Genomic DNA, 288,358 nt, shown 5'->3' with positions numbered 1-288,358 from the left:
ATCTGATCTTAGGCAGCCTGTTTGAGACTTCCAGGGATCTACTGTCTGTGGCTGTCCCCTTCAACTGTTAATCTAGTCTGCTCTCAGCAGTCAGGATTAAGCACCATAGGGCAGGGCAGGATGCCTCCTGGGGTTGGGGCTATTGTTTCCCCTCCTGCTGCTGCTGCTCAGAGGGAGTGGTCTGTCTGAGTAGGATGGCTGCTGCTGTATGGGGGTGGCTACTCTCTCAGTTCTTTCTCCAAAGCCTTCGTGTCCTAAAACTGAGGTTCTTTTAGTAGGGAAGAGAGGAAGTGAAAATTGTAAGGCAATTAGCAAACTCTTCTCTAGTTGCAAACTGACTGGGCTTTAGGGCATAGCAAATTGGAGAGGGGGAAGTATGTCCTGGGAGGGTGTTTTTTCTTTTTAAGAAAATAGTGGCTCCCCTTCCCACTTTCCCAGAAAGGTGATAAAGATTTGAACAGAGAAATCTGGAGAAAAAATGGGGAGGGGGGGCGGGAATTGCAGAACTGCATTTGGGTAAGCCAGATCAGGAGCAGGGAGGATGGCATCTGAAGGATTTGCTCCTTTTGAACACTTCATGTTTTTAGGTAGCTTTCTTTTGCAACTCAAAGAAAAGCCCTAGCAGTGATGACTTTAAACTTTTTCTTCCGAAACTGAAGTTTCCTTCTCCATTTGACCTAGGTCTTCAATAAAGAATGTCACAATAGAGTAAAATGCACACTTCATGGGGGTGGACTTGGGGAGAATGAAGGACACTGCAATATGGGGGATAGAAGTATTTATGAGCAGACAGACTCAAGAGTGACAATTGTGCAACCATGTACTTGTGGTCAAAGTGTGTAACATGGTACCTCCAATGGTGCATGAGATAATTTTAGATGATATACAGAAATAACATTAGTAAAACCTAAAATAAAATAACTCAATGAAATCAGCTGAAATGCACACCCTTCAGATTTTTCTTTTTTCTGCCTGGAACATGGATGTGATACCTGGACCTCTATCAGTCATTTTTTGACCATGAGGCAACACTGAAGCTGGAAGCCGTATGCTAAGGATAACAGTGTCGGAAGTAAATAGAAGCTTAATTTCATGATGTACATCTACTTTTAGCCTAGGTATGTATATCTCTGGGTTTCTTTTATGTATGAAAAAAAAAACACCCCAACCTTGAATTTGTTTAAACCACTGTTAGCCTTTAAGGATTTGTCACTAGCTGCTAAATGTGATTCCTAATGGATGCAGAAACATCACTGTCTATGTGATGTGCTTGTAGGCACATTAATCACCACTGTAATTAATGTGAAAATGGCAGTGTTTTTATTAAGGGGGAATTAGGCTCTAATGTTAAGGTAGTAATATCCATAAGCATTTGTAGTATGCACTGAAATTAGCTGCAAACTGTGTTTACCCTAATAGAAGATGATGCTTCCAGCTGCAGCCAGGATCTTGGTAGCAACTGTAGGATCTGATTCACTGGTTGTTTGAGAGGCCATGCAAACTTCCATAAACTGGTAATAACACTTCTGCTGAATTTGAAAGGCTTTTGTGCATAAAATAAGATGTTTTCTTTAAACAAAAATGGTGCATGTCAATGTGAAAACCAGGTATTGAGGCACTTGAGTAGATGTGTACAACAAATTACCTGGGAATAAAAATGTGTGGCAGGTTTCTTCTTTCCATAAAGCAGTGGAGGTGAGTTCAAATTGCAGTGCTGGGTGGAAATGAATGAGTGGACTTTGCTTTTACTTCTGGTAAAGTGCACTTCTTGCATTCTCAACAGGGCACCATTGTCTCCAAGGGGATGAATCCTGGTTTTGGGGATGTGTAAATAAATCTCATGCTTTTATGTATATATAAACACAGTACCAGAACTTTTATCCAGGATATCTGTGGTATTAACATTTCATAGAAAGAGGGTAGATTAAGGGAAAAGTCTAGAAAGGCCAATTGGGGGTATGACAATGAAAATAAGATTGAGAAACATTGATGTATCTAGTATGGTAGATTACATTAGTGGTCCCAATTTTTCAATCCTTAACCCCATTTCCTGACTTAGGGTCCAGCTGTGCCATTTGCTTTAGTCAGTGGGATTTCAGGGCTTGTCACATGAGTAGGGGCTTGCAATGTGCTTATACAGTAGCACTTGCCCTTTTTCATTCTAGTGATATGAGACCACTGCTCCTTCAGTGTGGGGCTGTGGAGCAAACCTAATCTGAAGGAATTTAGAGCTTGGAGTCAAGGCACCCCACTGATTGCAACCTAGATCAGCCAAACTATCCAATCAATAGACCCATGAACACAGGAATAAAAGCTTGCTTTTGTAAGTCACTGAGATTGGGGGTGGGGGAGGAGAGTACTGGTTATGCAGCATTAGTGTGACAATAATTGCTTGATATATCTGGGGTTGCCTCACACTGGAGTCCTGCTTTCTGAAATAATCAGTTCTGCTTTTTCAATGTGGGACACATTGCAACAGAATTAGCCAAGTTCTACTTTAAACTTGACAGTGTCATCATCTCTAATATAGAACGGACCTGGTGGTATTTTCACCTCTATTTCTAGCTCTGGTCTGGATTGCACTGGAGGATGCTGCTAATTAGATTCGAGTGGACTAAAATTTCATCAGGATGTTTGGGTGCTTTGTGGTTTTGTTGGCTTCTTATTCATCTTTGGATATTTTAACTCCTGCTTTGTTATGGGGTATGGTCCCCATCTTTACCTGTGGGCACTCTGTGAAGTAAAAATCAGTCTCTTGCTAGGGTGCTTTTTCCTCTGTGTCTTCAGATGTGTAACTATCCTAAGACCCAGTGTAGACAGAACAGTTTGCTACAGATGTTTTTGATGTTGTATAGACACAACCACATTATAGCATTTTTGAAGTCAATTTTAAGAAATTCTTCAATGGAATTGCTGATGCATTGGTTTCTAATGAGAATTATTATTTATCACAAAATTTTATGGCCTAAAATATTTTGTGTGTGGTAGAGAAAAATAGTATCACAAGAGATGATACTTAAGAAAGCAATCAGTGAGTAGTCAAATGAACAATTGTATTTAAACACTAACCAATAAAATACAAAAGCATGATATGTTGACTTTGCACATGTCTCTAAGCATGATTATAACATAAAAGAAAATTCTAAACTAAATTCAAAATCACCATACCTATAATTTATGACTGGATTATGTCATGGTGACAAAAGCATGGAGTCATAAAAGAAATGGATGGCATTTGCACACCACCAATAATTTTAAAAGATAGAAATATAAAAATGTAAATAAGTTTAACATTATCTTCCTAAGGTTTTTATAAAGTCAGAAGCCAAACTTTTCTCATTTTTAAATGCTTCCTTTGCCATGAGTTGTTAGAGAACCTCATTTTCTTTTGAAGTCAGTTGACTGGGGCTTTATACCTTGCAGGCCTGTATTTCCTCAGTTTCCCAGACTGCACTCTCATTACTATCCAATACTTGGCTATTAAAAGTATAGCCTATGGGCCTACAGCATTGGCCTCACCTGGGAGTTGACAGAAATGCAGAATGTCAGGCCCTGCCCCAGATTTTTGTTATTAAGAGTCTGTCTTTAACATGATCCCCAGGGGATTCTTGTACACATTCAGTGAGAAGCAACAGAATGTATCTTTACCACACTTGACTTCTTTGCTCCTAGGCATGCCCGTTTTTATGTAAGGACATTTTTAAGTGTCAGGCACACTGAAACAAATGCTCAATTGCATCCCTTGATTTGTAGGGCCCTTAAACAGGGAGGCAGAGAACTTAGACTTGGCCCTCCTTCCCAGAAGGAGGTCTGCTAGGTGGTACAGAGAATGGCCCCTTGACTGCAAATTACTTTGTGTAGAGGAAAACTTGGCCTGAATGGGCTGGGCTTGGGGGTGGAGGGACCTGTACTGCAGCTACCATGTGGGACTGGGCTGACCGCTATGGGGCCACGTTCCCCTACAGGGCCTGCTGAACCAGGGAGAGATTTGGCAGGGAAGACATGTAGAATCTCTAGGGCTGAGGGGCTCTTAAAGGGCTGAACTTGAGATACTAGGCTGAACTTGAGCCTTTTGGCTCAAGACACCATAAAACAAGGCTTATAAAGTGTTTATTTGTTGAGCACCCACTATCTACCAGACACCAATCTAGCTGCTTTATGTATATCATCTCATTCAACTCAAATCCTTCTGAAAGGTGGCTCTTACTATTACCTTTTTATGGATTAAACTGAGGCTAAGAGTGCTTGTTTGGTTGCTCAAGAGCCATTGGCCCGTAAATGGTCAGGTGGGATTTAAACTCAGGACTGACACCAAACCCAAGGCTCTTCTTATGCCATAAAGAATTAAGTACATGCTCTTTTCTTTTTTTTTAAATATATATATTTTTATCCTCACTTGAGGACATTTTTTATTGTTTTTAGAGAGAGTGGAAGGGGGAGAGAGAGAGAAAGAGAGAGAAAGAGAGAAACATCGATCAGTTGCCTTCTCATATGAGTTCCTTCCAGGGATTGAACCTACAACTTGGGTATGTGCCCTGACTGGGAATTGAACATGTGACCTTTCAGTCTACAGGATAATACTCCAACCTACTGAGCTACACTAGCTAGGGCCTTGCTCTTTTCAAAGCAATGAGTTAGGGGTTAGGGCTTTAGGGTTTGTGGCTAGGGTTGTCCCCCTCTCCCCTCCCCCCCAAAAAAACACAATGGTCAAGAGGGAGGTGAATTGCAAGCTGCCTTAAAGGTGGACATACCCTTAAGGGTGCCTGGTGCCTTCTTTCCTCTGTTCCTACAGAAGTGGACTTCTCTTGTATGTGTGTCCCATTACGGAAGTCCAAGAGGGCTTCCTGGACTGTACTCCCTAGAATTCATAATGGTTGGGTGTGTGAGCCACTCTGGCACCACAGACTACACCACCAGCCATTGGAAGAGAAGCCAGGTGTTGCTCTGTCTTCATGTGTCATGACAGGGAATGAGAAATAGAAGTGGGAAGTAGGCCCACCCTCTATGGGCATGGAGGCAAAAGAGGAAGGGCCTAGCTGGTTCATACCTTTATTACAGTATCCTGCTGACTAGTCAAATATATCCTGCTGTCTCAAGCTGTCCCCATCCAAATACAGCAAATTCTCTTCCCATGGGGCTGGCATGAACAGAGGGGACAGAATTGTTGGAGAGAGTCAAGTGTTTTATTCTCCTAAGTAATGAGGCTTAAATATCCTCTCTTTCACAGGTAGGGCCTTTGGGGGAAATGTTGAAGAAGCTGATGACATATTCTCTACCAAAATGAGAAAGGTTTGTTCCAGTTGGAAAGCAGACAGTGAGGTGCTGGAACTAGCTGGTGCTGGCTTGCAAGAACCAATTGCATGTGTCCTTTTCCAACTCTGTATGTGGTGATGTCATATTGGTAGTCTGACATAGGTCTTGGTGGAAGTGTTTACATCGTGGTAATTGGCAAATACTACACACCAGGACAACTTATTTCCAGAAAGCCAATTGTTAAATACCAGCACACCTCTGAATGCAGAAATGTATAGATGTAAAAGATCCACAGAGTGGAGCTAGAGAATAACTCACCAATAAGCTATATTTAATATTCAAGCTAAAGCCTCTCACAATCCACATGTAGCAAGAGAAATTTCTTGAATAGATTTCTCAGCTTTGACAACTGGCTTTCTGCTTTTTCAAAAACAATTCTAGTAAATCTAGAATTTGTTGTAAAGTGAATTGATCTGGATGATCCATCAGGCAATAACAGAGGTTAGAATAGTGGTCATCTATCACACTTGAGCTTGCTCAGAATCCTCTGGGTGGCTCGTTAACACTCAGATTGCAAATTCTCAGCTTCCAAGTTTCAGATTCAGCAGGTCTGGACTGGGGCCCAAGTTTGCATTTCTAACATGAACTCAGGTGGTGCTGATGCTGCTGGTCTGGGGAACCACACTTCACATTTTGAGGAGTGATGGATTAGAGTCAAGGACAAATTCTGAAGCATTTCAGTGAGAATGTGAGTGGGGTCAGGGTTAGAAGGTCGGGAGTGATGGGAAAGAGTGAAGGATGTATCCATTTATTAAGCACCTACAATGCACGGGACACTACATGTGATGTATTCTGCATACCTTATTTTCTTTGACATCCTCCTTCATTAGTAAATGCTTTCACAGAGAGGATATTATGGAAACAAGTAAACATGAAGGTCTGAGGAATGACCATTAACTCCAGTGTGGAGAACTGAGAAGGGAGGTGGCCGAGATAAGGAGGAGAAATTAGAGTTTCTTTTTTCTCTTGATTCCTGAGCTTGGATAATTATATCATAATCTGAGATAGGCAAAACATAGAAAAGAAGATGAAGTGTGCCCTGCTATGAGTATCAGCCAAAGGAAGGGTGGTAATTGCAATATACCAGTGCCTGCCTCTTCCCAAGGCACCCATTTCCTTGCAAAGCAGGTGCCAAGTGAGAGAAGGGAGAGGAACTAGTAAGAGCTGCCATTGCTGGCATGTTGATGGGCATGATTTTCAGTCATCACTGCACTCAGACCTATGCTATTCCTTTTAATTTTCTAGGTACTGTAATTGTAAATGAAAAACAATATTGCAACATATCCAATTATAACCATATTTCTGTCTGCTGGGACTCATCAAAGAGAAAAAAATGTATTTGTGGCTGTAAGGAGCCATTAATCTCTGCACTTGCAGCTTCAAATATGGTTGTACAGCAGCTTCGATATGGGGACTGTCTCTCCTTCTTTTTCTTTTCTCCAACGATGCACTTTATCAAGTCTAAGCTGGGTGTTTCATTATAAGTTAGAGCCTGAAATATTGGTTTCATAAGCGCCTTGGCTAGGAGCCACTGAATAAGATTTCTTCTTTGCTCTCCAACCCTGAGATCATCCATCTTTTCCAGGGGGATGTCTCATTTGCATAAAACTTCTCATTGACAGTCAAAAGCAGTGTTTGTTTGGGGAGAATCAGAAAGGAGGCAAACTGTCCTTGGAAACTGGGGAAATGAAACATTTAGTGATGCTTGTCTGTTGTGACTGATTGCTGTTCAGGAATTATTAAAAATCTACTACAAGTCATTTTTTTCTCTTCTTATCTAGAATTTTCCTTCTATATTCTTCCTGCTGGTTCATGTACATTAATACTTGATAATTAATACTTAATGTGCTAGTTATCCTTTGCTCCACAGCAATATAACAATAAACTTAGCAGCTTAAAACAACTCATATTCATTATCTCACAGTTTCTCTGGGTCAGAAGTTTGGACATGGCATAGCTGGGTCCTTTGAAGACTACAATCAAGGTGTCAGCTGGGGCTGTGGTTTCATCTGACACTCAGCTGGGGAAGGATGTGTTTCCAAGCACAGGAGATTTTTCGAAAAGTTCAGTTCCTTGCTATGAGACTAAGAGCTTCAGTTTCTTGTCCTCAGCTCACAGAGGCTGCCTCTAATTCCTCTTGACATGGAGTTTCTCAACATCATCATTTACTTTCTCAAGGTCAACAAAAGAAAGTCTCCAACAGGAGAGGTGCTACAAGCCTATGTCACATATTCATGAATATCCTGTCACCTCAGCCATATTCTGTTGGTTATAAGCAAGTTGTGGTTCCTTCTACACTTAAGGGGGGGGGACACAAAAGGATGTTAACACCAGGAGGCGGGGATGATGGGGGCCACCCTAAGAATTTGTCTGCCACATTGACAGTCATCAATAATGATAATAAAGAAATAGCAATAATAACTTTTATTATTTGGTACCTAAACCACACATTAACCTTTGAATTATTATCACTCTCACTTTAACCATTGAGGAAAAAGGAGGGTAAGAGAATTGGCTAAATTCATGCATCTTTTAAGTCAGGAATTGCAAACTCAAAATCCTGCAGAGGTTGGTCAGGAAACCCATTAATGAAATGGAAAAGTTAGAACTTTAATAAACCAGATGATACTTGGTAAGCCTAAGGAGACAGCTTCTGGTTGGCCCCAGCTCATTGTCATTCCTTGGCTTATAGTTAAAACTTCTAATTTTTTAATAAAAGAATTTATTTTGGAGGGGCAATTTTAGGTTTACAACAAAATTGAAAGGAAGATACAGAAATTTCTCACATACCCCTTACCCCCACACATGCTCAGCCTCCCTCATTATCAACATCACTTGACTGAGCGGAATTTTTTTTTTTAAACCAAGGGTAAACCTACCTAGGATTCACTCTTGGTGTTGTAATTTTACAGATTTGGATCTGGATAAAAATGGCATACATTTTACTATTATAGTGTCATGCAAAGTATTTTCACTGCCCTAAAAAACCTCCCTCATTTCAAAAAGGTTCTGGAAGAAATAAGTACAACTGCAGGAACAATTAATTTAATGGACCACTGTTTGGTGACTTCGGTGGTAGATTGAATACAGATTTGTTGTTCTAGACTTAGCTTCTTTGTCAGGAGTATTTGATTGTAAGTGACACAGACACATTGAACATGGCTGAAACACAAAAAGAGATGTTGACTTGTAGCTGACAAAGGCAAGACTTCATGGATGGCTGGATCCAGGGTTCAAATGATGTCATCAAGATCATGTCTCTCCAAACCACCCAATTAAAAGAAATGGGCAAAAGACTTAAATAGATATTTATCCAGAGAAGATATATGGCCAAAAATAAAATGAAAAAAAAAAGGCCAAAAAGCACATGAAAGGATGCTCAATGTCATCATTCAGTGGGAAAATACAAATCAAAACTACTATGAAATGTAACCTTACATCCACAAGAATGGTAATAATAATAAGGATCATCATCATCATCATCTAACAAGAACTGGTGAGGTTGTAGAGAAATTGGGACCCTTGTGAATTGTCAGTGAGAATGGAAAATGATGCAGCCTCCATGAAAACAGTTTAGTGGTTCCTTAGAAAGAAAACATTGAATTATCACATGAACCACAATTTCTACTCCTAGATATGTACCCCCCAAACTGAAAACAGGAACTCAAACAGACAAATGTAAACTAATATTTATACAAAAAATATGAAAATGACTCATGTCCATTAATAAATGAATGGATAAACAAAATGTGTTATTAACATGCAAGACAATATTATTCAGCCATAGAAGGAAAGTTCTGATACATATTACAACATAGATGATTCTTGAAAACATTAAAGTAAGTGAAATAAGTCAGACAAAGAAGGATAAGCATTGTATGATTCTACTGATATGAAATATTTTAAATAGGCAAATTTGTAGAGACAGAAAGTAGGTTAGTAGTTACCAGGGCTGGTGGGAGAACTAGTTAATGGGGAATGACAACTAATTGGGTGGCAGGTTTCCTTTTGGGATGATAAAAACATTCTGAAACTAGTGGTAGTGGCATGATATTGTGAGTGTACTAAATACCACTGAATTGCATACTTTAAAATGGTAAATTTTATGGGTATTTTATTACAATAAAATATGGCTTGCTCTGCCTCTTGGCTTTTTTTCCTGTGCTGGTCTCACTCAGTCAAATTTTTCCATTGGGGATAAGACCACTGTCAGCAAATCCAAGCCCATATTCTCATCTTTTAGAAACTTTGGTGGAAAGAGATTATTTTCTCCACATTTCAACAAGTGTGTTGGAACCGCCTCTCTTTGGCTTTGATTGGCTGGGCTTACTTCTCCAGCCATTCCCAGAGTCAACCATGTGGCCAGCATGAGGTGATACTCCAGAAGAGTCACCTACTGCTAGATTGAGGAGTGAGCACCATTTTACAGGAACCAGAGAAGTGATTAACTTTGTTGGGGTGAGGGTTTGAACAGGGTTCACCAGATGGAGAAATGGAAGAAACACTTTTCAGGCATAAGGAAAGTCACAGATATGAAACATGGATGTTTCTAGACAGAGTGGAAAGTTCACTGTGGTTGAGTCTTTGCTGCACCACTTAAGAATGGTCATACATACCATATTAATACAAAGGGCGTAATTTACCTATAAGTTAGTGAACAGATTTAGGAGACTATAGAGCAGAGGTTCTCTATTGCTTGTCCAAGTGTCCTTAACTCCATATTTCTAAGTGATATTGTAGCTACTCTAGTTTTTGATTTATCATTTTGAAACAGTAACCACTGATTTTCTATTATTATAGATGAAAATTTGGGTCTCTTTAACCTTTTTGTCATCCTCATAAAACATTATTTTATAATTTTAATTAAACCATCAGTCAGGCTTTTAAAAATGGCTATTATGTGAAATAATTCACAGATGAATTGCATTTGTGTGGGTACATTCCCCACTTCCCATCCCTAGCCTCCATACAAAATCCAGGGAATTGCACACCAATGGTAGGGTTGACTACAAGCTCTGTATAGCTCCTGGGGCAATAGTCTCCTGAAGTACAGGCTCCTGTCACTCTGTTCCCGAGAAAACTGTGCATATCAAATTGTATGGGGGTGGGAGACCATGGCAAATGGCTTCATTTCCCCATTTATATCTCAAAAGGAAAATCATCAAACTCCTCACCTTGCATCTCTAGAAGTACACTTGCTTGGAGCCACTTCAGGAAGCAAGCTGCAGCTGTCCTCCCTCATCTCCTTCAGAGACTTTAATCAGGGTTTATTCACTCAAGGACTCTTGAGGCCAACAGCTTTGTCAGTTCTCAACACATCTTTCTTCCTTCCCACCTCCCCTACATCTCTCCAACCACTAAGGCCTGCACTATTGAACAGGCTTTCCTGTCCATCAGGGACACATTCTGTCTCCGGAGGAATAACCCCTTTCAAATGGAGCAGCATAGGGGACTAATCATGGTCATCATTTCTCCCCTGCATGGTTTAACTGGCAGGTGGGGGAGGCAAGGGAGCTGAAAATAGGAAGGGAGAAGCTGGCCAGGCAGACAGGAGGGCAGGACATGAACAACTTCGATTTCATAATTCTGTCATGGCTCCCAGAACCCAGTCGTCCAGGGTAGCAAGTGTGCTTTAAATGAAGGCAAAGACCACTGGCTTCAAAGAATTAAAGTGATTGGTTTGCTCTGGCTGGTGTGGCTTAGTTGATTGGAGCATTGTCCCATGCACCAAGAGGCTGGGGTTTGATTACTGGTCAGAGTACATACCTAGGTCGCACGTTTGATCTCTGGTTATTGTGCATGTAGGAGGCAACCAATTGATGTTTCTCTCTCACATCGATGTTTCTATCTCTCTCTCCCCCTTTCTTTCTCTCTAAAATCAATAAGCACATTAAAAAAGCGATAGGTTCTGTTTACATGATTTGGACGTTTTTGCCCACCTGTTGAACCCAAAGCTGAGCTAGAAATCTTACTCAGATAGGCAGCATGCATCATTCATGAAGACTTTCTCTAAAAGTTCTAGAACCCTCACATGATCATTTTTACAGAACCCCAGGTGTCTATACATCTTATTTCTCCACCAATAAGAAATAAGAATAAGAGTAATAAAGGTAAATTTCCTGATTATGATTGGTGCCTGAGAGGCATCTCTGGCTTGGGGAGATGAAGCACACTCACATGTCCAGAGAGCTTGAGACCTTAACTCATCAACTCTTAGGTTATGGGTTTGAGAACAATGGGGTCAATTTCCTATCATAGGCAATCTTTTCAGTGTGTTACTGAAAAGTTGACCTCAGATGAAAACCTGTATTAGAAGTTTCCTTGATGCACTTCTTAGGTCACTAGCACCTGTGGTTGTGGGGGCAGAGTAGTGTCAGAGTGGGGAAAGCCTTACACTCCCTGATTCATTGAGGGAGAACTTCCTATGGCTTTTGAAAGAGATACATTGTGACTCTTTCAAAAAAGATTTTTTAATTTTTTAAATTTATTTTTCTAGAAAGGCAAAGGGGGGTGGAGAAAGAGAGAGAGAGAGAGAGAGAGAGAGAGAGAGAGAGAGGGAGAGAAACATCAAATGGGGATTGGTTGCCTCTACTCTACCTCATTCCATTCCCCCAACTGGGTACCTGGCCTGCAACCCAGGCATGTTCCCTGACTGGGAATTGAACTGGAAACCTTTCAGTTTGCCAGCTGGTGCTCAATTGACTGAGCCACATAAGCCAGGGTGTAACTTTTTTCTTATGACAAGAAGCCCAGAAGTAAGCAGTCCAATAGGGTAGAGTCAGTTGAGTATAATGGACATATCTGCTAAAAATCACTGTGCTTGACTGCTGGTCAAAATGGCAGCACAGATTGCCTCCTTGCACAACCACATAAAATTACAAATAAAATATAGAATAACCATCACTCAGAACCATAAGATACCAAGTTGAATGGAAGTTGACAACTATGGAAGTAAAGAAACCATATCCATCCAGACTGGTAGGAGGGTACAGGCATGGAACAAGCTGGTCCTACCTCTACGTGTGGTGGATAAAACTTCTGGAGAGATATCTCAGGAGTGAGGGGTCCCAGCTTCACACCAGGCCCCCCAGCCCAAGGTTCCAGGGTCAGGAAAATAAGTACCCATAACTTCTGGCTGCAAAAAAACAGTGGGGATTAAATTGGTGGAAGAAATTTCTGTAGTCCCAAGCAGTTCCTCTTAAAGAATCCACACACAGACTTGTTCAGATTCACTGCCTCTGAGCTCCAGCACCAGGGTAGCAGCTTGAAAAGAACAACTGGCATACAGGGAGGAACAGAATTGTCTTGCATCAAGGTGAGAGCTGGGGGACAGCTTTCTCCCAGGCAGAACAGTGGGCAGAGACCACTGTTCCTTTTCTGAACCTTTTCTCACAGATTCACATAGCCGGCAGGTGGGTGCCATATCTGAGACTCCATCAACCTGCCTAACACTGTTTGCCCCACCCTGGAGATACCCAGAGACTCCATTTCACCCAGATTATGGGCCCACCCTAACTGCTTTCCCATGTAAATGTCTAGTCTTGGCTCAAGCTTCACAATTTCCTAAATCCTCTCAAGCAAGCAACAGCTGACCTCAGTGAGACCCTGCCCCCCGCCCCCCATACCTCTTGCTTAGTGGCCCCAGGCCTGGCACTAGCAGCAACCAGCCTAGATTCATAGCTTAGCTTCACCTGGGAATCTCCAAGCCCAGCACAAGTACCAGCCATCTCAGATTGCTTTATAGCTCAGACAGGGTGGCTCTGGAGAAAACACAGGTGAGTGCTAACCTTGGCCTGTACCACCTGGGAAACCCCAGAGCCTATACACCCAGTGAAAAGCTACAGACTATGTTGGAGCACAACTACTCTGCTCCTGTACAGCTGACCCTCCATGGAGGGCAGAGGTTGGTGGTCAGTGGTCACAGCAAGTCCTTGCAATGGACTGGCCTGGGTAAATCCCTCCCATTGACCTGCCAACAGCAATCAAGGCTTAACTATAAGAGGAGGGTGTATTCAGCCCACATGAAGGGCACACATCAAGTACCCAGCTTGGGTGATAGGGGAGGCTGTGCCACTGGACCCTAGAGAACACCTACTACATTAGGCCATGCTACCAAGACAGGGAGTCATAGCAACTCTACCTAATACTTAGAAACAAACACAAGGAGATTGTCAAAATGAGGAGACAAAGAAACATGACCCACAAGAAAGAACAGATCAAAACTCCAGAAAAAGAACTAAACAAAATGGAGATAAACGATCTATCAAATGCAAAGTTCAAAACACCGATTATAAGGATGCTCAAAGAATTAACTGAGGACCTCAACAGCATAAAAAAAGATCCAGTCAGAAACAAAGAATACACTAATTGAAATGAAGAACAATTTACAAGGAAGTAACAGTAGAGCAGATGAAGCTGATAATCATATTAATGATTTGGAACATAAGGAAGCAAAAAACAACCAGTCAGTGTAACGAGAAGAAAATAAGAATAAAAAAACTAGGATAGTATAAGCAGTCTCTGGGACAACTTCAAGTGTTACAACATTCACATCATAGGGGTGCCAGTAGGAAAAGAGAAAGAGCAAGAAATTGGAAGTCTGTTTGGAAAAATAATGAAAGACAACTTCCTTAATTTGGCGAAGGAAATAGACATGAAGTCCAGGAAGCACAGAGAGTCCCAAACAAGAGGGATGCAAAGAAGCCCATTCCAAGACACATCATCATTAAAATGTCAAAGGTTAAAGATAAAGAGAGAATCTTAAAAGCATCAGGAGAAAAGCAATTAGTTACCTACAGGGGAGTTCCCATAAGACTGTCAGCTGATTTCTCAAAAGAAACTTTGTAGGCTAGAAGAGATTGGGAAGAAATATTCAAAGTAATGAAAAGCAGGGACCTACACCTGAGATTGCTCTATGCAGCAAAGCTGTCAGCTAGAACTGAAGGGCAGATAAAGAGCTTCCCAGAGAAGAAAAAACTGAAGGAGTTCCTTATCAACAAACCATTATTATATGAAATGTTAAAGGGACTTGCTTAAGAAAAAGATGAAGATCAAAACTGTGAACAATAAAATGGTAATAAATACATATCTATCAACAATTGAACCTAAAAATAAACTAAGCAAACAAGAAGAACAGAGACAGAGTCATGGATACAGAACATGTTTTGATGGTTACCAGACTGAGGGGGGATATGGGGAATGGGTGAAGAGGTGAGGGGATTAAGAAGTACAAAGGGTAGTTACAGAATAGCCATGGGGATGTAAAGTACAGTACAGGAAATGGAGTAGCCAAAGAACCTACACATGACCCATGGACATGAACAGTTGTGTGAGGATTGCCCTGAAGGGGTGGGGAGTGCTGACTGGATGAGGGGTCAAAGGGGAAAAAATTGGGACACCTGTAAGAGCATAATCAATAAAATATAATTAAAAAATAAAAATCACTGTGCCATGAAAATTATACCATAGAAACCACAAACTTACTGGGAAAATAGGGTTGTGCCCTAACATTCAAAAACTTCATCAAGAACACATTAACAAAAGATAGAAAAACAATAAAATTGTAGCATATTGTAGCATATTTTTATGCTAATGGTTAAGAATTTCATAAATGTGGCACTTTATCTTGACAAAGACCTGAAGTTTGCTTGTAGAAATAGATGTTGGAAGGGTATGTATGTGGCTCAGTTCAGCAGCATGCAGTACTCTGCATTTACCTAGTTTTTCTCATGAATGAAATTACATACAAGCAAACATGAAATTTGTACTATGCTCCAGTTATTCCCTATGATATCAACTACTCTGAAATAAATTCAAAACAAGCACTACAACAGAACTAACTGTATAGCTGTTCAAGGATGTCATTCAAGAATTAAACCCTTCTATGACTTGTTCTGCAACATTTTGTGTGTGGCTTTTGTTCTCATGGTCTCAAGATAGCTGCTGTACTTCCAGGTATTCAGTTGGCCAACAAGTCTGTTTAGTTTTTTTCTGTAAAATAAAAGACACATTTTTCATTTTCACCAATAACTTCATTAATTTGGATATTTTGAGTATATTGACTCTCTCCTGCATGGCATAATGTTGATTTTCTCAATTGATGTCTCAGTTTGACTGCTATCAACTTGAAGTGGTCTACCTGACCATGGAACATCATCCAGTGAGAAATCTCCAGCATAAAACTTTGCAAATCACTTTAGACACATTTGATCAATCACAGCACCTTCCCCATACATAGCACAAATCTTTTTTGTGCATGTGTTTCAATTGTATTTTTACCTTTCTTGAAATAATAGAGCATAGTATGCTAAAAATGTCACATATTTTCTTTCGCCTTCAATATCAAAATGGTTTCACAAAAATTCACCAATTTTGATAAGTTTTTAAAAAATGCACACTGAGGTGGGAGGTGATAATGGGGGGATAAGGGAGGAGGGTTTTCAGGAACATGTATAAAAGACACATGGACAAAACCAAAGGGGGGGTAGGATCAAGGGTGGGGAGTGAGGATGGCTCAGGTGAGGGGGATTGGTGGTGGGAAAATGGAGACAACTGTGCTTGAACAACATTAAAAATAAAAAAAGTGCATGCTGATATGACAGCTGTCACAATACAATATAATGAGATTGTTTCAAATGAAGTTAAAGACAACTAAATGTTATTAGAGCCATCTTATGGAAAAAAATGAAACGAACTTTTTGGCCAACCCAGTATTGTTTCTACATCCCAGATAGAAAGAAGGGAGAATAAAAGAAGGGCAAGAGCACTTTTTCTTTGAGAATCTTTGTTTCAATAAGGGGCACCCTGCCCAGGGATGTCCATCTCTACTCCTTGGCCAGAAAGGTATCACACAGCCACCTCTAGTTGCAAGGGAGTCTGGAAAGGTGAGCATTTTAGCCATGCACATTACTAGTTAGTTCTCTATCATTGTCACCTAAAGATTTATTAAGAGAGGATTGCCACAGGTCCAAGGTACAGAGTTAATTTTGTTTAACAAATGTGTTTCTCCTCAATTATTTGGAAAGACACCTAACCACTGAGCCAATTTGCCTGGGAGATCTTGAAGAGATTGAAAAATTTGTATCAGATTTAAAGTTTTCTAATGGCTTGAGTATTTCAAAATTTTAGTTTTAGCCCTTCATAGGAATATGAATCAGCTTATAAATATCTAATACACAACAGTTATGTGCCAGACATCATGCTAGGTACTGAGAATATAATGATGATGATGATGGTGATGATGATGATGATACTGGTGATGTTGACGGTGATGACAATAGTTATGACAAATGCTACTTACCCTGTGCAAATCAGTATTCTAAGCACTTTATTCATATATAAATAAAAGAACTTCTCACAAAAACCCTAGGAGGTTGGTATTATTATTCCACCGAATACATGAAGGGTAAGAATATTGAAGCACAGAAAGGTTAAGTAATATACTGAAGTCTCTCAGGCTGGTAAGAGGCAATGTCATGATTTAACATGAGTCCATGTTCTTAACTGCTATTGAAACACTAAGACCTTAATATTTAGATTTAGAGGCAAGCACATAAGCAAGTGGCCTGTAGGCAGAAGTTATTGGTGACCTAGACAGTATTTAAAACATTAAAAAATTAAATGCCAGTATTTTAAAATTGAGGGATTTCCCCACAAAAATCTGGATTACTGGTGTATTTGTCAGGGTTCTCCAGAGAGACAGAACCATTACAATATGTGCACATATAAATATATAAAAAGGCATTTATTATGAGGGGTTGGCTCATGTGATTATGGAGGATGAGACATCCTATGGTCTGCTGTGTGCAAGCTGGATGTCGAGGAAAGCTGGTGGTATCATTCCAGTGCAAACCTGAAGGCTTGAGGGCAAGGGGGGGCTAGTGGAATAATTCAGTCTGAATATGAAGGCCCCAGAATCAGGAGTGTCAATGTCTGAGGGTAGAAGAAAATGGACATCTCAGCTGAAGAAGAGAGAGAAAATTTACCCTTCCTCAACCTTTTTGCTCTATTTGAAGCCTTATTGGATTGGATGATGCCCAGCCACATTGGCAGGCAATATTCCTCATTCAGTTCACTGACTCAAATGCCAATCTCTTTCAGAAACTCTCTCACAGACACATCCAGAGATGTTATACTAGCTATCTAAGGCATTCCTTAGCCCTGTCAAGTTGACATAAAATTAACCACCACAACTGGTTTCTCTCAAAACAAACAAACAAAAAAACACAAAACAACAACAAAATAAGCAAACCAACAAACCTCAGAATCTTTTGCAATACAGGACTAGTACCCACATATGACAATGGCTGGTAGGAGCTAAGTAGTAGGCTATCCCTTTAGTAGGACAATTTTCTGTTCCCCACTCCCCACCCCTCCCTACTATCTTACACCTCATCTACTTTCTTTGCCCATGCTCATCCTGTGGTACTTGAGTTTGTAATCCCTGCACAATGAAGCATAATCAGTACAACAAAGAAGGTAAAATCAGAGTTTTTGAAAGCATGGAGAAGAGAGTTAGCCATGTGTAAGTTGGGTCTTCAGGGTGAGAGTAAGCTTATTAAGTGGGAAGGAAAGAAAGGTATTCCTGGAAGAGGGAACAGCGTGCACAAAGGTAGACAGGCTTGGGAAGGTGCAGAATATCGATCTCTTCTGTCATGACATTTGTGGAATTTGCCATAGTTGAAATCTATTCATTTGTTTGATACCAAAGGAAAAACTGTGTTCCCTTTAATTACTATACCCAGCCTGGGCTTTTGATACAGCTTTAATTTCTTGTTCTATTGATCAAAAAAAAAGTTTTTTTAAAAGATTCTTTTTTGCTTTCTTGTCTAATGTTTGCTTTGTATAGAAATTGATTTGTTTTCTTTCCTGCATGCTGGGGAATTTACCTTACCTGCTTTCATCTCAATTTATACCACAGCTTGGGATTCCCAAACTGAAACCTTAGGGCAGGCTTTCTGAGGAAGAATGCGTGCAGGCTGCCTGAATTTGAATACTGTCTCCACCATCTACAGCTGTATGTTCCTGAGAGATGACCATAAGCTCTCTGGGCTTCAGTTTCCTCATTTGTAACATGGGATAATTGTAGCCCCTATCTTTTAGGCTTATCAGAAAGATTTAATGAGTTGCTACATGAAGAGCACTTGGAGCAATGCTGTCAGTACACGTGGGCTGTTATTATGGATGCTCCTCAGTGCTTGGCTGTGTTCCAGGTGTCTGGGCAACAGGAGGGATGTTGTCCCAGCAGCAGGGAGCTGAGCTTCTGGGGGGAGGGCGGCAGTAAGGTCTGAAAGGAGAAGAGCATTCATTTTGCTTTGTAAATCCTTTGCTTTTTCATCACAGATGAAAATGCCAGTGTCACCCACCCCCAAGTCCAAATCCTTAGTCCAGAAACGTTGCCCTTAAGTGAACTTTGCTGGAAACCTCAGGCTGGTTGGACACACACAGCAGGGCACAGGCGCTGGGCCTTCCACACTGAAATCCCTGGCTGTGCTTTGTCATCTTTACATGCCCTTTAAAGGGAGCCCAGCAGGCAGAGGCAGGAGTGGGAGGGAAAGTTATCTGGAAAGATATACGGGAGATCGTATTTAATGCAGCCCAGTGATAAATCAGTGTCTTCTTTGGGTATAAATTTTTGCCTTGTAATGGCATAGTCAGAACAGATGTATTTAAAAGCAAAACAAAGCTGCAAAAGAAACAAAAATCAGGTGGCTGTTGTCCACTTTGTCTCTGCAGCAAGCCCCAACCAAGGATTCTGCAAGATGCCTCATTGTTCTCATTCTAATGGGGAAGGAAATGACCCCAGGTTCACTCTCTCACCTTCTCCTGTTGCTTTTTCACTGTGGTGGTGCTTTTGCTGTCACCTTTTGGTGACAAATGTGTACTTCGTAGGTGCTCAATTTATTCAGTTAGTTCACCTGGGGAAGATTACAAATGAAGAGCAAGAGTAGGTTTTAAAAAAACACTTGTGAAAGGGCAAAAGTGTCTGTAAAATGATGGTGGAGTAGCATGTCCTTCAACCAGGCTCCAAAAGGGAAGTGACATGAGACAAATTCAATTCTGATTACTACATAGTTGCCAACAGGCAGTAGGAAAGGGAAATGCAAAGGCTCTATAGCAATTGCAATTATGGCCAATCAGATGTGCATTAAATTAAGTAAGTAGGTAATATTTGGAATTAATGTGCCATTCTATTCATATTTGTCTCCGATGTGTAAAACTGGAGGTGGAGGATGGGTGGCTGGAGATAATGGCATGCAAAAAGAATTCTTAAAACAAGCAAAGCCAAATGAAGGATGCTGTTTTAGCAGAGAGACTTGACATTCAAAAGGCAATGGAGGGATAAGAGATGCAAACAGCTGTTACTTACTGGGCTGTTGACAATAAATCTTGGTCCAAGCTACACAAAAGTGGCTGTAGCCGAGTGGGAAGGCATCTGCTACTCTCTTCCTGGGAGTGGGGGCTTGGTAGGAGGGGGAGAAGGGAGAAGGGAACTCAGGGTGAGATGAGAAGCTACTGAGCTCACTCTCTTCCCTACGTTGATGCTTGTTAAAAGGCACCGATATGGGGAGAGAAAAGATACCTGCAGCCCCTAGTGAAGCCAGTATCATCACAGCTCTTCTTCATTGGGTATCCTCAAAGTGCTGAGTATTTGGCTTACGGTACTACCTTTAATTATCACAATATCCATAAAAGTTAGGTAACATCTCTATTGAAAATAATCATTTAGTTTTGAGATAGTTTTAGATTTAGAGAAAAGTCGCAAAGATAGTGCAGAGATTTCCAGTGTCCTCTTCACCCAGTTTTCCCCATCACCAATTTATTATATCGCCAGAAGCATTTGTCAAAACTGAGCAACTGACATTGTTAAGTTACTATTAACCAAGTTTCACACTCTGTTTGGATTTTGCCTTTTTTCCCATTAGTGTTTTTGTCTTGATCCATTTGGGCTACTCTAACAAAAATACCAAAGACTGGGTGGCTTAAACACAGAAGTTTATTTCTGATAGTCTTGGAGGCTGGAAGTCCAAGATGAAGGTGCTGGCAGATTCAGTGTCTGTTGAGAGCTCACTTTCTGGTTCATGGAAGGCTGTCCTCTCGTTGTGTCCTCACATGGTGGAGGGCGCAAAGGAGTCTGCCAGGTCTCTTTCATAAGAGCACTAATCCAGCCCTGGCTGGCGTAGCTCAGTGGATTGAGCGTGGGCTGCAAACCAAAGTGTCGCAGGTTCGATTCCCAGTCAGGCCACATACCTGGGTTGCAGGCCACGGCCCCCAGGAACTGCACATTGATGTTTCTCTCTCTCTTTCTTCCTCCCTTCCCTCTCTGAAAATAAATAAATAAAATCTTAAAAAAAAGAGCACTAATCCCATTCAGGAGGGCCCCACCTACATGACCTAATCACTGCCCAAAGACCCCCCTTCCTGATACCATCATTTGGGGTGCTAGATTGCAGCACAAACATTTATCCGTAGCAGTCCTCTTTCTGATCCAGGATCCCATCCAGGGAACCACACTACCTGTGGACATCACGTTCCCCGGTCTCCTCTGGTCTGTGACAGCTTCTCAGTCTTGTTCTTTATATCCTTGACAGTTTTTGAGAAGTATTCACTAACAGATCAAGGAATTGATTCTCAAAAAGGTTAAATGACTTGTCCAAGTTCAGACAAATTACAGAAGCAGTGCCTGTTTCTCAGACTTGAGCTTGCATGGAAATCCCTGGGTGGGTTTGTTAGAACTTAGACTGCTGGGACCCACCCACAGAGTTTCAGATTCAGTAGCTCTGAGTGAAACCAAAATTTGCATTTCTAGTAAGTTCTCAGGTGATGAAAATGATGCTGGCAGTTTAGAAACCACATTTTTAGAATCACTGTATTAAGCCAAGTCCAATCTGAGCTGTTTATCCAGGTCAAATTCATTAGATCGTTGTCAAATCTCTGTTTTACTTTCTCAGGTATGGAAATGAAATTAGTCTCTGAAATAACTTTCCTTTCCTCCTTCTTCCCTTCCTCCCTCCTTTCTGTGCCATTTTGAGCATCACTGAGCTAGGCACAAGAATTATAGTCAAAAGTAATTCTTACCCTGGGTAGTAGAAAGGATATTGTGTTTGCAATTTGGTAGAGACTATTTGTGCCTCAGTGTATCACATCTGAAATGACCTTGTAACTTCACATGAGTCTCTTCGTCTTAATGTCCTCATCTGGGAAACGTTGATAACTAATTCCTACTCTAGATATTAAACTGAAGAAGTTATTGAAAAAGAGGAGCCTGACAGATGAAACAATGGAAACCTCATATATTCCTTTGGAAATATTTTTTTCTTCTTGAGAAAGTTTTCCTATTATAGATTCAAACTTTATCCTTCCTTTCCTGCCTTAAAAAAATGCTTCTACAAAGCTGAAATGCTAACAGCAAAATCTGGAGTTTGTTAATTGTTGATTTGAGAATTAAGCTACTAACGGGGATGGGCACTAGGACCTCTCTAAGGGGACCTACTCATTTATTAAACTTAAATAGTTAATGGTAAAGTGAACCTTGATGCCAGTATAATAGCTTCCAGTGACCTGGCATTAATGAAGCAACAGGTAAGAAATTACCATGTCATTGTGAGTTACTTAAAAACAAATGACCTATATTATTTGTTTTTTTCTGAAGCAGTTTCTAAAGGAATAACTCAAACTACATTCCTTTCTTTAGATGATCTTGACCCCAAGGCTATCTTAAATATTTCTTTAAAAAGATCTTGAGGGGGGAGAAAAATAAAAATACACAACCTCCCAGTGTTACCTGAAAAAAGTGCTGCTAATTTTCTGAAACCCTTGAAGAACTCCTAACTTTAAGTGCTCCTGTATTAATCATTAATATTATTTTCAAGCTCTGTCCCTGTTTCATATTTTGATTAGAAGCTCTTTCTAACTTTTAAGTTTGGCCCAATTTGCAATAAAATATAAAACCTTAGTTATTTCATTTGTTGTCCTTCCCATCTCTGCTCCTTAATCATTTAAAACACTTCCAAACAGCCACAGATTTTCTAAAACAAAGTGCAAATCATCACACATACAGGCCTTGGAGGCAGAAAGCAGAATTCTGTGTGTGTTAGCATATTTAATCATACCATTTTGGGGAAGATAATCCATTTTAATTTTCTTAGACTGTGCTTGCTTACTTTCATTATTTTCTTTACTTCAAAGATCAACCTGACAACAATTTTTCTTCAAAACAAGTCTTATGGTATTACTCCAAATCCATCTGATTTTATGGCCTTCAGGACTGTTTTCATGTATTATGGATTTCTCAATTGGCAGTGTTTATTAGGTGGAAACTTACAATGATTTTAGAAGTATTATCCTGTGAAAGTTGCTGTTAGGGTTTCCTGGAAGAGAAAGAATATAATGATTTCAGAGGGAGGCTGAGGAATAGTTTGTTAAACTTATTCAATAATAGTGTATTGAATCATGTTTTGAGATGTGCACTATTTTCCTTTTGTCTCCTGGTATTTCTTTCCTACCAACCCCATTTAAGCATCGAGTGCTCTGTGCTCCTTGCCTCAGGCAGAATTTGTGGCCCACCTTGCTCCTTTTGTTCCTTCCCACTTCAAAATCCTAAACCCATTCATGAGAATAGGGTTTAGTCACAGAGGGCTTTTCCCTGGACTTAGGAAATGGGCCTTTGTAAAAACTCCTGGGTTTCTGAGCTGGCAGAGCAGAAGAGAGTGCTAGTAGATTTTGAAATTGGAATAGCATAAGGCTGAGAGTAACAGAGACAATTGTCTCTGATCAGATATATAGTGGCTTCAACAGTCCACAAAGGGGTCTATACAAACACAAAGAAATTCGGAGGCAGGCAGTCTAGAGCTGGTATGCCAGTAACACAAAGTTACCAGGAACTTCTATCTCTTTGTTCCTCCTCATCCTCACTTTATGTTTTCCATTCTCTAGGTTGCCTCATATTCCAAGATGGTTACCAGAGCACCAATCATCACATCTGCATCCTTGGCAGCAATACAATTGTGATGAATGCATTGCTGTCATTCATCAGATTTGAATGTAATCTGGTGAACACATTCAAATCCTGGAAAGGCTTACACAGTGTGCCCAGGCAAAGCAACTCCTTTTGAAAGATTTATTCCAAAAGTTACATGTAGTATATCTACTTATATCTCACCAGACAGAACTTAGTCACGTGGTTGTATCTAACCAAAAGGGAAACTGGGAAGTTTAGCATTTATAATGAGGTTCTGTTATTAAGGAAGAATGGGAGATGGATATCTGGAAAGCAAGTAACAGCACTTGCCACAGACCTAATGGAGCCAGGGGGCTGAAGCCAAATGAGCTTCATGCTTGATATGGATCAATAATCATGGACTAGATGCTGTGTGCCCTCTGTGCTCTCTGATAAACTGGCACAATATTAAACCAGTAGAACCTTACTACAACCTTGGGGAAGGGAGTAGGGAAAGCACCTACGATCTTTAGGCCAAAAGAATGAGGCTTGAATTAGCAATCAAACAGAGTTATATAAAATAAAGCAAGCTTTGATTTCTTAAATAACCAAGATGGTATTGAGATTTGTAATTATTATTGGGGTAGGCCATCTAAAAGTTCAAGCTGTGATTCAAATACATTTAAAAAAAAGTTAAGCACCAGGAATTGATTAATTACCTTTGTTGTAAAAATACATGTTGGAAGATTTCAGCATTTTTCTAAAATAAGCTACTCATTGCTGAGTTCAGAGGCTGTTTCTTTTACCTCTGCAGAGTACCTGACAAACTTCATGTATGCTTGTTAAATGAATGAATAAATGATGGTAATCTAAGAGGTTTTAGTCTTCTTTTGACTATTTTGACCTCTGTATAGAGACTCCTCTTTAGTCTGGTGCCTGGTCCTGTGGAATATGCCACTGGACCTGCTATGGTTGTTCTTCTTTATGAATTTCCACTCCCCCATGAAAAGCCCTCTGCATACTTTCTCACTGTGCTGTGACAGTTACAAGTTTTGAAAAGCACACGGAAAGCAGCCTGTCAAGGAGTTTGATGCCATCTATCTGGTCCAGGTTTTTGTCCTTGGTGTGGCCAGACTAGGGATCTCAGGGGGCAGAGGAGAATCCATGGACCCACTCAGATATTTAGAATAATTTTAGATGGAGTTTATTCATTCAACTATATATATAAAATATACCTGCAACTTGCAGACACTTTCTGAGACATTTAGCATAACTGAGTGAAGGAAGCAGACCCAATCTGTGAACTTCAGTTTTAGTCAGAGAGTCAGACAGTCACACTAATCTTATTTGATGTCTATTTCCCATATGTCACAGATGGTATCCTCATAGCCTTCTCTGCATCTGGCAGCATTTTCCAAATCCTGACCAAAACGATGGATCACAGGATCAGAGGAAAATGTGAGTAGTCTTTGAGTCCAGAAGAGGGCCTCATGTTTATACATGTTTTTTGGGGGGGTGGAGGGGAGTAGAGTATGTGGTTGCAGGTGAAGTGGCCTTGGCAAATCCCTGGATTTAGTCCAAGTCTGTTTTAAGGTGTGGCCTCTTCTTTTCTTTCCCACTGCTGCTGCTGGCCATGCCCTGGTGCACTTCACCCTCAATGTCGCCATCACTGACCTATGACGTAAAGTGGGCATGTGGCCAGACTCTGAAGTTCAGCGCAATGGAATCAGTTGTATAAAACCTGGTGAGAGCTCCCCTAATGGGAGCCTTCCATTTCTCTTTTCCAGCTTTCTGTCCACTCTCTTGGAGTTATCTCACTTTTAGAGGATATGAAGGGCTGGGAAGGCAGACAGTTTCAGGTTCAAATCTTTGAACTGCCACAGGTAAGTGATACGATTTTACAATATAAACGCCCCTTTTTTGGATTTCCTCATCTCTAATACTGGGACTGAAAAAGCACTTATCTCAAAGGGTCTTTTTGAGAATTAAATGTTGTATGAGATGATTAAGGGACAATGTTTTTATTGTAAAATACTGTGTTTTAGAAAAATAATATGAAAAAATAGCCTTAATTGCTGCAGTAGACATGTTTGACTTGATAGTCATTTACAGAGCATTTCATCCAAAAACTGTAGGCAACACATTTTCCCCTAGTACACATGGACCATCTCCCAAGATATATCACATACTAGGCCACAGAACAAACCTCCATAAATTTGAAAAATTTAAAATTATATTAGGCTTATTTTCTGACCACAGTGGTAAGAAACTCAAGTCAAGTACAGGAAAAGAAGAACAGGAAAATAGACAAGTATGTAGAGATTAAACAACATGTTTCTAAACAACCGATGGGTGAGGAAGAAAACAAATAAGAATGCAAAAACTACCTTGAGACAAATTAAAATGAAAACACAACTTCATAAAACCTGGGATGCAGCAAAAGCAGTTATGGGAGGAAACTTTTAGCACTATACAAGCCTACCTCAAGATATGGAACAATCCCAAAGAGCAATTTAAATTTACCCCTAAAGAAACCAGAGAAAAAGGAACAAACAAAACAAAAAGTAAGTAGAAGAAAAAGTGTAATGAAGATCAGAGTGGAAATAAATGAAATAGTAAAACAATAGAAAAGACTAATAACATTAAAGGTTTTTTTTTTTAAAAAGAGAAATAAAATTGTCAAGCCTCTAGTAAGACTCATCAAGCAGAAAAGAGAACACAAATCAATACAATTAGAAATGAAAGAGAAGAAACTACAACCAACACCACAGAAATAAAGTCATTCAAAAATACTATGAACAATTATATACCAACATTTTGACAATGAAGAAAAAAATGGATAAATTTTTAGAAACATACAACCTTTCAAGGTTAAACCAGGAAAAAACAGAGAATATGAATAGATTACTAGCAATGAAATTGAAGCACTAATCAAAACTCCCAACAACAAAAGCCCAGGACCAGATGGATTTACAGGTGAATTCTACCAAATATTTAAAAATATTTAGTACATATCTTTCTCAAACTATTCCAAAAATTGTAGAAGAACACTTCCAAACTTATTTTATAAGGCCAGTATCACTCTGATACCAAAACCAGACAAAGACACTACAATGAAAGAGTATTACAGGCCAATATTCATGATAAACAAGATGCTAAAATTCTCAACAAATACTAGTAAACTGGATTCAACAGTATATTAAAAAGGATTATACACTACAATTAAGTGTGAATTATACCAGGGATTCAAGGATGGTTTAAGATCTAGAAAACAGTTAGTGTGATTTATCACATTAACAAAATCAAGGATGACAATCATATGATTATCCAAAAGATGTAGATAAATCATTTGACAAAATTCAATACCCATTTATGATGAAAAAACCCTTTCAATAAAAAGCTTATAGAAGTAACTTACCTCAACTTGATAAAGGCTGTACATGACAAGCCCACAGTAACATCATACTCAATTGTGAAAAAGTGAAAGCTTTTCTGCTAAGATGAGGAACAAGACAAGAATGCATCCTCTCACCACTGTTACTCAACACAGTACTGGAATTTCTAGCCATAGTTATCAAAGAAGAAAAAGAAATTAGATGCATCCAAATACAAAAGAGAAAATAAAACTGTCAGTCTTTGCCAATGACATAATTCTATATATAGAAAACATTAAAGAATTCAGCAAAAATTAATAGAATTAATAAAAGAATTCAGTAAAGTAGCAACATATAAAATTATATACAGAAATCTGTCATCATCATATACACTAATAAACAATCAGAAGAAGAAATAAAGAAAATCTCATTTACAATTGTATGAAAACTTAATTGCCTGGGAATTAATATAACCAAAGAGGTGAGAGACCTGTACTCAGAAAATTTTAAGACATTGGAGAAAGAAACTGATGAAAAAAGAGAAATAAATCAAGCAAACCACCATGGATATGTTTATGAAAAGACTGACACCTTCTCAAGAAGAACCTAAGCAGGTCCTTCAGGAGGTGTTCCAGAAGAAGGCTTGCCATCACAGGAGCTGACAGCTCCATGCACATTACTGCCCCTGAGGACCTTCCAGTGGGACACGATGTGGAAGCAGGAGACAGTGATGTTGATGGACCTGACCCTGTGGAAGCCTGGGCTAATGTGCATGTTGGTGTCTTAGTTTTTAATAAGAAAGCTTAAAAAATAAAAAATAATTTAAGTAGGAAAAGGCTTATAGAATTAGGAGAGAAAGAAGAAAAATGTTTTTGGATAACTGTACCATGTGTGTTGTAAACTAAGTGTTATTACAAAAGAGTCAAAGTTAACAAATGAGAAGTTTATAAAGTAAGCCTAACATAATTTATTACTGAAGAAAGGTTTTTAAAAATAAATTTAGCCTAAGTGTGCAGTGTTTCTAAAGTTTACAGTAGAGTACAGAAATATCTTCACCCTCACACTCGCTTACCACTCATTCATTGCAACTTCCCAGAGCGACTTCCAGTCCTACAAGTGCTGTTCATGGTGGTGCCCTGCACAGTTGTACTACTTTTTATCTTTTATGTCATACTTTTACTGTACCTTTTCTATGTTTAGATATGTTTAGTTACATAAATACTTAGTATTATATTGCAATGGCCTACAGAATTCAGTACAGTAACAAGCTGTATAGGTTTGTAGGCTAGGAGCAATAGGTTATACCATCTATATTTGTATACATGCACTCTGTAATGTTTACACAGCAATGAAATTGCCTATTGGCACATGTGAAGCAACACATGGCTGTACTTAAATACAGGTGGGCCAAATCCAGTTCATTGCCTACTTTTGTAAATAAGGTCTTCTGGCATCCAGCTATGCTCACACATTTAAGTATGGTCTGTACTGCTCTCACACGGGAAGATGGCATAGTGGAGTAGTTGCGACAGACACTGTCTGACCCATAAACCTATAGTATTTACTATCTGGCTCTTTACAGAAAAAGTTTAGTAACTACTAATTTTACAGAAAGAAGCAATAACTAAAGGTTGAAAGCCCTGAAAAAGAAAAGAACAGTTAGATATCATGGAGGAAGAACCTGCTGGAATTACCTGCCTTGAGGGCTAAAAGAACAAAGGGGCAACACTAGAATGACTAAAACTGAGAAGGCAGGAGAGAGGCCCCACAAAGTTGAAACTTCAGACTCCTAAGGAAGGAGTGGCTTGCTGCTGGTCTTGGTGTTGCTGAGGGGACACGAGGAGGCTACAGTTTGAAAAAACTGCAAACTGTAACCAACTGCTGTTTCTGGAATAAACCACCACTGCTAAGACTAAAAAGCATTGCTGGGGAGATGCTGACAGGAATAGGAAGCAATGGCAAGAAGTAACATGTCCCCTCTTCCTCCTCCAGCCTGCCAGCTCCCTTGGGGGCAGATTTTGATGGGAACAGGTGCGAAGGGGACTAGTATGGTTTGTGTGGTCTCAGCCCCGGTATCACAGAGTATAGACACAAAGGCTTGAGGTTGAAATACAATAGCTTAAAAGCTGTCACAACACACTTTTTGGCTACTTAGTATTCATCCACATGCTTCTACGTGTATTTGAATTTCTGCCAGCAACAGCATAGTCCATGCTTCCACCTAACAATCTATAGCTACTCTTTATTCAACCAAAGGCACCCTGACCACCTCCCAAAATTAGGAGACTCAGTTACAATGACCACTACATTCATTCTTGGGCTATGTTAATTCTCTCCAAAATCAGTCATATTCCCATCAGAATATTCTGTTAAAGGCTACATTGTAAAATTAACAGCAACTTTCAAGATTTGTATTATGTTAGGAAAGAAGAAAAGAGAAGAAATTGTTTTTTTTTCCCCTTGCTAGATGAATTTGGAAATGTATTTTGTCTGTAAATAATTTGGGAAGATGACCTACTTCAACAATGTTGGTTCTTCCTTTCTTAGGTGGATCAGAATAGTCTGGGTTTAATTTTCAGTTCATAGATTTTTCTTGGAGGCGGGGGGAAGAGTGGCTTAAAATTAGCCTGGAGAGGTAAGCAGGGACCTTCAGGCAAAGAACTTTATGAAGATTTGGTCCCATTTTAAGAACAAAGGCCAGGGAAGGTGTTTCAACAAGGCAGTTGGCAGATTTTAAATTTTAAAGATCTCACACTGCCTTTGTTATTATGAGAAAAGTACTCTTCAAAGTTTCAGTTTCTACATCTATAAATCACAGAAAAAAATCTATGTTGGGAATTTGAAGGAATCATTAGAAGTAAGTGATAGCTGTAAAATATCCTAGTGTCTGCCTGGCATATCATAAGCATTTATAATTAAACTAATATTATTTTTGTGCATATTCACTCAAGTTATTCTTAATTTGTATTTCAGCAGTAGTTTTGTAGTTCCTCCATATAAAAGTCAGACTCCTTTGTAAACATCATTGCTAGACCCACATATGTTATTTGGGGAGTAGAACTTTTATATATTGCTGGGTTGTGGGAGAGCTATTGATTTCTGTATATTTATCTTGTATCTAGCCATTTTACTTAGCTCTTATTAATTCTTATATTTCATCAGCTAATTTTCTTGGTTATTTAATCATATTGTCTGCAAACAGTTTATTTCTATACAAACCATTATTTGTGAGTTACCTTCAACTTCAATATGTTTGGAGGATAATATTTATCCTTGGAATCCAAGCCACAATTGCCTATTACAAATAGATTGTTTGAAGGAGAAGCAACCCACAGTTTAAAGCACCTCAGCAGTTGAATAGGATGGTAATTGCAATGATTGCATAAGACACCATTTGGAAATTAAAAGTAGGATATTTAACCTGCCAAGTGGAATAGTAAACAGGCTATTATAAGTATGATTGAGTTTAATTGGCTGTTTATATGACCTTCGCATTCCCATCGTGAAATCATGTATCTCTTCCCTCTTGAATGAAGGAAAGGTCAGAGAAATAAACACATACCTTTTTCCCTCACAGCTTACTGTTGATTTGGAATATAAATGGGTCTTAATTTCTAGAATTGCTGATTATGCTTTATTATTTAAATGTAAATCAGCATCTGGAGGGCAAATAGTTCCTAGCGTAGTTCCTGACACATAGTAGTAGGTCCTATAGACTGAATGTTTGCGACGCCCTATCTCTGCCAAATTTGTATGTTAAAACCTAACCCCCAATGTGATACTATTAGGATGTGGGCCTTTGGGCAGTGAATAGGTCATAGAGCGAAGCCGGCATGAACAGCATTAGTGCCCTTATAAAAGGGACCCCAGAGAGCTCTTGGACCCTTTCTATATTGAGCACCCTTTCTATGAACCAGGAAGCAGGTGCTCACCAGACATCACATATGCCAGAGCCTTGGTCTTGGACTTCCCAGCCTCTAGAACTCTGATAAATAAATGCTTGTTGTTTAAGTCACTCAGTCTATGGGAGTTTTGTTTCAGCAGCCTGAGCTGACTAAAAATAGGTGTACATTAAATTTAGCCCCCTTCCCTTTAAAGGTATATACCCAAGAGCTATAACCCATTATTTTCCTTTTAAAAATTTGTTTATTATTTAATCATTTTTTATTGTTATTCTATTATGGTTGTCCCAATTTTCCCCCTTTGCCCTCCTCTGCTCATCCCACAGTCGATTCCCACACTGTTGTCCATGTCTATGAGGTATTCATACATATGAGGTCTTTTATCTAGTTCCTTCTCCTTTCCATCTCCCCCCTCCTCTCGTCACTTTCAGTCTGTTCCATGTTTCTATGCCTGTGGTTCTGTTTTGTTCATTAGTTTATTTTGTTCATTAGATTCCTATCAGAGGTGAGATCATATGGTATTTGTCTTTCTCTGACTGGCTTATATCACTTAGCATAACATTCTCCGGTTTCATCCATGCTGTTGCAAAAGGTAGGAGTTCCTTCTTTGTTTTTGCTGTGTATATTCCATTGTGTAAATGTAGCACAGTTTTTTGATCCACTCATTTACTGATGGGCACTTAGGCTGTTTCTAGCACTTGGCTATTGTAAATAGAGCTGCTATGAACATAGGGGTACATATGTTCTTCTGAATTGGTGATTCGGGATTTTTATGGTATATTCCAACAAGTGGGCTTGCTGGGTCAAATGGCAGTTCCATTTTAATTTTTTGAGGAAATTCCATACTGTTTTCCACAGTGGCTGCACCAGTCTGCATTCTCACCAACAGTGCACTAGGCTTCCCTTTTCTCCACAACCTCGTTGGCACTTGTTTGTTGATTTGCTTATGATGGCCATTCTTATTGGTGTGAAGTGGTAACTTATTGTGGTTTTGATTTGCATCTCTCTGACGGCTAATGATGTTAAGCATCTTTTTATATGTCATTGGGCCATCTGTATGACCTCTTTGGAGAAATGTCTACTCAAGTTCTTTGCCCATTTTTCAATTGGATTGTTTGTCTTCCTGCTGTTGAGTCATATGAGTTCTTCATATATTTTGGAGATCAAACCTTTGCCTGATGTATCATTGGCAAATATGTTCCCCCATACTGTTGGTTCCCTTTTCATTTTGCTGGTGTTTTCTTTAGCTGTGCAGAAGCTTTTTAGTTTGATATAGCCCAATTTGTTAGTTTGTTCCTTTATATCCCTTGCCCTAGGAGATATATTGGCAAAAATATAGTTGTGTGGGATATCTGGAATTTTCCTGCCTACGTTTTCCTTTAGGACATTTATAGTGTCATGACTTATATTTAAGTCTTTTATCCATTTTGAGTTTATTCTAGTGTATGGTGTAAGTTATTGGCCTAGTTTCATTTTTTTTTGCAAGTACCAGTCCAGTTCTCCCAACACCATTTATTGAAAAGGCTATCTTTACTCCATCGTATGTTCATGCATCCTTTGTCAAACACTAATTGACCATAGAGACTTGGGTTTATTTCTGGGCTCTCTATTCTGTTCTATTGATCTATGTGTCTGCTTTTTTGTTTTTTTTTTTAAGATTTTATTTATTTATTTTTAGAGAGGGAAGGGTGGGAGATAGAGAGGGAGAGAGAGACAGAAACATCAATGTGTGGTTGCTGGGGTTTATGGCCTGCAACCCAGGCATGTACCCTGGCTGGGAATCGAACCTGGGACACTTTGGTTCCCAGCCCGCGCTCAATCCACTGAGCTACACCAGCCAGGGCTTATGTGTCTGTTTTTATGCCAGTACCAGACTGTTTTGATTATGGTGGCTTTGCAGTATACATTGGTATTGGGTATTGTGATCCCTCCTACTTTGTTCTTCTTTCTCATGATTGCTGAGGCTATATGGGGTCTTTTATGGTTCCATATAAATTTTTGAATTTATATATCTGTGAAATATGTCATTGGTGCTTTAATAGGAATTGCATTGAATATGTAGATTGCTTTGGGTAGTATGGACATTTTAATGATATTAATTCTTCTAATGCATGAACATAGTATATGTTTGCATTTATTTGTGTCATCCTTAATTTTTTTCTTCAGTGTTCCCTGGTTTTCTGAGTACAGGTTTTTTACCTCATTGGTTACATTTATCTCTAGGAAGTTTATATTTCTTGATGCTAAAGTAAAAGGGATTTCCCCCCCTAGTTTCTCTTTCTGATATTTCATTGTTGGTATACAAAAATGCTATTGATTTCTGGATATTTACTTTGTATCCTGCTATTTTGCCAAGTTCACTTATTGGGTTGAGCAATTTGTAGTGGAGACTATAAAGTTTTCTATGAACACTGTCATGTTGTCTGCTAATAAAGACAGTTTAATTCTTCCTTTCCAATTTGGATGCCTTTTATTTCTTTTTCTTATCTGATCACTGTTGCTAGAACTTCCAGTACTATGTTGAATAAGAGTGGTGAAAGCAGACACCCTTGTCTTGTTCCTGATCTCAAGGGAAAAGCTTTCAGTTTTTGCCTGTTGAGTATAATGTTGACTGTAGGTTTCTCATATATGGTTCTTATTATGTTATGTTCCTTCTGTTCCCACTTTGCTGAGTGTTTTCATCATAAATGGGTACTGGATTTTATCAAATGCTTTTTCTGTATCTATTGATAAGATGTGGTTTTTGTCCTTTATTTTGTTTATGTGGTGTATTACATTTATTGATTTGTGAATATTGGATCATCCTTGCATCCCTGGGATGAATCCCAGTTGATCATGGTATATGATCTTTTAAATGTATTTCTGAATTCTGATCATCAATATTTTGTTAAGGATTTTAGTATCTATGTTCATCAGTGATATTGGCCTGTAGTTTTCTTTCTTTATTGTGCTTTAACTTAGTTTTGGACTTAGGATGACAGTGGCCTCATAAAAAGAGTGTGAGTGTCTTCCTTCTTCTTGCATTTTTTGGAATAGTTTGAGAATGATAGGAGTTAGTTCTTCCATAAATATTTAGTAAAATTCACATGTGAAACCATCTGGTCCAAGGCTTTTCTGTGCTGCGATTTTTTTGATCATTGTTTCAATTTCACTAGTTGTTATAAGGTTTTGTGCTTCACCTAGATTCAGTTTTGGAAGATTTCATGTTTTTAGAAATTTGTCCTTTTTCTCAGGTTGTCCAATTTCTTGGCATATAGTTGTTCATAGCAATTTCTTACAATCCTTTGTATTTCTGTGATTTCTTCTCCTGTTTCATTTTTGATTTTATTTATTTGGGCCCTCTTTTTTTTTCTTGATGGGACTGGTTAAAAGTTAGTCAACTTTGTTTATCTTTTCAAAGAACCAGCTCCTTTGAACCTTTGAATTGTTCTTTTAATCTCTATGTCACTTAATTTTGCCCTGATCTGAATTATTTATTTCCTTCTACTCACTTTGGGCTTTGTTTGTTGTTGTTCCTCTAGTTCTTCTAGGTGTAGGGTCAGGTTGTTTATCTGAGATTTTTCTATCTTCTTTAGGTAGGCCTGTATTGCTATGAACCTCTGTCTTTCTGTATTGCCTTTGGTGTGTCTCATAGGTTTTGGGTTGTTGTTTGTTCATTTTCATTTGTTTCCAGAAACTTTTTGATTTCTTCCTTGATCCTATTGTTGACCCATTCATCATTAACAACTTGTTATTCAGTCTCCATGTATTTTAATGTTTTTAAGTTTTTTCCTTGAGGTTGGTTTCTAGTTTCAATCTATTGTGACCTGAGCACCTGCTTGATATGATTTCAATTTTCTTGAATTTGTTGAGGCTTATTTTGTGTCCTACCATGTGGTTTATCTTTGAAAATGTTCCATGTGCATTTGAAAAGGATGTATATTTTGCTTCTTGGGGTGAAAGGTTGTATATATATCAATTAAGTTCGTTTGATCTAGAGTGTTGTTCACTGCCACAATATCTTTGTTGATTCTTTGTTTGGAATATCTATTCATTGTTGACAGTGGGGTGTTAAAATCCCCTGTGATGACTGTATTGTTGTCAGTATTTTTCTTGAAGCCCTCCAAAATTTTCTTTATATATTTAAGTATTCCTATTTTGGGTGCATATATGTTTATAAGGGTTAGTTACATCTTCCAGTAGACTGTCACCTTAAGTATTATGTAGCGACCTTCTTTGGTCTTTTTAATGGCTTTTGTTTAGAAGTCTATTTTGTCTGATATAAGTATTTTTACCCAAGCTTTCTTTTTGTGTTTGGTTGCTTGGAATATTTTTTCCATCCTTTCACTTTCAACCTATGTAGAGCTTTTGTTCTGAGGTGGGTCTATTGTAGACAGCATATATGCAGGTCATGTTTTCTTATCCATTCAGCTACCTATGTCTTTTGATTGGAGCATTTAATCCATTTACATTTAAGGTTATTATTGATAGGTACTTATTCATTGCCATTTTTTCCATACCTGTGTTTCTCTCTCTCTCTCCCTCTCTCTCTCTCTTTCTTCTCCTTTTTATAGCAGTCCCATTAGCACCTTTTGCAATGCTGGTTTGGTGAAGATGTACTCTTTTAGCTTTATTTTGTCTGGGAAGCTCTTTATTTCACCTTCCATTTTAAATGAGAGCCTTGCTGGACAGAGTAGTCTTAGTTGTAGGTTCTTGCTTTTCATTAACTGGAATATTTTGTGCCAATCACTTCTGGCTTATAATGTTTCCATTAAGAAATCAACTGATGGACTTATCAGAGCTCCCTTGTATGTTACTAACTGTTTCTCCCTTGCTGCCTTTAAGATTCTCTCATTGTCTTTGAAATTTGACATTTTAATTATGATGTGTCTTGGAGTAGGCTTTTTTGGGTTCATGTTGATTGGGACCCTCTGTGCTTCCTAACCTTGTGTGACCTTTTCCCTTACCAAGTTAGGGAAGTTTTTTTCTCCTTATTATTTCAAAAGGTTTTCTATCCCTTGCTCCTTTTCTTCTCCTCCTGATATTTCTATGATATGAATGTTATGTTTCATCTTGTTCTGATGTTACCTTAAATTATCCTCATTCTTTTTCAGTCCTTTTTTCATTTTGTTTCTCTGACTAGGTGTTTTTTCTACTTTGTCTCTCAGCTCACAGATTCTGTTCTCTGCTTCATCTAGCCTGCTTTTAATTCCTTCTAGCACATTTTTCATTTAAGATATTGTATTTTTCATGTCTTCTTGGTTCTTATTCATGGTTTCTCTGTCCTGTTTCATGCTGCTGTAGCTCCCACTGAGTTCCTTGTAGCTTCCGTAAACTTCCTCCTAGTTCTCACTGAGTTCCTTGAGCATCCTTATAACCATTATTTTGAATTCTGTGTCTGATATATTGCTTGCCTCAGTTTAATTTAGCTCCTTTTCTGGGGATTCTTCCTTTCCTTTCAAGTGGGGGTTATTTCTTTGTCTCTCCATTTTAGGTAACTATTTTTGTTTGTTTCTGAATCTCAGGTTGCTCTGATTTGCCTGCATCTCTTCATGAGGAGGACTTCTGTGGTAGGAATTATGTGGGATTCAGTGGTGCAGTCTCTTGGATCTCCTGATCTGAATGCTCGGTGGTTGCTCTTTATTCATTTATGTGGGCTCTCTTTTTATACTGGGACTTTGATTATTGATGTCTTATTTGTTGGTGGGTTCTCCCCTCCAGCTGGCTGGCTGGGATTCACAGCCCCTGCCACATCTTTTATACTGTTGTACAGGTGCTGGTTAACAAAGCAATACTACTCAGAAAACCAAATCAAGATTTATTAACCAAGATTAATAAAGGTGTAAAGAGAATGAGAATGTTATATGAGAGAAAAAAGAGAATATGAGATGTCTGTAGTAAAGAAAAATGATTTTGAGAGGATAGAGGTAGGAAAAATAATAAGAGTAAGGAATAGAATCCAGACTAAGAAAGGGAAAAATAAAATTCCAAACTCAAATAAGCAAGGGCAGGAGGAAGGGAAAATGGAGTAAGATGGGAGAGAAGACCCCATGAGATTTGAAATTAAAAAAATAGTGAGTAGGTAGGAATAGAGTTGAAGCAGAACAGCAACAACCATAATATCCACACCAAGCAAGCCACATCTTATAAAGGTGGGAAGGAAATAAGAAAATTATAAGAAGGGGCAAAAGAATGTGAGCCAAATAAAGGAAAGAAGAATGATTTTGAGAGGATAGAGGGAGGAGAAATAAAGTAAGGAATAGAAACCAGGCATAATGTGGGGGGAAATAAAAAATGCAATGAAAGTAAGAAAGGGCAGGAAGAAGGGAAAATGGCATAAGATAAGGAAAGGGTACAATGTGAAATTTGAAATAAAACATAAAAAATTATATAAAAGTCTAAATAAAAAGAGAAGGCAAAAAATAGTGAATTAGTTGAAATGCACCTGAAACAAAAGAGAGAAATATTAAAAGGCTATGTGAGAGAAAGGAAAAAATAACACAAATTATGAAAAATGGGGTGGAATTTGTCACAGCAGAGTTTGGTGTTTGCCTTCTGTCTTCTTTTTCTGGATCTGCTTCTGGCTTTTTATCAGCTTAAGGCTCTGGGGTGGCAGCACCACATGTATCACCTTCACCTATCTCTAGAGGGGGCTTCTGTTGCAATTAGGAGGGTGGGCCCTGTGGGTCTTCCCTGGCAAGCACTGTTCAGTCTTCTGGAAAAATTGTGGGTGTGCTCTTCTTGTCCCTGCTCGACCTATCTTGGTCTGCCCCACCTTATTTTCAATGTGTAGTTTCTGATTAATTAGCTGTCTGTTTCAAAGGAGAGACCAATCTGTGTAGGAGGGTAAGCTCTTTTCTGCTTAGTGCTAATGACTGCTCTGTGTGGGAGCTGAGTCTGGGCTGGGCCCTGATTCCCCCTTGCTGAACTGATTTCTGATCTCCCTGCTATGCTGGCCTCAGTGGAATAGAGCCTTAGGAACCAGTGTCCTTTTTCTCCCTGAGAAAAGTTCAAAATGAGCCCTTTAGACATTTCTCTTTCTGTTTTTCTCTTGTGGATATGCATCCTACAGGGGGTTCTTGACCTGCAGGGGGTTCTTGAGCCTGTCCTGCTTTTCTACAGGAGGTGAGGTCTGGGTGCATCCTTCTTTTCCTGGAGGTTCTATCTCTACTGGGGTCAGGGGCTCTGTCTGGCTGTAAATAATCTGAAGTACTCTACGCCCACCCCATCCAGTCCTCAGTCCATTGCCCTCATGGCAAACACAGTCCCGAACTCTTCACTTTGTGCAGCCTCTGGCCTGCTAGCTGTGCTGGGCTGGGGCCAAGAGATTCCTTCACTGTGCACCTTTCTGATCTCTCTACCCAGCTGCACTCAGTGTGAGCGAACCTCACCCTCAATCCTTTTCCCTTGCTAGCAGGACAGCTACACACTGGGTCCCTGCCCAACATGCCTCAGCTTCCCTTTTAAAAAGTCTGTCCAGGTACCCTCACTGTAACACTGACTCATTGTCTGGCTTTTTGTACACATCACTTATCCAAAAAGCCAAAAGTCTCTCACAGTCATGACTGGGCACAGCCTGCCTCCTCCACCCGACCCAGGTGCTGACAGGCACCCTCCCAGTTGGCATTTGCCACTGCAGCTTTGGGTGCACTTCTTGTTGTGTGGGTGTAGTCTGGATCTTTCCAACTTTGTGTATCCAAGTCACTCCTGGCCCAGGTCTAGGGGTTCTATGCCATGGGAGGAGAAGGAGCTGCAAAGCTGTGATTTCTGAGTAGGCTGTTCATAGCTGCAGGCACCACACTTGGGGTATTCCCCCTTCATCCTATAAAATCTCCCTACCTCCTGTTGTGAAGCATCTTCCATACCCCTTGGCTTCCAAAATTTATACTAGTTAAGATTTCATTGAATGTTCAGTTTGTTTTTCTGAATGTCAACCAAGTATCCAGGTTGGGGGCAAGAGCAAGTGGACCTAGCTTCCACCTACTTGGCCACCCTCCTCTTAGTCTCTATAACCCATTATTTTTATGTAGACTTAGTGCTACTAGTACTACTCATTCCTTGCTCCCTTCACTCTAGCCCCAAAGATCTTGTTCTTTTTGAAACATTTGCACTGGTTACTCCTTCTGCCTGGAATGCTGTTTACCCATAGTCACATGTCTCTCTCCCTCTCCCTGGTTTAATCCAATTTTTTAATCAAATGTCTTCTCATCATTAATGAGGACTTTCCTGGCCCTCTTAATTAATCACCCCCTTCCTCATCATTCTCTGTTCTCAGCTGTTATTTAATTTTCAGCATAGCACTTATCACTAGCTGACACTAGTAGGTGGTTAATACATATTTGTTGAGTAAATGAATGAATAAATGTCCCAAGTTTTAGTACATTTATCATAATGAGCAATAAAGTGATCACTGATTGAGCAGAATCAGACACATGCTGATATTTCCTGAGTAAGGGGCTCCCATAAGGTCTGAAGTCTCCTATACCTTAGGCATTGCTATGGACTAGATTGTAACAGTGTGAATTTTCAAGCTTAGATCTTCAGAAATACATATGGTGTGTATCTTTTCATTTCTTTAGAAGTTTCCAATCTTTGCCATGAAAGAATAGCTATAGGGAGCCACTGTTCCCAGAAGGGCAAGAGACACATGGAGAGATGACATGAGTCAAGGTGCTCTGCTAGTTTTTCTAGATCAGCCAAATTCAGTCAATTTAGAATGTATGAGTGAGAGATAAATGTTTCTCGTCATATGCTGTTGAGGTTGAAGGGTTGTTATGTAGCAAGAGATGACCAAAACATGCAATGTTTCTCAAATATCTTTGATAAAAGTATCTTTTTGTCTTCATGGGGAAGTTTTAAGACAAATTTAATGATCTACTTATCTTTCAAACAATCCTGTCATTTTACTCCAAAAGAATTTTGGTGAGAGTTGGACAGAAAAAAAGTCCTACTTAGACTTTAAATTATGGAAAAAAGTGGGTTTTTTGAATTATAGGAAATTGATCTTTTAAAATGCATTTTTGTTTTGAATTACTATGAACTTGAATAAGACAATGGAATGATAAGAAAGAATCAGTTATGTACATTCAGCCTGCCAATTAGCAGGATTAGACACTCTCTGGGAAGTGGTTACTGGCATGGGTTCAGTTGCTCACTAATGTTAGAGTTGAGATGTTTACAATTTTGTTGCTGTTTTCTGTGTGATTATAAGATAACTGCAGCTCCAGCCATCTCATCTTCAAGTCCAGCTTCTTTTTTCTTTTTAAGGCCAGTATACTTTTTAATCATGAAAATAAAGTCTTTCCTAGAAGATCTACTTAGTGCCTTTCCATTTATATCTGATTTGTGTCACTTGACCACCTGTAGCCGCAATGGAGTCTGAGAAATCAAGGTGTTAACTTTTCCAGGCTTTATAGTGGGATGGAGCAAGAGTTGGAGAAAGTGAATTGTGACAGTCTATTGGGGCAGTCAATCCACTGACTGTCAATATAACAATTGGAATTTCTATCAAGATGTCAACCCCCTTGGAGAACATTCTGGGGAGGAAGCTTCATCCTTGTTGCCATGTCTCAGATGCTCCTCCTTATGGGTGGAAGAGTAGCTTGTCTGGTTACTGAGAATGATGAAGAGGTGCCTCCTGTCTATGGTTTCTGTCTGCAGATGAAGCATGCTTTTTTCTCCTTTTCCTCTTGTTATCCCTCCCACTGTTTTTCAGATACTCTGCTTAAGCCAAGGCAGGAAAAGGCAGAAATCTTGGATGCAAGCAAAGGGAACATGTTTAGTTATCAGTGATGAAGCTGATATTCTTATCCTTTTTAGATGGGTCAAAATTTTGGGTAGAGAAAAACACCCCCACACTTAGACACCTTTGTTTTTGTGCTTCCACAGTTTATGCTATACTTTTGCATCCACTTAACAGTAACTTGATAAGTTCAGCACCCCTGGAATTCTTTAACCTCACTTTACAGATGAGGAAACTGAGCCTGGAGTGGAAAAGTGAGATACTGAAGTGAGATACACACAGCTAGTGTTGACATAGCCAAAACTCAAGTCTGCTCTTTCCATTTCAGTATGTGATGCTGCTATTCCTATGGCATTTATCCTATGTTCCTTTTGTGCAGTCTCATCAAGTCTGCTCATCCTGTACTATCTGTTTTTGCATCCTGTTGTCATCCATCCTGCAACTCCCAGAAGAGCAATGTCTCAGCAATAGGTCAATGCTAATATGCCAGCAATTTCCCAAGCTGGATTGTTGAGGAGTCTGTCTTTATTTATTATTCTAAATGTGTTGCTTAGGTAACATTGATTTACAATCAATTTCTACATTACAAAGTAATCATAGGACCTGATGAAACTGTTTAGGAATTAAATGCTTAGCCTTATACCAGATTGCCTGTGGCTGACATTCTACAGATTGTTAGTTGATGCTACACTGACTCTACACTTGATTTCCCAAACTTTTTAAAGGGATATTAGCTATCAGGTTACAGTTTTTTGCTTTGTTGTCTGTAAGTGCATTTTGGAGTAGGGTCCTGTGAAGTGTAGAATAGTTTTTGGCTCTCAGTTCTAATTTTTCCAGTGGCAAGTAATGTCTAGCTAACAGTAGGCTCTTCAATGCTTGTTGAACAAATGAATTAATGAATGGACATTTGGGTAGTATGTATAGCTTCCTTGCACCTGGGTGGTCACAACTTCTTTCTGTAGTTCCTTCTATGTTCACATAAAATGTAAACATTCCAAGAGTCTCCCTCATTCTATAATAATTGAGAGGCATCCATTGGCTTTGAACAATTCCTGGAAGAAGGCAATAGAGCTCTATTGTTAAGTCACCTTTGAAGTCTGATGGCCTAGAGTTGAATCCTGTGTCTCCCTTCCTGACTCAGTCATTTTAGGCAAATTTTTACCCTATTGGACTTCAGTTTCTTTATCTGTAAAATAGGAATTCTATTGTCAATACCTAATTCATAGGTGGAATAAGATTAAATCAATTAATGAATGTTGGGTGCTTAGTACATTCTTGGCACCTAATAAACCCTCTTATTTCTTTTAACTCAAGACTTAATGAAGACACATTAACATTAGCTGAGCATGACTGCATCCACCCAGTGGAGTCAGGACACAACAGAGTTTGCTATAGATTTAATTCAAGTCAAATATTTACAATAATCATGAAGGATGTACAGAGGGATTACCAAGGTAATTAGTCTGCTCTGGCTAAGAGAGTAGAATTGACTCTTGTTGACGTGGAGCATTTGCATTTCTCTCCCTGTGGTTGGACCTTCTGGGATGTACTGGGATAGTGCTTTGGATGTATTTATTTCTGGACCTTCATTCTCAGTCTTTGCCTTGCCAATTTGTCAAAGTTTAGATTTCTAACAACAAGGATATTATCAGCTCTATTCCCAGAGACCTGGCTTCTCTGCAATTCACTCTGCAAAATGCCTGCTACATTTGCCCAAGTGAGTTTTCAGTTTCAGTGATGGTGCCAGGTCCAGCCATTTTGGCCACTGTGTGGGTCACTCCAGCTTTATTACTCACCTTGACTGGTCCAAGCATGGTAACTCTATTATGTCCAATTCTGGGGACTATGAGATCTTTTACTGGGAGGTTGCTAGAGGCTGCAAGCTCCTGAGGAATTGCTCTGAGAACTGAGACCGGGAGTAAGCCACCTATGCCTGTGTGCTGGGCTTCAATGTCTACAGCTTATTGGCCAGACAGCTCAGATGGCATTGACACCCCCTGTGCCACTGTCACAAGCATGTGGTGCCGACAACTTCTGCAAATTGTACTTCCAGTACCCTTCCACATGCACCAAAGAACAGAGCTTCTTGTAGGGTGGCCATGGCAGCCACATGACCAGCGCCCCATTCACTGATGATTTGCCCCTCATCTCAGTCGGCAGCAAGGGCACTGCATCTTCCAGTGACGAGTGCTGGTGCTGGGGGCTCGGGGCTGGTGTCCTCCATGCCATCTCAAATTCCCTCTCTGTCTCCAGACTCCTCTCCTGAGTCTGACTGAGACTGGACTGGACCCATCTGCCCTGCAGCATGGTCCTGCCCCACCCAACCCCACAGAACCAGGGTCCAACCCCTTCCTCAACTTGAAGACACTTCCCATTGCGCATTTCCCTTGAGGGGAATAACAGCACCCTGCACACACTGTATAGACCCGCTGGCTGAGTAGAGCAGCTCCATACAGCCTGGGCCCTGTCTCCCACTGCTGAAAAACAAAAATATTTGTACATATGTGTGTGTGTGTTTTCAGTTTTTCTTTTTGCATATTTTTACATCTTCTTATCTTGTACCAATCTTGGGATGTGCACTTCTGCAATTTTTTTCTGGTTCATAGTTATAGAGAACAAAATGCACAGATTTTAATTGTACAGTTTGATGAATTTGGCAAATATTTGTAGTCATATCATCCAAACTCATATAAGGATATTGAGCATTTTTATTATCTTAGAAATTTCTGTCACACCCATTTTCTATCATTCCCACTCTTCTTCAAATTGTTCTGCATTTTATCTTTATAGGTTAGTTTTGCATGTCCTTGAACTTGTTTTGCTTAACCTGTGTCAGATTTATGCTTGTTGCACAGATTAGAAGTTCATTCTTTGTTATTGCTCAGTAGTGTTGTATTCTCTGACTATTCTGTGCTTTATCCATTCTTGTGTTGATGAACATTAGGATTGTTTCCAGTTTTAAACTATTATAAATAAAGCAGCAATTAACTTTCTTTTATAAGAATTTTTGTGGATACATTTTCATTTACTTTTGTGGAAGTTGGAGTGTAATTCCTGAATCATAAAGTAAGTGAATGCTTATAGGAATTGCTTTGCATTTCCATGACCTTCAGTTGTTCTGTGTCTTCATCGTTACTCAGTGTGGTCAGCCCTTTTAATTTTAGCCATTCTAGTGAATGATGATTAATGATGTTGACCATCTTTTTATATGCCCTGCATTTATAGCTAGTTCACATTTATCCTATTTATGGGCGAGTAATTTCCAAATTGGGGTCTAAACTGAACACGATTTTCCCTGACTCCAGATATTGGATATCACCCTCTTCCCTGTGTAGCTCCTCTAAACGCCCTGTGATGATTAATTTTATGTGTCAACTTGACTGGGCCATGAATTGCAAACATTATTCTGTGAGCATGTGTTTGGATGCAATTAATATTTAAATTGGTAGACTGAACAAAACAGATTGTATTCCCTAATGTGGGGGGCCTCATCCAATCAGTTGTAGGCCTGAATAGAACTAATGCTTCTGTGAATAAGTGGGAACTCCTCTTGCCTTTGAGCTGGACATCAGTTGTTTCCTGCTTTCAGACTTGATCTGAAATATCAGCTCTTCCCATTTCTTGAGACCTCCAGCTTTTGGATTGGAACTACAACTTCCCTTTTCCTGGGTCTCCAGCTTGCCAACTGCAGATCTTGGAACCTGTCAGCCTTCATAAATGCATGTGCCAATTCTTTATAATAAATTTCTTTATGTCTATATACCTTATTGGTTCTCTTTCCCTGGAGAACTGTACTAATACACATTCCTTCCCTTTCCATCATCTTCTCCCACAGTGCCCTATTTTAGCACTATTTCTGCAGAAGCATTTGTACATAGTCCTGTGCTGGCATCATTAAAGTGGTCATAACCAAGTGCTCAGTACTTTGATTTACCATCTTTGGCATTGCAATTAAAATCCTTGCAGGAAAATTTATCTGAACTTACCCTAAGCCACCACTCAGAAATGGTGACTCCCATTATTAGCATTGCATGAGGGGAAGCCTCTGGGTGGTGGATCCCTGGTTCTTGTGCTGTTGTTCTTTAACAATATTTTCTAACTGAAAGATATGATCTGACAACATAAAAATGAAATACTTCTTGCCCTTCTAATAGCAGACTGATGAATAGAATAGCCAGAAGGATGACAAAGCTCCATGGAAAGAGAATGATTAAAGATGCTGATGGATGCAGAGGCACTGCAGTAGAGATCTGTCTCCTCACTACAAGATGAATATAAACCCCTTTTTTTTCACGATGTGAACACAAACATAACATCCCGGAAAGCAGAATTCACATTAATGAAAAGCCGGCATGCAATGCTTCAGAGATGTGAAGGGTATGTTTCAGTCTTACTTTTTAAACAATCTATTCAGTTACTCACTTGTTTACTTGTCTACTAACTTATTCATTTATTTATCTATTATATATAATGCTTATACATTACTTATTTATTTACTTACAAGAGATTATATTTATTTATTTATGAACAGAATGGTTACTTCCCCAGGTAGGAGTAAAGTATAGCCACTCTTCTTTAATTTTTCTAATTAACCATCCCTTATACTCATATTAACAAGTTCAACATCTTTTCTCTTGAGACCCTCAACACTTCTCCAAATTATACATGAATCCAAGGGGGGAGGCTATGCAGTATGAAGTGCATACTTTGGTTTCCACATACAGGCAAAGAGTGAATTAGCAATTTGGAATCTGGCTCACCCAGTTTGGTGTATGTTTTGCTTACTGCTGAGAGTCCTGCTTGACCTGTAGTGTGAACTCTCACCACCTCTCTAGTCTGCCCTCAGCTCAGTGATTGCTTCCAGTGCTAGACTAAAACCAGTCTTTCAACACCTCCTTCTAGGGGCTGGTGTAGAAGCCCAGTCACTGATTCTGAAGTCCTCATGGTGAACAGCCCCTTTGCAGCCCTGGTGTCTGTTTCTGAACACTCACAGTCTCAGCGCATTCTGGAGATTCTAGTAGGATTCATTGTCATCAGAGGGGTCACTCTTCGTTTCTATCATCTGAAAACATGCATGGTCCCCTTCCCAAATTTTTCCATGCCCTCCCCAGCCACCAGGTCAAGGGCATTGGAAGGGGCAGCACTTGTCAAGCCATGAGGGTCTCATTACTGCTCCCTCCAGGGTAGTGGGTGCCTGTGAAAATGAAACCTGACCACCTAGGAGTTCAGGGAAGGTACCAAGAAGATCTTCTCTAAGATGTTTCCTGTGCCCACACAGCAAAGTAATGGCCTTTGATTCTTTTGCTGCATCATCTTAAGAAACAGCTCACCAGGCACCTTGCTATGAAAGTAATGCTTGTCTATTGTAGGAGATTTAAGAAATAGAGAAAATGAAACCACTCACTCACTCATTATTCACCATCTAGAGTTACCCAGTGTTGACATCCCATATATATATCATTTCAATGTTTTTTAAATTGTTTTAAGTGTTTTTTATTGATCATGCTATTATAGTTTTTCCAATTTTTCCCCCTTTTCCCCCCCTCCACCCTGTCCCCCAATCCTTCAGCATTCCCCCCGACTTAGTTCATGTCCATGGGTTGTACATATAAGTTGAGTCTTCTGTTTCCTATACCATTTTTAATCTCTCCCCATCTATTTCATGGAATTTTTCTAAATTCCTTGGTTGTCAGGAGTTCCATGCAGTTTGATTTTCTGACGATTTTGGTTGTTTGTTGATTTTAAATTGGTTGTTATCCTTCTTTTGGTTGTGCAAGGAAGTGAAAGGTTTCTTCCTATGCCTTATCTTGGCTGGAACTCCTCTCAATGTCTTTTTCATGTACATACACACACACAAATGAGATGGAAATATTCAGTATTGTGTTGTAACTTGTTTTTCTTTGACAATGCATCATTCATGAATTCAGTCAAAGCTATATATTGAGTCCCACTATGTGCCAGGAACTGTTCTAAGCATGGAGTGTACAGTACTGGCAAACCCCTTCCCCTCAAGCATCTTGCTTTCTAAGTAGAGTAGGGGCAGATGGAGAAGAAACAAAATGAATAATAATGTTATTTGTCAAATAATAAACATTAAAGAGAAAATATAAAGAAAGGTAGAGTGATATGAAGAGTGCATGAGTGTGTGACTGTGTGTGTTGGGGGAAGTTGAGATTTTTACATGGATGTTTCATGAAAAAGGTGATTTCTGAGGGAAGTTCTGGAGAAGGTGAGGAAGAAGAATGTGTATTCCCAGGGAGAGGGAATAGCCAGTGCAAAAGCCAGAGTCTGCAGTGTGCCTGGCTTGTTCCAGAGATTGTGAGGAGACCTACCATGAAGAGTGGAGAGAACAAAGGGAACAAGGGAGGAGATGGGGACAGAGGCGTGGGGTGAGAACAGCAGCTCACGAAGTCACCTCCATTTTGAGGTTCCTTCCTTATTGTTCACTATTTTTCAAATCCTTACCCAAGGATATGTTTTTATAGGTTGGGGAGAGAGAGAGAAGAGAGAAGGGAGAAGAGAGAGAGAGAGAAACATCCACATGACAGTTTGTTTCCCATACACACCCCACTGGGGATTGAACCTCCAATCCAAGTATGTGCCCTGACCAGGAATTGAATTTACAAACTTTTGGTATATGGGATGATGCTTTAACCAACTGAGTCACCCATCCAGCGCTGTTTACTATTCTTCTAAGATAGGATTTGCAAGGGATGCTTCCTTCTGGGCTGTCATTTAGGTCTGTCATTTAGGTAGTCCACTACCTATTTCTGGACTTTGATGTCGTTTTTAGTTTTCCAGTGTGATAGATTACTTGCTGTGGTTTTTCACTTACTGTGTGTCATACTCTGAGAAAGAAAAGCTGTTGGCAGGAAATGGGTGATTGGTGTCTGCCCATTTCTGCATGTGGAATGAAATTTTGAGTTATTGCCCTTAATTCCCATTCATTTTAGGTTTGTGAAGGTATGATGCTGTTGACCTGTAGGACCAGAAATGGCAACCTTGCTGGCCCCGAGTGAAATTAATGGGATGATGTAATGCTTGATGATTTATAAGACAGAAAGAAAGCAAGAAGGGAGAGTTAGAAAAGGCAAGAATAAAGAGGTTCATGCAAGAGAAGATCTAGAAAGGGAGAGTGAGAAATCTTTATAAAATTAATAATGTTTTTGTTTTTATGATTAAAAAGTAATGCAGGCACATTAAAAAAAATTCAGAAGGTTTACAAAAGAGTAAATATTTAAGTTAAAGCCACACAATTGTATATATAGCTATAGTGGGGTGACTTTTTATTGCTTTCCATGGGAATAGTCATGTTATTATATATATATGTGCATACACACACACATGCAGTTTTAGGGTTAGTTTCTTGGCACTTAAAACCATGATTTTAATTACTGTATAATATTTTACCACCATGTATTTAATGAATTAGTTAATGAACCAGTATATAATTAATGCTATCATTTCCTTATTGTTGGATTCTTTGGTTGTTTTTAATATTATACTGTTATAAATAATGCAGCCCTGAAATCCTTCCTCAGGCATTTTTGACTATATCTCTGAATATTTCATAGGACGGGTTCCTAGGAGTGAGATGACTGGCACAGCAGATGAATTTTTCTTTTTTAAAAAGTACGTGAAGGCTTGCAGGGGAGTGGTTAATACTTTGTGCAACAATATTTGGTTTATTTAACCAATTGTGAACAGGTGACTGGCTGTTCAGAGCATTATTCCATAATTTTCTTATGACTATCTACTTAGTGGCAGTTCCTCAGGTAGTAATAAAAATATTTGGAGGGAGCACAGGGAACTGTTGGACTTGACTATTTTTTTTACAGAAAAATCCAATGTAGAACTAAATTCATAAAAATTGAATTAATATAAAAGTAAAGGAGACTTAAAAGCATTGTGTGGAACAATTAATTGTATTTGATCAAAAAACTTTGTTAAAATGTATTACATTTATTGGACAATTAGACATTTGAATGATTACTAAATTTTGACAATATTAAAACATTCTTGACTTTTTAGTTGTGATGTTAAAAAATGAGTCCTTGTCTTTGAGAAGTGGTTTTGGAAACATTAAAGGTGAAATGATATGATCTCTGAGATTTTCTCCCAAGTAATTGGGAGGCCAGTTGATAGTGCAGCATTGGCTGAGGGTTGACAGTAGTTGGGGCTGGGGGATGGGACCATAGGGCTCATTTATACCAGGGTTCAGTAAACTATGGCCTGAGGACCAAATCCAGTCTACTGCCTGCTTTTGTAAATTAAGTTTTATTGGAACACAGCCCTGACCATTTGTTTGCATATTTTCCCTGGCTAATTTTGCACTGTAATGGTAGAGTTGAGTTGTTGCAACAGAGACCATCTGGCCCTCAAAGCCTGAAACACTGTATACTCTCTGGCTCCATACAGAAAGAGTTTTCCAACCCTTTATTTATACAATTTTAACACTTCTGTTTATGTTTAAAATCATTTATAATGAAAATTTTAAATATTATTAATATTAAATATGTATATATTTCTTATAGCTACTACCAAAGAACAGTGTTCATCTACTAACATTGCCTCAATCACATTAAATCACAGATGAAATTTATGGCACACATAAAAAATTGCTGAAATATCTATGAGAGCATTCTTCCATAATAATTTACAATTCTGTGTAGGTAATACATGCATGGTACAAGATTCACAGGGCATGCTCTGGAAAGAAAGTCTCCTTCCCTGCTCTGTCTCTCATCCACCTAGTCCCCTTCCCTGGCATTTTCTATTTATTCTTCCAGAGATAATCTCTTCATGTACATATATATTATAAATACATAATATCATTTCTTTATATATAAAGAAAATTTATATATTTGCATTTATAAGTTAATAATATACCTTGGAGATCTTTCTGTGTTAGTACTACACTCATTCCTAAATTACATACTTGTATATAATTGTATATGTATATATATTAATATTCTTAAAGTATATGTATTATTTATATACTTTTTGTTCTCAGTTTTTGGAAACAATTATGGGGACACAGAGGTACTAGCCATGAAACTGAACCCTGGAGAGAGTGAGCATTGGTCAGTAGGAGAAGATGGGGTGGGACATCTTTTATTACACTTCCCCATTCCTATTCTGAAGAGTGCGTGCAGGAAGCTCTCAACAAGTAGGAGTTTGTTGACTATTTGAAGTGAAGGTCTATTTTTCTCTTTATCCTTCCTTAAAACACCAAAGACAGACAGAAATATCAATGACCAAATCATGTTTTCTCTACCTTGAAAGTATCCTGAGAATCTGTGGTCTTCACCCTGGTCTGAGACCTGTCACCTCTCACCTGGTGGTCATGACTACCTCCTCTACTGGGTTTCCCTCCTCTACCTGGTTCTCTACAGTCTGTTCTTACCATTGTAGCCCACATCATTCTTTTAAATGAAAGCCAGATCAGGTGTCTCCTCTCAGAACCCCCCAATGGCTCATTTTATTCAGAATGAAACCAAGAGCCTCTTAAAGACTTAGAAGTTTCTGCCACAATCCCGCCTCTGGGATCCTCTTCCTCCTTCTCTTCTGCAGCATATTGGCCTCCTGTCTGCTTTCCCTGGAAGGCACTTGGCCCACCATCCAGGTGGCTCATCCCTCACTTCCTTCAAGTCTTGGCTCAATGTCACCTCAGACATGCCTCTTCCAACCCTCCTATTTTAAAATCTCCACTTCCCAGCATTTCTTATCCCTCTTCCAATCTTTATTATTTTTCATTCCTTCTGCATTAGTTTTCTGAGACTGCTGTAACAAATGACCACAAGCTTGGAGGCTTAAACCAACAGAGTGTATTGTATCACAATTCTGGAAGTTAGAAGTCTGTAATCAAGGTGTTGGCAGGGTTGGTTCCTTCAGGAGTCCCTGAGGGAAAATTGATTCCATCTCTCCTAGATTTTGGAGTTTGCCATCAATCTTTGGTGTTTCTTAGCTTCTGGATACATTGATCCAATCTTTGCCTTTATCTTCATAATGTTTTCTGTCTGTGTTCTTCTCTTCACTTCTCTTATAAGAACACTTGTTGAATTTAGGGCCCATCCTAATCCCCCAGATATCCTTATCTTGAGATCCTTAATTAAATCTGCAAAGACCCCCTTTCCAAACAAAAACAAAATCACATTCATGGGTTCTAAATAGATATATTTTTTGGGGAACTACTATTCAACTCATTAAATTCTCCAGTATTCATCTATTTACTGTTTCATTTTGTATCTGTCTTTTTTCTTCCAGTAGGTTACAAGCAGCAAGAGGGTTGACATTTTTTGTTTCCTACCCCACACACCCTACTGTATTCCTAGTGACTAGACAATGCTCAGTGTATAGCAGTGGTGCAATAAGTATTAGTTGAAAGTGAGTGAAGAAATGGATAAAGTTTCATGCCACCGGTGTTAGCACCGACAATTGTAGAATATCATGTTTTCTCTCTACCAAAGACTCTTGGGTTAATATGTCACTTACCAATAAAGCAATTTGGAATATAAGGTCTTGGTGTGAAATATGTCCTACATAAATGGCAACATAAGTCTAACATAATTACAGAGTCCATTTAGTATAAGCTTTGAGTAGGGGAAATCAATACCTAAAAAGAAATGGCAAATATCGCAATCACTGATTATTTCTTCACAGAAGGTCTGCATTGCTTAAAAAAATTCCTGATTTCTTTCAGGATCTTTTTTTTTGTGTGTGTGTGACTATGTGAACTACATAGTTTGGAACTTTAAGAAAAAAATAGCTTACATGTATTTTGGCTTATAAAATGGTGTATGGTCAGAAACTGGGTGGTAGCTCAAAGTTGGCCTTTTTGCATGGATGATTCTGCTTCCAGAACACAGATGAACTAGGCCCTGGGACTTGGGGACAGGCCTCTCCAACACAGGACCATTTGTCTCTCTTCCTGGTCAAGGATAAAGATGTTCCCAGAAATGCTGCTTTGTATCTGGAAGGAACAGAGAGAGATAAAGGATTTATATTTTGACTCACAGTTTTTGAGCAAAAGAGGCTCCTGGAACCCTCTTAACTGCCACCCCATTCAAGTCCCAGACCTTTTCCCAGAGTCTCTTGTGGAAAAATTATTCCACTTGCCTCAGGCATAGTAGTTGCTCCAGTCCTAGCTGCAGATGTGCCCTGTGGCTCTGCTCCGGAGAAATGTTCCAGATTTCTTTCCCTCTAACTGCCTGAGAGGGTCATAGCCCAGGAGGGAGCCTCAGTGAGTTCTGTTCTTTACAATTCATTATTTTCAGAAATGTTCCCAGCTTTGTAATCCCAAACAAGAGAAGAAGGGGCATTGGACATTCTTCTCTGGTGATCTTTTTTCTCAGATATCTTTTTTTTCCCCTCCTTGACTATCAAAGTAGTACAAGCTTGTTCAGAATTTGGGAAATAAAAAGAAGAGAGTGTTAAAAAGAAAACCCAAATCACCAATAATACTACTACCACAAATAACTACTATTATTATTTAGGTTTATTTTATTTCAGTATTATTTAAATGAGTATTTATATGTGCAAAAGTCTGTATGAATGTAGTCATATTTATATGATTGCAGGTATATGTCACAACATTATTATTCTTTGTATATGGTTTTTCACATTTTATTGTAAAATTATTTTAAACATACAAAAAATGGAAAGAAATGTATAGTGACCACACATATACTCGCCATGTAGTCTGCCATAAACATTTATTCTTATCCTTCTCTTCCTCTTCCTCTCTTTATCTTCTTTTATCTACTCATCCCTCCCTCCATTCATCTGCTCACCTATGTCTTCATCCATGCATCCATGCCCGCATCCATTCATCTCTCCCTCTATTCATCCATTCATACTTCTATCCATGCTCCTTATTTTTCTGGTGCTTTTCAAAGTAAGTTATAGACACCTGTACAATTTACCCCTGAACAATTTTGTACATAAAACTTTTATCATGGTTCTTTACTTAACATAATATAAAGTTTCCTATGTTTTCAAATATTCTTCAAAAGCACTTTAAAAATTAGCTGCATAATATTCCATTGCATAGGTATACCATAATTTATTATTTCAAGTTCCCATTATGGGAAATTTTAATTGTCTCTAATTTTCCACTTTAATAAATAATGCTGCTATAACTATCTCTGAACACAAACCCTTGGGCTGAACGTCTGATTCCCTCCCTTCCTTCCTTCCTTCCTTCTTCACCTGAGGATATGTTAATTGACTTGAGAGAGAGAGAGTGAGAGAAACATCAATGTGAGAGAGAAACATCTATCGGTTGCCTTTCATACATGCCCCAACTGGGGATTGAAACTGCAACCCTCTGGTGTACAGGATGATGCTCCAATCAGCTGAGCCACACAGCCAGGGGTCTGATTACTTTTTTTTTTACAGTAGAATCACAGACCAATATTATTGAGTAGAAAAATATGTTTTAAGAAAGCACTTGAAGCATCTTTTCTAGTTTTCTTTTCAGATAGGAACTTATTGCCTACTGTATTTCAAATTCTTTCTGGTGTTTAGGTGGATGGCTTATATATAGGCTGTGGTGGTGGTGGGGTAAGAGCATGACCTCAAACTTAAAAGTCTGTGGCTAGATTGTGTGTATTGTGAAGGAAAATGTTCTTGTTGGGGGTTTTGCCATGTACTTCTTCCTTCAATAAGTAAGAAAAAGGAGACACAAAATAATTTATTAAACTTTTGTTTGTGTTGAGTCACAATACAAAACAGAGTGCCTAGTGTGGATTGTGGATAATAAAGTTTGGCAAACATGAAGGAAGGCATAGGGTGTTATGAGACCCTTGTAGAAAGGTGCCTTTGAGGCTTGATGGGGTTCAGGGATAACATTGCAGAGGAATTGATGACATTTTAACTAAATCTTGAAAGATGAGTAAGGAGTTTTCTGGGTGAATAAGACAAGAAGGAAGGGTCCCAGCAGATGGAATAACATAGGCAATGTCAGAAAGGTAAGGAAGAAAATTTTGAAATCAGCAACATCAAGAAGTTTTTGCAGAGCAAGCAAAATATGTCTATAGGTTGGAGTTAACCTGGGGCCACCACTTTGAGATCTCTTGTGGATGACTCACTGGAGGATCATTAACAAGGTGATGAGTAGTCAGGTTTGGGGCAGAAAATTTATAAACCTTCTCATCAAGGGGTGTAAATAAAAGGCATTTTAGAAATGGATATCTTAAATTACTTAGCCAGTTGCCTGTGTTCTTCTAGTGCAGACATTGAAGATGTTTCCTATAAAGTGCCAAATAATAAATACTTAGTGTTGTCTCTGTTGCATCTATTGAATGCTACTATTACAGAAAGAAACCAGTCATATACAATATATAACTGAATGAGATGGCTGTGTTCCAATAAAACTTTATTTACAAAAGCAAGCATGGGGACAGATTTGGCCTGGTAGCTGTAGTTTGGCAACTCCAGGTTTAGAGTCCAGAACCTTGCAATATGGTTAAGGCTACAGTGGGGCAACTACATTTCTTGTTTCAGAATACTTTGAGGTTCCCTGTAGTGGTTGGAGTAGAGTTAAAGTTTAAGTCTCCCTTCCCTGTATTTCTGTGTTGGCTACATGTAATTTGAAATTTGCCAATTGATGTTATTTTGGGGAGTTCTGAGTATGTCTCCAATACTAGGCTGCTGGAAGGGCCCTAGCAGGGTGGTTAAAAACCAAATTCCATCTCTACTTGCCAACTATATGACCTTGAGTGAGTTGTAGAACTTCTCTATGCCCCAGTTTCCTCATCTATAGAATGGGGGTAATAACAACACCTACTCTATTGGAGTGTTGAAACATTAATAGATACAACACATATAAAATAAGAGCAGGACTTTTCATCCTTGATACAATTGACATTTGGGGCTGGACAATTCTTTGTCTTGGGGAAGGGAAGCTGTCCTGTGGGATGTTTAGCAGCATTTCTGGTCTCTATCTATTAGATACCAGTAGCATTCCTACCCCCAATTTTAACAACTAAAAATATCTCTAGATATTACCAATAGTCCCTGGGGGCCACAATTGCCCCCAGTTGAAGACAGAGCAATGCCTGACATCAATAAATGTCAATTCTTATTTGAAGTTGTTGAGAATCTCAAACATTAAGTCTGGTGGTACAGAATATATATCCCGATAACTGAAGACAAGCACTAAAATTTGTATATAGTTTTGGCTAGTATCATTTTTATTAGTGATACTAATAAAACATAGAGTTCTTACTATGTGGCAGGTGCAGGTGTAAGCACTTCACCTCTATCACTTACCTAATCTTTTAATAATCCAGTAAGATAGATGCCCCGTCCTGTAGCTGTTCCTGAAGACAGCCTCTGCTCCATACATTGACTGATACTGTGAAGAGAAAGGCTTGGGCCCTGGGCAGATTTGGGGCTGAGTAACAAAGAGGTATAAAGGTTCTGGGCTCTGCAAGATTTTGCAAAAGCTTGCTCCTGGGACCTGGAAGTACATAATGCTATAATGTGACAGGTCCAGGAAAGCCAGGATAATTCCCTGAGATTGCCTGTCAGATTTATCTTCATATTCTGTGCTCCCTGCATTACCCAGGAAGGTAACAACTGTGGAGGCAGGAAGAAGGTGGGAAGTGTTTTTCAGGCACTGATGGAGTTTGACCAGTAAATTCAATTTGGAAAAAGAAAATTCCTTCACTTCATGGCCAAATCACTGATTACTCTCCCCAAACATAGCCTTACAGAGTATTAAACAAGAAGTAAGCCATATATATTACACATAGACACAGACAACAGTATGGTGATAGCCAGAGGGAAACAGGGGTTCGGAGAGGTAGAAGTGGACAAAGGGAGGATAAATGGGGACAGGAAGATACTTGACAATGCAGTATGCAGATGATGTTTTATTGAGTTGTGCACTTGAAACCTGTATGATTTTATTAACCAGTGTCACTCCAATAAATTTAATTTAAAAAAGAGAGGTTTCTAAGGTTTCCAACATTTTCTGCAACTGAAAGCAAAAAAGATGAGCAGCTGGGACTCTGGGTCAGGAAGCTGTGGTGGGATTTGTTGAGATATGACTCAACATTAGAGAGAAAATAATGGAGCGAAGTGTTTGCTTCTTTTCTCCCTCTAAATGACAGAAAATGTGCATAAGCACGACTCTGGACTGCACCCCCCCCACCCCAACCTCCCGCACCAGGGTGCTCCTAGCTTGGAAAACAGTGTCCTTTTTATTTTTTACCATAAGATGGCACTCCGATGCCTGCATTGGAAACTAGGTTGGCTGGAGAGAGGGCTCTTTGGATGAAAGCACAAGCAGAAAGCCACGGATCTCATCCATATTTGCATTACATTTCTATGCTGAAAGATGTGGTAATTTTATTCTAAATGTATAAATATTATTGAGATTGCCAAGGATGCTTGCCTGAATCTGGGACAGAGTATGGACACTAGGGGATAAGAGGAGAGGGTACAGAGAAGCAGGTGGGAAAAAAATGGGAAAGCTTGTCCACTTTTGCTTGCTTCACTTATGGATTCCATTTATTTATGCATTTTGTTTTAACATGCTGCAATGCAGATTTTTTGGGGACTGTGGCTGATACAGACCCTGTTCCCTGGCCTCCATTACATGGGAGACTACACTGCTGTTTGTATGTAGGCCAGGATGAGGGATTTTAGAAGCAGAGAGGTGATTGTCCAGACTGTGGTTTGCCTTCTCGCATGTCTCTGATCCCTTCATAGAATCCCATTCCTTCTGATTGATTATTATCTGATACCTTGGTTAACTGAGGGTCCAGTTGCCCTTGAAGGCGAGTTCTCAAGTCTTCACCATTGTAATGATTGTGGTCCACATTCTGTCTGCATGCAAGTTAATCACTCCCTGAAAGCCTAACCTGGGATTCTTGGGTCTTACTTGAGCTGTACAGAAAAAGAGGTGCCAGATGGGTTAGTTTTTTCCTTGAGACACTCTCCTTTTCACCTGTCACTCTTCAGAGAGCAGAACTCCTCAAGTGCCAAGAGCACCCAGAGGATTTTCACTTTCATATAGTTTTCTACACCCTGTGTCGGTGTTTTCTTAGGGGCTTAGGGGCTTATAGTGAGAGCTCTACAAATATCTGACTAAATGGATGGAGGGTGGGTAGATGAGGAGATTGATGAATAATCAAACCCCTCTATTGCATGATTTCACACCAACTGAGTTGGTGAAAAATTCACCTTCTTGTATTATTATTATTATTATTAATTTCTTATTGTTGTTCAAGTACAGTTGTCTCCATTTTCCATCCACCACTCCCCCGCCAGCCATCCCCACCTACTTCCCCTAATCCCACTCCCCTTGGTTTTGTCCATGTGTCCTTTATAGTTGTTCCTGCAAAACCCTTTTCCTTTTCCTCCCATTATCCCTTCCCACCTCCCTTCTGATTACCGTCAGTTTGTTCTTAATTTCAATGTCTCTTGTTATATTTTGCTTGCTTGTTTGTTTTGTTGATTAGGTTCCACTTATATGTGTGATCATATGGTATTTGTCTTTCATTGCCTGGCTTGTTTCACTTAGCATAAGGTTCACCAGTTCCATCTGTGCTGTTACAAAGGGTAGGAGCTCCTTCTTTCTTTCTGCTGTGTAGTATTCCATCATATAAATGTACCATAGTTTCTTGATCCATTTGTTTACTGATGGGCACTTAGGTTGCTTCCAGTACTTGGATATTATAATTGTGCTGCTGTGAACATTGGGGTACATATGTTCTTTTGGATTGGTGTTTCAGGGTTCTTAGTATATAATCCTGGCAGTAGAATTGCTAGGTCAAAAGGCATTTCAATTTTTAGTTTTCTGAGGTAATTCCATACTGTTTTCCACAGTGGCTGCACCAGTCTGCATTCCCACCAAGAGCACACTAGGGTTCCCTTTTCTCCACATCCTCTCCAATACTTGTTTGTTGATTGGCTTATGATGGCCATTCTTATTGGTGTAAAGTGGTATCTCATTGTGGTTTTCATTTGCAGCTCTTTGATGGTGAGTGATGCTGAGCATCTTTTCATATGTCTCTGGGCCCTCTGTATGTCCTCCTTGGAAAAGTGTCTGTTCAAGTTCTTTGCCCATTTTTTAATGGGGATGTTCGTCTTCCTGGAGTGGGTCATGTGAGTTTTTTATATATTTTGGAGATCAAACTCTTGTTTAAGGTATCATTGGCAAATATGTTTTCCCATTAGGTGGTTCTCTTTTCATTTTAATGCTGTTTTCTTTAGCTGTGCAGAATCTTTTTATTTTGATGAGATCCCATTTGTTTATTCTTTCCTTTATGTCCCTTGTTCTAGGGGACATTTTGGTGAAAATATTGCTGCGTGGAATAGCTGAGATTTTCCTGCCTATGTTCTCCTCTAGGACTTTTATGGTGTCACAATTTATATTTAAGTCTTTAACTACTGTGAATTTATTTTTGTATATGATGTAAGTTGGTGATCAGGTTTCATTTTTTTGCATGTAGCTGTCCAGATGTCTCGACACCATTTGTTGAAGAGGCTATTTTTCTTCCATTTTATGCTTCTGCCCCCTTCGTCGAATATTTATTGAACATAGAGACTTGGGTTTATTTCTGGGCCCTCTGTTCTGTTCCATTGATCTATGTGTCTGTTCTTATACCAGTACCACACTGTTTTAATTACAGTGGCCTTGTAATATAATTTGATGTCAGGTATTGTGATCCCTCCTACTTTGTTCTTCTTTCTCAAAATTGCTGCAGCTATTTGAGGTCATTTATGGTTTCATATAAATTTTAAAATGTTTGTTCTATATCTGTGAAATATGTCATTGGTACTTTAATAGAGATTGTGTTGAATCTACAAATTGCTTTGGGTAGTATGGACATTTTGATGATGTTAATTCTAATCCATGGACATGACACATGCTTACGTTTGCTTGTGTCTTTCTTAATTTCTTTCTTCAGTATTGTGTTGTTTTCTGAGTATAGGTCTTTAACTCCTTGGTTAGGTTTATTCCTAGGTACTTTTTTTTTGTTGCTATATCAAATGATTTTTTTTCCTGATTTTCATTTCTGATATTTCATTCTTGGTGTACAAAAATACCTTTAATTTCTGAATATTGACTTTGTACCCTCCTGTTTGCCAAATTCACTTATTAGGTTGGGTAGTTTTTGGTGGAGTTTATAGGATTTTCTTTGTACACTATCATGTCATATGCAAACGATGACAGTTTTGCATCCTCCTTTCCAGTTTGGATGCCTTTTATTTTTTTTCCCCTTGTCTGATTGCTGTGGCTAGGACTTCCAGTACTATGTTGAATAGGAGTGGTGGAAGCAGACATCCTGTCTTATTCCTGATCTTCAAGGGAAAGCTTTCAGTTTTTGCCCATTGAGTATGATGTTGGCTGTAGGTCTCTCCTATATGGCTTTTATTATATTGAGGAATGCTTCCTCTATTTTTACTTTGCTGAGTGTTTTTTGTCATAAATGGGTGCTGTATCTTATCAAATCCTTTTTCTGGATCTATTACTATGATCATATGATTTTTGTCTTTTGTTTATGTGATGTATTACATTTATTGATTTGTGAATATTGTACCATCCTTGCATTCCTGAGATGCATCCCACTTGGTCATGGTGTATGATCTTTTTAATGTATTGTTGGATACAATTTGTCAATATTTTGTTGAGGATTTTGGCATCTATGTTCATCAGTGATATTTGCCTGTAGTTTTTTTCTATGTTGTGTCTTTATCTGGGACCTCCTATTATGAAAGTTAAAAATCACCTTGAATGGTTTCTATTCTAAGAAGCACAGAGTCTTGGCACATCTGGTAAGATGGAGGCATAGGCAAACATGGCTCACCTCCTCCCAAAACCATATCAAAATTACAAATAAACTATAGAACAACCATCACTCAGAACCATCAGAAATCAAGGTGAATGAAGTCCAACAACTATGGAATTAAAGAAACCACACCCATCCAGACTGGTAGGAGTAGCAGAAACATTGAACAGGCTGGCCCCACACACATGTGTAATGGATAAATACTCAGGAAGGATAAATATTCAGCAAAGAGTCTCACCCCCACCCCAACCCCCCCACCCCGGCCCAGAGTTTCAGTGCAAAGAGTATAAGTCCCCATAATTTTTGGCTGCAAAAACCAGTGGGGATTGAGTTAATAGAAGAAACTAATGGATTCCCAAGCAGTTCTCTTAAAGAACCTGCACACAGACTTAGACTCACTCCTTCTGAGCTCCAGCACCAGTGTAACAGCTTGAACGACACCAGTGGCATACAGGAAGGGACTGGTATGTCTGGCATCAGGGGAAGAGTAGAGGAACAGCTTTCTCCAGACAGAACAGAGTGCAGAGGCCATTGTTCCTTTTTAGGACCCTCTTTCCACAGAGTCACAGAACTGGCAGATGGCTGCCATATCTGAGACTCCATCAACCTAGCTAACACTATTTGCCCTACCCTGGGTATTCTCTGGGACTCTGTCCCACCCAATTGAAGAGCCCACTCAAGCTGTTTAACAGTGGCTTTTCCATGTGAATAGCTTGTTTTGTCTCATGCTTCACATCTTCCTAAATCCTCTCATACAAGCAAAAACTGGCCTCAGCAAGCCCCCAGCCCCTGTACCTTTTTCAAAGTGGCACACGCTTGGTACTAGCAGCAGCCAGCCTAGGTTCACAACTTGGTTTTGCCTGGGAACCTCCAAGCCCAACACAAGTAGCAGCAATCTTAAGATTGCTTTGTAGCTCATGTTGGGTGGCCCCAGGCAGATCACAGGTGGGGGATAACCTTAGCATGCACCATCCAGGAAAACATACAGTTACAGACTATGTTGGAATACCACCACACAGCCCCTGCTCAGCTGATCCTCCATGGAGGGCAGAGGTTGATGGTCAGTGGTCACAGCCCCTCCTTGCAGCTGACTGGCCTGGGTAAATTCCTCCCATTGAACTGCCAACAGCAATCAAGGCTCAACTATAAGAGGAGGGTGTACTCAGCCCCCACAGAGGGTGCATCTCTCATACCCAGCTTGGGTGATAGGGGAGGCTGTGCCACTGGATCCTACTGGACATCTACTACATTAGGCCATACTACCGAAACAGGGGGTCATAGCAGTGCTACCTAATGCATAGAAACAAATACAGGGAGGCTGCCAAAGTGAGGAGACAAAGAAACATGGCTCAAAAAGAAAGAACAGATCAAAACTCCAGAAAGAAAACTAAACAAAATGGAGGTAAATAATCTGTTAGATGCAGAGGTCAAAACACCGAATATGAAGTTGCTCAAGGAACTTAGTGTGAGGACCTCAACAACATAAGAAAGATCCAGTCAGAAATGAAAGATACACTAATTGAAATCAAGAACAACTTATATGGAATCAACAGTGGAGTGTATGAAGCTGAGAATCAAATCAATGATTTGGAACATAAGGAAGCAGAAAACAACCAATCAGAACAACAAGAAGAAAAAGAATCCAGAAAAAATGAGGATAGGGTAAGGAGCCTTTGGGACAACTTCAAGCATACCAACATTCACATCATAGGGGTGCCAGAAGGAGATAAGAAAGAGCAAGAAATTGGAAGTCTGTTTGGAAAAATAATGAAAGACAACTTCCCTAATTTGGTGAAAGAAAGAGACATGCAGGGCCAGGAAGCACTGAGAGTTGAAAACAATGGACGCAAAGAGGCCCACTCCAAGACACATCATAATTAAAATGCCAAGAGTTAAAGATAAAGAGAGAATCCTAAAAGCAGCAAGAGATAAGCAGTTAGTTACCTGCAGTGGAGGTCTCATAAGATAGTCAGAAAATTTCTCAACAGAAATTTTGCAGGCTAGAAGGGACTGACAAGGAATATTCAAAGTCATGAAAAGCAGGGACTTACAGCCAAGATTGCTCTATGCAGCAAAGCTATCATTTAGAATCGAAGGCAGGTAAAGAGCTTTTCAGACAATAAAAACTAAATAAGTTCATCATCACCAAACTATTTTTATATGAAATCTAAAGGGACTTATTAAGAAAAAGAAGATCAAAACTATGAATAATAAATGGCAATAAATACATATCTATCAACAGTTGAATCTAAAAGTCAAACTAAGCAAATAAGAACAGAGACTGAATCATCGATATGAAGAACATTTTGATGGTTACCAGATAGGAGGCAGGTGTGGGTAATGGGTAAAGAAGTGAGGGGATTAACAAGTACAAATAGGTAGTTGCAGAATAGCCATGGGGTTGTAAAGTACAGTATAGGGAGTAGAGTAGCCAAATAACTTATTCACATGACCCAGGGACATGAACAAAGGTGTGGGGATTGCCTGAGGGAGTGGGGGAGTGCTGGGTGGAGGGGTCAAAGGGGGAAAATTGGGACTACTGGAATAGGATAATGAATAAAATATAATTAAAAAAGAAGCATAGAGTCTTATAAGGAATTTGAGATATGCTGATAATTATTAAATTATTGTAAAAACTACCATCTGTGGAGCAAATTCTATGTGCCAGGTTTATATTTATATAATGTATATTTACAATAGATCTACTTATTTTAATAGTGTATAAATATATGCTCTTATATATAACATATATAAACTTATAAGACTTATCTATACTTATATGCACTTAAAAGAATTCTGATATTTAATGCACTGGTTACTACTGTGGTCTTCGCAGAATTCATTGTTTCCTTTCTTTTTCTCAATACAATTGTTTTCCAGTTATTTTCCATCCTATGCACAATTGACTCTCCCCTTCTCAGATCCATGTTAGGTCTAAGACATTTATGATAAATTCATCTCTCTTGCCAGTGTTTGGTTCCAGAACCAGGCTTAAGACAAAGAGTGTTCAATACTCATCTGGAAACTTAATGATCCAGGGGTGAGTATGTGACCCAGGTTGGTGCAATTGGTCTAAGGTAAGAACAGCCACCACCCATCAACATACTGGGGGAAAGCTTGCTCTCTTATGTAGAATATGTACTGAGAAGCCTATAGCTGATGGCTTCCTTATATGTAGAAGGGGGCTGAACTTAAGATGACATTAATGCTTTGGCTCAGTCCTTGATGACATCATTTGGTAGCAGAATCAACCATCCCTGAAGCACATTGAACCTCTGGACTTCTGCTAAATGAAATATATTAAAAACACCTTTATTGCTAATGCCAGATAAAGTTGGTATTTTGGCTAGTTTTAGTAATACTATTGCTTTTTTAATTGATAAAAAAGAAACAAGTTCAGAGATGTTAAACAACAGAACCAGCAACAACAACAACATTAAATGACAGAGGCAGTTTTGTAGCCACGACAGTCTGACTCTAGCCCACACTCCAAGCCCTGAATTCAAGCCTGTGGTATTGCCTCTCAGTGAATGTAATGTAGAAGTGTCTGGGAATTGGCCAAGTGTTTGGGACAGAAGGAAAAAAAAATTTACAACCAGGGAAGGGAAATTTTGGAGAATATTGACTGAGGCTCATTATTTCCATAGAACATGAAATAATTGCATGTCACGTTGGAAAAATTGGTTTTGAAAAATTTCATAGGACTTGAAATTGGACCTAAATTAAAATGGATATTTTTGCATGTTTTTGGAGGGATCACCCTCCCCCCTTTTTAAACCTTTCTCATTTCTATATCTTGTTCTGTGATTAGGGCATAGGAAGAGATTATTATTTTATTTAAAACCAAAGGAAAATGCTGAAACCTCAAATGTCTTGTTAGTCCAGAATGAAGGACAGGGTGACAACCGATGACAACTTGATTTTACCCTTGCTCATGCCTCCTGGAGTGTGACTTTTTGGATCTTTGCCCAAAGTTGGATTTGCCTGTCACTTCAGATATTGCAAACAAGCTTTGCAAAAACACTTTCAGAGAACTTGCTGACCAAGGAATGAATGATGCAGTTGGGGCTGAAATTTGCTGAGAGATGAAGTAGAATGAAACTTAGATCTCAGAACTATCAAGAAAGTAACTTTCCTGAAAAAGGCAGCAGTTTTAGTTAAGTAATAGACTCCATTGCATGCTGTCCAAACTTAGATTATTTTGAAAATTTTAAAAATACAGAGAGCTTGAATATACATTTCTTCAGAGAAGATATACAAATGGCACATGCAAATATGCTCAATATTATCATTAGGGAAATGCCAATCAAAATATCAATTAAACACTTCACACCTATTATGATGGCTATAATTTTTTTAATCCTCACCCAGGGATATGTTTATTGATTTTAGAGAAAGAGGGAGGGAAGGAGAAAGGGAAAAGGAGAGAGAGAGTGAGAGAGAGAGAGAGATCAACGTGAGAAAGAAACATCTATTTGGTTGCCTCCTGTATACACTCCAACTAGAACTGAACATGCAACCTAGGTATGTGCCCTGACTGCGGGTTGAGCCCATAATCTTTTGGTGTATAGGATGATGCTCCAACTAACTGAGCAACTCAGGTAGGGCTATAATTTTTTTTTAAAAGAAAATAACAAGTTTTGGCATGGATGTGGAGAAACTGGAACCCTTGTGCTTTGTTGAAGATGGGCAATGTAAAATGGTGCAGCCACCATGGAAAACAGTATGGTAGTTCTCCAAACAATTAGATATAGAGTTAGTATATAACCAAACAATTCCATTCCTAGGTATGTACTCCAAAAAATTGAAACAAGGACTCAAACAAATAGTTGTATGCCAGTGTTTATTGCAGGATTAATCACAATAGTCAAAATATAGGAACCACCCAAATATTCACCAACAGATGAATGGATAAACAAAATGTAATATATGTATACAAAGGAATGTTATTTGGCCATAAAAAGGAATAAAATTCTGTACAGGCTACAACATGGATGAACCTTGAAAACATTATGTTAAGTGAAATAAGCCAACATATTAAGACAAATATTGTATGACTTCACTTGTATGCAATATCTAGAATATGCAAATTCATAAAGATGAAAAATAGATTAGAAGTTACCAAGGGCTGAAGGAGAGGAGAATGAGGTGTTATTGCTTAATGGATACAGAATTTCTCTTTAGGGTGATGAAAAACTTTTAGAAATAGATGTGGTAATAGTTGCACAACATTGTGAATGTAATTAATAAAATTCAAAGAAACACATACAGAAAACATAAAAGTTGAAAAATACAGAAAAAGTTAACAACAGAATATATAACAATCTCTTGTGATCATTGGATAAAATTAACAAATATTAATATTTTTAATATTTCCCTTAGATATTTAGAAAATAAAATAAAACATTGTTAATCAAGTTATTGCCTTGTAATGTGTGTGATTAATTCCCCTGCCACATTTCTGTGGCCAGTGCCTGAGTCCCCTTGTAGCTCTGGTGGACAGTTCTGGTGCATGCTGACTGCCACCTCAACAGAGGCATTTTTCATATTCTATGAAGTAGGGCCCCCTCCAGAGGCAAGGTAGCTTGCTTAGCCTGTCTGCAGGGCAATGCAAAAGGGTCCAGAGATGCAATGCTTGAGGCCACTCTCAGTCAATGAGAGATGGGAGTTGGAAAGTAGATATCCCAGATTCCTTGTCTTTTGGTGAATCAATTCTGAGGCATGTTCTCTGTGGCACTTAAGAGGGTCCCCAATGAGAGAGCCCCAAGAGCCCGCAGTAGTAATCCTCAGATTGATAAACACTTAATTGGCTTTTCTTGTGTCTCTTTCCACACTATGCTTCCTGCAATGGTTACCCCAATAACCCATCTTACCCAACTTCTTATTTCAGGCTCTGTTTTCAGAAAAACCCAAAGTAGGACACCCCTTTTCTCCTTATCTTACTCCTCACTCAGTTGGTGAAATGAAGTTGGTGTAAATGTTCCTGATTTACATTTTTTAAAAACGTGGCTAATATGAATGCATCAACAATGTATACTTTCATGGGTTTCAAATAATTTTATGAATGGTATTGTGTGTGAACGATTCTCTACCTTGCTTTTCTCACTCAATATGTTCTTGAGATTGCTCCATGTGTTAAGAGAGATCTGGTTCATTATTTTTAACTACTGTGTGCAGATTTAACTATTGTATGACTGAAACTTATTATATTTAGCCACTCTCTCTGTGATGAACATTTATGATTTTCCTGTTTATTTTGCTATTACAAACATTTTTTAGCCTTTTGTTTCTATCCTAGAGAGGTGGTATTGCACAGTATTTAGTGCCTAGTATTTGGTCCATTTCCTCACCTGTAAAAATCTGTAAAACGGCAATGATCATCCTGTGACTAGGTTATTGTGAGAACACAATGAATTGTCTGTAAAACATTTAACATGGTGCTTTACCTGTGGTTCACTATTAACCTTCCTGAGACACCACAAGTAACTTCAATTAGTTTGAATACTTACTACATATTGACAACTAAGAACATGGTCTTGGGAGCCAGACTGCATGATTTTAAATCTCATCCACTCTCTCCATGTGGCCTTGGATAAGCCCTTGGTCTTCTCTGTTAAATTTTCACATCTGCAAGATGGGGGAATTTATTCTACTTGCTTCATTGTAATGGTAGTGAGGATTAAATGAGCTGATGTATGTACAGCTTCTAGAAGCTTCACACAGCAGCCACAGCATCTCAACATGGTATCTCTTAACCCTCAAAACAAATATGCAAGATAGATGATGCTACCCATTTCACAGAAGTGGAAACTGAAATAAGAGGGGGACCCAGGATTTAAACTCAGATATATCTCACTCTTATGCCTGTGCCTTCTCCCTTATATCACTACTAACTAATTCTTTCTGCCTGCACTTTCTTTCAGAGCTGCAGAATACCCCAGTTTCTCTGCAGTCTCATCTTGCATATTATTTGGATTCCAAATGGCAGCCCAGAGACCCTGCTTCTCTTTTTTTTTTATTAGAGTAGTAGATGATGAGATAGATCCCGTTGGCAATAAGGGTTGAAAATATTTTTTCTTAAGTACTAGGACTTGAATTTCTGCTTGTGTAACTGCTATAAATTGATCTTCCTTTTTCTTATATGTTCACTACTTGGAATTGCTTCTTTTGGAAAGGGTCTGTGAGAAATAGATAGAAGACATATGATAGATAGGTAGATGATAGATAGATGAATAGGTAGATAGATGAGAGATAGACAGATAGACAGGAAATTCCATTGGCACTGGCCCAGGTTAAAGCTCTACCCACTGACTACTTAAAGTGACTACCTGTGGGCCAGGCATCCAGGAGCTTCTTTCAGGAAGCTTTTTGGGCAAACACTGGTGTGCTGTTAGAGAGGGGGTTGCTGTGGCATTATGGGAAGTGAGCTCTGGGGGTTGGAAAGGGGAGGTTGAAGAAGCCCCTATCACTAAACAGTTTAAAGGAGACCACTTCCAGCACAGTGGAAAGTAAAGAAAAAGGCTTATGTTGCAAAAGTGGAAGTTTTAGTAATGTCTATAAACAGGACTGCTGACTTTGAGGAGAGCTCTCAGGCTGGTTTTCTTTGCAGAGCATTTCAATAAAATGTTTGTTTAAACAGCAGCTAGGCTGGGCCCTAGTGGGTTTATTTACTGGTCATTAGCTGCTTGAAGGAGAAGATGGGGAATAATAAGTTGAGAAGCTTCAAATTAAAAGTTAGAAATTTTGCCATTGAACATGAAGAAATAAATGTGAGAAAACATCTAAAACCCTAAGGTAAATTGAGCACCATCTTTTTTTTTTTTAAAAAAAGAAAAGATTCTTTTAATCCAAATTTTACTTATAGGCAACTATTTCCAAAGCTTGGCAGACACAGTTCCCTTTGCTTAGACCACTCTTTTCAGCCACATCTTTGCCTACCTGATCCTAGTCAGTCCTCTGTCTTGCTGCAAGATATCTTGCTTGCATCTGGAACACGTGGTCTCCAAGCCCTCTGAGGCAGGGAAGGGAGGCACAAAATCTCTTAAAGGCCTCAACCCAGAACTGACACATTTCTCCTGCTTACAGTCTATTGGTCAGAACTAGTCACATGGTTTCATCCTAACTACAGAGGAGGCCAGGAAATGTAGGGGGGGCCATGGAGTATTTGTGGAGGATTAACAATCTCTGCTATATTGCCAAGACTAGGTTGAGTCTCCTTCCTATATGTTTTCAAATGATCTAATCATAAAACTTCTCTCTCTCTTTTTTTTTGTAATTGCCTGTTTACTTGCCCAACCAAGTCCCAAACCTACAAGCTCATTGAAAGAAAGGACAGAACTCACCCCCCATTAGCATTCTTTGCACCTAATGCAAAACAGCACATGGTGGGGGTTCCCTAAATAGCTATTGAATACATGAAAAAAGAGAAAGAATAAATGACCCTTCCAGGCATATAAACATTAAAAAATTATGTAAAAAATCGTATAATTGCTCTTATGTGAATCTCTCACCCAGGAGGTTGAATGTTTCATTTGTGGATCAGATGGCCTTCACTCTCCTAAATGTCAGTCAGGTTCTTTGATCTGAGAATGTTCAGACAGGAGCATTTGAAATCTCCCTTCCCTTAAACTTGTACATGTGGTGAATTTAATACTAGGTTCTATTTAAAGCTTCATAACTTTATGTTAGCTTGCCTATTAACTATAATTTGTTTTATAATTTCCTATGATGAATACACAAATTAGAGAGACTATGCTTATGACTTTTTTCCTCCCAAACATGACCAATATTTTAAAAATATTATTACTTATGTAAAAAAATATATCCTTTCTGGGCATATATTAGTTAGGGTGATGCTAGCTGTCATAACAAAAAAATCTTAAATACTGGGGGGTTATTAAAAAATTTCTAGCTTAAGTAAAAGTCCAGAGTGGGCAGGTAGCCTTCCATAAGGTGAATTGGGGGGATGGCCTCCTTTTATTTGTGTTCCTCCCTCCTCTAGGGCCTCTGGATCCTCTACTTCTGTTTTGGTTTTCTTTCTTTTAAAAACACTAATCACTTTTCGATTATAGTTGGCACACAATATAATATTAGTTTCAGGTGTACAACATAATGATTAGACATTTATACACCTTATGAAGTAATGGCCCTGATAAGGAAGCCCTCCTGTAGGTTTCCATTTCATTAGTGAGTACTAGTGATAAGTCCAACTTTCACACAAGGCATGCTGGGAAATGTAGTCATGACTGGATAGCCCCTCAGTTCCAGGGACATTGCCTGGTTGCCTCTGTAGCATCCATTTGTCATAACAGAAAGCACTTTGACTTTCCTTGGTGGATTCACCCTCTATCATTCTCAGCCATGTGATTTAGATGGAGGTGACTGTATTGCTTGACTCTGTTTGTGCTCCATGTATCCAGTTAGCAAATCACATACCATGTGCCCCAGTGACTAGTTTAGGGATGGGACCATTATATAATTCAGGCCAATGGGAAAAGTAAATCCTAAGATTGTACTAGAGTTGTCAGAAAGACCCTCTCTTTAATTATGTGTGTGAGTCTGTGAGGCCTGAAACAGCTTGTGTTATTGTCACTTTGCTATCATGAGAGAGCCATCCTGGAGCTGCATGTGTGCACGTGTGTGTAAAGCAAAGTGGGAGGGAAGGTCAAGACCACTGCCAAGAGTCAGAGAATAAAGCCAATACTTGGAAAACAGAGCCTGGAGACAAATAGAAATCAAATTCTTGATGACTTTATTCTTGAGGCTGGATTATGCTTTTCTTGCAACTCACCCTACATCTTGAACTTTTAGTTATGTTAGTCAATAAATAAATTCCCATTATTCTTAAGGTGTTTGAGTTGAGCTCTTTCTCACTTGTGATTGAAAACATACTAACTAATATGAAGTAATTAAATTAAATAAAAATAAAGAAATTGTTTGGAAAAATATAAACATGGCCAGAGATAATTTTTCAGTGTTTCCACAGTAGACATTTTATTTGATTTCACATTGTTGAGGTTCTACTGCATATTTAATTTAATCCTGCTTTTTCTTTTACCTCTTAGCATGATGATATAAGCATCTCTCCATATCATTAAAAACATGCTGTAAGCATTATTTAAAATGGGTTGCTCCATATTCTAGTTTGTTACCTCTGACTAATTATTGGACATTTAGGTTGCTTTGAGTTATTTCCTTGATTTTCTTCCTTTAGGATACATTCTTAGAGGTGCAGGTACTTGGTCCAAGGTAGGATCATTGTAAAGAGCTTGCTGACAATTGCCAAACTGCTTTCAAGAAAAGACAGACCGATCATGGTCCCTCCAGCAGTGGGCATAATGTCGTGGCCTGCACTGGCCTCATTGAGCCTAGAAAGCATCTAAAACTGGTAAAGCAACAGGCCAAGAGTCTCTGTTTCAATTTGCCTGGTTGTTAATGACTTTGAAGGCTGTTTTCTTTTTTAAACACCTGTCTCTTGTTCTGGTGTTTAATATACTGCTGATCTTTTGATATTTGACTTGCTTCAGAAGTCAGCTTTTAGACATGGGTTTAGACAATACCATACACCAGGGTTTCTCAACCTTAGCACTAGTAACTTGTGACTAAAGACACACACACATATGTATACCTATGTGTATATATATATCTATACATGTATAGATAACTAGGTAGCTAGAGATCTCTATCTCTGTCTAAATTGCACATATATATATTTTATTGCCTATATATTATAATGTTTTAACACCTTAAATAACCTTGCTTTCTGACTAGGGAGAAACTATCCCTCCCTGCCCAGCCAATTCTTAGATACCACAAAGACCCCAGCATGCCTTTGACATGCAAACTAATCAATTCAGAGCTACATCTTTTCTCTCTGGCCCTTAATCATTCCAGGTCCAGGTATTATGGCACTAGAGACTACCTATAACCCAAAGACCATAGAGATGATTCAAACTAGCTGATCCTAAACAGTTTACCCCACCTTCCCTTGTTCCCACAGAAACTACAATAAAGGTCGTGGCTGAAGAGCTTCCCTCCTTCCTGTCTTCTGCTTTCTAGTATCTTGATCAAGTGACCCTCCTGATGTTTTCCTTGACCTTGTGTCTCATATGGTGAGCCCCTTCTCTAGAACCAATGAATATAATAAATGTAATTTCCTACATGCATTTCCTGTCTCTCCCATGGCAACATCTGATTGGCCATTCTGTGAATGCACAGTTTACATATTTTAGCAAGTCACTATCTATCTCTTCTACTGATTCTGCAACTCTGTTGAAACCTTGCCTGATCTAACAAGTCTGGAAGCTATTTCAAAGACAGGCCAAGAGGTTTTTCTGATGGTCTGAATGAAGGGATGTGGGAAAGCAGTTCATCAAGGAGTGTGGGTCCTTTCAGCCCACACAATGATCCCTCACACACCCTTTCAACTTGAAAGAGGGACGTTTTGGCCAAAGTTAGGGCTTGGGCAGCTTACCTTGGCACCCTTCTAAATGATTTTATCACACTTTTGATATTTTCCTCCAGAGCAGGGTTCATCTGTTCAGACTGTACTTACCAATCATTCCTTATAGCATTGGTCCCCAAAATTTTTGGCACCAGGGACTGGTTTCGTCGAAGACAATTTTTCCACAGATTGGAGTGTGTGTGTCGGTGGGGGATGGTGGGAGACAGAAGGTGGAGCTCAGGTAGTAATTAGAATGGTGCCCACAGATGGACAGAAGGGAGGTTGGGGACCCCTGCCTTACAGGGCTGGTATATTTTCCTGGTCATACTTAATTAACATTTTAAGGGCAAACCTGCTGGAACTGTGGGCAGAATTCCACAAAGTACAAATGAGCATTTTCAATGCTAATGGCTCCAGCTGCCAAATATCTCTAAAGGTTTTTCATTCTTTTCCCTTGTGGTCCATCACCTTCTCCTTGTGTTAAAAGGGTTAGGGATAGCAGTGGGTGGACTTTGAGGCATATTTTTATGGAAGGCACCAGATTAGGGGAGACTGATGGTTCCATATGGGTGGCAGGATCACGGGTGATATCTGAAGATTTTTCAAAGGAGTCTGGCTGCCACAGTGTTGATCTCAGGGGAGACGAACATTCCTTGTGGTGGACTCACAGGGAGATAGCTCAGCTAACCACAGATCCTCCCAGAAATTTCTAGATGCAATTGAAAATCCCTGCTGTGTGTGGGCAAAGAGGCATCCTGGGAGTGGAAAACTGGAGCAAGTGCCCCCACTGGGCCCTGGAAGGGGGTCCGAAGTTTCAGATTCTTTTGAGAAAGAGAGTGACTCTAGGCTGCAAGCATAAAAAGTTTAAGAAAAGAAGCCAAACTCATTTATAGTCAGATTGCTTATGATCCTGATCTCCTTTTTAATCATGAAGCAAAGAGAAGGGTGGTTTCACTGTTGCTCCTAACTCCATTCAAGGCTTTTCTTAAAAGTTACAAAAACGGGATAGAGCCCTCCCCCACTGTAAAATAAGCCATAAATGCTCATTATAAGAAACTCACACAGTTTGTGTACGTGTGTGTATACATAAGGTGGAGGGAGGAAAACTTTCCTACTATCCAGAGATAATCACTGTTAACATTTTGATAAATATTCTTCTAGATATTTCTAAATATACATTCTCATTCTTTGTCTCTCTCACACACACACATTAATATACACATGCACACACACACACACACACACACACTCTCCTATGCATATGAGAGCACATCCTGCTTGTTCTTTTGTTCTGTAACCTGCTTTTTTACTCAACATTATGCCATGGCCCTCTTTCTGGGTCAGCTCATTTAGAAATATCTCATCAGTTTTAATGGCTGCTTAAAATTCTGTGCGGTCAAAATGTTCAATATTTAACCAGCTTCCTATTGGTGGACATTTAGGTTGATTTCAATGTTTATTATAGAGAATGTTGCTCTGAAAATCCCTGTGGTTACATCTTGATCCACATATATAATTTATTGCTCATTTAAACATCTCTCTTTTTAAAGTATTGTACATAACAGTCTTTGGGGTGTTGAGATGAGAAAATAATGCGTCATTTTCTGAGACTCCTGAATCCCCTAGGAGAGTTCTCAGCACGGAAATGAAACCAAGACTAACTCAGTGCTGCCCAGACTCCCCTGATTATAAGGAGCCCAGGCATGGGGTGGGGGTGGGGGAGAAACACATACTAAAGAAACCCAGTCCCTGGGCAATCTGTGACCTGTTGCATCAGTCTCCTTTTGGACTAAAACAACAGCACCAGGCATAGACGGTGACCTGGGGGCAGAGAGAAGAAGGAGGAGAAACTCACAGAAATCATTGGCTGTGTTGTTGAGGTTTGGACCCAGTTTAAATATCTGGGAGGAGCACAGGGAGCTAGGAAATTACAGTTTGGTGAAATAAGCATTAAATACAAGTACAAGATATTTTGGTAGCACTAAAAAGTCTCACCAGCCTTGGAGTTTGGGGAAGGCTTCCTGGAGGAAGTCAACTCCTAATAGGTTCTCTAAAGCAGCCATCCCCAAGCTTTTTGGCACCAGGGACTGGTTTCATAGAAGACAATTTTTCCATGGACTGGGATGAGGGGGATGGTTTTGGGATGATTCAAGCACATTACGTTCAAGCTCACCTCCAGCTGTATGGCCTGGTTCCTAACAGGCCGGGACCAGTACCGGTCCTCAGTCAGGAGGTTGAGGACCCCTGCTCTAAAGTGTTTTGAAAATGGCCAGTTGATGGAATCATGGGAAAGGGACTTGGAGAACATCCTAGGAAGAGGGCAAAGCTGTTACAGAGGCCAGGGAAAGGGAAAGACATGGTCCTTGCCCACATTGAGCCACAAATCTAGACAAAAAAATAAACATATAAGTTCAAACACAGTGTTCAATATGATGGCAGTGAGGGCTATGACCCACACTGCAGGGACATGCTTGGGATCTAATAAAACTTACTGAAACCTGATATCCTCCTGAAGGGCATTTCTCCCTTCTTGCCCTTGTCGACCGAAATGACTTTTCCTGTAACTCAGATAACATTAGGTGTTTGCTTCAGTGCCCAATATCACTGTCATTAAGAGTCTTCATCTACATGTGGCCAAGATATTAAGTGAAGTAATTTCCCAGACAGGGGGCAAAACTTGAGCATGGAAACAAAGCCAGGATTGCTTTGTGATTTACTCGTGGGTTTAGTGAGAAGTGGAAAACAGCTTCGTAGCTGTCAATAGAACTGAACTTATAAGAAGAAAACTGGGAGAAAAGATCATTTTAAGAAACTGCAATGCTCCTAAGAGCTGGTTTGATATAAGCTATATCACCTGAAAGTTCTGGGACTTCAAAAATTCCCTCCTCAGCTTGGGATTTTTACCTCTAGCTTTCCTTGGAGTGAAGACATAAATGTGAATGATTACTTACACATTGCAGGATGGTGAGGGCTGTGCTTCTCTGAATGTGTTTCATGAACAATGTACTTTGGAACCTGCTGGAAGCTACTAGAAGGCTTACAGGCTGTGCTGACATGTTGGAGGTAGCCACACATTAACAGGACTACAGCTGGCTACACAGATCTAATGGTTAAACAATTGTGTTAATGAAGCCACTATCTCCTACAGTTTTAACTGCTTATACTCCTTCCCTTCCTATTGTCAAATCCTGTTGATTCTACCCCAGCAGAACTTTCATATTAGCACCCCTGACCTGGCAGCTCTTTTCCCTGCCAGTGGCTTATTAGTTCAGCCTTTATAGGGATGATTGTCATAGCCCTTAACTACCATTCTAGTCTTCCATTTCTAAATCCCCTGCATAAACTCTTTAACTGATCATCAGAATTCTTGAATTGCCTCTTTTAGAGCCTCTCTGAGTTCTAAGAAATACCTTTGGCTTTGACTAAATCTTATATTTAGTCAAAGTTCCTATATTTCACTTAAAAAAATCCCATTTACCTTCATGACATAAGAGATTTTAAAGACCATACTCCATTTGTAGATTCTAAGGGCAATAATGGGTAAGCAGTAATGGATAGTAAAACAGAAAAATTTTAATTATTTTTTAATAGCTCAATATTAACTTGTATTAATACAGATACCAATTTCCACTTGAAATTTATTTTCAATCACCTTCTCTGTGCAGAACATTGGGATAATTTCTGTAGAGAGATAGGCTAGGCCATTCCTGTTCAAAGGGACTTGTGGTACTTGATAATTTTTTTCTGGAACTTAATATTGTCTTCTGAATTGATAACAGCACACCATGGATTTTCTAGTTATTGAAAATGTCTAACTAGGGTGCCTGAAACCACCTCATTTTTGACATTTTCTTCCTAGTAATTCCCAGGTTTCTTCTCTAGAACTGCTATAACTAAATAAGAAAGGCATTTGAGAAACCCTTTCTGATGAGGTGTAAAGGAAATTGAGTTTTCAAGGTGTTCAGCTAGCTCTCTATTTCATTTTTAAAAGTTTTCTTTGACGTTGCTTTAGAGAAATAAGTTAAACTTGATGTTTTGTTCTAACAAAGCAACCTTAAAATTATGTCTTATTTAGGTTTAGGGAGGCATGGTATTTGTGAGGGTAATAGAAAATCAAAGGGTCAGGTTTTGGCTCTGCCTTTTGTATGTTCTATGACCTTGGGCCATGTGTTTAATTTTAAAGGATTCCAAGTTCTAACCTGTAAAAACAGGAGAATAGTCATCAATGAGGACATCAAATAGATTTCAACTCATTCCACAGCTGATGGTGCCTGGAGTTCTATGCTGAGAAGAATTGGTGATCAAGCAGTGATGCCTGTCATAGATGCAGGAATGGGAGGAGTAGTCCAAGTGCAGTGCATTTTCCATATGCATCCTTTTTGTATGACTTATAAGATGCTCTTCTAGGCTGTAAAAATTGATGCTTCTAGTCTTACAAAATAATGAACCACTCAGGTGCCTTGTTAAGTGATCTCCAATGTGTTGTTTACTAATTTGAATTTGAAACAAACTTCCATCCTGATTCAGCCATCACAGTTTGGAGAAGTGAAATGTAGATGACCTTTGATTTTTGGGGTTCATTGTTTATCTTTCTGTGCCATAGAGGCATCTTTTGACATTTGACCCGTTGGTGTCAGAGACTCTGGCCTCACTTTTTTTTCCCCTTTATTTTAGTTATTTACAAGTAATTATTCTTAACATGAGAATCACAGGGATGTTTCTCCAAGTTTTCATGGGCTTGCAGTACCTGGGAACTTGTGAAGAACAAAAGAAACCTTAAGGTGACAATGGTCAAGTGAAATATGAAAGACAAAACCACAAAGCTCTAAATGACACACAGAGTTAGATTAAAGCTCCACCAAGGAGCAGAGGGCATGGATACAGAGGTGCTAAGGGCTCACGGACCCCCTCAAGACTTTGAGACCTTGGGAGGTAGAGTAATTCTCCTAGGATCCCATAGCTAATCAGTGGCAGAGCTAGGGCTCCTGACTGCCAGGAGAGAGGGCTCTTCCTCCTATACCACACAGCACCTTCCAAATAGCTCCAAAACTTCTAGTAATTGGGATGACCTTTGTCACAAACTTGGGGTACAAATATGGCTATCTTGTTTTATTTTTTAATTAAAAATAAAACCAGGTAAAAGCCTTCATGTGAGAGATTAGCAGGAAGTTTAATATCTATTTGAGGGCCTCTACCCCTACCCCTCTATGAACTGCAAGAAAACTGGGAACTTACACAGTATAAGGGAGAGGTTTCCAGCTGGGAGAACCTAAAGCCACAGCAATCTGCTACTACCATTACCTTTCACTGCCACTTAGGACACAACTGGATAGACACAGCTGGTCCACAGCTTGTTCAGGATTCAGGCTCCCTGTGGTCCACACGATTCATCTTCCTTGGATGATCTGTTGGCACCACATCTGGCCAAGGACGTTACATTTAGTATTCAGTGCCTTTGGTCTCAAACACAGCTTCACTGGTGATGGGCTGACAAGTGATCTGGGCATCTGCCCCTTTTACACACTTGCTACCCCCTCCCGTCCCCCTGGGGAACTATATACCAAAGGTGAGGCAGCCTTTCCTTTTAAAACTCTCAAACTCAATTCTTTAAATAGACCGTGACTACCCCTAGACCCGTGGTTCTCAACGGGGTGTGATTTGCCTCCAGGAAACATTTGGCCAGTTGCCTGGGCCAGAAACAGAAGGTGGCTGCTCAGATCCATCTGCGTGTGTCTGAACTTTGGGTCCCTCCTTCCTGTAGAATCATTCCCAGGACCTAGGGTGGGGTCAGGTGGGTGAAGCACACGACAAAGCTGGCAGAGAGGGTGCTCTGGAGAACTGCGCAGTGCAGCCATCGGATGGCTGCTGTGTGAGGAGGTGAGCTCTGGGGGCAAACCTTTTGATTTTTTCCAAGAGAAGCCATAGAATTATATTTTAATTTGAAACAACCCCCCTTTAAAATATTGACAACTAGTTAAAACTTTTCAGACATTGTGTAGGGAGAAAAAGAGAAAAAGTCTGAGGTTTTCCTAAGAACTTGTCCATTTTCTAAGCTGTGGCAAGAGCTTTTATCTCCTTCAGAAAGTCCCTGGTAGCTGTCTTTGTAGTGTCTGTCTGTCCTCACCAATCCACATACCATTCTGAGACACAGCTGTTATTCAGGATGGAAGAGAGGCATTAGGGCACCATTTTTTTTTTTACCAAACATTAACTTTATTTAACAAACACTATGTACTGCTTACTGCTCTAGCCCTGTTCTAAGCACAAATATCAGCTGGTTTTACCTGTAGCAACTCTATGTGGAGTTACTACTATTAATCACATATTACACATGAGTAAACTGCAGCTAGAGAGGTTATGCAGTTAGGGAGTTTGACTGCAGAGTTTGTACTCTAAACCTCAGTTTCAACAGCCTTTACAAGCAGGATAAGCAACCTGTGCTTTCTATTTAATGTAGAGTCACCCTTTAGATGGAGGAATTGAGAAAAGAGAATGCAAGTAAGTCAGACTGATCTGATGCTAGTGGCCATTAAAGCTTCCTTTGGTCTCCATCACAGAAGCACCCCAGGGCCCCATGAAACCCCATCCTCATGTATTCTGTAATGTGGCTAGATTATCACAAACAGGGAAGATGGCTGCTAAACCTGAAAAACACAGAGAAATTAGGTGGAGATTAGTCTCCCTATAAAAAATAATTGGACCCAGAGAGATGATTTTAAAGGCTCCCTTTAAAAAAAAGGCAGCCACGGCTGAATGCATTTCCAGTCATCAAAAGTGTTCTTCATAATGTGAGCATCAGGGCATGGAGGAGCATGGGATGAAAGTAGTGTGCATATTGATGGTTCATACAGAAAGTGCCAAGCTCTGGAGCACTTTGTAACAAAAAGAAGCAGCCACTTCTGGCAGCTCTCCTTTACACAGATGGTGTGGTCAAAGTTGCTGGAACTTGACTAGCAGATTTGGGCATGCCTCTGGACCCTGCCAGCCTGGTATGTATTACTGTAATAGATTGATAGGGGGAACTATGTCAGGTTTTCCAAGTGTAGATGGAACTTTTGCAAGGGTGTTGGGGAATCAATGAGGGTCTCCAAAAAAGGGAGGCCTCTCGGTGGTTGAGGGCTGGTCCTAGAGTTGGAGATCATGAGATCCATGCTTGTCTGTGGTTGGTTTTTGTAGGTGGCAATGAAGATGAAGCCAAGTAGCTAATGGTTTTCACACATGGTTTGGGAGAGATGGGTTTAGTTCTCTTACAGGTAAAGGATCTGGGGGTCCTAGGAGGAAAAGCCTGGTGGGAAGAAATGGGAAAGCTTGTGGGGGGAGTCGGCTGACCTAGTTTAAGTTGCATCTCTGACTCTGTCTGCAACTGAGCTGGGATCTCTGGAACAGATGCCCTAGAGCAGTGAGAGAAGGCCCAGGAAAGTCTTTGGAGAAAGAACTCTGGTCCACACACCCCAAGTTTGGGGTGGAGGGAGGAATTGAGAATATGTATTTAGCTGGTCCAGGGATGAAAAATCCTTAGCATGTATGCTGCTCTTTTCTGATGCTGCACTCATGACAGACATTGCCAATCAATCACAATGGGCTGTCCTGGGAGCCTGTACATGGCTTCACAGCCCTTTCAATACTGCATTCTAGGCAGCCACTACCAATTGAATGGACTTGGCTTCAAAGAGAAGCTGTATCAAGCTTCCTTGATGCCCTTCACAAGATCTCACCCAGCTCCTCTTCCAGACTTCTGCCATGTTGCAGGGAAGCAGTATACAGTTGGCTAAGGTTCTGTTGTCATACCACAGGGGTTTGAGTTCCAGATCCACCTGTGCAATCTTTGTCTTGTTTCTTATCCACACAAAGCTTCAACTTCCTCTCCTGTGACATGAAAGCAACATGAGCATCTACCTTGTAGGAGATGTTGTGATGATGGTAGTGCAATGCAGTGTGTGCGTGTGTTATGTTGTGATTATAGTAGTACAGTTTGTGTGTGTGTGAAGACAATGTATGTAGTATAATGCTTGGCTAGATGTTCCACAAATGAGATTCCTTGTTTTCCCTATAAGGAGTCCCACAGATGGGTTTGAGGTATAGGTTTGGCATTGGCTGGAAGGGAGAAGTGTGAGAGGTGGAACAGGATTGGAAGAAGATGGGGCAATTTGGGCTAGATCATGCAGAGCCTTGAGGTTAGAGCAGGGCCTTTTGTCTTTTTCTTAAGATCAAATACAGCAGGAGATAGATAGGTTTGGATCCTCAAAGTTTTTCTTTCTTTCTTAAATATATTTTATTGATTATGCTATTATATTTGTACCACTTTCCTGTCTTTATTCCCCTTCATCCTACACAGTCCTTCCTACCAGCATTCTCCCCCTCTACCCCACTTAGTTCATGTCCATAGGTTGTATATATAAGTTTGCTGGCTTCTCCATTTCTTATACTATTCTTAACCTCCCCCTGTCTATTTTATACCTACCAGTTATGCTTTTTATGCACTGTACCTATTCTCCCATTCTCCCCACCCCTCCCCACCTATAACCCTCCAAGTGATCTCCATTTCTGTAATGCTGTACCTGTTCTAGTTGTTTGCTTATTTATTTATTTTTTAGGTTCAGTTGTTGGTAGTTGTGAGTTTGTTGTCATTTTACTGATCATAGTTTTGATCATCTTCTCTATCTTAGATAAGTCCCTTTAACATTTCATATAATAAGGGCTTGGTGAGGATGAACTCCTTTAACTTGACCTTATCTGGGAAGCACTTTAACTGCCCTTCCATTCTAAATGATAGCTTTGCTGGATAGAGTAATCTTGGATGTAGGTCCTTGCCTTTCATGATTTTGAATGCTTCTTCCCAGGCCCTTCTTGCCTGCAAGGTTTCTTTTGAGAAATCATCTGATAGTCTTATGGGAACTCCTTTGTAAGTAACTATCTCCTTTTCTCTTGCTGCTTTTAGGATTCTGTCCTTATCTTTAATCTTGGCTAGTGTAATTATGATGTGCTTTGGTGTGTGCTTCCTTGGGGCCAACTTTTTTTGGGACTCTCTGAGCTTCCTGGACTTCCTGGAAGTCTATTTCCTTTGCCAGATTAGGGAAGTTCTCTTTCATTATTTTTTTCAAATAAGTTTTCAATTTCTTGGTCTTCCTCTTCTCCTTCTGGCACCCCTGTGATGTGGATGTTGGTACATTTTGAGATGTCCCAGAGGTTCCTAAGACTCTCCTCATTTTTTTGAATTCTTGTTTCTTCATTCTGTCCTGGTTGAATGTGTATTTCTTTCTTCTGGTTCAAATCATTGATTTAGTCCTGGTTTCCTTCCCTTCACTCTTGGTTCCCTGTACATTTCTCTTCTTTTCACTTTGCATAGCTTTCACTTTTTCCTCCATTTTGCAACCATACTCAATGATTTCTGTGAGCGTCCTGATTACAATTGTTTGAACTCTGCATCTGATAGGTTGCCTGTCTCTTCATCGCTTAGTTTTATTTTTGGAGCTTTGATCTGTTCTTTTATTAGGGCCATATTTCTTTGTCTCAGCACACCTGTTACATTGTAAGGGGCAGAGCCTTAGGTATTCACCATGGCGGGGAAACCCACATCACTGCATTGTATCAATATCTGCAGGGGAAGGGTCCAAAAGGGAACAGTGGTGCTTGCCTGACTCTTGGCCAGCTTTCAGTCACTTTTCCCATTACCCACAAGCAAATTGGGCCCTTCTAGTGCTGATTCCTGGGTGGGTGCTTTTGTGTACATTCTAGGACCCTGTGGTTCTCTGCAATGAACTCTCCTGGGAAGCTGGGAATTTCTCCTGCCACCACAACCCCCACAGGTTGTTACCACCAGAGGTTTTGAGGCTTTATTTTCCTGTGCTTGAACCTGGGTTGCACAGTCCATCTCACTCCCCAGTTGTTCCTCCTGGTTTATATACATGCAAATGAGGGACTGCCCAGCCTATCAGCCACCACCTTGCCCATTCCAGTCTGCCAGTCGGCCACCTTGCCCTCCTGGTCCACCAGCTGCCACCTTGCTGTGCATCCTCTCTACCCTGGCTGCCTGTCTCCACCTCTCCTGCCAATCTGAATGAATATTTCTTCTTTAACTCCTTGATTGTTAGACTTCCATATAGTTTGATATTCTGGCAGTTCTGGTTACTTTTTAAAAATTTTGTTGTTCTTCTTCTTTTGGTTGTGTGAGGAGGCAAAGAGTATCTACCTACACCTTCCATCTTGGCTGGAAGTGTTTTCTGGATCCTCAAAGTTCTTCATGCTCCCTTTCACTGTAGGGCTTTTGTTTAAGCTTGTCCCCTTTGCAAGAATGCTCTTTTTTTTTTGTCTCCTGTTCAAACACATCCTGCATCTACTTAATTCTCAAAGATCCTCCAGATGGCTCTCACCAGTCACCTTCTTAAGGAATGCCTCCCTGATCTCCCATCCCTTTCTGTTATATGCTTCCAGGGGTTCACATTCTTAACCTTCAACACCCTCCAACACACTTATAGTTTCATATTTATTTATGTTGTTATATGACAAAACCAATGGTTTTGCTCATCATTATCTCCCTAGAGCTTAGCACCTGGCCTGATATACTACTGTAGATGCAACATGTCATTTACTGAATAAGTGAAGGGACACAGATCAGTGTTGTGCTCTAGAAGTGTTGCCCTGGTCACATGGCAGAGAGGATGCTGGGCCATAGTGGAGGCAGGGAGACTAGCAAGGAAGCTGATGCTGTAAACCAAGAAAAAAATAAAGGTGGTCTTGAACTAAGGTAGTGACAACACAGGTGGAGGGAAGTGGATGATATCAAAAGCTAGGAAGGAAGCTTTGTCTAATAAATTACTGGCAGGCATTTTTCTTCATTCCTCTTTTCTTTTTTGGATTTTACAACTGCCTTCTTGCTTAATAGAAATGCCCAAAGGAGAAGAAAAAGAGGACAATAAAATATGAACTTTTCCAAACTGTTATGGGTTGAAAGCTTATAATCCCCATGCTAATCAGAAGTGGGCAGAACCCATCTGGTGAACCCCTTTCCTCTGGTCCCCCAACAAAGGCTGTTACCAGCCTTTGAAATCCACAAATTGCTCTGCCATCTCACAGCTCAAAATGCCCAGTAGGAGTGTCTTATGAGCTCACTGAATTAACTGCATAGAGTGGAGAAGAACAGGCTTTTTGAAGTTGTCAAAGCTGAAAGTGTGTTTGAACTGTGATGTGTCCCGCCGAGCATTTTATGAATATGTAGAATCAAAAAGGAACTAGTAGGAGCCAGAGGGAGCAGGCAGAAAGAGGCTCTCTTTAAAATCCCAGCCAATGGAAGCACATATTTCAATTCATTAAAACATACAACAGGCTGTTATAGACACTTTAAAAAGGGGCTTTCTATCAAGTAATATCCTGAGGGACTTTTAATATTTTTCTTTGTAGAAAGTTTCCCAAGGGCAACACAAAATGTTCTAAGGTAGGCAGGTGTCTCAAAAGGCTGGACGGAAGTGGAGGACAGCTTTCCTGCCAGTGACAGAATCAGATGCCCCAATGTGAACTTTCAAAAGTCACTTTTCTCCCTTCCCAGCATATCTGTCTAACTCCCAGATTCATTTACATGTTTCAGTTTGGTGGTCTTTACTCGACAGTGTGGCCCAATTTCTTGCTGCTTTTGATGGAAATGGTTCTGGTCGAATGCCCTTATTTAGTTTTAGTTTCCTAATTTTAGGTTCAGCTCTGAGTTTTTAGCTACTTGGGAAAATGAATGGGTTCCTCTCCTGTCCTATGCCTCAGTGGATTGCTTCATCTACCTCCCCAAAGCCTGAAGTTTGCGCATGGGGTCACCTTGAAGGTTTCTCTGCAAAACCTGCTGTTGAGTGACTCATATTGATGTTACTAAGGTAGAAGATGCCTCCCCAGAGCTCTCCTCTCATGGGGTGGTAGTAGACACTGATTTTCCAGACTTGATTTTGAAGTCTTCTCTCTTCCTTCATTTCCTTGGGTACCTGGATCATCTCATTTGACCTCAAAGTCCACAAGAGGCTCCTATTTTCATCCTCCTTCTAAGTAAAAATCACTTAAGGAAAAGTGACCCCAAACTCTGGCTACCACTCATCTACCTTCTGTCTCTAAAGATTAGCCTACTCTGGACATTTTATAAAAATGGAATCATACAATAAAGGCAAACATGACTGAATACTTTCTCTCTGTGCCAGGCACAGCATTTGGAGAGTATTGTCTAATTTAATCCTGAACAATTTAGCCTACCAAGGGGAGACCCACCATACCCAGATGTCAGATAAGATGAAAGGAAAGAGAGGTTAACTGGCTTCTCCGAGGTTATACAGCTGTTAAGTGACAACTATTTGGTGCCAAGCAGTCTCCCTCAAACATATTCTTAACTTCTTCTAACTAGTACTGAGGAAACAAGAAAACACAGATGATCCTGAGCCACGTTCTGAAACTTCCCCTGCCATTTGCTGTGTTGGGGTGTTCCATGGTGGGCAACCTCCATGTGTGAAAACTGACACCTTAGAATTGTCCTCTCAACAGGGAAGACCTCTGAGGATTTGATCCCACACCCTGGTAGAGAAGTTGCTCTGTGCTCAGAGAGCCCATGTTCCACCTACAGCCAGAATCATTAGCCCCTGGAGTGAGCTACTCTCTGGATTGTCTATTTCCTTATGTGTACAATGAAAACTTGGAACCAATTCAGCGGTGTCTTCTATCTCAGGACATCTTTGACTGTTTTCAATTCTGTTCTGCTCCCTGGAGAAGTCTGTGCTTAAATAAGTTAGCATCAATTCCAGCATGAAAATGTCCCTCTACTGGGACAGTGAAAAGGCTGGGTTTGTCCTAGGTTAGTTTCCCAAAGTGAATTTTGAAAAACACTAAACCCATGATTTGTTACTGTGGGATGCTAAGCTAATTTTTAAGCAAGATAAAAATTAAAAAGGTGGAAAAGAGGGTCATGATCCCATGTGTTTGAGAAATACTGGATTAAGTAAAATTGTATAGGTGTCTTTACTGCAGGACTTTTCAGAGACTTTAATGGCCTATAATCTTTACCGCAGTCATTTCCTCACAGTAGGAGACTCACACTGGGACACAGTCCAGTGTGGGGTAGCCAGCATCCCTTGCTAGGGATTGCCCCTTCTCCTCTGCCATGTGCTGATAGCAGGAGCAGCTGTGTAAAAAGGTCCTGGCAGACTGACGTGGACCAGAGAGGAAGGAGTAAGGGGATAAGGGAGGAAAGAAGGGGAAGGGTCTAGGTAAAGAACAAGTATAAATGACCCATGGACATGGACAACAGGGTGGGGATTGATTGCGTGAGCGAGGATTTGTGGTGAGGGGATAGATGGGGCAGGGGAAAGCAATGGTGAGGAATTTGGGCAACTATAATAGAAAAACAACAACAATAAAAAGTCCTGTGGCCACAGACAGTGATTGTCTGAATCAAACTGGAACAATCACAACATGCTATCCTGTGGACCTGATGAGCCCTTTCTCCTGGGATCTGAATTTGGACTCTAGAGCAAGGAGAAGCTGTCTATCCATACAACATGCAGTTTAGGAGCTCTTAGTTCATTGTACCAAACACTTAGTACATAGTACATTTCAAGATTGGAACCAGAATGCACCATGTCTCAAGCCATTTCATGGAGAAGCATGTTGCAGGATCATGCTCCACTAGATCCATTTGTATTGTAAATCTCGTGAGTTTCAGGATACCCCTTCAGAATATATTTTTCTCCTGTAACGAGAATCCCAAATATAGGCAATTGCTAGTATTGATTCAATGGTTTTAACATTGTGAAAGAGTAAGTCTGAGGGTTGACTAGGGATGGCTAGTTTAGACTGGTTTCTGCAGGGGAGATTGGGCAACTAAGCTCTGCTCCATGTGACTCTTACTCTCCAGATGACTAGTGTGGATATCTTCTTTTTAAAAAATATATATTTTATTGATTATGCTATTACAATTGTCCAAATTTTCCCCCATTACCCTTCTTTGTCTGGTACCCCTTTCCCTGTAGCAATGCCCCCTGCCTTAGTTCATGTCCATGGGTCATGCATACAAGTTCTTTGGCTTCTCCATTTCTTATGCTATTCTTGACATTCCTCTGTTTATTTGGCACCTACCAATTAGGCTTCTTAATTCCTGCACCTTTTTCCTCTTTCTTCCTTTTCCCCCTCACAGCTGATAACCCTCCAAATGATCTCCATATCAATGATTCTGCTTGTTTGCTTAGTTTGTTTTAATTTTTATTTTTAGATTCATTTGTTGATGGTTGTGAATTTGTTGCTCTTTTAAAGTCCATGGTTTTGATCTTCCTCTTTTTCTAAATAAGTCCCCATAACTTTTCATGTAATAATGGCTGGATGATGATGAACTTGTTTAGCTTTACCTTGAGTGGGAAGCACTTGATCTGCCCTCTGATTCTAAATGATAGCTTTGCTGGATAGAGTAATCAAGGTTGTAGGTCCTTGCTTTTCATCATTTTGAATATTTCTTACCAGTCTCTTCTTGCCTGCAAAGTTTCTTTTGAGAAGCCAGCTGATAGTCTTATGGGAACTGCTTTGTAGGTAACTCTTTGCTTTTCTCTTGCTGCTTTTAAAATTCTCTTTTTATCTTTAAGCTTTGGCATTTTAATTATGATGTGTTGGTGTGGTCTTCTTTGGGTCCAAATTCTTTGGGACTCTCTGTGCTTCCTGGACTTGTATGTCTATTTCCTCCAAATTAGGGAAGATTTGTTCATTATTTTTTCAAATAATTTTTCAATTTCTTGCTCTTCCTCTTCTCCTCCTGGCATCCCTATGATTCAGATTTTGGTATGTTTCAAGTTGTTTGAGAGGTTCCTAAGCCTATTCTCATTTTCTTGGGTTCATTTTTCTTCCTGTTGTTCTGATTGAATGCCTTTTCCTTCCTTGTGTTCCAAATCATTGATTTAATTCTTGGCATCATCCTCTCCACTGTGGGTTCCCTGTAGATTTTTCTTTCTCTCACTTAGTGTAAACTTCATTTCTTTCCTTATGTTTTTGTTGTACTCAATTAGTTCTTTGAACATCCTGATCAATCACTATTGTTTTGAACTCTGCATCTGATAGGTTGGTTATCTCCATTTTGTATAGTTTTTTTTTTCTGGGGTTTTATTATGTTCTTTCATTTGAGTTACATTTCTTTGTCTCTGCAATTCAGCAGCCTCCCTGTGTTCGTTTCTGTCTATTAGGTAGAGCTGCTTTGACTTCTTGTCTTAGAAAAGGCACCTGTAAATTGTGTGGGGCAGAGCCATAGGTGAATCAGGGCAGGGCAACCTGCTTCACCTTTGTGGCTCTGTGTTGGGGGAAAGGCTCATAGAGGGGACAGCTCCACTGCCTGGCTTCTGGAGGGTTGCCTGGTACTTGCTCCATTTTCAGTCACTTCACCCACTTTCTGTATGCAACTGGTGCCCTTCCAGCTGTTGCCCTGGTGGTGAATCCCAGGGTGGGTGTGTTTGTGAATCTTCTAAGTCTATGTGGGCCCTTTAAAAAGACTCTCCTGAAAATCTGGCAGTTTCTCTTGCTGTCCCAACCCCCACTGCTTTTTATAGTCAGAAGTTATGGAGATCTATCTTTCCAGCACTGGAACCCTGGGCTGTGTGGTCTGGCTTAGGGCTGGGATCACTCCCTCCCAAGGTATCCTTCCCAATTTTTACCCACCACACCAGTGTATGACTGCCCATGCCCATTCCTCTGCCACTACCACTGCCTCCCTGTGCCACACTGTGTCTCTGCTCTTCTTTGCCTGCCTCTGTGACTCCACCCCTCCTACCTGTCTGGACTACTGTGGCTTCTTTAATGGGTGTGTTCTTGTGGTGATGGCAGACAAAATTCTAGAGTCAAAAAATTGCAAATGCTTTGAAAAGCCTCTGTGTGTGTGTGTGTGTGTGTGTGTGTGTGTCACACTTGCCCACATCCCATTGGCCAAAGCAGGTCATTTGGTCATGCCAAAGAGTGGGCAGGCACTGCAGAGACACGTGACAAAGGGTATGGCCAGACAGGGGTGGGGAATGGAGAACTGGGGCCAGTTTTTCAAACTTCCAGACAATGGTTTAGAGAAATATATTTTTGAATAGTCCTTGAGCCAAGCACAGTTTTACATTTTTCTTTTTTTAAATATATTTTATTGATTATGCTATCACAGTTGTCCTATTTTTTCTCCCCTTTATTTCCCTTCACCCTGTACCCCTCCTCTCACCATTACTCCACCATCTTAGTTCATGTCCATGGGTCATACATACAAGTTCTTTAGGTTCTCCATTTCCCATACTATTCTTAACCTCCCTCTGTCTATTTTGTATTTACCATTTATGATTCTTATTCCTTGTACCTTTCCCCTATTCTCCCCCTCCTGACTGATAAGCCTCCATGTGATCTCTATTTTTGTGAATTTGTACCTGTTCTAGTTGTTTGCTTAGTTCTTTTTTGTTTCTGTTTTTATAGGTTCAGTTGTTGATAGTTGTGAGTTTGTTGTCATTTTACTGATCATAGTTTTGATCTTGTTCTTTATCTTAGGTTAAGTCCCTTTAACATTTCATATAATAAGGGCTTGGTGAGAATGAACTCCTTTAACTTGACCTTATCTGGGAAGCACTTTATCTGCCCTTCCATTCTAAATGATAGCTTTGCTGGATAGAGTAATCTTGGACGTAGGCCCCTAGCTTTCATGATTTCAAATACTTCTTTCCAGCCCCTTTTTGCTTGCAAGGTTGTTTTTTTTTTTTTTTGAGATATCAGCTGATAGTCTTATGGGAACTCCTTTGTAAGTAACTGTCTCCTTTTCTCTTGCTGCTTTTAAGATTCTGTCCTTATCTTTAATCTTGGCTAGTGTAATTATGATATGCCTTGGTGTGTGCTTCCTTGGGTCCAACTTCTTTGGGACTCTCTGAGCTTCCTGGACTTCCTGGAAGTCTATTTCCTTTGCCAGATTAGGGAAGTTCTCTTTCATTATTTTTTTCAAATAAGTTTTCAATTTCTTGGTCTTCCTCTTCTCTTTCTGGCACCCCTGTGATGTGGATGTTGGTACATTTTGAGATGTCCCAGAGGTTCCTAAGCATCTCCTCATTTTTTTTTAATTCTTGTTTCTTCATTTTGTTCTGGTTGAATGTATATGTCTTCCTTCTGGTCCATCATTGATTTGAGTCTGGGTTTCCTTCCCTTCACTCTTGGTTCTCTCTACATTTTCTTTTACTTCACTTTTCATAGCCTTCACTTTTTCCTCCATTTTGCAACCATACTCAACTATTTCTGTGAGCATCCTGATTACCAGTGTTTTGAACTGTGCATCTGATAGTCTGGCTATCTTTTCATCACTTAGTTGTATTTTCTCTGGAGCTTTGATCTGTTCCTTCATTTGGACCACATTTTTTTTTGTATCGGCGTGCTCGTTACTAGTAAGGGGTGGAGCCTTAGGTGTTTGCAAGGGCAGGGCAACTCAATGTGGCTGGCTGTGGTGGTGTATGGAGGGGAGGGGTCTGAGAGAGAACAATGCTGATTGCTCAGCTCTCAGCCAGCTTTCAGTTACTTCCTCCACTACCCACAGGCAAATTCGGCCCTTCTGGTGCTGATTCCCTGGTGGGTGGTTTGTGTATGTTCTAGTACCTTGTGGGTCTCTCCAAAGAACTCTCTTGTGAGGCTGGGAGTTTCTCCCACTGCCTCAACCCCCACAGTTTTTTTCAGCCAGAGGTTTTGAGGCTTTATTTCCTTGCACTGGAATCCTGGGTTGTGTGGTCTTCTCTCTCCCCAGTTGTTCCTCCCAGTTTATCCACATACAAATGTGGGATTGCCCGCTCTGTCTTGTCCACCCTGATCCTCCATCTGCTGCCTTGTCATGAGTCCTTACTGCCATGGCTGTCCGTCTCTGCCCCTTCTACTGGTCTGGCTGAATGTTTCTTCCTTAATTTCTTGGTTGTCAGACTTCCATACAGTTTGATTTTCTGGCAGGTCTGGTTATTTATTTTTTTATTTATTTTTAAATTTGTTGTCCTTTTGGTTGTGGGAGGAGACAAAGTGTATCTATCTATGCCTCCATCTTGGCCAGAAGTTGATTTTACATTTTTAAAAGGTTGTAAAACAAAAATAATAATAATAATAATGATAATAATGATAATACTAATGATAATAATGATGATGATGATAATAATAATAATAATAATAAATTAAAAATTTGTGACAGAGATCATATATGTCCTAAAAATCTAAAATACTTACGATCTTGCCCTTTATAGAAAATGTTTGCCAACCCTTGGTTTACAGCGTGGATTCTAGAGTCAGTCCACTTGAGTCCAAAATCAAGCTGTGCCACTCACTGGCTGTGTGATCTTGGGCAAATTATTTGACCCCTTAGATTCCTCATCTGTAAAATTATTTCAATAGCACCTACCTCATAAGATTGCTGTGAGGATTAAATCAACTATTGTATATAGAGTCCTACTCTGGTACTTGGCACATGGTAAGGGCCCTAAAATAGTAGGTATTACTATTATTACCACACAAGGGTGCTGGGTGGTCTAGATGGAGTGATGCAGAGTTTCTGTTACACTATATTGACTAAGCTTTGGCATGTATGCTTTGAGTTTCAAGTTTGTCTAAGCCAAGCTCTGTTTAGCTCCAGGTACATGATGTACTATGCTCTTAATCACACCTATAGTTGTATCTATATATGTACAAAAACATCATAGAGAGATGCAGAATGGCCTTATGGCAACAGAACAGCAGGTAAATGGAGGTTTGCTCCACCTGTCCTATCTCCAGGTGTCACTCAGTTGACCCTTGGATCTTCTAGGCTATCCTGTCCTGCTGTGACACTACATGGTTTCTTAGCAAAGTAAAGAGAAGCTGCATCCCAGACTTGTTCCAGCAAGCTGTTTTTGGTTGGCATCTGGGTGCAGCTGCTGTCACTACTGCATGTTGAGTCACCATGCCACTCTGTCAAAGCTGAGGTGTGCAAAGAGGAGGGCACCAATTTAGGAACCTCCTGAAAAGTCATCACTTTATTCTTCTCAGTGACAGGACATTGAGAACTTTTGAACAGGTGTTCCAGGGGACCATTGCCGGACCTTGTATACCACAGTTATTAGTTGGAACAGGGTTGTGTGTTATCCAGAGCCACTTAACTTTCCTAAACCCTAGTTCTCTTCATCTGGGGAATGGGAACAATGATGATTCTTGTCTCCCATAATTAATGGTAGGATTACAAGAGAATATTCTAAAGTAGGGGGTCTGCAAACTACCATCTATGAACTAAGAATGGATTTCAGATTTTTAAATGTTTGAAAGAACAAAAGAGAAGTAATACTTCGTAACATGTAAAAGTTATATGAAATTCAAATTTCAGTTTCACAGGTAAAGTTTTATAGAAACACAGCCATACTTTAATTCCTTTACATATTGCCTCTACAGAAATTGTGCTACACAGCAGAGTTGAGTAGTTGTGATAAAGATAACCAGGCTTGCAAAGCTGAAAATATTTACTACCTGACCCCTTACAGAAAAAGTTGGTTCACTCTGATGAAAAGCATAATCTTGATTTGGCTTCCCTTAGAGGCAGGACTTAATATAAGATATGAATATAAGTACTTATTTGGGAGGTGATCCCATGAAACACCATTGCAGAATGAAAATGGAAGGCAATCAGTAAAGGGTATATTATCCAAGTGGGTCAAGGGAGCATAATCCCATTGGGCAATTCTGGGAATCAATGTGGTATATGGCCTTTGAGTTATTCTCCATGAAGTGTGGAATCAGTCATTGTTCGAGGGCTACTTTAGGGAAAGAAGACAGTATTGAGTTCCTGCCATTTCTGAGAAGAAGCCTACCATGTTGAACTTAGCAAGGGTTCCATAATTAGTAGCTCTTAATAAAAAAATAATAAGATAGTCAACTTTGGAAACTGGCAAAATATGCTGGTTGAGTCAGACTTTGTGTGACCTTGGGACAATAACTTCTCTGCACCTCATTAATACTGTAGTCAGGATTAAATGAGATAATGTTTGGCACCAAGTAAGTGTGCCATAAATTTTAATTACTATTAACACTTATTGGATTGAAATATATTCACATATTGATTCAGATTCATAAAACTTTAATGAAAATTGTGACTGTTTCTTTTAAAATCCCTAAGCATGAAATAAGATTCTAAAAATAAAATATTCAAGACAACTGAGAGCCAGAGAAGTCGAATATTAATGAGTTAAGAAAAGAGAACATGGGCTGATGGTGTCATTCCATGGGAGTGTTACTGAAGTGCATGGGTGCCTGTGTCTGAGCGTAGAAATATACTAATATTAATTAACACCCAAGGTCTCTGCTGTAGATCTCATCTTAATGGAAGCAGGAAGGCTCAGGAAATCCAGGACACATCACTAAAAATCTTTTTGGTGTCCTTGAGAACTCTCAGCCCAGTTTATTTCTTGGTGCACGTAGGGCAGTCGTTGGATTAGGGACTGGCCCATGTGCTATCCAAGGCAGGTTCTCCATCTTCAAGGCATTCCTAGTCTGCCTGAAGTATTCTGACTAGGAACACATCAGCCAGACTAATGGTACTGAGAATAGAAAATGGGGATTAGCTCTGAGAGTCAGTAAACATATCCCCAAATTGGTGATAGGTGTGAGCCTGGAAGGATGAGACAGATTTTATAGTCAGAAAAGAGAAGAATAGACAGGTATTTTTGGCAGAGGGAGGATAAGCAATGAAACACAAACTGGAAAGAATGCTTGGTGACAGTGCTTATTCCATTAGGGATGGCACTGGCACCAGAAGGATGGGGTTGGCATCGTCCTGCAATGGCGCCCCCTATTTGAATTCAAGCTTTATTACATTAGTAGTGGAAAGTCACTTAATGTTTTGGAGCAGAGACGGGCATTAACATGATAAAGTATTCCGTTAAAAATTCTTCTGACCTAAGCAGAGGGACCTAGGTGGAGAAGAGTGGGAAGCAGGAGAGAAATAGTTCCAAAGGTCCAGATAAAAGATTGGAGTGAGGTAAGTATTAGAAGACACAGAAAAATGGTCATGAGGTCACCTGAGTCTATTAGTAATGAGCTTTTTCCTTGGGTGTAGAAAGGAGAAACAGAGGTAGGGGATGGATGAAATGACATATTTTTGTAGTTTTAGTTAGGGCTGCTACTGTGTTTTAAGATATATCTTCTGCCCACTGTCCCCCGAACAAGTGGCACCTGCTCCTGCCATTTTCTTTGAACAGTGGTTATTCTTTATGAAAGGTCTGGCAACTCAATCATTTGGCTTGGTCTTCTTGGTAAATTGGTACATAATGAGAGTTTCTCACACTTGAACATACATCCAAAAGAGATAATGGAAGGAGAAACACAAAGCAAAATAGCACCAGGATATTTTTCTAGTTGAGGTAAAGTTCATGTAACATAAAATAATCGTTAATCATTTAAAGTTTGCAGTTCAGTAGTGCTTAGTACATTCTCAGTGTTGTGCAACCATTGCCTCTATCTAGACCCAAGACATTTTCATCATGCCAAAAAAAAAAGCCTATAGACATTAAGCAAGAATCCTCATTCTCCTCTCCCCCTAGGCCATGGCAACTAGTGCTTTTTGTCTCTATTGGTTTGCCTATTCTGGATGTTTCATATAAATGGTATAATTCAATATGCAACAATGTGTGTCTGATTTCTTTCACTTAGCATAACAAATCCCAAAACCATTATGCTAGGCCACACCTTTGATAAAGTCAAGTATATGTATGGCAAGTCTCCAGGCATTTGCACCTGCTGTTGCCTTTGCCTGGAACGATTTTCTTTGCAGGTACGTGTGGTTGACTCCCTCACTTTATTGCACATCTCCACTCAAGTATCACTTCCTCAGTGGATTCTTCACTAGAGGGATTGAGGATGAGTTAAGAAGACAAATGAAACCTCAAGAAGATTGAGTTGTGATGTAAGTAAAAGGGAACTTCCTAAGGTCATTGTCAGTGTACATAACTATGTCCAGGGAATCTGGAAATCTATCTACCTTGTCTCAGCTGGTTTTATCTGGTGGCTACTCTTGCATGGAAAGAAACTCTGAGACCAGGAGACTAAGATGTCATGGACTGGTGGCTTCTGGGAGATGTCTTAGGCTGTGTTTTAAAATGTAGATTTTATTATTACAGTATTTAGGTATGGCAAGGCTAATAGATCAGCTGCCATTGATGACATAGCCAGAGCCTTTCCTGGGGTTTCTGCAGAAAGGAACTAGTGAGGCAGGGTAAGCAGGTTAAGCATTGGCTAGTTGGAATAATTCCAGCAGGCTCTGGGATGTAGGGACTGTCCCTAATTGTTGGTACCTGACCCTGGGGTAATTAGGGTGGGGAGATATGAGTGGTTTGGACTGTTAGAGCCCCATAAAGGAGGTGGTTGGAGGCATGGGCTCTGGATTGGTGGGCTTGCCTATGAAAAGCATACCCACAGTTGTTTGCTACATCCAGGAACTGGCTAACTTTGGGAGCAGCAGACTCTCTAGGTCATCAAGACACCAAATTTCAAAGCATCTAAATACAAGCAATTAAAAAGTGTGGTTTATGTAGTCTGTTATCTCTTGTGCAGACTTGGTACCTTATCATTTTCCCTGCCTATTGTTTCCTCAAAGGAAGGTTAAACCCACCCAGATGGGTTTGCAGGGAGAAGTGAAAGTAACACAGGAAAGGCACATTACTTGACAACAATTTTTCTCTCAAACACACCTCCAGGCTCCAGTGTGGGTTGGTGTGATATGCTAGGCAGCCATGGTATGCATGAATGCTTAGAGAAGCTCTAGGTCTGTGTGGGTGTTTTTAGGGCTCCTGGAATCTCAGGAGCCCTTTATTTAGTGTTTCTTCATTTAGGGGAGATTGCTCTTTTGTAAATGTCTTTGTAGTAATGGCTGCCTCTCCTTCCCCTGATTAGTCCTGCTTCTGGAGACATTCAAAATCATTCCCCCTCCCACCCCTGAGGAGGTAGCATATGTTTTTCCTTGAGTCTGTAGTATTTTATGCTCAAATTCTGGAACTGTGATGTGGCATTTTTCTCCTGATGATTCCTAGCAGGTGGCTCATCTCAGCAGCCAGTAATGGCAGAGGATGGTGTATTAGAGAAAGATCAGGTAATGCTGATCTCATTGTGTCTGTAGATCCCTCTTTAACTTTCCCTCTGGAACTATTCTCTTTTGTGTCTACTGTTCTTTCAGCCCATCTCTTATATGTACTGGCATTGGCTGTTGCTTTGACATCAATTCAAGGGATCCATATCTGTCTGCACATGACAGAGACAGTGCGTTTTTCTTCAAGGTGATATTTGAAAGGTGATAATGAAAACATTTCTTGAGTCCTATTGTGTGCCAGATAGCATGCTGAGCATGTTCCATTCATTTATGAATTTACTCTGCCCCAAAAACATTTTGGGTAAGTAAATTATTATCCACATTATACAGATGAGGACGCTAAGACCAAGAGACTTGCTAAAGATCACAAACAGCAATTTTCAACTTTTTTCATCTCATGGCACAGTTAAACTACTAAAATTCTGCAGCATATCAAAGAATATATTATATATATATTTTTTTGCTAATCTGTTAAAAATAGGTATAATTTTGGTTCATTCACACTGGATGCCTATCGTGTTGGCTGTTGTCATTTTTAAATGTGGCCATCCAAGGGAAAAGGAGTCAGTGCCCCTGACTAAATGGTCAGGTATTTCATATTTTAAAAATTCCTGTGGCACACCCATTGAAACTCGTTGGATGCAAAGATAGTGAGTGAGGCCAGAATTTGAACCCATATTTGTGGGATTCCAGGACTGTATTTACAATCCGGACGAGATCTGTGTTTGTGGGAGAACTGAGGAGCTTCTGTGTTAGTGGTTCATACATGTATTTCTTTACCGAGTCAAGTCCTGGGAACTCCAAAGATCTTAAGAGTCCCCAGTGAATAAGTTGAACACTGTGGGCTCTGGACAAAATTGTGAAGAAAGGAAATTTGTCTGCAGGGACTTGTTTTCCTCTAATTTATTCAACATTTTCTTTAGGTGTTCAGCACCTTTCTGCCTCTTCTTCCCTGAACACTGAGGGTAAAACAAACAAAACTTTAAAACACTGCTTTCTGGGAATGTTCACACTTTAAGCAAATTCAAAACATCAGTTAAAAACACAAAGCTCTGCATGTTGGCTTTCAAGCATTTTTACATGAATTTATTCCAGCAAATGTTCACGGAGAGCTTCTCTTGTCTGCAGGCTCTGAGTTAATGGAGGTGAGGAGGGTGTGGCCTTATTCTTTAAGAAGCTCCAGGGAGAGGGTCTGAGACAGGTGTACACACTATCATGACACTGTGAGAAACATTAAATGGCAGAACACTACTATTTTTCATATAAAATGTACAGAAATATTCAATTATTGTCCTTAAGGAATTTAAAGATTAGTGGGGGAGACACAGAAGAACACATAATTTCAGCATAACGCAGTTGACACAAGGACAAATGCAGGCAGAACCCCCGTGGGGGCACGAGGAAGAGCATGCAGCCTTGTCTGGGTATTCATGGATGGTCTGGAGCAAGAGATGCTTGAGCTGAGTTTTGGGACATGTGCCCAGATTGGTCAGGTAACCAAGATGGGGGGTATCCTGGCAACAGCAACAGAAAGGCAAGATCCTGGAAAGATGAAGTAGTACATGTGTGGGGGCCTCCGAGGAGTTTAATGTTCACATTACTTCATTCCACTTTTATTGTGTCTATACGACATTAGAATGTAGTGTATATAATATGACACCATAGTACCTACAATATGACACTATCATTTAGACTGGGTGTACTTGGTCTTTCAAGTATATACATATATAAATGAAAATATTTGTAGTGCTATTTCAAGTAATATATTATTGCAAGTAATGTTACATTAATATCATCAATATTACATTCATTAGGTTAATATTAACATGTAATGATATTGTTAGTAATATATGGATAATACAAATTTTTATATAGAAAAATATTTACAATTTCTAACTTGTGAGTGAAAAATAATATAATTCATTTAAAAAAATAACAGAATTTATCAACATTCCTCAGTCTCATCAAACTTTCTTGCTGTCCCACAGCACATAGTAGAAAGACTCAGGAAGTTATGGGTCTGAATTTCACACTTACAAATGGGGACCTCAGGAGAGGTACTTTTTGTCTCTGAGCCCTAATTTCTTACATCAAATGGAGACAATAATGCTGCCTACCTCACTGGTTTGTGGGGCAAATTAAATGAGTGACAAAACCAACTGTAGAGAGAGAGGTGCATCAGAGGAACTCACACATGAATATTCATATGGCAAACATGGGCTTCAGAGTTGGACTGGGTTCCAGCTCCAGACCTACCCACTTAGTTGCTATGCAACTTTGGGGAAACTACTTAGCTCCTGAGAGTCTCCATTTCCTCATTGTCAACATAGGAATCGTACATAAGGCACTTGGCCCGTAGTTGCCACTTAACAATGGCAGCTAATTAAGTGGATCTGTATGTGAGTTTAGTTTTTATTTTTATTTACTTTTTTTCTTGGAAGTTTGTAGGGTGCAGTAGGACAAAACTGAGGCAACAAATAGTCCTTGTGGCTCCAACACAAGATTATTTGTTATATAGGTATACCAGCCCAAGTTGAGGGTGTCTGGTTGTTGGATGGCTCACTTCTGGGTGGTGATTCTGGGACCTAGTTTCCATCCATCTTGCGTCACTGCATCATCTGCCAAGGCCCACTCATCATCAATATCCGGATGTATCCATTCCTGAGAACCAGTCATGTGGGGACGACTAACCAAAAGAGAGGGTTGGAGATATATAGGCTAGCTCTGTGCCCAGGAGGAAGAAATGAATTTTGGTGAACAGTTAAAAATCTCTACCACATTGAATGTTTAAAAAATCAGATTCCTGCTCTCAGGTGGCCCTATTTTCATGAGAACCACATTTTCCTCTTCATTGCAGCAAATGCTGCTGCTGTGGGAGGAGACAGGATTTGTGACCCCTCAGCTTTATTTCCCGTGAGGAGGCTGCACAACTGTGGCAAAGGAGAGGTTTAGAATTCTGGGTGTTCCCATCTGATTCAAGAGAGCTGGCTTGTAAAGATCTCCCTTCAGGGCATGCAATGTTAGTGAGAGCAAAAAAGTTCTGAGACTCTTAATTTCACCTCTGAGTATATGTGTGTGCATAACAGGGGTTGCAAACTCAATACTATTTAGGTCCAGACAAGTAATATCAGTGAGTGAAGAGGGTGGAGTGGAAGCTATAATACAATGGAATTTTCCAGAATGCTACAGTGGGTAGTCTTTTCTCAGTCTCAGGAGAACTTTGCACTGTGAGCACGTGAGCCCCATGTCAGGCTGAATTTTTTAGAAAGGGTGGAAATACAGATTTTTCTATAAAATCTTACTTTTCAATATTGGCAACTAATTTAAATAAAACCAGTACTGCAAGGCAAACAAGACACATCTGTGGACTCTGTGTGTACCCGGGAACTGGCCGTTAGGGACCTTTGGCATTCATAGTGTGAGTAGGGGGCTGACTCTGCTCTGATTTGCACGGCTGGCTTGGTGCTGCCAGGATGAGCCCTGCCTCTGGATGAAGGTGAGAAAAATTCATTTCTTTCTCCATCAGGAGTGGGATTTAGCAGAGAAACCACTGTAGGCATCTGATCATAAGGGCTGTTCATCACTGCATGTATCTTGCCCCTTTGGACAGACATTGCTTGGGTTTCTCTCCTTTTCTTCTTGTTACTTAAAATAGGAAAGTAACAAATAGGACTAAAAGACTGAATAAACTTAGGGAGCAAGGGGAGAATCCACACCCCTTTCTCACCATTATGAGCCACAAAGAAAGTTAGGGGTGTGGTTTTCTCTTTTCTTTTATGATCTGGTGATGAGCGGTGACAAGCAGTCAACTTTCTTTGGTTTTAATAGGGCCTCACAGCCTGGGTTTGCCTGTGATGTAATTTTCAAGTCTAATTCCACTTTGTTCATGAGTGGCACACCTGGAAATTGTGGGATGTAATTCTGTCTGTATTTTTCATGAGCTGCTTACTTTGGAGAGGGACTTAAGGAGAGATGGTGGATAGGGAGCTATATGTGCCTGAACTAAAGGGCCTCCTTGCCATTCTTTCCTCATTCAGTGGTTATTTGATGGGTTCCTGTGATGTGCTGGGCTTGGTGGCAAGTGTGGGGCTATGACAGGCATGGTCTCTACTCACAGATAGTTTCTACTCTATTTGGAGGAGCTGGTATCAAGTCAGATACTGATAAGTTTTGTTAAGAAATCATAGTAGACAGAATGCATGCCCTGGCTGGTGTGGTTCAGTGGACTGAGTGCTGGCCTGCCAACCAAAAGGCTGCTGGTTTGATTCCTAGTCAGGGCACATGCCTGGGTTGTGGGCCAGGTCCCCAGTAAGGGGCATGCAGGAGGCAACCACATATTGATGTTTCTGTCCTTCTCTTTTTCTCCTTCCCTTCCCCTCTGTCTAAAAATAAATAAATGAAATCTTTAAAAAAAAAGAATGCAAGGGGTGACTTTTGGTTGGCCTAGAAGGCCTCTCTGAAGAGTTGACATCAGAGCTGAGACCTCAACAGCAAGAAGGACCCAGCCATTAGAACAGGCTTGGGAAAGGTGTTCCTGACAGAGGGAACAGTAAGTACAAAGTGCCAGAAGCAGGAACAGAGCTGGTGTGCGATGGGGACAGAAGAAATGCCAGCATGGCCAGAGCATAGCAATAAAGAGAATGGTGGGCAATAAAGTCGAAGAGAATGGTAGGGGTTAGTAGATCAGTTTGGGATCTGAATACTATTCTAAGTCTGGTAGTCCCCACTAAAGAGTTATAATCAAGGGAGTGGCATATTCTGACTTAGGGTTTTAAAATGATTATGCCAGCAACTATTTGGATAAAGAGTGTGCTATGAATTGAATTATGCCCCCCCCCCAATTTATATGTCAAGCCCTAACCCCCAATGTGATGATATTGGAGATGGGAGGTAATTAGGTTTGGAGACATGAAGAAAGTTGACCAAGTTCGCCAGCTAGTAAATAACAGAGTCAGGAGTTGAGCCCAGATTCAATGTACTTTCCCCAATACATACTGTACTCATCATAGCCTATTGATTAAGAGCCCAGACTATGTCAAATGCCTTAGTTCAAATCCCTGTTTGCTACTCAGTGACTCACTCATACTTAATGTCTCTGTGCTTCATTTTTCTAATCTGTGAAAAAGAGTGATAAATAGTACCTACCCTGAAGAATTATAGTAAGGATCAAATAAATGAGTTTCTTCTTCGAAGCAGTTAGATCAGTACCTGGTACACAGTGGACTATATAAAAATTGTTAAATAAATAACAGAAAGAAAAGTAACATCTAACTCTAGCATCCTTCTGTGCAGAGGACCCTCAGGTACTGGAAGGATATTACAGGTCTTGTACACCTGCTAGATCTACCTTTTCAATTCTCTTGGGTCATCCAACAACAACTCTTCATTGTCTAAGAATTAATTTTGAGCACTGAATGCAGCTTTCTCCTCTTCATTACATACATGGGTCCCAGGAATAAGCAAGAGAGGTCCTGGAACAAGAGGCAAACTTCACTGATTCTCACATGTGCCAATGAATTGGGGGTGTTCTCAGTTGCTGCAACTGGGGTGGTATACAACTGGCATCAATTAGGTAGAGACAAGGGGTACTGCTAAACATCTCACAACATAAGGACAGCCTCTACAACAAAGAATTAATCAACCCTAAATGGTCATTGTGCAGAGGCCGAAAACCTTGACCAAGTCTGACCTTGGTTTGATCTTGATAAGACAGAAGTTTTGAGATGCCTTTGGCCTTTTCTGAGATACAGAGTCATTAGAAACCAACAAGCTTGAAAGGCCTTTCAAACCATCTCTGCTCCCAGGTAAGGCTGTGTGAGCTGAGAACCTCTCTCTATTTCTTCTTTTAGTTGAAAATTCTACAGAGAGAGTTAGTGGAAGTCAAAAATCCATCAGCTCTCATTTTACCAGGCATTTAGGAAAATAACTTTTCTCCTGCAGAAGAAATTACATGAATTATATTAAAATTGATGCTAAGGTAATAAAATTACACGCTCATGATTCTTCTAAAAAACTCCCTTTGTCTGGCAGGGTAATTTGAGTATGGGGAAGACAATCTCCCCAGCTGCCACACTTGCACATAAAGAGGGAGCAGAGGAAATTGGCTCGACTGTGCTCTTGCTGCATGTACCACCCTGTGAAATTCCAATTTTATTTTTTACATCTAAAAATTTAATCACAAGGCAATGTTTCTGATGCAGATCTATGAGAATAATGATTTTTTTTAAATGCATACTTCTAAGAGAAAACTTCAAATCTCCAAATGGATTGTGGTGCCCCAGACAAGAGCAAACACCTTGGAATTGGGCAGAAATGGACTCTGACATCATGCAAGTCATCACCATTTGGGTTGTCAGTGCTCTACTGGTTTGAAAGGCAATGTATAGAAACACACATGTGATGAGAGAAATCTTTTTCACTTCCAGTGTGCTAAGCTAACAATTTTTAGCTCACAAGACAAAAAAAAAAAGTCCTTGCTTTAATGTATGAGAAAACCAAAATGACGGGGGAAGGCGACATCTGTTCTTAAGATTCCCAGTGAAAACTTCAGTCATTTAGAGGCAAATTGATGCATGTGATGTGTTGAGGCCATGACGGTTGAGGCTGGTAGTGAAGGGAGTGTGCTTGATGGAGTGGAAAGAGAGTAGGCCAGGAAGAGGGAAGCCTGGCTAGTATCCTTACTCATATGAATTTGGAGTTTGATCTTTTAGAATAGTTGTTTTCAACTAGAGGTGATTGTGCTCTCTCAGGGGACATTTTGCAATGTCTCAAGATATTTTTTAATTGTCACATTTGGTGGGAAGGTTTTTCTGGCATCTTGTGGGTAAAAATCAGGGATGCTACTAAATATCCTACAATGCACAGAACAGCCTCCACAACAAAGAATTATCTAGTCCAAAATACCCATAAAGCTGAGATTGAGAAACCCTGTCTTAGAGCTTCCATTCTTTCATCTGGAAAATGGGAGAAGTTGCAATGCTTCTTTCACTTTGTTGTTCTAGGTATCAATGATGGTGATATGTGGAGAATGCTTTCTGCAAGTGGTGGCCATCTTCACTGATTATTGCAATCTCTAGGGCATCTCCAGATTTAATTTCTTTACCTAATCTACCACAGTCACAAAGCTCTTCCAAAAATACAAATCCTATCCTTTCCCTTTTCTTCTTAAAATCTATTTGTGATTTTCCTTTTACTCCTGTAGTATATACAAACTGATTTTTTCAGCCTCATATTTCAACCTGGCCCTCCTCCCCTGCAACCTCCACCAGGAATGTGTTATGCTCGCTCTCACCATCTCTGCCTTTCCACTTGCTGTTCCCTTTTCAGAACCATCTCATCACAAACCTTCTCATTTCAACTAGTCAGCTCCTACTTTTCCTGATGGTCTTAGTTACCATGTCATCCCTGGTGCCTGTTATCTGTGCTCCCACAGTGCCTTGTGCTTACTCCTATCCAGAGCTTGTAATTCTGTCATAAATGCCTTTAAAATTTTTCCATCTCCTCTCCCAGGTTATGATTATCTTGCTCAGTGTTGTATTCTCAGTGCCCAACTAAGTACTTGACCAGCTAGCACAGTTCAGTAAATATTTAATGAAGAAACAAATGAATAAATAAACCAATGAGATCTTTCAACTCAGTTGCTTCTAGCAGAAAATAGCTCATTTTGACTTGTGTTCTTTCTCTTTCTTTGGGTCATGCTAATTAATGGGTGATGGTCCAAAAGAAGATTGTTGAGAAGACTTGCACAACAAAAGGTCAACATACTTTTTAATCTTGTCCAATGGCCTTGACATAATCCAGAGAAAAGTATCCTTGTGTGAAAATAATCACCTTTGCCTTTTAAGTGAATTAACTGGTATTTTCTGGAAAGTATATTATCAGGAAGAGATAAGAACTTAGTAAGTTGTCAGTGTTCCAGACTATTTTTCTTCATGTGTCCATATGTATTTTACATTCTCTGCTACATAATTAAGCTTCTGGAGCATAAGAACTATCTCTGCTTTGTCTCAGAGGACTCTGGGCATCTTAATTCAATCTGGTCCAAGTGCCTGGTGAAGAAATCTTTCAGGTAAAAAATCTCTACATAAGCACGTGCAGGGTCCCTGTTTTATGAACAAGTAAACTGAATATTCTTAAAGAGGGTAACTGTGTCTATACAGTGAGTTAGCCACAAAGCCAGGACTCCAAAAAACATGACACAGCTTCATTGAAGACAAATTAGAGAAGCTCAATGTCTTCAAATTTAGGAAACAAAGTTAGATCCTGCCAGAGTGGTGAGGCAGTTTTGACATCTTCTGAAAGCCACTGTTCCTATCCAATTTTATCCATAAGGCAGGAAGCAAAAGCTCACAGGGACACTCTGGTGCATCTCCCCTTCCATTCATCAGTATTTTTTTCCTCTCATTATATCCATGGCCTAGTTTTCTTGGGCTCTTTAGATGTCAATGAGTGTATTGTAGTAGGTATTGTCCTTGAAACTTTTTGAAGTTCTTTAGGCATTATAACAAGGTCTTAAACTCCAGCTGAGTGCCACTGACTACTTTGGCTCTGCTCTAGTTCCTTAAGAAATCTAAAGGATGGCATTGTCATTTCCAAGAGCAGAAAGTAATAAAGAAAGGCTGCCCTCATACTGAGATTTTCTCCCCCTTTTTGGGAGGCAGTGGAGAAATTGCTAAAATTAACTTTTATTGTGCAAGATGCTACTGTCTTCCAACCTACAGAGGGGAAACTGATAGCTTTGAAGAAATGGGGTATGATTTGGGGGAGGTAAGATGATTGGTGCAGAACCTAGGGGCAAAGGAACAAATGTTCTATATTATAATAGCAGGCTGGGCTTGATAGGGCAGAAACCAGCTTACCTGAGCTCCCTGTGTTCTGGGCACACAGCACAGGCACACTGTACTTGGATCCAGATCTCTGGTTACTGTGGGATTTCAGAAGGGGTTGCAGGTCTCCATTTTTTCTTTTGCTCTGAGCTTTGTCCAACCTAATGTAAAAATGATTAACAGTTCTCAGCAGACTCTCTTGGAGATGTTTTGGCATCTTGCAGGGTTGGAGGGAAACATGGAGGGTTTTTAGCTCCAAGGTTTAGAAGAGAGTGTGTTGTGTGAAGGGCTTGCTCCTGAGTGAATGGAGTAGGCTTCTAAGAGCTAATTTAAGGGACTCCAAGAAGACCCACTCAAGCCCCAAAATATTACCTCTTCAGATTTTAGAAATGTCAGCTTTGCATCTATCTCTACATGTCCGTCACATCTTTCCACAACTTCCTGTGAGGGGGCAGCATGTTAAGTCTGTAACACTTCCATGTGGGTGGTTTTCTTCTTGACTGCACTTAGGGGCTGGTGGGGTGAGGAATGGAAGCCAAAAGACACAGAAGAGTGGCTTCCACTGTTTATGGTCATTGGAAGTTCTTTCAGTTGGTTCTGTGTCTTTTACATATCAATATATAACCTATGTTTGTATTCCAACAAATTGGGAGATAACATGAGGCTGTATTCTTTTGAACACTCAGTTTGTTACAAGTGGGGAATCTGGAGTGAACCAGCATGGATTCACATCCCAGCTCTACCAATAAGCTTTGTGACCTTGTATATTTTACTGAACCCCATGCATCTCAGTTCCCTTATCTGTAAATGGAAGCACTGATATTATAGGTTTATTTGAATGGCCAAGTTTAGAATTCACTTAATAACATGACTTTCCTAATCTAGTACTTGAACAAATGGATAAAAAAGTTATGACACTCCATTAATGGGGTTATGGCAAAGGGACAGAGAGGCCCACACAAAGGTCTCCCAATGGCAAAGCCAAACGCTTTGAGCAACAAAATAAACTTGCATTAGATTATAACCCAAAGGATAAAGTAAATATCTGAGTTCATAGAGACATAAAGAAAGGATTGAACAAGTAAATAAATGGGAGAAAAGAGACAAATCTCCTGAACATAAGAACTCTAAACAGTTTATGTAGACATGTCTTCCTCAAGGAGCAGGAGCATAGCTCCCCACCCCCTAAGTGTGAGCTGCACATACTGACTTCCTTCCAAAGGGGGCAGCAAAAAGGTGGGGGGGGGAGCAATTGTACAGTGGAGAAATTTGACAAATACTGCCTCATCCAAATCAAGCAGTGACAAATCATTTGATACTGTATACCCTGGACTTGATATGATGTGATGAAAATGACAATATTTCTCTGTGGTCTTCTTTCCCATATCCCAAACTGCAGTCTAGTCATGAGGAAAACATCAGACAAATTCCAATAGAGGGGAATCCTACAAAACACATGATCAATGATCCTCAAAACTTCCAAGGTTTTCAAAGATATAGAAAGTCTAAAAACTGTCATAGCCAAGAGGAGCCTAAGGAGACAGCAAATAAATGTGATGTGGTCTCTGGGATAGAATCCTGGAATAGAAAAACACTAGGTAAAAATTAAGAAAATGTAAATAAACCATGGACTTGAGTTAATAAGAATGTATCAGTATTGGTTCATTAACTGAAATAAATTGCCAAGCTAACCTAAGATGGTAGTAATGGGTCAGTGGGCTTAGGGTATATGGGAATTCTTTGTGCTGTTTAATGAACAAAATAAACTAACAAACAAAATAGAAATAGACTCATAGGTAGAAAACAGACTGACACCTATTGGAGAGGAGGGGTATTACGGGGTGGGTGAAAAATGTGAAGGGATTAAACAAAAAAAGCAACCCTCATAAATAGACACAGACAACAGTATGGTGATTACCACTGGGAAAGAGGGGTGGATGGAGGCAGAGGAAGAGGGTATAAGGAGATAAATGGTGATGAAAGGAGAGTTGACTTGGGATGGTGAGCACACAATGCAGTATACAGATGATATGTTATAGAACTTTACACCTGAAACCTGTATAATTTTATTAACCAATGTCATCCCAATAAACTCAATAAAAAAGCCATAAAAATAAAAAATTAAAATGTTGTGAAAAAGTCAATTTTTAAAAAGTTATTATTATTATTACTATTTGCTTTCTGGAGTTCTCTCTCCTATGAAAATCTCAAGGCTCTCAGGAGAACCTATTAGTCCAAGGCATCAGTCCTGGTCACTACTGCCTTTGTTTAGCCAACAAGTCCTGTTCTTTTGGTTGTGGTTGGTGTGGCTCCCACAAGGTACAACTTGGGTGATCTGGCTATCCACATGATCTTCTAGGGAAATGAATATTAACTCTGAAAATGGTAACCTAGCAGCCTGACAGAACTCATGTCTTCTGAAGAAAAGTGTTAAAGTAATATAGCTTCCATTCCAGGCAAAAGCGATCATTTCTTCCTCTGTTACCCCTGCCTGTATGTACCTTGGCTGAAGCACTCATCACATTGAATTTTCTTTATTTATCTTCTTCACACATCTGTGAACTCCCCTGGAAGAGTGTTTTCTCATTTATCTTTGTGCCTCCAGGACTTCATTCTATGCCCAGCATGAATGACTAAAAAATGGTAATTAAGGGGAGGACTGGGCAACAGTGTCCAAACTTTCAATGCTGAAATTCAGTTTGATTGCCCATGCCAAAAGAGAAGAGATGATGGCGAACATTGAACTTTCCAAAGCTGGCCACAGGAATATCTCCCATCCTACATGCTCTTCTTTCAATTTGACCTTCACACCTCTCATAGCATGATGAGATTTATGCCCTTTCCTCTTGAAATGGGCAGATGCTTGTGACTGCGTTGACTAATAGTATATGGCAGAAGTGGGGCCATGTGAGTTCTGAGCTTACATCATGAAAATTCCATGTACTTCTTTGTCTTGCTTTCTTGGGATGCTCAGTCTTAAAACTCAGCCATCATGCACTGAGCCTGACCAAGCACAGGTATGGAGAGATACTTGTGGGGAAGAACTGAGGTCCTGATCCGCATCCTCACCTGAGCTTCCAGCTGACAGCCAGCACCAACTTGCCAGCCATCTTGGAAGTAGATTCTCTAGCTCCTAGCCAAGCTACTCTAGCTGATGATGTGTGGAACAGAAATGAGCCATCCTGTTTTGCCCTACCCAATTTATGAGCCAACTCAATGACTTGTTGTCTTAAGCCACATTGTTTTGGGGTGTGTTATGCAGGAATAACCATAACAGACAGGCAAATAAAATCCTCAGGTTATTGAAAACTTTTGAGTTATTTTACCTTGTTTCATATTTTGTGCAAAAAACCTTCTGACAATGGAGTTCCTTTTATCATTAGTGGCACCTTACTGAAAGGGATTTAGCCACATTTGAAAGCAGGTAACCACAAGATCTCCAAACTAATAATTTAATGCATTAATCAATCAATTAACTAATTCAGCAATTATTTGAGTTGTGGTCTAAGTTCCTAGTTAAGTGGTGGGATGTGTCAGTGAATGAACTAGAGATGGTCCTCTGTCTTCAGGAAACTTAACATTTAGGAAGCTTAACAGTTACAAAACTAAATAAGCAATCAAGATTATTTGAAATCAATAGTTAATTTAGTCTCTGTGGTGGATAGAACTGAAGGATATTTATCTTAGACAATAGCTTCTCAAAGTATCTAAGGATATGCCATGTTTCACTGACATGGCTTGACCTTCTTCATGGTATAGTCACTGGGAGTCTACTCAGTTCACAACTTGCCCTTCTGTGTGATGCTTTTTTTTTTATGCCTTAATATACAGGTGGGTTCACAGTAGCAAGATCTGCAGGGGTGACTCTACCACCAGCCAGAGTTGATTGATTCAGGATTGGACTCATGACTCAGGCTGAAACAATCACACTCTTGTAGCTGTGGGTACAGCTTGTTAATGGTAGTGCCAGAGACTATGGTTTGGTGGCTTCTGATAAAGTTGGTCCTGAATTTGCCCTGGTTCCTGCATTCCCTGAGGCTGATTCTTCTCCTCATTTTCCTTTTTTTCTCCCCAACTGCTCCACCTCCTTCTCCTCCCCATTATCCTCCCTTCTCCTTCCCTTTCTTCTCTCCACTTCCCCCCTCCTCTTCTTTTTTTTTACTTCTCCTTCTTCTCTTTTTCCTTCTCTTCATTCTCCTGTTCCTTCTTTTTTCTCTTCTCCTCACCTTTCCTTCTCCTTCTTCTTTATTTCCAGTTGATTTCCTTTGTTGCTAAAGCTTCCCAAAGTTGGTTTTTATTACTTGCAATAAAAGCAAACCTTCACTAGTACAAAGTACAAGAGGGAGTATCCCTGTCTTTTAAGACTCCCAGGGGATAGAACTAAGACCAAGGAGCACAAGTCACTGTGGGAGAAATTTCAGCTGAATATATGAAAGAACATTCTAAGAGCCTGAAATATACATATATATAGTTAGTGAGCTTCTTATCTTTGGAGGTTTTCAAACAAAGCTGGTCAACCACTTACATGTGATGTTGTCAAGAGGATTTAAGCATTAACTTCAGGATTGGGCTGGTTAATAATAAGAATAATGGCAGCTAATAGCTTTGTGCACTTATTCTTTTCCAGCACTGTGATAAGTGCTATCTCATTTAATACAATAACACTTTGAGGACTTATTAGTACTATCATCACATGGTAAATAACAAAATTAAGCAACTCAGGCAAGGTCATTCATCCCATGAGCCAGATTTAAACTTAGACTGTGTGAACCCCAAAACTACACTTTTTTGTCTTAGTTGAACCTTACTCCACTTCAGCTCAAAAAGCTCATAGGATTTCACCTCCTTTCCCTTATTCCACAATCCAGAAATGGCTCCAAGATAAAAAAAGGTAAAACAAAAAGAAATCTTGGGTAGTTGGACCCTGAATAATAGAGAATACTTTATGTAAAAACACTCAGGCATACTAGACACACTAGATATAGAAGATGGTGAAAAAGTGGTCCTCAGAGCAGCTCTGAGGACCAGCAAGTCCCGTGCAGGTAGAGCAGGTTACTAACTATATCTACCCTCGTCACTGGGTGTTTTGTTTTTTTCTTCTTTTGTTGCCCCATCCAATTTGAACATTTAGTTGAATCGTTTCTACTTTCTCTTTCTGAACCAAATTAGTTTATTATTATTGTTATTGTTGTTGTTATTATTGTTGTTTTGTTTATCTTTGAAACATAGAACATCCTCCTGTTTGTGAGTGATTTGTTCTGAGATCTGTTGGCTACGAACAAAGCGTGTGTTTGTGTGGGTGAGACAATTTGAATTGCCAATGGCCTGCCTGATGACTGTTTCCCAGAAGCAGGCATGATTAAATTCAGCAGAAGTTTCTCTTAGAGATGTGCCTAGAAAAATAACCCCCCAAATTCTACCTGATTATTTATCATTATTTTGAGTCAGAGGGAAAATTGAAGGTTCCTGTCATTTCTGTAACTGAGTCAAGGAATCGAGGAGACAGACTTGGGAGGATCCTATCAAATGCTGAACAGACTCCAAGCTCCTAATTTGAGAATTTACCTGCAGAGTTCCCTTTGCAGAGGGTGTGCTGAGCCCTGCTTGTCTCCCCACCTGTTTCTGATGTGTTTCTGCATGCCTAGCAGGTTAGTGCCAAGGCCAATTCAACGTGTGCTTCTATAATAGAATACCTAAGCCCATTCCTGTTGCAGGATGAACAGCAGATCTAAGAATCTTCCAAGCTTTTGTTAGGCCTATTATGATGTTTCCAAGGAGATGGAGTCCAGCAGAAGGCAAAAGGTGGTTGTTGTGTGTCATTGGTAGCTTGTTTATGGAACTGAGTTCAGAAACTCATTTCTTTATTATTCATCTCTGGTTCCCAGACCAGGTGGTGCTTGAGTTTGAGAAGGAATTGTGTGCCTTCCATGTGCCATGAATCTGAAACTTAACAGCTTTGTGGTCCTCAGGTTTCTTTATTTATTTCAGATAAATAAAGAGAGGTTTGTTAAACTCTCCAGAATTGAGAGTTCTGCTGGCTTAAACCTGGGGTGAAGCCTGACTCCTGGGCAGGGGATGGTGAATACATCTGAGTGCTCCTGGGCGATGCTTATAATAGCAGCTAAAGTTTACTGAGTGCTTAACCATATGCCGGGCACTGTGTTGGAATAGAAGGAGCATGGGTTAATGTTGCCTCCATTGTTAACAGGGAAAACAAAATTGAGGGTCTGTCCATCTCTGGACCAATTAGAATCTGCTCTAACCACAGAGAATAAAGCTGTGACCACCATAAGCCATGCTACATTTCCTGAAACACAGAGCCCTGCTTTTAGGAATAGGGAAACTCCTGAAGTTGCAGTCAAAAAGCAACAAATTCCATGACCCTTGGGATATATTTTTTTTGTTGTTGTTAACTGTTGATTTCTATTACCTAACTTAGAGCCTTTCACATAGCACAGGAGTCAGCAAGCAAACTTGTTCTGAAAAGAAAAAAGATTAAAAATATTTTAGACTTTGTGGGCCATGTGGTTGAATGGCTTACCAACTATTCAACTCTGCTCCTACAGTATAAAAACAGCCATTGATAATAAGTAAAGAAAGGGCGTGGTTGTGTATCAATAAAGTTTTATTTACAAAAGGAGGTTGTGGACCAAAGATACAGCACATAAAAATATTTGCTGAAAAAATATATCTAAAGTAGAAAGGTCAAATAGTAGGAATTTAAAATACAAAGCCAATCTTTATTAAGAATTTATAACAGTAAATACTTGTTTATTGAAGAAATTTTTTAAAAACTTAAAAAGTACATTAAGAGAGAAATAAGAATCATGACCAAAAGAAAACTCCAGTTAATACTTTGCTGTCTTTTTCCTTTTAGTCATTTTCCTTTGTATGCCATTTCTTTTTCAGAAAACAGGGTAAACAACTGGAATTTTAAAATATAATATGAATTTGTTCTACTCTAATTGAAGCATTTGATGAAACCAGTTTCCCTGGGGACTGTATGAAAAAGAGTAAGTCTTCTGCCTGGGGTGATTAAAAGATCTTCCTCAAGTCAGCTCAATGCCTCCATCCCTTAACATCCAAAATCAGATTTCTGCCTATGACCCAGGCTCTGAAAAATCATGGCATGCTTTTTGGATCTCAAAGGAAGATTTAATGAAAAATCTCAGTAGAATTTCGGCATTGAGTGCTGCGTTGTATGTGGGGTGACTCTTAACCACAACGTGGCATTTCCTCTTGAGTTTTGGATGCTCAAAATTGCCTGGGATGCTATTTGCAGAGGCCAGAACATTTTGAGAATGTGTTATCTTAAAATGGGCCAGAAGGAACTATGATGAAAAGTTGGTTTGTAAGAGCTAGTAACTTGGTGTGAGAAAGAGCCCTCAGGAACTCCTGTTTCTAGGAGATGGAGAGCAATGATATCCCAGGCTTTCCCCTAGTACACACACACTCAGGACATCCCTGTGTGCATCTTGAAGGGTGTTCCACCTGCTATAGTCTGATAGTTGTGACTGCAGAGCCTCTGTTGCCTTACATGACCACTTGCCCTTCTCACCCTGTCCCTTTCCACCATTCTCCTGACCCTGCACACACGAGATGAGCCCTGTGTTGGTCATTTTTAGAAGGCAGTAATTGCATGGCCATCTAAGACAACTGCAAAGGATGCTGAGAAGCATCTAGTGCCCAGAAGGCCTCTAAAGCTTGCCAGGCCAGTGATGATCACCCTCTCCCAAATTTGGGAATGAAAAACCAGCAGTAAACCTTTATATTTCAAAACTTTTAAATTACAGGTATTTGGCTTGCTGGTCAGGGAGGTGACTGAATCGTGTGCATGAAGCACATTTGATATGCATCCATCTGGGCTCTTGGTGTTCTTAATGATGACTGCAGAATTCCATCCAGGACACCTTCTCTGTTCTCTTCAAAGGCCTATTATGACCAGTTACCACATATCATGTCCTCTTTGAGCAAATGGGTGCTCAATCTGGGTGCCTCCCTTTCACACAGGGAAGGGTGAACACAAGGAACAAAACTGGGGAGTGGTACAGTGCCCATCATGTCCCTGGTGCTCTGTTCAGGCTAAGAGTCATTCTACTCAACAAGGTTATTGGTAGGTGGAGCATCCATATTTTTCTGGACTGAGATTGACCCTATTTGTAGATAGTGACTATATGTCCACCTCTTGCATCTGTAACGTACTTGAAATAGTGCCTTTGAGGAACATGAGTAATCAAGTTACACAAGTAACCTGAAGGAAAGATTTAAATTGTTGCATTTGACAGGGCATGGGACTCAAATTTATTTCTGCTACCTAGTAGGTGGGGGCCGATGAGGAAGAGCAGATCAATAGTAAAATAAGGTGCTTTGTATCTGCATTTCTGAGGGTAATATGTGTGACCCTGATATCCCAAATCAGTTGTAGGCTCATTTATTTCAAAGAGGCTGGGAGCAGTGAGCATTCTTAGTTCTTATAAGATTCTCTAACGGTATATGACCTCAAAAATTAATTTTTTGCTTGTCATAAATAGGAATAGGCATGTTGGGACTGTGGCAATCAAATTAGGCTCCTTTGGAGGTAAAGGGAGAGGAATGGGAGAGGTTTTTTTATTTTTAGCCATCACTGAGATAGGTGTTTCTTTAGGTGACATCTGCACCCACCAAACTTCTGGAATGCACCAACATGCTGAGCTGTTTGGACCAGGACCACTGCCCAAAAGTGACATGCACAAAACTGGCTAGTAGGAGGGCATTTTAACTCTACTAAAGTCTTGCTGAATGTATTAACTCTTGGGGCAATAACAAATCATCCTATACTCCAAATATAAACTGTAAAAAAATCTTTGCCCAAAGATCATATGCAGGTATATTGGTAAACCATTGTTTGTAACAAGAAATATTAACTACTTTCATTAGTAGAAAACTGGTGAAAAAATTAATGTTTCATCCAAATAATGGAATGATAATACTTATAATAATAATGCAGCTATTAAAAAGATGAAACAGATCTACATATACTGAAATGACACAATCTTTAGGATATATTATGAAGAACTCTGGATATAGAATGCTTCCATTAGTATAAAAATGAGTGTATATTTATATTGTTGATCTAAGAAACATCCAGACTGTAGGAACTTTTTATGAGTTTATTTGAGCCAAACTGACAATAGTTGTTGGGAAGCAAAATCTCAATGGGTTGGAAAAATGCTCCTGAGAATGATAGTTTTGCAGTTTATTTTATACATTATGATCAAAGGAGGAGGTATAAGGAGAGTTACATGAAATTCATTGGTTGTAGATAAGGGAGGCAGGCAAAAGCAAAGCAGAAAAGTCTCTGAAATTGGATAAAGAGAAAAACAGAGAGACAAATACTTCTTGTACATTGGTGGATGCAGGATAGTTCACAGTGAGTGTTTACAGCTCATGCAGATGGTACGTGGGCAACAAGATAACAATGAGGGCTGGTGTCTGTGGTCTTGTGGTCTCAAGCTCTTGTGGGAGATTGTGCCCTGAGGTTACTCTGACGTCCCAGATGCATGTTGTCATAGATGCAAAAAGACAATAGACAGGCTCAGTTAAGGTAAAGACTGAATGTTGTCAAGGAAGATGCTGGCCTAAGGCATGAGTAACTGCCATGACCTGCTTTAGCTATTTTCACTTCAGACCATCATATAGGATATTTTCAGTCTCTGAGTTTGTAAGACCCACCATGCAGGCCTCCCCTGAGCTTGTCAGAATTGGTGTGTGGCCTCTTTTTTGTCCACAATATCTCTATTTGTATTTTTGTCTGTATCTCTATCTATACTTACACTTACTACTGTATCCATCTAATACCATGTTTATATCTGTTTTGTTTACTTGTACAAATAGCATATTTCTGGCAAACTTTATAGGCATCTAATGCCCTTTGTTGCCTTTATGGAGAAGAACTGGGAAATGGGGTGGGTAGCAAGCCAGAAACAAGAGGAGAATCAATCTTCAATTGAAAATTATTTACACTTATTATTTAAAATATTGTAAAATTGGAAACTAAAAACAAACAAAAAAAACCAATGAACAACCAAACACGCCAGTCACTCACAAACACAGTGCCTAAGGTTGAAGGCTGAAGTTAATTTACCAGACAGAATCTTGTTTTATCTAAATTGTAGCTTTAAAGTTTAATTTTTTTCCCTATACTGCCAGACACAGAGAGAGACCCCAACTGGTTCAATAAAGTTCAGTTATTCTGAGATGGCTGGGAGGGCGCCCAATGCCAAGAACAGTGAGAGACTTCCGGATCCTCTGTCATGTTAATTTACCAGCAAGGCATTATCCCCTGACAGAGACCAAAGCTTGCTTGAAATAACTCGAAGGATTTAACTGTAAGGGAAAGGAAGCAGCATTTATTAAGTCCTTTTTAGGTTTCAGGAACTTTCGAACACATTTTTCTTAATTCTTACAACACTTCCATGGTGCATATGAGGAAACTAAGGCTCTGAGGGTAAAGCATTTTGCCCAAGGTCATCTAGCTAGTGAGCAGGCAAGCTAGGATTTGAGCCCTGGTCTGTATGGCTCATTTATCCTATAATCTTTTCACTTAACCATGATTTGCAGTTTGAGGTTGTCTAGAGCAGAAGGGATGGCGCCAGCTTCCAGGCAGAATGGCAAACCACAGGATAAATGAGATCCAGTTTCCTGGAGCATCATTTGTTCCTGATGAAAGTAATAAAAAATTAGGCTTGTATTAAAATGAATATAGATGCAACACAAAGTCATATGCAAAAGTCACATTAATTTTAAAGATAAAATTTAAGGAGTCAGAGACATTCCTTGCTTATTTCAAAATTCTTTCCCCACACCATGTAAATATTCTTCGTAGTCAGCAAACATCAGGGCATTGCATGGTATCACCTTCTGAAAACCAGTGAAGTATGTTTGGCAACATGCGCATTATCCCACATGGTCCTGTGGATTGTTAATCCACCTTGAGAGCTGACTAAGACAGCCATGGAAACACAAGCGTGAGTGACAGGGGCAAGAAGGAGGTGAGAAGGAGTGGGGAACACATTTATGCAAGTGTGCAATGTGAATTCCTGGATTGAGATTCTGTAAAGGCATGTTTTATCCAACCTGTAGGGGACTCCCTTTAGAATCAGACAGTGCCAGGAAGCAGCGTGGTGAAAATAAGACATAAATGCAAACTATGTGCTGGAACCATATCATTATTTCTAATCCTTGGCAGACATTGCTAATCAATCACAGCATACTTTCTCCACTGATCCTGTACTCCATCTCACTGCTTTTCCCAATATAACCCCTCAGAAGTTCTATTGAATAAGTGGAATGGACATTGTAATGAACCCTATCTGCCATGCAAGAATTAAATGTAGTGGCTAGAGCACACATTGGGAGCCAGACTAGGTTTAAATTGTGTCTTTCAAACTTAGGGGATGTTGTGGCCATAGTTTGTGTGAATTAGGCTGACATGTAGAAGGTGGGGTCCAGGTGTACTGCCGGAGAAGCCAGAATGTGGGGGGCTGGATAAAGGGGTGTGTTATGAGTTGAGGAAAATCAGAGAAGACTAGGGATTCAGGAGCTTGGCCTTCAATGAGAGAATGGGTTCTTATTCTTGGGGGAGCAGGTGGCAGGAAGCAGATGAGACAGAGGGCTGTGCTGTGTTTAATTATGGGGTGTTTTGGAAGGGAAAGGGACACTTGGGAATCCAGTTTCATAATCTTCTGGACCTTGTGGGTATAAGTTGATGGGTAGTAGGTGAATCATTCACTCACCAGGCAACTGGGGCTTCTAAAATAAACTATTCTTCCCACAACTTCTGGCAAGTGCCTCTGTGTCTCTGTAGTAGATTGCAAAACTGGTCATATGCTCCTCTCATCAAGCAGTGGAGTCTATTTATCTATACTTTGAATCATTAATGCCCATGTGATTTGTTTTGACCAATAGAAAGTGATATATAGGACAGTACAAGTTTTGAGCCTAGGTTTCCTTGCAGTTTCCTCTCAATATTTTTGGAATTTCTACAATAGCATAATGGATGAAAGACATGTGGTTGGAGACCCCATTTTGCCCCTGGTACAGCATGCCAATCACCAGCCACATAAAGAAGGCCAATCCCAGGTACCCTTAGCTGATGACCAGCTGATCACAGACACACACATGAACTGCACATGAGGTCAGCTAAGCCAGCCAAGGCCAGAAGAAACTGCCCCTGAGTCTAGTCCAAATTGCAGGCCCATGGAGTGGTGAATAAAATAAATGATTGGTACTTTGAACCACTAAGTTTTGGGGTGATTTGTTACACTGCAATAGATAACTGATACACTGACCATGAAGGGATGGGTGGTAAAGCTCAACTAACCAAAACTATCTGGAGAATCTAGGGCTTAGTTTTGAAAATTTTGAATTTGTGTCTCTGACATGCAATCAAGATTTTTTTCTGGATAAAAAGCACTTATTTTAGACTCAAATTGTCTCTCATCATTGATCCCTCAAATATGAGACTGTAGACTTAAGGTAAATCTGAATGAAGGCCTCTCCCAGAATTGTGGAGAAGGAAGCAGGACAAATGGCTTGGCTCAATGTCTTCTGATCTGTAATTAGCTCTTTACAAGAGGAGGCCAAGTTGAGGCAAGGAGCTGAAGTTCCGGAACCTACCACCCACTCCCACTTTAATCAGAGTTTATATATGCATTTTGTTTATATATACATTTATTTTGTTAATGGCGATTGGCACCAGATGTTAGGCCCAGACCTTGAGTTGGCTAAGAAAGAATTCAGAGTCAAAAACTCAAACACAACTGAAAGTTTATTTAGAAAGTCACAGAGGGAGAAGATATGAGCCATGGAAGAAGTGAGCAAGCTGGGCTGTGTGAACTCAGGAAAGAAGTTATAGAGGCAAAAGAAGGGCCCTTGGAGCTTAAGAGAAAGAAAGGCAAAGAAAATGTGCCTTGGGGAAGAAAGGGGGAAGGAAAGGTGCAGGCCTGCTCTAGAGAGGAATAGTATGTCTGAGGGAAGAAAGGGGTGGGGAAAGGTGTGGGGGAGGGTGTGTATGTCTGTGAGACAGAGAAAGAAAGAAAAAGAGAGAGAGAGAGAGAGAGAGAGAGAGAGAGAGAGAGCAAGAGAGAGCAGTGAGAGAGTGCGCTTGAGCTTGCTGAGTTCTTTGTCTTAAGGGTTTTTATGTGGTTTCCAAAGGTAGGGATTTTAAAGAAGGTCTCAGGGGATGATCTTAATAGAATATTCATCAGCTTTCCAGGTGTGTCCTTTTCAGGGTCGCAGTCTCTATTGATTGGTCAGCATGAGGGTAGGGAGTCATTAGTTACTGTAGCTGGTCCTGATGTCTGTCAGCCATGGTGTCACTGTCTGGTTTTGCTGATTTTCTGAGCCTGGAGCTGAAACACAACTGTGGCTTAGAGTTATCTGTAGTCTGACTGGAACGCTGTCTGTGCTCAACAGACCCAAGGCTTTATTCTTAAGATTATTTGATGAGGCCCTGAACCTCATTGTCCTGAAGGCTTGATGTTTAAGGGAGTGATTGTACAAGGGTTAGTATGGGGGTCATATGAAGCTATTCTTCAGCCCCCTTGTTCCTCCTATAAGAGGGTCTACCCCATGCCAGCAGAGGAAAGGTCAGGGGAGGGTCCACATTGCATGGCCAGCAATATAAAAGGTCAAGGTGTCTAAACCACATTACCAGTAATATTCGAGGGGAGGAAAGGTCACTCTGGGGGTGAGGTCCCACCCTACAATACTTGTTTTTCCGCTTTTGCTCATTGCTAGGCACCCAGAGCTTTCTACCCTGGTGACCTTTTGTATCTGGCCTATTGTTCTTACTCTGCTCATATCTGTCTAACTGCCTACTATATCAATTTAAATTAAAGAATACATTTTGTGTACTCATTCTATTCTGAATACTTTTTAGAAACTCTGATTGTCAGATCATGAAATAATGAGCATGCTTGTTCATTGACAAAAAGAATCAGCTGCTTTTAAAAAGTTTGAAAACTGCTGTATTCAGTATTTTCTCAGTGTCCTTTTCAGAAGGTGGAAGCATTTTCCTGGAAAGGTAATTTTGGCTCTAGCTAAGGCAAGCCATCTGCATGTCTGCCAGGAGGCTGGCCTGGCTAGAGGAGGGGCAATAGCTAGCTTCCCTGAAGTCTGGGAGAGTGGGGAGTGCAGGACAGAACTTATAAGAGGACTGACTGACTCACAAGGTCATTTTAGAGACCTTTCCTCAAGTCTACCCTAGTGGGTGGCAGGGAGTCCTGATCCCCAGCTCCTGGCCCACCCCCAGCTGCTTCTTGGCACTGCTCCTCCTCCCTCTGCGCACCCAGCACGTTCCTCCTGCCAGTGGCGACAGCCAGAACCCGAGCAGGCTTCCCTGACAGCGGGGAGTTTGACTGCTTCATTTTTCTTTCTGCTCCCTCCCAACATTCTGTCTTTCTCCACGGCCCAGTGCCCAGCAGGGAGGCCAGAGTGGGAAACATCCACCCATGCCCCTTTTCCTTTCTCTTCTATCATCCTTTTAGTGATGGATGGTCTGTTTTCTCCCCTCTTATTCCTTGGGTACCTTCACACACAAGAGGCAGACACACTGGATGAGGGTTCAGGAGATGGGGTCAGGAGACCAGTTCTGTTTCCCCAACTGTGACAGGGAGTTGGCCCCAGTGCTCTCTAACCCAGCCATCTGGAGCCACCTGCACTGTTTGGCTACAAATGCCACATCTTGATGGAGCCTGTCCAAGCTTCTAGCCTGAGACCTGCTCTCTCTATTAAGATTAGCAGGTGTTATCCAGGTGTTAAAGACAGAGCAACACCAAAATGAGACTTGGTTTTACATAATAAGGGTTGCAGAGAATTGAAAGGGAGATGAATTTCCTGTTTTGCAAATACTTGTTTTAATGTTATTGTGTCCTATGTAAAATGGTCAGTGTCATAGACACCTAAAGGGAAACAGGGGTTGAGACCCTATGAGACCTGTTTAAAATTTCAGACTTCTTTAATTATTTAATGTCTGTCCTCTATACTTCTTCTGAGTTATTTAAACCCTCCTTATTTTGCTGGGCACTGTTAATCCCAGAATGCCACCACAAGGGCTAAATGAACTTGGGTGTTGTTTTCTGCATGGTTCTGAATTTTCCACATGAAATCTCCCTTCTCAGTCCTGTCCATTGTTGTTCTTCTGATTCCTATGGATCCTCAGGATGCATGCATTAAAACACAAGCACATTTATGTTATGTGAAAAGGACTTCTTAAGATTAATTGCTCATAGGCTCTGCAGTGAATATGCAAAAGATGTTCAACAGCACTGAACAAATACTTAATTGGTACTTATTTTGAGGCTAGCATTGCTGCAGATGCTGGGGAAACAGCAGCAAGAAGAAAAAGGTTCCTGCCCTCACAGAGCCAATGGGCAGACAGAGAACAAAAAGTGAATCAGTAGTGGTGGTTGTTGGCAGAATAATTCCTCCCCCCAAAATGTCATGTCCTAATCACCAGAACCTGTTATAATGTTGCATGACATGGCAAGTGGGAATTAAAGTAGTGTTAATGGAGAATGGCACCAGATTTAGACCTCAGTCCTTGAGTTTGGCTAAGGAAGAATTCAGAGCCAGGAACTCAAATACAGGCAAAAATTTATTGAGAAAGTCACAGGGGTGGAAGAAATGAGCCAGCTGGGCTGTGTGGACCAAGGGAACAAGTTACAGAGGACCTTGGAGTTTTGGAGAAAGAAAGCAAAGGTACATGCCTTGAAGGAAGAAAGGGGGAAGAAAAGTTGCATGAGTGGTCTAGAGAGACAGAGAGAGCACACTTGAGGGACGAAAGGTATAGGTATGAGAGGAAGAGAGGGAGGGAGGGAGGGAGGGAGGGAGGGAGGGAGAGGGGGGAGAGAGAGAGAGAGAGAGAGAGAAAGAGAGAGAGAGAGAGGTGGTTCCCTCATCCTAAGAGTTTTTATCTGGTTTCCAAAGGCAGGGATTTTAAAGGAGGTCTCAGGCAAGAATCTCAATAGAATATTCATCATCTTCTCAAGTGTGTCCTTTTACAGTTGTGATTTCTACTGAATGATCAGCACTAGGGAAGGGGGTCATTAGTCATGAGAGCTGGTCTTGATGTTAGCCATGGTATCATTTCATCTGGTTTTGTTGTTTTTCTGGGCCTGGAGCTGAAACACAACTGTGGCTTAGAGTTATCTGTAGTTTGACCAGAACTCTTGTCTCTGTGGTCAACAGACTTGAGGCTTTGTTCCTAAGATTGTTTGATACAGGTCAGAACCTCATTGTCCTGAGGGCTTAATGTCTAAGGGAGTGGCTGTTCAAGGGTTAGTATGGAGGTCATATGAAGCTATTCCTCGCCCCCCTTGTTCCTCCTGTAAGGGAGTCTACCACATGCCAGCGGAGGAAAGGTCAAGGGAGGGTCTAAACTGCATGGCCAGTGATATAAAAGGTCAAGGTGTCTAAATGACAGTGCCAGTAATATGTGAGGGGAGGAAAGGTCACTCTGGGGGTGAGGCCCCACCCTACAATTATTCATTGCTAGGCCCTGGGTGCTTTCTGTCCTGGTTCACCTTCTGTACCTGGCCTATCATTTCTACTCAGCTCATGCCTCTCTGTCTACTATATTGATAGCAGATGTAAATCAACTGACCTTAAAATAGGGAGACTATCCTTGGTTATGCAAGTGGCCCAATGTAATCATAAGGACTCTTAAAATCTGGAAGAGGGAGGAAGAAATTCAGAGACAGAGAGACAGCATATTAGGAATACTGGACAATTACTGGCTTTGAAGATGGAAGGGGATCATGAGCCAAGGAATACAGGCTGCCTCTAAAAGCTGGAAAAGGCACGAAAATGGATTTTTCTCTTGAGCTCTTGGAGAGGTATTTAGCCTTGCTGGCACCTTGATTTTAGCTTAGTGAGACACATATTGTATTTCTGACCTCTATGACTGCAAGACAATAAGTGTGTTGTTTAAGCCACTAAGTTTGTGGTGAGTTGTTACAGCAGCAATAGGAAACTAATGCAGATCATGGTTCTTCCTTCTCTGCTTCAGATATCACCCTCTTTTTCCACTTGTAAGAGCAGAGTCTTGGGGTTTTTAGAAGTCCTTTCCGTTTCTGGACAGAGGCAGGTAGGTACATCACTAGAGGATACAGGAAGCAAGCCATGCTATTGCTTCTAAAAAACATGCTCTGCCTCAAAGAAAAACCCAAACCAAAAATGGATCTGATCTTAAGTAGCACTTTGAATCTCATTTTCCTTCTCAGTGCCTCAGGCTCCCCCATTTGAGAGCCTTGCCATATGGCAGTGTTTTTCTGGGCTCCTGTGATGCAGACAGACTTTTGACAAAGCCACTGCACTGCTGATGATTAAAACTGAGTGTGCTCTGAGATCTGTTTTTAAAGGTCTTGAACTTAAAGTCATGCACTTACAGTCATGCCTAGTGCCTGCAGCCCACAAGTGGAAGTGTAACCTGTTGAGTGACTTGTGGGAGTGGCAATGGCATGGTTCTAGCTGCAAAGTAGGAGGCTGAGTTTGTTTCTCAAATGCCTTAGATGTTCTTTCTGCTTTTTTATGCATAAAGTAAGATTTTTATACATTGTTAATGTATAACACACAGTCAGAAAAGTGAAAATAACCATATTTGTACAGCATAATGAAATACCACAAAGCAAACACATGTGAAACCTTTGCCCTGGCTAATGAAATAGAACATTTCTGGTACCCAGAAGCCTTCTTGTGCCCCTTCCTGGTAACTACTCTCCCTACCTGCTCCCCAAACTTAACTACTTTCTCACACTCTTACATTTTTAACTTCTTAAAATTTCGTGAACAATCCTGAGCCAGAACCACCTAGGTAAGCTTCTCCTAAATCCTTGACCCTTAGAGTATGTGCGAGATAATAAATGTTTGGGATTTAATCTGCTGATTTGTATTATACAGTAATAGGTAACTTAAATACAAAGTTAAATAAAATGGTCTTGCTAGTTAGTATGTTTAGCTCACTGGATAGAAAGCGTAATACAAGGATAGTTGGAGGCAACATGGCAAGTTTTTCTCTTATTACACACAAAGTAGAATGTCTAACACACAAATAGATAATAGCTACCATATATAAAAAGTTCCTATAAATCAGTGTGGGAAATAGTTACTAAGCAACAGAAAAATGGGTTTGTGACCTTGTGTAAGTCAACTTAATCAGTTTCCTCATTTGTAAAATTGGAATAATCAAATGATTCTTTCACAAAATTGTTAGAGTCATACCCGGCACAGAGTAAGTACTATGTATTTCTTACACAAAACAAATAGGTAATTTCTATAGGGAAACATAGTGTGATCTAATTTATATGTGGAAACTAAAATAGTTGAACTCAGAAGTAGAGAATAGAATGGTGGGTACCAGGTGTGGGGGTGGGGAAGTGAGGAAAATGAGGAGGTATCAGTCAAGGGTATACAGTTTTAGTCATATAGAATGAGTAAGTTCTAGAGACCTCATGTTGTAGCATGGTGACAATAGTTAACAATACAGCATTGTACATTTGAAATTTGCAAAGAGGACAGATCCTAAATTGAATCTTCTTGGCACACAATCAGTGGTAACTATATGGAGGTAATAGTATGTTAATTAGCTTGATTGTGATGTCTATATATGTAATACATATGTATATATTCACAATGTACATGTTTGTCAAAATATCAAGTTGTATATTCTAAATATTACAATTTTATATATAAAATATTTCTCAAGTAAGCTGTTTAAAAAGATTAAACTTGTCTGTTGAAAATAAAAAACCAATAAAACTCCAAATATTTGGAAAAATAGATATAAAATAACTAATAAGTTCCTTGTCAGTAACGATCACAGAAATGCTGAGTCTAAACATCTGTGCTTAGGACAGTGTCCAGCACATTGTTGTGCTCAGTAAATATTTGTTGAATGAATAAGACTTGAAAGATGTGAGGGATAGCACATGTAGTGAGCTCACATGGTGGGAGATTCCAGGCAGAGGGCAGGGCAAAGTACATGCCACAAGGGAAAAAACATGCCTGTCTTGCTTGTGGACAAAAATGCTGTGTGGCTGAAGCACAATGAGCAAGGGAGAGTCAGAGATGAACCCATCATGTCCCAGGGGCTGTGCACAGACGTGTTGGCCACTGTAAGGACTTTGGCTTTTACGCTGGGAAGACTGAAAAACCAGTGGAAGATTTTGAGCAGAGGAGGGATGTTATTCACTTACTCTGGCTGCAGCAAATCGACTAAAGGGATAAAGGGAGGCCAGGTGGTTAGCAGTGGAGATGGGGTTAAGTGGACAGATTTTAGATTTGTTTTTGCAGTTGGAACCATGGCCATGTGACCTGTGATGTCACACAAGGTCTCCTGCTGACAAGGACCTCATGCTTGGTTTCATGCTCTGCTGTCACCATCTTGAAATTCTTAATAACTTTGGAAGGGGGACACTTATTTTCATTTTGGGCCCCACAATTATGTACCTGGTCCCAAATAGAACTGACAGGATTTGTTGACAGATTGGATGTGAGTTATGAGAGAAAGGGAGATGTCAGAGATAACACCAAGGTTTTTGGCCTCAGCAAGTGAAGCTGAAATTGCCACTGAGTAAGATGAAGGCTGCATGCTGACCAGGACTAGGGAAAAGGGGGACTTGCAAAGAGAGGAAATTTTCTAGAACATGGAGTCACTTGGGAACCACACTGGGGTCCTCTTTGGGGTGCACTTTTTCCCCCTAGGTTTCCAGCAGGGGGGTGCCTCCATCCCAGTCTGACTCTAACCTGGCTGGCATTAACAACAGTGACAACAACAGCTGGGTTCTCCCTAGGGACAATGGTCTGGCCTCAGAGGAACTGTGAATGCAACTGGCTTATTTTTAGAATTTTCTCATTTCTCCTCAACAGCAACTGGAATGCCTGGATAAAAAATTCTGAGGCTGAATGTGAATGGCTGAATAAAACCTCTAATTAAGAGTTAAAGGCTTCAGTCTGCCTATAACTTGGTTTTATTCCTAAATCCTACAATTTTTAAAAGAAAAAAATTTGAGAGGACACAAAATACCATCCAATACAAAACCACAAGATGTTGAGCCAAAAACAATTGTGATTTCTTTGGCAATCAGACTCTCCACTCTTCAGATCGTTGCAAGAAAACGTGTTTCTTTTCCCCATTTGAACCACATATTTTTCTCGCTTGCCAATTTTGCCAACTCAGCACAAGATATATTCCTGCTCCCTCCTCAAAATGCCCCCACCTGCTACTGTCTGGTCCCTTCTTCCTGGGTAAACCAGATGAACCATCTGGCTAAAATGAAGTTTCACTTCTCTTTATTGCCAATGAAAAATGGGGGTGGGGGAATGCTTCTTTTTTAAAGATGCAAGTATCCTACAATTTGTGGGAAGGACACAGGAGCTTCTGACAGGAAGGAAGAGTGTTATATGGGAGATGCCACCGGCTGCCATGATTGACAGGGAGGAAAAGCCCTTGAGTTTCTCCGATGTAAATTATTTAAGTTTTGCAAGTGCTCACCTTTGGACCCAATAGGAGTGGTTGGGAACTTGTGCAGTGGGGGGAAAACGAAATGCAAGGGGGAGAAAAGCAAAGCAAGCTTACTGGCCTGGACTTGATTCAACCAGGGGAGCAGCTGCCGAGCAGGGCAGAGGAAACCAGCCAAGTCAGGAGAGGATTGGGGCCCCCCAGGCACACTGGGCGGGCTGTGGATGTGGACACCCTGCATCATGCGGGCTGAAAATCCTCCTTGCTACAAAAAGGATCCTATAGGCAGATGACTCCTACCACGGTGAAAGAAAATGAAAAAGTATGTAAAAATAAACAATATTAATACAGTTCTTACTACATACTCGATAACCTTCCAGGTTAGTAGTTGGCAAATGTTTTCTGTAAAGGGCCAGACAGTAGATATTTTAGGCTTTGTGCCCATATGGTCTCTGTAGGAACTGCAACTACTCAACTCTCTTTCCACAGTATAAAAATAACTGTGGACAGTATGTAAATGAGTGGGCATGATCGAGTTCCACTAAAACTTTATTTATGGACATGGAAATTCAAATTTCGTTTTTCATGTGTCATGAAATATTATTCCTCCTTTGATTTTTTTCAACTCTTTAAAAATATCGAAGCTATTCTTAGCTGGTTGGTTGTATAAAATTAGGTGGCAAGTTGTATTTGATTCTTGTTCTAGACACTTTGTATTTGTTAGCTCTTTTAATCCTCCTAACTCTGCAATATTCACTTTGACAGACTAGTATACTAAGCACACAGAGAAAAGTTAATTGCCAGTGGTCACTTTTATGCTTTGAACTGTGTCCTCCTGAAAATTCCTATGTTGAAATTCCAAATCTAGTATGTCAGAATGTGACTTTATTTAGAAATAGAGTTATTGCAGATATAATGTTAAGATGAGGTCATCAGGGTGGGACCTACTCTAATACAAATGGTGTCCTTATAAGGAGGGGAGATTTGGTCCCAGAGATGCATGCAGGCAGAACTCTATATGAAGATGAAGGCAGAGACCAGATTGCCAGGAAACCATTAGAAACTAGGTAAAATGCTTGGAACAGATTTCTCTTTTATAGCTCCCAGAAGTAGCCAACTCAGCTGTCACACCTTGATTTTGGAACTTCAAATGTGAGATATGTTTCTGTTATTTAATCCACTCAGTTTGTGGTACTTTATTACAGCAGAACTAGGAAACTAAATACAGTTGCACAACCAATAAGCTGCATAGTTGGGGTTTCAAGACACTTAAACAATGTGCTATTTTGGCCATAACTTTACAATAAAAATTAAATAAAGTCTTTACAAAAAATTAAATAAATTTAAAGCCTGACAAAACTAAGTCCAGATCCTGACTACAACTTCTATATGCTGTGTGACTTTAGGCAAGTTATTCAATCTCTCTGAGCCTTGATTTCCTAATCTGTAAAGTAGGCATTACAAGATGCCCATTTTATAAGGATATGTGAGGATGAAGATGATATATAAATAAAAGATGATCTATAATATAAATAATAAAAAAGAACATGGCACATGGAAGATGCTCAATGGTTGCTAGTTATTTTGTTATTTGCTGACATATCCTCAGATTGTTTTATTAAAACATTTCCCTTATCACAAGGTGCCATTTTATTCTCCCTGCCATTTTGTAGCTACTCTCTAAGCAGGCTTTTACAGGATCTCCTCAACCCCATCACTCCTGTCCCCAAAACAGCAGGTTCAGGCTTGATACTCTCTGTTAGGATACATATACAAGATGAGACCCTAAAACCCCAAAGTTATCTTCTGAAGGGAAGGCCCCTTACAAGCTTTCTCCCTAAGTGAGTGTTCTAGGAACCCATCTGTATTAGTGTACTAGCAGGTATTGTTGTGAGAGGGTGTGTTTGGCTTTAGTGAATTTTTTTGAGGACTCTTTCAATGCTTTTGCCCATTTCATGATGGGAAATTTACAAGCACAACAAAAATGGCATGACCTCCATGCTCCACCCTCCCTATTCACCTTATCTTGCCATAAGCAACTTTTTTTTTGTTTGTTTCCCTGGATGAAAAAATTCCTCAGAGGGAAACATTTTGCTGATGTGAAAGAGGTGAAGCAAAAAATGGCAGAAGCACAAAAAGTCATCAAAATCAAGTTCAAAAACTGTTTTGAGCAGTGGAAGAATGTCAAGATAGGTGTATTGCATCAAATGGATAGCACTTTGAAGATGACCAAAGTTTAAACATGTAAGAACAAAGACACATTTTTTCATAAATAAATTTCATTATATGTGTGTGTGTATATATCTTACATTGGATTCAGACCCACCCTAATGACCTTATCTTAGCTAATTATATTAGTTTCTTAGTTCCTTATGATACTGTTGGGAGAGGTCATCCATGGGACATGAACTCCAGTTAACCAGCAAGCTGAACCCCTGGCAACTCAAATGGAGAATTTGGGAGGCCTTCCTTTCAGCTGAGTCTATGGAGGCCTAGAGAGATTTGGGTAAGAGGGTGCCACAGTTCCAGAGAGAACTCTTGGATGATTGGTAAAAGCTCTTTCCAGGGAGCACTCTCTTCCACTCCCTTGTCTGTTGTCTATGGACAAATCAGGGTCCTAGCTTATTCCGATTCCCACTGAGGTACCAGTTTGGATTCTTGGGACTAGGTAGAGATTCATTCATTTGGGTTAAGATGAAATTCTATCTTCTTATCCCCAAACTATAATTCCTGGCTGGAATTCTATCAGTGAAGTCTTTTCCAGCCAGACAACCAGCAATGTGCAGGGCATTGGCAGAACCAGGCCTGGAACCCAGGATGGTAAATTTGAATAGTAGATCAGAATGTGGACTATGACAATAGCCAAAATAGAGGCACCTGCTTATGGAATTATAGCCATAGACATTGACAGCAGGAAGCACCTCAGTATCTAATCGAGGGAATGTGCAGGCACATAAAAGGAAGGCAGACACATAAAGGGAGAAACTTGTCAGAGGCCAAATAGACCATGGATCAAATCCAACCTTTGCTGCTTAGTAGCTGTGTGATCTTGAGGAGATTACTTAACCTCTCCGTGCCTTCATGTTACAATCTTTAAAATGGAATTAGTAAGAGCTACTTCATAGAGTTGTTGTCAGGGTTAAATAAGAATATGGGAATAACAATACAAATCTTTTAGGGATGTAAAAAGCCTAGCAGGACAGCAGGTTCAAAATAGATGCTCAATAAACAAGGGTGAGAGATGCAGTTGGTACTCTGCTCAGATCCACTTGGATTCCATTTCTGTGTGACCCCTGGCATTGGTTTACTTTTACTACCAGCAGATTATACTCGTCAGCTCTATTTTTGAGGATTGCTCCTGAGTTATAGGAGCCTGAAAAGGGACATGCCTGGGAATGTGGTTTTGGTATTAGTATAATACTTGCCTAAAAATGGTTAGAAAAGTCTTTCTTTTCTATTTTCTGAGTCTATGTAGATTATATGCAGAAGAATATGGTCTATCTTGGGGAATGTTCTGCATGTACTTGAAAAAAAAGCATATTCTGTTGTTGAGGAGAGTGTTTTACAAATGCCAATTATGTCAGGTTTGTCGATCATGTTGTTTACATCTTCTATATCCTTACTTATTTTCTTCCTTCCTTATTTTCTTTCTACACACTTAGGATTATTGTGTCTTTTTGTGAACTGATCCCATATTGTTTAGTAACTGTTTCATGCCCCTCTCCTAGGGGTAAAGGATATTTTTCTTTGCCCTTTCTCCTGCTGCAGTGGGTTTCCACCTGTGCCCTGGATTTGCTGCCTTGCTTCTGATACGATATTTTGAGGTTTTGGTTGTGCTGGGAAGAAGGCTCTGGGTGGAGGTTTTTGCATGTACCCAGTAGCAGCACTATAGGAGTGTATCACAAGGAAGGCTCTGTCCAGAATCCCACCTGCTTCTGGAGGTCTACAAAGAAGAGCATGTGACTGTGTTCAACTTTCCCTGTGTCTGTGACTCTCAGGGGCTCTATAATCTCAAGTGAGCCCACACTTGGCATTTAGTCAATTTTGTTAAAAATTTTAGCTGAACTCTTCTTACCCACTTACATGGTGCTCAGTGTCTCTTCATCTCATGCTCTGCCATCAATCATCTTGGAGGAGCCTGTCCTCCTTTGGGGTTCAGGCTACTTGGTTTCCCTATGACCTCAGTTTTTGGAAGTGTTTCAAAAAAGTTATGATTTTGAAGTTTACCTGCCTTTTCCTTTTTGTTAGGGTGGGAGTGAATCTTCTTCCAACTTTGCATCCTAGGTGGAAGTGAAACTCTACATGATTGATCATTTAATATCTTTGTTTTTCTAAAATTATTCTTGCAAATTCCCAGTGTAGAAGAGGTCACCTCAGCATTATGTGAAGAGTAAAGTTACTTTAATTAAAAATGGAAAGAATTTTAGTTTGGTGAATGCAAGAGAGGATTAACTAGTGTTCTTAAAGGATACATAATTTAAAAACAGTATTTTGCATGCTAGGTTTTAGCCCACAGAAAAAAAATCGAGCTAATTTAATAAGCCACTGGAAAGCAGGTCTATTCAAAAAGTGCTGATATGCCTTTCCCTGGCATGGTCTAATTTGTTTAACTGAAATTTTGCTGTAATCCCATAGCTCTAGCAAGAGGTATTGTCATACTAAAGGTACCTGTCTGTCCCTTCACATTGACAAATCATGTGGTATAACTTTTTACATAATACATCCTTTCAATAATTAAACCTCATGTTCAGTGTGTTGTCATTTATTCTAAAGGCATAAAGATCACAGGGAAAAAGAATGAACACTCAGGAAAGGCATAGAAATGTAAAGGCATAAGTGTTACAGAGAGGAACATGTTGCTTAATAAGGATTAAAAAAAAAGAAGCTTCTACTTTACCCAGAATTGTTAACTAGAGTTGGGAGTTACAAAACCAAGACAGTGCTTCTAGCAAAGGATTTCTATTTCCGTGACTTCATGCCCACCCAAGTCTCAGGGATGGCATCAATGCTATTACTTAGTTAATTTAATTTTTCTTAGGAAATGCTGGCTTCAGAAAAGCCAAGCAGGCCATACTGGAGGGAGCTTTTAGATGTCTCCAGGGGCACTAGTGCCATCACTGACTATGTGAGTGGTGACACTGTGATGGTTCTGAGTCAGACAACCTGGATTTTAATGATGGGTTTTCTTTTGAAAGACCCGGAGCAAGTCACTTAACTTTTCTGATCCTCAGTTTACTCACCAGTTAAATGGGGCTAATACTCCTTATTTTTAGTGTTATTTGATGAATGAAGTGATAAGACAGATACTTGACACAAGCACTGATGCTTACTAAGTGCTCAGAGTTCACTTCTCCTTTTTTCCTTTCTTCAGAACTGTGCAATGAAGGTGACATGAAGTTGGTAATCCACCAAACCCTGTCCCCTAGGATCTTGATTCTGTGAAAATACACAATTTTACATGTGCAGTTTTTGGAACCTGCAGGCATTTTTGTTGAATGGGTTGAATTTTGCACTTTTGCCCTAAGGTGATTTAGTTGGATAGGGTGTAATTTTATAAAATTTGGATAATGGTTTCTGTTTGGTAACGTGGAGGTCAGAGCAATTTTCTCCTCGACTCGTTGGCATGGCTATATCTATCTCCCAGTAAGGGTTGTGTAATTGGGGTCAGGGATTACAAAGGGCTTGGCTCTTTTGCACTAACCATTGATTAAATTAACTGAGGTTGTCTGGGTCAGACTGACCAGGTTTGAATCTTGGGTTTGCCAATTTCTAGCTTTAGGATCTGAAGCAAATTCCCTTTTCTCTCTAAGTCTCAGTTTTCCTGGTGACAAGTGGAGAAGGGATGTAATACCTACTTCATATAATTATGACATTCAGTTACATTGTGTACAAGATGTACTCAAAAATGTTTAGATAGACAATTTATTGAATATGTACCATCTACTGGCCCTAGGCTGGGCATCTTATATAGATTATATAGTTTAATGCCTGTCCATTACAACTCTGTAAGGTAGGTGATATTATTATTCCCAGTTCACAGGGGAGGAGGCTAATCTGTGGAGAAGTAAGTCACTCAACAGAGCCAGGGCATGGTGGTGATGGGACGTGAACCCAGGCCCATGCTCTTCACACCATTACTATACTCCCTTCCATTTTCTTTAGTTTCTGCTTCTCCCAGCCCACTATGAAATTCAGAAATAAGTTTTGGTATTTGGTGACATATTGGCAGATTACATGCCTAATATTTGACTTCTGAGTACATGTTTTGGAGCTTTTTGGCTACTCTCAGAAAGGGGAAAGCAGCAGAAGATATTTCAAGGGACCACCTCCTGGTATAGTCCCTCTTAACCACCTGGCATACTAAGCATTTGAAAAGCCTTAGGTTTGTTAGTTCTACTCATGAATGGGACAAGGACTCTGGTCTCTGAACAGACTGTGGGTGGACAATGGTGCCATTCTTCTGACAGACAAGAGGAAAGATGTATTTTTCAGGGGAGCAAAATGACCAGCAGAAACCCTATCTGTGGCCTTACCCTTTTGGAAATATGTTTAAAGTTCATTCTTTAGAACAAGCTTGATAAGAGGATGGGTGTGCTGTAAATGGGAAAATAATCAGAAACTTCTGCATGTGGCATATAGTGTACCAAGAGGAGATGACCTTTTGTCCTAATTTTCTTACTATTTTCCATCAGAACCAAATTAACAAAGAGCTGGAACTTTGAAGTGCAATGGACATATTCCTTCAGCCTCCAAAGGACTGTCTCCTAGAGAAGGTATCTTGGGGGAGGGGAGAGGTTCATGGAGATAATTCTAGGAGTTGTAATCTACAAATGTATTGTTGACAATATTCAGATTTTTTTCTAAAATGATGGTAATGAGCAGGAATAGAACTTAAACTCAACATGCTGGGCACTGAATGTAATGACAGCACCTGATCCACAATTAGCAAAGTACTTTTTTCCTTGATGTAATAATTTATAGTCTTTCTTGAGACCTATTGTGACATATGTTACCTATATTACACAGCCAGATTGATGATGCAGGGATAACATCTGATTCTCTATGTAATATTCACTTTGTTAAAAAAAAATCAAGTTGGTGACTAAGGCCTTAACCATCTTAAACAATTGATTCTTTATGTGAATAAATGTCATAGATCCCTCACAAAGAAATAGCCACCCAGTATAAAGAACCAAATCTTTACTGCTTGTCCTCAATATACACTCCTGACTCTTACAGACTGTTGGTGATCAATGAGCAGAACTAATAAAATCTTCCTGCAGTCCTCTCAAATTCATAGCTATAAGCACATTGATCTCTGTTTATTGCACATCTATTTTAGACTAGGAAACTAGATACATTCTCTAGAATATTTACATTTCTGAAAAATAGATATTATTTATTCCACTTTGTAAATTAGGAAAAGGAGTTTCAGAAGGGTTAAGGAAGTTGCCTAACATTATGCAGCTAGTATGTTGTGGATCTAGGATTTGGACTCAGTCTGAATTATTTCAAAGCTTCTGACTACCCTGTTACTCTATGGCCACTAGAGGGTATCATGAAGGAAAACATTCAGTTCCTTTCTTTCAATATCTCACATATAATTAAGGATCTAAGACACAACCATCATAATGAAAGGCTAAATTCACTGAGAACTGCCTATATGTCAGGCACTCTTGCTAAACTCTTTACATAGACTTTTTCATTTAATCCTCCCAACCCCTGAAGTACACAGTACTATATCCCAAGTTGACAGGTGATGCTAAGTAGCTTCCTTTCTTCACATCTTGAATCTGAGCTTCAAATCCAAACAGTCTGACTCCAGAGTCTGTCCTTTTAACTACCATTGCTTCCCAAGACAACTGATCTGGGACACAAATTGTACACAAGGCATTTTAGTTGAAGCCAGGCTAAGTAAGGGGTCAGGCCACATGAATAGAATCAATGGTAGCTGCCGTTAGGGAGTTCAGGGTCAAGGCAATGATAGGTGGTAAGTTGCCCAGGCAGCAGAACTTTTAGAACCACAGACGGCTACCCAGAGAGTCATTTTTTTCTGGTTTGTCTAAGTCAGGTAAAGCTGTTAGCCTCACACAAGGTTAATAACAACAATCCACTGTCTTTATTAATTGACTTTCTTTTTTCCTGCTTGACTTAGCTCCTCAGAATTCATGAAATTATTTTCAATACCCCCAAGAGCTTTTAATGTCTGTAGTTGATGTGAGCAATTATTTGGAGTTTCTGTAGCTATATAGAACATCCAGCAGGGTGGTTGGGGATGAATGGGGGTTGGAGCATGACAGGGGAGGAAGGGAGATTTCTCAGATGTATGAATCAGTTAGTCTGTCCTTTAATAAGCCATTTTCCTCTAGTTCAGGATAAGGTTAAAACTAAGGTCAAGACCCTGACAATAAACATGAAGAGTTAAAACAATTCAGTTGTAGAATACAGGCAATGTCAAAGGAAGCTCATGATTCATGGCCAAATGGAGGGTACAGTCAAATGCCACTAGAGAGTGAAGTCATCATTAAGCTGCAATGGTTGCAGAGTACAATTGAAGGATGTGTTTGAATAAGTGGAGATAAGGAGAGGGGCATTTCAGAAAAAAGTAAAGAGCACAACAAAATTCCAGAGATAGGGAGCTATAAAATGTCTAGTGGAGGATAAACAAACTGATTTATTTTCCTGGAGACTATGATAGTCTCATATTTTTAGGTGATCATATTTGATTTTTATTTTATGTATTTATGTAAAATATCATCAGGATGAAGAAACATCAAATGTGCTTTCAAACCATTGAGGTGCTGATGTAGATGCACAGGGCTCACATACCTCTTTAGCCAGACAGCTCTATTAATATTGGATTTCTGCAATGTTAATAAAATTAACAATTATAAAGCATCATTGGACACAAGCTGTGCAGTACCATTTCTTCCCAAGCAACTAGGGTGCCCAGAGAGGCTGGATTGTCATTTGCAGGAAACAAATAACAATGATCCCTTGAGATGTAATGTGCAGAAAAAATACAATCCTGTTATAAGACTGTCATTGTGCGCAGGTTTCTTCTTGTTCCTGGCTCAGACAGAGGAGGGAGACAAGGTACCATGCTAACAACAGGACTGAGATTTCTCCCAGAGTATGGAACGATCAGCGGATCCCTGTCATGTCTGAAAAAAACCTTTGACGTTGAATTGAATTAAATGCTTTAGGAAAAAAAATATTTTGATGTTCAAAAAAGTGGGCATGGCTTAACAGCTGATGGTCCACTTCTGATGGACCTGGGAAGTCTTGGTGATGACATTTAATTTCTGCATTCTTCGAAGAGACCACGAACTCCATTGTTCAGTGAAGGGGGAATCCCAAGTGGAATTCTGGAGTTCTGACCAATTTTTAGAGATTCACTGGCTGGTAAGGGACATAGTCCTCACTTTTAATGAGAAAAAGAAGAATGTGTTACTTTGGTGTTGTGTGCTGTGTGATGGGTGATAGAGGGTTATGTCCATCCAACTCATGCCATGGGGAAATGTGTGTGAATGTATCATGTCCATAAACATGTGAACTTTGGTACATAGCATGGTGAGTATTAAGACAGTCACCAAGCAATATTTCATGCCTGATTCTGTCTATGCAGTAAAGCACTAGCATAATATATAAGAAAGAATAGGAGATTTAGTGGTAGAGATATTTGGGTTCAAGTCCCAGCTCAACCATTTTCTAACAGTGACCTTGGGCAAATTACTTAACCTCTCTGAGTCTCATTTTTCTCATCTGTGTAATGAAGATACTAGTCCTCTGCTGAGCACTTAGGTTGACATAGATTACGTGCTTAACAAATGTCCATCACACATTTCTACATTATCACCAATAGTAGTTATTTTATTGCTTCCTCAATGAGGTGGCCACTTCTTGTTTCTTTCTTCCTGTATCTTTTTCCTATTCCTATAATACCACTTAGATTTTCCTTTGAAAAAACCACCTATTCTCCTTTCTCAGTCCATGTGGTTTGGGTAGAGAGCTCTCTTTACTGCAGAGGTAGACACACTTTCATCAATCATGGTATCTCCTTTTCCTTCCCACAGTGACTGGTTCAGCAGCGGACATGTGACCCAACATGGGCCAATAAGACTCAATCCCAGTATTTTTCTAAAAGCAGACACTCTGTTCCTCTGGCAGTTGTTAAGAATGTATTAGATGGTTCCTCAAAAAGTTAAACATAGAATGACAACATAACCCATCAATTCCACTCCTGGATACCAAAAAGAATTTTAAAAAGACATTAAAAAAACTTATACAGAAGGATGGAGGTGGGGGAGTGAAAAGATAAAGCGGGTCAAATATATGATGGAGGATGATTTGACTTTGGATGGTGGGCACAAAATGCAATAAGAAAGAGCATGTATCATAGAAATATGCGCTTGAAATGTATATAATCTTATTAACCAATGCCACCTCAATAAAGTCAGTAAGAAAAAACTAAAATAGGAAAAAAGTACTACAAAAACAACTTATACATGATTATTCATAGCAGCATTATTCACAATAGTCAAAAGAGCAAAACAACTCAAACATCCATTGACTGGTGGCTGGATAAAGAAAATGTGGTCTGTTTATGCAATGCAGTATTATTCAACCATAAAGGAGCAATGAAGTACTCATATATAGTGAAGTACTACACCATGGATGAAGCTTGAAAACAATATTTAATGACAACTTTGGAGGCACCCGCCTCCTGGTGAAAAAAAAGTCTGATAATACTCTTAACATAAATGAAAGGAAAATATTTCCAGGACCAGACAGCTCTACTGTCCTTACAAAAAAGGCAGGATGCTCTTAGAACCCACCCTCCACTGTTCTTTCCTCATGAGCTCTCTGGAGAAGACCCAGCTCAAATGCTGGCTTCCCAATAAGACTTCAAAATTGAACTTAGTCATTCTCCATTTGTAAATGTCTGTTTCCCCCCTAAGATGTAGGGCTTCTGGGGGTAGCAGCCATGCTTTGTTCTTACTTACATCCTTCCCCCGCAGTACCTACTACTGTGCTGGCACACACCGTTCACTCAATGAACACTTAATTTGAAGTGAGAGCTGGTCATAACTGTGCCTGAGAGTTACACATCACTGTATTTTACATTAGGTTTTGTTTAACACTTAGCATGACTCCTTGCAGTATGCACTTTAATTAGAGTATAGCTATATGTTTATCTACATACACCTATATCTACTTCTGTATTTTCATCTCTGTTTGAATGATACTACCTGAGGGAAACTGAACTTATTCCCTCCCTATAAACCCACTATTTATTCATAAGCTTGGGCCTCAAATTCAACAATCACTGAGTATACTATCATGCATATCCCAAAGGTCATTAAACTATTGTAATACTTCCTGCAGTGAAAAGCTCTATCCTCATCTTCAACTCTAATAGTAGTAGTAGTAGTAGTAGTAGTAGTAATAGTAATAATAATAATAATAATAATAATAATAATATAATGATGATGATAGGATCGACTTTCATCTATAGAGAATTTGCTTTGATCGGGGTCTCTAAGTTCCTCACTATGTAATTTTGCTCAATCCACACAGCAGTCCTTTGAATCAGATTCTGCGATTACCCTCATTGGTGTTTGTCAACTCCAGTGAGGCTGGGGCTAGGATAATTCCAGTGGGGGTGAATTAGGCAAGTGTGGGGTTGGATCCTGTCTTTATTTAAAATTTTGATATTATCTTTTTTGTTTATTTTTTCTGCATCAATCTAGACTTTTAAAAGTATTACATTGAAGTAGGATCACCTCATTGTCCCATTTGACATCTTTGTCTTTGACACCTGTACAGCTAATTCCCTGCATTAAAATTCTGCTGTTTGAATACTCAGGTGTTTTCTTTTCCCTGGTTAGCCACCAATGGATAGAAAAACTTATACTGATCTTGACTAACATATCTCTTTGAGGCAGGCATTTGTATTACATTCATTTTACTATGAGGAAAGATGCTCAGAAACCCTCAGTAACCTGCCAGTGTTGCTGAGCTAGGATGGGGCAGAAATGGATCTTGAACCCAGATCTCTGGGACGACAGAATCCTCATTCTTAACCGTTAAGCTCTGTGGTTTGATTGCATATATTTTCAAAGGACTCAACTAAGAACAGAAATCCCTTTTGATGAGAAAACCTTTTGATTATGAAGAAGTCTCTTAAAGGTGTCTCTATCTGGGCTCTTACAAACTTGAAATTTATATGCAGAGAATACAACCATATGAGGATGGGTGATGCTGGGAGGAAATTGGGCAGGGTCATATTCTTCTCTGAGCTGATTTATCTTAGTAAATCCCCAGAAAATATGACTTGTCTCATTTTTCTTCAATCCTTTTCTCTGAATTTGAGCCGAGAATGCCTTTTCCCCTTTCTTTGTAAATTCTCTTGATTTTGGTTATATAACATGGCCAAGCAATTGCCTTTGCTGAACAAAAGTCTCAAATGAATAGATATCAATGGTAATACCAGTAATTAACAGTTTTTCTCTCAGTTCCTGTCTGAAACTGCTTTTATTGATTTATTTTGACTCTGTTCCATATAGGACAATTTTTCAGCATACACAAACATATGCTTATCTCCTTTGGTTCCTGTCATTCTGGGCTGTTTTTAAACACTAGCTCCTCAGGAAAGCTCCAACAGGGGAGCAGACGAAAGGATTGAGGCACCTCAAAATAACTGCAACCTCGAGCAGTTACCAGTGAGAGTAAAGGATAGAGAACCTCTTAGTTTTGGGGTTGGGTTTTCTGTGTTTCTTTTCTGGTTTGATTTAACTGAAACTTGGAATTACATGGAGTTGTATGTGAGGAAAGAAAAGGGGGATGGGAGGGGAGTCTTCCAGGCAAACAGGAGTCAAAGAGGAGAAAAGTGGGAGAGGGAGAACCAGTCACCAGGATTCCCCGACTCAGGTAGCTGTGCTCCCTGTGATTAATCAAAGTTTTGCTATTTCCTTTTCTTTAATCAAGGGAAAGAAGCAAAGTATTAAAAGAGCAATGTATTTGGATGGCTAGGTATGTCAAAGTTATTACTTTTGCCCCAGAACTGAGCCCTCTTATTAAGTTTGATGTAGAAAACTTGGATGGCACAGAAGCAAATGAGGAAGAGAAAGAGGGAGAATGATGAAACTAGTTTTAAATATTTCTAAAAGTTTTGTGGTCCTAAATGCAGATACATTCTTCTCTCTCTCCCTCCCACTCTTTACGTCCTCCCCTGCACCCACATACATGCATACACAGGCATGCACCCACAATATGTTTGAGATCCCACTGAACATATTTTCAGAATGGAGTAGTACTGAACATTCTATCCTGTGGCCCATTTTTCAAATTAGTGATGTGTCATGAATCCATTTTCATGTCAATAATTATACCTACATGCTATCATTTTTCATGTCTGTATAGTATTCCAGCAGATGGATGGATGTATATATTTAACCAATTGCCTAGTGTTGAATATTTAATTCCTTTTTTTCTTGGTCCATTTTATAGTTAGTCCCTGCCTTCTTTTTTTCCTGTTTTCCTCCTTACCTTTACCTTTTCTATATAACCATTCTTAAATAAATACCCTTGATCTTTTTTGATCAATATGAAGAATATTCTTTGAACAAATTATTAGATGAAGATTGTTGGGTCAAAGAATGCACCCATTTCTTAAGCTTCTGACTCATTTGCTACTCTGTATTCTGAGGGGATTACACTGATGCATACAGAAAATATGACAATTTTAATGCCAGAATTACATCATCCATTAAGGCTTCTCTGAGGTCATAGTGTTTGCACTGAGAACTCTCATATGGGTATCCATTAGCAAGGCAAGGGCAAGGGATGATGATAATGGTGGTGGTGGTGATGGTGATGGAACACATCCTTGGCAAAGAACATTTGGAGGGAGTAAAGGACCTACAAAGAGGCAGATTGAGTCCAATGACTGAAGGTGTATATGTATTATTCAGGGTTCTTCAGAGAAACAGAACCAATAGCATATCTATATCTATCTCATCATCTTTCTATATATAGTAATATAGCTGTATCTATGTTGTGTCTATCTATCTATCTATCTATCTATCTATCTATCGATGTATTATAAAGAATTGGCTCATATGATAATGGAAGCTGGCAAGTCCCAAGACCATAGTCAGTAAGTAGGAGACAGAGAAGAGCCAATGGTTCAGTTCAAGTCCAAATGTAGGAAAAGAAACCTTATGCCCTAGCTCAAGGCAGTCAGGCAGGAGTAGTTTGCTCTTACTCATGGGATGGTCAGACTTTTTTTTCTATTCAGGCCTTCAACTGATTGATGAGGCCTACCCAAATTAGGGTTTACTCATTTAAATATTAATCTCATCCAAAGACCCCCTCACAGGCACACCCAGAATAATTTTTGACCAAATGTCTGGGCATCCTATGGCCTAGTCAAGATGACACATGAAATTAGCCATCACAGGGGGAACACAACAGATTTAAGAAGTGGTCAATGGGGCACTGACTGGGTAGCTAAGTTGGTTGGAACATTGTCCCATATACCAAAAGGCTATGGGTTCGATCCCCGGTCAGGGCACATATGGGAGGCAACTGATCAATGTTTCTCTTATATTGATGTTCCCCCCGCCCCCCGCTGCTTCCTTTCTAGAATCAATAAGGATATCCTCAGGTGAGGGTTTTTAAAAAAAGTGATCAATGGAGGAGGGAATTTGGGGTGGAAAGACAACAAGACCATACAAGGCCTTGCAGACCACATAAGGGTTTTAGTTTTAATCTTCAGAGCTATTGGAAGTCACTTAGTTTTAGTAAGGCTGGAGGTATGGTGATATAAATGCATTCATGATAACCTTATTAAGTGTGAGGGGAAGGCATTATTCTTTCATATATGATACTTGAAAAGATTGAGCTAGAATGTTTAAGAAGTTCACTAGGCCCTCTCTCTTTCCACAGTGCATACTAAGCTACAACTTACAGGTCAGCATATGCAGAGAACTTTGACAAAGGATCCCCAGATACACTGATGGCAGCTGTTGTAGATGTTCTCAGTGCTTTACCCACCTCCCCTTGCTTCACCTTGGATGTGCCAAAGAGTTGACATCCCCAGAAGTCACCCAATGGCAGATGGACAGCTAGCAGACATATACTGCAGCCTTGCAGCCCTAGGTTGTAGAATAGTTCTGAAGTGTGTACTCCGCAGTGCTCTCCCAGGGTTCCCACTGGGACTGAACTCCAGTTACCTGAAGCAGTGATGGTTTGGATACCACAGTTCACAGTGGCTCTGTTTCCATTCCTGTCTCCCTTTCCTACTACCCTAGTTGGCTTTCCCAAGACTAAACTTAAGTCCTTGTCTGAGGATCTGATTCTAGGGGAAACCATCCTAAGGCAGGGATACTCTTTCCACTGGATTCCTACTTCTGTGTAGTTTACCTAGAGCACTTGGTGCTTAGCAGACACTGAGGCTCTGCATCTGGAAGTTTTAGTAATGAGCATGGGGCCAAGACTCCTGACATTTGTTCCTCTTTCCCACTCATGACCACAGAGCTAGTGTCAGGGGACAAGTTCTGTGGGCAGTGTGTGTAAATCTTCCTCCTTAAGGCAGAATTTGACAGTGGGTACCCTCTAGCTTGCCAGCAACAGTGGTGACACCATGCATGGGGCTGAAGGATTAATCACCAGCCCCTGTCAGTTTCAGGATAACACGCCTGCCATCTTCTTACCACTGACACCTCTGCTACCCAAAGGATCCCTGAGGCTGCATCAATAATTCATCTGAGAACCAACGGCACCAGGAGTCTGGTATGCTTTCCAACAGTCAACCAGATTCTGGCCTTTTTTCCTGCCTTCTGGGTCAAGGCTGGAGCTCTGGTTTCCTGATCTGCAAGGGGCATCAGGTGAAGAATTATATTCAGGCTGGACACTTGCTGTCATTTCCCAAGGACACCAGTACTGGGGATATGAATTAAATGCTTATAATTAGAAGGGGCCTTTCTGCCAGGGTTCTTTAGGGAAAATTCCCTCCCCACTCTATCTGATATTCCCATGGAGACAAGGGGGGAAATTCATATCTGGCAGCAGGCAATGGTATCAGAAATAATGGCTGGAGGCACCAGAAAAATGTAATCAATATTTACCTGCTGAGAGGTCCCATGATGGGAAGGAAATTGACTCTTCCTCACTGCATACATTCATTTTTGTGTCCTGCTTTCTTTGTGTATTTGGCAGAGTGGAAACTACATAATCTTAGTTCTTCAGGGGAAAAGAACCCCATGAAACCATTGCATCATCAGTCTATATAAGATAATCCATTACTGAAGGATGGAGAACTTAAAACATCCATGCAATTTTCCTGGTTATATACCTGGTTTCTGTTTATTTGTGCCCAAACTTGCAGCCTGGGACATACTTAAAAATTCTCCCCTCTGCCTTTTGCCCACAACAGATAATAATTGATGACACTTGTTTCATTATTTGTGTCACTTCACTGGAGCAGTGTCCTATAGAAAACAAAAACCTTCCTTGGGTTGATAATGTTTCTCTGGACTGTTTTTATCGTTGATTTGGAGGTGTGAGTATAGAGATAACTCTAAAACTCCAATGCATATTACTGGATGGTTCTTTTTCCTCAGCAGCAATGTACAGGTTTGGTTTTTGGTTGCAGACAAAACAACAGAATGCATGCTAGTGAAATGAAGCAAAAAAAGGATATATGGTTTGAAAAACAAACAAGAAGCACTAGAACCCGAGTCTCACAAGAACAGGGATTTTGGTCTCCTGTGTTCATGGCTAAATCCACAGTTTGTAGGACAGTGCCTGGCACATGGTAGGCACTTAATAAATGTAAGTTGAATGAATGGAATTAATGAAATGGGAGGAATGATTTGGATGCTGGGGTTTTCCAAAGAATAAACATCCATCACAGAAATGTTTCTTTCTCGATAAAAGGAACAATCACTCTTAGAAGCTAGCTCTTTGTTTTTTGTTTTGTTTTTTAAAGATTCTATTTATTTATTTTTAGAGAGGGGAAGGGAGGGAGAAAGAGAGATAGAGAGAGAAACATTAATGTGAGAGACAAATATTGATCAGTTGTCTCTCGCACACCCCAATGAGTACTCAACCCACAACCCAGGCATGTGCCCTGACTGGGAATTGAACCTGTCACCTTTTGATTTGTGGAACAATGCCCAACCAACTGGGCCACACTTGCCAGGGCTAGCTCTTTGTTTTCAGCAAGATGAGACAGTGAAAAACTCATACATTACACAGAAAAATGCTGTGCTGTTGACATTTTTCCCTTCAGATATTCTTGTATGCAAAGCTGACATTTTTAGCTGGGTCCGCTATTCTCTCTTTGTCTCTAAAGTGAGTCATAGAGGCATCAACAAGGATGATTTATGGACAAGCTCATCGCTTCCTACTTTGGGTGGAGAATAAAGGGAGAACCTAATTTTTCTTTTTTTTTAAATATATTTTATTTATTTATTTTTAGAGCAGGAAGGGAGGGAGAAAGAGAGAGAGAGAGAAACATCAATATGCGGTTGCTGGGGGTCATGGCCTGCAACCCAGGCATATGCCCAGACTGGGAATCGAATCTGCGACACTTTGGTTCGCAGCCTGTGCTCAATCCACTGAGCTACGCCAGCCAGGGCAGAACCTAGTTTTTCTGCTCAAGTCTTGGAGAAATGGTATCACTTGGCATGGGACATTCAGGTTGGCAGTTTTGTGGGAGAGGAAATTCAGACTTAGGTAAGTTGCATTAGTCTGACCACATGCTTAAGGACTTGTATTTATTAAGCACCTATTATGTGTCTGGCACTCCACATGTTCATTCTGATCCTTTAATCCTCTATTCCATTATCCCGACCTTGCAGCTGGGAAATAGGATACACTTGAGATTTATGTGAGCATGAGGACTTTTCCCCTTGCAGAGTCATGAAGAGGGACCCAGCTGCAATGCCAAGCCAGGCTAACATCTCCTGTGGACAAGAGAGGAAAGTGCCAGCCTGAGAGGTCCCCAATCTACATGCACCCATTTACCCTGAGGAGGTTGTGTTGACAGAGATTTGGCTCAATGGGCTACCTGCATTTGATGGCATGGGAGCATAAAAGGAGAAGATGCATAGGAGAGAGCAGGTTGAGAGAATCCTAGAAATCCTAGAAATGTCTAAGACTGCATTATAAAGGTAATTTTTTACTGAATTCACATATGAGCTTTTGAATCAGACTATTCAGGTGAGTATTTTGCTTTTGCTTCTTATCCACTGCCACAAAGGAAGCACCTCAATGTTGATTATTATTGTCCTTAACACATGGGACTTGGGAAATGCAATATTTTCTCTTGTTATGACATGGTGCTAACAGAACCACACACGACTTTCTCTGCAGTGGTGTAGTCACTGTAATCAAATAAACATACATTCAAAATGTGCCCTTGTTCTAGGACCAAAGAATTGATTAGGTGTGAGTTAGAGAAGGATTAAGACACAAGATGCCAGATAAGGTGCAAGATGTCTAGTTAAGTTTGAATTTTAAGTAGATGTGAATTATTTTTTTAATATAAGGATGTCTTGTAATATTTGGGACACACCTATACTAAGAAATTATTCAGTGTTTATCTGATTTTAAATATAACTGGGCATCCTATAGTTTTGTTTGCTGGATCCCTAGGAAGGACATGAGTATTTCTTGGTTTCTTGCTATCCCTGGCTTTATATTACCTCTTTCTCTCCCCATCCTGCTTAAATGCGAAACCAGAAGTCCTAAAGGGCTTGACAAAATGACAAGAATTTTAATGGCCTAAAGCATTAATTTATCCTTGACAGGAGACATATCTAATCTGTTTAGGTTCAGTGATCTGAAACGTCAACATGTTCCTATTTCCCACTCTTCTTTCCCCACCAAGAACCAGGATGGACTGGGAAGCAATTATTTCCATTTTTTTGTGTTTAAGGGAAATTTTCTTCTTTTATAGGGGGTAGAGATTTGAGACCTAAAGATAGATGTCAGGTGTGAATTTCTCTTTCCTTGTATTGTACACCAATGCTAATTTCTTTAATAGTCATGAGCATACAGGTGCAGCTAGCCAAGTTGACAAGAGACATATCCCAAATCTGAGTGATTAGGACACACTTCTCATTTCTACACTGTAATTTGAGATGTTCTTGATTTTCATTTCTGCTAATCATCAACTAGCAGTGGCACCAACCATTTTAGTGTTTAAGACCTCTGCCCCTCTCTCTCAGTCTCAAGCATTTATGGTGCCGAGATGGGCACTTGATCATCCACAGTCAGATATATGTTAAAAGAGCCCTGCAGTGAGTCCTTATACTCAACTGAAAATTCCTTTTGCAATGCAAATTACCCATCTTCCCCATTTATTGATTCTGTAAATTTTGAGACTTTTGTACATTGATTTTTTAAAAAGCGGGATGTTCTTGAATGCCAATGGTGTCTTGACCTCAGCTCCTCTTCCTTCTTTTCTTCCTGCTCTATCATTATCACCCTCCTCCTCCTCCTCATTTTTGTACTAAACATACAATTAAGCATCACAGCTCAGAGCAGCAGTGTTCAACCTTGGCAACAATTGAGAATTTCAAAGTTAATTTAAAAACTATTTGGATGCCTAGGGCGCATTCCCAGATAATCTGATTTAAATGGTACTGTTATCAATTTTGTTTATATGTTCCTCAAGTAATTCTAATTGCAGCAAGGATGGAGGACACCAGCATAAAGTTAAAAAAAAAAACAACCAAGAGAATTTGAACTGAGGAGGTCTGGACTGTCATCCCACTTACAATGTGTCCCGTGGCAAGTTACCACTTTTATGAGACTCAGTTTCCTCAACCATAAAGCAAAAATAGTAATATCCACTATGTGGGGGTGATTGTAAGAATTAAATGAGTTAATACAAGTCAAGTCCTTGGCATACAGCAATCCCTTATTAATGTAGGTTTTTATCTATGCCAAGGGGTCAGAAAACTATGGCCCACAGGCCAAATCTGGCCCATTGTCTGTAATTGCCAATAACGTGTGTAGCTGGAGTTGAGTAGTTGCAATAGAGATCATGTGGTCCACAGATTCAAAATATTTACTTTGAACCTTTATAGAAAAAGCTTGCTGTAAATTTAACAGCACAATACAAACCTGTAACATAAGCCTCATTTGTGCCTTCACGGAGCTCATAGTCTAGTCAGGGAAGATATCTAAACATCTCCCACATATCCCAGTGGAGACACAGTGTGGTATCATGGAAAGAGTCTTAAACTGGTTTCTTTCCTCAAATCTTTCCCAAACCATACATTTAACCTTAACTAACTTGCTTTTCCCTCTTAGCTTTGGTTTCCCCTTTTTTTAAGGTGGAAGAGTGGGAGAGGTGATCTCTAAGGGTTCTTTCAGCTCTAGACTTTTCTGATTCCACCCCTAGCATTCTGTGGCATTCTCAGAGTACATATCTGTATGTTTTGTGGGAATTGAGCCAGGAGGCCTTCTAAATTGGGGATGGATAAATACCAGGCTTTCTGTCCTCCACACCCCAGCTGTTTTACAGCAAATCAATGTAACTCTGCATCATAGCCACTCCTATTTCTCCAGAGGTTCAGAGAAAGATTTATAAAGCCCCTGTGAGAGGACGAATAACAGCCACCAAATCTACACAGGTCCTGGTGCCTGGAGCCTGTGCATGTTACTTTACAAGGCAAGAGTTCACAGATGTGATTAAGAATCATGAAATGAGGAGATTATCCTGGATTACCTGGATGTGCCCCAAATACAATCACAAGTGCTTTTATAAGAGGGAGGCAGCAGACAAAAGGAGATTTGACTACACAGAAGGCAATAAATATGACAATCTCAGCTGAGAGATTTTAAAATGCTAAGTTGCAGGCTTTGAAGATGACACAGAGGGTCCCAGAGCCAAGGAATGCAAGGAAGGCAGCTCTGGGAGCTGGAAAATTTAACTAACTAGGTTTTCCACTCTGTAGAGCCTTACCAGATTGTTCTTCAGAGATAACATTAAAACATCTTCCTTGACTGGATCACTCAGTCATTGCAAGTGAAGACCTTTCTGCTTCATTCATATAAGTTTGTGGAAATAAAACAATAAAAATGGCATGAAATTAAATACCTATATTTTAGCCCTTTAAACAAGGGTGGCATTGACAAAAATGAGAATACCTTCTTGGCTCACAGTGATTTCCTTTCATGGCTGTGTTCCAACCTTGAGTTCTTCTGGAACTGGACTTAACCACTGACCCTAGGGATCAGTGATATCCCAAGCTGGACCCAGTGACTGGTCTGAGGGACAAGCACATGACAAGAACTGGCCATTTAGAGTTCTGATTTGGGCTTTTCAAACTGGAGCTGGGAGAGAGAAGAGTCTTAGAAATTATCCCAGAGCTACAAGTCTCCTACTGTGTGCAGTGGGCTGGAATGCAGCCACCGTGCAGGGATACCTGGACACAAAAGAAGAGTGGAGAAACAGAACATATCACATTGGTTTTAGAGTTTCTGGTTCTACTTTCACTGATTTTATCTGTTCTTTGATATAAAATGTATGGTTCTATGATCCAATATCCTCTCTCTTGTTCCCACCACTCCCAGCTTTAATAAGATATAATCAACATATAAAAGCATGCCACATATTTAAGGTGTACAATTTGATGAAATACATATCCCAAGACATCACCACAATCAAGATAATGAACATATCCATCACATCCCAAAGTTCAAGCTTTTTTGTAATCCTTCCTTTACCTTGAAACCCAGGCAACCACTTATTTGCTCTCTATGACTATAGATTAGTTTTTATTTTCTAGAAATTTATTTAAGTGGAATAATACAGTCTGTACTTGGTGGGGGGGGCATATTTTCTGGCTTCTCTCACTCAGCATAGTTATTTTGAGATTCTTTGACATTGCTCCCTGTATCAATAGTTCTTTGTTTATTACATGCTAAGTGTTTTATTGTTTATCCATTTACCTGAACTTTCCCCTCCAGTTTTTGACTATTATGAGTGATCATGTTATGACTATTTGGGTGCAAGCTTTTGTATGGTCATATGGTTTCATTTTTCACAGATAAATACTTAGAAGTGGAAAGACTGGGTTGAAAGGTAAGTGTATGCTTAACTTTCTAAAAAACTGCTAAACCACTTTCCTGCTTTCTGTTATGATGTTATAATCCGCACTTGTGAGGATTCTGGTTGCTCCACATCCTCACCAACATTTGGTATGGTCAGTCTTCTCTCTGCTCTGTTTTTTTGCACTTGAGTTTCTGTCACTTACAACCAAAGAATTATCATCAATATGGTGGTAGGTAATCTGCTTCAGGGAACTTTATCTGTAGGATTTACAAATTTGGATATTAAAAAAAATATTTCCCAAGAACAAGCAACACCCACTAGAGTTCATGTAAAAGCTTAAAACATGCCCAGTATGACTTAATTGTAGCAGCTCAGGACTGGGCAAGACTGAACGATATTGATCCCTTAGACTGGGGGGAAACTCCAATCAATAAGTAGTATTATTCATTGTCTTGATCATATGATGTATTATTTCAGCCAGCAAATGGAACTCAGAGACTAAAAAGGAGTAAGGGTTGATGTGGTTAATTTAAGCAATATGGTTTTTAAATATCCCATAATGATTTAATAAGAATTTAATTATATGCTTATAATTATTGCCAACATGTCTCTGATAGGGAGAAATGCTTTGACAGTGGCAGAACATTAGAACTAAGTGATATAAAAATACAAAAAGTGGCAGCATGCCAGTGTTTACCTGGGGCCTTGCCAAGTCTAGGATCACCTCTGGCTGGAGAGTAGATGAAGGCACAATAGCAGAGTGACTAAGAGTGATGGCTCTTGACTCAGACAACTTTCTTGCATCCCAACACAGCCACATACCAGTTACCTAACCCCAGGCAAGTTATTACATTTGCTCTGTGCCTCCATTTCCTCATTAATAAAATGGAAATATCTGTCTTTATAGGGTTGTTGTGAAAGTAAGATGAGTTGGTCCATGTGAAGTGCTCAGAAGACTGACAGTACACACTCAGTAGATGTTATTAATATCAATACTATTCTATTATGTTGATGATGGACAATTTTTTTTCTACCACATTCCTGGTGAAGCAAACTGTTTATGTTACTATTACCTAGATGTTCCAGGCACTTTGCCTTGTAACAATGATCTCATTTCCTCCCTTAATTAATCATTATTCCCATTTTTTTATGTGAGAATCCTGGAGTTCAGCAGGATTAAGAAGTAGTAACTGGTGGAGCCAACATTCTAACCAGGATGCTGAGACCTTAACACAGGTGCTCATTTCATTATTTTAAGCTGCCCTCAGGAGAAGAGGTGATCAGCTATGAGGTAAGAGGTTGCTGCCACCTCAGAGAGAGGAGACAACATTCTTTCTGCCCCAGCCCATTATTGGCTGCTCAGGTACAGAGCTCTGCACTTAGGTGTGAAGGGAAAGTGCTCTTCCTGTTTTCCTCCTGCTTCCTTAAGGCCACAGATCTCCCTTCTTCATGTGTTGACTACAGTGGCCTCTCAGCATGCTCTGAAGCAATGTAACTAGGTAAAAGGATTGGTAGCATTCTGAGGGCTTTGCCAAAGGAGTTCTTGAGTGCTTTTTCTTTGTGTCTTGAAAACACATTTCCCACTGAGTACTGGGGCCAGGGAGCCCAGTGTGGGTGAAGAGAATTTTTGGAGGGAGTTGCCCCAACTATATAGGGTTTTAGGAGAAGAACTAAAACTCTCTTCATCTTCTCTCTGAGACAGCTGCTCCTGCAGTTCAATGGGCAAGGTTAACCTTACGAATCAGGTACTTTGTGATTCAGGGAAAACCACAGAAGCACAGGGAATCGAAAAGACATTTAGCAAACCTGTCTTCATAAACACTGGGAATGAGATCTTTGAGGAAATGGGAGAGAAGGGAAAAGAACAAAGTAAATTGTTCAAGGGGGACAAAATCTCAAACAAACCAAGAAGAAAAACTGTGCTTTGCTAAAAAGACCCAAAGTAAATGACCCGTATTAGGAACAAGACAGCCATGAAGGGTAAGCTTGATGAGAGAGACTGGGAGTGGGGAAGGCAGTGGATGCTGCTGTGTGTTTGCTAGAGTAAGATGGATAACAGCAGTGAAGGCGGCCAAATGGGAACTATGATAAACTCTTAAGTGCAAGCGAGAGAGATTCAAGTAATGAGAACTTCAGAGAAGACACAGGCAAAAAATAAAACCCATTTTAGAGCAAGACAGATTGGCTGAATGGAAGGCATGAGGGGGGAATGTGAAGCATGAAGGAGACAAATGCAAGAAGAAAGAGAATATCTCAGCTGTTACGGCTGTCAATGGCTTTGACAAGGGAGGTGAAGGTGGACAATGAGAGGCTGAGGCTGAGGGACAAATCCCCCAGGCCTGAGTCACAAAGCATCAGAGGGATTTGCTTTGTTGTCTGTGAACTCTGCCACTCTGAGTTGCATATGAGGGCACATTCAAAACCCCTTTTCTGTCTGGGATTAACTTGGAGGTGGAAAACTCTAGAAATCAACTGTAAACTCTCAGAAGTCAACATTGTGTTTCCAAATTTATAGTTCTGAAAGAAAGGTTCTCCAGCCTGGCTGGCATAGCTCAGTGGATTGAGCGCGGGCTGCGAACCAAAGTGTCGCAGGTTCGATTCCCAGTAAGGGCACATGCTTGGGTTGCAGGCCACAGCCCCCAGCAACCGCACATTGATGTTTCTCTCTCTCTCTCTTTCTCCCTCCCTTCCCTCTCTAAAAATTAATAAATAAAATCTTTTAAAAAAAAAAAGAAAGGTTCTCCAGGCTAACATAGAAGTCTACTGCAGTTTTCCTGTGAAAGCTGACTTTTTGGTTTTCTTTTCTTTTAATTTTATTTTTCAATTATAGTTTACATTCAATATTATTTTGTATTAGTTTCAGGTATACAGCATAGTGTCCCCTTTGGTGTTAAGTCTAGTTTTTTTCAGTTTTGTCCCAGGTCCTCACTGAATAGAGCTTGGTAGATAATGTATGCAAATCTTATTTATCAGCAGATTGGGTTAGAATCTTAGTTCCACCACTTACTGGCCTCAGCTTTGTCACATAAGGATGGAGATCATCACTGGGTGGCTGTGGGGACCAACTAAGATCAGCTTAGTAAAGTTTTCAGCATTGTAGTAAGACTGGCTTGATGCAGGGATATGGGACAAGACACAGGTAGCTCCATATAGCCTCTAGGCTATGAAGTAGAGCAGGCATGCTAACATGTGCTTTAATAAAGTATGAGAAATGCAGTCATGGAATCATACTCAAGGCCTAGAGATGGCCTGGAGGAGGGCTTCACTTTCTCAGCATGTGCTTGAGGTCTCAGAGAAGCTGTTAACTCATATCCTGGGGTTTACTGGTTTTTGACTTGTGACCCAGAGCTGACGGGTAGGAGAACAGCATAGGAAAAGTAATGACACTGTAAAACAGTATGGAAGTGTTGGGAACACAGACATAGTTTTGTCTTTGAAGGAAAGAGGATTCTATGTTTAAATAAATTTTAGAAATTTTAGGTTAAATAAACAAATAGTTTTCTTTATTGGAAGAATTGTGTCTTCAATTCTACTCCTCCTCCCTCCTACAAATAATAAGTAATTTGTATAAAAAAAGAGAAAGAAAACTTTTATGAAATGCTGACCTCAAATGCTGAGATGACTGTGTGGGTGGATTATTTACTTACTTGAAAAACAATGTAATAATAACAATAACAACAGAAATCTAAGACAAAATTGTCACCAAGTTTGGGTGACATTAAGTACATTAAGTTGCTCCTATCAAATTAAGGTGGGTGGGCAGCCCTGTACTCCACTGACTCATAGAATGGATCTGGGTGAGCACAAAATAGAAGTCACCAGCAAGTCTTCTTGGCTTTTGTTTTCAAAAAGTCTAACCCTCAGAGAATTTAGAGGTGTTTTGGAAGAGGTTTAAGGTAGGAAGAAAGAGACTCACATTTGTAAAGGAAGTGTCTTAACCATGCTAGGAGAGTGTGGAAATCCCCTCATTCCCAGACTAGAGTTTTCCCTGGATGTCAATGGGAAGAAAAGCCAGTGCTACTTTCTTGTAATGCAGCTGGGTGGCATGAAGACCCAAGCAAGTCATCTCAGTAGAGAGGATGTATTAGTTATCTAATGCTGCATAACAAATTGCCTCAAACATAGTGGTTTAAGAGAGCAAATATTTAGCCTAATGTTCAAATATAAGAGGAGAACTCTGGTCAGAGAAAAAGGAATATCAGAGCAAATGCACAGATTGAGTGAGATACAGGGATTACTGTGCTTTGTACTTTATGAGTCCAGTAAACATCCATTTGAACAAATGAAAGAATAAGTGAATGATTGCACATTTATTGCATTGGTGAAAAAGAAGAATACAAATAAATCAGTTTGGGAATTTTTTTAAAATCAGCAAAACATTTATTATATCATAGTTTCTACAGGCCAGGAATTTGAGTGTAGACTCTGGGTCTGACAGGCTGTAATCAAGGTATTGGTCAGGGCTGTGGTCATCTCAGGGCTCAGCGGAGGGAGGATCCATTTTCAGAATCACTCTTGTGGTTATCAGCAGGATTGAGTTCCTTGTATGCTGGTGGACTGAAGACTTCAGTTGTTTGCTGGCTATTGGTCAGAACACACCCTCAGTTCCTTATCAGATGGGCCTTTACATAGGGCAGCTCACACCATGGCAGCTGGCTTTCTTGGAGTGTGTGAGAAGAGCCAGAGAGAGAAGAGTGCTAGCAAGACAGGAATCACATTCTTTTGTAACTGAATCATGGAAGTAATATCCCATCACTTTTGCCATATTATATTTGTTAGAGCCAGTCACTAGGTTCAGTCTACACTCAAGGAAAGGTGATTACACAAGGGCATGAATATGAGGTGGTAGAGTCTAGGAGGTAGAGTCTAGTCTCCAAGACTACCAGGGGCCATGGCAGAAGCTGCCTACCACAGAGGACCACAACCATTTCTGTAAGACTTCTATATATGTTCTATAAGCTTGGCTTGGAGGCAGCAGAGAATGAAGTTAACTAAAGATAAGACAATGTGGATAAAACTGGTAGCCTGCATGGATAGTTGGCCAAGTACAGAGAAGACCTACTGTCTACACTGGCATCACATCAGATTCTAGAACCATGGTACAGGTATAGGGAATTATGGAGAAAGTCCCAAGAGTGGTTGGGTTGAATGGGAGGAGTTTTTCCAATTTTAATAAATACTGGCAAATTGCCATCCAAAAACATTGTACTAATTTTCATATATAGAATTCACAATCCTTCCTTATGTTCTTTCTTTTTACTGGAAACTTGTCATGTAGCTGACTGCTGAGTACAGTGGAATAGAAGTAATGAGAGTAAAATGTTCACGTTCAATCCAAGTCAATGAAAGATGAATCTAGACATTACTGAACAGGAAAAGAATAGTTCTGAGATTAGATTTAGTGAAGCTCAAGGAGGGAGAGTGACTTGTCAAACTGCAAATGAAAGTCAGGTTGGGAAATGTTGAAGAGAAAGAAATGAAACTGACTAGAAAAAAGAGTTAGAGTTCAATATGGAGAAAAATCCAATTCTGAAGCCCAAGCTTATCCAAATGTTAACCTAAACTGGATTTAGGGTCATTCATTCTTTCATTCATCTAATGACTATTTGGTTCACTTACCCTGTGATAGGTGTTGTGCAAGACACTGAAGCTATAACAATGAGCTAGACTAGACATCTGTAAACTATGACTAGTGGGCCAAATCTGGCCCATCGCATGAGTATGTAAATAAGTTTTATTAGAACACAGACACACTTATTAACTTGTGAATCATTGTGACTACTTTTACACAATGATGATAGAGTTGAATAGTTGTGACAGAGGTTGTATGGCCTGCAAAGCCCAGAATATTTATTATTTGGTCTCATACAGAAGACATTTTCCAACACTTAGACTGGATAGTCATGGTTTCTATTCTCATGGGGCTTACCATCTAGCAAGAAAGAGGGATATTAATCAGATAATTTCCTAAATGTATAATTATAAACTGTGAGTAGTGTTTAGAAACGTACATGATGCTGTGATAGGTCACAGCATGGGATACTTTTGATAGGCTGGTCAGAGTATATTTCCTGAAATGGATTTTTTTTAGAAACTTGCTGGATGAGAAGGAGCAAGCCTACAAAGAACTGTGGAAGAGATTTCTAACAGAGGGAAGAGAATGTGTCAAGAATCCTTGTCAGAAAAAGCTCATGTATCTGAATAATAAAGAGGAGGCCAGTGTGGCTAGAACATGGAGAGTGAAATGAGACTCAGTTGGGACCAGATCTTTAAGGTTCCCTCACACCATGGGCCATGGTCAGAGACCTGTAGTTTGTTTAAAATGCAATGTGAAGCCCTGGCCATGTGGCTCACAGTTGGAGTGTCATCCTGTATACCAAAAGATTGCAGGTTTGATTCTTAGGCCACGAAGGGAATGTTTCTTGCATGGATGTCTCTCTACTCTTTCTTTCTCTCTCTCAAATCAATAAATATATCCTTAGGTAAGGATTAAAAAGTTTAAAATACAATGTGAAGACATTGAAAATTTTTATGATTGGCTTGATGAATTTCAAAGACCACTCTGCTTATTTAATTAACTGATTTGAAGAGAGCTGAGAATGGATAAATGTTTGGTACCCAGGCCCTCCCTCTTCTCTGCCTTGATTTAACAGTTCAGGATGAATAGACAGAAAAGGGATGGTTTATTCACTGAATGGTGAGGCATATCAGGTTAGCCACAGAGGTAAGAAGTCCACAGAAACTGCCAGAGAAGTGGAGCAGTACAACCACTTTTTAAAAAATTCTCACCAGAGGATATGTTTATGGATTTGAGAGATGAGGGGAGAGAGGGAGAGAGGGAGAGGGAGAGAGAGAGAGAGAGAGAGAGAGAGAGAGAAACATCGATGTGAGAGTACCTGCCCAGGGATTAAACCTGCAACATTTTGGTGTATGGGATGAAGCTCCAACCAACTGAGCCATATGGACAGGACTCTGGTGGCAATTTAGACAAATGTACACTCGAGTGGAGAAATCACATTGCTTGGGTCACACACAAAAGGTCTAAGCTATGGGACTGTCCCAGGAAATACTCATCATAGGACTTTTGCAGTGAGGAAAGTGTCTGTTGGTTTTTGGCACTACTGAGGCTGTCATTTTTATCACATATAAATGAACTAAGAATCACAGGTAATTCATACTCTCCATGACAAACCTTCATCCTCCAACTCCTGCTGCCATTTCCATTGCTGTGGCTTCTTACCAGTATTGAAGCTGTCCCTAGTTTGACCTTACAGCTGTTGCTGAAGTTGTTCAGGCTTGGAAAGAACAGCTATGCAGAACAACTCCATATCTTTCTCCTTGACATTGAGCAAGGAACTAATTCACCTTTTCCAGGTTTTAATCTCTGAGAATAAACATAACAATTTAGTCTCAAGTTTGAAAAACTCTAACCAACAGCTTCCCTCAGTAGTTAGCTGTGTAATTGCATATGCTTCCAAGGTGTCTCCTAGTTTTATTCAAAAGCTAGTATTAAAACCACCTAAAATGATGTTACCTTTTAAAAATCACCCCACTGAACAATGAGAAACCAAGGGGTGGGGGAAAATCTGTTTGGGACAAAGTGTTATTGGTGAATAACACAGTCATTGCTGATGTCTTCAAAGTGTGTGATTATAAAAATGAAGCCATGTATGCTCAAATGCAAACTTTTTTTGTGCATTGTCATATTTGACAAAAATATAACATATAAATTGTGGAAAAATTTCTTAGTTATTTTATAATCAAGAATGATATAAATTAACAGTTAATATAATTAACAGCCTATAGAACAATATCATGATCATTAGAGAAAGTAACAGCAAATGGCCAAACCATTAGTGGACATTGTTTTCATTTATCTGTGGGTTAGAGGCCTGGTTTCCTCTTCACATGATGAAAAGGAAGAGGAAGGTATACCAGGGCCTAGAAACTCAGAGAGGAAGGGCTGCAGGAAGGCTGGCACTGGGAATGTGGACAGAAGCTAGAGATTGGAACTGGAATGCTGCTGGAATGATACTTATAGGAGAAGGAAAACAGAAAGAAACTCGCTTACCTCTTCCTCCTATAGAATCTCCTATTAGTAGACACTAAAAGGAAGCCAGCTAGTGCGGGAGTTTGAAATTTGGTTTGCAGAGTCCCAATTAGCATCAAATACAGAGTATAGAAGGTAAACTTACAGCTGAGAGGCAATAGATAAATGACTGGCACAATAATAGCCTCTTGTATGAATAAAACATCTTGTTTTAGTAGGAGCTCCTTCAGGCTGGGTTAGGCTCTGTATCGTTTGACTGGACCTCATTAAGTTTCAATAACTTCCTCCTTTTTGCCATAAAATATTACAGCTTCATCCTGTACATTTTATGCCCCAGACTCAAGTTAGCTATTTCTGCATAAATATTGGGTTCCTTTTTAAAAAAAAATCAGGGAATGGTATTTAGAGAACAAAATATGGGCATTGTGGTTGTTCATCTATAACATTCATTTTAAGTAGGTAATTTGGCTACAACCCATACTGTCTACATTTATAATTGTAACCCATCACTAGTCCAGGAGTTTTGATGGGGAAAGAGATTTGTGGTTTTGCTGTCAGTCTTTTGTGGCAAGAGTTGATTACAGGTTATTTTAAATCTCTCTGATTGTTGTGCTTGTTTTCACTGGTTTTATGCTTACTCTTCAAGCTTCTGGTTCTTAAAACCTAAGGCATATTCCAAGTTGACAGTGCAATTTTTAAGTTATTATCTGCAAAAAGGTACATGAAGAGTGACACTAAAACCAATCAAACAGACAAAAAACAAGTTCTGGTATGTTTGTGTTATTGGTTGCTTACTGTTGTGGGAAATGGATGTAAGCTGAGGAAATAAAACACACAAAAAACTGGTGCATATAATAAAAAACCTCATAACAATGTAGATGTGCATAGATCTTCAGACTTACTCAGAGAAATCCTTGCTCAAGCTCATCAAATTCTTTGGATCACCACCAGCCATGTGGAAACCCAATGATATTATCATAATCTTTGCTCCCCCTGTAAATTCTACTCACTTCAATGCATCCTTAGATTATACCCTAATAACTGAAAGCACCTAATTATCCAATTACTTCCCTGCACATAAAAGTTATATGCATCATAATTTCAAATGTGAAAAACTCAATAACATTAGTCAACCTGGGAAAATGATATTCAGATAATTGTGCTTGAGTGTGCCTATGAAAAAAACTTTCAAGAGCTCAGAAACTTGAAAACATGCTTTCAGAATCTCTGAGTAAAATTCTTTGAATGCTTCAGGAAGATTTACCTGCTTATCTGTGGCTTTAAGAATGCCCCCAAACCTAAGAACTGTATTTTAACACATATTGAAAAATTCAGTTTCTGAATAATGCCGCCTGCTACTGTCCCCATTCTAATCAGAAGGGGACACTCACAAGGAGCTAGATGGAAAAAATGAAGCATCATATTTATTACTAAGAGGAAAGACCTGTCAGGTCCCAGAGAATGCAGTTCCCTGGTGAAACTAGACTGGGGAACACAGCTTGGATCTGATGTTTTCTATTACCTTCAATATCTATGTCTTGACCCATCCACTGATAGCACTGGATGGCAATGCAGTTTTGGAATTATCTCACTCTGTCAACTCAATGGAGGATCATTACCTGCTTTAGCATCTTGAGGTGTCCTCAGAAGAAGGCCAGAGAGGACCCTGAGGCCTGATCTGGGGGCACTTGGAAGCAGAGAAGAAGTCTGGCTTTCTTACCTCAGAGCTCTACTGGGGGTTACTGAACCAAGAGAGTGGGTAGATCCCCTTTCCTTGCTTGTGAGGCAAACTGAGTCTATCCACTGGTGGACAAATCTCCAAGGATCTCACCAGTTAGATTAGTTAATTTTGCCCCATAGAGAAGAGGGAGGACAGGGTGGTGTTAGAGATTGAAACTAACTCTTTGTGGGGGGGTGGGGGGGAGTCTTCCCAAGGTGCAGGGCGGTCATCTTGATAGGCACTCTTCTTTGGAAATCTGAGGTCAGTGGAATAAGTCATCTTCTCCTTTGAGAAGTGGAGGATAACAAATTCAGATGCCTTCAGGGGTTAGGAAGGTGTTATAAATAAATGAAGGGACCAGGTAGGAAATGAAGGATCTGGAGAGGCATACCCTTCCCAAACCCTGCAGGGTCCATCAAGCATATAGGAATAAGGGGTTAGTGTTGCTAGGCCTAATTTTCTAAGAGAAGCCAGAAATTAGTTTTTCTAATACAAAATTTTCCAATTAAAAATTTTTAGCCAATAATTCAAAAATTTTAAAAATGCCACAAAGGCCAAACAGAACATATCTATGAGCTGGAATTGGCCCAGGAGCCACCTCTGTGACATCTGGTTTGCAACATCATCAGCTGAAACAATGAAACATCATTTTTTTAACCCTAGTCAGGCTGGTGAAGTGAGCCATACTGCCAAGGATTAGAATAAGAAAAAGGAAAACACTGAATGTATTGTGTGTTAGTATTTCCTGGACTCTCTTCCATCTCCTCTGGCTCAGGACAGTCTTGGTCTCATTCTCGGGTTCTGTTACTTCCCTTGGTACCATCTTCATTTTTAACTCATGGGGTTCTGACACCACAGCATTAACACACTGACTCGGGTTCAGATTTGCTGTTAGTCTGATCAGCCAATGGAGGGAGCAGACTTGCTGTCCTCAACGGATGAGACATGGAGTCCCCTTTTCACACCAGAGAGGCCAAGGCTTCATCCTGTGTCAGTACAAATGTCACTCTATATTCTGCAAGGGTTAGAGCCAAGTGCATGGACAGCTGTGGACAGAGCCCATCTTTAGCATGTCAGTGCCTCTGTGAAGCTGATGATGGCCTTGAAATGTTAAATGCAATGAAAGGGCTCCTCCTTAAGTCTGCCTGATAGTTTGCATCTGGCTCAGAATGCTTTCTGGGCAGATAAATGTCAGACATTCATTCATCATTCAACAAACATATGTCGAGTTCTTGCTCTTAGCCAGACATTATTAAGGCACTGAGCATTCAGCACTAAGTAAGATGAATTTATTCCCTGCCTTCATTGAGCTTACATTTTAGTCAGGGGAGACAGGAAAACAAACAAATAAAAGATGATTTGGCTGGTGGCGATGTCATAAAGAAACTAAATCAAGATTATGTAGTAGTTATTGAAGGTAGAGTCTCAGTCATGCCAATCAAAGGAGACCCTAGGGAGATTATATTTGAGCTGACACCAGAATCATATATACTTTTTAAGTGTCCATGCATTTTTTTAACCAGGTTCTCCATCCTACAGTTTTAAAAAAACATGATTATTAAAGTTAAATATGATTAAGGCCTAGAAATGGCATACACCAAAGTTTTAACTGATTATATGCTAGTGGTGAGATTCATGTTTTCATGTAACTTAAGAAGCATTTTTTTGGGTGCCAAATATGATCCTAGTGCTGTCCTTAGTTCTGGGAATGCAGCCATGAACAAAAAGTTTGGCATTAGGTGGTTAAAATGTGAAGAATATTCTGAGGGCTTGTGCTGTGGAAAGGACCTCATTTATAATGGTAGGTCAGGTCAACTTAAACTGAGACTGAGAAATGAGAAGGATTCAGTCATGTGAATTGTTGGGGGTAAAGAGTGGGAGGAGTATTCCAGGTGCTGAGAGCAGCATGTGAAAAGGTCCTGGGGCAGGAAAAGATTTGTTATATTTGGGGAACATAAAAAATTGTTAGAATGGAACAGAGGGGTCAAAAGATAAAACTGAAGAGATTTTGAAGACCTGGATTAGGCAAGCCCTGGAGTCACAGAGAGGAGTTTGGATTATTTTGTGTGAAGAATAATGAGAAGATACCAAATGGTTTTAAGTTGCAGAGTAATATGACTTGATATACATTTTTAAAAAGATCATTCTTGGTTGTTGTTTGGAAAATGAATTATTAGGGACAGAGTAGAAGCAGAATGTACTGTTAAGAAGTTATATTCATTCTGGCGACAGATGTTGGTAACTTGGACTAGGGAGTCTGAACTGATGTTTATGGTCTTGCAAGTTTATCAATGCACCACTCTAGGGGGTACCACTCACTTACACAATGATATAAACAATGCTTCCTTCCTGGAGTTAAGCAGAGGAGTGGCCCCAAGTCTGAGGCAGTAGTAGCAGCAGAGAGAGGGATAGAGAGGAAGAGTTGGGTTTAGGATGTGCTAATAGATAAGTTTGAGGGGAGCGAAGAGGAAGACACTTAAGGATGACTCCTAGGTTTCTGACGGGACAACTTTAGGGATGTTGGTTCCATTTTCTTAAATGGGGGAAAGAATAGACATGAAATAATTTGGGGGAGAGAAATAAAGAGTTTTAAAAATTTTTGTTAAGTATAAGATGTTGGGAGATATCTAAGAAAGATGTCAAGTAGATAGTCAGATATACAAGTCTGGAATTCAGAGTGGAAGTCTAGGCCAAACAGAGAACTTTGGAATCATCAGGATAAAGGTGGTAGTTAAAGCCATGGGTATATAGAGAGAAAAGATGAGGTCCTGAGTCTGTGATCTGAGGAGTTTGACAGGTGGGGTAAGAAGAAGAGGAAGAATTGTCTAAGAACCTGTGGGAGGAGCTGCCATGAATTAGGAGGAAATCAGAAAAGTGCAGCATCAGAGAAGGAACTTGTATGGTTTTTGTCCTAATGAGTTGTTTTTAATTAAAGTAATAAATATAAACACATGCCTTTTTGTCTATGGTGGTGCAATTATGTGTACATTATTTTTCTATGTGTGGTTAGGGTTGAGCTAATTTCACTCTACAAGGTGACCAGTTACCCAGGTGAACATTAGTAAAAATGAGTGACATGTGATTCAGGGGTACATGGGACCTAATACTCCAAGTTCATTCTCAAATAAAATCAGTACAGCTGAAGTTTGCTGCCTCCAGGCAGTGGCCTCATGTAGGACAATGTTGTCTCCTGGGAGAGTTATTGTTACTGGTGCTCTGGTTTCTTGTGATCTCCCAGGATAGAAATCAAAAGAAATCATTACAAATTGATACAGAGAAAGAAGGTTTAATTACCTTGTACACAAGGAAGCCAGCACAGTAAAGGGAAAGAAAATAGGCTGCTTCCCAAAGGTTGGGGAGAATTGTAAAGAGGCTTAGGCAAGGAAAGTGACATTTAAGTATGTAGAGGTGGGGGGCTTGGCACTTGCTTAGTGGAACTACATGCTTTTTCTTGCATCATGTCTCATTAGCATGTTAAATCCCCTCCTAGGAGTGCGTTTTTTTAGTATTTCAATGAGGGAAGGTCACCAAAAGGACAGTTTTCCTTGCTAGTTTGTATGTATGAACAAAGGGGAAGACCTTAAGCCCTCTGAAATAAATCTTGTAGTCAGTAACACCCTTTAGTTTAGTTGTTGATTGGCGGTTTGGCCTAAGGGGTAGGGAAGATATTGAGAGCAGTTAAGCAAGTCTTGGCTTCCTGTCAGCTGAGCCCAGGGAGTAGCCTGCCTACCTCATTATAACCTAGTTGCGGTGGTGGTGGGGATGCTATTGGCATCTAGTGGGTGGAAGCCAGGGATTCTGCTAACCATACTGCAATGCACAGGACAGCCCCACAACAATTATCCAGCCAAAAATGTCAATAGTGCTGAGGTTAAGAAATCCTGTTATAGTGAGTGCGCAGTGAAATTACTAGTTGAGATTTCATCATTCCTTCTCAAAGACCTGTTTGGGGGAAAAGAGAACCTGCAAACCAAATGCTTAGCTGTCCCCATTTCCTAGGAGCATCTATGCCCACATGCAGGAAATTGATTGAAATGATTTCTTGGCTGATGTTTCACACATAGGCATCTCTAGGCTATCAGAGATGTAATTCATAAGATAATTTCTATATGCTTGGATATCCAGTTTTGTGTTTTTTTTGAGAGGGATAGAGATGGAATCTTTGTTTTGAAAGAGAATTATAAAGACTAAACCACCAATGTTGTACACTGTTTCAATTATTCAGGGTTCTTAATAGTATTATCCTCTCTCATTCTCAAATATAGTTGTTCTCATGTATTCTCTTGGAAATTGATTGAACTTTTCCATTACTTATGTAAAAAGGGCTTGATGCCTGAAGGGAAATAAGGTGACCAAACTAATCTTATTCTTTCATATGGATTCAAGAGCAATGAGGCAATTCTCTATTGCCCAAGATTTCTCCTTATTCAGAAATTTGTCAGAGTTCCAAGATGGTAGTGGAATAAATGGAAGCTACACTAACCTCCTCCCAGCACCAAACTGGATTTACCACTAAATTATAGAAAAAACATCCTGAATAACCAACTGAACACTAGTTAGAGAGAAGCTTGTAACCACAAATGTATTGAAAAAACCACATCACTACAATGAGACTGGAACAGAGTACACAGAAGGCACATTTGTGTGCCTTCTCAGCCCAACAGAGAGGGCTGGCTGGGCTCCCACAAGTGGCAGCTGAAGTCCTGGAGGGATATTTCAGTGGCTGAGAGAGTCCCTCTGAGAAGTGTGGGGTCTAAACTCCAAACTGGGCTCCCCAGTTTACAGTACCAGAAGTGGAAAAGGAACCCAAATAACATATGGCTATGAAAAGCAGTAGGGTTTGTGTCCACCAGGGAGAGACACCTAGAGAAGCAGATAGTGTCTTAAAGGTACAATGCACAATATTCCATTTGCAGCCACTGACACTGGGCTCTGGCAGAGCGAGGGCAGAGTGGACTAGACATGCATGAGGAGAGTCAGGGGTTGATGGCTCTGGAGAGAGAACTGAAGGAACAGCCACCAGGATCCCTGTGCTGAGTCATTCCTCATACTATAGGGACCATTTTTCTCAGGCACAGCACTCCCCTCCAGTGGTATTAGTCTGAGGGGAAACAATAGTGCCACCCATAGGAATCACTCTTGTCCCATCCTATGGAGCTTAAGCAGGGCTGCTGAGGAGTACAGTGGAAAGACTTTCACTGATTAACCCTATAAAAGGCCTGCAGGTAGAGGCAGATCTCTGGGAGCACTGAGACTTTAGCTGACTCCACTCTGGGCTCAGTGCTGGTTAAAGCTGGCCTTGGTGCACCACAAACAGGCCCAGCAGAGGGAGTCACAAGCTGTGGATGGCTGATAGCTCCAAACAGATTGCCCAGGGCCAGTCACAGGTACTGTTTGACATAGGACTGCACCAAAGTCTGTAGATTGACCTAATACAGAGAAACAAACACAAAGAACCAGCCAAAATGGGAAAACAACAAAAAAGAGCCAAAATGAAAGAACAAGATAATTCTCCAGAAGAAGAACTAGATGCAATGGAGGCAACCATTTATCAGATAATTTAGAATAATGATAATAAGGATACTAAACAGCATTAAAAAAGATGTAGAAACCATTAAAAATGACCAGTCAGAAATAAAGAATGCAATATCTAAAACAAAAAATATACTGGAAAGAATAAACAGTAGGTTAGATGAATCAGAGGACCAAATCAATGATTTGGAGGACAAGGTAGGAAAAAACACTCAAACAGAACAGAAAAAGAAAAAAGAATTAAAAAAAGTGAGGAGAGCTTAAGAAATCTTTGGGACAATATGAAATGTAACAACATTTGCATCATGGGAGTACCAGAAGGAGAAGAGAGTGAACAAGAGATCAAGAACTTATTTGAAGAAATAGTGACCAAAAACTTCCATAATCTGTTGAAGGAAAAAGATATACAAGTCCAGGAAGCTCAGAGAGTCTGAAACAAGTTGGACCTAAAGAGGCCTACACTGAGACACATCATAATTAAAATGACAAGGCTTAAAGACAAGTAGAGAACCCTAAAAGCCACAAGAGAAAAGCAGGTAGTTACCTACAAGGGAGCACCCATTAGATTGTCATCTGATTACTCAAGAGAAACATTTTAGACTAGAAGGGAGCGGTGTGAAATATTCAAGGTGATGAAAAGCAATCACCAAAACAAGGCTCTTTACCCAGCAGGGCTATCATTAGAATGGAAGGAGAGGTCCTGTGTGGTGTGGCTCAGTGGATTGAGAGCAGGCCTGTGAACCAAAGCATTGCTGACTTGATTCCCAGTCAGGGCACATGCAGGCCATGTGCCCAGTATTGGGTGTGCTAGAGGCAACCACACATTGATGTTTCTCTCTCTCTTACTCCCTCCCTTTCCCTATCTCTAAAAATAAATAAAATCTTTAAAAAATAAAATTGAAGGAGAAATAAGGAGCTTACTCCTTATTTGGGGACCACTCCATGTAGTTTCAGAGACTGTAGCCCCATGAGAGTAAGCCCTGAAAGGGGCTAGTAAGTTTCCCTGGAAAACCAGGTAACGTGGGTGGCAGGCATGACCCAACTCTAACACCAAGGGTTCCCATGGGAATCAGGCCTGAAGTGTACATTTTATCCTTTGAAGTTTGCTCTGCCTAGTGATAAGCCCTGTTGAAATAAACTGGTTATTTAAGTTTAAGGCATAAGGAATAAACTCCTTATCTCATGAAACACATCTTAGAGACCATCTGGCATCAGCATATCTCACAGACCCTGACCTATGATGAATCTCTGTGTTCCTTCAATTGTTATCTGTAGATAATACCTGTTTTGTATGACTATAGACTTTTGACATTGATTGGTGAGCTATGCATGAATACACCTACACATACCATTCCCAATAAAAGCCATTTGGGAGAAGGGCTTGAAGCATTCTCCACTAGAGGGAATTGCCACCCCTTGTCCTGCCAGAACAACAAGATTGTGTCCAGGATGATTTGTTCTCATCTGCGGCAGCCAGGAGAAACTCTGCAGGATGGAGTTCTCCCACAGCTTACCGGACAAGAAAAGCTAAAGGAGTTTGTTAACACCAAACCAATAATGCAACAAAATTTTAAAGAGCTTAATTTGAGAAGAAGAAGGAGAAGAAGAAGATGAAAAATAAAAAAACATAGGAAAACAATCTGATAATAAGATGGCACTACATACATATCTATCAACAATCACCTTAAATGTAAATGGCTTAAATGCTCCAACTAAAAGACATAGGGTAGCTGAATGGATAAGAAAATAAGACCCATATATGTGCTGCCTTCCAGAAACGAATCTCAGATTGAAAGATACACACAGGACTTCCGGCAAGATGGAGGCATAGGTGGATGCACCATACCTCCACACACAACCAAGATTGGAACAACAATTTAGAGGCAGAATAACACCCAGAACTGATAGAGAATTTATCTGAATGGAAGTCGGACAGCCAAGAAGTTGAAGTAGACCCTTTCATCCAGACCAGTAGGAGGGGTAGAGAGGAGCAGCCAGTGTGAGTTGCAACATGGGTCGCGGTGTGGAGAGCGGAGAGCAGTGGGCGCATATGGCAACTGGGAACATGAGGGGCATCCGGGGCACTCATGATCGCAGTGAGCAGCAGCTGGCGGACCCAGTGAGGCGGTGATTGTAGACCAGGGCAGAGCGTGCAGCCCAGGATCCCAGGGAAGGGACGGAGGTCCTAGGAGAGCGGAGCTACCGCCATTGTTCCCTCCCGCCCCTCCCCCCCGGCCCCCACCACTACATACAATGTCACAATCTAGTGACTGGGGTGCCTGGCCCCAGTGAACACCTAAGGCTCTGCCCCTCACCGTAACAGGAGCAACCAGACCCCCCCCCCCCAAAAAAAAAGGAGAGAGAGAGACATGTCTCAAACAGAAAAACAGGTCAATGCCCCAGGGCTCATCCTTTTGAGTGACCAAGAGATAGCCAATCTATCAGATGCACAGTTCAAAACACTGCTGATCAGGAAGCTCACAGAATTGGTTGATTTTGGGTGCAAATTAGATGAAAAAATGCAGGTTACTATAAAAGAGATGAAAGAAGATGCACAGAGAACCAATAGTGATGAGAAGGAAAATGGGACTCAAAACAATAGAGTGGATCAGAAGGAAGAAAAAAAAAACAGGAAAGAATGAAGAAATAAAAATTCAAAAAAATGAGGAGAAGCTTAGGAACCTCCAGGACATCTTTAAACATTCCAACATCCGAATTATAGGGGTACCAGAAGGGGAAGAGGAAAAGCAACAGATTGAACACGTATTTGAACAAATAATAAAGGAGAACTTCCCCAGTCTGGCAAAGGAAATAGACTTCCAGGAAATCCAGGAAGCTCAGAGAGCCCCAAAGAAGTTGAACCCAAGAAGAAACACACCAAGGCACATCATAATTACATTAGCCAAGGTAAAAATGAAGGAGAGAATCCTAGAAGCAGCAAGAGATAAGGGGACAGTCACCTACAAAGGAGTTCCCATCAGACTGTCAGCTGATTTTTCAAAAGAGAACTTACAGGCAAGAAGGGGCTGGAAAGAAATATTCCAAGTCATAAAAGACAAGGACCTATATACCAGATTACTCTACCCAGCAAAGCTCTCATTTAGAATGGAAGGGCAGATAAAGTGCTTCTCAGATAAGGACAAGTTAAAGGAGTTCATCATCACCAAGCTCTTATTATATGAAATGTTAAAGGGACTTATCTAAGAAAAGAAGATAAAGAAAAAACATGTATAGTAAAAGGACAGCAAACTCACAATTATCAACAACCACACCTAAAGTAAAACCAAAAGAAGCTAAGCAAACAACTAGAACAGGAACAGAATCACAGAAATGGAGATCACATGGAGGGTTAGCAACAGGGGAGTGGGAGGAGGAGAGAGGGGAAAAGGTACAGAGAATAAGTAGCATAGATTGTAGGTTGAAAATAGATGGGGGGAGGGCAAGAATAGTATGAGAAATGTAGAAGCTAAAGAACTTATAAGTATGACACATGGACATGACTAAAGGGGGGGATATGGGTGGGAGAGGGAGTACAGGGTGGAGGGGAGTGAAGGGGGGAAATGGGACAACTGTAATAGCATAATCAATAAAATATATTTTTTTAAAAAAGAAAGATACACACAGACTAAAAGTAAAGGGATGGAAAAAGATATTTCATGCAAATGGAAAAGAAAAAAAGATGGGGTAGCAATACTTATATCTGACAAAATAGACTTTAAAACTAAGTATAGTAAGAGACAAAGAAGAATGTTGCACAATGATAAAGGGAACAATTCAGCAGTAGAATATAACCATAGTAAACATTTATGTACTCAATATAGGAGCATATAAATATGTATAGCAAGTCTTGATGGACAAAAAGGGAAAGATGGACAGAAATACAGTCATAGTCAGGGATTTTAACACCCACTGACTTCAATGGATAGGACTTCCAGACAGAATATCAAGAAGGAAACAGTAGTCTTAAATGACAAACTAGATCAAATGTCATTTACTTTTAGTCTGTGTGTATTTTTCAATCTGAGATGGGTCTCTGGAAGGCAGCATATATAGGGGTCTTGTTACCAAATGAATTGAACAGATACCTTCAGAGAATTTCACCCCAAAGCAGCAAAATATACATACTTTTCAAGTGCACATGGAACATTTTCTAGGATAGACCACATGCTAGGACACAAAACAAGTCTCAATAAATTTAAGAAGATTGAAATTATATCAAGCATCTTGTCTGATCACAATAGTATGAAACAATAAATCAATCACAAGAACACTGAAAAACACACAAGGACATGGAAGCTAAATAACATGTTATTAAACAATGAATGGGTCAACAATGAGATCAAGAAAGAAATTGAAAGATATCTCAAAATGAGTGAAAATGAAAACACTACAACCCAAAATCTGGGACACTGGGAAAACAGTTATAAGAGAGAAATTCATAGCATGACAGGTCTATCGAAAAAAAACAAACAAACAAAAAACAAAAAAAAACAAGAAAAAGCTCAAATAAATGATCTAACTTCACACTTAAAGGAACTTGAAAAAGAACAACTAATAAAGCCCAAAATGAGTAGAAGGAAGGAAATACAAAGATCAGAGCAGAAATAACAAAATAGAGTCTAAAAAAAGTGAAACGATCAATGAATCCAAGAGCTAGTTCTTTGAAAAGGTGAACATGATTGACAGACTTTTAATCAGATTCATCAAGAAAAAAAGAGAGGTGACCCAAATAAATAAAATCAGAAATGAAAGAATTAACAACTGACACCATAGAATTACACCATAGAAGGATTGTAAGAAAATACTATGAACAACTAACTATATGTCAACAAACTGGACAATGTGGGTGGAATAGATAAATTCCTAGAAACATATTGTCTTCCAAAAATAAGTCAGGAAGAATCAGAGAATCTGAGCAGACAGATTACACCTAGTGAAATGGAAGCAGTAATTAAAAAACTCCCAAAAAACAAAAGCCCTGAACCGAATAGCTTCACAGGTGAATTTTACCAAACATTCTGAGAACTAACATGTCTCCTCAAACTATTTCAAAATATTTAAGCAGAGGGAAGTCTCCCAAGTTCATTTTACAAGGCCAGCTATATTCTAATTCCAAAACCAGATAAAGACACTACAAAAAAGAGAGAGAGAGAGAGAAAATTATAGGCCAATATCACTGATGAATGTAGATGCTAAAATCCTCAACAAAATATTAGCAAACCAAATACAGTAATACATCAAAAAGATCATAGGTCATACACCATGATCAAGAGGGATTTGTTCTAGAAATGCAAGGTTGGTGCAACATTTGCAATTCAACAAGTGTGATTCATCACATAAACAAAATGAAGGATAAATACCATATGATCATATCAATAGATGCAGAAAAGCATTTGATAAAACCCAATACCCATTTATGATAAAAACTCTCAGCAAAGTGAGAATAGAGGGAACCTACCTAAACATAATAAAGGCATCTATGACAAACCCACTGCCAGCATCATACTCAGTGGGGAAAAACTACAAGAGTTCCCCTTAAGATTGGGAACAAGACAGGGATGTCCACTTTCACCTCTCTTATTCAACATAGTTCTGGAAGTCCTAGCCCCAGCAATCAGACAAAAAGAAATAAAAATCATTCAAATTGGAAAGGAAGAAGTAAAACTGTCATTATTTGCAGATGACATGATACTGTACAATGAGAACCCCAAAGATTCTACCAAGAGACTGCTAGATCTGATAAATGAATTCAGCAAAGTAGGAGATATTTCCTAATGAGATATTTCAGAGATTTAGATGGTTAAGAGGGACAGCAATAGAAAATATCAAATGAATTGTTTTCAGATTCATGAGACAGAGCACCTAAAAATAGTGCTTTAAATTAGGAAAAATTATATTTCCTGCATGTAATGAAAAGTTTGGAGATATTTAAGTAATCCAGCCCTGTGTGGGGATCCAGAAAAGCTGCCAAGGACCCGAGCTCCTTTGTCTTTGTTCTTCACCAAGCATCCTTTGCCTTTATCTTTGTAAAAAAGGACATAAGATGCCTTTTTTAATGTCTAGGCATTGTGCTAGACAAAGCCTAGACATTAAACTCTTGTCCTTACACCAGAAAGGAAAGGAAGGGCAAGAGTTGTAGAGTTTATTTCATTTTTATTAAGAAAATAATAGCTTTTGCAGAAGCCCCACCCTGTAAACTTCTACTTATGTCTCATTGGCCAGAACTGAGTCACATGCTCATTCTTAACTGCAAGAGAGTCCTTATAAGATGTTTGTCAGTCATTCTGGACAATATATGGGTTCTGCTGGTAAAGAAGAGTTTTTGTTAGTAAAGAAGAACATGGCACACATCCCTAATTTCCACAATTAAAGGGAATAAGGCCCTTATTGGGGAACTGATTTGTCTGGTCCTTTCTAGTGAATTTGAACTGATGTGGAGGCTTCATTCCATTCTCTGTTACTTAGCTTGAAAGCAGGATACAGAGAAGCATGGAGCTTCAGTAAAACAACTTATCCCTACCTGGGCACTGGGCTTTGGTCTCTGTTGAAGGTCACATAATGGTGGCCTGTAAGTCCTTAGGAGTCTGGGAGATATGAGAGTTAAGTGAGACAAAATCAATAGAGCTATGGCTGTGGCTGCTTTTGGTCACTTTGAGCCCAGTACTTACTGAAGAAATCACTTATTGCCAAAGTAAAATAAACCTGAGCATCATGCTGAGCCCAGTGGAGCAATTCCAGACATGATGGACTTTTTTAAAGTACTAGAATGCAACTGACCAAGTGAGAGAAATGCTTTACACACTAAGTGTTCAGTAAAGGATAACTGTGGTTATTATTATTTAATGTGTATTATTGACCAATAGGGAAATCAGATGCATTGTAGGATGGAATTAGAATAGGAGAACTAAGCAGGGTATAAAATATGTGTGGCTAGGAGGTTGGCTAAAGTATAATTATAATTTTACATGCATATGGAGAGCCTGGAAAGAAAGAACTGAAGTTGGAGAGACTTAGCATTCTTTTTCTAAGTGTGCAGGAAAATCACTGGGGTGAGAATAGATATTGGGGAGTAAGGGTGACAGCAGGGAGACAGAAGTTATGTCGGTAGAGCAGGTGAGACGTGATGGTGGCTTGGATCACAGTGCTTGCAGTGGAAGTAGTGAAGAGCAGTCAGGTTGGGGATATATATTTTGAAGCTAGAACAGACAGGAATAACTGATGTATTTTATGTGAGACTTGAGTTAAAGATGAGGAAAGATGACTGTTGAACAACTGGAATGAAGGACTTGCCATGTGCTGAGAGGGGCGACTGCAGGAGTAACAGGTGTGGGGGTAAGTGATGAGATCAGCAGTGTTTGGCCATGTTAAATCTGAGATGTCTATTAGATACCCAAGTAGAGACTGAGCTAGGTAATTGGGAATTTGAGCATGAAGTTCAAGATGTAAGTTAGGTCTGGAGGATCACTTTTTAAAGAACTTATTGTAGAGATGGGATTTAAAGCCTTCATGTTGAATCAGCTTATTAAGGAAATAACTGTAAATAAAGAAAAGAAGAGATTCAGGACTGCATCCTGGGATAGTGAGAAGGAACAGCCAGTGAGGAAAGGGGAAAGCAGTTGTGGTTTCCAGGAATCAAAGTGGAGAAGAAACCAGCAAAAAGACCATCAGCTGTGTAAAATGATCCTGCGACTCTGAGTGCCATGAGAACTGACAATCTATCTGGCATTGGTGTGTGGAGTCACAGGGGCTGTTAGCAAGAGCAGTTCCATTGGCATGCAGGAGATGAGAGCCTGATTGAAGAAGAATGTTCCAGTGACTTCTCTGAGATTTTCTGAAAAGTTTCATGATGAGATTTGTTTGCTGTGTAAAGCGGAAGGCAGTGGCATTTTAGCAAGAGTAGTCACATGGTCAGATTTACATTATAGAAAGATCACCCTGGCTGAAGTGTGGTATAGGGGAGGTCAGTTTGAAAACTGCTGGTATATGAGGATGGTCAGAGCCAGTCTAGTGGCAGTGGCAATGGAGAGAATAACTTGATTTGAAAGAAATTAAGCAGATGTAATCCACAGAACTTGAAGATGTGTTGGAGGTAGGAGGTGGAAAAGAAAGAGGTAGGTTCAAATCCTGGCTTTTCCATTTGGTAGCTCTGTAACTTTGAGAAAGTCTCTTAATATCTCTGTGCCTCAGTTTTTTTTCTTCTTCTGTAAAATGAAGCTAATAACAGTATCTACTCCATGAAGCTGTTCTAGGATTAAATGAAATAAGGCATCTCAAACACTTAGCACAGTGTCTGGCATATGGTAACTATTGAGAACCATAAACAGAACCTTCAGATATTTTAGGTGTCAGGAACCCTCTTCTAGAGGACTGACATCCCCTTCTTCTGTGATAAGAGCTGATCTATGCCCTCAGAGGAAAAAAAGCATTAACAATTTATAATAATCCATAGCTCAGTAGCCTCTCAATTTTTCCAGGAAGATGAAATGATTCTTATTTAATACTAAGTGTCATACAAACTGTACAATATCATTATATATCATTAGTGAGACCCAAACATAAAGAATCAGTTTGGCTAAAAGGATTCACTCAAAAAGAGGTATGTATGATTGGCTGTCCCTGTGATTGACATGCAATGACAGTTAACTTTAATGGGACAACAATTTTATATGCAGGTTGATTTGCATATATTATGCCTTCAATTTGCCCACACAAATTGGGCACTTAGGTACACAATTACCCAATTAGTGAGAGTCTTTTCCTAATTGCAAGGGCAAACGTGATAATTGAGCTCTCAAATGGTTGAGCACTCACAACCTTTTAGGAAAAGTTGTACTTTTGAACTTATTGGTAGAATTAAAAACATCTGACAGTTAAGGACTCCTTTTCTAACTGGATTGTGGTGTCATTTCAGTGCAGGCTGAGCATGGTGGTTAAGAAAATTAAGGTGTCATTAGATGTAGAGTTTCCACATGGAGATGGCTAATATTTTACCTGACATCATGTTGGAAGTCCTTTTTCTGAGATGCACCACTGATCATTAAGGAATTTTTTCTGTAGGTGCTGAAGTCTCTGCCTATTTTGGAATTACCTTTGCCTTCATGGTATAATAACACTTCCCTCCTGCTTGTGCTTCTTTGTTAAATGGGGTGCTTTTGCCTTGAAGGCAGGGGTGTTTTCCTTATCTATCTGGCATGCCCTTATATATCACTCCACTGTTTCTGGCATTCAGATAGACTTAGGATCAGATAGGGAGGTTTCTATTTCAGCCGAGCATAAAAAGAGCTCCTTCATGAGACCAGGAAGTAATATTGAACTTGGAAATTTGCATCTGGCCTAGATCTCAGTTTGGTTGGAAGCCACTAGAGATTCTTGTGGAGTTGCTTGATGAAAGGACCAGTTTTACTCCTTTCCCTCTCCCTCCCTTCCTCCCTCTCCACCTCCTTCCTTTCCTCCTTCCCTTCCTCTCAGTTTAGTGTAAAAAAAACAACAAAATTGAGCACAAGACTCAATAGATACTACAAAACGGAAGACATACAAATGCCCAACAAGCATAAGAAAAAATTCCGAGCATGGTTAATCATCAGGTAAATGCAAATAAAAAACATAGTGAGATAACATAATACCCTCTAGAATGATCAACAATCCCAAATATTGGTGAGAATGTGAGGCAGTTGGAATTCTCTTACATTGCTGATATGGGTGTGAAAAGGTGCATCCACTTTAACAAATGTTTGGCAGTTTCTTAAAAAGGTAAATATATATATACCTAACCTGTGATCTGGCTTTTCCAGTTCTAGGTTTTACCTGAGAAGAATGAAAACACATGTCAACAAAAGGGCATGTACAAGAATGTTCATAGAATCTTTATGAATAATAGACTCAAACTGGAAACAACACAAATGTCTGCTAACAGGTGAATATATAAATCAAATAAAATGTATATTTATCTAATGGAATACTAGCAATAAAAAGGAATGAATGACTAATCTATGAAACAATACAAAAATATGAATGAATCTATTTCTACGAAGTTCTAAAACAGGAACAAAGAGCCAAATGTGAAAAATTACTTCTAAAGGAGGGGATAGGATTGAAAGTGAGGGCGCACAAGACAACCAATGATAGTAAATACTGTGAATCTTGCTGGAGGCATGGGTTACATGGGTATATGCATTTGTTAAAGCTGATTAAAATCTTAAGAACTTTGCATTTCATTGAATGCAAATTATGCCCCTAGAAAAACAAATATACTGCAATAAGGAGTTTTACTGAGTTTAACAATATGATACATATGAAAAACCAAACAGTACTGATATTAGATTTTAAAATTTTCTACAGAAAGTGATACACAAGGAAAGGCTTTGTGTGTGTGTGTGTGTGTGTGTGTGTGTGTGTGTGTGTGTTGGTTGTCATTTTTGAAAATTTTAATCATTTTTGATTTTTAATTGCAGTTGACATACATTATTATATTCATTTTAGGTATACCCACAATGATTAGAAATGACATAACAATAATTGATCATCCTGATAAATCTTACACCCATCTGAGACCATACATAGTTGTTGAATTATCACTGATTATATTCCCTATACTGCACTTTACATCCTCATGACTATTCTGTGACAACCAATTTGAATTTCTTAATCCCTTCACCTATTTTGCCCATCTCTCTAAAGTCCCTCCCACCTAGCAGCCATCAAAATAGTGTCTGTTTCTGTTCTGCTTGTTTGTTTGTTTGTTTATTTATTTATTTATTTATTTTTAGGTTCAATTATTGATAAATATGTATTTATTGCCATTTGATTGATCATATTTTTTGATCTTCTTCATAAAGAAGACCCTTTAACATTTCATATAGTACTGGTTTGGTGGTGATGAACTTCATTAGCTTTTTCTTGTCTGGGAAGTTCTTTTTCTCTCCTGATTCTAAATGATAGCTTTGCTGGGTAGAGTAATCTTGGTTGTAGGTCCTTGGTTTTTACTACTTTGAATATTTCTTGCCAATCCCTTCTGGACTGCAAAGTTTCTTTTCAGAAATCAGCTGACAGTCTTATGGGAGCTTGCTTGTAGGTAACTAATTGCTTTTCTCTTGCTGCTTTTAAGATTCTCTCTTTGTCTTTAGCCTCTGGTATTTTAATTATAATATGTCTTGATGTGGACCTCTTTGGGTCCATCTTGTTTCTCTGCACTTCCTGGACTTGTATATCTATTTTCTTCACCAAGGTAGGAAAGTTTTCTGTCATTATTTTTTCAAATACATTTTCAATTACTTGCTCTCTTCTCCTACTGGTACCCCCATGATGTGAATATTGATATGCCTGAGGTTGTCCTAGAGGCTGCTTACACTATCCTCATTTTGGGTGGGATTCTCTTCTTTTTCCTCTTCTGATTGGGTGTTTTTTGCTTCCTTATATTCCAAATCACTGATTTGATTCTTGGATTCATCCACTGTACTGTAAATTGTCTTTTATTTCAATTAGTGTATCCTTTATTTCTGTTTGGTTCTATTTTATGCTGTTGAGGTCTTCACTAATTTCCTTGAGCATCCTTATAAACAGTGTTTTGAACTCTGCATCTTTTAGATTGATTTTCTCCATTTTATTTAGTTCCTTTTTTGGAGTTTTGTTCTTTCATTTGGGCCATGTTTCTTTGTCTCCCCATTTTGGCAGCCTCCCCATGTTTGTTTCTATGTATTAGGTAGAGCTTCTATGACTCCCTGTCTTGGTAGAGTGGCCTAATGTAGTAGGTGTCCTGTAGGGTCCAGTGGCACAGCCTCCCCTATTGCCCAAGCGGGGTACTCAAAGTGGCCCATGTGGGCTATACACTCTCCCCTTGTAGTTGAGACTTGATTGCTGTTGGTATGTCAATGGGAGGGATTTACCCAGGCAAATGTGCTGCATGGACTGGCTGTGACTATAGACCACTGACCTTCACCAATCTTAGAGGATCAGTTTTGCAGGGGTTCACCCTAAAGAGCAGAACTTCCTTCAGCAGGGTTCTGGTGCCTTCTGACTGTGTGCCTGTGAATATGTAGCTTGTGGAGGTGGTTGGATGGTAGTGCTTGATGTGGCCTGAAGCTGTCCACTGAGTGCACTAGCTCTGGCGCCTCCTGGGAGGTGCAGAACAAGGTCAGCCACCACCTGTGTCCCATGTGGAGCCACCTGGCATAAGCTACAAAGTGATCTGCAGATGGCAGCTACTTGTGCTGAGCTTAGAGGTGCATAAGTGAGGCCAAGCTGTGAACCCAGGCCAACTGCTGCTTGTGTCAGGCCTGGAGCATCTTAGAGAGAGGAGAGACATGGAGCTTGTTGAGTCCAGATGCTGCTTGTTTGAGAGAATTTAGGATAATCTGAAGCCAAGACAAGACAGTTGTATGGAAAAGCCACTGTAAACAGCTTGGGTTGGGTAGGGCCTCAGGGAATCACTGGGTGGTGCAAACAGTTTGAGCCAGGTTGATGGAGTCTCAGATATGGCACCCACAAAGAAACAGTGATCTCTGGCAGCACTTCTGTCTGGAAGAAGCTGCCCCTTCAACCCTAACCCTGATGCCAGACACTTTGGTTCCTCTCTGTATGTTCCTGGTGCCTTTCAAGCTGCTGCCTCAGCACTGGAGTTCAGAAGGAGTGAATTTAAGTAAGTCCCTGTGTGCGGGCCCTTTAGGAGGAACTGCCTTGGGTCCAGAAGTTTCTGCTTTCCTCAGCCATAATACCCACTGGTTTTTACAGCCAGAAGTTGAGGGGACTTCTTTTTCTGGCACTAGAAACCTAGGCAGGGGGTCTTTGTGTAGGGGTACAATCTCATGCTCCTCAGGGGGTCCTCTGGAGCCATGCTATCCCTCCTGATTTTTATTCACTTCATGTGGGTGTAGGACCAGCCTGTTCCATGTCTCTACCTCTCCTACCAGTCTGGATGTAGTTTCTTCTTTAATTCCATAGTAGTAGGACTTCCATTCAGTTAGATCTCTGGTGGTTCTGAGTGATGGTTGTTCTATAGTTTAGTTGTAATTTTGATGTGGTTGTGGGAGGAGGTGACTACAGTGTTTACCTATGCTACCATCTTGACCAGAAATTCACAAGAAGAGGTCTTGACTCAGGCAGATTATGGGTTGAATTTCAGTTGCACTCCTTATAAAGAGTTTGTCCTTGGGTATTGCATTTAAGTTCTCAGAATCTCAGTTTCTTTGTATCTAAAATGAAGATAGTAATACCTATTTTTCAGGGTTAGGGGAGGGATGAGGAAATGTAAAGTGCTTGGAACATAGTAAGCTTTTTATCATTTTTAGTATGATTTATCCATTTACTAGTGTTTATTGAGTGCCAAATATATGTCAGGCATTGGTAATAAAAAAGGTGAGCAAAACCTAGACACATTACTGCCTTCATTTAAAGTCTATATGGGGAGATGAAAGTTAATCAAATAATCATACAAATAAAAATAAAATTATTTTTGTGGTAAGGGCTTGCTAGAAAAACCCAGTGTTACAAAAGCTTATAATTATGGGATTGACTTTGTCTGGGTGGTTAGGAAAGGGTTCCCTAAAGAATCAATGTTGAGCTGAAATCTAGAGGATAATTAGGATACAATATAGGTGAAGGATCATGTAGTTCAGCTGGGATTTTGAAGGCACTAATGAAGATGGCAGAAGATGAAGTGACAGGGACATGGTTAGCTATATAAAGAATATGTTAGAAATGATGAAATAGCATCCTGAGAACAGAAGGGCAAAGAAGATGGGGATTTGAAAAGTGAAAAAAGTATAGAGGTTTGTCCTGAATTATCATGGCCTAAGCAAGATTATTATCATGCCTTCTAGTTTCTGCCTCCTTTCTACCAAAGTGCTTTGATTTTTGTACAAATCAAGGACTATTAACTGCAATAACCAAAATTCCTTGAAATCTCAGTGGCTTTACCCATTAGAAATATATTTTTTGTTATCAAAAGACATTGGTAAATGGACAATGTTCCACAAAGTCTCCTCTCTTATAGGTCTGTCCTCTCCTTGGGCCTCAGTGTCCTATCTGTTTTGTTGGCTGATGGGAAAAAAGAGGGCGAAGAAGGCATACCTGCTTCTTACCTGTTTTGTATTGGAGGAGGTGCATTTCACTTCTACTCACATTCAGTTAGTGAGAACAAGTCACATGACCCCACCCAGATGCAAGGGATGCCGGAATATGAAATCTTTGGTTGAGCAGATACTTTCCAGCAGTAAATCTACACTCTGCAAGGGAAGAACCAATCTTTGGTCAGCTAGCCTTTACGACACAATTTACATCTTCCGATGAGCTTCACGCTTTCTGCCCTGTTTTCCATCCAATTTGAGCTCACTCCAATGTACTTTATCCAGAGGCTTGCATGCCTTGAAGAAGTTTTGCCAACTGAAACATAAGTGCTGAGTTCTGCAGCCAGACAGGCTCACCATGAAAACTCTAAGGTTCATAAATCACAAAGCAGAGAGAGTTCATCATCTGAAAAATGAGGAGGAGGGGCTGCAAAAGCCCAACTCATAAAACAGATGTTCTTTTAGTAGAGAAGAGCAAAGGAAGCAAAGCTATAGAAATTAAAAACCCAGGCAACCAGCCACCCTATCTTAAATAAAAAAGCACATTATTCTTAAAGTGATTCACTTTCTTCCCCTTCTAGATCCTGACCTCTAGTAAAAGTATAAACAAAAGTTCTTTTTTTTCCACTTAATTATGTTCCATTATCAGCTGGGACAATAGCTGTTTTTCCAGTGTTTCCAAACCCAGAAAGTATGGGCATTGATTTTTCCTAGTCATTACAAATACCATGATACTGTACTAACAACCACAGGTATAATGTGTTTCATGATACATACTGCTCTGCCATCCTCATCATTAAGCCCTACTTGGGAAAAATAAGCCTCATTTTAGCTGTAGCCATTTGTTCTTTGTTAGGGAGCTGCCAGGATGGCATGAAATATTAAATGACAAGGATTAATTCTGTTCTCAGAGAAGAGCTCCTAATTTCCCCTAAGATTGCACAATAGGTCAGTGTGTCAGGGTTGAAATAATGACTTCTGCTGTCCTTCCCCAGGAAGGTTTCATAGCATGGCTATATTGATGATGCTAGATCTTGCAGTGCAAAAACGAACATGATTCCTGCTGCCTCTAGGAAGAATGGGGGTATGGTTGTTCTCAGGCTTTGAAAGTTTGCTTCCAGTGATATCATCACCTTTTGCTGGCTCCCTTGTGACTAATGGGGATTTCTGGGGTCTCCATAGTTTGGACATTTCATGCTTACTTCTTTCTGTTTCTTACCCAGAGATTATTTGTGTAAAATGAAAGGGTTGTGCTTTAAGTTATATTGATGCTTTATTAATATGTTAAATGATTATACTCAAGTTATATTCAATTATTACAGTGCATTGTGCAGTGCATTAGTAATGAATGGGAGCGCTTTACTTAAAGATCTGCCTATAAATCAGTTGAACATGGGGAAAAAGAGTCATTGTTTATTTATGAGGTCTGGAAAAGAAATTATAGAGAGCAAATCTTACATATCTTCCTATTCTGAAAACATTATGAAACATTGATTATATGTTTGCCATTAAATTTATGCTCCTGTTGCCTTTATGTTCCTGATATATTATTAATCTTTCTGAAGAATTGAACCTCTGTAATCTGTTTTAGATATAAGAATGGAAAGCTTCAGAGCTAGGCAGTAAAGTTGGCTTGGGAAGAAACTGAGTGTGCTTTCTCTCGCTGTGTTGAGGGTACACAGGAGTAGTCTTCAAAATGTTCGGTCCTCATAGGATTGTTTTACCACTGCCCAGGGCCCACTAAGGGTCTGCTTCCCAATAAATGCAAATTAATAGATATTCACTGGGTGTCTCATCTTGGAACAAATAGTGGGGCCAAGGTACTGATAGAACACAAAAAATAAAAGGCATTATAGCTAGGCATTCTGGCAAACTCTTCCTCACACCAGGGACACACAGGATTTCTGGAATAAAATACTCTCATAAAATTATAGCAAAGAGGAAAGAAGGTGCCATTTTATTGTTTGGCTAAGATTGTGCTGAGAGGTATTGTTTTAAAATTTGCTGGTAAAGTAAGCTGAAATATGTCACCTTATGTAAGAATCTCTTGGATGTCTATTAATTTCTAAACCCCAAAATCTTACGGCAGCAATCAGAGGAAGTAATGAGCATGTACTAAGGTGTGTATGAGGATAAAAGGAGAGATGGTGTGGAGCTAAGGAGACAGGAGATGGAAGGCAGACAAAAGTCAACAAGGGTCTGAATTAAGTAGAAATGATCATTTAGAGGTGGTAGTCCAAGAGCAAGGTGCCAGCAGATCCTCTGTCTGGCAAGAGCCCACTTTCTAAGTCATAGAAATCATTCTCACTGTGTTCTCACAAGGAGGAAAAAGCCCCGGGCTCCTCATCCCCTTATAAGCCCACAGATCCCATCATGAGGGCCCCACCCTCATGACCTCATCTAAACCTCATCACCTCCCACAGGCCTCACCTCCTAATACCATCACACTGGGGATTGGGCTTCAACCTTTGAATGTGGGGTGAACACAAACATTCAGTCCATAGCAGATGACTTCTGTGCCCTGTGTTTGTCGACTTTCACTGAACCATCTACTAGAACAAATACAAATTCTGACCTTGTATGCAATGAACACATTTGACATGTATTTTTACATCACCTTTATACAGGAGCTTTCCCACAGGATAGTTTGTAGTCATTCGCAAGATGGAGAGATCAGGTTGCAGCCAAAGAGGCCATGAGAAGAGCAGAATCACCCTAGCTCTGGTGGCAAAAAGTGCTTGGAAAAAGAGAAAAACAGCATTGTTGTAACCTGAGGTGCTCCAGTGATTATCCTGGTGAAACACTTGCAAGATGTGTAATGAAATGAGTGCTGCAGATACCATAACATTCCCCAGGAAGAGGAGAGAGGACCATTCTAGCACAGAGATTTTCATTTATTTCCAGGTAAGGGGAGATGATATAGGTTCACTTTGTGATTGTTTTCCTTTCCTCATAGAGGACAGTGCTCAGAATACAAATCAGGAAATCTGAACAATTCCTGTCCTTTATGTAATTCCAGGAGAAGATGTTATAGTGACTTGCCATAAATGCTCTGAAAATTGAATGGTAAATCCCAAAGATGTGATAAACATTGTCTTTCTTCAGATGTCCAGTGGGTTGCAAGAAGTTTAACTGTTGAAATTGGCATGTCCATGAGATAGTTCTTTTTAGTTGTGTTCTTCAACAATAATATTTATAATACTAGTTGATCCCAGGAATTAAGAGTGTCTTTTATTTTTAGTGGTGATAAAAGTCATGGTTTGGTCTCTACTAGGCTTTCCTTCTATTGCTGTATAATAGAAATCTCCACTGGCTCCTATTGTAACCCATAGGGTTTAGAATGGGGAGAAACAGTTTATTTCCATATTTTTTAACTGACTTGTGCTTTGGAGTCAAGCCACTTGGGTTCATATCTTAGCTTTATCATTTATTGGCCATAGAAACTTATTAATAAACTCACCTACACCCCAATTTTTCTATCTATAAAATAGGGACAATATCTACCTCACAAAGATTAGATAGGATAATGTACATTGCTTTATACAGTACTTGGCACATGATCCATACTCAATAAATGGTAGCCATTATTCATTTGACTTGGACACCAGGCTCTTTAAAAAGGAAAATAAACATATGTGTTGGTTGTAAGGTTAAAGGCTACACAGGTGAAGAAGGATGCAGTGGCACCTACTTTCCATCTCTACTTCAATCCTCACCCTCGGTCCCAGGTCAGGATACTTAAATTATCAGAGTATTCTTCCTTGAGATGGGTGAGGACTAGATTGGACCATGGCTTTGACTTCCACTATTATCCCACTTTTTCAGGAGTCTTCCTAAAAAGGGAGAACCAAAACATCAGAAACAATTTGGATCTCAGTGGGTTATCTGAACAAATAAGAGGACCTAAGACTATGTTTAGTCAAAGGCATCTCTCCCAAGCTCTTCCCATCGGAGCCTGTTTTTCACCCTTACTCATATCCAAGGTCATTACTGTAGAACTGGAGGTTACTTTTTAACAGACTTAATCACCCTTAAGATTACTAATTACAAGCTCAATGTCTAATAATTTATTGATTTGATTTTTTTCCTTGTTTAGGGACAAAGTTTATTAGTATCTGAGGCTAATGGTATACTGACAGTGGCCAGTAGAGTATTGCTACTTTTCCTTTTTCTTTTATTGCCATAGGGCTTGTAATTAATAATAAATTTTGACTTTTGCTCTTCTATTTCCATCTCCCACGGCACAATAATTACAAACAGAACTTTAAGAGACATCTTCTTTAGGTGCTGTCCACACTTGATTTGTCCTTCTTTTAAAGACTCCTCCTCTTTTTCTATAATTATAATTCATAATGGCTGAATGGGAGACACAGAGGTGGGAGGTAGACTTTGAAAATGAATGAGAATACAGCTGCATTTGTTATTTGAAGTTTGATTTTAACTCTTTATTAGACCATCCTGCCATGCCTATTTAAATGGCATTTGAAATCATGAGAATTCAATCTAGCAAATACTTATTGAGCACTACTGTGTGTAAGGTCCAATGGAAGACACAGCTGAGAGCAGAAAGATGAGTGAGACAGAATCCCTGACCTCAAGTGTATTAAAATGTATCGGAAGGTGAGGTGTAATTAAGAAACAGGCCCAAGACTAGGGTACATAGAAATGAAATTCCAAGTACAGTTGGGCACTCTGGCTCTAGTATGCAGTGGAATTCTAAGAAAGCTTTTTAACTTGCTTTGAATTCTAACTGAAAGCATGTTTGCTTTTGTGTAGAGCTACAGACTTTCCACCCAGTACTTTATTGAGAATTAATTTATATAGGATAAAATGCACAAACCTTACAAGTATAACTTGGTTAGTTTTACATAGATATTTACCTGTACAAGCATCATATAGATATAATCTTTATCTTCAGATCAAGATTTGGTATACTGTTTCAAATGAGGGATCATTCCAGAAGGTTCCTTTGTGCCCTTTCATGTCAATTCCCCTCCTCTTTTCTGGCTTCAATTACTACAGATTAGTTTAGACTATTCTTTTTTAAAATATAATTTATTGATTACACTATTTATAGTACACAGTTGTCCCACTTTTCCCCCTTTGTCACCCTCCACCTGGTACCTCCCAATCCCTCCAGCAATCCCTTACTTAGTTCATGTCCATGGGTCATGCATGTAAGTTCTTAGGCTTCTCCATTTCCTATACTATTCTTAACATCCTCCTATCTATTTTGTCCTTACCAGTTTATACTTCTTAATCCTCATATCTTTTTCCCATTCTCACACTTCCCCCTTCTGACTGGTAACCCTCCAAATGATCTCTATTCTGTTTCTGTTCTGCCTGTTTGCTTAGCTTATTTTTTTATGTTCAGTTGTTGATAGTTGTGAATTTATTGCCATTTTAATGTTCATAGTTTTGAACTTCTTCTTTTTCCAAATAAGTCCCTTTAATATTTCATATAATAAGGGTTTGGTGATGATGAACTCCTTTAGCTTTAACTTGACTGGTAAGCACTTTTTCTGCCCTTCAATTCTAAATGATACCTTTGCTGGACAGAGTAATCTTGGCTGTAGGTATTTGCTTTTCATCACTTTGAATATTTCTTACTAGTTCCTTCTTGCGTGCAAAGTTTCTTTTGAGAAACCAGCTGATAGTCTTATGGGAACTCCTTTATAAATAATTGGCCTCTGGTTTTTTTTTTTTTTTTTTTTTTTTTTCTGGGAGGAGGCTGTGTCCCAGCACTTACTCTGATGCCTGTCTCTTCAGTTTCTCCCTGTATGTCACTGGTGCCCTTACAGCTGTTGCTCTGGTGCTGAAACCCAGAGGGAGCAAGTCTGCATAAGTTCTAAGTCCACTGTGGGCTCTTTAAAAGGAGACTCCCAAGAATCCCCCAGTTTCTTCCGTTGCCCAATCCCTACTAGCTTTTATAGCCAGAAGTTATGGGAACTTATCTTTCTGGTGCTGGAACCCTGGGCTGGGTGGTCTGGTGTGGGGCTGGGGTCCTTCACTCCTGAGGTATCCCTCCTGACTTTTAACCACCATTTTTGGATGTGGGATCACCCATTCTGCATCTCCATGCCCCTCAGCCCCTCTCCACATCTCCATGCCTCCTACATGTCTGGTTGAATATGGCTTCTTTAATTCCTTGGTTGTAGACTTCCATGCAGCTTAGTTTTCTGACACTTCTGGGTGATATTTGTTTTGTAGTCTAGTTGTAACTTTTGATGTGATTGTGCAGGAAGGCAAGCCGTGTTTACCTACACCTTCATCTTGACCAGAGTAGTTTAGATTATTCTTGAACTTTATAAAAACAGAATGCTACAATACATACTCTTTTATGTAAGACTTATTTTTTTTTTACTTAGCATAATGTTTTTGAAATTCATCTGTTATGCTGCCAGCATCAGTAGTTGGTTATTATTTTTTTTTTTTACTGAACGGTATTCTAATTGTTTATTTATCTACTTTTAAATGGGCATTTAAATTCTTGACAGTTTTTGACTGTTATGAATTTAGCTAGTATGAACACTTGTGTGCAAGCCTTTCTGCAGACATATGTACCCATTTCTTTTGAGCAGGGTGCACAAATGCTGGGTCAGACGGTATGCATACATGTAGCTTTAGGAATCAATTCAACTTTTCCAGGGCAATTCTGTTTTACATCAATAACGGTAGGTGAGAAATCTCAGCTGCTCTTTCTCAGGCACTCTAATGTTCTCTGAAGCCACAGAGACCCTGGTGGAGATTCAGGCTCTGCCACTCAGTAGCTTTATATTCTTGAGACAATTATTTAGTTTCTACTCTGGTTTTCTCATCTGTAAATGGATTTATGAAGATTGGAGACTCTACATGTTTAACTGCTATATTAATTACTGCAATATGTGGTAGCTGCTATTATTAATTATCTTCATGCTCTCGTCTTATCCAGTTACTTTAAGGCAATGCTTTCCAGAATGTGCAATATGGTAGTGCTGTTGTATTTTAAAATACAACATTATAAAATAGTGAATCACACAGTGAAAATTTATTTCTATTCCAATTTTCTTTAATCCTAATTATGTTAAATGAAGAGCCTCATTTTGATGTTAGTCTGATCTTATGCTGCTTCAGCGCTTGCTAAGCTTCCTTTTTAGTAAAGGGAAAACAGGACACAGGCTCTTAGTCCTTAGCAGGCAGTAGTATATATAAAGAATTCAAGATTGATTTGTCTTCATTATTTTAAAATTTTCATTGTTAGTAGAATTGATGACAAGTGATACTAGTAGTACTTATGGCAAAGATTTAATAGTTTAATAAATTACCTAAGTCCAAAAAGTTAGTTGTCTGCAAAAAACAATTTTATAGGAGGAATCCAGATGTGGCAAAAAATAACAAAGGTGACATTATTTGTTTTTTTTTGTTTTATAAAGGTAGTTTTTATATGACTGAAATTCAGAAAACTCTGCTTCATAAGAGAGATTTGACAGATGTTTTAAAACATGCTTTACAACTGATAGGCCTAAGTAAGGCATTTCTAAAGTGTTAATTGAACACTTACATATTTAAATTTTTTTTAGTTTTTCAGTTATAGGTGACATAAATATTATATTTGTTTCAGGTATATAATATGGTGATTAAATGCTTATGTAACTTGTGAAATGATGCCCCCAATAAGTTTTGTTCCCATTTGACACCATACATAGTTATTACAGTATTATTGACTGTATTTCCTCTGCTGTAATTTAGATCCCCATGACTATTTTTGTAAATGGCTATTTGTACTGCTTAATCCTTTTACCTTTTTCACCAGTCCCTCTCCCATCTGGCATCAATCAATTTGTTCTCTGTATCTGTGAGTTTTGAACACTTACATATTGAGATCTGATACTGATATCTCTCTAAGTTAATGAAGCAAGTCATATATTTAGTGATAGAATCAAATACTAGACCTCAGCCTCCTGACTCCTATTCTTTTCAGGATGTAATCCTGAAGATGACTGGATGTCCTTCCCTCCCTAATTATGTAACTAATCTATCTTAATTGGTGAAAAAAACATGCAGATAAACACAGAGAAAAGAGTTCACCCTAAACCTGCCACCAAGATTATGCTTGCTTGCATTTTGGCATGTTCATGTATCCATTTATCCATCCGTCCATTCATCCATCCATCCATCCTTTTACTGATTTACTCACTAAGAAATTATTTATTTTTTTGACAAATACTTATTTGATATGTGATATGTCATACATATCTAATATGTGCCAGGCACTGTTTTAGGTGCTGGGGACACAGGTGTACAAAACGGAAAAACATCCTTGCCCTTAAGATGCTTTCCATATTCTTTTTCTAGGCATATACTTATGAAATAATATTGATATAACATAATATCATTGTATTACATACTTTTAAAATGAATATATCATAAAGATCTTGCTGGGTCAATAGGCAGATCTACATCATTTGTTTTAATATTGGCAGACCATTTTGCTGAAGTATAATCATGTAGGATTATTTACCAGTTTATCATCTTTGGACTTTGGGTTATTTTTGTCTTTTCCAATGTGATGATGGATACTGTACCTGTGCAAAGCTTTACCTCTGTCTCTTTTATGGCCCTTATACCCAATTCTAGTTCCACCATTGACAGTGTGTGTGGCTCTGGCCAGGCTATATTAACTACTTTGAGCTTTTGTGTCCTCAGCTGTTAAATGGGACCAATAAAATTACTTCTCTCATAGGTTTTCTGTAGGGAGTATACAGTTTGGTCTATTGACAAGAATATGTTAAGCACAAAATACATATTATTTGATAATATTAACTATGATTATGATGCCAGGAATTATTTCTTTTTTGCATTATTATTTATATCTTAATGGATAGACTTAATGATTTTTATTTGAACTCTGATAGGTACTTTATACTTATATCTATCAAAGCTCCTAATGTATTGTGCATAGAAGTTAGCTAAACTAAATGGTAAGCTCCTGAAGATAGGGACTGTGTCTTGCTGACCTCTAAATCTGGAGCACCCAGCACAATATAGGTGCTCAATAAATACCACTCAAGTGATACCTTGTGACTTCATTAATTTTAATAGAATGTAAAGTCTTTGAAAGCAGGAACATGTCTGTTTGTTCAGTGTCGAATCTCTAGTAGTTGGTAGACTCTCAATAGCTACAGGTTGAATGAATGAATAAATGAATGAAACAAGGAGGAAGATATGGCTTAACTTTTCAGTGTTTGAGAATAGGCCATGAGCAGGTAACCAGACCACACAAAGGAGGCACTAATCACTGGCCAGATCTGTTAGCAGCTTGTACGATGTGCTCTTTTTTTCAGCAAACATGTTGCAACAGGTTCTGCTTGAGTACTTCTGCCTTGATTGATCATCTTTGTGATCAACAGGAAGGAAAATCATTATGGCACAAGTGTCTTGTCATTCCACATGCCCGTGCTCTTGATAAATGTTCTCCATTCATGGAGTTGTAAGTGGAAGCCTGGAGGAAATGATTGCTGTTCAGGCTTAACCCAGAGCAAGTTCATCATTAAACTACTCCAACAATTTCCACTGCTCAGCATTAATCCTTTTCCAAAGGGCAGGGAAGAAACAGGGTTTTGACTCCAAAACAAAGAAAGCTTCTACATAATTGCTTTTTTTTTGTCATTTATACATTGTTGTGAAGGGGTGGACAGGAAGGTTCACCATCAATGGACAGGCACTTGGGGCTGCAGAAACTTTTAAATGCTTTTTGGTGGAAGTAGTTGGCATGACCCAGCAAAGGTCATAACATACATTTTCAATAACCCAGCATTTGGAATCCTACACATTTATCCCGGGGAGAGGTGCATGCATTTGAGTCAGGAAAAGGCAGGACAACATTGTTTGTAATAGACCAAACTATGAACAAGATTAAATATCCATCAGCATGATGGGATGTTTTTACAATGTGTTGTATTTATGCATTCATATATTGTACAGAAATGAAAATGAATGAACCACAACATGGATGATTCTTACTTACATAATGTTGAGTAAAGAACACATAAGAGAGCACATAGTATCATCCCATTCATATACAATAAAAAACAGGCAAGTATATACTGTTTAGGTAAGCATATAAAGGAAGAAAATCTACAAAGACAAGCAAATAAATGATCACCATGAAAGTTCAGATACTGGTTATTTCTGGGTGGAGGGAGAGGTATTGTGATGGGAGAGGGACCAGCATTGGCTTTTGGAATATTGTTCATATTCTATTTCTTCACCTGGGTGTTTATTATAAGGATATTTACTTTATAAGTATTTGTTAAACTGTGCCTTTTTACATTTTTATGCCTTTATATTTATAACAAAATATATTTAAAAATTCAGCTTCCTAAGGACAACCCATAGATATTGAGTTATAATTTATCTTAGTGTTTAGGTCAGTGCTTCTCACACGTGGGAATCTTAAAAATGACCTAGGGCTTTTGTCAAATATGCAACTTCTTAGTTCCCTGGTGATTCTGATATTGTAGGTGTGGGACTGATGTGATTTTTTTGATGAAGAAAAAAACTTTTCAAAAATTGGTCAAGGGCATTTTTTTTTTGCATTAGAATCACCTGGGGAGCTTTGAAAATGATTAATGTCTAGATGCTATGGTAGAGCACCTGATTTCATGGGTCTGGGGTGCAGCATGGGTATCTAGGTACTTTAAAGATCTGCTGGTGATTCAAATGTTAAGTTCAGTGAAATTAGTGCTTCCTAAACTGTGATGCATTTCAGGTTCCCTGATGGTCCTGTTAAAGTGCAGATTCCGATTCAGTGGGTCACAATGGGCTGGGGAGTGTGCATTTCTTGTGGATTCCCAGGTAATGTGGATGCTGCTGGCACAAGGATGACACTTAGAGCGGCAAAGGGTTAAAGCCTTTGAAGTCAGATTGGAGTTTGAGTCCAGCACTGACACTAAACTGCTGTGTATCTGAGGATGAGGACTGACTGAACTGTGGTTTACTCATCTATAAGATTAGTGATCACCATCCCTACCTTCCAGGGTGACTGTGAGAATCAGGGCAATGCTCTGGCAGAGTGTCAAGCAGAGGGAACCCAGGAAAAGCCCACTAATGCAGGAAAATGCCTGGCATAGTCACAGAATAACAAAGAAATGGGGCAGCTGGAGGAGAGAATGTGATAGAGAGGGGCACAGAAGATGAAGTCAGAGGTGAAGAAAGGTTGGCTTCTTCCAGTGAGATGGGGAGCAACTGGAAGGCCTGAGCAGAGGTGTGGCAGGATCTGACTTATATTTTTAACAGAATGGATCTTCTGTGTTGAGAAAAGACTATCAGGAGGCAGGGTAGAATTAGGGAGACCAGTTAGGGAGGTACAGCAACCATTTCCACCGGGAAAGATGGTGGCTTTGCCCAGGATGACAGCAGTGGTGGTGACTCAAGGCTGCTGTGTGAAGTTGAGCAAGCTGGGCCCTACACATCTAGGAGACCCTTTCACATGGCTGTGAGGAGAATGGCATTTTTAGAGATTTTTAGTGCACGGATGCATGGAGTGGTCCTGCATAAAGATGGTGGATTCTGTGAAGGCAGATATTTTACTTTGCTCTAGGTTTATCCCTAGTGCCTAGACGTTGTCTGGAACAGGGTAGGTACTCAAGAAAAATGTGTTGCATGAATGATATGTTTGCTTCCATCTCCCAAATACTCGGACACATAGTGGCTGCAGGTGATTCAGTGCAGGCTGACTCACCTGCACTGTTTGGACAAATCTTGTAAGAGTCTCCATTGTTCTTTGAGGACCACTTTGAGTGCTTTGGTGTGAAAGCCCCTTTGCACTTCAAAACACTATTATTTTGTGTCATTAGGGGAAAACCAGTTTTTAAAGGCATTATTTGCAGAGAAGAAGGAAAAAATAAACTTTATTATACTTTATCATACCCTCCCTACCCCCTGCGGAAGCATCAGTCTGAGTCACCTCTCACTCACTGATCTGTTCTGGCTGCAATTAAAGTTAAATGGCCTTTGGGACCAGAACAGTCTCATCTTTATTTACAGCACTTGCAAATCAAGCAGCTCCTCCTAATTTTAACTGCTCCTTCACTGGCAAAAATCTCGTTCCCAAAGGAGCAAGTGAAGAAACGATAAAGAATGGTTACAGAACATTTTCCTCTGGGGAGAGGACAGAGGCCAGGCCAGGAGAGGGGAGTCAGTTTGCACTGTAACCATAGATGCACCACACTCTGGGTTCAAGTGTGAGTGCTGCCTTTTTTCAGCTCAATGACCTTAAACAGGCCATACTAACTTGCTGAACCTCAGTCACCTTATCAATAAAGTGGTGGAGGAGAACAATGCTTATTCATTCATTTCAATGGCATGTAGAAACCCAAGGAGATCACATATGAGAAAACTCTTCTCGTTTTTAGTTGCCATGAGAGGGAGTGAAAACTGTGAAATCTATAATAAATCTATTATTTCAATGAAAACATTGCATGCTTTGTTTGAAGCCCCTCTCCTTACTATATGTATGTGCTTAACTGCCTTTACTTCCATTCCTGTCTCTCTATGACTTTTTCTCCTTCCCCCATTTCCATCAAATCCACTCAGCAATTATTTATTAAACATCTATCACGTGCTAGGCACTGAGTCTCCAGCAGGAAATAAAACAGATGTAGTTTCTGCCGATAAGTGATTTACAAGTTAATGGGAAAGAGGCCTGGGGAAACAAAAAAGTTTATATACATGACTATGTAATTTCCACTGAGCTACATTCTAGGAAGGGAAAATGTTGGGAGTTGTGAGAACACATAAGAGAGGAAGTGGTATTTATGCAGAGACATAAAGAAGGGCTGAGAGTTGTTGGGAATAAGGAAATTAAGAACTAAATTTCACCTTAGTAAACAAGAACCGCATTGTAGCTAAAAGGAAATGATAAGGGAGACATAGTACAGTTAAGCAAACATCCTGTGTCGAGCAGATGCTCTCCCCTGGGTAGGCTAGATAAGCAATGCTTTGTAGTTTTTAATGAGAAAATAGGAACCTAGCTAGCTAGAGCCAGGAGATTACTAGGTTAATGAACAAACATCCTGCCTTCCCACCTTAAGCAAGAATGCTTGGTTTGAAATTCCCACGCGCGGTTTTTGTAAGCAAATTGCTAACTGCCACGCCTGCTTCTGTATAACGCTTGCTTGCCCACCCCTACATAAGGACTTAGTTGTAAGCACTCGGCGTGGCTCTCGTTTGCAGCTCCTTGTGGGTACTGTGTCGCTGAACACTTTGAGAGTTCGCCCCCGCGCAGGTTAAACTTGGCCAATAAAGTAACATCTTTGATACCCTGAAAGTCTCCGATATTCGTTCTCGTGTTTGCTGGATGCTACAAGAGTTAGTGAGATGGAGGATGGAAACAATGTTCCAGGCGGGTGAAACAGTATGTGTAAAGAACCAAATATGGGATGAAACAGAAGGTTGATGTGGCTGGAATAAAGCAAATAAAATAAGAAGTAAGTCTTGAGGGTGGAAAGGTGGGCAGGAGAGAGATCCAGATGCAATAGGCAAATTCATTTTTTAGAGTGGTTGTACATTAACTTTGCATTAACATAACATAACATAACACAACATACATAATGATGGGGGAATCAAGAGTTGGAAAATTTTAGTTTAAGGTAATAGTTAATAGGCCTAGTAGTTAATGCATTTAAAATGCTACTGTCTCAGGAACTGCAGATACAGTGCACCCTGACTCCAGGAGACCACAAGGGATTGGCCTCTGTGCTCCAAAAGAGCCATAAGCAGTCAAGGTGGTATCTGACCCACTGTGTTCCTGGGAGAGACAGTCCACCGCCCAGGACACAGAGAAAGAAAATGACCAGTTGGTGGAGGAAAGGATGTTAGGGAAATTGCTGGACTACAGCTTTTATCTATTAAACCTCTTTTCTGAGCTCCAAATCCCTTACCTGTACTTTTTCTCTTGAATGCCAGATCCCTTACCTACACTTTTGCCCCCCTACAAAAAAAAGACTGGCTTGAAAGGATATGTAAGATGATCTGTAAGGGTACATACCTGCCATCTTCTAAGATCGCCAGCCATCTGAATAAAGTGCCCATAAAGATTCAATCCCCATCTCTGCTTATTGGGTCTGGTAGGTGACAGGCAGCATGAACACTGGCTTTTCTGGTTTCAATAACATAATATAAACCAGCATAGCATAACATAGCATTCATATAAAAAGGGAGGCTGGTGCAGTGTGCTGGCAGTGATGACAAAGAACCAAGCCAAACCCACAGAAAACAAATAAGCAAAAAACAAGAAGCAACTCTGCTTCTGCTTCACCTGTATCATTTGCAGCATTTTCTCTACAAGGTGCAGGCTGGTGTGTTTTTTAAATCACATCACCAACTTGGAACTTGATATATGTCTGAGCAGCTCCTTCTCGAGGTTAGAGAATGAAGTGTTCCCTTGTCCTCCTGATTCTAGAAGGAAGGTTGGGGAAATGAAGGCAAAGACAATTTCTAAGTCAGTGCTCTATTAAGCTCTTCTTGTGGGGGGTAAGCAGAACTTACAGACACAGAACACTGGTGCTATAGTTCACCCTTTTAATAAAATGCTTTTGATAACAATCTTCCTTGGAAGTTCCTATCAATCACTCTGTGACATTGTGACATTGTTCTAAGAAACACTACCCCCCACCCAGGTGGACTCCAGCAGACAGACAGCTTTGTCCCCTCGGGGCTTGGCCTCCTCTCTTACCATGAAAAGCTCATTATCAAGCCCAGACAATCACATTTACATTGCTAATTGAAGAAGAAAGCTACAGTAAGCACTACAGTGAGAATTATTGGGCAGTGTCAAGGACAAAGTTCCTGAGTTCCCCTGGGGGTGTCAGTGTCAGAAACCATCACAGGCCACTGTGTCTGATGCTAACAAAAGATAAGCTTAAAATGGACACCTAGGAAGTTCTCAATGATTGTCTCTGATAGGGAATTTTGAGATAGTTCAATGCAATGGGGCTTACTTGATATGAAGCAGAGTGGCAAACAGGACTTGTTTCTTGGTTGGGTTCTCATAGAACCAACAGGGATATCCAACCTGAACTGCTTCCACTGTCATTCAAATGGCTGTCTTGGCTCAGGAATACTTCTGTTTCCAATTAGTAGCTCCTGCGCCTTCACAGTGGCCATTACTTGACCTGTAGCCATATGGTATATGTTAGGGTGGTCAGTGACATGGGTCGTGAAAAAAGTCACAAAGAGAAGAAAGTGTAGAGAATGAAATTCTTATTCACTCTCCAAGAAAGGAGAGCGGCATGGTGTGGAGAGATGCACCAGCACTGAGGGGTGGGCTTTGAGCTTTTCTTTGATTATATTTGGATTAAAAAAGGGTGGGGAGATTGCTGTTGTGTGGCCCCTGGGCTGTTGTAACAGGAGGCTGCAGTTTGTTCCAATGTTACCTTCTGCCTGTAACTGTAGGGAGTGGTTAGTTCTGTTTTTGCTTCCAGTAATTTCCAGTCCTGGGGATGAGCTCAGAAGAGTAAAATGGCAGTCATATTTAACAAGGCCATAGGCCTGCTAGGCAAATGGTGTCACCATAGCAAATGGTACTGACTTTATCCTTTCAGGAGGGTCAAATTGTTCCCTCAGTGTGTCATGAAGGATAAGACAGCAAGGAACAATAGGTCTTCCCCTCTCCCATGAAAGGCATTTGCGCTCACACACACAAAAGGAAAACCATCCTCAGCTCCCAAAACAAGATGACAGCAAACTCTAACTCCTATGTTGGATGTAGGAGATGTATGTATTTTATTATTATTTTTTTTTTCAATTACAGTATTCACTCAACACTATTTTGTATTAGTTTCTGATTGGATGTATGTGTTTTGACAAATGCTCCTTGTACTCAGTGAAGTACCTGAGGCAAAATCTCAATGTGGGGTGTTTGAAAAATATTAGTTGGTCATGGAAAAGGAAGTATGGCCACGCAGGTTCAATCTTGCTGTCAGAATCAGGCTTTCACATTTTGAGCAAGATAGGTTTTGATGACCTTTTCCTTGACTGTTTAAATGAGGCTGTACCTCAGAGGACTAGAGGCTAGTTGGAGTTAGCTCAGAAGGGACTACTGGAGAGAGAAAAGTATTTTAATTAGAGGAATTCCCTTTCATTCTTTTAAAAAAGCTTTTAATTATGAAAAATTTTAAACAAAAACAAAAATTTCAAGAAAGTCTAATGAAGGAAGTGACATCTGCAGGATGGTGGAAGGGCAGTTTTCCGCCATCGTTCCCACCACAGGACGTGGATTTTCACAATCACCCATGGATAAGAATGCCTTTGTGGGAATCTGGGAGTTCATGGAGAAGTTTCAGCACATTGCTGGAACAAAACAAACAAACAAACAAACAAACAAACAAACAATAAGGAAATAAAATAAAAAACAATCCAAGAATATACACACTGAAGAGAATAGGACGTGCCACTTCATTCATTTGAGCCAGTTTTATTAAATCATAATTTACATACAATCATACACATTTTAAATACACTTTCAATGGATTTTGACAAATCCATATACCCATATAAATATCACCCCAATGGAAATATAAAACATTTCCATCACCATATAAAATTCCCTCATATTTCTGAGGCTTAAAAAGAGTTAAAAAGCTTCTGGAATTGAAGATATCAGTTGCTCTTGATTTCTGAAGGATAGTAAAATCTCTTCCTATTTCCTAATTTCTCAACTCCACACAAGGAGCCAAGGGCCCAGCAGTCCCAAATGAGGGAGCAGCAGGGCTTATTCTGAGGATGGGGCAGAGTAGACGATGGCTGAGAGAGCAGCCCACTGTGGGAGGAAATGTGTTTCTCTTGGCTTGGGCAGGCAGGCCTCCCTACAGGACCCTGCTGGCCTGTCATACAGACTGCAGCTCCTCAGCTGCCTTGGCATCCTGTGAGCCTGCCAACAAAACAAAGGCACTCATAGACAGCAAACATATTTCTTAAAAGTCAACTTGATCTGCCTCCTGGAGGGGAGGCTGAATGTCCATGTTCCAGGCACATTAGAGGAGTCAATTTCCTGCCAGCAATCAGTGCAGAAGAGACCCACGTGGGCTACGAAGGCACACTACCTGCCAACTTGACAAGGAAAAGCATGATGCCCTGCCTAAATTGCACAGAGCCCTAACCTTCCTTGAAAACAACCCCTCTTGTGACTTTAGAAGAACCTGCTGTTGGCTTAATTCATTTTTAGAGAGGTAGGACTTTTCCAGGTGTGATCACTTTGGGAACATGTGAGTGGGCTGGAGGATCCTGGAGATGCAAAGCTGTTCTAATGTCTCTTGGCCAGTTTAGAAGAAAGTTGTTGCCCCTGAAAACAGCTATCAGATTGAAAATAGTAAATTATGAATAACCTCAATCCCTCCTCATGTTTGAGTTCATGGAAACTGTTACTTGCCTTTAATAATGGCAGACAATGCATTAGTTAGTGCTGTAGAGGGTTAATAAAACCCCATAACCAAAACCTTAAAAGTGGAAGGAAGTGATGGTAGAATTCATTGTTAGACAATCCCAGTATTTACCAGTTATACACAGAGTCCAGAAGAATGTAAAAAAAATGACAACAATGTACTTTTTCAAGGTCAAGTCCTATTTTAAACCATACAGAGGCCACCGACAACTGGTGTGGGTAGGAGGTGGCTCCTTTTTCCTACTCAGTTTGTTGTCAGCATTTCAATAGGGAGGAGTCCTCTAATATCAGTTCAAGAGCTATCTGATTTCTCTTCGGGATGACTGTAGAATTTCATTCCTCACTTTTAACTCTTTCTTCCTCAGAATGTACACACCTCTCCCTCTGCTCCCCTCATCATCCTGCCTCCTCTATTTAGTATTCAAAAATAGGATTACCATTACTCAGCCACATCTGGTTTCTGAGAACAGGTGCAGGGATGGGAGTCTAGGTTGAAGGAAGATGGTGACTTTGAAACTTCTGGGACAGTACTGGACAATTAAACTGCCACCATGGCTCTCCTCCTGCCTTACTTCCTTGGCTTTACTATGTTAAAAGAATTTCTATCTTTTTTCTCCCTTACCTTGAGTTATATTACCAAATGTGACCTGTCCTCCTTTTGTTAAATTAGCTTTGAAATGTATAGGCCCCCAGGCAAGGTGGTAGGGAAAAGAAAAACAAAGAAAAAAAAGCCCTACCTATGCAAGCTATATTAACATTAGCCAAAAATAGAAAATAAATCTTTTGACAAATATAACCCTTTTAATTGATAAGCACAAGCCTATTTAAATACAATAGTTTCTTTAACAACTTAGAGCCTTTAACAAATCTGAATTTGGGTCCCCTCCCTCATTCTGCAACATTGGGATTTCTGGAAGCAATGCCCAGGTACTACATTTTTAGCAATTTCATCATGGGATTTTTATAGGATTCAGGAGCCCCAGTTTTAGAGATATCACCTGCTTCCCACATGGGAAAGAAGCAAACAAACAATTGCATCCAAAGAAAGCATAAGTAAGAAGATGTGTGCCTTTTGAGCAATGGATGGGAGTAATAACCCTCTCAACACTTGGTGGAAAGAGAGATTAAAATGGGAGAAGTGAGGAATTTAATATCAGTGACAAAATGTGGACAATTAATTAGTTGTTTAAAGAATTTGGATTGTTTAATATTGGAGTAAGAATTTTCAGAGGCAAGGTAAGTCACATTGATTTACAAGCTGAAAAGCCAGGGAAACCATATTGACAGTATTGAAGATTTCCCAAAGGGGTGAAAATAATAAGAAGGTATTTTCTAGTGAGCTGGAAAGCAAGATATATGTTGTTTCTAGTACCAGGAACACATTTCTGTTTATTTGGATCCTTAATTCTTTCTAACTTTAGGTTCTGTGCAGACTGAAATCTTGGTGATTATTGCAAGATGGATAAAGACCTCTGGTACTCTGTGGACCACTAGAAAGGGAAAAACTTCCATTGTTCTACAGTGGAAGATGAGCATTCAATTGATCAATCATTGATTTATTCCACAAATATTTATTGAATGTCTACCACATGTTAGATATAATGCTATGCCCTAGTGACAGACTGATGAACAATTCTAATTATTTGGTGTCTGTATTTGAAGACTAGTACCCTCTATTAATGATCTACTTCTATGTAACGTATTGTGCCTAAACTTAGCCTAAAACACCAAACATTTATTGTATCATGGTTTCTGAGGGTCAGGAACTCAGGAACATCTTAGCTGGATGGTTCTGACTCAGGTTCTTTCATGAAATTGAAGTCAAGATGTTGACTGAGGATGGTCATCTGGAGGCTTGCCTGGGGTTGGAGATCCACTTCCAAAGTGACCCTCCCGCATGGTTATTGGTGGGGGGCCTCCATTCCTTGCCACATGGGTCTATTCATTGGGCAGCTTGAGTGTTCTTACAACATGGCAACTGGCTTGCTCCAGAGTGAATGATCCAAGAAAGAGCAAGACTGAAATGGCAATGTCTTCTATGACCTAATTATGGAACTTACCAGCTATGACTGACTTTTGGTATATTCTATTCCTTAGAAATAAGTCTCTAGTATAGCCTCTACTTAAGAAGGGGGAATAAGGCCCTATGTCTTTAGTGAAGAAACATCAAAGAACTTATGGACATCTCTTTATATCATACCTCAGTTTACCTGAAGGACTTTGTTACTTGTCTGTGACTAGATTCAAATGTAGACTTAAAGGTAATGTACAAGCAGGTTGACCTAATGATCTAACCACTCTCAGGTACTACTTATGCAGTAATTGTTGAACATTGTCCTTACATTACAGTAACTGTGGAGTATAGCTGTTGAAAAATATAGATAGCTGGGTTACACATCCAGAAATTCTGACTTAAATGGTCTGGCATATGGTCTGGGTACAGATAATTTTAAAAGCTCCCTAGGTGATAAATAACTGCCCTAATAAACTGAAAAAATGGTTGATTCATAAACCTTTAAACATCTAGCTGTTGAATGTCACTTTGGTCTTAATTTAATTGTATTATTTGCTGAGCTCTAAGTGTTTGACAAATGGCCTTTGTCACCATTTTTGTTCATTTGTATGCATTTTATAACATCTGGTTTAGATTTCTTATTTATTTTGTACTATATCATTTTTTTCAACTATATCATAGTTTGACATAATGATATTTTTCTTACAGCTTCATCATGTATTCACACATCTAAAGAAAAAAATCTTAACTCTGGCAAAGTTTGCTTTAAGCATGTGTGTGCTATGTAAAAATGCCAGGGATGCTATAATTATATTTTATCAGGTGAAGTTTAACATTTTAATAGGCAGTGTCTAAGACTGTTCTGACAGGGTGTTTTTGCATGGTAAAATAGATGCTCAAAATAAGAAAACACCACTCAGAAATGAAATGAATCACTTCTGCTAGATGAGTAGGATTGGGGTTTATTCTGAAGTGCTGTCCTCTTTTAATGTATGTCCATTAAATCTTATTTGGAAGGTTGGGGAAACAACCCCTCTGTAACTTGTTAATCATTAATGAAGAAGTGTGAACATTGGCAAAGTTCCAGGAAAAACCCTTCGCTGGGTATTTATTTCATCTCACTATGGGTATAATTCACCAAAATACCAAGGGTTTACTCAATTTAATCAGCCTAACAGCTCCATCCATTCATATGTCATGACATAATATCAACCAAATTTGACAAATGGGCTCATTCTGGCTACACTATTTATTATCAGTATTCTCTCACAGGAGTGAATTTTATTTAGTTAGATTATTCTGCTGATGTGTGTGTTGTCTTTGTTTGTTTGTTTGTTTGTTTGTTTGTTTGTTTATAAAATAAAGGACAGTCGTGAATCCCTTGCCTTGAGTTAGGTCCTTGATTGGAGGCATATTTTTGTGCATTAGTTGAAAAATAAATGAGGTACACATTTTACATGTAAGCAAAGCACTGCCAGCTCTTTCATCAAATGCTGATATTTAGAAAGATTGATCTTTCTCCTGGAGTGTTAAAAAGATCCCCCCTTTAGATAGGGGGGGAGGGTGATCATTCTGCAACATCTACCAGCCTAAGACTGCCTGGTTTGACTCAGATAATTTGACTGCCAACTTCCTTTATTCTTTACAATTTATTCTGTGTGGAATATAGGTCAGAGTATGGATTTGGAAGTTATATCTGAATTTGAGTCCCATCTTGACAATTCATACTATATAGCCTTGGGCAAACTGTTTCTTTGTCTTCCACAGAAGTTGTCACAGGGATTCAATCAGTGCATAGATAATTCTTGTATCTGTTTGACTTGCTTATTTCTCTCCTGTGCCACCTATTGGTTATAGCCCCTGTTTCCTTCGAGAAACTTTTATTCCATATTGCCAAATTCTCCACAGGGTTGGGCATTTAGTCAAAGAAAGTCCAAACAGAATTTCATCCATGGGAATTTGTTTTTTAACACTGTAAAGACATTATTTCAGTGTCTTCTGGCTTCCATTGTTACTGCTGAGAAGTCATCCATAATTCTTGTCATTGCTCTTTTGAAGGTAATGTTTCCTTTTCCTCTGGCAGCTTTTAAAATGTTCTCATTGCCATTGGATTTTAGAAGTTTTTCTATGATGTGTCTAGATTTTAACAAATATGTGTGTAATTATTATCTCTACTTGGGATTCATAGAATTTCTTAAATCTATAGTTTCATGTCTTAGTCATTTTTGGAAAATTCTCCTCAAAAGTGCTTCTCCTAGGTCTGACTGGTCTCCCTCCTCCCCTACTGAGCAACCAGTTACATGAATATTAAAGCTTCAGAGGAAGTATCTTATATCTATTATGGTTTCTTATATATTTTCCATCATTTTATTGATTTCTGTTTGATTCTTAGTATGTTATACTTATATGTCTCTAAACAAATTAATTCTCTGTTATTTTGTGTCTAATCTGTTGAGAAATTATCTACTGAATTCTTAGTTTTTATATTTTTTTAGCTCTAGACCTTCCACTTGATTTTTTTGATGTATATTATAGTTTTCTGATTAAATTCTCCATCTTGATATCTATTTTCTTGAACATATTAAAGTTTTTTATTTTAATATCCAATATGTAATAACTAATATCCCACTTTTTACCTCTTGACACACCTGGTAACTTTTTTTTTTAATGACAAAAAAATGTATGAAACATTGCAGAAACTCTGGATGATGCTATCATCCTCTAAAAATGGCATAGTTTTGATTTTGGGGAGCAGTTAAAAGTAGAGGCAGATTACCTTTATTTAGTATGACACTGATCTAATAAGCTGGGTTTACCCTTGTAAGGGATGGTATATATTCAGTTTTCCCTGAATGTAGAACATTTCAGGGTCCCCAATCAAACCTTGGGATGTTTATTAAAGCCTCTTGTTTTTAGCTAGTCCTGAGCTCTAATTTTCATCTCCCCACCATTGTAAGACAACTATAAACTGCTTAGCTCATAGAGATTTTAGTTTATGCTCTCTCCTTGGCTTCTCAGCCTTTCAAACCCTGGTTACAAGTTTATAAATGCCTCAGGGAGAAATGCTGAAGCCAAATGTAAAGCTTATTTCCATCTTCTCTATGACTTTGGGTCCTCAAGTCATGGCTACTTCAGTAGCCATGAATTTTACTTTTGCCCAGCCCTTTCAGACTTTTGAAAGAGCTGTTTATCTTTAACCTTTTAGTCGTCACATTCTGTCTAGCTTTTTACCTGTAAGTTGCTTTCAACTGGGCAAATGCCTCAAGGAGAAACTTGATACAGAATATTGAGCTTTCATCACATCCTGTACTTATTGGTAGCTCTTCAATGACTTCAAACATATTTTTTTAAAATTTCCAGCTTTTCTAGTTATTCTTGTTGCAACACTCGGTCTGATATAAATTAGACCATTACAATTGGAAACAGCACTCTCTCCTGGAAGTTTTAATTTTGGTCTGAGATGCAGACATGGAAAGTCCAGTGGTAATTTCTAGGGAACCAATTATGGGGCCTCTCTTTATGAGATATAGCTGTGGTGTCTTCATTATGGGATTTCCTTGAAAATGATTTCTTATCCCTTCCTTTAACTACATTACTCACCAATTATATTTTCAGCAAAACCCTCTTTTTCCTAATCTAGTGTGAGTTCCTGTATTTTCAAATAAACCATAAACATAAAACACATCTGTTGGCTGGCTACTCAGAGTAAGATCAATTTGTATTCATGTAAGAGCATAGCTGTGTAATGTGTTTTGGGGGGAATCAGGTAGCCCAGTTTGAAAACAATTTTGTTGCTGGACTACTTGGTGACCTTGAAGAATTCATCCTCTGGGTCTCAGTTTCCTTATCTGAAAATTTTGTGATTATATAAAATTACCTCTGAAATTCCTTCAACTTGAAAATTCTATCATTCTGATTTAGAGCTAATTGTCCCACACAGGAATTGAATCCACAGATTTACCCTTTTAAACCCTTAGTATTACCAAGTGATCAGGTTAACAATGTACATACAATGTTCCTTTAAAGAAAACTAGCTATAAAACTTCCCTTTGAACACTAAGAAGATAAAAATCATGACCACACAAGAAAAACCACAATTTAACATAGATAAAGAAGACCTTGAATTTGTTAGAGATTTTGCTTATCTTAGTGCAGTCTTCAATTCAAATGGAGACTGCAGCCAAGAACTCAGGTGAAGGCTGAGACTCAGAAGGGCAGCAATAGCAGAATTAAGAAAGATCACCAAGAACAAAATGTGTCAATAGAGACCAAGACAATCATCCACAGCCTTGTATTCCCAATTACTACATATAGATGTGAAAGTTGGATAGTGAATAAGACTGATAAGAAAAATGATTATTTTGCAATGTGGTGTTGGAGGAGAGCTCTACAGATACCTTAAACTGTCAGAAAGACAAACAAATGGGTCCTAAAGCAAAGTAAGCCTGAAATATTGCTGGAGGTAAAAATGACAAAACTGAAGCTGTATGACTGCAGGGACATCATGAGAGGTCAGGAAAATGTTGGGAAAAGCAGAAGGTAGCAGTAAAGGAAAGACCAAAGATGAGACGGATTGATTATATAAAAGAAGCCACAGGTATGAATCTATAGGAGCTAAGCAGGGCTCTTGAGGACAGAATATTGTGGACAACACTCTCATTCACAGAGTTTCGAGGAGTTGGAGCCAACTCAACAATATGTTAGACACACATAAGACTTCTTGCCCATTTAAAGGGCAGTGACCAAAGGGGAGAGGGGAGGGAATTTCAGGAGAAAATGGGAACGGTTTACAGGAAAAATATAAAGGACACATGGTCAAAAACTAGGGAGGGTGGAAATGGGAGGGAGGTGGGGAGGGATGAGTGGGTGGGCTGGAATGGGAGTAAAGGACAGAAAACTGTACTTGAACAATGATTAAATAAAATTTAAAAAAATTAAGTAAGGCACACTTGAATAGGAATAATCTCTGTTTGGATAATATTGTGCAAGGGTTAAACTTAGTTGTAAAGGTCACTTTGATGATGAATGCCAGTGGTTCTACCTGACTTAGCTGCCTCTCTGCAACAATATCTCAAGATGCTCTTTTAGCTTGAGCACTTTCCAAAGGTAACAAAAAATTAATTGGGGAGATCTATCCTCAAATTTGTAGAATAACAATATATAACTACTTATACTTAACTGAGGCATATAATTCCATAAATATATGCAATATATACAGCAAGATCTTAGACTTTTATAAGAGGTTGTTAATTAAGTGTACTTATAGCTCAGTAAGAACCTATGCTTGTCATCATTGGCTTTGTGGATGTCAGTTCTTCATAGATAATTTGAATTTGAACTATAGGGTTCCTCAAAGACTCAATTATGATAAATATTTGTGAAGTATTACCAATTCAGTTTCCAGATTTTCTAAAGTTTACACTTTACTGAAACCAATTTATTGGAGAGTTCTGTGCCTGACAAACACTCTTTTACTTTGGAGAAAATTACTTTACCCTGTGGTACCCAACCACATCATATATGCTTCCTTCTTTCCATATTCCTGTCATCATTATAAAGCAAAATGTCACAATTTTTTCTCTGGATTATTACAACACCTAACCTCAACTTCCTCCCCATTAGTCTCCCCATATTCTCTGGAGGTCCCATATAATTTTTTCTCCCTTAGATACCAAGTGATATATTAAAAATAAAAGTCCAATTGTGTCATGTACTTGCTGAAACCCTTCAGTAGCTTCACCCTGGTCTTAACAAAGTATAGTATTATTTGACTCTTGTCTACCTCTTCTGCCTCTTTACCAGACTTCCCCGCCCCCTCCAATCCAGGGAAGTTTCATATGTTGTATATTCTTGGGATATCCTTCCATCCTCTGCTTGCCCCCAAGACAGCCTCCTCAAACTTCAGCTCTCAAGACAATCAGTCCCCAGTCTAGGTTAAATCATTTACTGTAGCCTTTTATGACTGCATGCATCTTTGCTTCACTGTACTTGCATTTATTCCTGTGCTTTGTCCATTTTTATCTGACTTTCTCTTTAGAAACTAAGTTCCAAGAGAGCAGGAATTAAATGTCTTTCTATTTACCATAGTTTTTGCACCACAGAACATAGCACAGTGCTTGGAACATGGTGGGTGCTTAATAAATATGTTCCAAATAAATGAAGAAAATAACTAGCTTAAGATCATTTTTTTCATTTATTGTGGGGATGGTTTTGAAGATGTTTCCATTAAAATCTATTCTCCATGAGCACATACGTACAACATTTTCTCTGTTTTCAGCACCAGAAATGAGCTGTTTCATGGATAATTGATTTATTTTATTTTGTCTATAGATACTGAAAATTAAGTAACTTGTTGTTTCCCCTTTTAAGCAGGCCACAGTGAAATCTAGCATTGAATTCCAGCTGGTTATGTTCTTTAATAAAGATCTACTTATTTGGAAAACATTTATTGAGTGTTTGCTGTGTGGAAAACTCTGTCTCAGGCACCAGAAATACAGGAGCAAGCAAAACCAGAAAGATTTTCTCTTTAAGGGGCTTGTAATATTCATGTAGGTGTAAATTAAATAATTATACAAGTAAGTCCTTCAGTTACAATTGAAAACCAGTCTGGGGGGACCATGAGAACTTGGAACAGGATTTGTTCTGGTCAAAGTAATGTTTGTGGGGATATTTGAAGCAGAAATAGAAATTAATCAGGCAGGAATGGAGGGAAGGGTATTCCAGGAAAAAGCATGAGCAAATGTCTTCCAGCAGAAAGGAGCATGATGAGTAGGAGAGACCAAAATTAGGCCAATGTGGATGGAGTGGAAAGAGTAGGGAGGAATGTGTGGAAGCAGAGGTTGGAGGGGGAGGAGAGGCCAGATTGTGCAGTGTAAAATTTGTTAAAGAATCTGTCTTTTCATGGAGAACAATGGAAAACCATGAAAGATTTTTAAGATTGGGAACATTTTTAGTTTCAAAGTAAAAAAAATCTCTGTTTTCTATAATGTGGAGACAATACATACATGATATTATAGTCTTAATATTTTGTACAACCAAGATTTTACTTCTATAATATTGTCTTTGGTCAGATTCCCTAGAAATAGAGCCTAAGACAAGGATTCTTGTGCAAGTGAGTAAGTGTAAGAGTGCTCTTAGGAGGAGAGTAAGAAGGTAGGGGAAAGACCTCATCAAGGATGGGTCCTAGTTGGAGACTTACTTCATCTGGGATGACTCTGGATCATGCACTGGATCAGAGTTATCCCACGGGTATTATCTCAAGGGCATCCCAGAGTTACCCTTGAAATCAGATAACCAGCAGGGGTCCACTGTGAACCATTAGGCAACACTTCTAGCAGGTAGGGGTGCACTGGCCTGTGAAAGGAGATTTGAGTGGAGCACCACAAGTGTCTACTACAAGTGCTTTGTTTACTTGTCTTGATTTGGAAGATATTTAATTTTAAAATATTTATTTATTTCATTAGTAATAAATATGTACAGTAAACAAACTAAAAATATGTGTAAAATGTATCCAGTTTTCTTCTCCAGAGGCAACCACTGTTAAGAATTTCTTGTATGTGCTTTCAAAAGTTGTCTATATGTACTTACCTCCTTTCCTGTAAACCAATTCTGACAGAGTACTCCTATTGTTCTGCTCCTTGTTCTCTTCACTAACCAATGAAACTCGCAGAGCATTTTATGTCAAAATACAGAAAGCACATCATCATTTTTAATGGCTGAAAGGTATTGTTTTTATTTAATGACATAGAATAGTCACCTTGATTTTTTTCCACTTACTACTCCTTATAGGGCTGTACTATGCATATGTCAACATGCCACCTGACATACTTGGAATGAAGTACAAGGTAAATCAATAAAACTAATATATGAGATCTTACGTCCTATGAAAAGACCAATCATGAGACCTAGAAATATCACATATAGAGAGGGACATATTTTTTCCTGTATGATCTTGTTAAGTCTAATCAATGATGGATACTTAATCAAGCCATTATGGCTGGAGGACCTTGGCTAAAACTCTTGTCATTTTGTCTAAACATGGCAGGAGGCCCAAGCCCATTTCCAGACCTATTTCATAGGTTTCCAAGAAGTCATTATGGTTACATCCAAAGCTCTCCAAGCTTTGGTCCAGACTTTTTATATTTATTTAATGTAAAGCCTAATAAAATTCTATGGCTTTAGAATAAACTAGCCTGATCTAGATTTGGGCTCAAAAGCAACAATGATGATGCCTTTTTCTATATCTTTGTCTTTGGAAGTATATTTATCTTGTCTAAGTCATAGTTTAATAGAGCTGAAGGTCTGAAACTGTTCCTCCCTGGTTGTATTGCAGAGTGAACAGCTGACATTCTTATAAAATGAATAGTTGCTTCAAAATCTAAAGACAGAATCTTGGCTTCTCCTCTGAGACAGCCTGGGCAGCCATGATTCACACACTGCAGGCACCAGTATGCAGCCAGGTTGGGCTAGGAATACTGGTGTTTCCCCAATGGAACCTCCTTAGGATCTTTCATTCTTTCCAAAACATGCTCCATGGCCAGATGCCTTTTGTAAAACACTTGGCCCCAAATTTAATGCAGTTCTATTATTCCTGTTTGATTCTTTATAAAGTATGTGGATAGAGCTTAGGTGTCTGTTTTTTCCTCAGATAAGCATATTTTTCCCAGAGTCAATTAACACCTACAGTTATATTTAAAGGGCAGCAATCAGACACAGTATTTTATATTGTCTAGTGTCCAGCTTAAAATGAAGGTACTACTGTAATTCTTGGAATAAGGTCTTTGTTGTTTCAGGATCAGTAGGTAAAGATCAGGTGTTCAGTTCTTTATGCCAAATAGACAATGGTTTTCTGGTTTGTTGCCTTTCACTCTCTCGTTGGAAGAGATAGATGTAGTGAGCAAATGCCCACTAATTATCCAACACTGCTCAGTGAAGGTGTTCAATGAGCTATTTATTACCAACACAATTGAATTTTTAAGTTGGTACAATGTCACATTGATAGATTATGTATGTAGATGGTCATCTCTTCTCTGCAGCTTATATTATCAACAGCCTACTAGCTGCTGGAATCAATATAAGAAATAATGTTTCACAATACTCCACTAAGCCCTAGATTTCTCATATATAAAACAATGGTAGGAGACTTCCAGTCAAGTTGGCAGCACATGTAAACACAGCTCACTTCCTTGCACAACCACATCAAATTTACAACCAAACTGTAGAACAACCATTACTCAGAACCATCAGAAATTGAATTGAAAGTAAGTCTGACAAGTATGGAATTAAAGAAATCACATCCATCCAGACTGGTAGGAGGGGTGGAGATGCAGAACAATCTTATCCTAGATTCATGTGTGGTGGATAAAAATTCACAAGAGATATTTTGGGAACAAGGAGTACCAGACCCACACCTGACCCCCCAGCCCAGGGTTGGGGGGCCAGGTGTGGGTCCCTAACCCTGCCCCTATACAGCTGATCCTCCACAGAGGAAGCCCGTGCCAGGAAGATAAGTCTGCATAACTTCTGGCTGCAAAAAGCAGTGGTGACTGAATTAGTGGAAGAAACTTGTGGAGTCCCAAGCAACTCCTCTTAAAAAATCCACACACAGACTTACTCAGACTCACTCCCTCTGAGCTCCAGGACTGGTATAACAGCTTGAAAGGCACTGGTAGCATACAGGGAGGAACTGAAGTGTGTGGCATGAAGATAAAAGCTAGGGAAAAGCTTTCTCCCACACAGAAAGGGGGACAGAGGCCATTGTCCCTTTTCTGAAACTTCCCCTCTCACAGAGCCACAGAGTTGGCAGAAGGTGCCATATCTGAAACTCCATCAATCTGGCTAACACTGTTTGCCCTGCTCTGGAGATCTCCTAAGACTTCATCCCACCCAACTTAGGGGTCCCCCAAGATGCTAACAGAGACTTTTCCATATGAATGGCTGATCTTGGCTCATGTTTCACATATTCCTAAATCCTCTCCAACAAGCAACAACCAGCCTCAGTGAGCTCCCAGCCTTCATAATTCTTGCTAAATGCCCCCAGGCATGGCACTACCAGCAGCCAGGCCAGATTCACAGCTTGACTTTCCCAGGAATATCCAAGTCCAGCACAAGTACCAGCCATCTCAGATTCCTTTACAGCCCAGGTAGGATGACCCTGGGAAAAACACAGGTGGGGGCTGACCTTAGCCTGCAAGACCTGGAAACCCAGAGCCTGCATACCCAATGGGAAGCTACAGAAAATATTGGAGCACCATAACCCTGCCCCTATACAGCTGATAACCCTGCCCTCCATAGAGGGCAGAGGTTGGTGGTCAGTGGTCATAGCCAGTGCTTACAGCTGATTGGCCTGGGTAAATCCCTTCCATTGACCTGCCAAAAGCAATCAAGCCTCAACTACAAGAGGAGGGTGTACTCAGCCCACACAAAGGACATACCTCAAGTACCCAGCCTGGGTGATAGGAGGCTCTACCACTCAACCCCACAGTATACCTACTACCTTAGGCATGCTACTATGACAGAGAGTCATAGCAGCTCTGTCTAGGTACACAAGAAGGCTACCAATATGAGAAGACAAAGAAACATAGCCCAAATGAAAGAACAGATCAACACTCCAGGGGAAAAAAAAACTAAACAAAAGGGAGATGTGCTGCAGTCTATGAAACACAGAGTTCAAAACACTGATTATATGATTGTTGAAGGAACTTAGTGAGGACCTCAACTGCATTAAAAACATCCAGCCAGAAATGAAGGATTCACTAACTGAAATAAAGAAAAATGTACAGGGAAACAACAGTAGGGTGGATGAAACTGAGAATCAAATCAATGATTTGGAATATAAGGAAACAAAGAATAACCAATCAGAGCAAGAAGAAAAAAGAATCTGAAAAATCTGGGATAGTGTAAGGAGCCTCTGGGACAACTTCAAGCATTCCAACATTTGTATCATAGGGGTGCCATAAGGAGAAGAGAAAGAGCAAGAAATTGAAAATCTATTTGAAAAAAATTATGAAAGAATACTTCCCTAATTTGGTGAAGGAAATAGATATGCAAGTCCCAGAAGCACAGGGAGTCCCAAACAAGATGGATGCAAAGAGGCCCACTCCAAGACAAATCATAATTAAAATTCCAAAGGTTAAAGATAGAGAAACTTAAAAGCAGCAAAAGAAAAGTAATTAGTTACTTACAGGGGAGTTCCCATAAGACTGTCAGCTGATTTCTCTAAAGAAACATTGTAGGCTGAATGGATTGGCAAGGAATATTTCAAGCCATGAAAAGTAGGAACCTACAGCCAAGATTGCTCTACCCAGCAAAGCTATCATTTAAAATCAAAGAGCAGAAAATGAGCTTCCCAGGCAAGAAAAACTAGAGGAATTCATAATCACCAAACCATTATCATATGAAATGTTAAAGGAACTTATTTAAGAAAAAGAAGATCAAAAATATAAACAATCAAATGACAATAAGTACATATCTATAAACAATTGAATGTAAAAGAAACAAACTAAGCAAAAAAGAACAGAGACAGAATCATGGATATGGAGGGCACTTTGATGGTTGGCAGATGGAAGGGGAATATGGGGAATGGGTGAAGAGGTGAGGGCATTAAGAAGTACAAATAGGTAGTTACAGAATAGCCATGGGGATGTATAGTATAGGATATGGAGTAGCCAAATAACTTATACATATGACCCATGGACATGAACAAAAGTGTGGAAATTGCCTGAGGGAATGAGGGGCTGCTGGATGGAGGGGGCAAAGTGGGAATAATTGGGACTAGTGTAATAGCACAATCAATAAAATACAATTTAATAAATAAACATTTTAAAAAGTATTAAAAAGTGATGGTGACATTGTTGTAAGGATTCAGTGAGATAGTGAATGGGACATAGGAATGACTCATTTGGTATATTTTCAATAAATATTTAATGAATGCCCTGCATAAGTTAGACATTGTTCAAGGTATTGAAAATATATACACAGATAAGGACCACAATGCTTACATTCTAATTTGGGAAGATGAATAAACAAATAATCAAGATAAGTGTAGATAGTAATGAGTATATGAAAATAGCAAAACAAAATAAGGTGATCATAATTGAGTGGAAGAGAAAAGATGGAATGGGGTGTTTCACTGGTCTTGTGCTGTTTGCCCTCAGATCCATCTTTTTATTCTGTTTTGATCAGGGTGTGTTTTGTAGGATGTGTTTCTGTTTCTTTTAAAAAATTTTTCATTGCTTTTTTAGAGAGAGAGGAAGTGGGAGTGGTGTGTGTGTGTGGAGAGAGAGAGAGAGAGAGAGAGAGAGAGAGAGAGAGATTGACTGGTTTCCTCCTGAACCCACCCTGACTGGAGATAGAACCCACAATTTTTCGGTTTACAATATGAAACAATGCTCCAACCAGCTGAGCGCTGAGCTACACTGGCCAGGGCAAGGATGTATTTCTGAAACTCCTAAGTCAGCTGGCTTCCAGATGGGCTTAGTCAATGGAAGCACTGATGGGAAATTAAGAAGGTGGAAGAACTGAGAAGCCAGGGTATTTCTCTCTCTTTCTCCTTACTGATCAGTCCCTAGAAGAGTTTCTTCTGTGGCTCTGACTTCTGCTGGGCAACTCTCAAGGCTCTTTTGGCTTCTACTTGGTGACTCTGACTCACAAAAATACCACTTGCCTCCTTTGACTTTCTAGCCTTGGGTGGACTTAGTTTTCCTGCTGTAGCAATATTTTGGTTTGCCATGTTTTTTGGTTGGCTTCAAAATTTATCCATCACATGCACTCATATAACTAATTGTCTGTATTGAATTCATTCTGTTTTATATACTTAGAAAGATTTCTGATTTCATGATTAGATTCTGACAAGCACAACAAGTTAGAGAAAGGCTTTTTCAGAAAATACCATTTCAGATGAAACTTGAAAGACAGAAAATTAATTGTGTGATCTGGAGGTAAAGCATTCTACACAGAGAGAACAGCAAGTCCAAAAGCATTGTGATCGGGGTGAGTTTAGAGTACCTGAGGAACATAGAGAAAGCATGTGTGGTTGGAGCATGTTAAGTGGGCAGGACAGGTACAAGTGTATTGAGGAAAATGGAGGCTGCTTGATGGAAGATTTTGTAGGTCAGAATATGATTTTGGATTTGATTCTCATTGTGATTGAAAACCATTGGAATATTTTAAGGTGAGAGGATGAACATGTAGGTAATATGACACTTTTGAAATACATTGTTCTGGCTTCTTTGTAAAGAATATTATAGAGTCATAAGAGCAGGACAAAAACAAGTTAAGTGCTTATTGCTAATTATCCAAGCCAAAAAAATGACATCAACTTGGGCTTGGGCAGAAGCAAAGGAAACAGAGAGAAGTGGGAAGATTCTAAATATATTTTGGAGGGAGAGTTCACAGATCTTGCTGATGATGGGAATGAGGAAAAAGAGGAATCAAGAATGACTCCTAGCCCTGGCTGCTGTGGCTCAATGGTTGGAGTGTCCTCTGGAAACTGAACAGGCACAGGTTTGATTCCTAGTCAGGACACATTCCTGGGTTGCTGTTTCATTCCCGGTCTGGACGCATATAGGAGGCAACCAATTGATGCTTCTCTCTCTCATTGATGTTTCTCTCTCTCTTTTCCTCTCTTCCTTCCTCTATCTCTAGAAGCAATGAAAAAAAAAGTCCTTGGGTGAGGATTAAAAATAAAGAGTGACTCCTAGACTTTTGATCGTGAAGGTTTTGTTGATGGGTAATTTTCCCAAATGAAGAAGACTAAGGGAGCCACACATTTCAGAGGAAAATACTTGATTTTGGATATATTAAAGTAGAGATGCTTGTTTAACATCTGAACAGTTATGTAGAGAGCTCCAGACATGATTTATAGATATAGTATAGATATGGAAGTCAACGTCACAAATCCATGGAAATGGTTAAATTACCAAGGGAAGGAGTATAGATATGTAGCAACCATTATTATTATTACTGTTATTGTCATTAATATTATCCTATTACTACTTTTATTATATAACAAGGTTCCATATTTCCTCAAGATTAAAACTTTGACTAAAGCATGAGACTTGCTAAGTTAGTAGAGTGGAATAATGAAAATGAGCAACCAAATGATTACTTTGCCTATGTGTTTTCTAGAACCTTCTTATCTTTTTCTCTATAGACCAGGTGGCTAGCTGGTTAAGAAGTAAGTGTGATGGATGGTCTGGGGCTGTGACATTACCTCCATGTACAAGTTTGCTGGGAAGAAGCCCAGGACAGTTCATTATAGAACAGTAAATAAATCTACTTCATAGTCACATTGGGTATGAATGATTGAATCATACATATCAACTTCCCTCATGTATGAATGTTTCATCAAGAATAAGACAAGTTCTGATAAGTACATTTGGGTGTGTAAAGACTTAGCCTACTTTTTTTTTAAAGAAATCTGAAATATTTGTTTTTAAGGCAAAACCAGCTCTTTCCAAAAAAGTTACCAGAACAAGCCCTAGGAAATGCTCATTTACTTCAAAGCAAAGAGGGAAGGAAGGCACAGTGAGCTCATGTATGACCTCTTTATTCTTAGGCCACTGCCTAGTGAGTTTCCAGGAACTTAATTTATCTGCTGCTGTTGTTATGCAATGCCTCTTAGGCATGTATGAGGAAACTCTGATAAAAATATTTTGAATATTCATAGATGATAGACTTAGGAGTGACCTTGTTGTTACCATATGGAAGTCAAATATACCCAAGAATAACACCAATAGCGAAGTCTACAAGATGTTTTCCTTGACTCTTCATGCAAGCCTTATTTTAATGCAACTTAGAATTGAGTGTGTGTGTTTAAAAATATGACTTCTTTGGTTGTTCATTTCTTAAACTAATAGACCATCTTTGGCTTTGTTAACTGGAAGAAGAGCCAGATAGTCTTGCTGATGGATAGCAACAAGATGATCCAGGGTGATGTTTTATCTTATCCAGTGCCAAAATTCAGAGCTTGTCAGACTTAAGGGTGGTTTGGCAGGCTCCATAATTTAGGGGATAAACTAAGTTTTCCACATACCTAAATTAGGTTACTCAAACCTATCTGAATTCTGAGCATTGAGGCGTTAATGCGGGTAGGAAGTCCCTCTTGTCTTGGGCAGTGTCAGATGGAAGCCTTAATAGTAACTTAATTCTGCTGTTTTATTTATGAATGCTGTTCATGTTCTGCTCCCTTGTTTTCTCTTCTCTTTTTACCCAGTGGACCTGGTGCACGAATTCATAATACTTGCACATTCATGTGGCAAGGGTAGGGTGGTGGCAAAGACTACAAATAAATACAAGGCATACCAAGTCTAACAATGGGGAACAAATATCCACCAGTTTAGGTTTTTTGGGTTAATTTTTGAAATACTGGAGGTTTTAAAATGAATTTTCTAGGCAGTTCTCAACATGGCACTTCTTTTCAAGTTTTAGTACTGCTCTCATTAATCAAGACCTGTTATAAATTTACAACAACTGAATTGGTGTGGCATTGTCATGGCTATGGACAAAGAGACTAATGGAACAGAATAGAGAGTTTGTTATGAGATAGGTGGTATTGCATATCAGGGGTGAAAAGGTAGATGTTTTAATTAATAGTGCTGAGACATTTTTTATCTGTTTGAAAAAAAACCATTAGACCCATACCTCACACTATACACACAAATAAATCTGAAATGAATTAAACACCTAAGTGTACAATGGAAAACTATAAAGCTTTTAAGAAGAGAATATAGGTGGATGTTTTCATGAACTTAAGATATGGGAGAATTTTTTTAAATCAAGAAAAAAACATAGTCCATAAAGAATATGATTGATGAATTTAACTGTGTGAAAACTGAGCATATGCATTAATCGAAAGACATGTAAAGAATGAAAATGAAGAATCTGATGCTGACTTCCTTTGGTTCTATGTGGGAATGTTGGTATCTCAAGACCATTCCAAACTATAACAATGTAGAAGAATGTCAGGGCTGCTCAGAGGTGACAACTTGTGCTGACCTCATCTCTATTACCCAGGACTCTGTCCTTCCTATCAAAGTAATGGAGAGGATAAGTTTAGCATAATTGCTATTCCCTGTTTGTTCTGTAGAGTGTTGAAGTACTTTTGAACTACTTTAGTTAGAAATACAGGGTCCAGCACAAATAATGCCCTCTTCTTCTTACAAAATCATAAGCATATAATTTTGTAACAAAACAATATTATACTGAAGCACACCATATGACATTTTAGGTGAAATGTTCAAATTACTGTCCATCTCATGTGAGACATTCATGTACCCTACCAACCACCCTCAAGCAGGTATTACTTCTGCTGGACCGTGTATATTCTGTGGTTTTTCTCACTGTTGCCAAAATGTACAGTTTCTTCAGAAAACTGGAGTTTATAACTCAAAAATTAGTGCGTGTATGCACTGTACACTGTGTTTGGGAAGCTTAAGAAGCACTAGAAGTGAGTTTCTCCCCCAGAATTTAGATGTAATAGATGCTCATTATAGAGAAAATTTGTAATATAGAAAAAGAAAAAAGAAAACTTAACTCAATCCTCCTACCATCCATAGTCAACTATTATTAACATTTTTTGGTGTGTGTTTTCTATGTGCATTGCATGGTAGATAGAGTGTTGAATTCTGATCAGTTCATTTAAGGTAATAATATACATTTCCTCTGTGTCTTCAGAATCTTAGTGGAAACATTATTGTTAAGGGAAGGCCATGGGAAAAATATGAAATTAGGATTGCAGGCCCCAGAGCCATACTGCGTAGGTTTGAATCCCGAATTCACCACTTATTAGCACTGTGGTCAAGGACAAGCTACAGAACATCCCTTGTCTCAGTTTTCCCATCTGCAAAATGGGCTTATGAAAATGTCTACTCACAGGAAGGGCTATTGTGAAGGTAGAATGTGATATTTCTAAATGGTGCTAGGCTGGTAGTAAATGGTAGCTATTATTATTCCATGTGTAAAAGGATTGGTGGGTTTTACCACCCTCCAGGCCACTCAAGTATTAGTGCTAAAGCTTTTCTTGGTATCACCTCATTGCTCTCTGTATATAGACTACCCTGCAATTGAGGGGGTCATGAGCGTCTTGAAAGGCATCAGTTCACATAGGGGTGATTTGGAGGTCTTCTAAGGCTCAGGGCATAGGTGGCCGTCCTTTTGCTAGAACACCAGTGGAGATTTACAAGTAACCATTGCTGGGACGCCCTCAATGACAGCAGTGAGGACTGTTCACTGGAGTTCTCAGCATCTACCCCAAGACAGGGTTCCTCTAATGGAGATGTTTGGCCTGTTGTCTGATACTGACTTCCCTTCATATGGTTCTCCTAAATCCATTCTCCTTCCATTAGTCTTAGGCAACATCTGCCCTCCAAGACCATCCCTTATCTCTTCTACCAACCAAGAACAGAGATAGGAGTTATAACTGCCTACCCTTCTTTTCCTCCAGCCAATTATTGTTGCATAAGCTTCAATCAGCCAGCTTTCTCCAAAGGTCAATCCTTGTGATTATTAAGGCTTATTTTAGAAGACAAAAAGACTCAATGTGGACTGTTTTTTTTTCTCTTTCTGTTCTTAACATAACAATCCCAGTTTCCTTTCAATGCCTCTGATTAACCAGAAGCAGGGTCATGTATAATGGAGTACAGAAAAGAAAATCACAAAGAATAATATTTTAAGACACTATCTCATTATAAATGAATGTTCATGATTTACTTAATCATTCTGTTGTTGTGGACACTTAGCTTATTTTTAATTTTTAGCTATTAAAATAATACTGTGATTAACACTACTAAAAACCCTTTCATATTTTGGATGACTTAGGATAAATTACCAGAAGTGGAAATTATGAGTCAAATAATACAAAAAATAATAAATGTTTTAAGAATTTTCTTCTTCTGTTAGGGATAGAGTGCATTGTTTATCAGGTGGTACAAAATTAAGCATAAAAACAGGATCAGATTTTTTAAAATATTGCCATTTAATTTTCTGGATGCCTGTACTATTTATGTTGACTGAAAAAACCCTTAGCTTATTTATGGCTGAATTTCTTTGGCTAATGGCTTTGTTCTCTTGTTAAATTATTAGTGCTTTTGGGAATAGTAAAAGTTTAAAACTATATATTTAAATACAGACTTTGTTTTACTGATCCTTTTTTTGTATTTTATTTAATCTTTATTATGTATTTTTTACATTACCTTTTAGTCCCTTTATACTTCACTATCCCCCAGCAATCATCACACTGTTGTCCATGTTCATGAGTCCTTTTTCCTTTTTTCTCAATCCCTCCACCCCTAACCTCCCTCCCACTAGCTGTCATCCTGTTCTCCATCTATGTGGCTGTCCCCATTTTCCTTGTTAGTTCAGTTTGTTCATTAGATTCCACATATGAGTGAAATCATATGGTCTTTGTCTTTCTCTTACTGGCTTATTTTACTTAGCATGATGCTCCACAGGTCCATCCATACTGTCGAAAATAGTAAAATTTTCTTTTTTTATGGCTGAGTAGTATTCCATTGTGTAAATGTCCCATAATTGTTTTATCCACTCATCTACTGATGGACACTTACGCTGCTTCCATATGTTGGTGATTATAAATAATGCTGCAGTGAACATAAGTGTGCTTATGTTCTTTTGAATTAGTGTTTTAGGTTCCTTTGGCTATATTCCCAGAAGTGGGATTACTGAGTCAAAAGGCAGATCTATTTTTAATTTTTTGAGGTATCTCCAGATTGCTTTTCCCAGTGGCTGCACCAATCTGCATTCCCACCAACAGTACAGAAGTGTTCCCTTTTCTCCATATCCTCGCGAGCACTTGTTGCTTGCTGATTTATTGATGATAGTCATTCTGACAGGTGTAAGATGATATCTCATTGTGGCTTTAATTTGCATTTCTCTGTTGATTAGTGACATTGAGCATCTTTTCATATGTCTGTTGAGCATCTCTTCATATATCTATTGCCCATCTGTATGTCCTATTAGGAAAAGTGTCTACTCAGGTTTTTTGCCCATTTTTCAATTAGCTTGTTGTTTTTTGGGTGTTGAGTTTAGTAAGCACTTTATATATTTTTTTAAAGATTTTTATTTATTTATTTTTAGGGAGGGATGGGAGTGGGGGAGGGGGGAGAGAGAGAGGGGGGAGAGAGAGAGAGAGAGAGAGAGAGAGAGAGAGAGAGAGAGAGAGAGAGAGAGACATCAATGTGCGGTTGCTGGGGGTTATGGCCTGCAACCCAGTAATGTACCCTAGCTGGGAATCGAACCTGGGACACTTTGGTTCCCAGCCCATGCTCAATCCACTGGGCTACGCCAGCCAGGAGCACTTTATAATTTTTTTATATTAATGCCTTACCAGACATCTTGGTGAATATGTTCTCCCATTCTGTGCATTGTCTTTTTATTTTGTTGATGATTTGCCATGCAAACATTTTTAGTTTGATGTAGTCCCATTTGTTTATTTTTCTTTTGTTTCCTTTGCCTGAGGAGATATATCCAATTAAAAATTTCTACAAGCAATGTCTGAGATTTTCTGCTTATGTTTTCTTCTAGGATTTCTATGGTTTGGGGTCTAAAATTTGTCTTTCATCCCTTTATTCTTGTGTGTGTTGTAAGAAAGTGGTCTAGTTTCATTTTTCTGTATTTATCCGTCCAATTTTCCCAACATCATTTATTGAATAAACTATCTTTAGCTCATTGTATGTGCTTGCTTCCTCTGTCAGATATTAATTGGCTATAATGGTGTGGGTTTATTTCTGGGCTCTCTATTCTGTTCCATTGATCTATATGTCTATTTTTTTATGCCAGCACCATGCTGTTTTGATTACTATGACCTTATAGTATAATTTGATATTAGGTAGTGTGATTCCTCCAACTTTGTTCTTCTTTCTCAGGATTGCTGTTGCTATGTGGGGTCTTTTGTAGCTCCATATAAATTTTTTGAAATATTTGTTCTAGTTCTGTGTGAAGTATGTCATTGGAATCTTGATAAGACTTGTATTGAATCTATAGATTGCTTTAGGTAGTATGGACACTTTAATGATGTTAATTCTTCCTACTGATGAACACACTATGTGTGTCCATTTATTTGTATCTTCTTCAATTTCTTTCTTCAGCATCTTATAATTTTCCAAGTACAGTTTTTTCACATCCTTAGTTGGGTTTATTCCTAGGTATTTTATTCTTTTAGAAGCAATTGTGAATGGGATTTGTTTCTTAATTTCCCTTTTTGTTGGTTTGTTATTGGCATATAAAAATGCAACTTATTTCTAGATATTAATTTTGTATCCTGCTACTTTGCTGAATTCATTTTTCAGTTCTAGTAGTTTCTTGGTAGACTGTTTGGGGTTCTATATGTACAGTACCATATCATCTGCCAATAAAGACAGTTTTACTATTTCCTTTCCAAATTGAATGCCTTTTATTTCCTTCTCTTGTCTGATTGCTGTGACTAGAACTACCAGTACTATGTTGAATAAAAGAGGTGAAATTGGACATTCCTGTCTTATTCCCAATCTTAAGGAGGATGCTTGTAGTCTTTACCTGTTAAGTATGATGCTGGCAGTGGGTTTTTCATATATGACCTTTATTATGTTATCTTTATGACCTTAGATATGTTCCCTCTATTCCAACTTTACTGAAAATTTTTATCATAAATGGTGCTGGATTTTATCAAATTCTTTTTTTGCATCTATTGATATGGTCATGTGGTTTTTATCCTTCATTTTGTTTATGTGGTGAATCACATTTATTGATTTTCAAATGTTGTATTAAACTTGCATTCTCAGAATAAATCCCACTTGATCATGATGTATGATCTTTTTGATGCATTGCTGCAATCAGTTTGCTAATATTTTGTTGAGGATTTTAATTTCTATGTTCATCAGAGATATAGGCTTATAATTTTCTTTCTTTGTAGTGTCTTTATCTGGTTTTGGAATTAGAATAATGCTGGCCTCATAAGATTATTTTAGGAGCTTTCCCTCCTCTTGGATTTTATTAAACAATTTGAGAAGGAGAGGCGTTAATTCTTCTCAGAATGTTTGTTAAAATTCCCCTATGAAGCCATTTGGTCCAGGGCTTTTGTTTGTTGGGAAATTTTTAATTACTGCTTCAATTTCACTAGGTGTAATCTATCTGTTCAGATTCTCTGACTCTTCCTGATTTAGTTTTGGGAGATTGTATGTTTCTAGGAATTTATCCACTTTATCCAGATTGTCCAGTTTTTTGGTATATAGTTGTATATAATATTTTCCTATAATCCTTTGTATTTCTTTGGGTCAGTTGTACTTCTCTTCTTTCATTTCTGAATTTATTTATTTGCATTCTCTCTCTTTTTTTTCTTGATGAATCTGGTTAAAGTTTTGTCGATCTTGTTTATCTTTTCAAAGAACTAGTTCTTGGATTCGTTGATCTTTTGTATCATTTTTTAAGACTATTTCATTTATTTCCACTCTGATCTTTATTATTTCCTTCCTTCTACTCACTGTGGGCTTTGTTTGTTGTTCTTTTTTGACTTTCTTTAAGTGTAAAGTTACATTGTTTATTCAAACTATTTCCTGTGTTTTGAGATAGACCTATAATGCTATGAATTTCCCTCTTAGGATTGCTTTCCCAGTGTCCCACAGATTTTGGGTTGTTGTGTTCTTATTTTCATGTTTCAAGGTATCTTTTGATTTCTTCTTTTATTTCATTATTGACCCATTCGTAGTTTAATAAGATGTTACTTAGCTACCACTTTTGCATGTTTTTCAGTGTTCTTCTTGTGATTGATTTCTAGTTTCATAGCATCAGAGAAGATGCTTGATATGATTTTAATCTTCTTTAATTATTGAGACTTGTTTTTTGTGTTCTAATGTGTATTCTATTCTAGAAAGTATTCCCCATGCACTTGAAAAGTATGTATATTTTGCTCCTTTGGGGTGAAATGCTCTGAAGATATCAAATCTATTTGATCAGTGTGTTGTTTAAAGCTGCTATTTCCTTGTTGATTTTCTGCCTGGAAGTTCTATCCATTGCAGTCAATGAGGTGTTAAAATCCCTGACTATGACTGTATTTCTGTTGGTCTCTCCCTTTATGTCCATCAAGATTTGCTTTACATATTTAGGTGACCCTATGCTGGGTGCATAAATGTTTACTAGTGTTATATCCTCCTGTTGGATTGTTCCCTTTATCATTATGTAGTGTCTTTCTTTGTCTTTTACTACAGCCTTAGTTTTAAACTCTATTTTTTCAGATATAAGTATAGCTACACCAGTTTTTTTTTCATTTGCATGAAATATCTTTTTCCACCCCTTTACTTTTAGTCTGTGGGTATCTTTCAATCTGGGTCTCTTGGAGAGCCCATATATATATATAGATCTTGTTTTCTTGTCCATTCAGCTACACTATGTCTTTTGGTTGGAACATTAAAGCCATTTATATTTAAGGCGATTATTAATAGATATGTATGTAGTGACATTTTATTGTTACACTGTTTCTTCTTTTTTTTTTCTTATTCTCCTTAAAGTAAGCCCTTTAACATATGTTGCAGTACTGGTTAACAAACTCCTTTAGCTGTCTCTTGTCTGGGAAGCTCCTTAATTTTCCTTCCATTTTAAATGATAGCCATGATGAGTAAAGTAGTCTTGGTTGTAGGTCCTTGGTTTTCATCATCTTGAATATTTCATGCCACTCCCTTCTGGCCTGAAATGTTTCTGTTGAGTAATCAGAAGATAGTCTAATTGGTGCTCCCTTGTAGGTAACTACCTGCGTTTCTCTTGCAGCTTTTAGGGTTCCCTCCTTGTCTTTAAGCCTTGTCATTTTAATTTTGATGTGTCTTGGCATAGGACTCATTGGGTCCAACTTGTTTAGGACTCTGAGCTTTCTGGACTTGTGTGTCTTTTTCTTTCACTAGATTAGGGAAGTTTTTGACCATTATTTCTTCAAATAGGTTCTTGATCCCTTGCTTGCTCTCTTCTCCTTCTGGTATTCCCATGATGTGGATGTTGTTATGCTTCATGTTGTCCAAAGGTTTCTTAAGCTCCCCTTATTATTACTTTTTGTTTCTTTTTGATGCTCTGGCTCAGTGTTTTTTTCTGCCCTGTCTTCCAGATCCCTGATTCAATCCTCTGCTTCGTCTAACTACTATTTATTTCTTCCATCATTTTATTTATTTCAGAATTGCATTCTTTATTTCTGATTGGTCCTTTTTTATGGTTTCTATGTCTTTTTTCATGCTTTTGAGTATTCTTATAATAATTATTCTGAAATCTCTGTCTGACAAATTGCTTGCCTCCAGTTTATCTAGTTCTTCTTCTGGAGAATTCTCTTGTTCTTTCATTTGAGGGCTGTCTCTCTGTCTTCCCATTTTGTCTGCTTCTTTGTATTTTCTGCCTTGCCTGTTAAACTAATCAGTTTAGTTGTTAAACTAATCAGGTTAACAGCTCTGTCATTGAACTAATCAAGCTGTAATCAGCAGCCTGGTTTAAGTTCCACAGGGTGGCTCAGAATAATTTCTGTGGGCAGGGCTATTCCTCTCAGGCCAATGCCACTTGGAGAGGAATGCTCTGCCTGAGAAATATGGCTTCTGCAGTTTGGGGAATTACTGAACACAGGGATCCTGGAAGCTGTTCTTTCAGTTCTCTCTCCAGAGCCACCAAACCCACACTCTCCTCAAGTGTCTTTTGTCCATTCTGCCCTCCCTTTGTTAGAGCTCAGGGTAAGTGGCTGCTAATGAAATTTTGCGAATTTTGCGAATTTTGCCCTTTAAGAGGCTGTCTGCATCTCCAGCTACCTCTCCCTGGCAGACATCTCTCCCTGGCAGACGTCTTTCCCGGCTGCTTTTCACAGCTAGGTGTTATATGGGTTCCTTTCTGGCTCTGGTGCTCTAGATTGGGGAGCCCAGATTGGGGTTTATGCCCCATACTTCTCAGGGGGAACTGCTGGCTGCTGAAATATCCCTCTGGACCTTTAGCTGCTGCCCATGGGAGCCCAGCCTGCCCTCTTGCATCTCCACATTCCCTACCAGTTACATTTTGGTGAAGTGGTTTCCTCTATCTGTGGTTATAAGGCTTCTGTCCAGCTAGTGTTCAGTTCATTATTCAGGATAATTTCTTTACAATTTAGTTGCAATTCCAGTTTGGTCCTGGGAGGAGGTTAGTGTAGCTTCCATTTACTACTCTGCCATCTTGGATCTCCCCTTTACTGAATCCTTAACCAAGAATTGATTAGTGAAAGTGGCATGTCCAGTGGGACAAGGAGGGAGGCAGTGCCACTGGGTATCAAATGTGGCAGCAAGATAGGTTCCTGGAGGTTTCAAGAGACAACATACAATCTTCTTAGTCATTAAAAGGAAATAAATAGGAGAGTTGACTACAAGGGCCATAAAATCACTATTATGTCTCAACTATATTGTAGTATTTTCAAAAAGAGGATAGCAGATTAAAAATAGACCAAAAACAAGTCTATCCCTGATATGCTTTTTATTTTTGTGGTGGAAAAAGAGTATTGTCCACTCTCACAGATGGGCTGAGCTTTGTTCAATAAATTCTGCAGGTGATGCTATGAACCAGAGCCTACCTTAGACACTAGACTCTTGAATGAGATGGGGCACTATCCATCTGTAACTCAAAACTCTATATAAGCAAAAAGGTATTCCTTGAGAATAAATAAGTTATTTTATAGAATATTATGTACCATTTTATCATATACTGGATACCACATAATTATATACAACTGAAAATGATGTACAGCAAGACTTGTAATTAGTACCCAGTTGATCCTTACTAGGAATCACTGAAAGATTTAGTAACTCTGTTCTCATGTGATCTGTTTTTTTCTTTATTTTATAAAATCTCTAAGATCCATGAATTATTTTCTGAATGTTTCATGTTATTCTTGCCTTATGTGGACCTCTGCTGGAATACTTGCTTCCCTAAATTAGAGAACTTATTACCAAGAATTACAAGCAATCCTCAGCCTTTGAAAGTGTAAAGGCTCAACATTTAGTTTAAATATGGAGCTATCATCTACTGTGTTGCTATGGAGATCCTTCTTCCCATGTGCTCTGCAACATGTCTGCTGCCAATTATCCAGAAATAACTCCTCTATTTCTATGGAATTTTCTGTATATCACCTACTGCTGCTTCTGTATTCTGTTTAAGCTTTGGTGGAAGGAGGAAGGCTTTTCATTTCTATTCCTTGCAGGCAGGAAAGATAATTTTCAGTGTGTCCAAGCTGAACAGGATCCCCCACCGTGTAACTTCCTGTGTAACACTGTTAAACATCCTCCCTTAGCTGCAATGAATAAAAGTTGATTTTTTTATCCATTTCATTCTCACAGTAGAATAGACTACCATCTTGGTGCGAAAGGTGATTATGGGTCAATTTTATGTTATAGAGTCTCCGAGTTTTTCTCCCCTGACCCTTCCTGCCCAGTAGTTGGATGAGTCACATTATTTTCCCATATGAGTTGCTACTCAGGGTCACTCCAGTGAGCAGTTAGGAGTTGAGGATGGGATTTGTCTACCTCTCTATTTTGATTTAGATCATCCAAGTCTGGGAACTAACTAGTCCTTGAGCTGATTCAACATCATGCAGGCAGATTTGAAAGTAGTCAATCTATAACCACTGAGCTAGGCCCAAGTAGTGCATTTATACTTCAGCAGGATTTCACCTATACAAATCTTTATCTTGATTCTGTCCAGATCAGCAGCCACGGATGCTATAGGAGCCTGCTCTATCTTCTACTTCCTGCTGGAAGCTGATGACATTTTTTTTGTGGTTGGTCATTCCTTCTCATAGGCTCAACCAGGTAGTGTTCCAAGAACATCCCAGCTTGGTGGAAGACCTCCACTGTATTGTGTAGGTTCACTTTTAGACAGTTTAGTGAACACAGATCTTTTCTGAAGTGCTAAGTTTCTGCATTTCCTACAGGTTGGGGAAATTGGGAAAGTTCTTTCAATATGTTGTCCAGCTTGAGGCCTATGTATGAAATGAAATGACAATTTTACCACTTGCTGGGCATCTATAAGGAGAATGTAATAGAAAAGGCTTAAAGAATACCATGGAACAGATTCCAAAGTATAACTAGCTGGGTGTGAGATAAAGGTGATGGATGGTGAAGGGGAAGCAATGAGAAATTACCCAATCTTACACCATTTAGAGGTCAATTTCTGACTCTCAGGCAAGCAGTTTCCAAATCTTTTAAACTATTGAAGTTTCCCTAGATCAGAATGCCCAGAAAAGCTGCATGTTATGGGATGATAAATATGATTGTTGAACTTTGATTCTCTGTCTTTGGTAGATCAATAATAGCCTACCATCTTTGGTCATTTGACACAATAGAAATCACCATGTCTCTTGATAGCATCACCTAAACAGTTTTCTACATTGTCTCCAAAGCTTTGTAGCTAAAGGTATTGTAGAAGAATAAGGGTGGGAAGGAGGGAGCACTGCACAGTACTGAGGAGATGACAATCCATTAAAGAGTAGCCAAGAAGTGGCATTGTAAGGTCCAAAGGAAGGTACATTTCAAATTTCCATATTGCCAGAAGACATTTTAAGGAATTTGTCCTCACAAAATAGTCACATTAGTGCACAAACCTTTGTGCATAAGAAAATTCATTGTAGCATTGTTTGTATTGATTAAAAAAAAATGGAAACAACCTAAGTGTCCAACACAAAGGGATTGGCTAAGTAAATGACAGTGAATCCGTACAGTGTAATACTTTCTGCCTTATATAGAATAGGGTAGAGTTTTAAAGTGTGACTCCACATTGGGATTTAACAATGAATACGTGGGCATAGAAAAAAATCTGGAAAAACTTTTTAAAAATGGTTAGCCATGGACAGTCAGTTTAGAGAGATGAGATTTTTAGTCCCTCCCTGTTTCTCCTTGCCCAATCATGACTAAGGATGATGTCTGTGGAAAACTCCCATGGATGTTCTCAGGTCACTTATTGTTATTAGTTCCCAAATGAGAGCTCCATCTGTTCTTCCTCTCTAATTCAGGAGAGCATTTAAAGTGACTTGAGTCAGTGTAATACGATTATAGAGGTAATCTTAAATGTGCTTTTACTTACTTTTAAAAGTAAAGGTATCTATAAACTTTATATGTGTGATCATTTAGGTTGAGAACCACTCATAATGATGGGCAATCTTTGCTTTGGGGTAAGATGTTTGTGCAAAGTGCTGTGTGTAATACCAAGAAGCTCACTACCATGCCATCTTCACCTTAAAGTTGCTTGAGTAGAGAAGGGAAGCATATGTGTATACAAGTCAGCTCACAATGAATTCCTTCCTCAATTTGAGTGCCTAGATATTTTAAGGATAACTCTCAGCTTGGAGTCTGAGGGAATTGTTCATGAAGGAAGCATCTCAACAAAGTGGTATGATGAAAAAATTTTAAGGTATGTGGAGGTGAGTTGAAGTTGGGGAGAGGAGTGGAAGGCAAAGGTTGTCTTTATAGGACATTGGGACCTCCAAGAAGACTAGGGATTGTGTCATTTGCTGCTCTATACCTAATATCTACAGCCAGACATACAGAGTACTTAATAATATTCATTGTGCAAATAAATAACAAGTCAAAGTTGGGAGCAGCATTATAAATTAATCTAGTTCTGGAAAACAGCCTACAGATCCCAGTGTCCTGTTGGGAAAACCACAGATGCTCTTCATTTTCCTGGTGTGCTGGGTCCTGAGAGCGACTACAGTGTTAAGTCCTTCAAAAACAGCCTTGGAAGATCAGTTTTTGTCTTCAGTTCATGGCCCTTTGCTAATTGCTGAGCAGAAAACAAAGGAAGACAAGATCTCTGCCAGTAAACTGTTTACTGATTCTTCTGTGTGACCAGCTTTTAATAGGTTGTGCATTTGCGGCTAATCTCTGCATTCATGTGACCCTCACCCTAATTCATGAGTGATAATAGATAGCTTAATCACAACTATTATTCTCCTTTTGCAACTGCTGCGATTCAGAAGTGTCCCATGACTTGTCCCTGATCTTCCAGACTAGGAGATAGAGTCAGAGAGAAAAATCAATGTTTCCCAACCTTGCCATAGTTTGTTTTCAACTCACACAGGCTGGGACCACCCCATGAGAGATCCATGAGCAGATTGGTAAGTCTTAGGAGGCACTGCTGGCTTCTGTAATTAAGGTGTGGATAATAAGTTTACACTCTTCTGGGAGAGAGAAAAAAGTGAAGTAAAACAAAAGAAAACAAACTAACAAAAACCCTCTGAGGCTCTTCTGCTTTGTGCATTGACTTGAGGTTCCAAAGTGTGCTAAGGCTTACATGAGTTAAGGTCTCTGCTCTGTCTGAGTTTCTGGACACACCAGAAATGCAATTTGCTTTTTTTCCATCTCTGACTGGAAATCTTGTTGAATTTCTTCTGTTTAGCTCTTCTGAATACAACCCTTTTTAATCTACTGTGAGTAAAACTCACTTTTCTATATCTACTTCTTCAATATTTTCTTCTCCAAATAGTCCCAGATATTTGGGTAAATTAGTCATGGATTTTATATACTGAGATGTAAAGGGCAAAGCTCACCCTGGTAGTAATCATAAAGCTATTGTCCAATATTTGGTTTCTTTCTTTCCTTTTTCATCCTTCCTTTTAAATGCTCATATTCATTAGATTTTCCTTCTTCTCCATGTCTCCTCCATCTCCTCTAACTTTAGGAAAGCGCTTAAGAACAAAACTGAATATTCATTCACTCCACAGTACTTACCATAGATCTGCTATGAGCCAGGCACTTTGCTGTTTTCATCAGCTTTCTATTGCTGTGTAACAAATCACCACAAACAGTGGCTTAAACAATCACACTTGTTATCTCACATATCCTGTGGGTCAGGGATCCAGGCAGGGCTTAGCTGTGTCCTTTGCTCAAGATCTCATTAGGCTGAAATCTAGGTGTCACCTGGGTTGCAGTCTCATCTGATCTTGGGTGTGCTCTTCCAACCTCCCTGGTTGGTGGTAGAATTCACTTATTAGTGGTTATATGACTGAGGCCCCCCTTCGTTTGCTAGCTGTTAGCTGGGAATCAGTCTCAGCTCCCAGAGGCCAAGTCCTTGACATGTGGCCTCCCTCTGCCCCTCACAACATGGGAGATAACTTCTTTAAGACAACATGCAAGCATCTGCTGTTGCTGTTTATCTCCCAGACTTCACTTAGGGACTCACCTGATTAGGTCAGTCCACCCATGGTAAGGCCCCTTTTGATCAACTCAAAGCCTTCTGATTAAGGGCATTAATTACATCTGTAAAATGTTTCCACCTTTCCCATATAAGGAAATTTGATCATGGGAGTGATGTGCTATAACACAAGTCCTGCTTATACTCAAGGGGTAGGAGTGAAACATCTAGGGGGCAGGAATCTAGAGGCCATCTCAGAATTCTGCCTACTAAAGTTATGTAAAGAAAATATAACTGTGAGTGAAACACCTGATCCTTGCCTTGATAACTCTTACATTTAGTGGGAGAGACAAAAAATAATTAGTAGATATTCTTAACTTGTGGTAAGTTTTATGAAAGAAAGAAACATATTGATATGGAAAGTACTATACCTAAGTGACATTTAGCTAGGATAACAATTATACAGGGCATATGAAGGATGAAAAGGGATAGTCACATAGAGATCTGGAGAAAGAGCGTTCCATGCAGACTGACCAAGTTCAAAACCATGAGGGTCAGAAGGACCTGTTCTGTTTTTGAAGAACCGGAAGGAGTCTGGTGTGGTGGGAGCAGAGTGAAAGAGGAAATGAGGTCTGAGAGCTAGGGAGGGGTTCGATTAAGCAAAGACTCAGAAGTCATGGTAAGTTTTGGAGACAGGAAGCTAAAGAGTGATTTTAATCATGGAAGAAATATATCAGATTTGTATTAAGATCTGTGACATTATGATTTATAATAAGAAATATATATTTGGTCTTCATCCCATTTTTTTGGCACAGAGCTCCTAAAACCCTTGGAATTTCTTAAGTGTTGGGAGAGATGAAGGTGTCTTTTGTTATGCTCCTGAGGTGACTTTTGAAAGGCACCTAAAGATGAGGACTGGTTGCCAGGAGGACAAACCATGTGATTAGAGGGTGGGAATTTCAGTCTCATGCCCCACAGACCTCTAGGGACAGGTGAGGGACTGAAGACTGAGTTCAATCACTAATGGCCAATGATTTCATAAATCAAGACTACGTAACAAGCCTTCATAAAAACCCCAATAGAATAGGATTCTGAGAGCTTCCATGTTGATGAACATGTGGAGAACCTGGAGATGGCATGGAAACTCCATATGCATTCCCATACACCTTGCCCTAGGTATCTCTTCTGTCTATCTGTTCTTGAGTAATATCCTTTTATGATAAACTGGTAATCTAGTAAGTGAAAAGTTTCTCTGAGTTCTGTGAGCCACTCTAGCAAATTAAATCCAAAGAGCAGGGTATGGGAATCTCTAGTCTATAGCCAGTAAGTCATAAGCACTTGCTATTGACCTCTGAGGAGGGGGGCAATCTTGTAGGACTGAATCCTTCACCTGTGGATTTGATGCTATTTTCAGGTATATAGTGTCAGAATTGAGTTAGATTATAGGACACTCAGCTGGTGTCAGACAATGGCTTGTTGGTGTGGGAAAAACCCTCACACATTGGAATTGGATAGATAATTATAACATCAACTCTGTGTGGGAATTGGATAATAAAAGCTCAAGAGGGGAAGTAGAGAGACTAGACTGGAAACTAAGAGAGTCCAGTGAAGAGATGATGGCCTGAAGTGAGGGTTGCAGAGATGGAAAGTAGGGAATGGAGTTGAGACATATTTTGGAGATAGAAAGGACAGTAGTGGCTGAGGTATGAGATGTGGCACCTAGAAGGGGCATTTTAATTTTAAAAGGTTAATCACTTTGCTTAAGGTCACCACAGTTTGCTTACACATCTCCTGGAAGTTTGTGTAAGCAGATCCTCCAGCTCCAAACCTGTTCTCTCTCCATGCCTCTAATTCTTTAGTGAAATAGCAGTGTGAAACAGACAGTAGGCATCATTAATTGAGATTGCTGAACATATGCTGTAAATCTGCACTTTTTTCTCTTTAAAAATGTAGGTAAAGATAGTGGGGGGTGGCTAAATGGGGGGGGTGTTGCTCAGTAAACTCAGCATGCCCTTATCTTTATTGCAAAATAGAGGAGGAGGATGCTGGAAGTCAGTGTCTGTGAGTGGAATTGTTGGCTGTGAATAGGCTGTAAGTGAAACAGTGTGCAGTCAAGAGGGGGACCCCAAATAGGGATTTGGAATGGGGTCCAGAACTCAAGGTGTCCAGGAAATATTAGGATGTCCTCCCCACTCCCCCTATAGGAGTGAGTTGGGGGAAGGGACACATGGAGCAGGACCATGCAGATCTGTTTTGTACAGCAACAGCTTTGCAGCTAACCTCTGGCATGGTCATTTAACATACCTATAACCTTTAACTGGTTTCACAGATATGCTAAATAGCTGTGGCCATGCTTTAAGCCAGGGAGAAGGGAGTGACTTCCACCCAAGATGTAACTGGGAGGCAACTCCCCCTGGTTACAGCACCTGTATGAGAGCTTGGAGATGACTGGTTCCACACCATGGGGCCATGCCTGCCCACACTCACTATGGCAGCCCAGTAAAGCTGGAAGGAAATGGGAGTGCTGGCAAGTGTAGCTGATTGTGGGAGGAGATGGAAATGGGACTGCAGAGGAAGACTGGCGCGGGGATTTAAACCTAGACTCAGCAGCCATTAAGGAGAGAACCACGAGGTTTTGCCAGGGTGGGGACCCTCACAGCCATGTGAGGGATAACCTCATGGTCTTGGTGGAGTGGAGACCCCCTCACAGCTTTGCCAAGGAGAACCATGCGGTTTTGCCAGAGTGCAGATCTCCACAGCTTTGCAGAGGAGAACCATGTGGCTTGATCCTGGCTGACAACACAGCTGATGGTGTCGGGAGCCTGAATCACTTCTTTTCCTGAGATATGGTACCCCAGTTTAGGGCAGAGGGAGAAAGAAGCACTGTGTATGTCTGTGGGTATCCTAAAGGACTTTGATATTTTAATGAAGACATTAGGTCACTACATTAAGTCTGTATAGCTTTAAATAAACATTTCCTTTCCTTTTCACAAATATCTGGCATTGAGAGACATCTTTCCTCTGGTGGCAGACAATGTGAACCTAGTGGGGGGTCCTTTTGGTAATAGTATATCATACCCTCCTTGGCCCTGTGTTTCTGTAACACAAGGAGACTGGCTTTTCCTGAAAGTTTTCCAATGGAACCCATCTTGGGTTCTCGATACTGAATGTTTATCACTGTGTTGTAAAAGCACCTTTGTATAATGAGCCAGGAGAGAAGGTGAAGAAGAATGATATCACTAGATTTGAGGACATTTGTGATTTTGATTTTTTTTTAAATTTGTAACTCAGATTTGAGGGCTAAGATGACCTGCAGTGTCACTTGAATTATGAAAACAAACTCTCTCTCACTGCCTGTCCTCCTGACCACCCTTTTCAGAGGAAGACAAAACTATTGGCATAAGTGCCAGACTAAATGATTGGGTGACTATTAATCTCCATGCTACAGCTAATAGTTTTGTTTTTAAGATGGCCCTTGCCCTGGCTGGTGTGGCTCACTGGATTGAGTGCCAGTTCTCAATTCGGCCTGCAAACTGAAAGATTACCAGTTCAATTCCCAGTCAGGGCATATGCCTGGGTTGTGGCCCAGGTCCTGGTTGGGGTGTGTGAGAGGCAACTGATCCATGTATGTTTCACACATTGATGTTCCTCTACCTCTCTCACTCTCTCCCTCCCCCTCTCTCTAAAAGGAAATAAATAAAATCTTTAAAAAAAAGGCCCTCAATTGTATTAACACAGACAGGGCTGGTGAGAAATTAAGGGTCTTAAAATGCTAGAGCTAAATAAACAAACTTAAAAAACTACTTGTATCACAGTTTTTATATCTCAGGATCTCCTGAAAGCTCCTTGATTTCCAATAAAAAGATGTCTAAGGATGAGGTACACTGGGAGAAGTATGGCCCTCTCCTGAGCAATAAGTGGGTATAAAAGGCCATGAAATATGAGAATGCATTTTAAAGTCCTCCAGCTTCCTGGAGGGACCTACAGCTAGGTCTAAGAAAGTCCACTATAGCAACAGTATTTTAGAGCTTATGTTATGAATCTGCCAAATTAATACTTGTTAAAGGGAATGCAGGGTGCTGGTGGTGAGCAATGGTACAACAAGAGACCCCAGGAGAAATCAATATAGAGAAATTTGTTACGTACAGGTCCTGGAGGAAGTATCTGGCACATTGTAATGGGCCACATACAGAGATCAAGGCGGAGTGCAGTGGGAGAGAGAGAGAGAGAGAGAGAGAGAGAGAACCTGGGGCACATACATTTATTAGGGTCCCTGTGTAGAGTGCTTTGGGCTTCTCAGGCTAAGGCCGGATTGGTCAATTCAAACCAGAAGGGCAGGGTGGTCTTATCTAAAGGGTGTTCAAGGGGAGACTGTTGATCACTAAGACTGTTGGCCAGTCTTATTAGGAACTTACAGTTGCTTTTGACTCTGCAGTTTGTTATTCAGGGCATGTGCTTATATGAAGTGGCTAGTGTCAGTTTAAGATCCCTTCAGACCACTTGGCCAAACAAAATGATGCCAAGGCAGCAGTGCCATGGAGGAGCTTAGCTAAACTCTCAACAGCTTATTATTCCCTTTATTACTTTTATAATCTATCAACATTGTCATCGTCATCATCATCATGCAGTATACAAGAGCTAACAGTTATTGAAGATGAATTATGGGCTAGGCATTATGTTAATTGTTGTCTATGAATTATCTCATTTAATTATTGTAATAATCTTGTCTTACAGATAATAGTATTATTTCATTTAAAGGAGCTAGAGGCTTTGAGAAATTAAAAAATTTTTCTAAGGACTCAATGATAGAGAATGGCAGCACTAGTATTTGAATCTAAATGCATCTCATTCTGGATTCAGTGTTTTTAAATATAAAGTGTAAATATAAAATAGTGCCTTGAATGCTGAACCTTAGAAACTGTCATTTATCCAGTACCTCTCTTCTCTCCCCATCCCCTTTTATGGATGAAGAAACTGTATCTCAGACAGGTGGATTGACTTGTCCAAGGTCACTTACTTGTGTAAATGTTTAATGAACTAAAAGTTCAGGAGAGATTTAGTTGGTTAGAAAGAATTCCAAATATCACTGGCATTCTATAGGCATTCTTGATAGGAAAATTAATGCCCATCACAGAAGAAAGAGTTCTGGGACACCTGAAAAAGGGTGTAGAAAGATCATAACTGTGTTTTCGAGGTGATTTTAGTCTTGTGCAGAAATTCTGATTAAGTTGAAGAAAATGTTCTATTGAAATCTGAGAAAAATAGGGTAAATGAAGCACTTATATAAAATCAATAGGATGTAATATGTTAAAAAATTAGTTACTTACACCTAGAAGTTTCTCATTCCATAAATTTTTCAATATAATTACAATATAGCCTTGTTTTGTTTTTTCAGAAAATGTCACCCAAGATGTTAAGTTATAAATAAGCCAAATTTGCAAATTATACCATGTCAATTTTGTTTTTCTCATGAAACTTCTAAGTTCTGGCTAAATGTTACATTTCCTTAGTCTTTGTCACCTTGTTTGCTTCTAGGTCACCAGTAGCAGCTGGATTTCTTGGGGATAGCCCTTTTTTCCAAAGTAACATTTTCTTTTTTTTTCATAATTCACAGGAATTACTGCATCTTCAGATCATGCTCACATCAGAAATGCTTGGGATTATCCATAAATTGTTTGAATCAAGAAAGATAAATGTCGATGGTCCACTGCAGCAGCAAAAGTGATTGATGTTTGTTCTTTAATTAGACAAATTTTAATATGAAAACCATGATTGAGAAGAGAAACATTCTTTTTAGTTTAGGTGATTATAAGCATGGGAAGTCTATCTTTCTAGAATATGTGGTTGTTTCCCAGTACTTATCCCTCTTTATTTTGTCAGGGAATCTTAGTTGCAGACCAAGTTATATGAAAGAAACAGTTTTAGAGGTGTCTGGCCTTGCAAATCCTTGTTTGTTTGTTTTTAATGAAAACTAGAGATATTTATTGAAGAAGATACAAGAAACATTGTACATAAGACAATGACTTCTCAGTCCCCTTCGAAGTAGGCACCTTGGGACCTCACACAGTTCTCCCAATCACCATCAGCTTCCCTGTCATACTTTCTATCTCATCAATGGTCTGATATCTCCTCCCTTTCAAAGGTGATTTTAGTTTTGGGAAAAGCCAGAAGCCACAGGGCACCAAATCTGGGCTGTAGTGGGGCTGACTCTCAAGGATGATTTGATGTTTTGCCAAAAAACTCTGTACAAGATGTGATGAATGAGTGGGCACATTGTTGTGATGAAGCTGCCAATCACCAGTTTCCCAGAGCTTCAGGCTTCTGAATCATCCAAATAAGTTCTGTGGAGGAATATTCTAGCTTAATGCAAAATTTGATGCAGATTCATTGCTCTACTTGCTCAGTCATTTTGAATTCAATAGCTGCACAGTATACATGCTTGCTAAACTGTGTACTGCCCCCACTGACTAGTACAGAGAAGTCATTGTTCACACATGCCCATTCCAGTCTACTCCCGTTGGTTGCCAGGTTACATGGATGTTGAGCAAACCATTCTCATTACATTAATAATGGCTGGATTTTTTCCAGACATGGCCTTGCAAGTCCTTAATACTGTTTCCCAAACTTCCATGAGGGTGGGATACTTATTAAGAATAGAGATTACTGGGACTTCCAGCTAAGATGGAGGTAAACGTAGACACACTGTGCACCTTGCACAACCAAAATAAAAAAAAAAAACAAAAATTTAGAAACAAAATAACAACCAGTGCTGACAGAAAATTGAACTGTATGGAAGTTTGACAACCAAGGAGTTAAAGTAGACACATTCATCCAGACCAGTAGGAGGGGTGGAGTCAGGGCAGAGAGGGGTCATGGCAAAAAAAAAGCGGTGGATGGCAGACCCCCAGTGTGCAAGGTGGCAGCATGTGGACCCAGCAAGTCGGCAGATTGTGGAGGGGCTTGGTAGGAAAGGTGGCTTGTGGAACCAGACGGTCCCACATTCATGTGCAGACAAACCAGGTGATACTGGGAAGTGAAACGGACTGCACAAAACAGGGCCCAGACACTGGGAAATAAAGCCTCAAAATACCATTGAAAACACCTGTGGGGGTTGAGGTGCTGGGAGAGATTCCCAGCCTCACAGGGGAGTTCGTTGGAGAGACCCACAGGGTCCTAGAATGTACACAAACATACCCACATGGGGATCAGCACCAGAAGGGCCCAGTTTGCTTGTGGAAAGCGGGAGAAGTGACTGAAATCCAGCAGAGAGTGGAGGAACTGCCAGTGTTCCCTCTTGGACCCCTGCCCCACATACAGCATCACAACCCAGTGACATGGGTTGCCTCACCCTGCTGAACACCTAAGGTTCCGCCCCTCATTACAAAATAGGCATGTCAAGACAAAAAAAATGGCCCAAACAAAAGGGCAGATCAAAGCTCCAAAAAAATACGACAAAGCAACAAAGAGATAGCCAACCTATTAGATGCACAGTTCAAAGCACTGGTAATCAGGATGCCCACAGAATTGGTTGAATTTGGTCGCAAATTAGATGAAAGAATGAAGGCTACACTAAGTGAAATAAAGGAAAATGTACAGGGAACCAATAGTGATGGAAAGGAAAATGGGACTCAAATCAATGGAGTGGACTAGAAGGAAGAAAGAAATATCCAACCAGAAAAGAATGAAGAAACAAGAATTCAAAAAAATGAGGAGAGGCTTAGGAACCTCCAGGACATCTTTAAACATTCCAACATCCGAATTATAGAGGTACCAGAAGGAGAAGAGAAAGAGCAACAAGTGGAAAAGTTATTTGAACAAATAATAAAGGAGAACTTCCTCAATCTGGCAAAGGAAATAGACTTCCAGAAAGTTCAGGAAGCTCAGAGAGTCCCAAAGAAGTTAGATCCAAGGAGGAACACAGCAAGACACACCATAATTACATTACCCAAGATTAAAGAGAAGGAGAGAATCTTAAAAGCAGCAAGAGAAAAGGAGACAGTTACCTGCAAAAGAGTTCCCATGTCAGCTGGTTTCTCAAGAGAGACCTTACAGTCAAGAAGGGGTTGGAAAGAAGTATTTGAAGTCATGAAAGGCAAGGACCTACATCCCAGATTGCTCTATCCAGTAAAGCTTTCATGTAGAATGGAAGGGCAGATAAACTGCTTCTCAGGTAAGGTCAAGTTAAAGGAATTAATCATCACCAAGCCCTTATTATATGAAATGTTAAATGGACTTATCTAAGAAAAAGAAGATAAAAAACATGTACAATAAAATGACAGCAAACTCACAATTATTAACAACCATGCCTAAAACAAAAACAAATACAAACTAAGCAAACAACTAGAACAGGAACAGAATCACAGAAATGGAGATCACATGGAGGGTTAGCAACAGGAGAGTGGGAGGAGGAGAGAGGGAGAAAAGGTACAGAGAATAAGTAGCATAGATGGTGGGTAGAAAATAGACAGGGGGAGGGCAAGAATAATATGGGAAATGTAGAAGCTGAAGAACTCGAAAGTATGACACATGGACATGAAGTAAAGGGGAGGATGTGGGTGGGAGAGGGTGTGCAGGGTGGAGGGAAGTGAAGGGGAAATGGAACAACTATAATAGCATAATCAATAAAATATATTTTAAAAAAAGAATAGAGATTACCCAATTATTTTTCCCTGGAAATTTGATACAGTAGGACTGGATTGAGGCATAGGTTTCTGTGTTTTTAGTAAATACTCCAAGTCATTCTTGTCATTGAAGAAGTTTGAGAAATGCTGTGACATGAGAGGAAACTTTGCTTTTCATCCAGGGTATGATGATTTGAACAGGAGAAAGGTCCCAGCAGAAATCTGAAAAATCTTTAAGCAAGATCCTCTTTGAAGGGGCTGTGTATCCTTCTCCCCCACTGGGCATTTTGAAGATGATTGTATTGGTTTATCCTGCTGTGGGTAACACATTTAGCACCACCTCCCTCTGTCATGTTTATTAGAGATATGGAAGATATGTATTTTAAAAAATCCAAATTGAGTTTGTAGAAATAAATACTATAATGTCAGAGATTTTAAAAAAGCTTGAATGGTGTTACAGCAGATTAGATGTTGCAAAAGAAAGTATTAATGAACTTGAAAGTGTATTAATAGAAGCTATCTAAAATGAAATGCACACAGGAAAAACATTGGAATAAATAGAAGAGAAACTCTCAGATCAGCAGAGGAACAGAACAAAGGGCCTGGCTTAGTGGAACCTTTATGAAAGCATGACATCAAAAATTATAGCGGACATTGAAAAACCAGATGGTAAGGAGCCTGCTTCAGGACAACAGGGACCCAGGGATCAGCTTGGAGACCAGGGGGGTTGCAGCCCCCAGGCCTGGTGCTCCCAGGTCTGCCTCAGGGCACCCGGGAGAGCAGAGACGCTGCACCCTCCCGGGACAATGGGGGTTGAGCAGCACCAGGGGAGGCCATGCTACTTAAAAGCACGGAGAGGGGAGTTGGACTGGGAGGCAATCACACAGGTGCTGCAGGCACCCAAGCATAGCCCTGGGAGGGGTGAGTGCCCCCAGCCTGCCAGACCAGGGGCAGCCTAGATGTGTGCCCATGCCCCCAGCCCAGTGGGAGTGTGGATCTGTGGAAAATCCAGACCTCGCAGCCCTGAACAAGGAAAGGGCGAGGGGGTTCTCGGGTTTCTGGAGGCTGCAGTGGTGAACTTGGGGGAGCGGGTGCCCCTTAGGAATTTCTGACTCTTGCACTGTGAACCTGGAAGGGACTTAGTGCTCCAGGGGTTCCCGGAGCCCGCAACAGGAAATTGGTGGAAGTACACGCCCCTTCGCTATCCCTGGAGCTGCACTGTGAATCCAGAAAAGACTCAGGTGCTTCCCGAGAACATAGAGCCCACTGTGGTGAAATCTGGGGGAAGGGCACATCTCCTTGCGATCCCTGGAGCTTCGCTGTGAACTCAGAAAAGACGCAGGAGCTCTGGAGCCCAGAAGACCATGGCAGTGAGCTCCAGAGAGTGTGCTCGGGAGCGCTCATACCCACATACAGGGTCCTGTAGGGGGATGATGGATTGGCTCTGGGAAGAGCGCCCTGCTGGCCCTGGGGACAGTATCCAAGAGACTGACTGAGTTTTGACTGGGAAGAGTGATAAGCACTCCAAACACCCCTCAGCCTGCTGAAGCCAGAAGACCAGAAAAACTGGTCTGGCCAGTTAGAAACCAACAAGAGACTTTTTTTGGGGGGGCTATTGTTGTTTGATTTTATCTTGTTTTTTAAGTAACTGTTTATTTTTTAATTCTTAGTATTTTTATATCTCTCAATTCCTTATGTTTCTCTTCCTTTCATCCTAGTATTATTCCTTCCACTCCAAATTTATCTCTCCTGCATTCCATCTTCTGATTTTTTTCCTTTTTTTTTTGAGCTTGCAAGTCACTGCAAATTTGTATTATCTTTTTCTCACTTTTCTGACATTTTTTATTTTAATAGTATTTTGGTATTCTTCTTCTTTCTGTATAATCTTCTTTGCTTGGCTGGTTATACTGTCATTTGATAGGTTCCCCCTGTTATCTCAGTCACAGTGTGTTGATAATGTACTGTCTTTCATTTGTGTTCCATTAGTACACCTCTCAAGGTTCTATACTCCTTATTCTTGTTATCTAGATCTCATAGATTCTGCCACATGATTGTCGCTTTAATATTACTGTAAATAAGACCTAGTTCATACATTTGTAAATACTATTCAACACCCCTCCCTGATCTCAGCCCACTTCACAATTTCCTGAACTCTATTATTGTGAGGGTTGTTTCTATTCTTTTATACACTACTCCTATTTATTAATCTTTATTCTCACCCTACCCCAGAATCTGACCTCCCACAGCCTCACAGCTTTCTAGATCCAACTAACAATCCTCTTATCCCCAGTAAGAGTATTATCTTCTTTCCATCCTTTCTAAATTGTGGGTAGTGGGGTGGAAGATCATGGTTAACACTATAAGGAGCCAAAGGATATCCCATCTCTTCTCTACTGGCTGCTAATGTAAATATCACAGAATACTGTCTTCTGTCTTCAACCATTTCGCCTTACTCCTCCAACTGATCACAAAAAAGAGTAGGGGGAAGTTGTGAACACCAGGATACATGAAGGAGATTACACCACTGAATCTCACAGATATTCTACCACAGAAGTTCACACCATAATTACAGGGAATCAGAACAGATCAAATTAACAAACAAGAAGAAAAAAGAAGAAACCCACGAACAATGAGAAAACAAAGAAACAACCCCCAATTGAAGGGAAATGAGGAAGCCTCAGGAAAAAATGCTAAATGAAATAGAGGCAACTCAACTATCAGGTAGTGAGTTCAAAACAATGATTACCAGGAAGTTCAATGAACTCACAATGAGCTTTCAGAAATTAGAGGGGAACTACATCAATCTCTCTGAAAACTATATAAACATGAAAAAGGAAATAGAAACTCTCAACAAAGGTCAAGAGGAAATGAAGAATACAATTTCTGAACTGAAGAACATAGTAGAAGGAATGAAAAGCAGGATTGATGAAGCAGAAGATCGGATTAGAGAGCTGGAGGACAAAGTAGAAAACAGCATCCAGAAAGAGTAAGAAAAGGAAAAGAGGCTCAGAAAGAATGAAGAGGGATTAAGAGAAATTCAAGACAATATGAAACGTAATAATATCTGTATAATAGGGATACCAGAAGGAGAAGAAGAAGAGAAAGGGATCGAAAACCTAGTTGAACAAGTAATGAAGGAGAACTTCCCTAATCTGATGAGAGAAAAAGTCACACAAATCCAGGAAACACAGAGTCCCAAACAAGAGGAACCCAAAGAGACCCACCCCAAGGCACATCATAATTAAAATGACAAAATTTCAAGACAAAGAGAGAATCTTAAAGGCAGCAAGGGAGAAAAAGGAAGTAACATACAAGGGAGCCCCAATAAGGCTAACAGCTGACTTCTCAATGGAAACACTTCAAGCCAGAAGAGAATGGCAAGAAATACTCCAGGTAATGAGAACCAGAGGCCTGCAACCAAGGCTACTATATCCAGCAAGGCTCTCGATCAAGATAGAAGGCCAAATAAGAAGCTTCCCAGACAAAAGAAGTCTAAAAGAATACACCTTGGCCAAACCAGCTCTGCAAGAGATTCTAAAAAAACTGCTTTAAGGAAGGGAAGGAAAAGAGAGAGAGAGAGAGGAACACACATACATAAAAGACAATGAATAAGTACCTATCAATAATAACCTTAAATGTAAATGGATTAAATGCTCCAATCAAAAGACATAGAATAGCTGATTGGATAAGAAAAAATGACCCACATATCTGCTGTCTACAAGAGACCCACCTCAGGATAAAAGACCTACATAGGCTGAAAGTGAGGGGCTGGAAACAAATCTTCCAAGCAAATGGACAGGAAAAAAAAAGCTGGGGTAGCAATACTCATATCAGACAAAATAGACTTCCAAAAAAGGTCCATAAAGAGAGACCCAGAAGGTCACTTCATAATACTCAAGGGAAGAATCCATCAAGAAGACATAAATATTGTAAATGTACATGCACCCAACATAGGAGCACCCAAATCCATAAAGAAAATCTTGGAGGACTTCAAGAAAGATATGGACAGCAACACAATTATAGTGGGAGATTTTAACACCCCACTATCAAAAATGGACAGATCTTCTAAACAAAATATCAACAAAGATATTGTGGCATTGAACAATATCCTTGATGAAATGGACTTTACTGATACATACAGAGCCCTCCATCCAAAAGAAGCTAAATATACATTCTTTTCAAGTGTGCATGGAACATTCTCAAAGATAGACTACATGATAGGACACAAAACAAGCCTCAAGAATTTCAAGAAAATTGAAATCATACCAAGCATTTTCTCAGACCACAAGGGACTGAAGCTAGAAACCAACCTGAAGAAAAAAAAAAAAACAAAAACACTCAAAATCATGGAGATTAAATAGCATGCTATTAAACAAGGAATGGGTCAAGAATGATATTAGGGAAGAAATCAAAAGGTTTCTGGAAACAAATGAAAACAAACTCACAACAACCCAAAACTTATGGGACACTGCCAAGGCAGTCCTGAGAGGGAAGTTCATAGTGATACAGGCCCACCTAAAAAGGTTAGAAACATTCCAAACAAACAACCTAACCCTACCTCTACAAGAACTCGAGGAACAACAACAAAGGCAGCCCAGAGCAAGCAGAAGGAAGGAAATAACCAAGATCAGAGCAGAATTAAAGGACATAGAGACTAAAAGCACAATTCTAAGGATCAATGAATCCAAGAGCTGGTTCTTTGAAAAGATAAACAAAATCGACAAGCCTTTAAGCAGACTCATCAAGAAAAAAAGAGAGAAGACCCAAATAAACACAATCACAAATGAAAGAGGAGAGATTACAACAGATACCACAGAAATACAAAAGATTGTAAGAAATTACTACAAAGAGCTGTATGCCAAGAAATTTGAAAACCTAGGTGAAATGGACAACTTTCTAGAAAAATATAATCTTCCAAAACTCAATGAAAAAGAAGCAGAAAGCCTGAACAGACCAATAACAACAAAAGAAATTGAAGCAGTAATAAAAAACTGCCAACACACAAAGCCCTGGACCAGGAGGTTTCATAGGAGAATTCTACAAAGCATTTAAGGAAGAGCTAACCCCTATCCTTCACAGACTATTTCAAAAAATCCAAAAAGATGGGAGACTCCCAAACTCTTTTTATGAGGCCAACATCATCCTAATTCCAAAACCAGATAAAGACACAACAAAGAAAGAAAACTTCAGGCCAATATTACTGATGAACATTGATGCTAAAATCCTCAACAAAATACTGGAAAACTGCATCCAACAGTACATTAAAAAAATCATACACCATGACCAAGTGGGATTCATTCCAGGGATGCAAGGATGGTTCAATATTCGCAAGTCAGTAAATGTAATACTAAACAAAAGCAAAGACAAAAACCACATGATCATATCAATTGATGCAGAAAAAGCATTTGATAAGGTACAGGACCCATTCATGTGGGTCATAAAAACACTCGGCAAAGTGGGAATAGAGGGAGCATTCCTCAACATAATAAAGGCCATATATGAGAGACCTTCAGCCAACATCATACTCAATGGCCAAAAATTAAAATCTTTTCCACTAAGACAGGAACAAGACAAGGCTGTCCACTTTCACCACTTCTATTCAATATAGTACTGGAAGTTTTAGCCACAGCAATTGGACAAGAAAAAGAAATAAAAGGCATTCAAATCGGAAAGGAGGAAACAAAACTGTCACTGTTTGCAGATGACATGATAGTATACATAGAAAATCCTATAGACTCTACCAAAAAACTGCTTGACCTAATAAATGAATTTGGCAAAACAGCGGGATACAAAGTCAATATCCAGAAATCAAAGGCATTTCTGTACACCAACAATGAAACAGCAGAAACAGAGATCAAGGAAAAAATCGCATTTGAAATAGCAAAAAGAAAAAATAAAATATCTAGGAATAAACCTAACCAAAGAGGTAAAAAACCTGTATTCAGAAAACTACACAACAGTGAAGAAAGAAATCAAGGAAGACACAAACAAATGGAAACATATACCGTGTTCATGGATAGGAAGAATTAATATCATCAAAATGTCCATACTACCAAAAGCAATTTACACATTCAATGCAATTCCTATTAAAGTACCAGTGGCATATTTCACAGACATAGAACAAACACTTCAACAATTTATATGGAATCAGAAACGACCCCGAATAGCTGCTGCAATATTGAGAAAGAAGAGTAAAGTAGGAGGGATCACAATACCCGACAGTAAACTATACTACGAGGCCACTGTAATCAAAACAGCCTGGTACTGGCATAAAAACAGGCCCATAGACCAATGGAACAGAATAGAGAGCCCAGAAATAAGCCCAAGTCTCTATGGTCAATTAATATTTGACAAAGGAGGCAGCAACATAAAATGGAATAAAAATAGCCTCTTCAACAAATGGTGTTGGGAGAATTGGACAGCCACGTGCAAAAAAAATGAAACTTGAGCACCAACTTACACCATATACAAAAATAAATTCAAGTTGGATAAAAGACTTAAATATAAAACATGACACCATTAAAGTCCTAGAGGAGAATGTAGGTAGGAAAATCTCAGACATTTCATGAAGAAACTTTTTTACTGACATGTCCCCTAGAGCAAGGGACATAAAGGAAAGAATAAACAAATGGGACCTCATCAAAATTAAAAGCTTCTGCACAGTTAAAGAAAACAGTATCAAAATTAAAAGAGAACCAACTGTATGGGAAAGCATATTTACCAATGACACCTCAGACAAGGGTTTAATCTCCAAAATATATAAAGAACTTACAAGACTGCACTCTAAGAAGACAAGGAATCCAATTAAAAAGTGGGCAAAGGACTTGAACAGACACTTCTCCAAGGAGGACATACAGAAATTCCAAAGACACATGAAATGATGTTCAATATCGCTAGCTATCAGAGAGATGCAAATTAAAACCACAATGAGATACCACTTCACACCAGTCAGAATGGCCATCATAAACAAAGCAACAAACAACAAGTGTTGGAGAGGTTGTGGAGAAAAGGGGTCCCTAATGCACTGTTGGTGGGACTGCAGACTGCTACAACCACTATGGAAAGCAGTATGGACCTTCCTCAGAAAACTAAAAATGGATCTGCCTTTTGACCCTGCGATTTCACTGCTGGGACTCTATCCTAAGAACACTAAAGCACCAATTCAAAAGAACCTATGCATCCCAATGTTCATAACAGCACAATTTACAATAGCTAGATGCTGGAAGCAACCAAGATACCCATCAGTAAATGAATGGATCAAAAAACTATGGTACATTTACACAGTGGAATTTTATGCAGCAGAAAGAAAGAAGGAGCTCCTACCCTTCGCAACAGCGTGGATGGAGCTGGAAAACATTATGCTAAGCGAAACAAGCCAGGCAGTGAAAGACAAATACCATATGATCTCACCTTTAGCAGGAACCTAAACAACAAAACAAAGAAACAAGCAAAATATAACCAAAGACACTGAAATAGAGGACAGGCTGACGGTGACCGGAGGGGAGAGAAGAGGGAATTTCAGGGGGCAGTGGGAAGGGTTCACGGGAACAAACTTAAGGGACACATGGACAAAAACTAGGGGGATGGTGGTAATGGGAGGGAAGTGGGGAGGGTTGGGAGGAGGGGCTGGTTTGGGAGTAAAAGGGAGAAAACTGTATTTGAACAATGATTAAAATAAAATTTTAAAAAAGAGAAGGTGAAATCAAGACTTTCATGACATTTGTAATGGCTGATTTTCTTTTTACAAGGGAAACATACTGGCTTTTTATGAAATTAATAAAAATATATAAAATGGAAAAACCAGTCTGTCCTTTAAGAAATTTTTTTTATTTTTCCTTTTTGGATGGTGCTTTTGCATCCTATTTTTATAAGTGAGAGGGAGAAAACACATTTTGGTAAAGTTAAAGAAAAATTTGGCATCAATACCAGTGTCAGCCAAAAACAAAATACATTTTTCATATCTTTCTCAGATCTCTAATGAGAATGCTGATTCTAGGATAAGTGATGAAAAAAACCATCCTGAAAAAAGAAGGTAACTGCAACCTCAGTACCCCTGTTGAACTTCAAGTCTCCATTTGCCACAGAAGAAATGATGTATTCTAGGTTATGCAATACAGATGCTGAGTAATTCGTAAGGAGATCCATTAACTGCAGTGGGCACTAATTACATTAATCTTGTAACCAGCTTGAAAAAGTCATAAGTTAAAGGGAGCCAGGTTCAGGGCATTTTGTGACTCACATTTTGGGTGTATAATTTTACCATGCCAAATTTTATCACCCATGGAGAGAAGTGATTATCTCTAAGACAATGAATACATTAATTTGTATATAATTTCAGCAAGCATTTATTTAGCACCTACAATATGGCAGCTAGTATGTTAAGCATTCAGATTGCAAGATAATTCAGTATAGATTCTCCTTGAGGAGGTTACAGCTAATTAAGAGGTAGACCTGGAAAACAGTTACAACATAGTGAGATAAGTATTGTATTACTGGAGTTTATCAAAGAGTTATTATATTAGTTTAGCAGTAACTATATACCAGGAGGTCTGATAGGCAGACTGGTATATAGTTAGTGCTTAGGGAAAAACTCTATAAAGCTTTTATAAATATAGCTTATGGTATGCTACAGTAATAGAGAGAAAGAAATTTATTGTTTTTACCTTAGGTATTTTGAGCTACCACAATTTATTTCGTGGATCTGACTTCTAATATTTCTTAAACAAAAAATCCACACTACTCTGGATTTCTTTTCTTATTTTGAGAAGGAACCTTTTTGATGACATCAAAGAGAGTCATGATGCATGTATAAGATAGACATGATGTATTTGATACTTAATTTACTATTGTAATGGTGACTCAATTATTTAAGTGGTAGAAAGAAGCACATGTGCCTGGGAGAAGTCTTAGAAGTTATTTAACCCACACCCCATCTCCATTAAAATAAAGAGAGAGACCAAAGCCTGTCCAACATCATTTAATTAACTGCAGAGTTGGGGTTAGGATCCCTTGTCTCTTCCTGCACCTCCTTCCAGCCTCCTGTGGTGTGACAAAGTGGGGGAGATGAGAAGTAAGTATTGATGCATCAGGACCACAGATTTACTTTTAAAAAACACTTTAAAAAGTCTGAGTTGAGTAAGTGCAGAGATTAAAAGTAGACATTCAGAAACATATTCTACAGAGAGTAGAAGGGTGGTTGCTAAGGGTTTGGGAGAGGGGGAGCTTAAGGGCTTCAAATTTATAAGTTATGCAAGATAAAGAAGTCCAAGAGATCTCCTATGCAGGCACTATAGGTACCAGTGCCTATAGGTAACAATACTGTATTGTCTGTTTAAAATTTTCTAAGAAAGTAGATATGATGTTAAGTGTTCTTACCATAAATAATAATATCAACAACAGCAATAATAATAATAATAATAATAATAATAATAATAATAATAATTGGGCAAGAAGAAATTTTGGAAAGTAATGGATGTGTTTATGGCCTTGATGGTGGTGATGGTTTCACAGTGTGTCCCCATCCCTAAAACATCAAGTTGTACAGATTAAATATGTACAGCATTGTATGTCTTTATAGCTCAATTAGAAGTATGTGTGTATATACACACACATATACACTAATGTGGATATATACATACACACATAGACACACATATGTGGATACACACACACACACACAGATATGGAATATGGAATTCAAAGAACAGAGTCTCCAATATAGGAGAGAGACAAAAAAAAATTTCCAGGATGCCCAAGACCTGTGCAGCAGGTCTTGACCACTCTAGGTTATAATTGGAGAAAGAAGGACTCCTAGAGAGTTCTTTAATAACAATAAAATGAAAAATTTCTCTCAATGTTTCCAATTTACACCCTTGCCCATTCTTTCCCCTCCCTCACTGGAGATGACTAAATTCGTGTAGTTCAGGAATTCTGAATCTGGCTGACATACTTTCTCTTGTATTATAGATTAGGAAACCCCAAGACAATAAAATATTTCTATTATCTCAGACAGTTGGATCTGTGGACTCCAGGTATAATTATAGATCCACTCCTGAGATCTATAATTAAAACATGATATTAAAATAACTCTTCACTGTTAAATGCACAGGAATTGGAAACAGCTCACATTCATTTGAAGGTATTATAAAAGATCAAGAAGTCATACTGTTGAGGATAAAATGAGTAGATTTTGGATTATCCTGGATTTAAATCTGAGGATGTAACTCTAACAGTTTTTTTTTAATAAGCCTAACAAATACTATTAATATTGAGAGATGGAAGAGAAGAAAACTGAAAGGTATTGATCACCTACCATGTGCCAAGTCTTGTGCTTGGCATGTAAACTCTGTACCACCTTATGAGAATGTTTTTGTTGAAGTGACAAAATTTAGAACTCCTACCCAAATCCTTGGGTTATTTATTTGCTTTGTTTTCCCAACTCTACTGATACAGACTCACCTCTTCTTAGAAATTCTGAAACCAGGGTAGGAAAGAGGCAGTGGTGAGAGAAAAGTGATGTTGTTGAGGGGAGAGGCAAGTCAGATGCTTCTATGTTCACCCACGAGTTGTTCCCCTCTTCCTCCTCTTCCATTTCATCTTCTCCTTCTGCACCACTCCGTCTCTCTCCTTTCCTCCCTTCTCCAATTCCAACTCCAACAACTTTCTCATCCCTTCCCCCCTCCTCCTCCTGTTTGTTCTTATTTACATGGCTGAGAAAACAGACCCAGAAAATTTTACTTGCTTGTCCAAGTTCATATATATAGTAAGTTTTGGGGCCAACATTTCATCCTGACTAAAGGGCCTGTACTTTGCTCATTGTAACAGGTAGCTATATAATACTTCCAGCTTCTAAAAGTACTGGCCTCTTTGCAATTTCTTTCTTTATTGGCTCTGTTTTCATATAAAACACCATATCAGCCTCAAATTGCAAACCTATAGACATTTATATGACAGAGAAATAAATATGATTTAGTTTCAACCATTGATATTTTAAACTTCTGTTATAGTCAAACCTAATTTAAGTCAACACTAATATTTTTCTTCCAATATTTTCTTCCAATAAATATAGATTGAGAATCTACTAGATGCCTGGCACTACTCTAGTTTCTGGGGTAGAATGATGAAGAATAATAAATGCAATTTCAGTGGAGTACCCATAGCAAAATGTCAAGGAAAGCAATTTGTTATTCAAGGCATTAAAGTCATTAGTTAATTAATAGATAAAGGTGGATTTAAAAATCATAGTAGCAAAATGAAATCAGGGTCACTGTGGTAATGAGATAAAGGGCAATTAAAGGAGATTTCAATGTTGGGGAGCCCTAGACACTTGGGACATCAGTAAAGGCTGAAGTGATAAGGCGAGGTGGAATAGGGTGGTTGAGAAAGATAAATTGCTTCTTTTCTAATTTTGCCTCAGGTGTTGGGGCCACTGACATGGGCTTTCAATGTCAAGTGGGAACTGAGTTTCCCCATTCCACCTGGGCACTGTCACCTTTTCTTTTTGAGCTTGACTGACATGTTTTGGGAAGGAAGAGGAGGCTCATAACCTAGTGCTCCTTGAACAGTCAGCCTTTTATAAGGTTCTGAGAGGGCCTGCAGAACTCATTTTTTACTACAAAATAGATGAAATATCACAGGCTTAAAATAACTTCATGCCACCAGGGTCACTTCTGAAGATGTTCTCAGCCAAAAGCTGTCATTCATCTTGTGGGGGAAAAATTCTCAAAGCTATTAGTAACACAGGAATAGAGGCAGATGGAGAACGAGCTCAATACCCAGCATCTTTGTCCAAAAATATCTACTGTCAGGATATTGTTCTGGTGGCTAGAACCTCAGGAAGGGAAGGAAATGGAGTCAGGAGGAAGGTGGGAGACAGGACAGATGAAAATGCAGGGCTCCTCATGTTCTTCAGGAAGCTGATGCTTATGCAATTATTCACTTACTCTACAGATATGTATTGAATATCTATTATGTTCCATACATTGTGCATAACATTGGAGATAGAATGATGAAAAAACAAGACATGGTCCCTGGCCCTATGGATCTCACCAACAAACAATTGAAATAGTCAAGATAAAGAAAGCCTGGGAGGTTGCAGGGAAAAGGAAAGAAAGAACATTTGTTTTTGAGTCCTGTACTCCTCTGAATTAATCCCAACAAAGACTAGGAAAGAAGCAGGCAAAGGTGGGGGTGGGGAATGGGGACATCTGTAATAGTGTCAAAATTAAAAACAAAGAAAAAAAGACTAGGAAAGATATTATTATTATATTATCATTGTCCTCATTGTAGAAGAGACCAGGGCTCAGAAAGCTAGGTAATTGCCCCAAATTGTTGCTGAGTAAGAAACAAATAGAATTCTAACCTGAGTCAGTCTGACTCCATTATTTAAGTAATTGGTGGTTGGATGAATGTCTTGTATCGTTTTTTTGTTTATCAGAAGTAAGGGTCCGTCCTGGGCGGACTGCCCTCTGAAGCCGAGCACAAACAGGAGCCAGGCAAGCATTCCCAGGGAATAAAAACTCATGTTAATATTAACTACAGTGAATATTATCAAGAAGGTAAATCTGCCACTATACATTTTAAAAAACCTTAAAAATTAAAGTCATATGGAAATGACATTAGAAATGTTTGGGTTGTGCTCTTGGTAATTTAATTTGACTGTATTTTATGGCCATGGCTTTGGAGTTGACAAATAGCTACTATGAACCTTTACTATTCACAGTCCATGGTTCAGATCTTTGGATTATCTTCCTAACCACATAGTGATGGAACAGGTTTTAATTCAATCAAATCGGACATATCTATCCTAAAAGATAAAACTACCACCAATTACTTAAGTAATGGAGTCAGACTGACCCAAGTTAGAATTCCATTTCTGTTTCTTACTCAGCAACAATTTGGGGCAATTACCTAAATTTTCTGAGCCCTGGTCTCCTCTACAATGAGGACAATGATAAAATATACTAAGTATCTAACCACTGTTGTAAGTGCTTTACATTTATCACCTCATTTAATCCTCTCAACATCCCTTTGAAATAATTCTTATTAGCATCATTCCCATCTTCCTGATGGAGACATTTCACTCAGTAAAAGTAAATAACTTCTTCTAGACCACATGCCTGGCAGATGGCAGAGGATGGACTTGAACCTGAGAATTTTTTACAACAGAGCTTAGTGTAGATCTTCCACTTTCCTCCAACAGAAAGGGAAAGTCCTCTGCCTTTGGTCTGATTATGCTAATCAGGAACTTAATAGTATTTTCAGAAGACTGTTATGAGAAGTAGATTTAAAAAAATAGAAGATCAATTTATGTTTGGTTCTGTTATTTACATCTTGATTTGAGCATTTAGGTATAGATTGAGATCACAATCTGGTCAGACTTGGGAACCCTCAAGTCCAGGGTTTCTTGTGGAGGTCAGTTGATTAGGTATTCTGGCCCTGAGGGTCAGAAAGGCTTGTGACTTTCTGAGAAAGACATCTTGACTCTACTGTGTCACTGACTGCTATCCAAGGCACCAACTGGCAACCCAGCCAGGTGAGGATTGCTCCTCATCCAAGCTGGTGTAATCCATTGGTTTTTCTGTTCCTCTTTTCAAAACCTAGAAGTGACTTTCCCCATATGCCCTCAACAGGTCAAAGCAAAGCTAAGACATTTCAGTTTGATTTGAACCTTCCCTCTATATACTTCCCTTATTGATCCTAAGATATGACCTAGATCAAGGAGCCCTCCACACACAGAGGTCTGTTTGATAGCAGACAAGCAGGATTTGACAAGCTTTACACACAGGATGCATGCTAAGTAGTTGAGATTTGCTCCTACCAGGGCCTGGCTGCTCTCAGATGTTTTCCAGCAGCAGATTAACAAGTGAATCTGGACTAGATGAAGAATGAGGGCTCCACTGCTGGGAAAGAGATGTTCGTGTTCTGAACAGAGGTGTCTCTGAGAGAAAGAAAAATCTGATTGTTTCCAGGAACTGAATAAGAAATCTGAACTTCCTGCAGACAAAATAAAAGATATATTTGTAGTTAGCTGGTGTGAAAGGATGCCAGTATAAAACGGAACCAGAGGATAGAAAATAGAAAACCTCAGTTTTGTGCCCTCAGAAAAACAAAACAATGAGGAACTGATTTCCTGTCAATGCCTGATTTACAGAAAACTAATATTGGAATTTGCTTAAATGACAGGGAATGCGTCAGGGGTTGTCTCATCACAAGTTTTGCTAATGGCTTCCAGAGACTTGAACAGGGTTGATCTTGCAAAATAAGCTAACTTGAGCTTTTTTGGAATGACTAGACTGGTTTTGCCTGCTTGGGAATTTTCAAAGATGATCTGCATTTGTTTTGATTTAAATCGACTCACACTGACCTTTCCCCTCTTTACATACCTACCCATAAATACAGCCTCCCCCAAACCTCAATGGACTCACCTGTAGTTTGCATTTTCAGAATTGCAATTCATCTGCTCTTCCCAAGTAAACTCATTTTTGGGGGCAATTTTAAACTTACCTCAATTTGCCTTTTTTTAGGTCGACACTGGGTATATATCTGGAAAAGTACAGAGAGAACAAAAAAGAGAGAAAGAAAAAGATGGAAGATTAAAATGGAGGGAAGAGGAAGAGATAGACTATACACATAAATAAATATAAAAAAATCGGGTCTTACAAAACATCAGAAGCAATCTCCATTTTTCCCTCTTTCCACCTCTCTTGTTTCCCACTCAGGCCATTTGGTTCACACAAGGTTCCATCTAAATGTACTTTGTTTAGAGATCTCCTAGTATTCACAGTTGATTTTACCTCTGTACCTCTCACTGCAACCAGTACTTGCTGGTCCTGAGGATGTTAAAGGAAAGCAGAATCAGAAAAATGCTGATTCAAATTCCAAATCTGCCATACCTAGGTTGTGTGAATAACTTCCCTGTTCTGGGTCTCAGTTTCTTATCAGCAAAATGAAGGGATAGGACAAAATAAGGGGTGCTGTCTTGTTCTTTCTTGCTGTAAGAGTCTATGATGCTATTAGAATGGCCATGAATTGTACTTCCCACAGGTCCCTTCTCCCTGTGGGCTCTGGGGAACAAGCCAGTTTCTTAGCTTCCCTGAGTATCTTGTGGAAATTAAAAATTCCCAGTCCCTACTCCAATCCACTGAATCTCCAGGGCAGGATCCTGGGATGTGGGAAGAAATGTCAAGTGTCACAAGTGATTTTTGTCTTCAGGCAAGTTTGGAAAACAAGATGCTAAGCTAATTGGATTTCATGGCTGATATGGTTTGATGTGCTGTTTGTCCTAGTTAAAATATTTACATTTTAAAGGGGCCTCAATGGCCTAAACCCAAAGTTTATTAGTATGAGTGAGAATAGTTTATTAGTGTTAGTGAGAATAATATAGGGTGAGGAGGAAGCATATGTTGAAAGACTCCGTAGTGCCTGGACACAACTAAATGTCACATACTCTGCCTCATTCACCTCTCACTAACTGTGTAAATTTTTCAGGAAAGTTACTTATCTTCTCCATGACTCAGTTTCCTTGTCTGGAATATGGGGTAAAATTGTTCCTACTTCACTCATTGTTGTGAAGGTTATAGAAGCTTAGCAGAGCACTTGGCACATAGTAAGCACTCAACACATATTCTCTCCAATGGGCTGTAGAAGAAATACAGGGTCCGGCACAAACAATGCCCCCTTTTTATTACACAATCTTTTATTACAAAATCATAAGCATATAATTCTGTGACATAACAATATCACACTCAAGCACACCATATGGTGTTTTAGGTGAAATGTTCAAATTAAAACTATAAATTCTTACACTTGTATTATTACCCTGCCAACCACACTCCTGTGGGCATTACTTCTGCTGGACCCTATATATTATCATCCCCATTTTACAGATCTGGAAAGCTGAGTCTTGTGGGTCAAATTATTTGCCAAATGAATTTTATAGGTAATTTGTAGGTGAAGAAGGTAGAGTTTGATCCCAGGCCAATGTTGATCCTAAAACTTCTGTTCCTCTGTCTATACCATGTGGTCACCTACTATATAGTTGGGTGGCAAGCCAGTCCTGAATTAGTCAGATAACTGGCCAATTCAAAAATTTATTTGGTCAAACTTGTTGTTGAACCTAATTGGGCAATCCATTTCTGTCAGTGGACTGGCCTGTGGGTAGCACATTTTTTAGGCTCTTGGATGGTGTTCTTCCTCACGTTCATGGTGTGGTGCAAGACAGTTGTGCAGAATTTTCTCCTCTCTTGGAGAATTTATATTTTGTCATATCCCCTTCCTGGCTGGCCCAGCTCAGGCTGCATGAGGTTTGCATTTCTAGTTTGATCTCTTATTTATGACAGACATTTTTCACAAACAAATGGACAAGCAGAGTTTTCTGTCCTAAATGCAAATGTTTAAGGGACTTCCTGGGCTTGTGACTGGGGCAATGGTTTGGCTTCTCTGTGTCCATATCTATGTCCAGGTGCATAATTTGCATACTGTGTGGACATTTCACTTATCCTAGTACTTCACGTTGATGACGATGGGTTTGCATACCTGCCAGGCTCAGCTGTGACAACTTACATTTTTAGAGTACTATATATTGGATATTTGTGTCCTGGCCAAATTTATATGTTAAAGCCCTAACATCCAATGTAATAATATTTGGAGATGTGGCCTTTAAAGAAATAATTAAGGTTAAGAGGTCCTAAGTGTGGTCCTAGACCCCTTATAAGGGTTAGTGTCCTTATGAGAAGAGGAAGAGAGACCAGATGCCCTCACCCTTTTTACCATGTGAGGACACAGCAAAAGGAGAGTCATCTGCAAGAAAGGAAAAGGAAGGGCCCTCACCAGAACCCCACCATGCTGGCACCATGATTTTAGATGTCTGGGCTTCAGAACTGTGGGAAATAAGTTTCTATTGTTTAACCATCCAGGCTATGGTATTTTGTTATGGAAGCCTGACCTGACTAAGACAGAGAGCTACGCTAGTCTCTGGCCACATAAACAAATCTAGATGTGTCAATCCATTTAGACTTTGCAAAGGTAGGCACACAGTTATTGACTTGAGCAAAGCATAAGAAATAAAGCAATAGACAACTCAAGGTGGATATCAGGGATTTGGGATAAGGAGTTTGGAGACATAACTTTGAAGGAAAGGAAAGTCAGGGAGATTGGTGTCCCCAATCTGTCCTTGTATGCTCATTGTATCTTAAGTCAGAGGTTCTCAATTCATTTTGAAATTAGTCTTCTTTAAAGTTGCACACTTTAAAATGATTAAAATGTTGAATTTTTATGTCATGTAAAATTTAGTTCAAAAGAATAATGTTTAAAGTGTTTTGACATGTCACAGCAAAGTAGGGGCATGGATAAATAAAATATGGTTTTTATACAATAGAAAGCTATATAGCAGTGATGATAAATGAGATCAATATGTATAAACAAACATGTGTCTTCAAAACATAATGTCAAGGAAAAGATGAAGTTTGCAGAAAGATACCATTAAGTAGATAAAAAACACAAAACAATAGATATAAACACATGACTTTAGTTATATGTAGAATAAAATCATGTATTAGAAGGATAAAATGAATGGAATTGGGAAAAGGTTAAAAGGGAGATTTTAATGATACTGAGTATTTTGTTATTTATATTTAAATGTAATATGACTTAAATGTAATGAAACACTTGTTAATTTTAGATTGTGAGCTCATAGGTGTTGGTTACATCATCCTTAATTACTCTGTATATATTTAATTCTCTCACCCAAAATAATGCTTGTATATGCATAGAAAATATCTATAGAGTTCAAAGAAATTGGCCACAGTGCTTGATTTGGGAAGAGCAACTGGTATACTTGGGGAACCAGAGATAGAAATGAAACTCATTTCAGGTATTCGAACTTTAGAAAGTTGCTTAAAATTTCTGTGCTTCTTTTCATCTGGTAAAAGGTTTTAACACTAGAATCTATCTATATGGATGTAGTGAGAATTAAATGAATTAATGCATGAAAAGTACTCATAATCATCCAGAGCATAAAAGTTGTGCTTAGTAACTATTAGCTGCTATATGTATTATTTATACACAGGAATGATTGATTCTATTGATTACATCATTGACCATGTGATGACTCAGTCTCCAGGCCCCTTCCCTTCTATGGTTGGAGAGCTGAAAATTCTAACCCTTTAATCATGTCATTGGGTTTTCTAATGAACAACACTCTCCCTTCCACACCATCCCAGGTCTCTAGGGGCCCTGCCTAGGTCACTTCACTAGTATACAATGACACTCCTATCACTTAAGACATTTCAAGGTTTTGTGAGGCTTCAGGCCAGAAACGGGGAACAAAAACCATACAGTTTACTCTCAGTTTAATGTTATTTTTTATGGTGAAAGTTATTTTTATGACAATGTACTAATATAGGTGCCTAGCATAGTATTTTACTCATCAAAGGTGCTCCACTATCTATCTTATGATTCTCAGTCTCCTTGGATTTATGAATAAAATAATGCCCATATTCTTTGTGTGTTTCATACATGTGGATTCTTTTCTAGATTAGGACAACTCCATCTAGAATACATTAGAATTGCTGCAGCTGAGTTTGATAAATAAAAATGAATCAAATTGAAAAGTTGAGGAAAACACTGAGGATGTATATAATTAAGGTGCATTAGGAACATACTCTAATTCTTCCATCTATTAATAATTTCAATATGTAGTTTTCCAGAAAAAGAGTCACGCTGGCTTCCCATCCACTGCTTTGTTTCTATCAGTAATTCTCAGGGCCAGTGGCATGAAAGTCACCTGGGGAGTTTTCAAAAAATTACCTAGGTCTGGGCAAGATAACTTCCTCCATGTGGCTACCTGGGTTCAAATTTAATTGATTCCAAGTCAGTTGATCTTGACTGGGCATTGGGTGTTGGCACTTTAAAAAAATATGCCTAGACATTAGTATGAACTCATGTTTAACTTAATAGAGACATACATGGTTACAAATAGAAATATTTATAGAAATAAATATTGAATACCACAATATTTATTGTGTGGTTAAATAACTAAAATTCAACTGAGAAAATTTTTAAGAACGAATTGGCCTTATTGAATGATTCCTGTGCTAGGCAGCATCCCATCTAGCAACTAGAAAGGACTATATTAGTGGGCTAATGGGCTGTACAAAATGGCAAAATTTTAAAGACAGAAATGGGGTGGAAGAAGGAAATGATTAGCAAAGAATGCATTGTTTCAGGCAAACTTGCCCTCCTAAAGGTAATGAAGGGGTTCATCAGGCCAACTGTCTCTAATGCTGACAAGGTAAGTCCATGTTGACTAGTTAAAGGTTACATTCCTGGGAAAGTAAAACTGCAATTAGGCTAAGCATCCTATCTTAGTTACCTGATGGGCTTGGCACAGGGACTCCATTTCGGGACTGTTGTTTCTTTTTAACAGTGTGTATATACATGGTTAGTATATTTCCATGTTTCCTTATCTGTTAGTTGAGAGGAACTGAAAGCATGCCACTCAGTAGCAATAAACACTCCTAGAGTCCATATCTTAGTTTCTCATACCATTTTCCTATAAATACTACTCTACATTAAAATGTATTAGTGTTCCTTGGAGAAATGGCTGATTCTAAGACTGGCACAAGAAATTTACAAGCCCAAAGCAGCTTATTGTGCCAGAAAGTAAGAAAGTTCTAAATGTTGAAAAGAACTAAGTAAGGAAAAGAAGATAAAAACTATGAACATTAAAATGGCAACAAATTCACAATTATCAACAATTGAACCTAAAAAACAAACTAAGCAAACAAGCAGGACAGGAACAGAATCATAGATATGGAGATCATTTGGAGGGTTATCAGCTAGGAGGGGAAGAGGGTGAATGGAGGAAAAGGTTTAGAGATCAAGAAGTACAACTTGGTAGGTACAGAATAGACAGGGGGATGTTAAGAACAGTGTAGGAAACAGAGTAGCCAAAGAACTTACATGCATGACCCATGGATGTGAACTGTGTGAACTAAGGAGGGGGGATTCCTGGATGGAATGAGGGGTGCTGGGTGGAGGGGGAAATGAGGGGGAAAATTGGGTCACCTATAATAGCATAATCAATAAAAAAGAAAGTGCTAAAAATGTCTTACAATGATAGAAGTACGCCAAAGGCACATAGTAGTCCACTGAAAAAGCTCCCAATGGCCAGAGCTGGAATAATTCAAGCAATACCATAATAAAATCCTTTTGGATTATAACCCAAAATACAAAATAAAAATCCACCTGTTGATGCTGATATAAATAAATAAATAGATAGATAGATGATAGATAAATAGATAGATAGATCAATAGATGATAGACAGGTGATAGATAGATGATAGATAGATAGATAGATAGATAGATAGATAGATAGATAGATAGATACCAACAACAGGCAAATCTCCCAGGCAGACACGTTTTAAATAATTTATGTTGATATTTGCTCTTCAGAGGGGGAGCCTCAGCCTTCACTCTTCAAGTGTGGGCTCCACATAGTGACTTCCTTCCAAAAAGTACAGTTTGGAAAGGGAGAGTAAGGGTGACTTCACAGTGGAGAAACCTGGAAAACTACTCAGCCAGATCAAGGTTCATATCAACAGCAAAAAAAGTCATCTTGAAAGCATGAACCCTTGATATTATAGCACTTTTCCCTGGTGTTCTTCCTCCTCTAAACCCTTAACCCCAGTCTAATCATGAGAAAGACATCAGACACATCCCAGGATAGAGGCATTCTGCAAAATACTGGACCAGTACTCCTTCAACTGCCACGGTCATCCCAAGTAAGGTAAGCCTGAGAAACCATTCTAGACAGCCCAGAGGAGCTTAAGGCAAACATAACAACTACTGTATTTTGCTGTGTATAATGTGCATTTTTTGCCCAAATTTTTGAGGGAAAAATAAGGATGTGCATTATACATGGGTAGTACTAATTCTGTATCTATAAATATTTTTAATTCTTTTATTTATGCTTATGCATTAAAAGTGTATTTCTAGAAAATAATGATGCAAAATAATGTATGCAAAATAATACCCTGGAATATAATAATTGGTTTTGTTCCTAAATATAAATAAATAAATAATTGAAATAAAATGGTAAAATGAAAGATTTTTTCCTTAAAAGTTTGGGCCAAAAGCATGGGTGTGCATTATACACAGGAGCACATTATACATGGCAAAATATGGTGCATGTCCCATGGTATCCCCATCCATGGGAAAATGTCCCAATTTCCTGGAACAGGAAAAACCAAGAAGATGTGAATAAATGGTGGGCTCTAGAGTCAATACCAATGTGTAAGTATTGGTTCACTGACTGTGACAAATGCACCCTATTAACATAAAATGTTCATAATAGGGGGACCTGGACATGGGTTCAGTGGGGACCCTGTACTACCATCATAGTTTTTCTGTAAATCCAAAACTATGCTAAAACAAAGAAATAATTTTAAAAATTACCCAGCTGCTTTTCTTTCTCCATCCCCTTTGTGATGTTCCAGACTAAAGGAAAAAAGGAAAATATTCTATCACAGTTACAAAATCCATTCAGTGTGATGTTCAAGTATAAATTAGATTATCTTAAGGTGTGACTTTCTAATAAGTTTAACATATTCAGGTGGTATTTACATTTTAAAAGAGGCTCTTATTTACTCAAATTTCAAAATCTCATACCCAGGAGATATTTCTGAGCAGAGTAATTCTGAGGCTCTGTGCTTATGACTTCCATAAGCAATCCACAGACAAAGTTGATGGCTTTTAACACAAATATTAAATCCCATTTTAAGTAAAATTTCTGTAGAGACAAAGGAAAGATCTTGACCACCGGTCTCAGATGAACCTGGGTTCTAATAAGTGACATCAGCTCTTACAACTTCGTGACTTAGACGACGCTACTGAATTTCTCTGAGCCTCAGTTTTCTTACTTTAAATAGAGATAATGAAAGATTTACTGTGGTGCCTAAATGACACAACACATATGAAATACCAAGTACATGCCTAGCACATTGGAGGTTTTTTTTTAAAAAGATCATTATTGTTGTGTTGCTATTGTCATCATCATGCTTATCATGCTCATCATTAACGGTATTTCCGTTTCCAACTGAGTAACCCAGGGAAAACTATTCAACATCCCTCACCTTCAGTTTGCTTGCACAAAATGGCGATAAAAACCATATATCCTGTATAGAGTTGCTATGGAGATTAAGCGAAGTTATACTTTTTCTATGATTTTTTCTTGCAGACTAACAAGTTGTTTGTGTCTGTCTACCTGTCTCTGTCTACTATCCATCCATCCATCTATCCATCCATCCACCTACCTATCTATCTTTAACACTTAAATGAATAGAGTCCAGGTTTTCCCACACTTGGTTAACAAAACAGTGCTAGAATATTTCCTGTACAGGCAATTGTTTTAACAGAGTGGATAAAAATGATTTTTAAAGAGGCTTAAAGGCCTCCTTTGATATTCATGTATTCCAGATAAAATTCTCAAATACTGCATATAAATGAAGGAAGCTTTAACCTGCAATAATTAAAGGGAAATTACTGGTTTTGAATGATATTGAAACTGTAGGTTTATTACATTTCCAGTGCCTTGAATTTAGAGAATAAAATAAAGCCAAGGTCAGGGAGATTGCCTCTACTTAAAAGGTTACTCCTAATTAATAATTTTTTGAATTAAAAAGTTGTTGGTGTTTTCTTGCCATTAGTGCTGAGGCCAGCTGAGGGATCATTAATAATTCTAGAAGCTTTGAAGCCTGAAGCCAGGGATACTTCTCCTACTTTTCAAGGCAGCTGCCCATATCACAGCATCCTTGCAAGCTGTCAATAAATATTCAAAACTTAATGGTTGCACTGTGATAAGCAGAAGAATGGTTCAATATCCTTTGCTATTCTGGCCATTGGCACCTTCCTAAGACTACACACTGCCTCCTCCCTCAGGTGACACAGAGATCCAGTTTTCTCTCATATTCCAGCCAGTAAACAGGCAGATATAAACTGTTTGATTGAGTCCAACTCTGCAATCTTCTGTATTAACTGGCAATCTAGCATGGCAGATGAAGGGAAGGGAAGAAACAGGAAGTGGGCCCAGGACTGAATCCTGAGAAGCTGATCTTTGGAGTCAAGCAGAGAAGGAAGAACAACAGAAGGTGTAAAGGCATGATGATCAAGGGGATGGGAGCATAACAAGGTTCTAGAAGCCAGCAGAGCTGAGCACTTCAAGCAGACCTTGACAAGTGGTGTTGGGAGACTGAGTGAAAAAGACCAGAATATGGGCATTGGCTTTGACAACATGGAGGTCATTGGTAATAATGGCAAGAGAAATTTCCATGGAGGAATAATGGGAGGGAGCTAAGGTGGAGAAGTGAATGGAAAGTGAGGATGTGGGGAAAATACATGATTTTTATTTTTGTGTTTGAAAAATTTCCTGATTAAATAAAAAGAACCATTTTTAAAGCCAATATCAAAAACTTTATCTGGAGTCAGAACTGAAACTAACAAGTGAACAAATAAGAAAAACAAACACACAAAAACCCATAGTCACAAACAACAGTATGGTAGTCCCCAGAGAGAGGTGGGTAGGGGCATTAGTGAAAGGTAAAGGAGGTTAAATATATGGTGATGGAAGAAGATCTGACTTTGGGTGGTAGGCACACAGTGCAGTATATAGATGATGTGTGATAGAGCTGTAAACTCAAACCCTATATGATCTTATTAAACAATGTCACCCCAATATATTTTAACTTAAAAAACAAACAAATACACACAAAAAACTGTATTCAGGTATACACACACACAACCTTCATCTTTCATTTGATGAATGACATGGGATATGAACTCAAGTTCATAGGATCTCAAGGCTGTTCCCATCCCATCCTGCCCGCCTTTCCAAAGTACCATGTCACCCTTTTTATAACTTTTCTTTTTGTATGCTTTAGTAATTAGAATCCTTCATTACTCTCCTGTGATAACATTTTAAGGTCAACACTACCCTTGGGAGAAACTGGCTTTCAAGATTCCTTACATGGTACAGTAAGGTCTTCCTTCTTTCCATGCCCATTACCTGACCGTATGGAAAGAGCAAAAGACCCAAGTTCTTCCTATGTTCTACACTCTACAGAGCTCTACATGACCACTTGGCTCCTGACCCCTCCCTAGACCTCTCTCATTACTTTCCCTCCTGTCACAGTCCTCCAGCCATAGTGACTTCCCCAGGGATTCTCATGTAAATATGTAAATATCTGCTTTGGGGCCTTTGCACCTGCTCTCCTGTCTGCCTTGGACACTTTACCCAATTGTTACATGTTTTCCTCATTTGTACCTTTGCCTAGAGTCACCTCCTCAAATGTCACCTTCCCTAATATTCCCAGCTAAAAGAGCAAATTTTGTCTCTGCCCCTTACTCTGAATTATTATACTTTTCATAGTACTTATACCCCCCTCATTGTATTGTTTATTTGGTATTTATTCATTGACTATTTCTGCACCAGTCTTCTCACATCCAAAAGTGAGCTTCATGTGTTAGTCACTAGAGTGAAAAGGATTCAGGTACAAATCAGATATTCAATAAATAGTTGTTGAGTGAGTAAAAGAATATGGCTGATTATTTTCTGATTTTGAAAGGAATTTTTATCCTTTTAAATTATCTTTGTTCATAGTTACTAAGTAAGGAACCACAAAGTCCTGGGTTTGGGGAACACCACAAAGAGTATCTAGGTCAGTATTTTCCACCAATTCTAGGTTATCAGGTGAATCTGAGAAAAAGAACTTCCAGAATTAAGTATGGTTAGAAGATGCTGCAAATTCCCTTATTAAAGAACTACAATGTACATTAACATAAGCTGGCAAGAAATTTTACCATAAATAACATAGTTTATAACTCAGCTTAACCCAGAACCAACTGGGAAATTTGGCTACAAGATATTTTCTGATTATGGCATAAAGTATTTAAAGAAATACTTTAGAAACTTTCATGGCATTCTGTTATGGGGAATATATAGAAATACATAAATGTACAGAACAGCACTGCAGGGATCAGTGTGATATAGTCATTAACAGCACAGACTCTGAGGCCAGGTCTGCCTGGTCCCATGGCTACCAGCTGTGTAACTTTGGGCAACTTATTCAATCCCTCATGACTCAGTTTCCTCACGTGCAAAATGAGGATAACAGTAGGACCTTCCTCATCCAGTTGGAATGAGAATTAAGTGAGTTAATCCATATAAGTACCTAAAGAAATGACTGATTTATAATAAGTACCCACTAGCTTTAAATGTTATTATTACATGTATACATTTTTCAATAAATATACATTACTGAATGCAGCTGATCTTCAACCTCTTTACCCCCCGTGTCTTAGTCTGTTCTGGCTAAGGAGCCTGAATATCAGACTGAATCGCTTATAAACAACAGGCATTTATTTTGCACAGGTTTGGAGGCTGAAGTCTGAGGTGGACCATCAGCACGGTCTCATTCTGGTTTTCCTCTTCCTGGTTGGTAGCTGGCCCCTTTTTATTGTGTTCTTACATGGTGGAAGTGGAATGGATCTCTGTGGGGTCTCTTTTATAAGAGCACCAATCCCATTCATGAAGGCCCCTCTCATGACCTAATCACCCTACCAATGGCCCTGCCTTCTGTAGCGTCACCTTAGTGTTAGGATTTCAACATGAGAACTTGGGAGTGGCAGGGCACAAGCTTTCAGAGCACAGCACTCTGGAAACTGTAGAAAGCAAAAGGGTTTCCATTTTATTAAGCTCTGAAAACATAATGATCTTGCAGGACCTCTTGATTTCTTTATTTCTCACTTACAAGCAAACTTTAAAAATATGCTAAATGATGATGTTTTCCTGGCTATGCAGATATGCAATTGTCTTTCACAAACATTGTCTCCCTCTTTCTCTGCTCTGTCTCTGGTCTCTGTCTGTCTCTCTGTCTTTATCTAGGCCTCTGTCTGTTTCTATTTTAATTTATGGCTCTGTCTGTCTGATTTTGTCTTTATCTCTCCCTTTGTCTTGGTCTGCCTTTCTCTATTTCTTTGTGTCTTTCTCAATGTCTCATATACACACAAGATAATACATGTGGTGTGTGTGTGTGTGTGTGTGTGCAAGGTATTTTCCCAGACATGACTCTGCTACTTTTTCATCTTATACCAACTCTTCTTTTCCCTTATCACTAGGGGGTGAGATTCCCTAAGACACACATTCATTGTTTTCTTGACTTGAGCTCTTTTCAGTTAGGCTAGGTGGAAGATGAGGGTTCCTCTACATGGCACCTTGTTCACTAAATCAGCATTGTAAACATGTCAATGTTTATGTTGGAAAGTGTTCCATTTGGAAGGATTTTTTCCTCCTTGAAGTCTCATTTAAAATTATCCATTTGTAGTTCAGTCTTTGTGTTTTTGTTTGCAACTCAGTCCCACCCAAGCTCTATCATCTTTCTTCTCTGCTTTTTCATTATCTTTGGGGCTTTCATTCCCATTCACAGCTTTTGTTGATACCTAGCAATTTGAATCAGGTGTTCAACTTTTGAGACCTGTGAAAGAATAGTGCTCCTGATAATAAGTGTTGGTTGGCAGGTCCCATCTTTTGTCTGCATTGTTTCTTAGTGGGAAGAATGAAATATAAATCAAGACCCCAGGATTTTCTTTTGGGTGATTTTCCTATTAATTTCACTGTGAGCAGAAAACCTGCAATCTTCATTTGAACATATGACACCAGCATTTTAATCACATTTGTTCAGAGTATATTGAAAGCTGATTTTCAATACATCAGAATAATATCTAGAAGAACCTGTCACAGTGGTGTTTGTTTTTCTGGGTTGCAAAATTACCCCAGTAACTTTTTGACCTATATAATCTGTCTTTGGAAAGTGGTTTTAACATGTGTGACACAGTTAGACTGCCTTGTAAAAACCCAGTCTTTATTTGACAGTTTTAATATTTTGAATACTCCATGTTGATGTTTTTTTCAGATGGGTTGTTTCATTGGCAGTGGGAGTTTGCAAACTAATGGGGAAAATAAGAAAGGAAATTAGCTTGAAGCTGCTGAGTAGTTGCAACCAGAAGGTAGATGAAGGAGTTACCAGTGTCTAGAAATAATTATCATCGCTGCTACAGTCCTCCATTAGTGCTGGCAAAAGACCCAGGGTCTGACAGTTAAATTAAAGCTTGCAACCTCGTGAAAAATTAGCAGCAGAAAGCTTGAATTCTGGTACATCACACTGCACATAGGACTTGAAAACTTTGCTGGATTCATAAGATTCATCGGGAGGTAAGACTGCATAGAAGATGTAGGAAACAAATTCATCTATTAGCAGGCAGTGTTTACAAAGAAATGACCCAAACAACTTTCTGTTAAAGTATGAGCTTGCTCAGTGAAATTTTCCTTTTATTATGTAGCACTGGATGATGACTGGAGGAGACAGACCTGAGTGTAAAGTTCAGCTCCCACACTTACTGGCTGTGTATCTGTGGGCTAGTGTCTCAAACATTCTGATCCTCAGTTCCCTCACCTTCAAAGTGTAGATACCAATATGACTTACCTAAAAATACTATTGAGGAGTAAATGAGACAATGCATGTAAAGTGCATAGCATGATGCCTGGCACATCATAAATGGTGACAGCAATAGTCGTTCTTATTGTTGTTCAAGCAAATAGTAGTGGAGATACTCGAAGCTTCTTGGAAAAGAGTAAAGTTCGCCTTTAGTTTGAACTGAAAGTAAGGATTTGGCACAAGCATATGGGTTGAGAGAATGGCAACCTAAAAAGAGGAGAATGCTTCAGCAAAGAGCAGGAGATGGGAGAGTTTATGGCTTATTCAGGGATTGGGAGAAGGGCTGGGAGCACGGAATACCTTGAGCTAATATAGTTTTAAGACCACTTGCTCTGTAATTTCTCACACACAGGAAGTGGCCTTCTTGAGTAGCCAGGTGATTTGCTTGAAATTAGTTTCTCTAGTCCTGTTCTTCAGTGTCCAACAACAGGGAAGACCCAAGAAATCTCCACCATTTTGGGTAGCTCACCTTCTTCTGAGACCCTCAAATACATTAACCCTTTTCCCCCCTCACCCTGGCCAATCTGATGGATGAAAGATGGTGTCTTCTGGCTGACTACACATTTGGGAAATGGTACAGTGCTGCATGTAAATATAATGCTATAATATTTTAGGGAATTAATCTGGCAGTATCTGTTCAAATTAGATGTATGAGTAACCTCTTCAGCCACAAATCTAACTCTGAGGATTCTATCCTATAGAAATAAATGTACAAATACATAAAGATAAATGTGGTAGCATGTTTATTGCTATATTATTGAGAATGACTAAAAAAGGCAGAAGCAAATCCAGTTTTGTCCACTGCTAGAGATGGTTGCATTAACAGACAGATTTGCTCATTCTATGAAATATTATACAGTGTTTATAAGAATTAATTTCATCTCTATGTGTTAACCTGAACAAATATACTATAATGGGAGTAGTATGATCCATTTTTTAAAGTATAAAAATTTTTATTTATGTGACTATATGTGTTGACATATGACTGTATACACATAGAGACAAGTATAGAAACTCACATCAAACTCAGCTTGTTCCTCTGATGGAAGGGTAACAGGGACTGAGTGAGAAGAGAGAAACTGTTGTTTTTATTTTTAAAGCTCTCTTTTTGACTTGTCTCAATCATGCATATTGTAGCTGGAAAGGGAAATCCAATGAAGTATATTAGTACCTACTTTCTGCAAGAGGGATAGAATAAAAGAAAAATCTAATGGAAGTGAAAAATTGTGGGAGCCACAAGCATTGGAAAAAATAGAACGAAGCAGCTTTTGTTAATTTTTGTGCTGGATTGGCTTAAAATCTGCTTGAGGGGGAATTTTTCTCTTTTCTTGTATACTGTAAAGGAAAGCCACCAATCAATTTATGAATCTTAGCTTAGCATGAAGACTTCCTTGCATGAGGTGGTCCCTGCTCACCTGCCTCATCCCCCCCAATCCTTGCTAATTGGTAATATTGAGCTGGCAGCCTATACCCTATCATAAACACACATGTGTGTACACACATGTGCACAAGTGTTATGTGTTTGCTTTATGTGATTTCTCACCTCTGTGTTGTTCCTTCAGCCCAGAAACCTCTTCCCACTCCTCATCACCTGATTAACTCCCATTGTCTAAGATTCAACTTGGAAAATATCCCCCAACCCAGGTCTTGTTTAAGTACCCCTCAGATGTACCTGCTTAGCATTCTAAGTAAACTCTCAGCTCAGCACTTCCATTTGAATATGCTGCATTATCTCTCTCTCAGAATGAATCTTCTTTCTTTCTTTTTTCTTTCTTTCTTTCTTTCTTTCTTTCTTTCTTTCTTTCTTTCTTTCTTTCTTTCTTTCTTTCTCTCTCTCTCTCTCTCTCTCTCTCTCCCTCCCTCCCTCCCTCCCTCCCTCCCTCCCTCCCTCCCTCCCTCCCTCCCTTCCCTTCCCTTCCTTCCTTCCTTCCTTCCTTCCTTCCTTCCTCAAGCAATTTTCATTGGGTGTCTGTCCCTTATAGGGAAAATTTGTCATCTAATTCCCAAAAACAGTATGAATAAGGTGAAGTTTTATTTGATTCAATATTTTAGATGAGTAAATGGAAGATCAGAGCAGTTGAGAGACCTATGCCAGGTCACACAGTAAGGTATTGATAGACTCAAACTTGAAACCCCTATCTCCAGACTCCTACCTTGAGACTTTCCTACCCTACCCATATTGTAAATTGCAGAAATATACATGCTCCAGGAAATTAACTAGTGACTTTACTACTGTTGTTCAGGTGTGCTTTGTATTCTAGTACAGATTGCCTCAGAAACTCCCACTTACTGTGTATCCTGTTGACAGGCTCTCAACCAACCATGTGTATAACTCTAATGACCAGATGTATGATATGAGTTAGGAAGCTTTCAGCTTCAAATAAGAAGAAAATCTAACTTAAAATAGCTCAAACATTAAGGAGATATGTTATTCATGTAAAGAAAAGTTTGTCTCAAGACATTAGCAGGAACTAAAAGCTTCCCAGAAAAACAAAGCAGAATGAAAATAACAACAACAACAAAAATCACCTCATAGACACAGGCAACAGTATGGTGACAGAAAGAGACTTGACTTTGGGTGGTGAACACACAGGAACACACAATACAACATACAGATGATATATTACAGAATTGTACAACTGAGGCCTATATAATTTTATTAGCCAATATCAAGTCAATAAATTCAAAAATTTTAAAAAAAAGGAACTAAAAGTCTTCCCATCTCTCCTCTCTGCCCCCTTCCACTATGATTTTTATCATCAGGTAGGTTGCGGGTGGCCCCAAGGCTACAGAGTGGTTGCTGCAGTTCTAGACCTCATGTCTGCACATGCATGTACACACACACACACACATTTCAAATGCAGGGAAAGAGACAGAATCCCTGGCTTGTATTTCTTTTAAAAATAGGTGATAAAAATTCCATAAGCCTTCCTCTGTTGTTCTCTGTAATAAAGGATTAAACTTGCCCCAAGTTTTGACCTTTGGCCTCAGCTCCTAGGCAGTAACCTTTAAGTCCTTGGAATGTGCTGCCTGATAAAAATGACTTGGTTTACCTGGGGGCCTTGGGCCATGCTCAGTAGCCTATGTTAATGAAGTGATTTATGGTGGGAGGTCATGCTGTATCAGCTTAGCCTCTGGAAGGGCTAGAGACTAAGGTCAGCAATGGAGATCATCAATTATGCCTATGGGACTGAGCCCCAATAAAAACTCTGGACACCAAGGGTCAGGTGAGCATCCCTGGGTGGCAATACTCTATGCATATCATCATACATACTTGCTGAGTGAACTGAGCACTACTCACCTGACTCCACTGGGAGGCGACCACTGGAAGCTCCATGCTGGGTTAGCTCTTGAACTCTCTCTATGAACCTCTTCCTTTTGTTAATTTTAATCTGATTCTTTGTACAGTAATAAACCATAGTAGTTAATATAAAGACTTTGATGGGTTCTATGAGTCCTTCTAGTGAATTATTGAAACTGAGGGTGATCTTGGAGACCCTCAAACTTATAGTTGGTGTCACTAGGGAGGGCTATCTTGGGATCCTGAATCTGCAGTTGATGTCAGATGTAAGGATATTGCTTGTAAAGAATTGTCTTTCTTCTTACATCTCATTGACCTGAGCTGCACCATAAGCTCACTCCTCAGTCAATCAGGGGCAAGTGGAACTGCCATAGATGCCTTGAACTGATACATATTTAGCCCCTGGGCTGATGGAGAGTCTCCCCTGCAATACATTGCCTGTGATTCTTGAGATTTCTTTGGGACAAAGGAGAGGGGCAGTTATAGCTGTTGGGGAAGCCCCTAACAGTGGCTACCACCAATTGTTGCCATTTTTTTCTTCCGAGTGGAAGCAAACACAACACTATGAAAAGAACCCCACTCTTTCGATTTATCTGTGCTTCCCATGGGCTGAGAAGCAGGGCCCTTTTCACTTCAGAGAGCAACACTGATAAACTTGTCAATGTTCACACCCACCCGGGGTCCAGCAGGCTTGGAAAAAAACCAGCTTGATCTGACCTTATTCCATGATTGGTATTTGTACAAAATAAGAACAAAAATATCAATGTAGAAACCTGAAAGAGGTCTTCCTTAAGGTCTCTTTTCATCACCAACTACCTCTCATCAGTTTAGGCCTGGCATCCCCACCAGCTTTCTTTGATTTACAAATTGTTTCTACAGACACAAGTGCCCTATAAAAATAATAATTTTTTATAAAAATGATGTTAATTTATTAAGATTTATATATGAGGTATCGTGCGAGGGCTATGTACTTATCATCTCATTTAGTCAATCTCATTTTGAACCTCATTTAAAACAATACTGTAAGGTGGGTTTGAATAATAATTATCTGCATATAAATGAGGAAACTAAGGCCCAGAGAGGTAAAGTAACTTGTTCATAATCATACAGCCAATAAGTGTTGTAGTCAGACCCGGCAGCTTCTCATTCAGTGTCTAGGTCCATTGAGCAACACTGCCATGTGAGGTCCCGTAGGCTCCAAGAAGAGCTTTATCGTAGGAGCACAAGGACACCACTGAAGGGTTGTGAGCAGAGGATGACTTGCTCATTCTGAAAAAGGAATCTGGGTAAGATTAGAGTGTTCCAAACTGACCTGAGTAGGCTTGTCCAGACAACTACTGGAGTTTCTTTGAGAACTACCTTGGATGCACCCTTGTCTCAACCAAAGAAGTATTCCTTTGATCTGTTTCAGATCTTGGATTCGATAAAATATTTCATTTGAATGAAACATTTCTCTTTGCTGAGGTCCAGCTCAGCTATTTTCACAATGAGGCATTAACTAGCAAATCAATTGAATGTCTCTGACCTTCAGTTTTCTCATCTCTGAAATGAGGACAATAATAAATACCTCCATAAGTTGTTGTGAGACTCAAATTAGATGATGTCATAGAGACAATGAAAATGTAAAATACTTCATAGACATTATTAGTAGGTGCATCTCCAAAGTGTATAGCAACATTGAGCAAAAATATCCTGGTACAAATTTGAATTTCTTCCAGCATAGGAGCCATATGTGTCTGAAACAGTCAAGTTTTAGGGAAGTGTATGAAACAAATGATTAAATTTTCCCAAGTCTCTTTTGCTGGTAAGGAAATACCATTGTGCCTAATATATACAGGGGTATAAAGTAAAAGAAAATAGGCTACATTTTATGACTTGGTGATTATAAACTCTTGGGAGCTGGAATATCACTGTAGAATTAGACAATCAAATGATCTTTGATTATAACATTTCCACAGTGTCAGTGCCATAATTTAAAAAATAAGTTTGAGACTGGGATGCTTTTCATTTTCACAATTTCTTCTGCTTTCGTGAATTCTAAGAATTCAGAGCTCTAAGAATTCAGAGATCTTCTGTACCTGGGCCATTATCAAGTACTGAAACCATTGTCTTAAAACATATTTCATTGTACTAATAGCTATAGAGTTGTCTACAGTTTAGACATTTCCTTGAGGCCAGAAGATTACACAGTGGTGTAATCAGGGAGGCATGTAAACTAATTCTCTTTGGTTGAATTTTGATTCAGGTTTAGCTTTTCTAATAAAAGATTTCACAATTAAGTTTTGTGCCACTATGGAGATTTTTCTTGTATGTCTATGTATGTGTGTGCATATATGGAAATGTTAAGAATATGATATATAGAAGCTGTCAGGGAAATGAACAGTCTGAAAGTCTCCATTCAAAAGCAGAAACTGTTAAAAAACCTTTCCAACCAGCATGGGATCCTGGACTGAAGTAAAAAAGTCTGGGTTGCATCCTGCTTCTTCCAGTTAACTGCTCTGTGTCCTTGGGAGAGTTATCCCTCTCTGGGCCTGTTTTCCCATCTGTTAAGTGAACAAGTTAGATAGAACAGAGCTCTTGCCGCTGAGGTTACTACTTTTCCTCTTCATCTAGTCTTTCCTTCTCTGTCCTCCAGTCCCACATTTAGGCCAATCAATATATTCAACTCCAAACACCTTCTCTTTGAACTCTCACATCCCAACCCATCACCTTCTCCTGACTTTAGTTTTAATGGCATCACAACTATTGTAGGATAATTTTCCCAAAAAGGTAAAATCATGACTCCCATGCTGACATGTGTGTACTGGGTTGAATAATGTCTCCCCAAAATTCATGTCTACCCAGAATCTGTGAATAGGACCTTATTTTGAAATAGGGTCTTTGCAGAGGTAACTGCATTAAGATGAGGTCATACTGAATTAGGGTGGGCCTAAATCCAATGACTTGTGTCCTTGTAAGAACATCAGAGGACACAGAGAGGAGACCCACAGGCACACAGGGAAGAAGGCCATATGAAGAGAGACGCAGAGTGGAGTGATGCTGTCACAAACCAAGAAAGGCCAGGTGTCACCAGGAGCTGGAAGAGATGAAGAAAGGCTCTCACCTACAGCTTCCAGAAGGCATGTGGCCTTGACAATGCCTTCATTCTGGCTCACTGAATTTGATCTCTTACCTGTGGCCCCCAGAACTGTGAGACAATAAATTTCTGTTGTTTCCAGCCACTAAGTTTAAGGTCATTTATTATAAAACCCCTTGGAAACTAATACAGGGGGAAAAGAGCAGTAAAAAATAGTTCAGTTCAAATTTACAAACTTTTGCTGAGGGTCTACTGTGTGACGTCTAGCTTTGTGCCAGGCATTGGGAATTTGGAAACTGCTGATCAGGAGCTCTGGTTGCCATTGATAATACATGATAATGACCACATGATAGAGACTGGTTTGCCTTTTTTGTTATTTCTGAATAAACCTTCTTTTCTAGTATATCATTTGGATATTGCAAGTGTAATGGATCCATCTTGTAGACAAATCCTGTCAGCCCCTCTTATTCCAAATGCTGCTGTGGCAACTACTTAAGAGCAGATATCAATACTCTTCAACTGAACAGCTCTTACCTGGACCCTTAAGATGTATCTCTGGCTTCCCACTTCAGGATTTTTCTGACACTGTGGGGGTAACTTGGCTGGTCTGCAGGAACTGATTGGCATTCAACTGGGACCCAGGAGTGGAGTGTGTGTGTGTGTGTGTGTGTGTGTGTGTGTGTATTTAATGCCCATGGGACCATCATGAACAATGGGCTGGGCAGATAAATGCTTCTGAATGTGTTTCATTAGCATCTGTAGACTCAACTCATCTTGTGGAAGTCAATCCCCTTTTTGCCTTGGGTCTGTCATATTGGAACACTTACCTCTGGGCCAGGCTATGTTTTTGTTCTTCTGATCATAATGGAATAAAAGTATGAAATATGAGGAGGCTGAAACCAGTTGAAGGATGATGTCAGAGCTGTTAAATGCCAGGAGCTGCTCTGGACAGCACATTGATGTCTTCATTGTCTGCAGCTCAGATTCTTCAGATACTCCTGGGGAACTGCAGCAGGAACATGGGGGGCCATTCCCACCTCCTTATTGTTTCCTTTGGGCAGAAATTCAGAGCCTTTAGTGACTTCAATTATAATGTTCTGTTATTTCTTATACTGCTGCTGCAACAAATTACCATGAACTAATGGCTCAAAATAGCATGAATATATTATCTTACAGCTCTGGAGGTCAGAAGTCTCAAAATCAAGCTGTTCGCAGAGCCATATTCCTTTTGGAAGTTTCAGAGGGTAATTGTTTCCTTGTCTTTTCCAGATTCTAGAGACCCCTGGCATTCCTTGACTATGGTTCCTTCCTCCATCTTCAAAGTGCATCGCTCCAACCACTAATTCCACCACTGTATCTCCTTCTCTGACTCTGACCTCCAGAGATCATTGTGATCTCTGTGGTTATATTGGACTCAGCCAGGTAATCCAGGATGACGCCCCCTCTCAGTATCCTTACCTTAATCACATGTAGAAAGTCCCCCCTCCCTTTTTTCAGATACTACCTTTAACATATTCATAGGTTATGGGGATCAGGGCAAAAGAATCTTTGGAGAGGGTATTGTTCAGCCTACCACAAATTTTCTTTTATCTTATTTGTGACATTGGTATAAAGCTCCTATTTCTATCTATCTATCTATCTATCTATCTATCTATCTATCTATCTATCTATCTATGATATTGGTGGAAAGCTCTTTATCATCTATAATTGATCTGTCTACTTATCTACATACCTACTCACTTTGCTGACCATGATTTTTAAATAATGAGGAACTTTTACACCTGGCATATTTATCAGACAAAATGGAATTTGAACTTAGAGACAATGAAAAATTCTCCTCCCTACAGAGGAACAAGATAATTTTAGAAGTGACATGAACTCTGAAGTACCTTGCTCAAAAGTAACATGTTTTTCAGTTCAAAAGTAATGTTCTTTTCAGGAGGAAATATCATCATGTGGAAGTTCCAAGTTGTCTCAGGACATCACACAATCATTGGTCACAAAACTGAGTCCAAAATGAGGTTTCTGCTCAAAGACACCTAACTACTGCTCAATTATAAATTAATGCAATGTGGTTGAGATCTTAATATTTGGCGCATTTCTTCTCTTCCAGTCCTTGTGGGTAACCATTTTCCTCTTAAGTCTACCAAAAGCAAAAAGTAACAATTTCAACCATAAGTAACTTAAACAAGAGGGATTTATTACTTTCTACCAAAGAACACTTGTAATAACAGAGGACCATGCATATCCTCTGCAGTCTGTGTAAATCTCAGCACACTATCAGATTCCCATCTAGTGGTTCCTTTCCTTCCTGTTGAATTTGTTCTAATGATTCTATGCCACACATTGATCTCAGAAGCCTATGTTCTATCGGTTCTGTGATAGAGAGACCTGAGAGTCACTTCCAATGCCACAGTGTCATGGTTTCTAAAGAAGGGGAACATTTTCTATTCAAAATGACCTCTGACCCTCTGACTGCTTGTTCATTGGTCAGCCTGAGTGGGAGATATAAGTAATCCTTCAGCTGATAGCCAGAGGGGAGTGTGTGGTGCTGACAGAGAGGGCTACACTTCTCCAAACCAGGAAAGGTGGGATTGACACCTCCAACAAGAACATTTGTTGCTGTGGTTTTCCATGTTTGTCAGGGAAGCAGGGAATTCAGATTATAACTGAGGACCAGAGAATTAATTCATTCCTGTCCTTTGACATTTGCTGAGACAGTATCATGATGAACTGAGAACCAAAACTGTTCTTTATTCCCTATGAAGTCCAATTTACCAGGTGAAAGATCATTGTAGATGCATCACCCCAAGACTTAGTGTAGCAGGTACTAAGGATTTGTGTCTTTGTATGTGTGTGCCAACTAAGCATTTGAAGAAGGCAATAATTTTGGACAGAAATTTTGATTGTGGGCAGTCACCCTGGGCAACTATAGGCTACCTCATACCCAAAGTGGTTTTTCATTTTTTCTATTTGGTCTTTGTGGCTAATTTTCTTCACCCTGGCTATCTACAGACTACTCCACAGCTATTCTATTCTTCTCTAATCTTTCTTTTACCTCTACTCTAAATAGATCTATTTTTCATATCATCCTCTTGATCAGAAACATTAATTGAATAAGACCCAGCTTTTTTGTTTAGGTACAAGGCTACATTTCTTGCCTTATTTCTTATTTTGCCCCAAAAGTTTCTGAAATTGAGGATGGCCTGACTTTCCCTAAGTCCGTGGCACTGGTCAACACTTATTTTAACTTAAAACTTGCTCACCCATCCTTTGTCTACAAATTCCTATCTATTCTACAATGGATAGTTCAAGTGCTTCCTGCTTCCAAAAGTGTCCCATGATGTTCTCAACCAGATGAAGGCCTCCTGTCCTTGAACATTTTCTTAGTGTTTCTATAAACTTTTCTTCTTAGATATTGTTTCTGAGAAATATTGCACTCATCACTGACTGCATTTTAAAAAAATGTTATAGGGTCACATGTCATAATTCCCTTAAAAGATTGACGTACTATAAATAACTTCAATTTAATATTGTCTGATTCAGCAATTCTGTCTACTTAGAATGATTCAATTAACTTGGATGACATGTTTTGTAAAAAAATATTATAGCAGTTTTTGTGTTATTTCCTTTGAACTTACTTAAATCATGGGCTCTTTCTTGTTCCCCAACAGGTTAACAAGGCAAAATTAATAAGTCATTTTAGAGAATTTTGCATAATATTTCAGGATGTTCTCAGGCCCCTTGAAGCCCATCTGTGGACTGCCACTCTTCTTTGCCCAAGATGAAGAACTGGTACTTCAATAAGTTAATTCTCTTACACCTCCTATTAGTTGAAGCAGAAAGTAACTTTATTTGGTATTGCCAATAGACAGTTTTCAATGGATTAATATTAAACTTGATTCAAAAATTGTATTTTTTATGGATTTATTGTCAGAAGGAAAAGGGGCTATATGTAGGCCTTGAATGCAGGATATTATAAATGCTATTTTGCTTGGATGTAAGTGAAATATGTATTACCTAGGGCTCAAAATACCCTTTCTTTATGGTGTAAAAATATCTTTCCCAGATCATTGGTAAGCCATTAAGTGCATCAGATTCAATGCACTGATAAAAGGATAATACTCTCTGGTTTCAATGGGACTATTTCTTAATTAAGTAAGGCTGAAGCAATAGCTACTTAATATTAAATCAACTGTTTAGGGGTTTCTTTGCAGTTGTTCTCTAAAGCTATTAAAACAGCTGTGGGCCAATTGATTAATTAATTGACAAAATTAATTGATTGAATCCAGTCATTATTATGCTAAAGAAAGCAATCTAAATACAAGCTGTAGAGTTTGGGGTGATAGCTGTTCTGAGAGCTTTGGTACTGCTATATGTGTTACCAAACTGAACTTGAATGTTTCTCTCTCTCCCTCTCCCTCTCCCTCTCTCTCTCTTACTCTTTCTCTGTTCCCCTTTCTTTCTGGCTCTCTACAATGATCTGTTGATTTATATAGTGTAATTCTTGTCATTCCCATCATGGACCTTGTTACCTATTGCCTCAAACCCAGACAACTGCAATACCTTCTAATTAAGCTTTCAGCTTCTAGCCTGCCCTCCATCCAAACAAGTTTCTTTTCAAACTTATTACTTTTTATTTATATAAATAATACCTGTGTCATTCTTTTTTATTAAAAACCAAAACATTGAGGGTGGAGGTAAAATCCCTTAGACAGCTTTCTCATCCCTCAAATTATTTTCCTCTCTTCAGAGTCCTTATGTACATCAGTTTGGTATGTGAGCTTTCAGACATTATTCTGTCTATTTGTAAACATATGTGTGAATAGAAAACATGCAGAATGGGAAATATGCAGAATATATATGTATAAGTAAGTAATAGTATAATTTATTATTGTTTAGCAACTTTTTTTTCACTCAATAATGTGACTTGGAGATTTTTTTCAAATTCTTATGTGTAGGTTGACTTCATTCTTTTTAATTGCTGCATAGTATTCCACAATATAAATACATCAAAGTTTACTATGCTATTTTCTTGTTAATATTCTCACAATTGCATATTAAAAGGGACACAATTTATTTCTGCATCTTCTAAAATACCCCTTTATGAGCACCCCCTCATAAAACTTTCAGGTGCCTGCACTTTAACATCCAAATGCTATTCGGGGAGATCTCTAGTCTAGATTTCTTCCTCTTTATGTTGTTACTTGTCATACTCTATCACATGCCCACCACCAGGCCATTGTTTTTATCCCCTAAAAACTCTTGTGCTTTGGTTCATTCTTCATGAACCTCCATCTTTTTGACATGGTCATCATCATTACCATCATTGTCATTATCACCATCATAATTATCACCACCACCACTTACTACCCATATATAGCATTAATTATATGCTAGTCATTTTCTAAGTACTTTGTATGTATCTAATCTTTTTCACCACTGTACAATGTAGGTGTCTTAATTGTTTCCATTTTATAATTAAAAAGAAAACCAACCCTGAGACACAGTGAGTTTAAATAATTTGCCCAAAGTTATGTAGGTTGTAAGTGGTATGGTCAGGATTCAAATCCAGGAATCCTAGCTCCAGAATCTAAGTTATTTTTCTTTAAAAATAAACAAACAAGCAAATAAACAAATCCTCACCAAAAGACATGACCACTGACTTGAGAGAGAGACAGAGACAGAGAGAGAGACATCAAAAGAGAAACTTCGATGTGAGAGAGAAACATAGGACCCCAACTGGGGATTGAATCTGCAACCTTTTGGTGTATGGGACAATACTCCAACCAGCTGAGCCACCCGGCTAGAACCAGAATCTAAGCTCTTAATTATCCATCTGTACATTCTCTTTTTTACAAATTTTATACCACTACCTCCTTTAAGCCTTACCAACCATAACTCCAGACATTTACATTTATTCTCCTGTTCAACATTTTTATTGAATTTATTACAGTGACATTGCTTAATAAAATTACATAGGTTTTAGGTGTACAATTCTGTAACACATTGTCTGTCTATTGTATTCTGTGTTCACCACCCCATCAACAAACATTTTCAAGCTCTCTACTATGTTCACATTCTACTTTAATTTTTGGTGATATATCTATGAAGAAAATGGTGCAGTCCATGTTCTGAACTTGTCAGACTAATAGACACAGCCTTTAGAAGTGCTTGATGCATGCTACTATTTATCTTCCTATGTATGTGTTTCACATTTTTTATGCTCCTTTAAGGAAACACTTGTGTTTTTGCTGTTGGACATCTCTCTTAACACGTAGTTCATCCTAGGTACTTCATTAGCATTTAATAATGATGATGCTTTAATAGGCACTGGTCCATATAGATTGTCTTACCTACAAATGTATTTTCTTCTGGGCCAGGTAAACCTAGAGACTTGTTAATAAGTCAAACTCCCACCTCTGTGTCCAGAGAACCACTTGACATACTGCCAAAACCCACTTGTTGAAGACTTTGATATCCCCACAGAGGAAGTAAGACTCAGTATCTAAAGATCATTTGAAGGACCTCATGTGAAGCCTCAGGTCCTTTCAAAGCAGATGAATGAATCCTGAGGCTGAACTGATGTGGCTTCAGAGATCATGGGACTTAGAGAAGTGTGTGGGACTAATCCTGGCTTTTGGACCCTGAGCATTTCACACGAAGGAGGAGTGAGATTAAAAGAGTGCCTGTTCATCAGAGTGGTGGCATGTCTGTCTGCTTTGCCTTCCATAAGGCTTTCCCTTCTAGTGCCCACATGTAATATTTATCCCCCCACATGACCTAGCAGAAGTAAAAACATTTGGAAGTATCTTTAGGATGTCTGGCTTAGAAGAGGAGTATCCTACTGTGCAAGACACCAGGTGTCGTACCTGTACCATACCAGGTGTTATACATTTATTCTGCCTCTTTTACATGATAACAGATTGAGAAGAAGATCAGAGAGGAACAGACAGAAAGAACAACATCAAGAACCAAAACAACTAACAGAGTGGAAAGAATTGAGCTTGATATTGGAGTTATATGTTCTATATCATTATACAAACAAATGGCAACTGAAAAAAAAATAAACCCCACTGGATAGAATTTGTTAAAATTGTGTCTTGTTTATTTATACTCCAGACAATACCATTAGCACTTTTTTCAGAAGGTGTTTTTTTGGTCTGTTTGCCTTGATTCAGTTCCAACACTTGGAGTTAAACTCGGATCACTTACTTGTTGAAGCAGTTTTCTTGAAATACTCTTCCTTTGATGGGGTTGTCCTACATCCTTGCTCAGAGAAGAAGTCTTCCCTTATTCTAACACTTTGTATTCTTACAGCGTTCTGAGGGGGGTAAATAGAGCCTGGTAAGTTTTCACTCTACTTCACAGATGAAGGAAAGCTGATCACTTATGTTAATGATAGAGTGGATATTACATTATAGGTCTTCAAATCCTCATTTAATCACCAGTTTTCTATCACATTACTTTCCTTCTCTGCACTGGGTATATTTTCAACTTAAACAACCTCCCAGGGGACAGAGTGATATTTTTTTTCTGCAGGGTTGCAAACAAGAAAGGCATTCCCAAAGTGGGGAGAACTTGAATTTCTCTTTGATCTGCCCTTGAGGGACGAGGGATGAGGTGAAGGGGCTTCCACGTGGAGATAGAGAAGAAATAGTGGTAGAGGAGAAGGTGGGGAGATGAGGCAGCTGAGTTTGACTTCTTTTTTCTTTTGAAAAGATGTTTCTGCAGGCACATCACACACATTTGAGAAATCACAGTTTACTGGCTTTCAGACTGCAGTTTTCTTGTCAGGATGTTTCACTTAAAATGAAAGGTTCCTCAATGTGAAGAAGCCTTTTATTAAATTTGAGAACCTTATCTGAGTACGTATCTTGGAGATGAAACTGTGTGTGTGTGTGTGTGTGTGTGTGTGTGTGTGTGTGTATGTGTGTGTGAGAGAGAGAGAGAGAGAGAATTTTAGGTTAGCTCCCACAAGGGAACTTTGCTCTGTGTTGGGGAAGAAAGTGAGACTGTTTGAAGGGATTATATGTAATTGATTCCAAGTCATAGCTTAATATTGATTTATAATAAATGTCCTGTGGAGTAAGTTTGTCAGTTGCTTTTTTCTATGAACAGGGACATGAGATCTTTGTTTTTTATGATATATTTTAATGACCCTTTAATATGACTAGAGACAATAGTAGCATCATCTGTTTAGACTCTGTCTGTCTCTCATTCTCTCTCTAATTCTCATGTCTCATATTGTTTTGTCTTAGTTATTGGCAAATAGAACAATGTCTCAATTCAGACATCTGAAGAAGAAAAGAAGGCTTTTGGAATGCAGGCATTTGAGAAATACTACATTCATTTTAGAACATGACTTCACTCTCTTTACACACACACACACACACACACACACACATATTTTTAAATATTTTTTTCTCTGACCTTTTGGAGACGAGTCCCAGTTCTTCTCATCCAAATATTGATTATGACCTCTGATAAGCCTGAGACTCTAGCCAGCAACATAAGACTTTCAAGATCCCCTCCTAGCATCCCATTCAGTTCCTATGGCCACAGGGTCCTGGAGTAATACCAGTTAAGTAAGAGACCAGTTTCTTGGCAAAATCTTAGGTGGTGTTATTGGACCAGGCATGACTAAGTAGCTTTCACAAAAAATCTCTCCTGATTCCAAATCTCTTTTCAAGACATTTCCATAACTGCTCAAGTGAACATCATCAGAAAGTCATGAGTGATTTCATTTGTAGCTGCCCGTTATCAGGTGGGGCACAAGGAGAGGTTTCTAATTCAGACTTTATTGGTGGCTGTATTCATTCAAATAAACAATGGCCTTGACATCCTCATTCCAAACCTCTTGGATTTTATAGCCCTGAAAAGAAAAACTCCTGTCTTTCATCTTCCCCACATTGACCTTGTTCTCTGAAGGCTATGCTAGAATCCAAGATCTGCAGGTAGGTTATTAAACAGGTGGAGTTTAACAGGATGATCTGGAAGAGAGAGAAAAGAAAGCTTATGTGTATGCTGCTTCTTCCAATGGGAAAGGTGGGATATTTGAACTTTTTTGTCTAAATTAACTGACAATTTTATTTGATTGCTAACTGTCTTGTAGGATTAATGTACCTCCTCTGTGCATTTAAAGGTTTACCTTAATGAACTATAAACTCATTGTGGACAGGAATTGTCTGTAATGTCTTTGCTCAAGCCACCATTACTTCTCCTTTAGATTATTGCAACATCCTCTTGAATGGTCTCCTACATCTACACCTGCCCCTACCATATATTCTTCACACAGTAGCCAGAGTGATGTTTTTAAAAACATAAATCACATCCTATTCCTCCCTTGATTAAAACTATCCAGTGGCTTTCCCTGGCCTTTAGAATAAAATAGAAGCTCTTCACCATGGCTTAAAAGGCTGATCTCTATACTCCTTTTTCTAGTTTCTCTTCTATTTATTTACTAAATTTCTAAAATCTAAAGTTTCCACCCCAGGGCTTTGTACTAGCTATTCTCTCTTCCTGGCATGTTCTTCTTTCCGATTTTTGTGTAGCTAGTTTCTTCTTATTCATATCTCAGATTAAATTTTATATCTTCATTCAATAGCTCACTCTCCCTTAATTCATTCCATTTTCATTTATCTGAAAAAAAAATCATCATTTTATGATCTTTTTTCTTTGTCTTCTTCTTTTGTTTGCCTTGTTAAATGCCCTCCTCCGCCAGTGTAAGGTCCCTGAGAACAGAGATCTTTACCAATCTTCTTAACTGCTGTGTCTTTGCTTAGCACCTAGGACATAGCTTTGCATGTGGTAAGTGGTCAGTAAATATTTGTGAAATGAATGGATGAATTACATCATATCACCTCCACTCTAGATTGGAGGCCAGATTTTCTCTGGGAAGGAAAGGGCACTTTAGTATTTACTATTGTTTGTATGAACTATTGCAAATGGGACATGAGGATGGGATCACTGACTTACAGACCCATTGGTTCCTAAGGTGACTGGCACTCAGCCTGTCACACTTAAGTGACACTTATTCCCTCCCAGTCTCATCAAAGCTATTGACCTCTGAGTGTGGCTCAGGTTCTACTGCCCCAGAGTTAGCTGTAATTAACTGCCTGAGCCTTGCAAAGGTTTTCTGAGCTAAGCCAGAGCAAATGACATTTGTAAATAGTAGTTTGTTGGAAAGAAAGGTAAAATTATATATGTCACCCTGTATATGTTAGCTAGAAGAAAATACGTAAAATTGTTTCTGTCATATGCATTTTGAGGTTCAAAGGAATTGTATTAGAATAAATATCCTAATGTTCTCATTTGTACCTGCCTTTCAAAAAAGCAAACAAAAAGTTTTTAAATTAAGTAGGGCCATGGGTATCTCTCTTTATATACTAAGGCTAGGGATGTTTGAAGAGCAAAATAACCATGGCAGTGAGAACCATTTCTCACCTGTCAATACACTTACTGAGGCATTCTACAGAAGTTAGAGCATTTACTCTCATAACAATTTAGTTTAGAGGGGCATATCACAACCCTGTTTTGTAGATAAGGGGAAACTAATGTCCAGAGGTAAGTAACACAGAGTGAAGTGACTCATTCATTCACTCATTCACTCAAGAAAGATTTATTAGGCATCTATGTGCAGCAGGGCCTGTGCTAGATGCTGTACATTCAACAATGAACAAAACTGATACAGTCCCTCTCAGTTCTATAGAGCTTAGAGTTCTCAATAAGGAGGACAAACATTCAACAAATAAATGTGCAGATCAATATTTAATTAATGCAGTAGAAATGAAAGGCTGTGGAGGGAAAGCACAGGGTGCTATGAGAGGGGGTGAGAGGGAATCTTGTTCAAATTAGGAGGTCAGGAAAACCTTTCTGAGGAAGTGACATTCAGCTTAGAGAGCAAGTAGAAGCTGGGGAGGAAGTGCTCCAGGCATGGGCCGTGGGGGCAGGGGCAGGGGGCAGTGGTGGGGGAAGCTATATGTGGTAAACCTGGACCAGGAAGAAGCTTGTTGTGATCCAGAGTTGGAGCAACACCACGTGGCTGCCTGGTGGAGAGCTGAGGGGTAAAGAATAGGTTTGTGTGTGACAGAACATGAGGGATACATATAAGTTTGGATTTTGTTCCACAAATAATGGAAGCCAAGGGAGTAATATCTGAGGCTGTGCTTCCCTAGAAAGCTAGGAAAAGGGTAGGTCCCTAAACCTCTCAGAATGTTCCCCAACACATTTTCTTGGGGAAATGAGTATAAACTGGGATTACCTTGGAGGAATGTAATTAACCCCCCTATTGGTCTGGGGCACTGCCTTCCAACTCCTGGAGTCCACCCTGAGGGTCCTGATTCTGGCAATGTTACCTTTAGACAGTCCTTATAAACAGCTAAAGACATGGTTGCTTATAAAGCTCAAAGGAGGTTCACTCATATAATGGAATACTGCACAGCCACTAAAGTAATGAGGAGGTAGTTTAAGGGATGAACAAAGATGCTATGATTATATCTGATTGCAAATGATTGTATGTTTTAAAATGCTGTTTAAACATATCTGTGTTTTAGAAAAATAATAATTCTGGAAGAGTTATCAAAAGGGTGGTTCTAGGAGGTAGGATTCCAGGTACATTTCACTCATATACTAATTTTGATGGTAGACATTAGCAGCCCTAACTTCTATTTTCTAAATCTCAGAGGTAACAAGTTCTGTATTTGCAAAGACATAGGGAATTAATATTTAATATGTGCACAGTGGAAGGATAGAGGGAAACATCCATTCTCTATGGTGTTTTTGAATCATCAGTCTCCTTGAATATCCGCCTTTAGATTATGAGCTATACATTGTCCTGTTCTGTTTCTCATTGATGTTGGGTTAGAAATGTTTCACCTTGAACTTAGATAGACCTGGGTTTTCACTCCGGCTCTGGTATTTGTGTGCTATGACCTTGGGCTTCAGTTTCCTCTCCTGAAAAATAGCATAATAATACCTACTTCACAGGGGTGCAATGAGGTGCTATGAGGGTGCTATGAGAGATAAAAGTACGTGTATCAGTTATAAAAAAAATTAGAAATTCTGCAAACCCAAATGGACTGTTATCAAAAATCCTCATGAGGGATGGAGGTGGGCTGGCTACATATGTCATGGAAGGGTAAAGAAATCCCTATAATTTATGAATAGATAGACTGGCATAGAGAGAAACGAGGGAGTCTGAAATTTTAAAGCTTCTACCAGTTTTTCTGTGTTGCTTTAAGGCTGTGTCTCAGAATATTTGACACTTGATTTCAACAGAGATATTTCTGTGTTTATGAATATGAAGATGGGTCTAAGGTAAATTGCTCTGCAAAATATGGAAGGTCCTGAGGGTGCAGGCACCTGAGCAGATAGTAGAGTAGGGAGATAGAGCTGATCAAGAAGGCAGTACAGAACCCAGCAAATAAGAGGAGAGCTGAGCTAGAATGTTAACCCCAGCACTCCAACTGACCCAGGGCATCTGTTTTTTTCCACTCCAGCCTTACTTATTCCCTGAACACACATACACATGCATATATGCATATGCACACACACGCACACACAGGCCCTGCCTCCTGTCCTTTGCTCCTGAACACAATTTCAGTTTGGTGTGCTCCATACTTGCTGACTCCTCTGTCTTGGTGTAGGGGGTTGGTGCTTATTACTCCATCCACCGTATCCTGTCAAAATTTCCATTATCCTCAAGCCCACCTCAAATGCCAGTTGCCCTCTGAAACTTTCCCTGCTGTTAGGCTGTCTGCTTTTTCCTTGAGTGGCCTTGCACACATACCTCTCTTCTGTTGACCTGTCATTTCCCAGCTTTACTTATTTGCTCCTTGGTGCCTTTCTCACAGTGCTCTGTGGGCTTCCCAAGGGGCAGAGACAGGTCTCATTCATTTTTGGATTATTAGTGACTAGCATGGGCCCCAGACACACAGTTTGTTGAATGAACTCACTCATTCATTATTGAGCATCTATTCTGTGCCAGGCGCTGTGCTAGGAGTTGCAGATATTGTGGTGAGCAGAGACAAAAGTCTTGGTCCCAATAGATCTTACATACTAGTGGCCATGTAATAAGCAAACCAAATAAATGGCTTAAATTATGTATGTCAGAAGATGGTGATACAGGAGAATTAATTGTTGTGAGTAAGGGAGATTGGGAAAGCCAGGAATATGGGCTGCAATTTAAAACAGGGTGGTCAGGGAAAGCCTCACTAAAAAGATGCCACTTTGAACAAAGACCTGAAGCACGTGAAGGAGGGAGACACGTAGATATGTGAGGAACAGAATTCCTGTCAGAGGGAACAGCCAGTGCAAAAACCCTGAGGCAGGGGTAGGCCTGGCATGTCTGAGAAACAAGGGACAGAGTGAACAAGGGTGAGACTAGTAGAGGCCTGAGGGATCATGGGGGCTGGGGACAGGAGTGAGAAGGCAAAGCTTATATATAAGGACTCACAGGCTATTACGTGGGTCTAGACTTTCACCTTAGTGCACTTAGTGAACTTAGTGCCCTTAGTGAAGGTCTTGGAAGCTTTTGAGAGGAGGCACTGCTGATGCAACTTCTGGAGGGCCTCTGGGTTACCTGAAATAGGCAAGGACAGAATCAGTCCACTTGCTCCTGGAGAATTTTCTCTTGTGGAAGCTCAAAAAGAGAGTAGGTAGAAGTGTTGAATTTTGTTGAGGGTCATCATTCCACAATCAGATATTCTTTAAGCTAATCCTTTCTAAAAATATGGGTCCAAGACAAGTACCCACTTTTGAAGACCCTCAGCTTTTTAAATTTTCTCTCTTTCAGACCAGAGGAGGGATCTAGGACCCTATTATGGTCCTTCATGACTCAGAGTAAAAGGAATTTAGGGAATTAGCAGAACTCTTCTAAAACAATTAGCTTCACTCAAGGAGGGGTAGTAGGAAAGCATGGATACAATTGTCTTAAGGTAGTAATTGTCTAACTTTGATGTGCAAGTGAATTACCCAGGGAGTCTGGGTAAAATTCAGATCCTAATTCAGCAGGTCTGGGGTGGGGCCTGGGATTCTGCAGTTATGACAAATTCTCAGGTGATGCTGATGCACAGGTGCATGTCAGCATCATCTGAGCGAGGTCTTAAAGTTTGCCTTAACATGCCTGACAATCCCTAGCAATGAAAGGGTATAAAGCATTCTCCAATATTCCTGTTGGTGAAATAATTCATTCCATTTAGTTTTTTCTTTAAATTAAATGTATTAGGGTAATGTTATATAAGTTTCAGGTGTATAATTTTATAATACATCATCTGTATATGGCATTGTGTGCTCAGCACCCAAAATCTAGTCTCCTCCCAGCAACATATAATTGACTGTCTTTATTCTCTTCATCCTCCCGCCACCCTCTTCCCCTCTGGTAACCACCACACTGTTGTCTGTGTCTGTGAGTTTATTTTGTTTGTTAATTTGTTGCTTTCTGTTTTATATCCAATGAGTGAAGTTACCATATTTTTAGGACTATAAGATGTACCTAGGTTTTAGAGGAGGAAAACAGGAAAAATAGTATATATTTTAAAAATATTCTTAACATGCTTGGATACAAAATGAAGCATCAAGAAAAAGAGTGCTGGGAATGTATGCTGATTCTCTGGGATTATTTGATCTCATGGTCTGGGATTTAGAGATAAAATACTTGGGAAAACAAGGGAAAGCCTATGTGTGTATAGCCGGAAATAGTGGGGAATAGTAGTGGGAGAAAGGCTCAAAGTGAAGTCTGTAGTGAAGTGTATTTACATGATTTATTTCTACCCAGCCTATCTGGTTAATTGGCTCTCAGATGGACAAGCTTGGAGTGGAGCCTGGAAACAACTCAGACTTGAAGATCCTGTCTCCCCGGGTGATTGTAAGGATTAGCTAGACAAGTAAGTGAAGTGTCTTAACTTAATACTTCTTTGAACATTTAACCAATATTTCCTGAGTGCCTATTATATCTTAAGGAGTCATCCACAGTGAATTAAGTAGATGATCTCCTTGACCTCATGGAGCTTAAAGCCTAGCAGGGTAGACTGATATGGATCGATTAAAATAATATATGAACCAGACATTGTAGATACTATTGGCGTGCTGCTCAGAGCTTCACCATTGATGCATCCATCCCTCGTGCCAAGGTTTGTCATTGGTCAATTGAGGTTGTCTCAAAGTTTATGTCCCCCATCTAAGGGCAGCCCTTGGTCACTGACAGATGGATGAGGGGTTACATGACCAGCTCACTAGCCTCAAGGCAGGACAAACTCAATGGAGCAGGTCATGCTCCAGAGCACCTTCTTTGCTCAGCATTTTTCATGCCCTATTCTACTTTCTGCACTCCCTTATAAGCTTCTTTCATGAGCGTTCTCTCAATAAGTCAGTCAATTGCTCAAGAATCCATCCTCAGGTTCTGCTTCTGGAGCACCTGACCTGAACCACAATGTAATTCCTGGTAGTGATTGGGGCTATGGAGAAATAGAGCAGGAGGTGGGACAGAGGGTGACTGTGGAACAAGGTGTTGCTTTAGATCAAGATCAAGTGTCATCGAAGGCCTTTTGGAGGAGAGGGCATTTGCTGAAACTTGAATTAAAAAGGAGTGCTGTGCATTGACCTAGGGGAAAAGAATTTCAGACAGAGGTAGTAGCTAGTATAGAAACCTCAGGAGGAAATGATCTGGGCATGTTTGAAAGTCTGAAAGACAGTTAGGGGATGGTGAGTAAGAGATGGGGGGAAAGTGGAAGGAGATGGAGTCAGAGAAGCAGCCATGGTGCCCTTCTTTATCAGCTAGGGAGATTATTTGGATTGTATTCCAATGTGATGAGAAGTCATCAGAAGGGTGTGTGTCCTGATTCAGGTTTCAAGGTCACTCTGGATGCTTCTGGGAAACATTGTAGATTATATCTCATGCTTGGAAATAATAGTTGCTAAATAAATAGTAGCTCAATCAACAGCTCACTTACTTTCCACTTAGAGGTATCTTAGAAAAGATTCCTGCAATAGGAGAGAAATTGACATGATGCCCTCCAGGAGCTATTTGAATCCAGTGACCTCTTTTAGCACACCTGGGGCCACCTGACACACATGGTAAGACTTTTTGTTATTATTGTGTTTCATTTATTGGAAAACCTGAAAAGGTATAGTTTCAAATACATAGGTACTAGATTCTTGTATTGACTTTTACCTGCTGTTTATTGACTTTTAAATATAGAAAGATGAGACATAGTCTTTCAGTAACTACACCCATGTCTTAGAATAAGAGATGGGGAACCTACCACACAGAGAATATCTTTGAAAATAGTAATGCCCTAGCAATAAGGTGTAATAGAAAGGGTGCTGGTATGTGGAAACCAGAGGCTTGAATTCTAGTCTTCACTCCTGATTTGGGTGAAATGACTTGTCTTCTCTAGGCTACCATGGAAGTCTTCCGATGCTCATTTCTCCCAAGACGCCTGTTACTACACCCATTTCCAGAAATGGGATTTTTACTTTATTTAGTCTATCTCACCTCCCATCCTTGGTCACATGATTCTTCTGTGATTTTTCTTCAAGAGTAAAATTTGTGGGAGTGGGTAAGGAGGAATGAGTGAAAAAGACTAAGGGATTAAGGAAAAAACCTCATACAGACAACAGTATGGTGATTACCAGAGGGAAAGGGGGGCAGGGGTGGGAGGGGAGGGTAGTATGGGGATAAATGGTGATAGAAGAAGACTTGACTAGGGGTGGTGAATATACAATACAACATACAGATGATGTATTGTAGAATTGTACCCCTGAAACCTATGTAATCTTATTAACCAATGTTAACCCAATAAATTCAATTTAAAAAGCAAAAAAAAGTAGAATTTGCAAAATGCAAGTATCTGACACAATCAGATTGTGTTACATAATATGACCTTCCTTTTCTTCTCTTCAAGCATTTAATCTCCAAGCAGCCAGCCCCTCATTGCTCTCCATTAAAAGTTACTATTTTAAACAACTCCTATTATGTTTTGTGATTACAAAAGGATACAGTCTAACATAGAAAAAAATTATAAAATCTATGCAAGCTAAGCAATTGTAGCTGAGATTTATTGAGCACTTACTACATGCCAGACACTGAATTAGGTATATACTTGCATTACATCACTGTATTCTCACCACAATACTGTGAGGTAGTGGTTATCATTATCTGCATTTTAGAGAAAAGTAAACAGGATGAGTAAAGTCAAGTGACTCGCTCATCTAGGCAGCTACTTGGTGGCAAAAATAACTTGAACTCAGGTTGCCTGACCCCAAAACTTGAGCTCTTATCCACTCAGACACTGTCCCATCACTTGAATAAATCATCATTAATATTTGGTACATAGTCTGCCACATTTTTCATCTAAGCAATATGTATATGCAGAAATATGATCTGGTCTGATTTTATGGTCAGTCACATATATCTCATTTCAACCAAAGGTAAAGAAAGATATATATGCATGTATGTATGTGTGCATATATGTGTATATATGCACATAATCTCACAGGCACGAATGCATGATAAGATGTAAGTGCCATGAGGTGCCTGTTTCACCCCTATATCTCTAGCATTTTGAACAGTGCTTAGACTACAGCAGGTGGTGAATATTTGTTGAATGACAAACTAAACAAATACTAGCTCAATTATCTATATTTATAAATATATAAATGGTTATAATCTGATTCTTCCCTTGAAATATATTAAGAACATCTATGACATCCACTATTTTAGCAACACCTCATTTCTAATGGTTATAAATGGACATTTTCAGTCCTGTTTTTTGTTATATCTTGGGAGATTGTGAAACACTCTCTTCCCTTAGCTTCAAGAATTCTACTCTTTCCTGGCTTTTCTGCAATCTTTCTGGCTATTCCAGTAGCTTCTGTCTTCTCATCTCCCATCTTCCTTTCTAAGATGTGATGATATTTCTCAGGGTTTGAACACGGGCCCTGTCTCTTCTCTCTCTTTGTACTTTCTGGGCAAGCCCATTTACATCCTTATCTTCAGTTAGGACCCCAGTATCTTCTAGATGCATGCTATGTGCTCCGTATTCATTACCTTCTCTCATTTACTCTTCACAATGGTGCTTTGAGATAGGCACCATTGAACTTGAAGCACAGTGAGGCTGCATGACTTCACCAAGGTCATACAGCTGGAAAACAGAAGAGCCAAAATTTTAAGTTGGATCTGTCAGATCAAAACACAAGAACTCTCCCTCTAAGTTCTTCAGAGCATTTAACACTGAATATCTTTTGCTCCTTAATAACTGCTTGTTGAAACAATAAATCCTGTTTCTAAACCTCCAAGGACTACTTTTATGAACCATTTATTCCTCCCTAAATATGTTCTCTCTTGCATTCTCTCTTTTTTATATTTTTCCCCCAATTCTTCCTTTTCCTTTTGTTTTTGCTTTTGAATCTTCAAAACTGACAACCGGAGATTTCCAGCCAAATGTAATTTGAGTTTAAGTGGAATTTCAGTCTATTTTATAACAGAGAGGCACTAACATCCCCTGACTGAGTTTTTGACTGCCTAAGAAGATCCTGAACTTAAGCCAGTCAAGTCATTGCACTCCAGTGAATCAAATAATTAAAACAGGGATGGCCTGCTTCAAGGAAGCCATTTGTCACTGCCCACTCAGCACCTGCTACATTTGGGGAATCAGGAGGGAAATCCAGATTCTTCATGGCAATAGTACCACCATACCACTCCTTTCCCATCCTCAGCCCCCCTATTCATACATGGATGCCACGTCCGACCCATGGAAAGGATCCACAGAGAGGAGGATGGCTATAGAGGCAAAGGCTGGACTTTGGGTATTCCAGGAACCATGTAGAAATTGCACTGTATGGTGATTCAAAACTGCCCAAAGCAACATGTGTATGGAAATGAGGCTTGATGGTCCTCATGGGATGCCATTAATACCTTCCTGTGGTTCAAATGGACCTTGCTGGATGACTCTGAATATTGGAATAAGCAATACATTCAAGTACATCTTGGGATCAGTGTTGACAATGCCCCAAATGGGGACTCAAATCTCTGAAAACCTACAATGTATGAAATGATGTATTTCTGCTTCCAATAGAACTTGCTGTGATGATGGAAATGTTGCACATATATGCTGTCCAATTCCGTTGTCACTAGGCACATATGGCTGTTGAGCCCTTGAAAAGTGAGTACAAATGAAGAGCTGAATTTTAAATTAAATTAAATTAAATTAAATTATATAGCCATATGTGCAGTTGTTTCAAGGAAAACAAAGGTAGAAAAAAGAATACTTGGAACATCAGAAAGTTAAAAAAAGAATAGTTTTTGATGGTGGAGATGATAGCAAGGAGCAAGATGGGCAGGTCCTGATTCTCATGAAGCTAATGGTGTAAGGGAAATGCCATCCAGATAGGTATGGGGACCACCAGAATGGGGTATTTTAGTAAGAGGAAAGATCATAATTAACACTGAATAGACAATGGGCAAGTAGGAATTTATAACCAAGGGGCAAATTGGAGGTCAAAGAGTGGAAAATTACTAAGAGGAAATACAAAGGGTAAGGAGGATTCTGGTTAAACTGACCAAACTGAATTCCTGCTGAAGACAGGCCAGGGTGATCAGACATCATTTGGGGGTGGGTGGCGAATGAGGAACCCTATCAGATATTGAAGGTGATCAAATATGGAGAATGGGAGACTCTAGCAATTTAGCAGGATTCTTGCTAAAACTGGATAATGCAGAGAAAAAAATGGGAGTCCAAATGTCAGGCCTAGTTAAAAAAGAGATCAGGGAATGTGAGCAAGGTTTGGTCAATGAGAGAATCTTTGTTACTAGTACATCAGCCTCTTTGGCACTTACTATTTCTATTATTTCTACTATACTTACTGCTACTATTACTCCTATTTCAACTTTCACTTCCACTGCTTCTACTACTTTTACTTCTATTTATAACTCTATTTACCATTATTATGATTCCCCCTATCTCCCCTCAGTGCTTCCAAACCTGGCTTCTGCATGAAAGATCTACGTGAGGCATAAAACATTATCAAACTGATGTGCATTAACATAAACATAACTAGGCTAAATGAAAGACATTATCTTAACATGTAATATTCGACTCTCGATATTGAAATGACAAGAATGACTTGTTTTGTTTTACATGTTCTTGTTTTTATTCTAAATACATCCTAAAACAGTATGGAGATTCCTCAAAAAATTAAAACTAGAATTACCATATGATAGAGCAATTCTACTTCTGGGTATTTATCCAAAGGAAATAAACTCCCTATCTTGAAGAGATTTTTGCACCCCTACCCCTATGTTTATTGCAACATTATTCACTATAGCCAAGACATGGAAACAACCTAAATGTTCACTGGCAGATAAATAGATACAGAAGTTGTGGTACATACATACAATGGAATATTATTTGGCCATTTAAAAAGAAGGAAATCCTGTGATTTACAAGAACATTGTATGGGCCTTGAAGGCATGATGCTAAGTAGAAGAAGTCAGACAGAGAATGACAAATGCTGTATGATTTTACTTATGTGTGTGATAAAAACAAACCAACCAACCCTGAACTCATCAATGTAGAGAACACACTGATGGTTGCCAGAAGTGGGAGAGTGGGGTGGGTCCACAAAAGGGTGAAGGGGATCAAAAGACACAACAATACTACATCCGAATTAGAAGCTGTTGTTAGGGAAAACACAGTATTTCTCAGTCTAAAGAGCAAATTATTCCTGAACCTGAAGTTTTCTGCCTGTCTTACTTTTCCTTTGTCCAAGCAGTTCACAGGGCTTTTATGCTATGTTTCTAAGTCAGAGATAAAAGCTCTCTATGATTTTCTTTCTGCAAAAGAGTGTGCTGAGGACAGAGACTGAGGGGCAGGAAAATGCCATCATGATGTGATTATCTGTGTGCTGGGCTGGCCGGAGGGCACCACTGTCTGGGTTGAATGATGTAAGAGGGGCGCTCTCACTCTGATTCGTGCATGAGATTAAGGTAGGCAGAAGCGGCAAAATGCCCATTTGGGGGGCGGGGTAGGGAGCCTTTGACCTAACAGGCTCTCTCCTCCTGTCCCGAGGACGTGTAACTTAAATACTCAATGTGTATTTTTGGAAAATGATGATTTTTAAACAAAATTTTGTTTATAAAATACAAAACCTATTCATACATTTTGAAAACATAAATGAAGTCAAAGTTTTCTTTCCACCTCAGATCTCCTGTTATTCTTCCCAGGGAAAAACCAATGTTAATGGTTTCCTGTGTATTTGTTATAAAATTTCTGCTCATGTACAAGCATGTGTATGTAAGCATATCCTTTTTGTTAATAGAAAAGGAATAAAAGTAAGTGCATTTTTCTCCATCTTGCATTTTTAACTTACTATTTCTACATAAATAATTTAGATGTACCTTAATCTTTTTTCCTCAAATAGATGTATACTGTCATCTGTAAAGTGGATAATTCTTACCTGCTTCAAAAATGTAACAACACTACTATTGATGAATATTTAGGTTGCTTCTGGTTTTTCTTTTTTTGTATGAAAAATATTGCTATAAACTTCCTTGTGCATATACCTTACTGCATTTTGCAAGGCTAATTTCTGTGCAGGACAAATTCCTGTCAGACCACAGGATTTGTGTTGTACAGTTTGTACACCAGTGACCTAATTATCCCAGAGGCTATCCTGATTGGCACACTCGTCATTTGCTCAAACTCCCACTACCATTGTGTAGTATAATCATCTTTAGAGTGTATTTTCCAACCTGTTAGGTGAAAATTAGTCTCTTCTTGTTTTAATTTGCATTTCTTTAATTATGAGAAAGGTCAGGCATCTTTTCATATGTTAATAAGCCATTCCATTTTCTTTCCCTCCTTTGAAATATTTGTTTGTGTCCTTTGCTGATTTTTCTAATAGGACACTGGCCATTTGTCATTTCTTTGGAACAGCACTTATTCAATGAAAGAAACTAATCCTTTTACTGTCATTACTAATGCAAAAGCATTTCCCCCCTCAGTTTATTAGTTTTTCTTTTGATTTTGTTTGTTTTGGCTAGTCAGAAAAACATTTACTTAGATTTATTCAAATTTTCTTAACTGTTCATCGATAGCCAATATTTTGTATCTTTTACCTAATATCCTCTTAGTTCTTTGATTCATTTATTCAACACATTTATTGAACACTTACTGTGTCTCATGCATTGTTTTAGGTTCTGGAAAGAGAGAAATAAAAAGGTAATCACTAATCTTTGTCCTGTAGGAGCTAGTGAGAAAAGTGAAATAGCCGAAAAAGCAAGAAAAGTGAAATGTATTAAATATTAGATGATGATAAATGCTAAGGAGAAAATAAAGTAAGAGAAAGAAACAGGAGTGTCATAGGTCAGGGTGTGGGTATGTGGGGGTGTGGGGATGGGGTGGGGTGGGTGGTGATAAATTTTGAGTTTTCAAAGTCTTACTTTACTGTGAAGGTAATATTTGTGTAAAAATCTGAAGGGGGAGAGGAATGAGCTACATGGGTACCTGAAGGAAAGCATTTCAGCTGAGAAAGTTGTACATGCAAAGAGACCATGATAAGAACAGCAAGGAAGCCAGTTGGCGTGGAGGTACGAGATGTAATGGGGAAGAGGGCAGCTAGTTGGACATTGTGAGGAGTAGAAGCTAAGGCTGTGGTTCTGATCCAGGTGATAAATGATGGTTGCTTGGACCAGGGTGGTAGCAGAAGAGGATTAAGACAAAGTTAAATGTTGGATGAATTATGAAGGAGCAGTGAATGGGATCTAATGAAGGACTGATATGGGATATGACAGAAGGAAAGGAGTCAAGCATGACTCTGATTTTGGTCTGAGAAATGGAAGAATGGTATTGGCATATATGTACTGAGATCAGAAAATGACAGATTTGGAGATCTGATCAAAGGTCCAGTTTTGGACGTGTTAAGTTTTAAATGCCTAT

The sequence above is a fragment of the Phyllostomus hastatus genome, unplaced genomic scaffold, assembly GCF_019186645.2.
Source record: "Phyllostomus hastatus isolate PE091 unplaced genomic scaffold, TTU_PhHast_1.1 phas_scaffold_385, whole genome shotgun sequence".
In the NCBI taxonomy this organism is placed as follows: domain Eukaryota; kingdom Metazoa; phylum Chordata; class Mammalia; order Chiroptera; family Phyllostomidae; genus Phyllostomus; species Phyllostomus hastatus.
This window is presented reverse-complemented; position numbering follows the sequence as displayed.